The 248,347-nt window shown below is 42.2% G+C and overlaps 4 protein-coding genes across 11 annotated transcripts in view; 2 read left to right on the top strand and 2 right to left on the bottom strand.

Moving 5' to 3' along the window:
• Positions 1–4,767, top strand: part of lmnb1 (lamin B1) — a 53,432-nt gene extending 48,665 nt beyond the window's left edge. The window contains exons 9-11 of the mRNA XM_078214569.1: positions 1,295–1,414; positions 2,014–2,115; positions 4,076–4,767. Of these exons, the coding sequence (XP_078070695.1) occupies positions 1,295–1,414; positions 2,014–2,115; positions 4,076–4,117 (264 nt within the window). The 3' untranslated portion in view covers positions 4,118–4,767. The remainder of the gene's footprint in view (positions 1–1,294; positions 1,415–2,013; positions 2,116–4,075) is intronic.
• Positions 4,768–13,044: 8,277 nt separating this feature from the next.
• LOC144494938 (E3 ubiquitin-protein ligase MARCHF3-like) lies at positions 13,045–96,919 on the bottom strand. The gene is made up of 5 exons (XM_078214568.1): positions 96,702–96,919; positions 34,414–34,653; positions 31,860–32,064; positions 18,565–18,774; positions 13,045–15,207 (listed from the first exon to the last, which is right to left on the bottom strand). The coding sequence occupies exons 2-5, from the start codon at positions 34,599–34,601 to the stop codon at positions 15,049–15,051; spliced, it is 762 nt and encodes a 253-aa protein (XP_078070694.1). The 5' UTR covers positions 34,602–34,653; positions 96,702–96,919; the 3' UTR covers positions 13,045–15,048.
• A 21,607-nt stretch (positions 96,920–118,526) lies between these two features.
• On the bottom strand, positions 118,527–141,971 carry LOC144494937 (AN1-type zinc finger protein 5-like). Of its 7 annotated transcripts, none has more exons than XM_078214562.1 (6): positions 141,745–141,971; positions 135,413–135,574; positions 128,334–128,430; positions 126,586–126,683; positions 121,568–121,693; positions 118,527–120,392 (listed from the first exon to the last, which is right to left on the bottom strand). In XM_078214562.1, exons 2-6 carry the CDS (start codon positions 135,561–135,563, stop codon positions 120,241–120,243), a joined length of 624 nt encoding a protein of 207 aa, XP_078070688.1. In that variant the 5' UTR covers positions 135,564–135,574; positions 141,745–141,971; the 3' UTR covers positions 118,527–120,240. The 7 variants fall into 7 exon arrangements, with proteins under 7 accessions (XP_078070688.1, XP_078070690.1, XP_078070692.1 ...); XM_078214564.1 differs by having other exon boundaries at positions 141,789–141,971; XM_078214566.1 differs by having other exon boundaries at positions 118,527–120,389; positions 141,661–141,955.
• LOC144494935 (transmembrane channel-like protein 1) lies at positions 140,322–247,742 on the top strand. 2 transcript variants are annotated; one of them, XM_078214559.1, is made up of 21 exons: positions 140,322–141,006; positions 165,510–165,706; positions 190,365–190,421; positions 193,236–193,668; positions 196,721–196,864; positions 201,290–201,380; positions 204,134–204,215; positions 214,298–214,404; positions 218,946–219,044; positions 219,231–219,373; positions 225,284–225,428; positions 226,959–227,225; positions 230,762–230,941; positions 231,042–231,197; positions 234,596–234,724; positions 234,851–234,918; positions 238,239–238,478; positions 239,807–239,932; positions 240,834–240,912; positions 242,354–242,441; positions 246,036–247,742. In XM_078214559.1, the coding sequence occupies exons 4-21, from the start codon at positions 193,517–193,519 to the stop codon at positions 246,293–246,295; spliced, it is 2,556 nt and encodes an 851-aa protein (XP_078070685.1). In that variant the 5' UTR covers positions 140,322–141,006; positions 165,510–165,706; positions 190,365–190,421; positions 193,236–193,516; the 3' UTR covers positions 246,296–247,742. The 2 variants fall into 2 exon arrangements, with proteins under 2 accessions (XP_078070685.1, XP_078070684.1); XM_078214558.1 differs by lacking the exons at positions 140,322–141,006; positions 165,510–165,706 and adding an exon at positions 149,882–150,107 and having other exon boundaries at positions 226,959–227,153.
• The last annotated feature ends 605 nt before the right edge of the window (positions 247,743–248,347 follow it).

Here is a 248,347-nt window from a genome sequence, read left to right as displayed (position 1 = left end):
TGGTTTCCCCAATGTACCATGCCTCGGGACATCCTTTCCTGCAGCGTATCAGGTAGACAACATTGGCCGAGTTGCAAGAGTATGTACCGTGTGCCTGGTGGATGGTGTTCTCACGTGAGATGATGGCATCTGTGTCGATGATCCGGCATGTCTTGCAGAGGTTGCTGTGGCAGGGTTGTGTGGTGTCATGGTCACTGTTCTCCTGAAGGCTGGGTAGTTTGCTGCGGACAATGGTCTGTTTGAGATTGTGCGGTTGTTTGAAGGCACGAAGTGGGGGTGTGGGGATGGCCTTGGCGAGATGTTCGTCTTCATCAATGACATATTGAAGGCTCCGGAGGAGATGCCATAGCTTCTCCGCTCCGGGGAAGTACTGGACGACGAAGGGTACTCTGTCCACCGTGTACCGTGTTTGTCTTCTGAGGAGGTCGGTGCGGTTTTTCGCTGAGTCGAGCGCCATATCCTGTTCTTATGAGGGCATCTTTCAGCGTCTGGAGGTGTCTGTTGCGATCCTCCTCATCCACGGAATCGGGTGCATTCTTGGACACACGCATAGAATCATAGAAACCCTACAGTGCAGAAGGAGGCCATTCGGCCCATCGAGTCTGCACCGACCACAATCCCACCCAGGCCCTACCCCCATATCCCTACATATTTACCCGCTAATCCCTCTAACCTACACATCTCAGGACACTAAGGGGCAATTTTAGCCTGGCCAATCAACCTAACCAGCACATCTTTGGACTGTGGGAGGAAACCGGAGTACCCGGAGGAAACCCACGCAGACACGAGGAGAATGTGCAAACTCCACACAGACAGTGACCCGAGCCGGGAATCGAACCCAGGTCCCTGGAGCTGTGAAGCAGCAGTGCTAACCACTGTGCTACCGTGCCGCATCTCCATTAAGGGCGGTCACCTCAGCACCTCACTATACCGCAAGCTCACGGATAACCTCACGATGCTCCACTTCTCCAGCTTCCACCCTAAACACGTTAAAGAAGCCATTCCCTACGGACAAGCCCTCCATATACACAGGATCTGGTCGGTGAGAACACCATCCACCAGGTACACGGTACATACTCTTGCAACTCGGCCAACGTTGTCTACCTGATACGCTGCAGGAAAGGATGTCCCGAGGCATGGTACATTGGGGAAAACCATGCAGACGCTACGACAAAGGATGAATGAACACCGCTCGACAATCACAAGGCAAGAAATTTTAAGGATTGTGAGAAATTTGACTATTGTGTGATAGCCTGATACAATTATTGAATAAGCAGCATTTATAATACCACAGATCTGGGCTGCTGATGCTGGTGTGACATCTGCACCTCCTGCCAACCTCGTCTGGAAGAACCAAGGTGCTTGGGGCACTGGGACAGATGTGAAAGTAGTTCTCAAGAATTCTCAGGGCGAGGTAAATGTTGCTTTCAGTCAGTGGGAAAGCCTTGCTTGAATCATGTATGTATTGTATTTATGATGTGGAGATGCTGGCGTTGGACTGGGGTAAAACACAGTAAGAAGTTTAACAACACCAGGGTAAAGTCCAAAAGGTTCCTGTTGCCTTTAACCTGGTGTTGTGAAACTTACTGTATTGTATTTAGCCAGTAATATCTCTCTCACCAGCCTCGACCAATCAATAATGCTCCCTATAACAATCTTCAATGAAGATGGGAATATGTTTGAGGTTTAAATGTATTTTTTCCATACTTTTGTAGAAGGTGGGGGGGGGGGGGGGGGGGGGGGGTGGAGTGCATATGTGCATATCTGCTGTATCAATGGAGGCTGAAACAACTCCACTTAAAAGTCTCTCTATTACCATTTGAACACTGACTAAATAACAGCTAGAAGCATTAAGTGATGGGAGATAATATTTGGGGTACTTTATCTAAAATTCACAGGTAGAGATTAAAATGTGCTTCGATATTTAAGAAAACATTATAAAATAGTAGTTACAAAGCAATTTGCTAGTTTTATGTTTAGCGTCTTCAAAAATTGATTTCTCATATTATATAGGAGGTGGCGGACAGAACCAACATCTTCACGACCACTGTCCCAGAGGAAGAGGAGGAGGAAGAGGAAGTTGAGATCAGAGATGAAGACCTCTTTCATCAACAGGTATGTTTTGATCTAACAACTGACGTTTGTATCACAAAGTAAGTGTGCTACACAGGGAGACTTTGTGGGTGATGCTATAAATTAGTTGTGGGAGCTTGCAAGGTTCCAGTTCACACTGGTGATGGAATGTCTGAAATTGTAGCTATAACTTGCATTTAAAGATTTTTCCAAAAATTAAGACAGCCTATCTATACGTCCATGCATTATGCAAGTGGACTGAAATGTTTTGTGCTTCATTTATTTCTAATTTTATTGAGTCTCTGGTAATATTTGGTTTCTTTTTGTGTAAGTAGATATTTTAAAAGGGAAGTGGTTAATGCAATTATACCCCAGTTCTGACGCAGATTCTGAATGAGTAAATGTGAAATAAGTTTGTTCATGGCAAGACCTGAGGTTCATGATTGGGGAAAACCTTTATCTATACAAGCTACTGGAATATGACTTTGGCCTTTTACAAATGCTTTTTATCAGTTTGGCATGCTGGCTCCAAACCAATATTCATAGAATCCTAGAATAGAGTGGGACAGAAGGAAGCTATCCAGTCATTGAGTCTGCACTGCTTCTTTCAAAGAACAGTTCACTCAGTCGCACACACTTCCTTGCTCTCTTTCCATACTCCTGTAATTATTTGACTAATTCCCTTTTGAAACTATCTCCACTACTCAGTGCATTTCAAAGGCTGGAATTCTCTGGCTGCGCTGGTCTAAAAGCCAGAAATTCCTGTTTGACCGTCAATGGCATTTCATATTCGCTGCAACCCGTCCACTAAAACTCCAGTGGTGGGCGGGATGGGAGAATTCCGACCCAAATCTTAACTCGTTCAATAAAGACTTTCCTCATGTTGCCTCTGATTCTTTTGCCAATCACCCTAAATCTATGCTGTCTGGCCATAAACATTTCAGCCATTGGAAACAGTTTCTTGCTCCTTCTAACATAACTTTAATCCATTATTCCTGGAGACATTCTAGTAAGTTATTTTTTGCCAAAGCATTCACATCCTTCCGAGTGGTGCCCATAATTAAACTTCATAGTCTTTCTGGGGCTGAACTACAAGTTTAACAAAATTCCTGGCTTTTATACTCTCTGAAAATAGCAGGATTGGTTAACAAAGTAGTTAATAAAGCTAGTGGGATTTTGTGCTTTACAAATAGAGATAAAGATGTTTGCACATGCCCCCATAGGTTGTACCATTTAGCTTGTATTGTTTTCCTACCAAATTATATTACCTCCATTTTTTTTCCTTCTAAATTCAATTTAATCTGCCATATATCCATTCATTCATCCTTGTTCGTGAGGATGAACTGCGTTCAAAGAATGACCACGGCCATATGTCTTTTGAATGAAAAAATAGAGCAGTTACTAATGGAAATATTTGTATGAATCCATAGCTCCCCTCTAGCACCCGACAATTGACCACACAATGGTGATACATAGGCTAACCTAGAATCCTATAATCAAAATGAATTTCTCATCCAGATTTTGGCTTTCCTTGTCCTGCACCAAGTTCCACTTGCCCATTATCTATGCTGATGAATTTGCATCATTTCCCCATACCTTGATTTTTAAAATTGTCACCCTTGTGTTCAAACCTGTCTGTGGCTTCATCTGCTTGCTATCTTGCAACCATTACAGCCTTCAAGACTGCAATCATCCAACTTCTGACCTCTTCAGCCCAAACCAGCCTAACTCAATTCTTTGATCAAGCTTTCAGTTCATCACCTGCGCCCCTTCCTAATTATCACTTTTGGCTCAGATTAGATACTTCTCGGATTATGCTTTAATGAAGTGCTTAAGGTGATATACAAATGCAAATTGTTGGATTACTGTCCAAGCACATCAAAATAGTAAAAACCCAATGAGTAAAATCACAGTTTGGAATGAATGGGCTTGCTCTGAATGTTACCAATCCATCAAAAACTGGTACATTAAAACATTAAACTTGTATGGATTTCTTTTGTAGGGAGATCCAAGAGCAGCTGACAGGGGCTGTGCAGTAATGTGATCGTCTTGCAAGACAACCTTTCTTCAAAAACTCATTGCTGCCTATGTTAAACTTAATATCTAGAAATTCAAACTATTTTTGTATTTCAGTAATTTGTATTTTAGATATTTTGTTAATTTGTTTTTGTACACATGACATTGGTTCAGGGCATTTTTATACTATTACTGAGAATTTTTTTAGAACATTACAAGATTCTAGACTTTAAAAAAAGTATGTAATTCTGAAACCAAACTAATGTGAATCATGGGTTTTTAAGCCTATGGAAGATGGTTTTCTGAAGATTACAGATGAAACCAGCGAAAAATAATTTGTATAGATGAAGAAACTACAGTTATTCTGGGGCAGCTTGCATTTGTGACTGGACTTGAGTTAATAAGCAGGGAAAGGGGGTTTAGACATTTTGGTAATGACATTTTGTAAATTTATAAATAGAACAACACTGAACGTAACCTTTTTAATTTTTTTAATTGTTTATACCAGGTTGACACAAATATACCAGAAAATGGGATGAAGAAAATCTAGTGTGTAGCTTTTGCCCCCTTATTTAGATAGTGGTTGGGAACATGCTATGACAAAATGCAGATTTTTTTAATGTAGCAATGGTCTACTTGGGTTTTCTTGGCAAATATAAATAAAGTAAACATTTGTGTAATAAAGAATTGTTGCGTCATTCTTTCTGCAACCAAACCTGCATCAGAGTACTATGATTTGAGGCATCAAAATGACAGCTTTGTCGCTAAAGTATCATCTAATGAAAAATGTAGATCAACTGAACTTGAATATGATGGCTTTTACTGCCTTGCCGTAGGAAATCAATTTAGTTCCTAGATTTTAGGACTAGTGTCGTATATTGGTGAGTATTTGTAAGTGAATGGCAGGGGTAGAATTTGGCACTTTGCTTTGTGCATTATCTGTTAATGCTCTATGGATGCTGAGCTTTAAGTGAAATTATTTATACCAAACTCGTGGCTTTTTTATTTGTCCGTGTATGAAGAATTAGTTGAGTGACCACTCTTGTCTTGCAGAAGAGCATCCTGACTCTACTGGATTCAAACACTGGACCTGTAGGTGAAGGGACATTTTGTAACCATATGTGCAATGGACTGTTTCAAGAAAATATGTTTGTGTGCCATACGTTTAAGAACATAAATAGCAGCCCATATAACTCCACAAAGCCTGCAATGTTATTTGATCCCATCATGGCTGGTCTTCAACCTAAAAACTCCCCTTTCCTAGCTGCTCCCCATCACTCTCGATTCCTTAAGAGACCAAACATCTGTCTATCTCCGCCTTTAATACATTCAATAAGCATTCAGAATTTCCAAATAGAGTTCCAAAGATTCACAGCACACTTGAGGCTGATCCCCTCATGCTCGTAATTCTCCAACAAGGAGAAACAATCTGTCAACTCTGTCAAGTCTTTGTCTGTATCTTGTATTTTTCAATGAGATTCCCTCCCCCCATTCTTCTAAACTCTAAGGAGCATGGGCCCTCAGACTTGTCTCTCATCCCCAGAACCAATAATGGTGAACCTATGATGTACTGCTGCCAAGACATATATAACCTTCCTTAGCCATAGAGACCTGAACTGTACTCTAGATGTGGTCTCACCAAAGCCTACACAATTGTAGCAAGACTTCCTTATTCCTGTATTCCAATCTCCTTGCACTAAAGGTCAACATGCCATTTACCTTCCTAAGTACTTGCCGTATGTCCTTGCTAATTGCTAAACACTAACTTGTACCGCTTATAGATGGTGGACAGACTTTGGGAAGTCAGGAGGTGAGTTACTCGCCACAGGATTTCTAGCCCCTGACCTGCTTTTATATCCACAGTATTTATATAGCCAGTCCAGCTTCTGGTCAGGGTGTTGATGGGGGATTCAGCGGTGGTAATGCCATTGCATGTCAAAGGGGCATTGGTTAGATTTTCCTTGTTGGAAATGGCCATTGCCTGGCACCTGTGGTGCAAATGTTACTTGCCACTTATAAACCAAAGTAGTGATAATGAATGTTTGTTATCCCAATATAGATTGTAATAGTACAAGTGTAAAGGGCAGAGCTGGGGAAGAGCTTCTGAAGTGTGTTTAGGAGAATTTTCTTGATGTAAGAATCTGGCTCTGGGATAAGAGGTGGATCAAGTATCAATAGGAGAACATTTAGGGAAAAGTGATCATAGGCTCGATGAAGAACAACTTAGAGTTTTTTTAAAAAGTACGTAAATGGAGGAGAGCAAATTTCAGGTGAGAATAGCTCTGGCCCAGATAAATTGGAATCAAAGATTGGCAGGCAAAATTGTAATGGGAAATGACTGGCTTGAGAGAAGAGATAGTTTGGGTACAGTCGAAGTACATTCCCATCAGGGGGAAATTTAGGACAACTAAAGCCATAACTCCCTGGATGTCAATAGAGATAGTGAAAACTGAATATAGTTCAGAAGGCAAGTGGAAATGTGAGGCAGCTGATTATAAAAGGGAATCTGAAATAAAGGCTTGCATTTAAATTACACTTTTCACAGTAAGACTGAACATCTCTGCTTTACAGCCTGTACTTTTGAAATATTAAGAGGAGGCAGGGCCAATTAGAGGAAGAATGAGGGTTATCACAGAGGCAAAGGGCATAGCTGAAATACTAAATGAGTACTTTGTTTGCATCTGTCTTTACCAAGAAAGTGGTAGTTTTAACGGGGATAAAGATATTGTATTGAAACTGCATTTCTAAGAAACTTGCCTGCAGATTAAAGAACAAAGCAAAAATGGAGCTCCAAATATCCAGAAAGATATTTAACATTCAATCAATAAAATAATTAGATTCCATGGAGAGATGCTCATCCAGCTGTTTGAGAGAGATGGTGGGTATAGAGGTATTTAAAAAGGCTGGCTGTAGTTAAGTGGTTAGAATCAGATGGGATGCATTTGAGAATTCTGAAGGAAGGCTGGAAATTAATAGTCTTCCAGTCTTCAGATGAAAGGATGGTGCCAGAGAACTTGCGAATTGTTAATATTCCATCTTCAGTCAAAAAAGCACTCCAGGATTAACCTAACAACTATGGACCAGTTAGTTTAATTGTGGTGCTGGAAAAGTTACCAGAAATAGGACAAAATATTTTTTTTCCAAAAATGGGTTAAAGTTGTATACTACTCCAGGTGTTTCACCAAGGCCCTGTGCAACTGTAGCAAAACTTCCCTATTTTTATATTTCATTCCACTTGTGGGGTGGTACAGTGGTTAGCACTGCTGGTACAGTGGTTAGCACTGCTACCTCAGTGCCAGGGACCCAGGTTCAATTCCAACCTTGGGTAACAAATGTGGGGTTTGCACATTCTCCCAATGTGAGGATATGCAGACTAGGTGGATTGGCCTTGGTAAATTGCCCCTTGGTGGTCAGAGAGTTTTCAGTTCAGGGCAGGTTCACTTGACTCATTCCTGGGATGAGGAGCTTATATATGAAAATTGAACAAGTTGGGCCTCAATCGATTGGAGTTTAGAATGAGAAATGATCTCAAGATCCTGAAGGGTCTTAAAAGTGGAGATACCAGGAGGATGTTTCCAATTGTGTGGGAGTCTAGAATGAGGAGACATTTTTTAAACGGATGGAGGAGGATTTTTCTGCCAAAGGGTCATGAGCCTGTGGAATGCTTTTCCCCAGAAAACAGTGGAAACTGGGTAATTGAATTTATTCAAGGCTGCACTATAGACAAGAGGTTTGGGGTGAGAGGAAGAGCAGATGAGAGTGGAGTTGAGAATGCTGGGGCAGGCTCATCTACTGTTAAGTCTTCCAAGTCCTATATGTTCCCATAGGACAAAATTAACAGCCACTTGGACAAATGTGGATTCATTCAGGAAATTCAGCCTGGTTTTATCAAAGGCAAATTGTGTTTAACTACCTTGTTGAGTTTTTGAAATATCAGTGTTGATGAATGTAATCAAGAACTTGTGTACATGCACTTTATCAAACATCTTTTCAAAGTGCCACATAATAGGCAGAAGACCATGGAATAAAAGGGACATTGGCTCCATCTGCTGTCCATGCTCAGGGTGTCAGTATGCCTGCTCACCCTTTAGGCAATACTTGAATTTGGACCGAGAGAGTATTCAGATGCTGACTAAGGACTGTGATGTGGATGGTAGGGCTGGAGGAGGTTGCAGTTGTTTCTTCCTGCCCAGATTTTCACTACAACTTTAGAGACAGTTAACATGTACATTCCTGGGAAGTCCTGCAGGAGGCCCTCAGGGTAGTGTCCTAGGCCCAACCATCTTCAGCTGCTTCATCAATGACCTCTCCATGATAAGGTCAGAAGTGGGGAATGATTGCAGTGTACAGTACTATTCACAAAATGTTGGCCTAGCCTAGCCACATTCCATAAATGAATTTTAAAAATTATTTCCCAGATACTGAAGCTTGTCTGTATGCTGAAAAATCTGGGCAACATTCAGACTTGGGCTGATAAGTGGTTAGTAACACTTGTACCACAAGACAGAATCTAGCCATCTTCCCATGGCATTTAACAGCATTACCAATCAGCAAATCCTCCATTAACATTGAGGGTTGCCCTTTGGACCCACCAGGTTAGGTTAGAGGCTTGAACTTCAGTAGCAAGTAACTCACTTCTTCCATAAGTCAGGAGTATGATGGAATTTTTTACATTTGCCTGCATGAGTGTGTTTTAGCACTAAAGAAGTTCAACATCATCCAGGACAAGGCAATCTACTTGATCCCCATCCACCACCTTAACATTCACTCCCTTCACCACCAGTGCAGTGGCTGCAGTGTGTACCATCTGAAAAATGCACTGCAGCAAACTCGTAAAGCCACCTGCACCAGCACCTTTCAAACCCATGATCTCTACCACCTAGAAGGACTAGGGCAGCCAGTTGCATCAGACCATTGTGACCTACAAGTTCCCCTCTAAACTACACATCTGGTCTTGGAAATATATCACCATTCCTTCATTGTCACTTGGTCAAAATCCTGGAACACTCTGCCTAACAGCACTGCAGGTGTATCCACACCACATGCACGATAAAAGTTCAAATCAATTGGGGATGGGTGAGAAACCCAGGTCTTGCCAGAGAAGTTCACATCCCATGAATGAATGAAAAATGTTTACCTCACCTCATCAACCACCAGATGTCACTGTAGCACCGATTACAACGGTTTCAGCACATTTCTTTGAATTTAGAACTTTTTGCTTGTTTCTCGGAATTCTAGTTACCACAACAATAAGGTTGAATGTCATGTGTTCTCCTGGTTGTCCACCGTGACTTCAAGAATCTACCCACAGAATCTTCAGTAAAATGGCATTGACTTAATAATAATTTGCATTTATACAATTCTAATGCAGTAAAGTATGCATAGCAACTCTAGGACTCAGGGTCCAGCTGCTAACACTGGAGCAATTAAAATTGGTGATGCTCAAGAGATCAGCACTGGAGGTGGGTTGGAGATCTTGAGAAGGTTGTACGACTGGGAGAGGTTCCATTGCTGGGAATAGAGTAGGCCATGGAGGGATGGGAAAACAAGGATGAGAGCTTTAAAATTTAATGGTCAGTGAGCATGGGGGTGAATGTGGGATGGGAATTGATGCAAACTAGGTGGGGGAGGGGGGGGATGTGGGTGGGAGTTTTGAATGATGTCAAGTTTCTTTAGGGTGGAAGATGGGAGGCTGGCTAAGGAAACATTGTTACCTCCAGCATTGACTAATAAAGTATGAATAAGGTTTCAGTCGCAGATGCGGTGAAGGCTGAAGAAAGGGCATGGTTTGGAGATGTACTGGAGTTGGAAGTAAGTGGTCTTTGCCATGCGATAGATATGTGGTCATCCCATGGTCAGATATAACACCAAGGTTGCAGACAGTCTACTTCGGCCTCTGACAGTTCCCAAGTGGAGCCAATGGCTAGAGATTGGAATTGGCAGCAGGGGGCCAAAGGCACTGACCTCAGTCTTCCCAATAATTAGCTGCAGAAAATTTCTGCATATGCAGGACCATTTGTCATAAAGAATATGACAAATCAAAATGAGAAATCAGAGACCACGAAAATGTCAAACAATAAAGTAATGATGAAGGGTGGAGGGCCATCTGTGTCTGTGTGGAACCAGATATCGTGTTTTCAATTATGGAAATAAGCGTGTTGATGAGAAAGGGGAGGGGGAAGTGCCAACAGATCCTAGAGGTTCCTCCACAATGCAGGAGCAGGAAAAGAAATCATTGCAGGCGATCCTCTGGTTATCTCTGGATAGATATGAACACAATCAGACAACAGTCCCACCCAATTTGACAATGGAGGAGAAACAAGATAGGTTTTTGAAACATTCATACTTTAATATGGAATTAAAAGGTTGTGGATAGTAAGAGCCTTGTTTGAGTGTGACTGGGGAATCTGGACAGAAATATTGAAGGAGGAACTTCACCTTGATCCACCAGCAGATGTTAAAGTGGCAGTGATACCACCTGGTTATTAAATTACCAATCAACTTAAACAACCCTTCACTTACTCTTTACTCTTACAATTACTCTTACATAATTTTGTTAAACCTTGACAAAATCCCCTTTAACTCTCTCTGTCACAAAGAAAAAAGTTCCAATTTTTCCAGATTTCTATAATTAAACCTTTCATTCTTGAAGTTTTAGTGAATCTTCATTATTCTGATAATCTAGTCGAATGCTGAGAACGGCACAAAATGTGGTCAGTCAAACCAAGGTCTTTATAAAGGAATGTTCCTCATCATCCCAAGTCCTGTCTCCCTAAAGGAGCATTAGCTGGATTGGCCATGCTAATTTGCCCCTCAATGTCAGGAGGACTAGCTAGGGTAAATGCATGGGGGTTATGGGGATAGGGCCAGGGCCTGGGTGCGATTGTGGTCAGTGCAGACTTGATGGGCCGAATTGCCTCCTTCTGCACTGTAGGATTCTATGATTCAATGCAGGAACAATGTCTGCTTTCCCATCTGTTCCTTTTAACAATTTGTCCCAACTGCTAATTCTGCCGAATGGCAACTTCAGCTGGGACTGCACCGAGATAATTTGGAGAGCCCTTTGGTCTTCATTGAATTTTTACTATCTTTAAATATACTTTGATGTCTAGTCTTGTCAGGAGGATATAGACAGACTGGGTGAAATAAATAGTTATACACGTTGAGGATAAAATACATCACAGAAGTATGAAGTGATATATTTAGGTAGGAAGAATGAGGAGAGGCAACGGTATAATTTGAAAGGGGTTGCAGGAACAGAAAGGCCTGTGGTTTTGTGTACACAAATACTTAAAGGCTGTAGCTCACATTGAAGAGGTTGCTAATGCTGGGTTTATTACAACAGCACAAAAGCAAGGAAGTTATGCTAAACATTTCTCAAAACATTGGTGAGGCCTCAGCTGGAGTACTGCGTTCAATTCTAGGTCCCATATATTAGAAAGGATATTGGGGATGCTGCAGAAGACTAACTAGATTGACACCAGGGTTGAAAGACTTCAGTCATGTGGAGATGCTGGTGTTGTTCTCCTTGAGAGTAGAGAAGAAGAGATTTGTTGGATCATAGAATCCGTACAGTGCAGGAGGCCATTCAGCCCATTGAGACTGCACCAAGTCTCTGACAAAATATCTTACCCAAGCCCTCTCTCCCTGCCCTATCCCCGTATCACCACAAATTCACCATGGCTAATCCATCTAACCTACATATCTTGGAACACTAAAGGGCAATTTAGCATGGTCAATCCACCTAACTTGCACATCTTTGGGTTGTGGGAGAAAACCGGAGCACCCAGAGAAACCTCAAGCAGCCACAGAGAGAATATGCAAACTCCACACAGACACAGTCACCCAAGGCTGGAATTGAACTCAGATCCCTGGCGTTGTGAAGCAGCAGTGCTAACCACTGTGCTGCCCATGTGTTCAAAATCATGAGTTTGATCGCAATTTAAAAGGAATCACTGGCAGAAGGGGTGAGTAATCATAGATACAAATGGCAAAAGAACCAAAGGTGATAGGAAAGGAAACATAAATAAGCAGCGAGTGGTTGTGATATGGAATGCACTGCCTGAAAGGGAAGCAGATTCAATACTTACTTTCAGAGGGATCTGGCTAAATACTCGAAGGGATAAAAAAAGTTAAAGGTTACAGGGTAATAGCAGGAAAGTGGGCTAATTAAATATTTCCAAAGAGCTGGCATAGGAAATGATAGGCTGAATGATCTCCTGAGCTGTTTCATTCTATGATTCTTGCCATTGCATAATAAACCCCTGTTTAACACTTGCACAAGATTACCGAAAAGGAGAACTAATTTTATCACTAACTAGAATTAGGTGTCCAGATCACCAACAACCTGTCTTGGTTCTTCCATGCCGACGCTATAGTTAAGAAAGCTCACCAATGCCTTTACTTTCTCAGAAAGCTAAGGAAATTTGGCATGTCCGTTATGACTCTCACCAACATTTTACAGATGCACCAAAGAAAGCATCCTTTCTGGTTGTATCACAGCTTGGTACAACTCCTGCTCTGTCCAAGACCACAAGAAATTACAAAGGGTTGCCCAGTCACTCATGCAAACGAGCTTCCCATCCATTAAATCTGCCTACATTCCCCACTGCCTTGGAAAAGCAGCCAGCATAATCAAGGACCTCATGCACCCGTCATACTCTCTTCCACCTTCTTCCATCGAGAAAAAGATACAAAAGTCTGAGGTCACGTACCAACCGACTCAAGAGCAGCTTCTTCCCTGCTGCCATCAGACTTTTGAACGGACCTACCTTATATTAAGTTGATCTTTCTCTACACGCTAGCTATGACTGCAAAACTACATTCTGCACTGTCTCCTTTCCTTCTCTATGTGTGGTATGCTTTGTCTGCATAGCGTGCAAGAAACAATACTTTTCACTGCAAACTAATACATATGACAATAACAAATCAAATAAAAAGGATAATACATAATTAATGCAGGATATAATTTTTGTATTTCAAATTTTATTTCTGTAACTATTTTTCCTGGTTAATACAAAAATTGTAAATAAATTATTACAATTGCATAAGTGAACAGCACAGAGGAGAAAATACATGCATTGTTGTGCACAAAAATTTAAAAAAAAGTGTAGCAAATTCATTTAGGTTTATGAGAAGTTATGACAATGCATGACTAATGGAGCCATGACCACAGACTTGATCCACATTCTTAGAATACATTGGTAATTTCCAAAAAAATCTATTACCGTTCCCTCAAATCCTCCATTTTAGCATCTTAAAAGAAAATTAGTTTAATATACACATTTAAGGTAAAAAAAATCACATGACTTACACTAGATACATGTAATGTAGATAGGATATAACAAAATGGCACAACATGGATGGCATCTTTCTTTATATATACTTTCCAGGAGGTAGAAATTTAGAGTGTCAAGGTGAATCAACACTTAAAGGGCACAATATCTTGTTCCCTCTATTGCCATTATCCCAAATATTTTGCATATTTACTATACTCAACATGCCAAATTTTCAGGTCAGTTAAGATTTTGTGTCATAATCAGACATTTCTAAATGGACTATACAAATTATTTCTAACTTAATGCATCCTTCTAAAATATTGCCTGCCCTGAATGTTTGAAAAAGAAACATTTTTTCATCCCCACGTTATTTTAGTAGAGCGGAGAAACATTTGTGTATTAGAAGTCATATCATTCTGGAATTAAAACAACCTGAAAAAAATGTCAAAGAATTAAAAATATTAATTGTAAATTTTGTCAGCAGTTGAGAAAATTCATGGGACTGATTCGGAGCTAACTTAGTTACCATTATGAAATGATATAAATCTATTAAAACTACATTAAATGAATATCTTTTTGATTACTATGTTAGCAATACATTGATATGGCTTTATACACTTGACTTAATAGTATAAATTAGCCTGTTGTACTGCATGCTAATTGCAATACATTCAGGTTTAATTATTGCTGTAGAATATTCCACCAGATTTTAATATTTCAACATTATAATTATGCACAGAATATGAACCAAGTATTTTCAAATGTGCTAATCAGCAATTTTGCATATAATGTAATTAGATACCAAAACCTATAGCACCAGTGTAATGATTTAAAGGAACATTTCCAATACAAATTAAGTTTATACTGCTTTTTGTATACAAGTGTATTACATCTAAAGCAACATTGAGTAGTCAGGCCTCAAAGATAAAAATGATGCATGATACAGTATTTTGCAGCAAACGCAAGACTGCTTAGGATAATCAATGTCTTTAAAATGAATGTATTTTAAGTAGTCAGAGTCCTAAAACAAACTGGGAGATCTGTCCCATACTGCTTTCTGATGGAATGGGTTAAAAGAAAGTATTGCAAAGTGACTGTCTACTGCATAGTGGTATTACGATTAACAGGTTACTAAATCAGTCAACTTGCATAATTTTGTGAAAAAAATAAACTTTAGGATAGTAAGTCAACAAGTATAAAAGTTTTGATTTGTCTCCTTGACAAATTAGGCGATAACCAATTATAGCTAGAAACAGTTTAACTTCTGGAGACACAAAACACTATTTTCTGAATCCGATGAAGCTTTTAAGCAGAGAATGAAAAGTGATCCATCATCCCCACTTTCTAGAATAATACATAAAATCTACATCAATACCATTGCGTACATTACCTAATTAGGGGAAAAAAACATGTATCCATAAAGAAATTATCTGACATTAAAATGAAACTAAATACAAAGTAACATTATCAGTAATGTTAGCATAAAGGGCTATATTGCAAGCCCAATTGTAGTTACACAATTTTATGAAAAATTGGCAATATAATCAAATCATCCAAAACCTATTAAGTTACTGTTTGTGAAACCAGGCTAACTTTTGAAGAAAGATGGCATACCAAATTAATTCTCTTTGGCCAGAGCTCAAAGAACGTTCAACCCTGAATCCTATGAGATTAACAGAAGTCATACAATTGTCTCTTTCGAGTTCCTTTTCATTGGATGCAGGCCAAGAAGCAATTGTTGAGAAGACGATGCACCCGGTGACTTTGGGAGAAGCACTATTACTCTTTGATTGGTTCGACGCCACTCATTGTATAATCGACAGTGATAACGGAATGAAACCTTGTGGGTTTAAAATAAATTCAGCATTAATAAATTTCCCTCATATCCCCAAAACACAAATAGTTTAAAAAAGCCAAACCCGAAACACTTAACCCAGAAAGCGTCAAATAAAATGAAAAGTATTCATCCTCAGTCTAGCAAAGGAAATGGTTAATATGAACCAACTTATTGCCACTAAATTGCAAACTCAATAGGGTCTTTTAAGAGACTCCTGGATGAGTACATGGGACTTAATAGGATGGAGGGTTACAAGTAGGCCTAAAAGGTAGGGATATGTTCGGCACAACTTGTGGGGCTGAAGGGCCTGTTTTGTGCTGTAGTTTTTCTATGTTTCTATGTTAAATACCATCAGCTAATTTGAGAATATACAACACAGCATTTTCAGAAAATTGCAAAAATATCGCCATCAGATTATGAGGAAACTGAACTGATGGTGAGATACTTAAATCTCTATGGAACACTGGTATAGGAAGAAGAACATTCAATTAAAATGATCACATTTTAAAAGTAGTTTCCTTATTTTTTTAAAATTACATGCTGCTTGCATTTTCTTTTCCACTTTGAGAATAGACTTTGGCCGGAATTCTTCCCAAAAAATTCTAAGTGTCGAATTTGCGCTGAAACTGGAGTAATTCACGCTGGTTTCTTCAGTGGGAGTTCAGAGAAGAATCTCCCACACTCTGTGCACGGCAAAGGTCACTAGCATATATATCATTATAAATCGGTGGCGGGGCCTATTCCTGACCGAGAGGCTGACAGCATAGCACTGAGCAGGCCACTGTGCATGCGCCAATCTGTCAGTGCCGAGATCGGTGCATGTGCAGTGACCCCTGTCTGCTGACCTCCTGATTGCTGGCCAGCTTGATCATTGGCCAGCCCCGCGATCCCTGGCCCTCACAGGCTGATCATTGGCCCCCTGACCAGCCCCAAACCCTGGCCCGCCCCAATCTCCAGTCTCCCCCTTCCCCACGCCCCCCACAGTCCTGGGTCCACTAAATTATATTCAAATGACCATTTAAATGGTCTTGGCACCTCCCCACCGATTTCCGGCGCGGAGCTGACGCCATTGGAGATCCAGCGCTGGAAGATGCTATTGGGCGGCAACGCATACACGAATCGGACGACGCGAGAATCTCCCGGCCTGCTGCGCTAATTTTTTTAGCGCAGCAGGATGGGAGAATCGCGACCTTTATCTCTGATCATGGCTATAGGATATTTTTAGTCCCAGTGCCAGAATTGTTTTTGTCACCCGTCAATGCCTCAAAAGTTCTGTGGCACATCAAGGCAAGTTTTTGAGACAAGCCCAACTAAACTCTGACACCACTAAGATTTTACAGTCAGCATGTTTGGGATTTGGGGACATTGCAATATCTGACTGGAAATAGCTATTTTCTCCAGTGGTAATCAATCATCTGTCCCTGACAAAAGGTCATAGACCTGAAACATTAACTCTATCACCATCTATTCATAGACACTGCCTGAGCTACTTTGTGTTTCCAATATTTTGTGTTTTTAATTCAGGTTTCTGTTAGCACATTGCTTTTTTTGTACCAATAGCTTCCGTTGGAAAACAGAAACGCCATTATCTGTCACCTCTTCACATCGCGAAAGACTTGCAATTTGCCAATTTATTGCATTTCACACCTCGAATGCCCCATGTGCAGGTTCATTGCACTAAGTATCAAATGCATATCTTAATCCAGTGGAGATAAGAATATCACATCACTGCCACAATTTACACTCAGAATGGCAGTATTGGTACTTCAAATCAAATGATAGCTTCAATGTAACTACTACTGGGGGTGGGAGGAGTGGTGCAGAACAAAAGTGGCAGGAATAAACAGATGGAATTGCTGTACCCGAGTATTCTGGGAAAATCCCATCTGTTTTCAATTTTCTCTGTTCATATCATAGGCAAGAGGACTAAAAACTCTAGACAAAGATAATCCCAGCAGTTTCCCAGTTAAGTGGGTTGGAAACAGAATTTCCTATGCAGGGCGTAGTAGGTTATAAAAGAGGAAATGATGGTTGCAGAAGGCATCTGTGTAGGACATATAAATACAGATACAGCAGAGACTTGCTGCAACGCAGTGCCTTTTTAGTAGAGAAACATCCTGAGCTGCTTCAACATTCCACTGACAAACATTGGCAACCACTTGGAGGAGGAAATATTGGGATATTTGCCTAAAAGCCTGGTTAAACAGGCAGATTTTAAAGGGGAATTTTATATCGTAAAAGGTGAGAAAAGAGAAAAGTATTTATTAGTGTCACAAGTAGGCTTACTAATGTAATGACACTGCATTGAAGTTACTGTGAAAATCCCCTAGTCGCCACACTCCGGCACCTGTTCGGGTACACTGAGGGAGAATTTAGCATGGCCAATTCACCTAACCAGCATGTCTTTTGGACTGTAGGAGGAAGCTGGAGCATGCGGAGGAAACGCGCACAGACATGGGGAGAATGTGCAGACTCCGCACCAACAGTGACCCAAGCCAGGAATCGAATCTGGGTCCCTGGTGCTGTGAGGCAGCAGTGCTAACCACTGTGCCACCATTCAGGGAGGAAATTAGGCCTTAAAAGGAGGAAAACATAGATGCCAGTGAGGGATGAAAGGGATGGGGGGTGCACAAGAGGCCAGTGTTGAAGGAATTGAAAGTTCTTAGAAGGTTGTAGGGCTGGAAGAGGTTACAGAGAAAAAGAGGGAGTGGTTGGAGTGTTGAAGCCATGGAAGGATTTGAACATGAAGGTGAGAATATTGAAACCAACCAGTGACAAGTCAATTATCAGAAACTGAGGCTAATGCACTTCTGCCATCAATTTCTTCCATCATTTTGTCAAGGCTTTGCTTGTTGTTGTGCTGGGCTATCAACAGATATTAAAATCGAACCTCTGAAAACTACTCTCTCGTGAATAGAACATAGCACAAAAAGGGGTGCAATGTGTCTCAATTTATGAGTAGTCTTCATAGAGACATGAGGCAAAGGTAGAATAGAGAAAAATAGTGCAAAATATTGTGCACTATATCTGATTTGGTCTTAATAGTATAATTAGTAAGGATTATAATTGTAAGTAGAGAACAGCTTTGTTCAAACAATGATTTAAAAAGTTTGTTCCTGGCCATAAAAGGGTTCTTGGAAACTCTGTCACTGCAACAATTAAATGCTGATGGAGATGGGCACATATATTGACTGATGGAAAAGTTATCTACAAAAGTATAACACAATGGCTGCTTCATTACTGCTGGTTTCAGTATGTTTAGTGATGCATATAAAATTGTTAGATTCACCATCATGTTTCAGCTATAATGGAATGATTCATGGTAAATGGTATTTACAAGAAAAATATATTTATACTTACTAGAGTCCAAAATAGATAAATAGTGAAGAGTGCAACAGTCAGTGCAATGAGTCCAACTGCTTCTAGTCGGCTGCTAAAGTGTAGATGGTCCACTGCACCTCGCAAACACAACCAGCCAGAGACCGTGGCTAGAGGAGTTATAAACAGGAAGCACACAATATCTCCAAACAAAGTCCGCTTCTCATGTTGTGGGCCTGGATTTCTTAACCACTGGGTGGGGTGAGGAAGGGAAACAGAAGATCAAAACATTAATTGTGATTTATTTCAGTGAACAGTTGTTCGCTTTCCCTTAAAAAGATACGTTCAAAGTCAAGTTCTCTTTTTGGAATCCCTCACACCATTTCTACTTGTGGGTCTCCAATCTCAATCCCATTCTACATAAAGACGGCATTCCCGATCCCCGCACAATTCTGGTAAATCTCCTCCATACCCCCTCCAAACCTTAAAATCTTTCCCAAAGGACAATGCTGGAATCGGCACAATACTCCACCAGAGGCCTTTCTTGCTTTTGATATTCTCAGCTTCTATTTATAAAGCTAGAAGTCCCAAATACCTTTTTAGAACTGTTATAAAGTCATTCCTTAAATCAAAAATAACTTTATTTACAGGCTGATAACCACTAATTGAATTTTAAATGACTGAAATAGCATTCCAGTGACTTAAAACAGCAGTTTCTAAGATGGTGTAACATTTGCACTGTTGTCCCTTACAAATTTCAAAGCCTTTAAAATGCCTGCAAGAACCCATCAAAGATAATCATCTCTGAGGAATGTGACAGAGTCACATCTCCTGATTCATCCACAGATCATCCAGACAGCTGCTGGGTGAGGAACAAGCCATGAGACTCTAGCTGAGAGAAGAACCCTTTGCAACCATAATTTAGTTATGAAACCAGGGACCTGGAATCTATTAATCATGACCATGTTTCAGCAACTGGTCAGTTTGAGAGAGAGATTTATGTTACAAACCAACTGACCCTCTTGTGTTTCAGAAATTGCTTTTCTCGGGGCTACAGAAAACAAGCCAAAGAGACCCCAGAATGAGAATATCTCTCTCTCCATCCAGTCTGCAAGCTCGAGTCCAGTCTGCTGTTTGACCATCCACATCCCACAAGCAGCATTTTAACAATGAGTCACCAGCTGGTAACTCCAAGAGAACATATATAAATCATCTATCAACATACTTGTCTTGATGCTGAATCCAAAGAACCACTGGGCTCCACCGGAAACAGTCTAAGTCATTGCTCCATTGGACCTGCATGACTTGTAAATTTTATTGGACTTTTTATAAAAAAACTGCTTAAATCTACTTTTCCACTCTAACCTACATGTGCAAACTTTGTGTGCATGAAAGTTAGAAAGCTTTTATTAATTTTTCTTACGGGTTAAGTACAGTAAATACTTTTTGTTCATTTTTAAAAACTTACAAGGAAACCAGTCTGCTTCTTTAACAGCACGAACAGTTAAACACTTACTGAATTGGCAAGCACACACTTAACTAAAAATCTGTTGCGGTCAAATGAGTGGGAAAACAGCAGAAGCATTTTATCCCTCCTCAGCTGATTGTAACTGTACTCTCATCACTTTGCCTTACCACCTTCAAAGATTCCTGCATGCAAAATCCCACATCTTTCTGTTCTTGCAAACCCTTTAAAATTAAACCATTCTGTTTAACGTGGCTTTCCCCATTCTTTTTCCAAATCACTGATTTTCCTTTTTATGAAAAGGCAGAGTTGGCAGGAAATTCTTTCTGGATCAGTTTTCTGAATTATCTAATGAAAGTTACAACTGAACCTGCCCCCAACATCCTTTCAGGTCGCATACTTGTGATCATAACTTACTGAATAAATTTCACCTCAAAATTTACCGGTCTCCGAGCAAGTCCAATGCCTTCATAGAATCCCTACAGTGCCAAAGGAGGCCATTCAGCCCATCGAGTCTGCACCGACCACAATCCCACCCAGGCCCTATCCCCGTAACCCCACATATTTACCCTGCTAATTCCCTGACACTAGGGTCAATTTGGCACGGTCAATCAACCTAACCCACACATCTTGGACTGTGGGAGGAAACTGGAGCACCCGGAGGAAACCCACACAGACTGGGAGAATGTGCAAACTCCACACAGACAGCGACCTGAGGCCGGAATTGAACCCACGTCCCTGGTGCTGTGAGGCAGCAATGCTAACCACTGCGCCACCTTGCCGCCCCTTCTTGGTCATAGAAAGATGTCTGAATGCTTTCACCTTGTATTCTGGGTGTATTCTGGTTCCTCACACACATGACCGTCACACACCACTTTGAGGGTTAGAAAGTTGCCCAATAATTTTTGCCGTGTAATCTTATGCTTAATGCTCTCTTGATGCTGGCAAAAAATAGAAATACACTTTGCGGAGAACCATGGTCAGGAATCCTTGTGCTAGCACTTTGTTCCAAAAGCTTTTGGTATCAGCTTTGCTCCCATGCAACGTTCAGAAAAAATTGATCCTGAATGGGAACTCAGCGTTCATTATAATTGATATAGCCCAAGGCTTCACTAGTGTTGACAAGGGTAATATAGCCATTAGGTGGGGTTTGAATTTGAATTTAGGTGACACTTAATGAGCCAACCAATTGGTTACATATAACAAATTTAACAACAGTGTTCTCACCCAGGGATTGCAATCATTCCAAAAAAGGAATCTCCAGAATGAGATGGGGGGGTGGAAATTTCCCATCCCATCCACTACGGGAATTGTATCAGGCGGGGGTGGGTGGGTGAAGATGGACCATGCAAAGGTTCGTTGACCTCGGGGCAGGATTTTCCGATTTTGGGGCGAGCATGGCCAGAAAATCCAGTAAGAAGTCTCACAACACCAGGTTAAAGTCCAACAGGTTTATTTGGTAGCAAATACCATAAGCTTTGGTGTTGTGAGACTTCTTACTGTGCTTACCCCAGTCCAACGCCAGCATCTCCACATCAGAAAATCCAGCCCAGGGTCGGTTAATGGTGGAAGAGCATATGTTCAAAACAAAACAAAAAATCAACTCCCCACCCTAATTCACTCCTGTATATTCTTTTCTAAACCAGCATCAAAAAAATGGGAAAAATCATCTAATCAACAATTCTGACATGTCATTTAGCAACCACCGAAGCTTAATTTGACATCGTGGGCTTTATGCAAGAGCTTTGCAATCTCCTGTTGGGGACAGAATTGCATCCTGTCATGTTGCAATGTTACACAATTCAGCACAAAGATATCAGAAGTTCAACTAAATGATCTGGCAATACTCAGATTACAAGAAGGAATGGCTGTACTTTGAAGATAAAGGCTATTGTGAAGTAACTATTTTTATTTTACACAAATTGGCACTTTAAAATTAGTAATCTTCAAAACACATTAAGTAACCACTTTTTAAAAAAAAATCAAAACAAAATTAACTTTGAAGGAGCTGCAAAGCTTAAAAACAAAATCACCCAATGATTGTTTTCCAACTCGGTAATGTAATGTGATTTTTATCTCTCCATTAAAAAAATTACTATGAGTAAGTTTTCTTTGATGCATTGTGAACTAGAAACTCGAAATCTGAATTATTATTAATTGTTAAAAGTTGAAGGGAAACTTAATTTATTGACCCAAGAACCGGCTAGGTCTAACATGTTTATTTCACAAAGACATGGAGATTAGACTATTAAAATTTAACTTTCTGCTTGACTGAGAAGCAGCCAAGCCAGACCATCTTAAGTCAATTTAATAGTATTAAGAATAAGACAAAAGATTTAAAATCAGTTGAACTAGAGACTGGTCATACCCATGTTTCACTGCTCATACGTGGAAAGTGCTGTTTTGGATTTAGTCATAAAACAATTCTTTTTGGCTCCTTCGCTTCATTGTCAAAAATTTTGATATCTTAAGTACACAACATATTCCTTTAGTACAAAATAGCAGAATGAACCCAAAATAACTTCATAAAATGATGGTTGGTAAGAATGCCCTCAACTAGATGTTGCTGTATAATTTTATGAAGAAGTTCAGTTTGAAGAGGCTTATAATTAAGCTGTCTGTAGTAATTTAACTGATAGTTATTCCTTGATGTTTAGACTTCAAACTCCAAAGCATATTTTTGGGAGCAGAATTGTCCAACAAGTTACCCTGCAGGAAATTTTGTGCATAGCGTACCCACATCTCTATTAAAATACACTAACAATGAATTCTATGGGGAAGCCTTCTCCGTAATTGTCTATTTCCAAGAATAGATTCGCGTGCACATTAATTTGAGGAGATTCTAGCTATCATGCTTTTAACAGTGAGGTACAAAAAGCTGATTACCTTTAACCCACCTTGCTCCCATCTCTTCTGTATTAGAACCATAGAATTCCTACAGTGCAGAAAGGGGCCGTCCGGTCCATTGGGTCTGCACTGATGCTCCAAAAGAAGATCCCACCCAGGTCCTTCCTCTGCCCTATCTCCATTCCCCACAAATTTACCATGGTTAATCCACCTAACCTACACATCTTTGGACACCAAGGGGCAATTTAGCATGGCCAATCCATCTAAACTATTGGTTGACGTGAGAAACTGTTTAAACATGAGTGACACTACTGGAGCAGTCAGCCCACAAGTGTGTGGGATGGGAATATAGTAGTGGCATTTACACAGCCATTAGCCCGGTTTACTTTGGCAAAATGATAATTGCAATGAAAATATTGAGACAGTTCTTTCATATAGCCAAAGTCAGTAACTCTCTAAATTTAGAAAAAAAGACAAGGAAGAAATATGTTGAGCATTTTCTGGTACTTTGTTAGGCATTACATTTGTAAAAAAATATTATTGGCTAATTGTCTGGTGCTTTTTCTCTCCACTTCAGATAGAATTTAAAACAACATTTTCTTCAATATTCTTCATCTCAGGCCAGGCCAGGAATTATTTTGGCATGGAATCATCATAGCATTTTGAAAATAACTTTTTAACAAGTATGCTGGTCTCCCAGCCCCCATTCCCAATTTGTCATGATGTCCCTCAGAGTTGAATAGCATGCCTACACTTATTGCCTAGGCTTACATAAGAAGAATGGTCATTTGCCCATGCTATTAAATGCCCATTATTTAGCTCAACACATATAAGCAAGCCTTTAAGTGCAGGCAATTTATGAAACCAGAGATGGTGCAAATTTTTCCAATCATCTAAATCGATATATTTTTTAAATGAAATGCCTGATGAAGAATAGATGTTCCAAACTTGGAAGTCGTCATTCAAAATTGAAAAAAATTTTTGAGACTGGAACAACTCTCCTGGCTGATTAGGGGAATAATCCTGCCAAAGACTCCGCAACCGCAATACATCACTCATATGACATCCTTGTTACTTTGCGTACTAGAAACACTGTTTTCTTCAAGAAGAAAAACCTTAACATAACATTTAAAAAGCAACTGATGAAATTCCTATATTGCGATTCTTATACTCCCAATATTCCATTTACCCATTCGAAAAGTTGGGCTTTTAAAATGCATTTCCAAAACGTTTGATAAAACGGCAAGGGTATTCAAATATTGAAGTGGGTATTTAGTAAAGGGGTGGCATGGTGGTTACCACTGCTGCCTCACAGCGCCAGTGACCCGGGTTCGATTCCTGGCTTGGGTTACTGTATGTGCAGAGTTTGCACAGTCTCCCCGTGTCTGCGTGGGTTTCCTCCCACAGTCCAAAGATGTGCGGGATAGGTGGATTGGGGGTGATCTAGGAAATTGGATCAGGAATTGGCTAGCGGATAGGAAACAGAGGGTGGTGGTTGATAGTAAATATTCATCATGGAGTGCGGTTACAAGTGGTGTACCTCAGGGATCTGTTTTGGGGCCACTGCTGTTTGTAATATTTATTAATGATCTGGATGAGGGTATAGTTGGGTGGATTAGCAAATTTGCTGATGACACCAAAGTCGGTGGTGTGGTAGACAGTGGGGAAGGGTGTCGTAGTTTGCAGGAAGACTTAGACAGGTTGCAAAGTTGGGCCGAGAGGTGGCGGATGGAGTTTAATGCGGAGAAGTGTGAGGTAATTCACTTTGGTAGGAATAACAGATGTGTTGAGTATAGGGCTAACGGGAGGACTTTGAATAGTGTGGAGGAGCAGAGGGATCTAGGTGTATGTGTGCATAGATCCCTGAAAGTTGGGAATCAAGTAGATAAGGTTGTTAAGAAGGCATATGGTGTCTTGGCGTTTATTGGTAGGGGGATTGAATTTAGGAGTCGTAGCGTTATGTTGCAACTGTACACAACTCTGGTGCGGCCGCACTTGGAGTACTGTGTGCAGTTCTGGTCCCCACATTACAGGAAGGATGTGGAGGCTTTGGAGAGGGTGCAGAGGAGGTTTACCAGGATGTTGCCTGGTATGGAGGGGAGATCCTATGAGGAGAGGCTGAGGGATTTGGGATTGTTTTCGCTGGAAAGGCGGCGGCTAAGAGGGGATCTTATTGAAACATATAAGATGATTAGAGGTTTAGATAGGGTGGATAGTGATAGCCTTTTTCCTCTGATGGAGAAATCCAGCACGAGGGGGCATGGCTTTAAATTGAGGGGGGGTAGTTATAGAACCGATGTCAGGGGTAGGTTCTTTACCCAGAGGGTGGTGAGGGATTGGAATGCCCTGCCAGCATCAGTAGTAAATGCGCCTAGTTTGGGGGCGTTTAAGAGATCCGTAGATAGGTTCATGGACGAAAAGAAATTGGTTTAGGTTGGAGGGTCACAGTTTTTTTTTAACTGGTCGGTGCAACATCGTGGGCCGAAGGGCCTGTTCTGCGCTGTAATGTTCTATGTTCTATGTTCTATGCTAAATTGCCCCTTAGTGTCATTGGGACTAACTAGGGTGCATGGGGTTATGGGGATAGGGACTGGGTGGGATTGAGGTCGGCGCAGACTCAATGGGCCGAATGGCCTTCTCCTGCATTGTAGGATTCTAAATTAATACAAATAATCATTAGCATTTATAAATTAAAATATTTACACTTTGATTCAGACTTCAATACAAGTTGTTTAAATTAATGTGAGTTTCTTGGGTTATGCAAGATATTTTTCTCAGATCATTTAAAAACTTGTAAAAGTATTTTGCTCTCCTTTTTCAAAAACAAGATTTAATAAAGTAGTTAAACAGCATAGATGCCAAATATTATACTATTAGAAATTAGGGGAAGTTTAATAACTACTTTTAAAATCCAATTCTGTTTTTCACTCAGTGGGCCTTCAGAGTGAGACCCCCTCAATTCTCGTCCGAGATGGGCAAAGTACAAGTGTCACTTTTCCACCCTACCCGCACCCACTGGGTGGGATAAGGCCCTTAAGTGGCCATCATTTCATAGAATCATAGAATCCCTACAGTGCCAAAGGTGGCCATTTGGCCTATTGAGCCTGCACCAACAACAATCCCACCCAGGCCCCATCTCCGTAGCCCCATGCATGTACCCTTCTAGTCCCCCTGACATTAAGTGGCAATTAACCATGGCCAATCAACCTAACCCGCACATCTTTGGAGTGTAGGAGGAAATCAGAGCACCCGGAGGAAACCCATGCAGACACAGGGAGAACATACAAACACCATACAGATAGTCACCCGAGGCTGGAATTGAACCTGGATCGCTGGCGCTGTGAGGCAGCAGTGCTAACCACTGTGTCACCGTGCCCACTTACGGGCCTTAATAGGTGAATAGGCAGGTTTCCTGCCTGAGCCCCTGCATGCCAAGACGTGCAATTGCATCTGGGTTTGGGCTGGTTGGGGGAGGGGGGGTCCAATTCATTCAATTTTATGTTTCCCCCTCTTGCCTCAGAATTCACCTTAAGGGGAAGCATAAAATTTGGCCCATAGGGATCATACGGACTGAGTTTCACTTCTGCCTCATTGTTCATAAGAGTAGGCCATCTAGGTATTTAATAGGATCACTGTCCTGCCAGCATTTTGCTTTTGTACTCCTCCAGTTAACATTGAAACAGCAGCTTAGCAGATGTCTGAAGACAACTGGATTGGTTCATGGAAAGACCCTGCTAAAACATTGTGTATATTTTGATTAGTGCTTTTCAAATTTATTTACAAGTGATTTATGAGATTGAAGTAGTTTTTGAAAAAAATAGAAGCAATTAACTGACTTGCAGCCACCTTTAACGGTTTTGGGGATGAAAAAAGTTTTCCACAGGACCTCAAGAATGCCAACAGCGTCTGCATCTGGAAATGGAAAGGATCCAAAAATATATGCAGCAGCTGTTGAGGAATATGTCTTCTCTCAAATCGCAGGAAAGATCCTAACAAGGCTCCTATTAAACCATTTACTAGACAGTCTCATAGATAATGCTCTTCCAAATCAGAGTGTAGCTTTAGAGCTAACTGTAGGGCAACCAAATGGTGTTTGCAGCAAGATAACTACAGCAAAAGTGCATGAAGCAACATCAGGGTCCATATATGTTATTCATAGACCTAACAAAAACTTGTGACAGAATTGACCTAGTCTATGGCATTTGCTCTCCAAACTAGAGCATTTGAACAACTATGTCAAAATCCCATACACACACTATGATGACATTGTCAGACATGTTTGTGTCTGTGGCAAGATGTCCAATGCTTTTGTGGTAAACATCAGCATTAAACAACCATGCATTGTGGCTTCTAACTCTTCAATCTCTTCTTTGTTGCAATGCTTAAGGGAGGCATGTCTCTGATGGCTTCAAGTGTCAACATTAGGTTCCATTCAAGGAACCTCTTCACTCTGTCCACACGAACCTTCTGTAATATCCGAACTATGTTAGGGATTGGGGTTTTATACAAAATATGTGGCTTGCAAGTGCAGATTCAAACTAACAAGAACAAATTTATTCTGGAATCTCTTGTTTGTAAAAGAACAAATGGAAACTAAAACAGCAGCCTGTGCAACACCCTAATGACATCACCATCAAATCATGTGATCAGCTCTTAAAGCAATCACCCAACCATTTAAATATATAACACCTTCAAAGTCAGAGGTAGTAATCGGAGAACTTCTCGAAGCCTCAACGCGCATTACTCTGTCTTTGCTGCCCACAGGTTGAAAGGCATCCAGGCTATGGCAAACAAACTTTTCAAGTGCTGCCAAAGGTTTTGGTTTCCCAATCAATGTCTCCAAGACTAAGGTTATGTTTCAGCCAGCATCAGACACACACTATGGAACAGCAGATATAACCATTGATGGCACAGTCTCAAGTGTATGTTTATAGGTTGCTAACAAGGATACCAAGTTAGATTTTAAAAATTAAAGAAACTAATCTTGTAATTTACATGACTTTATTAGATATTCTAGAATAGTAAAGTAGGAAAACTGTGAAGTATGACGCAGCAAGAAAGATGCCAAGGGAGGGGGATTCTGGGAATTTGAAGTTAAGGAGCTTGCTCACAGTAAAAGGACTATACCTTGAAACCTGTATGTGGTAGTATAATCCATGTTAATCTATAAATCACCACCCAAGCTGTATGGTAGAGTTTATAAGAGTGTAAACTTGTCCTGACTTTGTCTCAATAAAGCCAATTCACAATAAAGCTTTGCTGCTGCTGCCAAGTCTGTTCCTGTCTTAAAAGGGTGAAAAACCTTACACAGGGTTGTAGAAACATTCGCATACCTCAGTAGTGTATTCCCTAGGGACACCATGATTGGTATCAGTGCACATATCCAGAATGCAGCTTTTGCCTAAATCTGACTTCATGGTCGCAACTGGAGCTATTGTGGCATTAAGCTGAAGACTAAAATTAAACTCTGCCAGACCACTGTCCTACCCATCCTGCCATTATAGCTCAGAATCCTGGGTGTGCTATAGGCACCATATCAAAGCTCTGGAACACTTCTGAAGACACCAGAGGTCCATCATGAGAATCTGATGGCAGAATAAAATCATGAGGTCCTTCATTGTTCCAGGCTCAACAGCATGGGCAGGGCAAGTCTCCCTCAGGGTTGATTACAGAATTCCTAACCAGGTCTTTACAGTGAAATGTCTTGGGGCAAACAACATCAAGGTAGTCAGTACAAATGATACAAGAATACCCTTAAAAAAAGAGCCTTTCCAGCTTCTGGATTGCCGACCACCTCTTTGCAACCAGCTGACCCATATGGAGACAAGCACTGAAACTTGGTTCAGCATGTTTCATGGACCACCTATGCCAACGTCGCAACATCCACCGGGCCTGAAGGAAGGCCAGAGATGTCACAGCTGGAGAGGTTTCCTCAAGTACCTACAACCACAACAGAAATTGCAAGTTCTGTGCATGCCCATGCTGACTTCACACTGGACTCTTCAGTCATGAGCAATCTCACAGAAGACGACAAAATCACTTGCAGCTTGGACATAGTTGAACAATGAGGAGTCTACAACGAATATTGGCTGAAATAGTTAATGTTACAAGATTGAAGATGATGGCAGTAAAACTATAGGCTCAGGATCAAATAGGCTACAAAGTCTTGTTCAATCTGAGACAGAGACAGAGATGGGGAACATAAATGGGTAGTGATTGCAATTTGGGCCAGAGATAATGATTTTGGTTTTCCAATGTTGAACTGGAGGAATTTGCAGTTCATTCAGGACTGGATGATGGACAAGCAGCCTGACAACACAAAGACAGCCCAGAAGTCAAGAGGTGGTGGATAGGTACAAGTTGCAGGTTGTCAGCATACATGTGGAACCTCATCCCATGCCTTTGGTTGATGTGGCCAAAGGGGAAAAAACTTAAAGTTTTAAGTTTACATTAACACTGCGAAGTTCCCCTAGTTGCCACAGTCTGGCGCCTGTTTGGGTACACCGAGGGAGAATTTAGCATGGCCAATGCACCTACCAGCATGTCTTTCGGTCTGTGGGAGGAAACCGGAGCACCCTGAGGAAGCCCACACAGACATGGGAAGAACGTGCAGACTGTGCCGGGAATTGATCCCTGGTGCTGAGAGGCAGCAGTGCTAACCACTGTGCCACCGTGCCACATAAAAAAAGGGACAGGGCCACAAATGATCCTTTATAACTCCTGATGTAATGCGGAAGTTGATTAGGGGATGCTCTTGCTATGACTGGATAAGTAAAAGTGAAATCAAGTGAGGGTAATATCACTGAGCTAGGCGACAGACAGGAGAGGTGTTCGTGGAGGATGGTGTGTTCGACTATCAGTCTACAGAGAGGTTGGGATGAATGAGGTGGGATTGTCACAGAATATATGTCACTACAATTTTGATCAGGGTGATTTCAGTGCTGTGGCAGGGGTGAAGGGGCCGGTAAGGTTGAACATGGAAATTGAAGGTGACCATTTTCAAGAACCTGAGAAGGAATACAGTTTGGAAATGTAGTTTAGAAGATCAGCACGGTAAAGAATATTGTTTTTGAGCAGGGAGTGGTAAGAGGGTGGTAGGTGAAAGTGTCTGAAGAGTGCCATTTATTATGTAGCTGTTATGGAGGCCAGGAACAAAATTTGGATTTTGTCTAATTGTCTAATGAAAATGGAGTCAAGAGATAAAGCAGCTGGATTCTATCGCTTCTCGGCCTTTTGGCTGAGATCAAGCCCAAGATGGGGTGCATCCTGTCAGCTTGGATTGTGTTCGTCTCCCTTGTGGAGACCTTCAATTGAATTCGATTGGATTTTGAATTTGGTTTTTGGAGAAAACAACGTATGCATTTCGGTTTGTCAGTCCATTTTGAGCATTGGCTTTGTAACTTTAAGGACAGAGTAAAAATTATTGATGAGATAGGAGAGATGATGTTAAAAATAACAGGCAATTGGCTGGAAGGTGGGGTGGGGGTGGTATGTAGCAGAGGCAGCTGAACAGATGGCCTCAATACCAGTGATAAGCAAATAAATAAGCTCTCCATAATTGAAGATGGTGTCTGGAAGGAAGAGAAAGAGGTTTAATGATATAGTTTGCAATGCAGTAAAGAAAGTAAGCAGTTGTCTTTAGCTATCCAGGATAGTCCTGCGGCAGTGAGCAGTTTTGACAGAGGAAAGCAAGGCTTGGTGATGCATGAAGTGGTCGATCCTGACCTAGAAATATATCGCTGTTCCTTCGCAGTCGCTGGGTCAAAATCCTGGAATTCCCTCCCTAACATCATTGTGGGTCAACCCACAGCACATGGACTGCAGCGATTCAAGGCGGCCGATCACCGTCACCTTCTCAAGGGCAACTAGGGAAGGGCAATAAATGCTGGCCAGCCAGCGATGCTCAAGTCCCATGAATGAATAAAAAAAAAGAAAAATCTCACAATTCTCGCTCTTTCATGAATAATCTGTACCAGATAAAACATTTTCAAGTCTTTCTTCTGACTGACAATCACAGTTCAGGAATCCTCTGGAAATAGGTGATTAGGACTTTGTTCTTTCAATGCATAATGTCAGATTGGCTTTCTATTATTTTACCAACTGATCTTTATTTGAGAGGTAATGGGACAACTCCAAAGTAATAAAGGAGCACAGGAGGACAGAGAATCCTCAGAATTAGGAGATATATATTAGTTTAAAAAGTGTTGGAACTGGTCGACAATGTAAATATTTACTGCTATATGTTGCAATTTTAGGGAGCAATGAAAATGAACTTCAAAATGGGAAAGTGTGAAATTTACAACTTCAAACTTGCATCTCACTGACATTAACAGTTGTTGAAACTTTAATGTGGCATTCTTTCTACAGGTGAATATTGGAACAACAATTAAGAAAGTCCAGATTTGAATGGAGTGTATTGAGGGGGAAAAGTAGTTGTTCCCAATTTAGTAAACTCATTGAACAAAATTCTCTAGGCTCCCATCAGCGTGTTTACTTGACAGCGAGAGGCGATGTACCGTTTGCTAGCAGCAGGGATCTTCCAGTCCTGCCGCTGTCAGTGGGATTTCCCATTGTAGCCACCCCAACCGCCAGGAAACCCACAGTGGGCGTGCACTGCCAATCGGACCAGAGAATCCAGCGCGAGTGAACAGCCAGAGAATTCGGATCATTGATCAGGTAATAAAAACAATTTTTTAAAAAGTCTGAAATGTGTGCTCATTACTGGATGTTAATACTGAACAGGAAATATTTCCATTTCAGGTCCCCAATCTCATTAGCAGATATAACACGAGTTTCATAAGAAATTAAGCTTTCCCACTGCACTCTGGAAAGTGCCTTGGCCCAAACCGAAAGATCTTCCTTGAAAGCAACTCTTTGGCTGGTTATTCGAACAAAGGCTTTTCCGCAGACTCAAATTTTCACAACCACACCTAAATTGTTTTTTTTTTAAAAATGCACATTAATTGCAGCACATCCTGAATTATTTTTGGAACACATTATTTATGGACACACATGACTTACTGACCTCTGTTAATGGTCTAGTTTTACGCTCCACTGAAAATTTGAAATGGCAGAGTTCACAGTAACTGGTGTTTGAGGAAGAAAGCCAGTGCTCCAGGCAGCTCCTGTGAATAGTTCCTAGGGTTCCTGTACACTCACAGGGGGACAATAGATTTTCTTGGTTGCTGCCTTCATGGCAGATCCTGCATATTGGTCGGTCATGCAGTGTGCTGCAAAAGTAAGAGGTTTATCAATGCCAAATTCAACACTATGTTAAACACAATCTAGAAGACCGCAAAAACAAGTCACAGAACCCCTACAGTGCAGAAGGAGGCCATTCAGCCCATTGAATCTGCACTGACTCTCCAAAAGAGCATTTTACCCAGGCCCACCACCCTGCTCTATCCCAGTAACCCCACACATTTACTATGGCTAATCCACCTAAACTACACATCTTTGGACACTAAGGGGAAATTTACCATGGCCACTTCACCCTAACTCATACATCCTTGGACTGTGGGAGGAAATCGGAGCACCCGGAGGAAACCCACGCAGACACAGGGAGAACGTGCAAACTCTGCACGGACAATCACCCAAGGCCAGAATCGAACCTGGGTCCCTGGCGCCATGAGGCAACAGTGCTGACCACTGTGTCACTCCGTCATATTAATGTCACAATCACACAACTGTTATAAGTGCAGGAGGAGGGCATTAAATCTATCATGTCTGCATCGCGCCTCTCCGAATGAGCTCAGTGCCATTCTCCTACTTTCTCCATCAGTCTGTACATTTTTCCTTTTCAAATAACAATCTAATTCCCTTTTGAATGCTTGGATGAAACCTGCTTCCACCACCCTCTCAGGCAGCGCATTCCAGATCTTAACCACTTGCTGTGTGAAAGTTTTTTCTCACATTAGTTCCGAATTACTTTCAATCTGTGTCCTTGCGTTTGGAAATGGGAACAGGTTTTCCCTATTATTCTCTCCAGAACCTCATGATTTTGAACACCTCTATCAGATGTCCTCTCAATCTTCTTTTCTCTAAGGAAAACAGTCCTGACTTCTTCGATCTATCTTCATAACTGAAGCTCCTCATCCTTGGAACTATTCTCGTGAATCTTTTCTGCATCTGCCCAATGCCTTCACGTCCTTCCTAAAGTGTGGTGCCAAGAATTGGACATAATATTCCAGCATCTTATACAAGTACAACATAACCTCTTTGCTCTTACACTCCATGCTCTTATTAATAAAGACTAGGATACTGTATGCTTTATTAACCACACTCTCAACCTGCCTATCATCTTTAATGAATTTTGCAGATATACGTGCAGGTTCCTCTGCACCTTCAGTGCTTTAGAGTTGCACCCTTTATTGTATATTGTCTCTTGATGTTCTTTCTACTAAACTGAATCATCTCATATTTCTCACTGCTTTAAACTTCATCTGCCACTTGCCTCCCCATTCCACCAACTTGTCTAAGTCCCAGTTTCACAGCTTACAACGTTAGGTTTTATACCAGAATAGAACTATGCATTACCTCTCTCCCTCCCAGATGCCGGCTCCCTAAAGGAGCACAGACATCAAAATGTCAACGCAATGGTCAGACCACAGGAACAGCAGTCACAGCAACAATGCCCTCCCCTGCCTGAGGTAGCTGGGGTTTCAGATATAGTGATGTGAGGAAGCACATCATGGCACCTTTACAGCCATTATGAATTCCTCCTCAGCAGTAACATGCCCAAACATTCCAGACCCAGAAAAGCAGGGTGGGAGAGAAAGGAACCCAGGCTGAAAGGCAAGCCCCTTCTAACTCCCACTTTTGTATGATTTCCACCAAGCTCAGAATGGGGTATGTGCCAGAAGTGAATGCAATGTAAACCCAACTCCTTAGCTCAGCAGTGGTGCCCACCACTTCCCTGGTGACCACGAATTGGAGCCTAGACTGTCCTTCTAGATCTGTTTCTTAAGCAAAGAGGATTTTACTGGTTAGCTTTGCTGCTTGGCATTTAAAAAAATGGGCATTTTTATTACTCCTTTTTAAAAATGATCAATTTATTTATTGATTGCTTTTTTAAATTTATGGTTGACACTGTGCTAACCCTATCTTGCTGAAATACACTCATCAACCCCTTGAGTGAGAAGAACATTGAAATGGAAGCATTACATGAATAGGTTCCACCCCTGGTTTACGGTAAACAGTGTTTTTTGCAAAGTAGAAACGTCTGCGAGCTGTCTGGAAAAACTCTGTTTGCTTCCAAAGTACAAGGTCAGTATGTAACTGAACAGTTATATATTGGATGTTTTGACCAGTAGTACTAACAAGGCAACAAATGAGAAGGCGCCGCATTGTGGGTTTTGAACCAATTCAGTGCAGATTTAAGAGCTATTGCCAGATTGAAGTCCAACATGGGAGAGAGATAAAACCTACACATGCCTCTGGTGACTTCACAGCACGTCCTGTGACTAGACGCACAGAGATGCATTGCATAACACTAACCAAATAACAACAATTCAGACTAGAAAAATTATTCTCTTGTCCTTTGCATTTCTGAAAATTATCCAATAGAAAATTTATTGTACCTGTGTGTGTTCAGTGTCTTAACCACTGCTGTTGACAACAGTTGCCCGTCTTTAGCTGAAACTTGCATGACATATTGTGGCTGCCCATTCACGATATCAGCAGAATCTTCCACTGTTTTTACTAAAGGTACCAAGCTAGTACAGTCTGAAAGGACCTCAGGTCGTTGATTGCAATGGCCAGTTGTCATGGCAACAGGGAATTACTCAGTCAATTAGTGCGATCCACATTCATATTTCCATCTAAAAGTGGGGAAAAATAGATTCAAGTGATTAAAATCTGGACAGATTGTTGCAAAAAAAACCCACATTCCTGTGTCAGGTGTAAAGATTAACTAAACAGTTAATAAATGAAATCTAATTTTTTAAATCTTTTTTCTGGGCGGGGAGGGGAGGAATTCATAGGTTTGGGCTGATAAGATTATCAATTTCCACATTCTTCACATCCAGTGTACCTACAAGCCTTATATTAAAAAAATTAGATGCAGACTAAAACTTCAAAGTGCTTTAGTGCTAACCTCAGCAGAACAGCATCCACTACCTCCTCAAACTGTACTGGAGTAACAACTACCATTTTTCACAGCGGCCATCTTGTTTTATCAGCACTTTGCGCCACTTAAGGGTATATGTGTGTTTTGGACTTTCAACTACTTGTAGGTGGCTTAAGATAATACCAAAAACAAAGAGGTAATGCTAACCTGTTACAAATTAATAATAAGCTGAAATATTAAGTAGAACATTGAGGCCCATTATGGAGGATTTATTTTAGGAAGGAGGTCAAAGCACAGAGTGGATACAGAAGAGATTCACTAAGATGATGCTAAGAAGCAGGGGTATAATAAGAGGCGAGAGAAACTTAAGCTTTTTGTTTAAATTTAGAGTCATAGAGGTTTACAGCATGGAAACAGACTCTTTGGCCCAACTTGTCCATGCCGCCCTTTTTTTTAAAAAGCCCCTAAACTAATCCCAATTGCCTGCATTTTGGCCCATATCCCTCTATACCCATTGTACCCATGTAACTATCTAAATGCTTTTTAAAAGATAAAATTGTACCCGCCTCTACCTCTGACAGCTTGTTCCAGACACTCACCACCCTGTGTGTGAAAGAATTGCCCCTCTGGACACTTTTGTATCTCTCCCCTCACCTTAAACCTATGCCCTCTAGTTTTAGACTCCCCTACCTTTGGGAAAAGATATTGACTATCTACCTTGTCTATGCCCCTCATTATTTTATAGACCTCTATAAGGTCACCCCTCAGCCTCCTACGCTCCAGAGAAAAAAGTCCCAGTCTATTCAGCCTCTCCTTATAACTCAATCCATCAAGTCCTGGTACCATCCTAGTAAATCTTTTCTGCACTCTTTCTAGTTTAATAATACCCTTTCTATAATAGGGTGACCAGAACTGCACACAGTATTCCAAGTGTGGCCTTACCAATGTCTTGTACAACTTTAACAAGACGTCCCAACTCCTGTATTCAATGTTCTAACCGATGAAACCAAGCATGCCGAATGCCTTCTTCACCATTTTGTCCACCTGTGACTCCATTTTCAAGGAGCTATGAACATGTACCCCTAGATCTCTTTGTTCTGTAACTCTCCCCAACGCCCTACCATTAACTGAGTAAGTCCTGCCCTGGTTCAATCTACCAAAATGCATTACCTCGCATTTGTCTAAATTAAACGCCATCTGCCATTCGTCAGCCCACTGGCCCAATTGATCAAGATCCCGCTGCAATTGGAGATAACCTTCCTCACTGTCCACCATGCCACCAATCTTGGTGTCATCTGCAAACTTACTAACCATGCCCCCTATATTCTCATCCAAATCATTAATAGAAATGACAAATAACAGTGGGCCCAGCACGGATCCCTGAGGCACACCGTTGGTCACAGGCCTCCAGTTTGAAAAACAACTCTCTACAACCACCCTCTCGCTTCTGTCAAGAGGCCAATTTTGTATCCATTTAGATACCTCACCCTGGATCCCGTGATATTTAACTTTATGCAACAAACTACCATGCGGTACCTTGTCAAAGGCCTTGCTAAAGTCCATGTAGACAACACTGCCCTCATCTACCTTCTTGGTTACCCCTTCAAACAACTCAATTAAATTTTGAGACATGATTTTCCACTCACAAAGCCATGCTGACTGTCCCTAATCAGTCCTTGCATCTCTAAATGCCTGTAGATCCTGTCTCTCAAAATACCTTCCAACAATTTACCCACCACAAATGTGAGGCTCACTGGTCTGTAGTTCCCAGGCTTTTCCCTGCAGCCCTTTTTAAACAAAGGCATAACATTTGCCACACTCCAATCTTCAGGTACCTCACCCGTGACTATCGATGATTCAAATATCTCGGCTAGGGGATCCGCAATTTCCTCCCTAGCCTCCCACAACGTCCTGGGATATACCTCATCAGGTCCCGCAGATTTATCTACCTTGATGCGCTTTAAGACTTCCAGCACCTCCTCCTCTGTAATATGTACACTCCTCAAGACATCAATATTTATTTCTCCAAGTTCCCTAACATCCATGCTTTTCTCAACAGTAAATACTGATGAGAAATATTCATTTAGGATCTCACCCGTCTCTTGTGGATCCGCACATAGATTACCTTGTTGATCCTTAAGAGGCCCTACTCTCTCCCTTGTTACTCTTTTGCCCTTTATGTATTTGTAGAAGCTCTTTGGATTCTCCTTTGCCTCATCTGCCAAAACAATCTCGTGTCCCCTTTTTGCCCTCCTGATTTCTCTCTTAACTCTACTCCTACACCCCCTATACTCTTCAAGGGATTCACTTGATCCCAGCTGCCTATGTACGTCATGTGCCTCTTTCCTCTTCTTGACCAGGGCCTCAATATCCCGAGTCATCCAGGGTTCCCGATTTCTGCCAGCCTTGCCCTTCACTCTAAGAGGAATGTGTTTACCCTGAACCCTGGTTAACACATTTTTGAAAGCGTGCCACTTACCAGATGTCCCTTTTCCTTCCCACAGACTCCCCCAATTAACTTTTGAAAGTTCCTGCCTGATACCATCAAAATTGGCCTTGCCCCAATTTAGAATATTTAAGTACAGAAATTTAAGATAAAGTTTGACTGTGATGTTTACAATCACAAATGAAAGGCTTTGATAAAGGTACAGAGGGGAAAGCCATTTCTAGTAATCAATGAATCAAATGTAAGATCACTAGTGAAGAAAAGGCCTGACAAAATTTATATACAGAAGGTCGTTAGGACATGGAATATAAGAAAATGTGGTAGAAACAGAAATCATATTTGGCTTATAAACAAAAAGTGGATAAATATTTGGAAAATAAGTATTTCAAAAAGTATGATGAAAGGGCACAGAAATTAGGCTAAGTGACCAGCTCTTTAGGAAGGAATGGTCCTGTTCTGCGCAGTTCATTTCAATGGCCCTAATCTTAACATGGAATCAGAAATGGTGTGCAAGAGCCTCTAAGCAGGTAGCAGACCCAGAAACTACTGACATGTCAAAGGTGTGGATTTTAATGGTTGGGACTTATTTGCATAAATTTCCCCATGCTCCCACCTGGATTTCATAGAATTCTTAGTGCAGAAGTAGGCCATTCGGCCCATTGCGTCTGCACTGACTCTCTGAAAGAGGATCTTACCCAGGCCTAAACCCCCGCTCTATTCCTGTAACCCCACCCATTTACCATGGCTAATAAACCAAACCTACATATCTTTGGACACCATGGGGAAATTTAGCATGGCCAATCCACCTAACCTGTACAGCTTTGGACTGTGGGAGAAAACTGGAGCTCCCGGAGGACAAGGGGAGAATGTGCAAACTCCACACAGACAGTCACCAAGGCTGGAATTGAATCCGGATCCTTGGCATGGAGGCAGCAGTGCTAACCATGTGCCACCATGCTGCCCTGATTTGAGGTATAGGGAGGAATTTGAGAAACAGAAGGCTGTTGCCATTAGGAGCCCCTGGAGATGATTCCTGGGTGTCATGGAAGTCACTTTACAAATATCTGAAATGCCAATAAGTTATACATAGAAGAAAGAAAATTACAGCACAGGAACAGGCCCTTCGGCCCTCCAAACCTGCACCAACCATGCTGCCCGACTGAACTAAAACCCTCTACCCTTCCAGGGACCATATCCCTCTATTCCCATGCTATTCATCCAGACACCCCTTAAAAGCTCCAAAAACAACTGACAGCCAAAAGACTAAAAGACAGAGAAAAGCATTGTTCTATTAATTTAATGGATATCCTGTATATCAGATCATTGTGCAAGATTTAGTTGCATGTCCTACAAAATGGACAACGTAACATTAAAATCACCATAAAGATAAGACATAGGAGCAGAATTAGGCCATTCGGCCCATCGAGTCTGCTCCACCCTTCAATCATGGCTGATATGTTTCTCAACCCCATTCCCCTACCTTTTTCCTGTAACCTTTCATCCCCTGGCCAATCAAGAACCTATTCAACTCTGTCTTAAATTTACTCAATGCCCTGGCCTCCACAGCCTTCTGTGGCAATGAATTCCATACATTCACTACCCTTTGGTAGGGCCAATGTTATTCACCTGCAAAGTTCAAGTTTGGGATTATAGAAGAAAGATAGGCACAATCATCAAGGGCCAAGGGGAGATGATGGCATGGTGATAATGTCACTGGACTGATAATCTAGATGTGGAGATGCCGGTGTTGGACTGGGGTAAGCACAGTAAGAAGTCTCACAACACCAGGTTAAAGTCCAACAGGACTTTAACCTGGTGTTGTGAGACTTCTTACTGATAATCTAGGACATGGGTTCAAATCCTACCATGGCAGCTGTTGGGATTTAAATTCAATTAATAAAAATTTTGGAATTGAAAGCTAGTCTCAGTAATGGTGATCATAAAACTATTGGCTGTCATGCAAGCCTATTTGGTTCACTCATGTCCTTTAGGGAGGGGAATCTGCCATTCTTACCTGATCTGACCTTCATGTGACTCCAGATTCACAGTATGTGATTGATTCTTAACTGCCCTCTGAAATGACCCACTAAATCATTCAGTTCAAGGGTAATTCGGGATAGAACCAATCTTGTCAACAACATCCACATCCCATGAAAGAATAAAAAAAAGGTTGCTGTGTTTTGAGTGAAAAGTTAAATAGAATCTCTCCTTTACTTTGTCAAGTGTAGGTATAAGATCCTATTGCACTATTCAGAGAGAAGGGGAGAGGCATTGTTCTATTAATTCAATAATATCATATATAGGTTCTGGTCAATTGTTATCCTTCAAGCAACTTGACAAAAAAAAGACTGATTTCTTATCAGTGTTTGTGCAAAGATTAGCTGCCACATTTCCCTCTACTGCAACAATGGTGACACTTCAAAAACTGTCAAGTGTTTTGGGGCATCCGGAAATCATGAAAGGTACCATATAAACACAAATTCTTCTTTCCTTGAATATTGCCACATGATTGTCAGCAGCCACATAACCGGGAGGAAGACTTTGCCTAATACCTCATCTCAAGGACAACAACTATAATTGTGCAGGACTCCGAGTACGTCATTGAGAGTGCCATCTTTCACAATTGTATTGTATTTATTGTCAGCAACAGCACCTCAATTCCAAATATGGTGGGAGGCAGAATAACTTTGTTTTTTGGCATGCAGGTGATAGATTGTTTTGGGCTAGTTGAATTGGACTTGATTCAGTTATTTGGAGAATTTGCTAATAATGTTGATTTGACTTCAGAGCTCAATCTGGCACTTCTACCATAACAAGCAGTGTTTGATTCTATTCTCCTTGCCCAAGACATCTTGCAGCTTCTGACATCCAAGTCTAAGTTGGATAGTTGAATCATAGCACTGTGTTGTTAGATCAATTGCCTTCAATTCTGCAACACATTTTCCTGGTTCAATAGAATGAAATTGACTCAAATCATACAAACATTTCTAGAGTTCTGTGAATGTTTTGAGCGATGATAAATGGTGCACCCTTTGGGCTGACACCCATGTCACCAAAGATCTGGTGAGTGACCAAATAGTGGAGCCTCCAGGGTTCGACCTTTCTTGAAAACAGTGGCCTACACTCAACACGATTTGCACTCTCCATGCATGGACATTACATCTTCTCCACAAATGGATTTTCAAGGACAGCCCAGCATGCGGGTGTGGTCATCTGGATCAGACTGGAGACGAATGGGGCCCAAGAAAATTTGCTGCAGAATTGAAGGCGATTGATCTTACAACACACTGCTATGACTCAACTATCCAATTTGGACTTGGATGTCAGAAGGTGCAAGATATCTTGGGCAAGGAGAATAGAATCAAACACTGCTTGTTATGGTAGAAGTGCCAGATTGAGCTCTGAAGCCAAATCAACATTATCAGCAAATTCTCCAAATAACTGAATCAAGTCCAATTCAACTAGCCCAAAACAATGTACCACATGGCTGCCCAAAAACTAAGTTACTCGGCCTCCCCCCTTATTTGGAATTGAGGTGCTGTTGCTGACAGAATGACAGCAATGGGTATTAAAATTGACATTGACATATTTAGCTGTACTAGTTCAGAGAGTATGTACACATGTATATGTGTTGAGGAAGAAGAGAAAGGGGGCGGGGGTAAAAAGAATGATCAGATAACTCTAATCAAATGTACTTCTGGCTCACTACCCACATTCCTTCCTGTGTAACACCTGTCCTAGGTTAAATACTAGTATCTATTAAGGAGGTTCTAGCAGAGGACTGAAAAAATCATATATAAAAGATGTTATGAAGAGGAAGCAAGATGTGAAGAGGACATAAAGAGCAGGATTTTCCACCTTGATTGCCCAGTAAACAGGAAAATCCAGCCCAAGGTCAACAGACCGTTCCATGGTCTGCCTCTTGCCCCCTCTGATTCCTGTGGTGGGCGGGACAGTAAAATTCGCCCCAAAGAGTCTCCAGAGGGATTTGGATTGGTCGAGTGAGTGGGCAAACATTTGGCAACCAACTCAACAACCTGTTCCTGTTTTCCTCCCATATCTTTAGATTTGTTTAGCGCCAAGAGTTATATATAACTTCTTTGTGAAAATATACAACGTTTTGGCCTCAATTGCTTTCTATGGTAGTGAATTCCATAGGCTTATCACCCCCTGGGTGAAGAAATTTCTCCTTATCTCAGTCCTAAATGATCTATCCTGTATCCATGATGTGGAGATGCGTTGGACTGGGGTAAGCACAGTAAGAAGTCTCACAACACCAGGTTAAAGTCCAACAGTCCTGTTGGACTTTAACCTGGTGTTGTGAAACTTCTTACTATCCTGTATCCTCAGACTATTACCCCTGGTTCTGGACACCCTTGCCATTGGAAACATCCTACCCTGTCTAGTCCTGTGAGAATTTTATAAGTTTCTACGAGGTCCACCCCTCATTCTTCTGAACTCCAGTGAATATAATCCTGACCGACTCAATCTCCCCTCATACGTTATTCCAAGGATGGCAGGACGAAGTCTGGTAAATCTTCACTGTACTCCCTCAGATAAGGAAATCAAAACTGCACACAATATTCTAGGGGTGGTCTCATCAAGGCCTTGTTTACCTGCACAAGACATCCCTTGATCCTGTACTCAAACCCTTTCACTATGAAGGTCAACATACCATTTGCCATCTTCATTGCCTGCTGCACCTGCATGCTTACTTTTAGCAACTGGTATACAAGGACATTAAGGTCTCAATGCACATTCCCTTCTCTCAATCTGCCTTCCTGTTTTTGTTACCCAAGTGAATTATTTCACATTTATCTACATTATACTGCATTTACTATGCATTTGCCCACTTGCCCACTCAACTTTTCCAAATCACACTGAAACAACTCTGTATTCTCCTCACAGCTCATCCTTCCACCCAGTTTTGTGTCATCTGCAAATTTGGAGATATTACATTTAGTTCCCTCAGCTAAACGATTATGTACATTATACGTCTGACTAAGTTTTTGGTCATCTTCCCAAGTATCCCCTTATGTGACTCTGTCATATTTTGTTCGAATGCCTTGAAAACTTTTATCATGTTGCAGATGCTTTATAAATGCAAATTGTTGCTGCATCTATCATGGTTTGATTGATGGTTCATACCAGATTATCTGATATCCACCAAAGTGTCTTAGCACAGATGAGAAGTTTCATATTCCACAGCTCTAGTCATAATGCAACTATCATGGATATTGCTATACAAGTCAACGTTTGAAGCTTCAAAAACTCCCTCCAAAAGTGGAGTTTAATTTGCATGCAGAGTATAAAAGTGTGGGTGGTTGCCATTTTGAAATGTCATCAGCATCCATCACAAAATGAGGGCATGTCTTAAACTCCCACTCAACCCTGGAACACCTAGATAACAAGGACACCCATGTCAGACTCCTATTTATTGACTACAACTCAGCCTTCAACACTATTATTCCCACAAAACTGATCTCCAAACTCCGTGGCCTGGGCCTCGGCACCTCCCTATGTGACTGGATCCTGAATTTCCTAACTCAGACCACAATCAGTAAGGATTTTGAGGAGGGAATGGAAAATGCAGAGGGTGAGGTGTGGATGGGCATTACAATAGCCTTTGGGTAGGTACCGCACAGGTATCAATTGGAGAGGATTGAGGGGCATAGGATTGTGAGGAGATAACAAATTGTGATTAAAAACTACTTAGATGGAACGAAAAAGAAAACGTAGGGGTAATCGTAGTTCTGCAAATAATTTCAAATGCACAACAATGTCTTGTGAGGTTCTGTTTTAGGATTACTTATTGTTTACTGCGGACAGCAATGTTCTGAATATAGGACTAAAGGGAGTGATGCCTAAATTGATGAAGGATACTAAAATAGTTATAAAATGTATAGTAAATGAATGTGAATAGTAAACTGCAAGGGGATATCTCTAAATTGGTGGAACAGGGAGGAAAAGAATTTGCCAGCAACTGTTAAGTAATAAATTCTGATAAATTACATATGCTCTTTGGAGGGGGAGGGGGTGAGAAATCTGAATGATGTGGAAGAACAGAGAAACTTCAGGCTAACAAGTAAAAGCAGCACTCCAAGCAGATATAAAACACTATCTGAATATTGTTTATTACAAGAAGTACTAACCAGAGAAGTAATGTTTAAATATAAAATATGAGACTTTTAAGAGTGGTTCAGGGATCTAGAATAAGGGCACATAGGTATGGAATGTAAGAGATTTAGGATGAGGGGGGCAGGGTGGGTGGGGTAGGGTAGTAGGAGATTCTTTTTAGATAGCAGATTGAGAGTATGTGAAATACAGTTTCTAGAACGAGCATTGCCAATTTTCAGAAGGGCTTTACTGGTGTTAAAAGGATATGGAAGCAAATTGGACATAGGATTAGGAAGAGTCCTTAATCCCTCAACCAACATCACCCAAAAGATTATTTGGTCATTATCAAATTACTGCGTGGGGGTGTGACGTCATTCAGCAGGGTGGGGGGGTGGTGAGGTTGGTTTGGGGGCAGGGGATGGGGTCCGTTCCAGGGGGGTGAAGGTCTTGTCAGCATAGGAGATGAAGTTAAAGGGGTGGGGGGGGGGGGGGGGGGGGGTGGTTTGCTGGGGAATCCTATGCGGGTGAGGAATACAATGAGGGGTGGGTGCTTGGGTGTGGGGGACGGGTCCCATGTGGGACGTATTCTTTCAGCATAACTGCACGTAAAACTGGCAGAACCAGCCGAAGTTAGCGATTTTAAATTGCTCTGTCAGATGGTTCCCAGCCCAGCACAATTGTCCATGGCAAGTTAGGGCTTCCGAACAATTGCTGTGAAAAACGCTTACCTGGGAACTTCCCAGAGGAATTCCCCAGTGCAACTTTGGGATACACCCCAAATGTGACGGTTTCATTTTTAATATTGTTTCAGTTCTCTTGATAACTCAAAGTTATCTTCCCTTTTGGAATGTGTGTTATTAGGGGATTTGTGTGAGAAGGTTGAAAATTCCATGATGTGGAAATGGCTGTTCAGGGAGTTTTCTATGGGTTTGTATTTACAGGGCATTTTGCTTGAGCTGAACGTGAGGCAAACCTGCAGATCCATCTTTTTTTTTCAGTAATAGAGTCATAGAGATATACAGCACGGAAACAGGCCCATCGGCCCAACTTGTCCATGCTAATCAGGTTTCCTAAAATGAACCAGTCCCATTGCCTGCATTTAGCCCATACCCCTCTAAACCTTTCCTATCCATGTACCTGTCCAAATGTCTTTTAAACGTTATAATTGTACCTGTCTCTACCACCTCCTCTGGCAGCTCATTCTATATATGCATCACCATCTGTGAGAAAAAGTTGCCCTCAGGTACCTTTCAACTCTTTCCCCACTCACCTTAAACCTATGCCCTCTAGTTTTGGACTCCCCTACCCTGGGGAAGTGACCTTGGCTATTGACCTTATCGAATCCCCTCACAATTTTATAAACCTCCATAAGGTCACCCCTCATCCTCCGACACTCCAGGGAAAAAAGTCCCAACCTATCCAGCCTCTATAATTCAAACCTTCCAGTCCTGGTAACATTCTTGTAAATCTTTTTTGCACCCTTTCCAGCTTAATAACATCCCTCCTATAGCAGGGTGACCAGAATTGTAGGCAATGTTCTAAACGTGGCCTTACCAAAGTCTTGTACAGTTGTAACATTACATCTGAACTCCTGTACTCAATGCTCAGCATTTGGCACACTTGCCTCCATCGGTCGTTCTTCACCATCCTGTTTACCTAGGAACTATGTACCTGCACAACCAGGTCTCTCTATACGACAATACTCCCCAAGGCCCCACCATTAACTGTGTAAGTCCTGCCCTGGTTTGTCTCACCAAAATGCAACACCTCGCATTTACCTAAATTAAGCTCCATCTGCCATTCCTCAGTCCACTGGCCCAGTTGATAAAGATCCCATTGTAGTCTGAGATAACCTTCTGCACTATCCACTACACCACCAATTTTGATGTCATCTGCAAATTTACTAACCATGCCTCCTAATATTCTCACCCAAATCATTTATATAAAAGACAAACAATAGGGGATCCAGCACCAATCCCTGCAGCACACCACTGGTCACAAGCCTCCAGTCTGATAAACAACCCTCTACCACCATCCTCCGTCTCCTACCGGCAAGCCAATTTTGTATCCAATTGGTTGTTCTCCCTGGATCCCATATGATCTAACCTTACTGACCATTCTCCTCCAGTTTTCCAGCACCTTTCCCGTCCATTTAATTAATCCCGAGACTAGAAATATCTGTCTTCTGATGGGGATAGACCAGCAGCAAGCACATCCTATTGATTCCAGTTGTTTTAAAATGTTAGGAAAACAAAGGTAATTTTAAGGGATTTATATTTGTATTAGGTAAAATTAGGAACATGTAGTTTTAGGTGGGTTTAATTTAATGCTTGTGACTGGAAGAGTAAAACTTACAGTTGGATTCATGCTGGACAAAAGTGTTTGTATGTATGGGGGTTGGTTTCAATTTCAACTGTCTCTATTATGCTTAGCGAGGGCTAAGGCTTGAAGAATAATATAGTTGCAGGGGCAATACTTAGCTATAGAAGATCCACTTCCCAGAGAGAAGGGAAAAGGCTCCAAATTAAAGAGAAAATTGTGGGGAGCAGAATGATGGCAAAGTGGGCTTGTGAGAAGCCAGAAGATCCAAGGAGACAGCCTAAGGTGGGTGTTTCCCTACTGCACGCCTGTAAAGCAATAATGTTCTATTAGCTTGGCTGAGTATCTGAAAGAGTTTGTGGAAAGTGAAGCTTCAATGCACATGACAATCTCAGGGAGAGAAACCGAGTACGAAGAGATTGAACCCTGGAGGTGGATCCTTGTTGATGACATCCAAGAGAAAGCATCGTTTGGGAGAAGATTCCAAGGTTCATACTAAAGACCAAGTTCAGTAAGACCGGTTGGCTCCTGGTGTGGCAAGCGTCTGTAGGAAATTGATGAGAGATCCATAGCACCTACTTTGGGTGACTTATGTCACTTCATTTCAGAGTGTGGTGCGTCTGACCATGGTTCACCTATTGATTTACATGAACTGTGTACATACTGTGAATATTAGTAAAAACAACATATTTTGTCACCTGTTATCTTTACAAATCTGTATATATATCGGGGTGGCACAGTGGTTAGCACTGCTGCTTCACAGCACCAGGGACCCGGTTTGATTCTCGGCTTGGGTCACTGTGTGTGGAGTTTGCACATTCTCTGTGTGGTTTCCTCTGGGTGCTCTGGTTTCCTCCCACAGTCCAAAGATGTGCAGGTTAGGTGAATTGGCCATGTTAAATTCTCCCTTAGTGTACCCGAACAGGCGCTGGAATGTGGCGACTAGGGGATCTTCACAGTAACTTCATTACAGTGTGAATGTAAGCCTACTTGGGACTAATAAATAAACTTTAAATCTGCAAAGGTATAGTTGGAGACCTGCATTTATAACAAAATTGATTTTCCGGTTTAATAAATGTTGTATTCCTTTGTTGAAAATTCATCAGCAGACTCTGTGTTCAGTTCAGCTACTGCCCTCCACATTGGTAAACAAAAAATAAAAGTTAAGATCTGTTAAGCCATATTCCGCTTTGGAATTTAACTCATGCAGTAGTAATATCAGATGGGATTGAAATGTCATTAAGAAAGTCCCTAACATATATAATTTTGTTCTGAGGAGCCAGTCTTGGAGCTCAGCCAAGCATTCATAATGAGGTCAACTAGCGAAAACATGTGTCTTACCATCGTTCTAACTGTTTCTGTGGATACAGTAGCCAGATGGTCTCATTAAGAATGGCTAACTAACTTAGCTCAGCAGGCAATTCTGGAACAGCTTAAAGAAGTGATTGGCATCTTTATTACTTTGTAATAACCTGATTTTATGTTTTCTCAATGCCTGCCTTTATTTACACAATTTAAGAGGTGCAAAATGGCTAAACGTTTTTTGTCATTGATAATATGAATGGTTATGATTGATTGACAGCTTCCTGAGAAAGCATTTTGAAGGGAATGTTTAATTTTTTTTGGCTACTGACTTGGGACTAGGGCACTCCCATGATTCATGGCTCCTCGGAGGTATCTTGAACCACTCCTGGTAACAGAATGGCCTGACTCCATCAAAATTGCAAGTGGGGGGGTGGGGGTTTGAAATGCCCACCCTCGCAATTAATAGAGTGCAATTTTACTGGTGCACCCTAATCCTGCACCAGTAAAATTGCTGGAAACAGGGCTAGAGGTGACAATCCCAGAATCAGATTTTGCCATTTTTAAAAGCTTTTGGACTCCATGACAATCAGGCCTAAAAGTCTAATATTTAAACTTCTGGGAACCACAAGACATAACAGAAGCATTGTATATAGAATTCTTTCAACATCTCTGCTTTATTTCATTTTTTTGCTGATCTATAAATTGAATTAAGGCAACTAATGCAAGATTTCTAATTGTACAGAACATCCTGTCGACATAAAGAAGGGATCAGTGATGCTTAACCCAAAAGCTATCCAGTGCAAATTCAAAATTTGTAAGATTGACGTCTTGATAAAGGATAAATTTATAATTGAACAAAGATAATATTTGGCCAAAGTTTGCTGTTACTCAAACAGTAACATATTCATTTAAATTGTGATATTATTGTACAGTCTTTGAAAGTTTCTAATATATCTAACTCTAACCAAAAAAAAAAGACCACTGTGAGAAAGTAAAAGTGAAGGTAAATTTATAAATTTTCTAAAATAATTTAATTGGTGCTCGAAATGTTGGTCAGGGGGTTAAGCGCTGCACTTGAGATGTGGGAGATCCGTGACGCTTCCAGCGTCTTGGACGACGACATCTGCAGGAAGTGCACCCAATTGCAGCTCCTTACAGACCGCATGGATAGGTTGGAGCAGCAGTTGGATGCACTTAGGAGCATGGAAGTGGCGGAAAGCGTCATAGATAGGATGTGGAGAGACGTGGTCACGTCCAAAGTGCAGGCAGATAGATGGGTGACTGCTAGAAGGGGCAGGCAGTCAATGCCGGAATCCCTTATGGTATCTCTAACAAGTAAACCATTTTGGATACTGTTGGGGGGGATGGCCTATCAGGTGATAACAGCAGCAGCAGCCAGAGCAGTGACACCACGGCTGGCTCTGCTGTTAAGCAGAGAGGGACAAAGAGCACTAGAGCAATAGTTATAGGGGACTGTATAGTTAGGGATGCAGATAGGCGCTTCTGTGGATGTGAAAGAGACTCCAGGATGGTATGTTGCCTCCCTGGTGCCAGGGTCCAGGATGTCTCTGAACGGACAGAAAGCATTCTGAAGGGAGAGGGTGAGCAGCCAGAGGTCGTGGTACATATTGGTACTAACAACATAGGTAGGAAGAGTGATGAGGTCTGGCAGCAGCAGTTTAGGGAGTTAGGTAGAAAGTTAAAAAGCAGGACCTCTAGGATTATAATCTCAGGATTACTCCGTGAGGCTAGAAATAGGAAGGTTTTACAGCTCAACACGTGGCTAAACAGCTGGTGTAGGATGGTAGGTTTCAGATATCTGAACCATTGGGATCTCTTCCGGGGCATGTGGGACCTGTACAAGGAGGACGGGTTGCATCTAAACTGGTAGGGCATAAATATTCTGGCCGGGAGGTTGCTAGTGTCACATGGGAGGATTTAAACTAGTTTGGCAGGGGGGTGGGACCCAAAGCAAAGGTGAATTAACAGAAGGGGAACTAGAGAGTAGGGCCTGTAAGACTCAAAGAGCAGGTAGGGTGTGGTTGCTAATCAAAGAGGTCTGGTGGACTGAAGTGCATTTGTTTCAATGCAAGAAGGGTAACAGGTAAGGTAGATGAACTTAGAGCTTGGATTAGTACTTGGAACTATGATATTTTTGCTATTACAGAGACTTGGTTAAGGGAAGGACAGGATTGGCAGCTTAATGTTCCAGGGTACAGATGTTTCAGGCAGGATAGAGGAGGATGCAAAAGGAGTTGCACTACTGGTTAATGAGAATATCACAGCTGTACTCCGGGAGGACACCTCGGCGGGCTCATACAGTGAGGCAATATGGGTAAAGCTCAGGAATAGGATGGGTATAGTCACAATGTTGGAGGTTTACTATAGGCTGCCCAAGAGCCAGCGGGAAATAGAGGAACAGATATGTAGGCAGATTTTGGCAAGGTGTAAAAATAACAGGGTTGTTGTGGTGGGAGATTTTAAACTTCCCCTATATTGACTGGGACTCACTTAATGCAAGGGGTGTGGATGGGGCAGAGTTTGTAAGGAGCATCCAGGAGGACGACTTGAAGCAGTATGTAGATAGTCCAACTAGGGAAGGGGCCGCACTGGACCTGGTACTGGGGAATGAGCCTGGCCAGATGGTCGACGTTTCAGTAAAGAAATCGTTGTATCCACACTAGCTACAGGGGAGGTCCCAGAGGATTGGAGAATAGCCAATGTTGTTCCTTTGTTTAAGAAGGGTAGCAAGAATAATCCAGGTAATTACAGGCCAGTGAGCCTGATGTCAGTGGTAGGGAAATTATTGGAGAGGATTCTTCGAGACAGGATTTACTCCCACTTGGAAATAAGTGGATGTATTAGCGATGGTTTTGTGAAGGGTAGGTCGTGCCTCACTAACTTGATTGAGTTTTTCGAGGAACTGACGAAGATGATTAATGAGGGTAGGGCAATGGATGTTGCCTACATGGAGTTCAGTAAAGCCTTTGACAAGGTCCCTCATGGCAGACTGGTGCAGAAGGTGAAGTCGCTTGGGATCAGAGGTGAGCTGGCAAGGTGGATACAAAACTGGCTCGGTCAAAGCAGACCGAGGGTAGCAGTGGAAGGGTGCATTTCTGAATGGAGGGCTGTGACAAGTGGCGTTCCTCAGGGATCAGTGCTGGGACCTTTGCTGTTGTAATATATATATAAATGATTTGGAGGAAAATGTCACTGGTTTGATTAGTAAGTTTGCGGACGACACAAAGGTTGGTGGATTTGCGGATAGCGATGAGGACCATCAGAGGATACAGCAGGATATAGATCGGTTGGAAACTTAGGCGGAGAGATGGCAAATGGAGTTTAATCCGGACAAATGTGGGATAGTGCATTTTGGAAGGTCTAATACGGATAGGAAATATACAGTAAATTGTAGAACCCTTAAGAGTATTGATAAGCAGAGGGATCTGGGTGTACAGGTACACAGGTCACTGAAAGTGGTAACACAGGTGGAGAAGGTAGTCAAAAAGGCATATGGCATGCTTGCCTTCATCGGCCGGGGCATTGAGTTTAAAAATTGGCAAGTCATGTTGCAGCTTTATAGAACCTTAGTTAGGCTGCACTTGGAATATAGTGTTCAACTCTGGTCGCCACACTACCAGAAGGATATGGAGGCTTGAGAGGGTACAGAAAAGATTTACCAGAATGTTGCCTGGTATGGAGGGCATTAGCTAAGAGGAGAGGTTGGAGAAACTTGGTTTGTTCTCACTGGAACGACAGAGGTTGAGGGGCGACCTGATAGAAGTCTACAAGGTTATGAGAGGCATGGACAGAGTGGATAGTCAGAGGCTTTTTCCCAGGGTGGAAGAGTCAATTACTAGGGGGCATAGTTTAAGGTGCGAGGGGCAAGGTTTAAAGGAGATGTACGAGGCAAGTTCTTTACACAGAAGGTGGTAGGTGCCTGGAACTCACTGCTGGGGGAGGTAGTGGAAACAGATACGATAGCGACTTTTAAAGAGCGTCTTGACAAATACATGATAGGATGGGAATAGAAGGATACAGTCCCCGGAAGGGTAGGGGGCTTTAGTTTAGTTTAGGGCAGCATGGTCGGTGCAGGCTTGGAGGGCCGAAGGGCCTGTTCCTGTGCTGCAATTTTCTTTGTTCTTTATGTCAAGGCTTTTTAAAATGATACTGTAATGCGATAGAACCATGATTTAGGCTGTTAACTGTAAAATAACTGATGTTGAATTATTATAGTGCTTTTTAATGTGGTCAACTACTGTTCTGTTAATTGGCCCGGTTCTCAACCGAACCAAGGAGTTGAAACCAGAGAAGCACATGAGAACACGCCCGGATGTTTTTGTTTGACTATGTTTTCAACATTGCTTGGTTTTGGTTTGGTTTGTATTAAACTGTGATCCAGAAGCCACAGAGTGTTAATCTTAATAAAAATAAAATACTACGGATGCTGAAGATCTGAAATAAGTTTAATCTTGTTTGGTCGGAGGTCAGTCATTGACCACCTGCCGAGGCACTGATTTTTTTTACTGATATGAAATATCGCATCATAGAACATAGAACAGTACAGCACAGAACAGGCCCTTCGGCCCACGATGTTGTGCCGAGCTTTATCCGAAACCAAGATCAAGCTATCCCACTCCCTATCATCCTGGTGTGCTCCATGTGCCTATCCAATAACCGCTTAAATGTTTCTAAAGTGTCTGACTCCACTATCACTGCAGGCAGTCCATTCCACACCCCAACCACTCTCTGCGTAAAGAACCTACCTCTGATATCCGTCCTGTATCTCCCACCACGAACCCTATAGTTATGTCCCCTTGTAATAGCTCCATCCACCCGAGGAAATAGTCTTTGAACGTTCACTCTATCTATCCCCTTCATCATTTTATACACCTCTATTAAGTTTCCCCTCAGCCTCCTCCGCTCCAGAGAGAACAGCCCTAGCTCCCTCAACCTTTCCTCATATGACCTACCCTCCAAACCAGGCAGCATCCTGGTAAATCTCCTCTGCACTCTTTCCAGCGCTTCCACATCCTTCTTATAGTGAGGTGACCAGAACTGCACACAATATTCCAAATGTGGTCTCACCAAGGTCCTGTACAGTTGCAGCATAACCCCACAGCTCTTAAACTCCAACCCCCTGTTAATAAAAGCTAACACACTATAGGCCTTCTTCACAGCTCTATCCACTTGACTGGCAACCTTTAGAGATCTGTGGATATGGGCCCCAAGATCTCTCTGTTCCTCCACAGTCTTCAGAACCCTACCTTTGACCCTGTAATCCACATTTAAATTTGTCCTACCAAAATGAATCACCTCACATTTATCAGGGTTAAACTCCATTTGCCATTTTTCAGCCCAGCTTTGCATCCTATCTATGTCTCTTTGCAGCCTACAACAGCCCTCCACCTCATCCACTACTCCACCAATCTTGGTGTCATCAGCAAATTTACTGATCCACCCTTCAGCCCCCTCCTCTAAGTCATTAATAAAAATCACAAAGAGCAGAGGACCAAGCACTGATCCCTGCGGCACACCGCTAGCAACCTGCCTCCAATCCGAAAATTTTCCATCGACCACCACCCTCTGTCTTCGGTCAGACAGCCAGTTACCTATCCAATCGGCCAACTTTCCCTCTATCCCACACCTCCTCACTTTCATCATAAGCCGACCATGGGGGACCTTATCAAACGCCTTACTAAAATCCATGTATATGACATCAACTGCCCTACCTTCATCAACACACTTAGTTACCTCCTCAAAAAATTCTATCAAATTTGTGAGGCACGACTTGCCCTTCACGAATCCGTGCTGACTATCTCGGATTAATCCGCATCTTTCTAAATGGTCGTAAATCCCATCCCTAAGGACCCTTTCCATCAATTTACCAACCACCGAAGTAAGACTAACCGGTCTATAATTACCAGGGTCATTTCTATTCCCTTTCTTAAACAGAGGAACAACATTCGCCATTCTCCAGTCCTCTGGCACCATCCCCGTGGACAGCGAGGACCCAAAGATCAACGCCAAAGGCTCTGCAATCTCATCCCTTGCCTCCCACAGAATCCTAGGATATATTTCATCAGGCCCAGAGGACTTATCGACCTTCAGTTTATTCAAAACTGCCAAGACATCCTCCCTCCGAACATCTATTTCCTCCAGCCTATTAGCCTGTAACACCTTCTCTTCCTCAAAAACATGGCCCCTCTCCTTGGTGAACACTGAAGAAAAGTATTCATTCATCACCTCGCCTATCTCTACTGACTCCATACACAAGTTCCCACTACTGTCCTTGACCGGCCCTAACCTCACCCTGGTCATTCTTTTATTCCTCACATAAGAGTAAAAAGCCTTGGGGTTTTCCTTGATCCGACCCGCCAAGGACTTCTCATGTCCCCTCCTAGCTCTCCTAAGCCCCTTTTTCAGCTCATTCCTTGCTAACTTGTAACCCTCAATCGAGCCATCTGAACCTTGTTTCCTCATCCCTACATAAGCTTCCCTCTTCCTTTTCACAAGACATTCCACCTCTTTTGTGAACCATGGTTCCCTCACTCGGCCATTTCCTCCCTGCCTGACAGGAACATACCTATCAAGGACATCCAGTATTTGTTCCTTGAAAAAGTTCCACTTTTCATTAGTTCCTTTCTCTGACAGTTTCTGTTCCCAACTTATGCCCCCTAATTCTTGCCTAATCGCATCATAATTACCCCTCCCCCAATTGTAAACCTTGCCCTGCCGTACGGCCCTATCCCTCTCCATTGCAATAACAAAAGACACCGAATTGTGGTCACTATCTCCAAAGTGCTCTCCCACAACCAAATCTAACACTTGGCCCGGTTCATTTCCCAGTACCAAATCCAATGTGGCCTCACCTCTAGTCGGCCCATCCACATATTGTGTCAGGAAACCCTCCCGCACACACTGCACAAAAAACTGCCCCATCCAAACTATTTGACCTACAAAGGTTCCAATCAATATTTGGAAAGTTAAAGTCCCCCATGACAACTACCCTGTGACCCCCACACATATCCATAATCTGCTTAGCAATTTCTTCCTCCACATCTCTATTACTATTTGGGGGCCTATAGTAAACTCCTAGCAACGTGACCGCTCCTTTCCTATTTCTAACTTCAGCCCATATTACCTCAGTGTGCAGATCCCCCACGAAGTGCCTTTCCGCAGCCGTTAGCATCAGATTAAAGGATTTGAAACACCACCACTTTCTTTTAGAAAAAGAAATGGTGACATATGCTATTAAATTTAGCGTTCTTTGTGATCCCTTAAAATTATGTCACTAACAGGACCAAATTATACTGCCAAATTATTTGAGTGTCTCCAGTGCAGATAACTGTTCTTATTCGCAATACAATTTAAAGGACAAGCCTTTAGAATTGTAAAAAGTTCTGAATAAATCCAAATTTTAAACTTATAATCCACAATGATTGAACTAAATTTTTAACATTTGATTAAAAATAGCTTCCTCAATGAGACAGGATAAAGGCTGTCTACAAACGATTAGAAGGAAGTCATCTGATCACATGATGCCACAGATTGGAGGAGCAAAATAACTTTGACATTAGATTACTACTTTGTAATACATCCAGGATACATTTTTAAAATTCTACTCTGGATAATTTTATTTTGATTTGTTGGTCTAGTGGCTGTTGGTGCAAAAAGTGAATGCACCATTAAATATGGTTATATGATGAGCACATATAGTAATAACTAGCATCATAAATAGTGTTAACTATTTTTTGGTTACTATGGGTTTACAATTTATTTGCATAATACTCAATCGTTCAAACCTTTCCAGGCACATTGCCTTAAGATTCAGTTTGCATTTCCTTCTTTTCCATCCTCCTGCTTCATTTACTTCCCAGCTATTTTTTTACTTGTTAATAGGTGGTGTGTGGGTTGCTGGCAAGGCCAGAATTTATTTCCCATTCCTAATTGCCCTTGAGATGGCGATAGGGAACCTCCTTTTTGAATTATTGAAGTCCATGTGGTGTACCCACAGTGCTGTTAAGGAGGGAGTTTCAGGTTTTTGACCCAGTGGCAGTGAAAGAACAGGAATGTATTTCCAGGATGATTGGTGACTTGGGGTGCGGTTGGGGAGGCGGGGGGGGGGGGGGGGTGGGGGGAGAAACATTAGTGGTGTTCCCATGCATCTGCTGCCTCTTCTAGGTGATAGAATTTGCAGGTGTGGAAAATGCTTTCTGAGCCTTGGTGAGTTGCTGAGGTTCACCTTGTCGACGATGTGACTGTGTGCTGGTGGTGGAGAGTGTTTAAAGTGGTGGATGAGGTGCTGATTGGAGTAGTTTACATTTTTCTGGATGGTGTTGTGCTGAGTGTTGTTGGAACTGTATTCATCTAGGCATGATGTGGCGATGCCGGCATTGGACTGGGGTAAGCACAGTAAGAAGTCTCACAACACCAGGTTAAAGTCCAACAAGGTTTATTTGGTAGCAAATACCATAAGCTTTCGGAGCCATGCTCCTTCGTCAGATGGAGTGGTCTCTGTTCTCAAACAGGGCACAGACGCAGAAATCAAATTACAGAATACTGATTAGAATGCAAATCTCTACAGCCAGCCAGGTCTTAAATGTACAGACAATGTGGGTGGAGGGAGCATTCAACACAGGTTAAAGAGATGTGTATTGTCTCCAGACAGTACAGCTTGTGAAATTGTGCAAGTCCAGGAGGCAAGCTGTGGGGGTTACTGATAATGTGACATAAATCCAACATCCCGGTTTAGACCGTCCTCATGTGTGCGGAACTTGGCTATCAGTTTCTGCTCAGTGACTCTGCGCTGTCGTGAAGGCCGCCTTGGAGAACGCTTACCTGAAGATCCAAGGCTGAATGCCCGTGACTGCTGAAGTGCTCCCCCACAGGAAGAGAATGCAGAGTCACTGAGCAGAAACTGATAGCCAAGTTCCGCACACATGAGGACGGTCTAAACCGGGATGTTGGATTTATGTCACATTATCAGTAACCCCCACAGCTTGCCTCCTGGACTTGCACAATTTCACAAGCTGTACTGTCTGGAGACAATACACATCTCTTTAACCTGTGTTGAATGCTCCCTCCACCCACATTGTCTGTACATTTAAGACCTGGCTGGCTGTAGAGATTTGCATTCTAATCAGTATTCTGTAATTTGATTTCTGTGTCTGTGCCCTGTTTGAGAACAGAGACCACTCCATCTGACGAAGGAGCATTGCTCCGAAAGCTTATGGTATTTGCTACCAAATAAACCTGTTGGACTTTAACCTGGTGTTGTGAGACTTCTTACTGTTCATCTAGGCAATCAGAGTATTCCATCACCCTCCTGACTTGTGTCTTGTAGGCTTCGAGTCAGGAGATAAGTTATTGGCCACTGAGTTCCTAGCTTTTGGCCTGCTCTTGTGGCCACAGTTTTAACATGGTTGGTCCAGTTCAGTTTTGGGTCAATGGTGTTAGGAAAAGCAAGATCATTTTAAGGGGCTTATATTTGTATTGGCAAACATTTAGAGATAAGATATAGTTTTAAGTGGGTTTAATTTTAATGTATCTATGCCTGGAAGGGTAAAACCTATAGTTAAATTCATGCTGGACAAAGGTGTTTGTGAGGGGGTCAGTTCATCTCCAATTGTATTTCTATAATGCTTAGTGAGGGTTACGGTGTGAAGATTAAAAAACTAGCTGTGGTTGCTTAGCAACTGGGGGTCTTGTCAGGTACAAACGTTATTAAGTTTTAGTTTTAGCTGGTTATAGGGCAGTTGAAGGAGGACAACAGGAAGTTCACATCTCTCAATTCTGCCAGAAGGAAGACTAGACAGGGCGGGACCTGCAAAGAGACAGTTTCCCAAAGCAGCAGTTACTGTCCAAATAATCAGAAAATTGGGACAGAAAGAATATCTTAAAGACAATTGACATCAAGGGAACAGAGACCAAGGTATTGTTCAGAAGAATTCAAGGAGAGTAAATAATTCGAAGAAGAGTAAACAAAGTGTTCGGAGTTAAAAAGACAATTGCAGTAACCAGATTTAAGGTGGGAAAGCAAACTTCAGAGGAAAAACAGACGTTTGATGCCATTTTAATAAAGTCTGGCAATCAAGAATTAAAGCAACTGTGAATAGTTTATACAGCAGTCAAGACAAAAAAAATCCTAAAGGCATGGTGTAGAACCTGGATTCTGGATCCACTGTTAAAAGTGGAGTGGAAGTTTTGTTTAAGAGTAGTTTGGAAAACCTGGACTGGTTTTCAGAACACAGACTACTAATGGAAAGCATTATTGTGAAAGAAGATTTTAAAGTGTGTTTTGGGAGTGGATTTTGGAAACTCTCATGTGACAATCTCCACTGGGGAATTTTGAGGAGAAATCCACAGACACTAACTTGGGTTCAGAGCGGAGTGTGTATTTGACCATATCCAATCTGTGTGCTTAAAGGGACTGTGTGTTACTGAGACCATTGTACTTTGCAGTCTTTGCACTATATGTGCTAAGAGGGAGTAAAGGCATATTGTATCATAACCCAATTTTTATGTTTAACTCTGTTTCTTGTTAAAATTAGTTAGTGGCCCCATGACTCTCTTCCTCTATGTTTGATTAAAAAAAAGTAAAAGCTGCGGTCTTTTCAGCCAGGATTCCATTCTGCGATCTTCCCATCCAGTTCTAACATCAACTGGCATCGCAAGAACGATAACCCACAGGATGTTGGTGGTGTGGGATTGAGTGATGGTAATATAATTGAATGTCAAAGGGAGATGGTTAGCTTCTGCCTTTTTTGAGATGGTCATTGCCTTGCACTTGTGTAACATGTATGTATGTTACTTGCCATTTATCAGCCCAAGCCTGAATGTTGTCCGGGTATTGCTGCATAGGGGAACAAACTGCGTAAGCATCTGATGAGTTGCAAAAGGTACTGGACATGTTGCAATTATCCGTGAACATCCCCATTTCCAACCTTATGATGGAATGGAAGTTATTACTGAAGCAACTGAAGATGAATGGACCTATATAGCACTATTCTGAACTCTTGTAGTGATGTCTTCAGGCTGAGATGATTGGCCTTCCACAGCCATCTTCCTGTTATATGACACAAACCAGTTGGAGTTTTCCCCGATTCCCATTCACTTCGATATTGCTAGCTTTCTTTTCTTGATGTCTAAGACACAGGACTTAGTCCCAGATGGGAGAATTCCGCCCTGTTTCTTTCTATAGATGCTGACTGACCTGCTGAGTATTTCCAGCGTTTTTTTTGTTTTTATTTCAGATTTCCAGCATTATTTTGCTGGTGTATTAGGAGGACTCCGTGTTAAGGAGAACAAAATGGTTGCACATGAATTTCCACATCAGTAGTTTTTCAAGATTAAAGTTCTGGCCATGAGTCTAACACACTGGTCTTGTAAGGTTGTAATTTAAGTGAACGTAGTCCTCCCACATTTGGAAACTGCCAAAAGCAGCATATCTTTTAAAGCTGTATCTGAGAAAAATGATGAAACCAGTTGTCAGCTGATGCTGTGGTTGCATTTCCAATTAAAGAGGATAAAGGGAGGTTAGTGCTTCTTAACTGGAAACTTACAAACCACAGCATCAGCTGACCATGATTCCTCTCATCATGTCTCAAAGCACTGTTTCCACATTTCTTTTTCTTTTGTTAATAGACTTGGGTTAGCTGAAAAATGTGAATACTGCTGTGCCTCAATTATCTCAGTAGGTTACGCTGCATTGCACTGTATATTAGTTTTGTTCTCTCTGTCCAATACTATTTTCCCATACTAGACAGGCAGTGTGGGTAACTCTCCTACATGCCATGATTGGGGCTTGGATTTAATCTTGCCACTATGTAGCCACTCAGGATTGACTCTGCTTAAAAAGCTGAACCTTTTGTTAAATTGTTAAGTGTTAACAGAGTATGTAGCCTCTTGCATTGTTGCCATCCTTGATTGGCCTCTGTGTTAATGCGTTATTAGATTATGTAAGTCCAATTCTATTTTTTAAATATATGGGATTTTTAGGGGTGATTTGGGGATTACATTCTTCGATTCCATCCATTTTTCCCTGAAAAAAAGCAAGACATTTTATGCTTTTGTATTCAAATTTTTGAGGGTCACTATTGAACATGACACCAAAGATAATCTCTGCAGCGAGAAACTGGCAGACCCTGTGGAGTTCTCTACCACAGAATGCTATGGACGCCAAGCCACTGAACGTACTCAAGAGATTTGTTTTAGATTTTAATGGCATCAAGGGGCATGGGGAGAAAGCAGGAATATGACATCAGGATCAAGGATCAGCCATGATCACACTGAATAGCAGAACAGGCCCAAAGAGCCGAATGATCTACCCCTCCTAGTTTCGATGTTTTAATGACCCATCTCGCTGATATCTATATATAAATACCCATGTTTTTTTTTTAAAAAGCGTTATTCAAAGACTCTTGGTTAGTATGGACTGGGAGGGGATGGGGGTCTGGATTGAGCCAGTATTCCGGCTTGTTCCCTGCTTTTTACTCGCGCTTCACCACCTGATGGTCAGATTCCTGTCCCGAGCCACAATGACACCTCTCCCAAGTGGTGGGGACTGTCCCAGCCGACTCTCTGGGTTAGTCCCCCTACTCCTGGATCTCAGGCCTTGCTCTCTCCCTGTAGCCTTGGCATCAGAACATGGCAGCTGGTCCAGAATGCAGTGCAGGAGAGAAACGGCCAGAATGCAAACAAGGTCAATGGCAATGCAAATCGGAAAAACAATTCCTAAAGAATAAACAACATTTAACCGAAATATTAAGTGGGGCAACTTAAAGCGAGGACTTGCTGCATTGTAAAATCTAGTAAGTAATTTTGTTGATGTATGTCAATTAATTGATGCTGTGTGTGAAATGCACTTAAAAATGCTGTGGAAGTCCCACTTTTAATCTCACCGCCTCAGAGAATCATTATGTAGAAAATATAGCATTAAATTTCACAGTAATATTCGATCCATTGAAATACCATGATTGTGGGTTTGCAGTAAAAATCACTAGTTTGACAATTTCAGAATCGCAGAATGAGGCCATTCAGTCCATCATGTCTGTACCAGCTCTCCAAATGAGCATTTCACTTGGTATTTTCCTGTCTTCTCCCATCACTCTTCACATTCTTCCTATTCAAGAAACTGTTTTATTCCCTTTTGAATGCCAGGATTAAACCTGCCTCCACCCCACACACTCAGGCAATGCATTCCAGACCTTAGACAGCTGCTATGTCAAAGCTTTTTTTTCCTCTCGTATTGCATCTGCTTCTTCTGCCAATTACTGTGACCCCCCCCTTGTTCTTGAGCCTTTCACAAGTGGGGACACTTTCTCCCAATCTACCCTGTCCAGACCCCTCATGATTTTGAATACGTCCATCAAATCTCTCCGTCTTCTCTTCTCCAAGGAGCATAGATTGGAGAAGTTGGAACTATCTTTTTAACTGAAGTTCCTCATCCCCAGAACCACTCTCATGAATCTTTTCTGCACTCTGTCCAATGCCTTCACATCCTTCCTGAAGTGCAATGCCCAGAACTGGCTGCAATACTCCAGCTGATGTTAGTTCCTTGCACAATAGTTCTTTTAGTAGCAACACTATAGATTTTAACAAAGTGAGAAGGTAGCAAAAAGAGAGCAGCTGCATCCAGATGTATAAACTGAAGCTGTGCATTTTCCACTCCCCCCACCCCTCCTGCAGATTGACCTCATTTTGCTGACAGTAAATGTTTCAGACATAGTTTGCATGTCTCGTTTCAAAATGTTCAGGATTTATTTTATCTGAACAGGAAAGTCCCATTTCACTTCTAACCAATGGGATGATATTTTTGAAATCATTTGACTAAGACACGACTTTCCAATACTGTACCAATTTGTTTAATCTAATTTTATTCTACAGAAGAAAATATCATTTTAGCAGGATTTATCTTCAGTATTCTGAGTGGTGGAAATCAGCACTTTTCTTATTGCAACGAAGACAAGATGCTAAACGATTATCAAAACAGAAAATGCTGGAAATACTCAGGTCAGACAGCAACTGTGGAGAGAGAGAGAGAGAGAGAGAGAATTATTTCATCAAATCTCCATTAATCCAGTTTCTCATTAAAGATGCTGTCTGACTTGCTGAATATACAAGGAACAATACAACACAGGAACAGGCCCTTCAGCCCACTAAGCCTGTGCCAATACATGGTTTCTATCCCTCTGTTCACTTCCCGTTCATATGTCTATCATGATACATGTTGAACGTTGCTAACATGACTGCTTCCAACATCTCCACTGGCAGCGTGTTCCAGGCACCCACCACCCTGTGTGGAAAAACTTTCCCCGCATGTCCCTCCTAACTTAACACCTCTCAGCTTAAATCTGTGCCCTCATGTAGTTGACCCTTTCACCCTGGGAAAACTATCTACTATCCACCCTATCTTTTCTCCTCATAACCTTGTATTCGTCTATCAAGTCGCCCCTCAGCCTCCGTCTTTCCAGTGAAAACAATTTGAGTTTATCCAACCTCTCCTCATACCTAAAAACCCTCCAGATCAGGCAACATCCTGGTAAACATTCTTGGCAACCTCTCCAAAGCATCCACGTCTTTCTGGTAGTGTGGCAACTAGAACTGCGCACAATATTACAAAGGCGGCCTAACTAAAGTTTTTTTTACAGCATTTTCTGTTTGTATTTCCGGAATCCGCAGTACTTTTCTTTTTTGTATCAAATAATTATCTTGTCTTTAATATTCTTACAAATGCACTAAATAGATAAATACTAATGCAACATTTAATACAAGCATTATTTTGCTTCTTAATTCACAGCTTGGTGCCATTAGATTTTTGATTTATTGCAGCTGCATATATGGCTTGGCAACATTTTGTTACAATTAATGACAAAGGGATTAGTTTGCAAGTTGGGTTTAGATTCAGAGGATATAAACCCAACACATTTAGAATATGAATTTTATAAATGCGGGCACAAATTAAGTTTTTAAAAAAATGGTTGTTAAATAATCTCAAAGCCAATTCAATCAAGAGTAAGAAATATGATCTTGTGATATGATAGTCCCATTCTGACCCATAAAATTAGTGCTTATTCTACAAGTTTAGCATCACTGCAAACTGGTTTCAGTTTTACTTCAACACTAACCTTTAGTTTAAATTTAGTATCAGTGCCAAATTTGACTCTTTCTAGGGAAGTCAGAGCAGACTTGAGTACCAGGGCTGTGCTGAACCCGTGGCCATTTTTCTAAATCTCCATAACATTGGTGTAACTGAACAGTGGAAACTCCACTCCATATTTGTATTGTGTAAATTTTAAGCACTCAGCACAGGTGCAATCGTGTTCATGTGCAGACTTTTTACCTATCCAAAGCCACGGACGTCCCAGCCAGGCACAATGTAGACTTTGTCAACTGGTTACTGCCTGGCTGGAACACCTGTTGCAGCTGAGATACATACGGTAATTTGCAACATAGAAAATGGTCCAATTTTTCTGGTCCTCAAGATCATGTTTTGCACATACTCGATGTATGTGTCGACTCCCCCTCTTTGCCAGCCACAACGTGCTATACTTGCATTAGTAGTTAGCCTCGCCTTTTCACCCATAAATGCTGGCACATTGTCTCTGGGCGCAAAAGGTTCAAGGCAGCGATATGGGCTGTTTTGATTTATTATTGTCACGTTGTGGTGAACCATAGTTGGTTACCACTATGGGTACTGAACCATAGATGGTCAGCACTATGGGTATTTGTAGATATGTTATTGTTGTCACTGTTGGGGTTAGGGTTGGGCTGTTCTACCTGTTGATATTGTTCTGTGGTGCACTCCAGTTGGCTCCGCCTACCTGGAGAAGTATAAAGGTCACTGCACTGCCTGGTGACCCTTTAGTCTGGGATTGTATTGTATATAGTGTGCTCCATTCTTGTTAGTAATAAAAGCCTTTATTTCCCGGGTACAATCTAGCCTCCCGAGTGATTTAATCGCGCATCAATTTTATTACTAACAAAATTTTGGTAAAAAAAAACCATGGAGCAAATGTTGAAACCCGATCGGCTTACTTTAGATCCACGTGCGGCAGGAGCGTCGAACACTTTCGACCATTGGTTAAAGTGTTTTCAAGACTACATCGATGCCTCGACAGCCATTCAAAACGACGCCGATAGACTGCGGGTCCTCCACGCGAGGGTAAGCGACACCGTATACTCATCAATCCGCGATGCCCAAGACTACAAAGGGGCCATCGAACTACTTAAGAAACTGTACAACAAACCGCCAAACGAGATCTATGCTCGACACCTTCTAGCCACTCGACGGCGGCAGCCCGGCGAAACGACAGGACAGTACCTGCGCAAACTTCAGCAGCTAGCCAGAGCCTGCAACTGCAAGCCAGTGTCGGCGGCCCAGTATACGAACGACTTGATCCGAGATGCGTTCGTGGCGGGAATCGGCTCATTGTATATTCGCCTTCGGCTGCTAGAGCAAGGTAACCTAGACCTCGCTAAGACGGTAGAATTGGCTGACATGATGGAAACGGCCTCCAGAAGTCTAGAAACGTACCCCACCGACCACGTGGGAACATCGTGGCAAGTACAGCCACCGATTCAACTTTACCCAGCGGCTCCGAAAAACTGCGCGATTGTGCTTTCAACCTCGGACCTGACAACGGCGGCAGCTCCAGGAGGCCCGCGGTGTTACTTCTGCGGATTGGCGAAACACCCCCGGCAGCGATGTCCAGCTAGAACGGTATTTTGCTCCGCGTGTGGAAAGAAAGGGCATTATGCCAAAGTCTGCAGGACCAAACCACTCTCCAAACATAGCAGCGCGGCGTGTGATTCTCCAGAGCCTGTCTCCAGCTTCTTCGAGGTCTTCCACCACGTGCGATTCCAGAGCGCCGCCATTCCTGACGACGAAGACGCAAGACACGTGCGACCTGCAGGGGCCGCCACTTTTAGTGCCACCGACTACGTGTGATCCATGGGCGCAGCCATTTTGGTCGACACCGACCGCAGACGACCAGCAGGTGTCATCATCATCAACCATCTCAGCTGCCTGCAGTTGCACTCAAGACCCAACGGTGGCGTCAATTATCCTGGACCAGGCCAAGCCTCACAGACTCGACAAGTCCATGATGAGCATAGAGGTAAATGGACGCCAAATTCATTGTTTGTTTGACAGCATGAGTACGGAGAGTTTCATTCACCCGGACACCGTGAAACGGTGCGGTCTCCGAGTACGGACTGTCAGACAGACAACTTCGATGGCGTCGAGGTCCCGGTCTGTTACCGTGCTAGGGAGCTGCGTGGTCAACCTAACGGTGCGGGGCACAGTTTACGAGAACTTCAGGCTCCTCGTGTTACCACACCTTTGCGCTCCGATACTCCTGGGACTAGACTTTATGGTCCACCTGAGGAGTGTAACCCTGCAGTACGATGGGCCACTCCCTCCACTTTCAGTGGGAGCACAGCAGACTCCAAATTGCCCAGCGCGCTCCACATGTAGCCTCTCGACACTCAGAATCACCCCACCTTCCTTATTCGAGAATCTCGTGCCAGGCTGCAAGCCCATCGCAACCAAGAACAGGCGTTACAGCGCTGAGGATCGGATCTTTATTCGATCTGAAGTTCAGTGGCTCCTCAGGGAAGGGATCATTCAACCTAGCACTAGTCCATGGAGAGCGCAAGTCGTGGTGGTTAAAACTGGAAACAAACCCCGGATGGTCATAGACTATAGTCAGACCATTAATAGATACACGCAGCTGGATGCGTATCCTCTCTCGCGCATATCTGACATGGTCAACCAGATTGCGCAGTACCAGGTGTTCTCCACCATTGACTTGAAGTCAGCTTACCACCAGCTCCCCATTCGCCCGGAGGACCGAAAATACACGGCCTTTGAGGCGGATGGTCGTCTTTACCACTTTTTAAGGGTTCCCTTTGGCATCACGAATGGGGTCTCGGTCTTCCAGCGTGCAATGGACCGAATGGTGGACCAGAACGGGCTGCGGGCTACCTTCCCGTACCTGGATAATGTCACTATCTGCGGCCATGACCAGCAGGACCACGATGCCAACCTCCTTAGATTTTTATGCACTGTGTCTCGCCTGAATCTGACCTACAACAGGGAGAAGTGCGTATTTAGCAAGCGCCGCCTAGCAATTCTCGGATACGTGGTGGAAAACGGGGTCCTTGGCCCTGATCCAGACCGTATGCGTCCCCTCCTTGAACTTCCCCTGCCCACTAGTCTCAAAGCACTGAGAAGATGCTTAGGTTTCTTTTCATACTATGCACAGTGGGTTCCCAATTATGTGGACAAAGCCCGTCCGCTCATCAAGTCTACCTCTTTTCCCCTAGCAGCAGAGGCTCGCTTAGCCTTTGAAGGGATAAAAGCCGACATCGCGAAAGCCACGATGCATGCTGTTGATGAGTCCATCCCCTTTCAGGTGGAGAGTGATGCATCTGATTTCGCCCTGGCCGCCACACTTAACCAGGCGGGCAGGCCCGTCACCTTTTTCTCTCGCACCCTCCAAGGCCCTGAAATTCGGCACTCCGCGGTGGAAAAAGAGGCCCAGGCCATTGTGGAGGCCGTTCGGCATTGGCGCCATTACTTGGCAGGAAAACGATTCACCCTGCTCACGGACCAGCGGTCCGTGGCGTTCATGTTCAACAACACGTTACGGGGCAAGATCAAAAATGATAAAATCTTGAGGTGGAGAATCGAACTCTCCACCTACAACTATGATATCATGTACCGTCCAGGGAAGCTCAATGAGCCCTCAGACGCCCTGTCACGTGGAACATGTGCAAGTGTGCAGGAGGATCGATTACAGGCCCTCCACAATGATCTCTGCCATCCAGGGATCACTCGGCTCTTCCATTTCGAAAAGGCCCAGAATCTACCCTACTCAGTGGATGATGTCAGGTCCATAACCCGAAGCTGCCAGGTATGTGCTGAATGCAAACCGCACTTCTACCGACCTGACAGGGCACACCTCATTAAGGCCAGTCGCCCTTTTGAAAGACTGAGTGTGGACTTCAAGGGCCCCCTCCCTTCGACAGATTGGAACGTGTACTTCCTCAACGTGATTGACGAGTACTCACGATTCCCTTTTGCCATTCCCTGTTCAGACATGACTGCTGCCACAGTTATCAAAGCATTACGGGATCTTTTCACCCTGTTCGGTTACCCCAGCTATATCCACAGTGATAGGGGCTCGTCATTTATGAGTGACGACTTGAGGCAATACCTGCTCTCAAAAGGGATTGCCTCAAGTAGAACTACGAGTTACAACCCTAGGGGTAACGGACAGGTTGAACGAGAAAATGCTACAGTCTGGAAGGCTGTCTTACTGGCGTTGAGGTCTAAAGGTCTTCCAGTCTCCCGTTGGCAAGAGGTACTCTCTGATGCGCTCCATTCCATCCGCTCCCTCCTGTGTACCGCAACCAACGCTACTCCACATGAGAGGATGTTTTCCTTCCCTAGGAAGTCTTCCTCTGGGACCTCATTACCGTCTTGGTTGATGTACTCAGGACCTGTCCTCCTGCGGCGGCATGTTAGGACCCGCAAGTCCGACCCTTTGGTTGAACAGGTCCATCTCCTCCACGCCAACCCTCAATATGCCTATGTGGCATATCCTGACGGGCGAGAGGACACGGTCTCTATTAGAGATCTGGCGCCTGCAGGGGACTTGGAAACCCCAGTCGCTCCCACACCCCTAGTTAGGGACCCCTTGACCTTTATCTCCCCTCCTGACACGGCGCGGGCAGTATCGGGACCACCACTTAATCCTCTTACTCCCGTGTACAGCTTGCCTGAGTCCAGGAGATTTTCGCCACCTCGAGGCGTGCTCGAGTCCAGTAGATTGTCGCCACCTCGTAGTCCACCCGTCCATGAGGAACTGGAGGAGTCACTGGACACCGCCTTGGAGAGAAGGTCACCACGGTCACCAGAACCGGCGTTACTGCCAGTGTTGAGGAGGTCGCAGAGACGGTGCGGTCCTGCAATACGACTGAACTTGTGAATATATGAACAGTTGTTCTGTTTTTTTTGCCCCGCCGGCCTTTGTTTTAAAGGAGGGGTGAATGTGGTGAACCATAGTTGGTTACCACTATGAGTACTGAACCATAGATGGTCAGCACTATGGGTATTTGTAGATATGTTATTGTTGTCGCTGTTGGGGTTAGGGTTGGGCTGTTCTACCTGTTGATATTGTTCTGTGGTACACTCCAGTTGGCTCCGCCTACCTGGAGAAGTATAAAGGTCACTGCACTGCCTGGTGACCCTTTAGTATGTGATTGTATTGTATATAGTGTGCTCCATTCTGGTTAGTAATAAAAGCCTTTATTTCCCGGGTACAATCTAGCCTCCCGAGTGATCTAATCGCGCATCACACGTATTAACATACAGTGTTATTGTTTCTTGTGTGCTATACAGACAAAGCATACTGTTCATAGAGAAGGAAACGAGAGAGTGCAGAATGTAGTGTTACAAACATAGCTAGGCTGAAGAGAAAGATCAACTTTATGCAAGGGAAGTCCATTCAAAAGTCTGACAGCAGCAGGGAAGAAGCTGTTCTTGAGTCGGTTGGTACATGACCTCAAACTTTTGTATCTTTTTCCCGAAGGAAGAAGGTGGAAGAGCGAAGGTCCGGGGTACATGGGTCCTTAATTATGCTGGCTGCTTTGCCGAGGCAGCGGGAAGTGTAGACAGAGTCAATGGATGGGAGGCTGGTTTGCATGATGGATTGGGCCACATTCATGACCTTTTGTTCCTTGTGGTCTTGGGCAGAGCAGGAGCCATACCAAACTGTGATACAACCAGAAAGAATGTTTTCTATGGTGCATCTGTAAAAGTTGGTGAGAATTGTAGCTGACATGCCAAATTTCCTTAGTCTTCTGAGAAAGTAGAGGCATTGGTGGGCTTTCTTAACTATAGTGTCGGTATGGGGGGACCAGGACAGGTTGTTGGCGATCTGGACACCTAAAACCTTGAAGCTCACGACCCTTTTTACTTCATCCCCGTTGATGTAGACAGGGGCATGTTCTCCTTTATGCTTCCTGAAGTCAATGACAATCTCCTTCATTTTGTTGACAATGAGGGAGAGATTATTGTTACCACACCAGTTCACCAGATTCTCTCTCATTCCTGTACTCCGTCTTGTCATTGTTTGAGGTCCGACCTACTACGGTGGTGTCATCAGCAAACTTGAAAATCGAATTGGAGAGGAATTTGGCCACAGTCATAGATGTATAAGGAGTATAGTAAAGGGGCTGAGAACACAGCCTTGTGGGGCACTGTTGTTGAGGATGATCGTGGAGGAGGTGTTCAGACTTTTGAGCAGAATGCTCCTTTCTGAAATTTCATTTTAAATATCTCAGAATGTTCCTTCCCAAACTTTTAAATCAACGGGCCTATAATTGCCCTCGAATACCATGCCCTAGTGATCATGCATCATATTTGAGCCTTCAAATTAGCATTGACCAGACAGCAAATTATTTTTGGGGGGGGGGGGGGGGGGGGGGGGGGAGTGAAAAAGGAAGAGGGACACGAGTTGAACAGAAGGGAATCATTGAGCGCAAAAAAAATTGTGCAATTCAAAACTTATGATTTAATTTTACAGTGGCTAAATTTCAAGTAATGCATTCCACATACTGCACTTTGAAGTATTAGCAATATTCAGCTGGTGATCACCATCATTGACCATACAGAGATAGGAAAAAAAAATATCGGCGATTGCTTCAGCAATTCTAGTTCTACAGGAGGTATAACAGCATAGCGGCTATGTTACTGGATTAATGGTCAAGCGACAAGAGTTCAGATTCCACAATGGCAGCTAGGTACTTTGAATTCAATTAATTTAAGCAATCTGAAAATTTTAAAATAAAGCATCATTACTGATGACCATTACTACCAGATTGTTGTAAAAATCAATGTCCTATCAGTAAGGAAATCTGCTGTCTTTACCCAATCTAGCCCAGTGTCTAACCCAGACCCAACGCACCATAGTTAACTATTAACTGTCCCCTGAAATGGCTTAGCACTCACTTTTAAAGAGATAGACAGTCGTTTGCCAGCAACACATGAATGAATTTAAAATTCTGTTCAACTCTGCATATAAGGGACACAGCGGCAGCAGCAATACCATCGAACATAGCGTTCCGCAGGATGGAGATGTGGCTTTGTGAAGGTATGTCACTAGCATTTGGCATGCATTGAAGTTAACTGCAATTTCTTCCTGGCAAAAAAGGTGAGAGTGTGACTGCCTTTGACATCAAGACAGCATTTGACAGAGTGGGGTATCAATGACTCTAGTTTTGCTGGGGCTCCATGGGAATAAGGGCAAAAACTCCCTGCTGGTTGGAATCATATCTAGCATTAAGGAAGATGAGAAGTTAATCATCTCAGCTCCAGGACATCACTGCAAAGCTCCTCAGGGTGATGTCCTTGGTCCAACCATCTTCAGCTGCTTCATCAATGACTTTCCTTCCATCACAAAATCAGAAGTGAGGATGTTTGCTGATGACTCTACAATGTTCAACACCATTTGCGACTCCTCAAATACTGAAGCATTCCATGACCAAATGCAGCAAGACCTGGCCATTATATAGGCTAGGGCTGACAAGTAATAATTAACATTCATGCCACACTAGTGCCAGGCAATGACCATCTCCAACAAGAGAGAATCTAACCTCCGCCCCTTGACATTCAATGACAATATCAGTGAATCCCCGCGTCTCCCCCCTCTCCCCACACTGTCAACATTCAGAGGGCTACCACTGACCAGAAATTTGAACTAGACTAGCCATATAATATTATGGTTACAAGAGCAGGTCAGGTGCTTGGAATCTTGTGATGAATAACTCACCTCCTAACTTCCCAAAGCCTATCCACTGTCTACAAAGCGCAGGTCAGGAATGTGATGGAATACTCTGCACTTGCCTGGATGAGTGCAGCTCCAACAACACTCAAAAGCTTGACACCATCCAGGACAACGCTTGATGGGTACCCCTTCCACAAATATTCACTCCCTCCACTATCAATGCTCAGTAGCAGTAGAGTGTACCATCTACAAAGATGTGCTGCAGGAACTCACCAAGGCTCTTTACAAACCCACAACTACCATCAAGGACAAGGGCCAGCAGACACACCACCACCTGGAAGTTTTCCTCCAAGTCACTCACGATCTTGACTTGGAAATATATCACTGTTCCTTCACTGTTGCTGGGTCAAAATCCTGAAACTCCCTCCCTGTATGTACATGAACCACTGCAGTCCATGTGGTATAAGAAGGCAGCTCACCCACCACTTTCTCAACGGCAATTAGGGATGGACCATAAATGCTGGCCTAGACAGTGAAGCCCACATCTCTTGAATGAACCTTTGTAAAAAGAAAAATCGGTAACTCTTGTACTAATTGAGTGGTAATTGTGCAATCAACTGACAGATCACATCTCCCTTTGGTAAACCAACATGGTGTGAATTAGACTTTCTAAACTCTGTTGTTCTATAGGGAGAAGAGCTATAGTTAATTTAGCAAATACACATCACGCACTCCTTCAGGAAATATCACCATCAGTGCAAAACTCTACATTTTCATGGGCTTTTAGTACTATAGAATAATAACCATTGCGAGTCCTACTGGTTCCAACAGTTTGTTTGCTACAAATATATTTGTAAAAAAAAACGTGTTCTATTCACAGAAATCCAGATCACACATGTTTTTGATCTTCTGGCCAGTTTCTTAGCCTCAGTAAGCTTATAATATAAAAATTGTTTGGCTTGTACTTGATAACGTATTTTACAAGTTGTTGCCTATTGGCTTATTTTCTTCCCCATCCTTATTGAATTAAATAGTTGAAGTTGAACACAAGAGTGCAGATGCCGTTGCATGCTGAGCATCTTCTCCAGAGGCAGGTGGAGTGTAATTTCAAGCTATTCTCATGCATTAACCACTTTCGAAGGAACAAGTAGGTTACCCATATGGTATATATGAGATCAAGAAAGGAGAAGCAAAATATAAACACCTGAAAGTTTAATATATAAATATTAAAAGTACGGTACATTAAAACTGCATCCATGAAAATTTCCATTTTTGGACGACCAAACTCTCAGAATAATTCCGTAGACATGTATCTTGTTACTGAGTGTATGTTTGGTCTCACTACAGAATCCCTTAACTACAAGATGCAATTTGTAACCCTGCTGAACAGTGTGGAACTAAAGGGCAATTTATCAGGCATAAGCCACCATTAAAATCCCAAACCGTTCCCTCTGCTAGGCACCAGTTTGCCTGATAGTTTAATCAGATCGGAGGTTTAGCAATGCTCATTTCTGTGAGCTAGCTGCACCTGTCAACTGTTTCGGCCTCAAGATAAGCTCTCAAAATAACATGCATGCATGAATTATTTCAGAGAACACTGGAAGCTGTATTTATAAATCACATTCAACTGCTGTAAAATGTTCAATGGGTTTGATGGCAGGGTTGTAAGGCTAGTTTGGATAGATTTATTGATCATTTATTGTGCAGATGAAAATTAATTTAAAATAAAACAGATGAACAAAGTGCGTTGGTCTCAAAAAGTACAGAATTGCAAGAGTTTGAATGATAAAAAAGTCATGTTATTTTGCTTTAAATACACTAGTCATAAATTGCAAATCATCTACTAATAGATTAGGTGTTTTGCACATAGGACACAATTCCTATCCATTTCCTTGCTCACGTATTTAATGTAGTGCTACTTCAGTCACTGTTGGATATTACTTTTAGCCACATTAATAGATTATATAGAATTGCACTCATCTTACTGTCTCTTAACGCTAGGTAGCAATGTTGCTTTGCCAAATACATTCCCCCAGGCTTATTCCTCTTGGCGACACAGTCAGTAAGTATTAGTTGAATGTTATTTCTTGGAACAAGTGTTCCAGGTAAAATTACCAGATTTAATTTTATTTAATCAATCTGCAGACTCCACTCTTCTTCAGCTCATCAAGCCACTGACTCCTGCTGTATTCTCCTCCATCCCTTCCTGCCTTGTGATATCTACCTGCTGCCAATACTTTTCTTGACACTTGGAAAGCCTGAGCTTTCCCAGCATTCACTCTGTCGGTCAAAATTTGGGCGAATCAGATGCTCGCTCTTGCATTGGGAATGTTTTCCCCAAATTGTTGTTCTTGAAAAAAACACATCAGGTCTCTTTGGACTTGGTTCCTCTAGGAGTTGTCAATCTGGTCCAGATAACCGGGATCCAAATGTGATCACGTTTTATCCATATTGTCCTTAAAAGAGGTTCATAAGGACCAGGAGATGGCTAGAGTTACCTAGATGTAAGACACATAATAAATAATTTAAAAAGGATCTTGGGATGGATAGGAGGAAGAGTACATGCAGACAAGGGAAACCACTAATCCCTTTTGTGAAATATTCTTATAGAAAGGGGAACAGCATTTTACACAAACAGTGCAAGTTTCTTAAAGGGACTATGTTACCGTTTCATCAATCTTCCCACTACCTCCTTGGGCAGTGGTGGGACGAAACACCAAATTGCTCTGAGAGTGAGTATCAGTGTAAATGGATCCTCTTCAATCACATGTTGCAGATTTCATGAAGCCTGGGTTAACGACACCAGGACTCATCATCAAACTGACATTAACCCGATCTGCCAGATATGCAGCTCCAGTTGTTTATGGTTACCTACTTTTACATTCTCCCTGAGAGTTTATTGTGCAAAAGTAAACAAAGCTTTCATGTTTTAAGTACTTCAAATATTAGCTCAGTGGTAGCAGTTTGCAGTACTGAGGGAGTGCTTGGATTGGAGGTGCTTTCTTTTGGATAAGCTAAACTGAGAACCTGACTGTCCTCTGGAGTGCATGTAAAAGATCCCACAGAGCTGGTTAAAACTGATCCATGGAGTTTTCCCAGTGTCTGCTCATTTATTTCAATTTTGTTCTGGAAGCTAATTGTACAAATTGGAGGTTGCATTTCCAACTGTACAATAGTGATTAAATTTCAAAAGTACTTCATCAGTTGTACTGAACACGACAACATACTGTGATCATGATAGGCCCAACGAAAATACAAGTTCTTTCTTTCATCAATAGTCACATCTAGACAGAAATACTGTCAATGATTTTAGTCAGGAAAGAAATCAGGCCTTCTGCGTAGAAACTAAAATATCTCCACTTCTTCTGGCAAGTAACAGAAAGTTCTAGGTAGAGATAGTTAATCTCAGTTAACATCTGGTCTTTATTTTCCTGCCAAACTGAACTATTCACAGTTACAAACAAAGCATAACTGTTATTCAAAATATGCTACTAATGTACAGAATTGCTGAAGTACTGTTCCACAACCTAGTGTGAGAACAATGGTTCCAGGTTGAGGAACTATTTGAAGAGATTTAAACAGTTATACATAATGCAGTTGTAGCTTTCGATGGTTCCAACGAGGAACTTTTATTATGATTGCCACACAACAATAAAATAAAACATTAAATTGCATGCTGTGTCTATGTCTAAAAATCTGAACAAATATCTTTACTATGAAACACAAAGCTGACACATTTGCAACGTAAATACTCCACAAGATTTCCTGTCAATTTTGTCAAAAACATCTAACACTAAACCACACCGTAAGAACACTTCCTCCTCATTCAAATTGTGGCAAAATAAGACTTTGAGGGAAAAAAACTATGAAAATTTTGCAGTTTGCACTAAGTTATAAGAAGCATTTTAGTTTCAACCCATTTTCTTGCTGAAAAAGAGTAAAAAAATGAGCCAAACCCTTTTCTTTAGTTAGCTTCTTGATTAAGGAGATACCTTTTGTACCATTCTCAACAGTTTTTCCAGTTTGGCCAGTTTATTATGGGCTTACTTTGTTTAAATTTGCACACTTCGCAAGCCAGACAACAATAATGCCTACTGTGCAGCAACAGGCAAATGGAATGAAATTTGTACAATATTTTATCTAGAATCCATGTGTAATGAGCAAGGTAATTTGTAGAGCTGCAAGGGCAACAGTTTACAACCAGCATTACTCTGTGGCTTTTTTGTTATTCTTTCATGGGACATGGGCGTCACAGGCTGGCCAGCATTTATTGCCCATCCCTCTTTGCCCAAGGGCAGTTGAGAGTCAACCACATTGCTGTTTAACAAAATACACCTTCTGTTGGAGGATATAAACATTTTGAAAACACGAACATCGATTATGGTTAAAAAACAGACCAAGATAGCTAGCTACACCTCATATCGTGTTGCTGCAAAGCAGTTTTGGGTTCACAGTGACAAGCATCACAGTATGATTGTAGCCAAATCAAAATCTCATGTGAAAAACAAAAAAAAATAGTCATGGCAACTTAGTCACTGGTTGTAATGTACCCCTGAAATGGAGTGCAAAGTATATTTATTTGAATTTTAACTTGAACATTGTTAAAAGAACATCCACTGGGTCACACATCATCTTCCAATCAACTCTTTTTCACCATAGCATACTTGAGATTTTAAATATAGGTTCTTGTAACCATGTTATAATGGGGAAATTAACTCACAAATAGATCAGATGTTCCTCGACAGGTCATTAATTCTCAACAGCCTCCACTATCTGAGATAAACTCGAAACAGGACAAATATTTTGCCAATTATAGTGAAATGGGGAGAAGTCAGGATAGTTATAGGGCAGAAAATACATCACTTCTCAGTAAGCCAACCTCCTCCACTGGACTGAAATTATTCTCAGCTTGAACAACATCTTCAACTCCACTCACTTTTGCCAAATAAAACATGTTTTGGGAACCAGGTTGGGTCCTAGATATGCCGGAGCAGGATTATGTGGAACACGACTATTCTGGTCCTACTCAATCTCCTCTCTTACCTTTTTTTCTGTTACACTGATGACTGTATCTGTGTTGTTTCCTCTCTCATCCCATACTGCAACAGTTAATCGATTTTACTTCCATTGTTGCCCTTCCCCATCTTAGAATCTTCATTTCCTTTCCTCAACCCAGATCCATTTTGGGAACAGGCTATCCACTGATATTTAATATATAATCACTGACTCCCATTGTTACCACAACTGCATTTCTTCCTACTTCACTTTGTTTTTATTTTATCTTTGAAAGAGCTATCCAGTTTAATCCCACACACGATAACCCTCCCTGCAATTTGGCCCACCTCATGTACATGCCCAAACATCTTATGAAAGTTTCTTGGAATCTGATTCTACACATTTCTCAGTCCATGCATTGAAGATAACAACAACACTTCATATTCTCCGCTATTTCCTTTGCCAATTATTTGAAATCAATGGCTTCTGGTTATGGATTCACTTGCTAGTGGAAACACTTGCTCTATCAAACCAATCCTCAATTATGAAAACCTCTTAAGCTGAGTGACAGGAAAATGTTTGCAATCAGAGGAAGCTGGGTGTCCTTGTGCATTTCTTAAATTCTTCCATGGGATGTGAGCCCTGCTGGCAGTGCCGGATTTAGACTTGGTGAGGCCCTAAGCTATATAAAGCTTGGAGGCCCCTTGTTAAAAAGTTACACCAAAAGGTCTCACAAAGGCGCGTACCAAAACAGGACCTTGGGTCGCCACAAAAAAATTGAAAACATAATTATGCCTTTTAATTATTTAATAGCAAGGTATTTAAAGTGAAAAATACAAATTATTTTCAAATGAATCCATTTATTGATTACACATTTATCATTTGGCTGGCTTGATCTCTCCCATAGAGTTTGGTAATTTTTTGAGTTGCTCTTCAAGCTGGTGCTTTCTTTTTCTTTTCTGGTATCCGTTCTTAAATGTTCTCTTCATTGTAAACCTTCTGAAATTTTGTGAGGCCCCTGCGGATTGTGAGGCCCTAAGCTGTAGCTTATTTAGCTTATGCCTAAATCCGGCACTGCCTGCTGGCAAGATCAGCAGTTACTGCTCAACCCCAACTGCCCTTGAGAAGACAATGAAACATTTCTTGAACTGCTGCAGTCCATTTAGTGTAGGTACATGGAAACATAGAAAATAGGAGCAGGCCATTCGGCCATTTGAGCCTGCTACACCATTCATTATCATCATGGCTGATCATCCAAATCAATAGCCTGCAACCGCCTTCCCCCCTTATCCTTCGATCCCCTTGCCCAAGAGCCATGTCTAACTCCTTCTTGACAACATACAATGTTTTGGCCTCAATTGCTTTCTGTGGTAGTGAATTCCACAGGCTGGCCACTCTCTGGGTGAAAAGCTCTCTCCTCATCTCAGTCTTAAAAAGGGTTACCCCACATCCTCAGGCTATGACCCCTTGATCTGGACACCCCTGCCATCGGGAACACACTTTTTGCATCTACCCTGTCTAGCCCTGTTAGAATTTTATAGGTTTCTAGAAGATCCCCCCTCATTCTTCTGAACTCAAGCAAATATAATCCTAACTGACCAAATCTCTCCTCATGCATCAGTCCCGCCATCCCAGGAATCAGTTTACTAAACGTTTGCTGCATTCCCTCTAGAAGAAGAACATCTTTCCTCAGAGTATTCCAGGTGTGGTCTCACCAAGACCCTGTATAATTGCAGCAAGACATCCCTGCTCCTGTAATCAAATCCTCTCGCTATGAAGGCCAACATGCCATTTGCCTTCTTTATCGCCTGCTGCACCTGCATGTTTACCTTCAGTGACTGGTGTACCAGGACACCCAGGTCTCATTGCACATTCCCCTCTCCTAATGTATGGCCATGCAGATAATAATCTGCCATTCTGTTTTTGGCACCAAAGTGGATAATCTCACATTTATCCACATTATACTGAATCTGCCATGCATTTGCCCACTCACTTAGCTTGTGCAAACCACACTGAAGCATCTTGGCAGCCTCTGCACAACATCCTCCCCCCCCCCAGTTTTGTGTCATCTACAAATTTGGAGATACTACATTTAGTTCTCTCATCTAAATCATTAGTATACATTGTGAATAGCTGGAGCCCTAGCACTGATCCCTGTGATACCCCACTAACCACTGCCATTTGGTAAAAGATTCGTTTAGTCCTCCTCTTTGTTTCCTATCTGCCAACCAGTTTTCTATCCACCTCAATGCACTATCCGCAATCCCATGCACTTTAATTTCTTGGAACTTGTTGAAAGCCTTCTGAAACTCTACTGGCTCCCCTTCATCAACTCTACTAGTTACATCCTCAAAGAATTCCAGGAGATTTGTAAAGTAACATTTCCCTTTTGTAAATCCATGCTGACTCTGTCCAATTCTCTGTTTTTCCAAGTGCTCTGCTATAAAATCTTTGATAATGGACTCTAGCATTTTCCCCACTAGCACATCACGCTGACTGGTCTATAATTCCTTGCTTTCTCTCTACTTCCCTTTTTAAATTTTGGGGTTACATTGGAATAGTTCCTACAGACTGGAAGAACTATTCCAGAGTCTATAGAATCTTGGAAAATGACCACCAATGCATCCACTATTTCTAGGACTACTTCCTTAAATACTCTGGGATGTAGATTTTCAGGCCCTGGGGATTTATCGGCCTTCAATCCTCCTACCCAGTTTTGTGTCATCTACAAATTTGGAGATACTACATTTAGTTCTCTCATCTAAATCATTAGTATACGTTGTGAATAGCTGGAGCCCTAGCACTGATCCCTGTGATACCCCACTAACCACTGCCATTTGGTAAAAGATTCGTTTAGTCCTCCTCTTTGGAGGGTGGAGTTGAAAAACTCCCAAAACCATTTCTCTACTAATACTGATTTCCTTCAGTTCCTCCCTCTCACAAAACCCTGTGTTCCCCAACATTTCTGGTATGTTATTTATGTTCTCCTTTGTGAAGGCAGAACTAAAGTATGTATTTAGTTGGTCAGCCATTTATTTGGACCCCATTATGAATTACCTTGTTTTTGATTAACAGTTCCTAAAAGAAACTCAGTTTTTAAGTTCCTGCAAGCTTACTCTCGTACTCTATTTCCCTACTCTTATTCAATCCCTTGGCCCCCCTTGCTGAATTCTAACCTAGTCCCAATTGCCAGGTGTGTTGTTTTCGTTGGCCAATTTCCATGCCTCTCCCTTGGATTTAATACGATATCTAACCTCCTTTGTAAGCCAAGATTTGGCCACTTTTCTCTTTGGCACCAGACAGAAATAAACAGACTGTGTGTGAGAAATAAACAATTGTTGTAGTTCCATAAGATCATAAGCCATAGGAGCAGAACTAGGCCACTCGGCCCATTGAGTCTGCTCTGCCATTCAATCATGGCTGATATTTTTCTCATCTTCATTCTCTTGCCTTTTCCCCATAACCTCTGATCCCCTTATTAATCAAGAACCTATCTCTGTCTTAAGGACACTCAATGACCTGACCTCCACAGCCTTCTGTGGCAAAGAGTTCCATTCTCTGCCTGAAGAAATTCCTCCTCGTCTCTGTTTTAAAGGATCGTCCCTTTATCCTGAGGTTGTGCCCTCTAGTTCTAGTTTTTCCTACTAGTGGAAACATCTTCTCCACTCTATCCAGGCCTCACAGTATCCTGTAAGTTTCAATAAGATCCCCCCTCTTCCTTCTAAACTCCGAGTACATACCCAGAGTCCTCAACCGTTCCTCATATGACAAGTTCTTCATTTCAGGGATCATTCTTGTGAACCTCCTCTGGACCCTTTCCAAGGCCAGCACATCCTTCCTTAGATATGGGGCCCAAAACTGCTCACAAAACTCCAAATACTCCAAAGTTCACCCATGCATCTTTAAATGTTTGCCATTGCCTACCCACTGTCATCCCTTTAATCTTCTAGTTCCATCATAGCCAATTCACACCTCATACTGTCATAGTTTCCTTTATTAAGATTCAGGACCCCCTAGTCTCAAAATCAACTATGTCACTCTCCACCTTGATGAAGAATTTTATATTATGATCACTCATCCCAAAGGGGTCTCACACAAGTAGACTGTCAAACTTGCTTATTGTACCCTTTTCCCTTTGGTGTTTTTCAACTCCATCCATACAGATTCCACATCAGAGCTAATATCTTTCCTCACTATTACGTTAATTTCCTCTTTAACCAGCAATGCAACTCCACTGCTTTTCCTTTTTGTCTGTCCTTCCTAAATATTGAATGTCCCTACATGTTTATTCCATCCCTGGTCACCCTGCAGCCATGTCTCCATAATCCCAGCTATATCATACCCATTTACAACTATCTGCGTGATTAATTTATCCACTTTATTATGAATACACTGTGCACTAAGGCCTTAAGGATTGTCTCTTTAACATTACTTGTCCCGTTCCCATTATTTTTCACCGTAGCCCTGTTTTGATTCTGGCCCTTGATTTCTCTATCAGTTTTCTTATTCCCCTTGCTGTCTTTTGTTCTTGATCTTGATTCCCCCTCCTCTTATTTCTTGCACCCCCTGCCATTTTAGTTTAAACCCTCCTCAGCTACTCCAGCAAATACTCCCCTTACAACATGGAGGAAAATGTAACTGGTTTGATTAGTAAGTTTGCGGACGACACAAAGGTTGGTGGATTTGCGGATAGCCATCAGAGGATACAGCAGGATATAGATCAGTTGGAGACTTGGGCGGAGAGATGGCAGATGGAGTTTAATCTGGACAAATGTGAGGTAATGCATTTTGGAAGGTCTAATACAGATGGGAAATTTACAGTAAATGGCAGCCCTTAAGAGTATTGATAGGCAAAGGGATCTGGGTGTACAGGTACAGAGGTCACTGAAAGTGACAATGCAGGTGGAGAAGGTAGTCAAGAAGGCATACGGCATGCTTGCCTTCATCAGCCGGGGCATTGAGTTTAAAAATTGGCAAGTCATGTTGCAGCTTTATAGAACCTTAATTAGGCTGCACTTGGAATATAGTGTTCAATTCTGGTCGCCACACTACCAGAAGGATGTGGAGGCTTTGGAGAGGGTACAGAAAAGATTTACCAGGATGTTTTTCCCTAGGGTGAAAGAGTCAATTACTAGGGGACATAGGTTAAAGGTGAGAGGGGCAAGGTTTAAAGGAGATGTATGAGGCAAGTTTTTTTTTAAACAGAGGTGTTTACACGGAGGGTGGTGGGTGCTTGGAACTTGCTGCCAGGTGTGGTAATGGAAGCAGATATGATAGTGACTTTTAAGGGGAGTCTTGACAAATACATGAATAGGATGGGATTGGAGGGATATGGTCCCCAGAAGGGTAGGGGGTTTTAGTTCAGACGGGTAGCATGGTCGGTGCAGGCTTGGAGAGCCAAAGGACCTGTTCCTGTGTTGTTCTTTGTTTGTTGACATCAGTCCCAGTCCTGCCTAGGTGTAATCCGTCCATTTTGTACTGGTCCCTCCTCCCCAGAACTGGTTCCAACGTCCCAGGAATCTGAAACCCTCCCCCTCATACCATTTCTTCAGCCATGTATTCATCAGATTTATTCTGTTATTCCTACTCTGACTAGCATGTTGTGAGGTCATATATCTGGAGGTCGTACTTTCAAACATCCTATACTCTGCTTTTAAGACCTCATTCCTGTTTTAAAAAATCTATGTCATTTGTACCAATGCGCACCATGACCACACTTCTCTTTTCCCCATGGGGAGGGATTTCTTGGGTTTTGACTTGGCAACAGAGAAAGAATGTTGATAGAGTCCGAAGTCAGGATGGCACATTGCTTGGAGGAGAACTTGGTGTGGAGGTGTTCCTGTGCACCCGTTGCCCTGGTCCTACTACGTGGTAGAGGCCACAGGTTTACAAGGTGCTGCTAAAGGAGGCTTGGTGAGTTACTGCAGTGCACCTTGTAGATAGTATGGTGTAGTATCACTATCATGAGTCGGTGGCGGTGAGAGTGAATGTTTAAGGTTGATGGATGGGTGTCAATCAAGTGGGCTGCTTTGTTCTGTCTTTGTTGTCAAGCTGTGTGTTATTGGAATTGTAATTATCCAGGCAACTTGAAACTTGTGCCTGGTAGGTGGTGAACAGGCAGAGAGTTAATCACCTCAGAAGTTCCAGCCTTTGATCAGGTCTTGTAGCCACAGTATTGATCTAACTGATGCATTAAACTCTGGTCAACAGTAATCCCCATGATGTTGATGATAGGAGATTCAGCGATGGTAATGATGTTGAACAGTAGAGGTTATAACTAGATTCTCTCTAGTTGGAGATAATCATTGCCTGGCACTTGTGTGGCATGAAATTTACTTGCTGCTCATCACCTCAAACTTGACTGTTGCCAGGTCTTGCTGCGTATGGACCTCAACTGCTTGTGTGTCTGGAGGAGTCACAAATGGTATTGAACATTGCACAGCAGTCGGAGAATATCCCCACTGCTGGTGACACAACAAATAGGACAAATAGAGATCCAATATTATTAAAGATCAAACATATGCTACTGCATGAATGGCAAAATGAGAGAGCTTCAGAGGAAATGATGTCTTATCAGCTCAGGAAAGAAGAGCTTAGTTGTGAGGACGGCCGCCACTCTGGATCGCCATAGGACGAGAATAACTGCTCAAAGAGATTGCAGAATGAAGATACTGGCAAGAAGTTATCTTTGATAGCCTGGCATTGATGTTGATTATAGAAACAACATGGCCAATTACAACAAAAATTGCCTGCCATAGCCCCTTTACTCCCCGGGAAATGGCCATGGGCGAGAACTCTCATGCATTGTGTGGGCTCATTTATGGGCAGGGTGTTCCTTTTGTTAGTGGATGTCCATTCAAAATGGTTGGAGATGTTCAAAATGAAAGCGTCACAGCATTCATATGTCACCGTGCGCTAATGCTTAGTCACCCACGGCGTACCAGAAGTATGTCTTGGACAACAGTTCACAAATGCCAAATTTCAGATGTTCATGGCATTTCATAGAATCAAGCATATTCAAACGGCACCATATCACCCTTCATCAAATGGGTTGACCGAGCACACAGTTCAGAGCTTCAAGGCTGGAATGAAGAAACAGACACCTGCGTCGCGAGACACCAATGTAGCACAGATCCTGTTAACCTATAGGACCATCCCTCACACCACGACAAGAATAGCTCCAGGTGAGCTGCTCATGGGTCAATGCTGGAGGGTCAGATTAGCCCTGGCAGTTCCAAATTTGGTGGGGAGGGTGGAGACAAGGCAGAGTTGTCGGAAAAGGAACCATGATTCATCAAAAGTTGAGAGAGCATTTGAAATAGATGATCTGGTTTTGTTGTAAGTTTTGGCAGCAGATCAAGTTGGGTCCCTGGAGTTATGGTGGTTAGGAAGTGAAGTTGTAGGATAAGATTTTGAAGAAACACATAGATCATTTGAGGAGACGGAAATCAATCCATGAGCCGGCGCCACAGCCAGATCCAATTTTGATAGTAAGTAGTATTGTTGTTTGTCCAAGGAGTGAGTTTGTCCAAGGGCTGAGTAGCCAGTACTAGGCCTAAGTGTTGCTCCTAATGAAACAGTGGAAATAATGGGAAATGATATGTTGATACCTGGGGGAGAGTCCTAGTGAAGCCAATCCCACTGAAACTACCTCTATAGTTGGACTCCAACCAGTTGAGCTCCCAGAGAAAGAAGTCCCCTGACAGACTTAATTTCTAATAGACTATGTTCAAAATGTTTACTATTGCTAATGCTTTGGAAATTGTATATGTACTGGGTAATAAGGGACTTTAAGAGGGAGGGATGTAGTAGCTAGCCCATTTAACGGGTATACATCGGAAGAGTCATATGATCTGATCGCCCATTGGGGAATGAGCACGAGGTGGCTGAGAGCAAGTCTTTGTAGCCGGAGTGATTCTGGTGCGGTGGAATGAAGACACCTATTATAGTGCTCTGTAAATAGTAATAAACCAGTTCTTGCTCGTTTGCTACCTGGTGGTCACCAATCATTGCATTTACTATACTTTTTCATATTAGGATGCTGTATTCGCTGCACATGATGCAATCTCCTCCATACTGGAACGACTAAATGCTGGCCAATTGCTCACTTTGCGAAACCACCTCCATTTATTCTGCAATTGTAACTCTGGAGTTTCAGGTTGCCTCTCGTTTGAATTGCCCACCCTACTCTCACTCTGACCTCACTGGCATTTGTCTCCTGTACTATTGTGAGGCTCCAGCAACAGCACTTGTCTTTTGATTTGGGATTTTATAGCCTTCCAGATTGATATTTCAGATCATATCCACCTCTCCCTTATTTTCAAGCAGCAGCTGTTGACCATGTTTTGACATTTATACAACCGCTAGAAGCACCTTTTGTTTCTTTATTTGTTTCATTAGCTTCCCTTTTCTTCCTTGCACAATCATTCCTTTTATCACTTAATCCCTTCTGATTTCAAACCTATTGGAGACCTTCCCTTTTGTTCTTTCCTTCACGCCCCCTGCTTTTGTACATGCTTAAAGCCTGTTACATCTCGAATCTTTTCCAGCTCTGACGAGAGGTCATTGACCTGGAACATCAAAATGATTCCCCTCTCCACAGCTGGGGCCTGACCTGCTGAGCATTTCCTGCTTGTATTTCCATTTTCCAACAACTGCAGTTTTTTGACAGTCTGTACACATACTGGCTATGGTGAACGTCATACTCAAACCAGTATAATTGTTAAATATTGGCATTAAACCAGGCGACAGCAATTCAATACTTGCAGCACATATTTCCCAAAGCACTTCACCGCCACATTGAAATGTGGTCACAATTAGGGAAACAAACAGGACACCCAATCAGCACACAGCAAAGTTGCAGAAACATTTAAGTGAACAGATGACCAATTGGTGAAATTGGCTGCGGGAGGAATTTTAGCCAGGACGCAAGGAGCCCTTTTGTATCCTTAAATAATGCCATGGACTCTTTTAGACACCAATTCAGGTAACAAAGATGTGAAAATCCTTTGCAGAAGAAAATAACTATTATGCTAATCAATTCAGTGTTTTTTTTAAACAACTCTTTCTTGCAAGGCGCCCCTTCCAGCAAACAGTGCAGTAATAAGGGAACAGATTTACAGGTTTAAATTTTTGGTTAAGTTTCTGGAATGCAAGTGGTAAACAGAGTACTTCCTACAGCCATTAAGTCACAGCCTTAGTCACGACAGATGGCAGGAGTTTTATGAGAAGACAAGATGAGACAACATCTAGCTGTTGCTGCCAATTTTTAACTTATTCAAACGGAAAATAGCACCCATTCATTCAGCTTGAAACTAGCTTTGCTAACACCATGACAATCGTACATATTATCAAAATATTCTTAATACTTTATGTTCTCATGACATGCTATTTCGCTTTAAACTTGAGAAAGAATTGAATAAATGGGAGAGCAGCTGGGCAGTTTTTTTTTTAAGTGATTAAGTTTAAACCATTCACTTTAGCCAATCCATAAAAAAAAGCACCTTAATTTCATAAGCCTGATTAGTTTCCAATTATGTAACAGAATGTATGACTTGTATTTTACCAGAACTTCAAATGTGATTAAAAGGCATGTGCTCGGGCTTATGCTCTCTAGCACCGACTTGGGAGATCACAATTAATGGATTAAAATTAGCCAAGTTACAGGAGCAAACAGCTTCAAACCAATCAATTTTGAAGCATCCATTTCTATAGAAAAAAGTAAGGACTAATCAGACAGATGGGGTGATCTGTATCGTTAATGCAACATATTCTGTAGAACAAATTTAAATAGTTCTTATTGGTTAACACATAGGCAGCTGTCTTAGTGCCACAAAAAGAAGCTTTCATTACACACTGAAACTATAAAGAAAACACATGCCATATCTGCACTGACTAGTTGTGCTTTGCTCATATTACTCAAGAAGTATTCCAGCTATGCACGTATCCATGATAGCTTTACATGTAATAGCATCTCAAAGACCCTTGACTAAATAATGGTATTTATGTGGTCCTTTTTAAACAGCTGTAGTAATCAGCTTCACTGTCACAAATCATTTCTGCAGTACAGCCTGAGGAATATTTATTGTTTTAAACCACCCAGTGTTATCATCAGCTTTATTCAATTTTCCCTATTTGTCAAGACATTTTATTTCACTCCGACAAGAACCACTTATGCTGGAGAAGAATATATTCAGTGCAAGGATAAAAAGGAATATAAGGGCCAGTGAACCAAAAACATGTTTCAAAGTCTCCAGTCTCGACAGGAACTCCAGAAGTCACCAGTAAATGGATCTTCACTGGAAAGAAATTGTTCACACAATTCAGCAAGTATCTTCTCGTGTCACAAAGGAATATGCTGCAACAGCAATTTAAAGGAGTTAATTCTTGAAATGCAATGATGATTGGAATGATTTGATTTCTCTCCTTCAATAAACACAAACTACTTCATGGCATCTCAGAATCTGTTGCCCTTTGAGAAATAAATCATGTATGGTCTTGTGGCTATCTTAAAATGGTAAAATATCATTTCCCCATCACAGGAATGAGATAGCACACAGTGGCTAGCACTGCTGCCTCACAGTGCCAGGGACCCGGGTTCCATTCCGGCCTTGGGTGACTGTGCGTGTGAAATTTGTACATTCTCCCCGTGTCTGCGTGAGTTTCCTTCCACAATCCAAAAATGTGTGGGTTAGGTTGGTTGGCCTTGCTAAAATTGCTCCTTAACATCAGGGGGATTAGTAGGGTAAATACAGGTTATGGGGATAGGGCCTGGGTGGAATTATCATCAGTGCAGGCTCAGTGGGCCAAATGGCCTCCTTCTGCACAGTAGGGATTCTATGGCAAACCATAGATTTAATCCCAAATCTGGGGGCCTGGGTAGGATTGTGGTCAGTGCAGACTCGATGGGCCGAATGGCCTCCTTCTGCACTGTAGGGTTTCTATGATTTCTATGAATTCCAAACAGAGTATTTAAACTGTGACTACTTTAAGGAAAAACAAACTAAAAACATAGAAGATCAAATCACAGATTAGCAGTGGGAGATAAGATGCATTAAGCACAGGCCAAATACGGTCCTACTAGGAGCATGTAAAGCACTAGGGTTCAATAATTAAGACAAAAGGTTAGAATAAACCAAGGTTTATGAAAGACATAGAATAAATAGATATTATAGTATGAAACCAGGAGGATTATAACAAGCTCTTAAGAAAAGGAAAAAGCAATATGTGGAAGGCGGAATGTGAAAAACAGGTCCAAATGAAAGGGTTTTTATAACTGAAGCTAAATTATATTTAATACATCATGACTGCACAAACTGCAAAATTCACTTTCTTTTTCCACAGATTTTGGTTACGTCAATTTTTCCCCAATTTGAAATTTAGACATGGGGGAAGTACTTTCAACTTTCCTATGCTAGGGTAACTGGCTGTAGCATTTCCTATATTACAACAGTGGCTAGACTTCAAAAGTACCTGATTGGCTATAAAGTACTCTGAGACGTCCAGTTGTCATGAAAAGTGCCATATAAATGCAGCCTATTTTTAATTTGGAAAATGCAGCAGCCCATTTGTGCACAGCAAGGTTCCACCAACAGCAATGGGCTAAATGAACAGTAAACAAATGGCGCCAAAAAGAAATTAAATGCCAAATTGGTTAGGACACCAAAACAATTCTCAGTTCTTTAAATAACACCCTAAAGTCTCATAGATCAATAAAACAAACAAATGATTCCCTGGTTTGATATTGCTTCCAAAAAAATGGCATATCCTCTTAATATACAATAACTTCTATTTGACACTTGCACACAGCACTATTTGATGCACACAAATCCTGGAGCACAGCTTGAACCCATGAACTTTCGATTCAAAGTAGACAATGCAGTGAACTGAGCCCAACTAAATGAGGCACAGAGCTATAGAGCGAGGACAGTGAGATTAGTTTTGGATTACACTGGTAAAGAGTCAGTTCAGATTTGATGGACTGAATTGCTCCTTTCTGTTCCATTCTATGATGCTAGTAACATGGGATGAGAAAAGACAACTCCACTTGAAGAGTTGAAGGCCAGGTCTTCTTTCATACTCAGCTTTCCACATATTGTTTTCTTCTTTTCTTAAGTGTTTGTTAGAATTCCCCTGGTTTCATTTTGTAATATCTATTTATTGTATGTCTTTCAACTGGCACAGACATGTTGGGGCATATCCCTCTATGCTCTAACTTCTATGAATTCAACAATTATCTAAAATCCTCTCACCCAAAATGGACTTTAAAGATTCAAGAAGATTTCCTTCTCCCTGTGGCAGCACGTATTTCCTCATTGCTATCCCAATACAAGTTAAGCGCATCCTTCATTGTAAGATCTTAAATAAGGAGATAACAGCATGCGATTTGACCTGGTCCCAAAACTAAAGGAGTATGAACACACATGAATTGTTTCACATTCATTTCCAAGTTGATTATCCATAGAATCCCTATACTACAGGAGGCCAATCGAGTCTGTACCGACCACAATCCTACCCAGGCCCTATTCCCGTAACCTCACACATTTACCCTGCTAATCCCCCGACACTAGGGTCAATTTAGCATGGCCAATCAACCTAACCTGCACATCTTTGGATAAGCCTAGCCCTACAACTGCTATCTCCATTAACTTGTGGTTCCATCTAATAAACCTATGCTCTTGTCAAATGGATGGGTGGCCAAAACACCAACCGGAGGAGATTCTCCAGTTTCCTTTCTTATCAAAATTTGCTTGGGTATCTCATTCATTTACCAAGAGAGCAAGTTTCTGAAACGAAAATAAGCACTAATGGAAACTTGGGTTACTTAGCATTTTCCTTTTTGTCAAGGTCGACTAAACAATTTACTTATCTCACGAGGGATCAATTAATGCTCAACAGGAATAATACTGACAGGAAGCATGAATGGGAAATGGAAACGAGCCTAGATTAAAGTTTATTCCATAGACAACATCACAAACTGATTCATTTTCAAGAAGTGCTGCTTCTCCATTTTTTTAAAAAAAACAAAAAGGACATTTATTCCTAGTCAAATGTATACTTTCAGATACAGCAAAATATCAAGTGTTGAAGGAATCCAAATTCATTTATTTAAATTCCATTTCTCTAATAACACACCGAGTAGCCCGTGGCACTGCAGACTAAAAGTGCATTGTGTGTGTTACTGATATGGGATTGGTCTCCACAAACAATAGCTTCATGACTGGATCAGGCTGGGAACAATCTAGATTGCTTAACACAACTTATTTAAAAGATAATCAGTACTGAATGTTGCACACCCACAACTATCTGGAACCTTATCTATTTAAACAATTTTACATAATAACTTGGATTTCTGCTGCATTCGTCAGGGCATAATTTCTACCGATTCACTTTAATGGAGAAAACATGATGGGCTGACAACAAATAAGCCTAGCTGACATGATTAGCATTAGTGTAAAGTATGTCTGTTCTACACTGACAAAGTGGAGGGTTAATATTTAAATTCATCCGACAATGAAACGGACAAAAGCTCCTATGGTGAATTTTACTCTGTTGACTGTGGCATCAGATTGAGTTTTGACTGTGGATTGTGACTGCATTTACATTACACTGGAAGCTTCAATATAAAGTGAAATCACCATAGTTGTCCCACGAGTTCCATTAAATTGTTTACCATTCTCCATTCCAAAAATTCTCCCTGCTTCAACATTTTCTCATGCACTTACAATAGTGAAAATAACTCAGAAAATTTCCAAGTTTACATTCTGTTAATCCCACTCAAACATTGAAGTTCTAGGTTTAGGATACACAGTCCACAAGCCCAGTTGCAAAACCAATATCGCACAAACTTCCTTAAATATTTATAATACTCATTTAAGTTTTCAGGATGCTTTGTCTCCATTGGCTCAATGGGCAGCAAATTCCATCATACACGCAAAGTAGTTAAATCTAAACTGCCCGCATACAGTCTCTCTTACACTTGAGCCCAATAGACTTCAATTATAATTCCCAGGCAGACATGCAAAAAAGTGAGATGACCAGGAATTGCAGCAAGGAAGCTCAGCCAATATTAATAAACAAGCCTCATTGAAATGCTGCCTATTGATTCCTCAACCAGAATGGCTGTAAAGTGATTGCCTTGCCATTAAAATTGGATTGCAAAGGCTGCCATGAGGGTTCTGGAGGACAACCTGCAGCAAAAGGCAAGTGTTCCAGGAGGTGAATCCCATCAGAGTTGGAAACACAGAGCAGGGAACATTCAAGTGTTTGTGGAGGGGAGCCTGGAGGAGCTCCACATTTTTGGTCTTGGCTGTTATTCTTAGCATTTTTGCCTGACAAGGAAGCTATCATTGCTCTATCACTCAGGCCTCAAGAACCTAATAGTTAAAGAGGACCCTATTGGCTTGAGTTGAATGACATTCTTGCATGTAATTATGAATTGCAGTTAACTAAAGTAGTGGCTGGCTGGCGGGTGGGTTAAAATGGATTCCCTTATCTGTAGCTGTAGCATTTGTGGCAACTTCAAACATATTATCGGGATTCAATTTATCTACTCCTTCAGAGTAAATGATTCTGGCCTCGTCCACCATTCCCACATAGTCTTGATCTCTCAGGTAAGGACCAATTTAATTACCCTTTACTTCAATGCCTGGCTTTCTTTGCACTGTTATGGCAATCAGAATTGTATAGAGTTATATATGGCTGTACCAGTGCTTTGCACTGAATCATCATTACCGCCTGAATATTTTCTCTCTAGCTGTGGATACAAGGTCTGATTTGCTTTCCTTACTGCTGTCCACATTGTGCTGTTGGTATAAATGAACTATTCACCAATGCTCCTTACCCCTTTGTTGCACCCTGTAAGCAATGGCCATTCAGTTCAAATCCCTACTGTTAATCTTCCTTCATTCGTCTCATGACTTTATTCATGTTAAATCCCATCTACTACTTATCAACCCACCTTCCAAAGCTTTCTAAGATCAAACACGTCAATGCAGCTCCATTCATAGCCATTCTTCAATTTAACCACTTTTAAATTCACTTCAGAAGCTTGCCCTCATTCTGTACCTTCATACCCAATTGCTAGGCATAGTAATATGTGAAATTTGAATACATCACATCCATGGAATTTCTGTTGTCAACAAAACAAAGTAAATACAGTAAAAAACCATCATTTCAGTTCAAATCACAAGAAACTACTGGTTGTTGCCATAGCAGCTGCTCTTCACAAAAAAGACTTGGCAGAGTCACATCTGCCTCCAAATTCCAGATTATACATGTTAAACGCCTCAAGTTCAAGAGGCAACCTTGCAATCAAGAAGAATCTGCAATTTAACAAGCTCTGCATTGGCAGTTCATGTCATCATCTCAACCTATCAATGTGTTATTGCCATGTGTCAATAATACTGTCAAGTGTCAATAATGCAATGCATAAAAAGTACTGGATCGTACAAGCACACATCTAGCATCTCTGCGAAGCAGTTTCTGCTTTACAGCATGTTAAGGTCGAGGCACAACACAAGGTAAGTTTTGGAATTAGACTCATAGGGATACAGTCTCGTACAAGTTGGAGTTGACAATGAATGGAATACAACGCCACTGTAGTGCCGAATCCAATTTTAAAAGTCTTCAGAATTTCATTAAACTTCGAGCACTAACCTGAAGCCACATTGTAAAAGCATTAACAATTTTATGATGAGGAGGCAAGCCTACAAGCATGTACTTGCTCGACCTCCCTCCTGGGTGGGAGATTACTAATTGGAGAAAAGCTGTATAAATGAGGCACTGCCCGGCTGGAGCTTCTGGTCTGAAACACAGAAAATTTGAGTAGGAAATGGCAAACAGACCTTCCACTCACCATCTGCAAATATTACTTGTTTCCTTACATTAAAAAGTTTAATTACTTTCCATAGGTTCCCCTTCTAAAAACAGCAGACTTCATTCTGGAATAAAGAGTGACCCTGACAAGATATATTTCCCACATAAATGTGAATGTTTAAGAAGTTAAAATTATAATTTTATTAAATGTTCACATTTTGTTCATGCTTGGGGTAAAATATTCATTCAAGTACAAAATCCCCCACTGGTTCTCCAACCAAATGAGCGAGCAACCACCTGCTTTAAGGCCTCTGTCTATATCTGCACCATTCAAATTGGCCAGCAGGACATATCCTACAGCAATTCAGGTGCAGTTAGCCTGTAGTTTTCCTCCTCAGGATGGAGACTGAACTCTGGAGGAGGAATGGAGCACAAACCAATATCTTGCCACTTGCTGTGCAAGAACAAGTAATTTACCCTGCATGTCAAAAACTTCCACTGGCAATATTCACATTTAAATCATCTCACACAAAACATGATGCAAGCAATGTGGAGGAACCACTGTACAGATAGGTATTCCATTTGTGGTAAATGACCTGATAAGTCAGTTGTGCTCCTTGCAAGTTAGAGTCTGTAAACTGGCAGTCCAGGGACTGAGACGGTGCCAGATTTTGGAAAATGGTCCCCAAGGCATTTCACAGTACCTGTAGTATAATTAAATAAGCTTGACAGTGGTTAAATCTAAGTCGAAGACAACTACACTGAAGCTGGATAGTGGTATGGTCACAGTTTAAAAACAGTGTCCAGATCAGATTTTCCAAGCTGGGGGATCACCCTGACCACTCAAGAGCGTTGGAAACAATAGGACTGCAAGGCAGATAACTACTGACTGTGCCAGCACGCAAATGCAGGAACCCCCTGGACAAGCCAGTGAGTTTTTTCATTATTTAATGAATCTTAAAATTCTTACATGGTCCGCTTAAAAAAATGCCCAGTTTCCTGACAGCTGGATTTGAGGTACAGTACCTACACAAGAAAAACTTAATTCTATGCAGCACCTCACCTCATCCTCATTTCACATCCAATGAGCTTTGTTTTGTAGCCAAACATGGTTGGCATTTGCACACAGTAAGATCTAAGAACTAAATGAATGACCAATTAATTAGATTTTAAGTGTTGGCTGAGGGAGGAATATTGATCAGCACTCACTGCTCATTTTCTTATTGGGGTCATGAGATTATTTACTTCCCTGTGAACAGACAGGGCCATCACTGAAGTTCTCCACCAAGGACATCATGTCTGACAATGCAGCACTCCTTCGGTCATTCACACAAACAGAGAAATTGTCAGGGATTCAGCAGAAACCTTGGAATCATAGTTCATCTTGCTTCAGTTGCCTGGATGATGCAGCTCCAACAACGCTCAAGAAGCTCAACCACATTCAGGACAAAGCAGCCCACTTGATTGGCACCCCATCCACAAACATCCACTCCCTCCACTATTTTTAGGAAACCTAACTTTAAACAAATTAATAATTTATGGAATGTGGGCATCTCTGGCTCTATTGCCCATTCCTAATTGCCCCCGAGACGATAGCAGCCTTCTTGAACCACTACAGTCCATAGGGTGTACTCACAGTGCTGTTAGGAAGGGAGTTCCAGGATTTTGACCCACTGACTGTCAGGATCGTTAGTGGAGGGGAATTTCCAGGGAGTGGCGTTTTCACGTTTCTGCTGCCCTTGTCTTTCTAGGTGGTAGCAGTCGTGGATTTGGAAGGTGCTGTCTAAGGAACCTTACTGAGCTCCTGCAGTGCATCTTCTAGATTGTAAACTCTGCTGCCACAGTGTATGGGGAGTGGATTCCCAGGTCTCTCCTGAATCCCTGACAAACAGTTGCTCATTATGAAATTGAGGGGGAGTGACTGTTATAGACATATATCAGGGCCAAAACCTGCAAGGTAATAAAGTAATCTTTTCTCAATAAGGGAAATATATTGAATACTGGACTTTGAATCAAATGCAAATGAAATCAGATACCTGAACCATGTAGCAAAATGCTAGAACAGATTCAACCACGTGCTTACTGGTAACATTTTACTCTTTGGTCAAAGTACATAGTACGTGTTAATTCAAGCAAGATTAAGACAAGACTGCTAGATTTTTGAACATGAAATAATACACAAATGTGAGCTTACTGACTGCCTTTTAAAAAAAACTTTCTTCCCTTCAGATTCCTTACAACTATCTTTGATAAGATTAACACTTTGAAATCTTGGTAAACATGGATATTTCAAGGTGTCTGTTAAGGCAGAAACTTGTTTGTGCTTTCCACCCCTGGTTTCTTTTAAAACACATGACAGTTGACAAAGGTAGAACATTCTTGCCAACAATGAACCCATTTTTCTTTGCATTAGGTAGGGACCATAATTAGTAGCATGTTTTTTTTTAAACTGCAAAGTAAAAAAATACAGAAAGACTGGTGAGCTTTTGGCAATTAACAGCAATCCATACACTAGAATCATGGAATCCCTAGTGCGGAAGGAGGCCATTCAGCCCATCAAGTCTGGACCGACCACAATCCCATCCATACTCTATTCCTGTAACCCCACACATTTATCCTGTTAATTTTACTGACACTAGGGTCAATTTAGCATGACCAATCAACCTAACCCGCACATCTTTGGACTGTGGGAAGAAACCAGAGCGCCCAGAGGAAACCCACGCAGACATGGGGAGAAGGTGCAAACTCCACATAGTGACCAAGGCTGGAATTGAACCCGAGTCCCTGGTGCTGTGAGGCAGCAGCGTTAACCATTGTGCCACCGTGCCACCCCTTAATGGCCATTCCAATATACCTTTGGGTGCTCCGGTTTCCTCCCACAGTCCAAAGATGTGCGGGTTAGGTTGATTGGCCATACTACATTGCCCCTTAGTGTCAGGGAGATTAGCAGGGTAAATAGGTGGTGTTATGGGGCCTTGGTGGGATTGTTGTCAGTGCAGGTTAGATGTGCTGAGTGTCCTCCTTCTGTACTGTAGGGATTCTAAGGTGAATGAAAGCGGAGGCTGGTGAGGTGAAAAGTGAGGGCAAGGGGGACCCTATACTGATTCTAGGGCGGGGGAGCGGAGGTGAGAGCAGTGGTGTGGGAGATGGGTCGGACATGGCTGAGCGCCTGGTCAACCACAATCAAGGAAGAAGGAAGACATATCAGCAGTGCCGTTTTGGAAAGTGGCATCATCAGAACAGCTGCGATGGAGGCGAAGGAACTGAGAGAATGGGATGTAGTCCTGATAGGATGTGGAGCATAAAGAACTGTTTTCAAGGTAGCTATGGGAATCGGTAGGCTTGTAATGGACACTAGTGGACAGTCTACTGCCAGAAATGGAGACAGGGAGGTCAAGAAAGGGAACGGAGGTGTCGGAGAGAGACCATGCAAAAGTGATAGAAAGATGGAAATTGGAAGCGAAATTGATTCATTTTTCCATGTTCAGACGAGAGCATGAAGTGGCACTGAAACAGTCATTGATGTACTGGTAAAGGAGTTGTGAGATGGGGCTGGAGTAGGACTGGAACAAGGAATGTTCCACTTACCCCGTAAAGAGACAGGCAAAACTAGGTCCTATAGCCATGGAGGAAGTGAGACGAATTAAAGGAGAAATTGTTGAGTGGGAGAACCAGTTCAGCCAGATAGAGGAGAGTGGTGGTGGATGGGGATTGTTCAGGTCTCTGTTTGAGGAAGATGTGGAGAGACCTCAGGCCATCCTGGTGGGGAATGGAGGTATAGAGGGACTGGATATCCATGGTGAGGAGGAGATGGTTTGGACCAGGGAACTGGAAGTTGTTGTTATGACATAGCGCATCAGAGGAATTGTGGATGTAGGTGGGAAGGGACAGACAAGAGGAGAGAGAGAGGATGGAGTCAAGATAGGAGGAAATGATTCAATGGGACAGAACAGGCTGACATGATGGACCTACCAGGACAATCCTGTTATTGGATTTTGGAAAGGAGGTAGAAGCAGGCTGTCCAGGCTTGGGAGACAATGAGGTATTAACTTACATAATGACTTTGTCAGACCTGATGTGCAAATTGACTACCAGTGTTTCCCTACACAAGTGACCACTTTAAAAAGTACAATGTCTGAGGTATTTCTGATGCTCTGAGGTTGTAAAGTGCAAGTTATTTTCTCATCAAATAGGTTTCTTTTGAAATATTCTGAAAATATCCTCCAAACAGTGCATTTTAATTATTCCGACTGATCTGATTTAGCTCTTATACTTATAAAAGGTTATTCCTGGTCTTTTAAACTAAAAATAGCAAAAACAAAATCAGGAGAAACAGAAATCAATGTTAACTAACCTCAACTGAATTTTCAGTAGTGGTATTAATAAGCTGAACCATTATTTGGCGAGGGCAGGGAAGTTGGAATCAACTAGGACCCCAGCCCCTGATCAGACACACAAACAGGATGAAATTTTCATAGAATCCCTGCAGAAAGAGGCTATTTGGCCCATTGAGCCTGCACCGGCAATCCCACCGGGGCCCTATCCCCATTACCCCACATATTTACTCTGCTAATCTACCTGACACAAAGGGGCAATTTAGCATGGCCAATCAACCTAACCTGCACATCTTTGGAGTGTGGGAGGAAACTGGAGCACTCAGAAAACCCACGCAGACACAGGGAGAATGTGCAAACTCCACACAGACAGTCACCCAGGGCTGGAATTGAACTCGGGTCCCTGGTGCTGTGAGGTAGCAGTGCTAACCACTGTGCCGCCCACAGGATCAACTTGGCTGTGATTGATGACATCAAAAGTTAAATCAACTGACAATGCCAACTAAGTTTACAAAATCAACTGTATACTGAAGCAAGGCACAAGATGACCAGCACAATGGAACCAATCCTCAGCTAGAAGGCAGCACCTTCCAGACAGGTGAAAAAGGGAGGGGGGAAAAAGTGTCCAAGAGAAATACATCCATTGGGTTTGAATGAATTCACCTCTGTGGTACTGCCTCAGCCCAATCCATAAATGGGAGCAGAGACTGGCAACAAACATTAATTAATAATCGTTGCAAATTCTGAAGAAAGACACCTTTAAGCAAACTTGTGCTTCACCAATTTTACCAATGCGTGGAGACTTGATTAATCATATTATTCACCTTAATGTAAATTGTTCATATGGTTTCCATACCACAGTTGTGCTAATGGTACTTTTCTACTGCAGCGGATACCAGCAAAAACAGATGTCAAATGCCAATCTCGCTAATCACATTTCTCAACATGCCAAAAATCAGGTTCTTATTTGTCTTGCTCTCAACGTTTCTGTTCTATAATAGGCATATATCCATAATGAGGATGTTCAAATGTTTTTTTTTGCGGGGGCGAGGAGAGGGAGAAAAGGAATGAGTTTTCCCATCCAACATAACACGGAAGAGAGTTTTTTTCGACTAAAACTGCGAATATAGAAAAATCTATTAAGTGTAAATAAAAGGTTAAATAAATTGATGGTTCTAAGGATTTCATGTAGAATGGCAGAATACTTAATGAAATACAAAAGTCTAATTGTCTCCCACATTTATACCAAATTCACTTGTGAAACCAAGCGCATACGAATGAATTAAAAAGTGGCTGGCGATGCATACTACAGCCGAATATCAGAAGCGAGATGTGGTCTCTTTTCATTGTATCCCACTAATGGGGCAAGGGGCTGTTCAGTAAAGAGAATCCTGTTTTGCAAAGGCACACTGCTCGTAAAGTTCACGGCCAGAGTGCAGCCTTAGGCAGAGACAGGAAGAAGTTCAAGATTGCAGCTATCGTTACCCTTCTGTAGTGACAAAGACTGAATTCTATTTTTGAACCATGACAACCAAATTCCCAGCCTTCGGCAAGCACGAAAACGAAAATGTCTGCAAGCAACCGAATGACAACCGATCCGCGTTAAACTTCATAGGCTGGAGCCGGTTAAATGGATCAAAACCTCAAATGTCACAAGAGAATGGAAACTCACCGACTAACTTAGGCTTTTTCCTTGGGTTGCACGAGTTGGGTCTTGCCCTTTTCTCCCCTGGCTTCAATGGTAAAGAGTGGGAGGAGGAGAGGAAGGAACTTTCGCAATAGTAAGCTTCAGTTGGTAAAGAGGAAAGCCGCTATTCCGCCAGCGAGAGCAGTATCCTGTGGCTGCCGCTCCCAGAGTCTCAGCTCCCAGCCCTGGTTACAACTGACAGCAGCTACACTCGCTCGGGAGGGCGGAGCGAAGGGCAAGGGGAGGAGGCTGGGTACCCCGCTCCCTATCAGCAGCAATCCAGGGCGGGACTCCCAACCCTACAGCTCAGACACAAAGCAGAGCGCGCCTCCCCGCGACTGGCTTGCAAAACTCCAACAGTCAGGGAAGAAAAAGACTTGCATTTAGGTAGAACCTTTCACGACCGTCTACCCTTCCAGCGTTTCATAGCCAATGATGTCTTTTTGAACTGTAGCCACTGTCATAGCGTAGGAAACTTGGCAGCCAATTTGAGCACAGCAAGGTGATTGTGACCAGTTATTTTTTTAAGTGACCAAAATTGCAGCAGACTTCTAATAAAAGCAAGATTATTTATCCAGCAAAATGCAGTAAGTGGAGAACAGTTATGTAAGACAAATTATGTGCATAAAGAGAACCACGAGGAATTTGGATGTGGTTGCGGTGACAGAGACTTGGTTGAAAGAGGGACAGGACTGGCAGCTGAATATTCCGGGGTACAAGTGTTTTAGGCGAGACAGAGGAGGGGCCAAAAGAGGTGGGGGAGTAGCAGTATTAGTTGGAGAGCATATTACAGCGGTGCAGAGGGAGGACAATTCAGAGAGGTCGTGTAACGAGTCACTCTGGGTGGAGCTTAGAAACAGGAAGGGCGCAGTCACTATGTTGGGGGTGTACTACAGGCCCCCCAACAGCCCAAGGGAAGTGGAAGAACGGATATGTCAGGAGATACTGGATAGGTGCAGGAAAAATAGGGTTGTTGTAGTGGGAGACTTCAATTTCCCTGGTATAGACTGGAAATCGCTGAGAGCAGGGACTCTGAATGGGGAGGAATTTGTAAAATGCGTACAGGAGGGTTCTTTGGAACAATATGTAGATAGCCCGACTAGAGAGGGGGCTATACTGGACCTCGTACTGGGGAATGAGCCCGGTCAGGTCTTCAAAGTTTCGGTAGGGGAACATGTGGCAAATAGTGACCACAATTCTGTTAGCTTTAGGATAGTGATGGAAAAGGATGAGTGGTGTCCCAAGGGTAAGGTGTTGGATTGGGGGAAGGCTAACTTTAGTGGGATTAGGCAGAAATTGGCAGCTCTTGATTGGGAGAGGCTGTTTGAGGGTAAATCCACATCTGGCATGTGGGAGTCTTTTAAGGAACAGTTGTTAGGGCTACAGGACAGGCATGTGCCTGTTAAAAAGAAGGATAGGAAGGGTGGGATTCGAGAACCGTGGATAACCAGGGAAATTGAGGGACTGGTCAAAAAGAAAAGAGAGGCGTATGGTAGGTCCAGGCAGCTAAAAACGGAGGGAGCTCTGGAGGAGTACAAAGAAAGTAGGAAAGAACTCAAACGGGGAATTAGAAGAGCAAAAAGGGGTCACGAAATGTTCTTGGCAGACAGGATTAAGGAGAATCCCAAGGCATTTTATTCATACGTTAGGAACAAAAGGGTTGTCAGGGAAAAAATCGGACCTCTCAGGGACAAAAGTGGGGAATTATGCTTGGAGCCCAAAGAAGTAGGGGAGATCCTAAATGAATACTTTGCGTCGGTATTCACAAAGGAGAGGGATGTGTTGACTGGGAGTGTCTCGGAGGGGAGTGTTGAACCGTTGGAGAAAATCTCCATTACAAAGGAGGAAGTGTTAGGTTTGTTAGAGAATTTAAAGACTGACAAATCCCCAGGGCCTGATGGAATCTATCCAAGGCTGCTCAGGGAGACGAGAGATGAAATCGCTGGGCCTCTGACGCAAATCTTTGTCTCGTCACTGGACGCAGGTGAGGTCCCAGAGGATTGGAGGATAGCTAATGTGGTCCCGTTATTTAAGAAGGGTAGGAAGGATAACCCGGGTAATTATAGGTTGGTGAGCTTGACGTCCGTGGTGGGGAAGTTGTTGGAGAAGATTCTTAGAGATAGGATGTATGCGCATTTAGAAAGGAATAAACTCATTAACGATAGTTAGCATGGTTTTGTGAGAGGGAGGTCATGCCTCACTAACCTGGTGGAGTTTTTTGAAGAAGTGACCAAAATGGTTGACGAGGGAAGGGCCGTGGATGTCGTCTATATGGACTTTAGTAAAGCGTTTGACAAAGTCCCTCGTGGTAGGCTGGTGAAAAAGGTTGGACCTCATGGGATAAAGGGGGAGGTGGCTAGATGGGTGGAGAACTGGCTTGGTCACAGAAGACAGAGGGTGGTAGTGGAAGGGTCTTTTTCCGGCTGGAGGCCTGTGACTAGTGGTGTTCCGCAGGGCTCTGTATTGGGACCTCTGCTGTTCGTGATTTATATAAATGATCTGGAAGAAGGTGGAACTGGGGTGATCAGTAAGTTTGCGGACGACACAAAATTGGCAGGACTTGCAGATAGTGAGGAGCATTGTCAGAAGCTACAGAAGGATATAGATAGGCTGGAAATTTGGGCAAAGAAATGGCAGATGGAGTTCAATCCTGATAAATGCGAAGTGATGCATTTTGGTAGAAATAATGTAGGGAGGAGCTATATGATAAATGGCAGAACCATAAAGGGTGTAGATACGCAGAGGGACCTGGGTGTGCAAGTCCACAGATCCTTGAAAGTGACGTCACAGGTGGAGAAGGCGGTGAAGAAGGCATATGGCATGCTTGCCTTTATAGGACGGGGCATAGAGTATAAAAGTTGGGGTCTGATGTTGCAGATGTATAGAACGTTGGTTCGGCCGCATCTGGAATACTGCGTCCAGTTCTGGTCGCCACACTACCAGAAGGACATGGAGGCTTTGGAGAGAGTACAGAGGAGGTTTACCAGGATGTTACCTGGTATGGAGGGGCTTAGTTATGAGGAGAGATTGGGTAAACTGGGGTTGTTCTCCCTGGAAAGACGGAGGATGAGGGGAGACTTAATAGAGGTGTATAAAATTATGAAAGGCATAGATAGGGTGAACGGTGGGAAGCTTTTCCCCAGGTCGGTGGTGACGTTCATGAGGGGTCATAGGTTCAAGGTGAACAAAGAACAAAGAACAGTACAGCACAGGAAACAGGCCCTTCGGCCCTCCAAGCCTGCGCCGCTCCTTGGTCCAACTAGACCAATCGTTTGTATCCCTCCATTCCCAGGCTGCTCATGTGACTATCCAGGTAAGTCTTAAATGATGTCAGCGTGCCTGCCTCCACCACCCTACTTGGCAGCGCATTCCAGGCCCCCACCACCCTCTGTGTAAAAAACATCCCTCTGATGTCTGAGTTATACTTCGCCCCTCTCAGCTTGAGCCCGTGACCCCTCGTGATCGTCACCTCCGACCTGGGAAAAAGCTTCCCACTGTTCACCCTATCTATACCCTTCATAATCTTGTATACCTCTATTAGATCTCCCCTCATTCTCCGTCTTTCCAAGGAGAAAGGGGGGGAGGTTTAACACAGATATCAGACGGACATATTTTACACAGAGGGTGGTGGGGGCCTGGAATGCGCTGCCAGGCAAGGTGGTGGAGGCGGACACACTGGGAACGTTTAAGACTTATCTAGACAGCCATATGAATGGAGTGGGAATGGAGGGATACAAAAGAATGGTCTAGTTTGGACCAGGGAGCGGCGCGGGCTTGGAGGGCCGAAGGGCCTGTTCCTGTGCTGTATTGTTCTTTGTTCTTTGTTCACAGTCACTTGCAACAATGCAGATTCCAAGCACGGTTAGAATCATAGAATCCTGACGGTGCAGAAAGAGGCCATTCCGCCCATCGAGTCTGCACTGACTCTCCGAAAGAGCATCCCACTCAGGCCCTCCTCTCTGCTCTATCCCTGTAATCCCGTGCATTTACCAAGGCTAATCCACCTAACCTGCACATTTTAAGATTTTGGTTGACAGCGAATCATGCAGTCATCTCCACTTTAACAGTGATTTGCGATGCTACTATATACAGCCATTATAAAACATTGTGCATGTGGGTACGTGTGTGTTAGTAAGTGAGAAAAAATAGTGTTCTGATGGAATGCCTATGTTTTGTTATCTATTTCATAAATGTATTTAAACTGGGTAAACATAAGGAGGGAAAGGCACATAAATAAAGAAGTTCTGGGCCAAAGGGATGGTGAAAGGGTGAGAAAGAGGAAGGAGAGTTACAGAAAAGGAAAAGAAATAGAGAAGAATAGAAAGAGTTTAATGTTCAAAAATGTTAAATTTTTAAGCTATTTTGTTATGCATCTTTGCCTTGCTGACAGTAAGAACCTATAATTACTAATAGACATGGAGATAGAGAAAAAGGCAGACAGACAGTGCTATTTTCATTCTGCTTATTCAATTCTGAAGAGTTGTTAAGAGCCGACTAAACTGAATTTTGAGAACATACCAAAGTCTGTTTGAGGGAAACACAACAAGAAGGCAAGAATGAAGGGAGAGAGAGAAGGAGGGAAACAGTTTGAGGGTGTGGAGATCTTAAGGGAATAAATGGGAGAGGGAGGGAGTGGATTGAAGGTTAATGGTGAAATGAGTGACAATGGGAATGGGATGTGATGGAGTTTAATGGGTGGTAGAAAGGGAAGGAGAATATAGCAAGATGCAAGTATATGAGATGCAGTGAGGTGTGAGCATTTGAATAGGGACAGGGATGGAAAGTGTCCCAGCCATTACAAATGCAGTCAGTAGCTGTGATGTTCCTTTCTCTATTATACAATCGTGTCATGCCATGCACCATCCCTCAGCTGGAATAAATGAGAGGTGGGCAGCACAGTGACACGGTGGTTAGTACTGCTGCCTCACAGCGCAAAGTACCTTGGTTCAATTCGGCCTTGGGTGACTGTCTTGGTGGAGTTTGCACACTCTTCCTGTGTCAGTGTGGGTTTCCTCCGGGTGCTCCAATTTCTTCCCACAGTCGAAAGATGTGCCGGTTAGGTGGATTGGCCATGCTAAATAGCCCCTTAGTGTCCCAAGATATGTAGGTTAGGGGGATTAGTGAAGTAAATGTATGGGGTTATGGGGATATGGCGAAGGGGCGGACCTGGGTGAGATGCTCTTTTGGAGGGTTAATGCAGACTAGATGAGCCGAATGGGCTCCTTCTGCAATGTAGGGGTTTTATGATTCAAGGCAGAAGAAGACAGAGGGGGAAGAAAAAAAGAGCAAAAGGGAGAGAAACAGAACAGAAAGAGAGACAGAACTGTAAACAAAACAAGAGAAAAAGAATAACTGCAACTTGAAAATGTCAGAGACAGACGGAGACAGGTAAGAGAGTGACAATATTGGCCAACACAGTTTTCGAGTGTCACAGGGGATGGATTAGTGCAATTTTACTTTTTAAATATAGGGAAACATATTCTGGGTCGAGTATAGACTTGATGAAGGACAGAGAAATGAATTATTCTGGAATTATCTTAGTTCTATGATTTTTAAGCAAATTAATTCACCCTATCAATGCCTCTCATAATTTTGTAGACCTCTATCAGGTCTCTGCTCAGCCTCCGTCTTTCCAGTGAAAACAATCCTAGTTTATTCAACCTCTCCTCATAGCCAACACTCTCGAGACCAGGCAACATCCTGGTGAAGCTTTTTTGCACTCTCTCCAAAGCTTCCACATCCTTCTGGTAGTGTGGTGACCAGAACTTTCATAGAATCCCCACAGTATAGAAGGAGGCCATTCAGCCCATCAAGTCTGTACCGACCACAATCCCACCCAGGCTCTATTCCCGTAACCCCACACATTTACCCTGCTAATCCCCCTGACACTATGGTCAATTTACCAGTGCCAATCAACCTAACCCGCACATCTTTGGAGTGTGGGAGGAAACCGGAGCACCCAGAGGAAACCCACGCAGACAGGGGAGAATGTGCAAACTCCACACAGACAGTGACCCAAGCCGGGAATGAAACCCGGGTTCCTGGCGCTGTGAGGCAGCAGTGCTAACCACTGTGCCACCGTGCCACCCCAACTGCATGCAATACTCAAAATGTGGCCTAACCAAGGTTTTATATAGCTGCGTCATGATTTCCTAACTCTTGTACTCAATGCCCCGGCCAATGAAGGCAAACATGCCATATACCTTCTTGGCCACTTGTGTTGTCACTTTTAGGGAACTGTGGACCTGCACACCCAGATCTCTCTGAATGTTAATGTTCCTGGGAGTTCTGCCATGTACAGTATAATGTACAGTATACAGTATAGTTCTATTAAAAAACTCCCATTTAGCTTTTGATGTCTGGAAACAATGGAGTAACATAAAGAATGGGGAATTCCAGTTAGAATGGAATTTCCCCTCAGATACGTCAGCAATTTATTTGGCTCAACAAATAATTTTATGACTTCTTACATTTTGTAGGCATGGGAAAATATTACTTTTATGATGACAAGCTGCTTTTGGATCTCTCAGACAACTTTAACAAGAAACAAATGTCACTTCAAAGCCGGTAGTGAGAGATAATTTAATTATTAGAATACAAAAAGCTTAGAAGAGAATTTCCAAATTCAACTTTGATTTAATTCGATTTATTATTGTCACATGTATTAACATACAGTGAAAAGTATTGTTTCTTGCGTGCAATACAGACAAAGCATACCATTCATAGAGAAGGAAATGAGAGAGTGCAGAATGTAGTGTTACAGTCATAGCTAGAACTAGGATGTAGAGAAAGATCAACTAAATGCAAGGTAGGTCCATTCAAAAGTCTGATGGCAGTAGGGAAGAAGCTGTTCTTGAGTCAGTTGGTACGTGACCTCAGACTTTTGTATCTTGTTTCCGACGGAAGAAGGTGGAAGAGAGTATGTCCGGGCTGTGTGGGGTCCTTAATTTATGCTGACTGCTTTGTCGAGACCATGGGAAATGTACACAGAGTCAATGGATGGGAGGCTGATTTGCGTGATGGATTGGGCTACATTCACAACCTTTTGTAGTTTCTTGCAGTCTTGGTAGAACAGGAGCCATACCAAGCGGTGAATGCTTTCTATGGTATATCTGTAAAAATTGGTGAGAGTCATAGCTGACATGCTGAATTTCCTTAGTCTTCTGAGAAAGTAGAGGCATTGGTGGGCTTTCTTAATTATAGTGTCGGCATGAGGGGACCAGGTCAGGTTATTGGTGACCTGGACACCTAAAAACTTGAAGCTTTCGAACATTTCTACTGCGTCCCCATTGATGTAGACAGGGGCATATGCTCCACTATGCTTTCTGAAGTCGATGACAATTTCCTTCATTTTGTTGACATTGAGGGAGAGATTCTGCACCAGTTCACCAGATTCTCTATCTCATTCCTGTACTCTGTCTCATCATTGTTTGAGATCTGACCCACTATGGTGGTGTCATCAGCAAACTTGAAAATCGAGTTGGAGAGGAATTTAGCCACACGGTCATAGGTGTATAAGGAGTATAGTAGGGGGCTGAGAACACAGCCTTGTGGGGCACCGATGTAGAAGATGATCGTGGAGGAGGTGCTGTTGCCTATCCTTACTGATTGTGGTCTGTGAGTTAGGAAGTTTAGGATCCAGTCGCAGAGGAGGAGCTGAGGCCCAGGCCATGGAGTTTGGAGATGAGTTTCATAGGAATAATAGTGTTGAAGGCTGTAGTCAATAAATAGGAATCTGACATAGGTGCCTTTGTTATCGAGGTGTTCCAGGATTGAGTGCAGGGCCAGGGAGATGGCGTCTGCTATGGACCTGTTGCAGCGATAGGTGAACTGTAGTGGATCCAGGCAATCCAGGAGGCTGGAATTGATTCGTGCCATGAATAACCTTTCGAAGCACTTCATGATGATGGATGTCAGAGCCACAGGATGATATTCATTAGGGCATGCTGCTTGGCTTTTCTTTGGTACTGGGATGATGGTCATCTTCTTGAAGCAGATAGAGACCTCAGGTTGTTGTAAAGAGAAGTTGAAGATATCTGCAACTACCCCCGCCAGCTGAACTTAATGAAATAAGTAGATCAGAAGTTTTCGGTGAAATTTTATGGGGCGTGCAAGAGCAGGAAACATGATACGTGGAGTGACATAATCATACAAAATCTCAATATCCCGATGGCTGGTTAAGATCACACAGAATCACAGAATTGTTACAATGCAGAAGGAGGCCATTTGGCCCATTGTGTCTGCACCGGCACTCTGAAGGAGCAATTCACTTAGTGCCATTCTCGCGCCTGCTCCTCATAAGGTTGCACATTCCTGCATTCCAAATATCAATCTATTTGCCTTTTGAATGTTTCGATTGAACCTGCTTCCAAGACAATCTCAGGCAGTGCATTCCAGACCGTAACCACTCACTGTGTGAAAAAGCTTTTACTTGTATCGCTCTTGCTTACTTTGCAAATTACTTTAATCTTTGCTCTCTGGATCTTGATCCTTTCATGAGTGGGAAGAGTTTTTGCCTATCTGTTTTGTTCAGACTCTTCATGATTTTGAATACCTCTGTCAAATCTCCTCTCGTCCTTCTCCAAGGAGAAGAGAACAAGGCTCTCCACTCTATCTTCATAACTGAAGTTCCTCATCCCGTAACCATTCTCGTAAATCTTTTCTACACTCTCTGCAAATAGCTAAAGTGCGGTGCCCAGAACTGGATGCAATATTCCAGCTCAGGCCAAACAAATGGCTTAAACAAATTCAACATAACTTCCTTGCTCTTGTACTCTAAGCTCCTATTAATAAGGCCCAGGATACTATATGCTTTATTAACCACACTCTCAACCTGTACTGTCACATTTAATGACTTGTGCAAATATATACACAGGTCCCTCGGCTCCTGCACCCAGTTTAGAGTTGTACCCTTTATTTTACATTGTCTGTTCATGTTCTTTCTATCAAAATAAATTACTTCACATTTTTTTGCATTGAACTTTATCTGTCACCAATCCAAAAATTCCACCAACTTGTCTACATCCTTTTGAAGTTCTATATTATCCTCCTCACAGTTCCCAATGCTTCCAACTTAGATATAATCAGCACATTTTGAAATTGTGCCCTGTATGCCAAGGTCTAAGTCACTAATAATAAATAAAAGCAAAGGTCCCAACACTGATCACTGGGGAACTCCAGTCAGATACCTTCCTCCAGCCAAAAAACATCTATTAACCACGACTCGCTGTTTCCTGTCACTCAGCCAATTTCACATCCATATTGCTACTGACTTGTTTATTCCATGAGCTATAATTTTGCTCAAATGTTTGTTTTGTGGCGCTGTATCAAATCATAGAATCCCTGCAGTACAGAAGGAGGCCATTCAGCCCTTCAAGTCTTCACCAAGTCTCCAAAACAGCATATTACCCAGGCCCATCTCCCCGCTACCCCTGTGACCCTGCACATTTGCCATGGCTAATCCATCTAACCTACACATTTTGGACACAAAGGGGTAAATTAGCATGGTTGATCCACCTAACCTGCACATCTTTGGACTGTGGGAGGAAACCAGAGCACCCGGAGGAATCATGCAAACACAGGGAGAACGTGCAAACTGCACACAGACAGCAACCCAAGGCCGAAATTGAACCTGGGTCCCTGGTGCTGTAAGGCAGCAATGGTAACCATTGTGTCATCATGTCTTTTCGAAGTCCATGTACACCATATCAACTGTGTTACCTCATCAACTCTCTCTGTTACCTCTTCAAAAAGCTCCAGCAAGTTAATTAAACATGATTTTCCTTTAGGAAATCCATGCTGGCTTTCTTTAGTGAACCCACACATGCCCATGTGATGCAGATACAGAAATAAAGTCAGCAGCATGTTTGTGATGTGCCGAGGCTCATGCCAGCCTGTGGCGGGTTCCTACTCACAATGTATTTGCATACCACAAATACTCATTAACATAGAACGTTTTAAAATGACATCCTACCTTCAAGATAAAGTCATTGGCACGTGAGAAGCTCGTGGCTCCTGGTTCACATTTGTTTAAAGGCGTGCACCAATCAGCTTTGTGTAGTTGTGTGTAAGGCCAATGGTTTTTCTGGTCTAACTCTATCACAAGGGATGGTGTCAGGAGAATGGCAGCTTGCATTGGGGCCGAGAGCAGCAAGTGTGAGTCAGTGGTGGTGGGGGCAGTTGTGTGGAGTGGAGTCGAGGCCATGAAGAAGTGGAGAAGGGGTCCAAGGGAAGGCAGAAGGTGAGGGCCAAGGATATGAAGGAGTGAAGTGGGAAGGGACTGATGTCCTGGATGTTGAGGGGGTGGAGGTGGTAAACAATCAATCAAGGTAAGAAAAAGAAGGGCCTAAAGAACAATGTCAGGATTGTGTGTCCATCTCAGAATGATGGCTGGCAAAATCCTTACAGGGCTTAGAGTTCATCAATATTTCAATTATTAGAAGGGTGATTTTGGACAGTATCCTTTACAATACACAAAAGAGAGGGCCAACTGAGACTTTATTTGTAGTTTAATATAACTGAATGAGTTGCTAGGCCATTTCAAACGGTATTTAAGAGTCAACCACATTGAATCTGGAGGCCAGAGTAGGAAAGGATAGCAGAGGGCATTAGTGAACCAGATGGGTTTTCTAACAATAGTTTCATGGTCATTATTGGATTTTTCGATCCAGATTTTTAAAAAATTGAATTCAAATTCCACCACTAAGCCACCTAACTAGTTGACAGCTGCTCAAACAACATTCAAGAAGTTTGAATCCAGGACAAAGCAGCCTACTTGTTTGGCACCCCTTCCACAAACATACACTCCCTGCACCACCAATGCACAGTAGCAGCAGTGTGTATCACCTACAAGATGCACTGCAGCAACTCACCAAAACTCCTTGGAAAGTACTTTCCATAACCCATGACCAGGACCATGAGGACAAAGGCAGCAGATTCATGGGAACATCACCACTGGGAAATTCCCCTCCAATCCACTCACCATTCTGAATTGGAAATACGTCAACGTACCTTCACTGTTGCTGAGTTGAAATCCTCTCCTACGGCACTGTGGGTATACATACACCACAGGGACTACAGTGGTTCAAGAAGGCAGCAAATCACCACCTTCTCAAAGGCAATAAATGCTGGGCTAACCAGCGAAATAAGAAGTCTCACAACACCAGGTTAAAGTCCAACAGGTTTATTTGGTAGCACAAGCCACAAGCTTTCGGAGCACTGCCCCTTTATCAGGTGACTCACCTGATGAAGAGGCAGTGCTCTGAAAGCTTGTGGCTTGTGCTACCAAATAAACCTGTTGGACTTTAACCTGGTGTTGTGAGACTTCTTACTGCGCCCACCCCAGTCCAACGCCGGCATCTCCACATCATGGCTAACCAGCAAAGCCAACATCCCTTGAATGAATAAAAAAAGCTGAGCCTGAACCTGAGCCAGGTCCTACAGAATGCCGAGTACAACACTAAACACTAACATGAACATTCAATAAAGAGTGAAAAAACCCCACAACGTTGTTTCTTCCACAATGACAAAAATGTTCCTGATTCCCCTGCAATCATCGATATGTAGCGACCATGAGGTGTGCCAGCTGTCTGACTAAACTAGTCTCAACAAATAACGAAGATGCACATATGAATAAAACGAAACCAATCTAATGTAAAATGTTTATGGGTGAAACTTAAGTTTAAAAAGCATCCGTGCCACCTTTGCGCTCTCAGCCTTATGTTAATGGAATGGAGTTGGCAGGGAACGTTTGGTCATGGTGCAGAGCCTCCCTGTTTGATCATGAGTCTCTTTTATAGCCCACCTATATCTGCTGCATAGCCAGCTGACAGTGGGTGTTGCGGGAGTTTCACAGCTATTCGACTATAGTGTACCTCACAGGTCGTAACACACTCAGAGTTCAAGTTCAAGATCTTTATTCGAGATTTAGCAAGAGGACCAGCTTCCAGCCATGTGGCTTGCAGGTTCTCCGAACAAAGCTTTGCAGTGGCATTTATACCTCAGGCATAGTTAGTTACTAGTGATTCACACACATCAATCAAAAGCTAACATTGAAATTTACTATTAACTATAACCTATTACAATCAATATTCCCACTTATGACATTCAACAGACATGAGTTCAGTTAACCAGTTGCAGCATTGTACACTTGCCTAATTACAACATCTGAGTACTAATAAGGCATATCTACATCATATACTATCCGATTGTTAATGAAGCATGTATTCAAAGTCTTTGACGGTCTGTAACTGTTATCTGGAGCAGTGGCTTGAGACTCCCTTATGGCTACCAAAGTTACCGTCTTTGTCCATTATTCTACTTTATGTGCATTCACAGCTGCTTCACAGAAATTCTTGCAGCATGTCTCTAATATTTAACCCTTTCATTGCTGAAAAGCAACCCCCACCACAGAATTGTATATGCCTGCCTTGCACAATGCTGGCACTTTACATTTTAATTTTGATCGCATGGGAAATAGAGAAAAGCAAGAGAGAAGAAGAGATGCACAGTTACACTGTTGGGAACAGCGAGCTGTTAGCAAAATCCAATCCAATCCCACCCCCCCTTTATCACAAAGGTGAAATTTAAAAAAAATTAAAATCTTGAATGAAATCCCAACCTGTCCAACTTGCAGTCATAATGGAGACAGGAGAAGCAGGAGTGCTTCTTCCTGGCCCAGTTCCTTACCGGCTTCCTGCCTATCATTGGACCACCCTACCTCATGCCCCACCACAATCAGACCCCCTTTCCTATTAGATAGGACATCCCTAGGATCTGTGACCAAACCCTCACCCATCCATCCCCGTTATCTTACCACTAACTTGGCTGCAGGCTTTCCACATCTTCTGGGCCGCTGAACCCCTCTGGAGCATTCCCGCCTGACAGGGTGTCAGCCCTATCAACCAAGCTGGCTTCTGGGTAGGGAACCACTGGAAAAAAGGGTGCACGCCTCTTGACCAAAACTTCCTCCCCACCCCAACCCCACACACACAACCCATCTCAGTCAATCTCAGGGCTTTGTCTCTAGTAGTTAATCTATTAATCAAAATGAATGTTGTTTGGATGGTAGGTGTTGGTATTGTGAAATGATAATACAACTTTAATATAGAAGGCTGCTTGCAGAAAATGGTCTCCAAGTCAAAGAAGCTATCATTAGAGGGAAGGGATCATCAGAAAGTTCGAATTTGCAAGGGTCTTAGAGGTGGCAAAGAGGATGGGGGCAAAGGATTTATGTAAGGATTGCCGAACCCTGGCCTATGTGGCTAGAAGCATGGTTGTCAATAAAATGCGAAGAGTATATACAAAAGAGTCAGAGCCAGGGGAATACAGCAGAGGATAACCTGTTTCAAAATGTCTTCCATTTTGAAAGAAGGTACTATCTCCAAGGCAGAAGAGATAACCATTGATCATTGTCATAAAATATGTCTGGAATCTTAGGATTGGCTGAGCTGGTTTTAGAGACTGGGGACAAAGAGGAATAGGGATAAGGTTTATCAAGCCCAATCAAGATAGGACTGGGAATTCACGACTTGGGTGACTGCATGCGAACTTAAGGTTACCCAAGTTGTGTCACTGGTCACCACAGACACCCTCTGTCGTGAATCTGTTGTGATTATGTATTTTGAAGAACTGAATATTCTTCATACAACTCTGTTTCTAAACTGTTAATTAATTAAACTGCCTTGATTGCCAAGAATTCAGTTCTATATGTGTGTCACATCAAAAGAACTGTCTGTGGACATTGCAGCAGTTCTCATATTTTCTGTGGACTCCCACTCACTTTAACATTTGTCACTATTTTCCTTCACCATGCAGACAAGTATCCAAACAGCACCTTATTCCAGTCTTACACTCTTTTTATCCCATTAGATAAAATCACTGCTGCCATTACTTCTGCACCCATGGTCATGCTGAATGTTGCACAAGAATATCCTGTACTCACACGCCCATTATTATGTTTTCTGGAGAGAGGAATTGAAGGGGTTTAGATGGAACCATACTGAATATTTGTACCGTGCTTGCAGAAGGTTATTACTATGCATATAGGGCTAAAATTTACATTTTAAAAACTTGATAATAAATATGCTTGTAGAAAGTGCTGGGTTGCAATAATGGGTGACCAGGGACCAGGGAACAAAAATATTTAGTGTTAACTCTGAGCAGCTCTTACATGTTGCGTGTATGTCTACACCCCGGGGAGAACTCCCACGCTCCTGACATGTGACCCCTTTTGTACCCGCAGCATCCCAGCACCCACGTGACCATCCAATCTACAGTGCTAATATTGAGCAACTGCCAAATTGTCATTTTTTTTGTCAGACATGCTTATATTAGTTATCTAGTTCAACAGAACTATTCTGAGATTGGCTTTGTCTGCCCCAGAAAAAGAAACCAGCTAACGTCAGGTTTTGTACCTGCATTGATAACGGACAGGATTTTTGTTAATAGAACTGAACTCATATGCATGACCTATAATTTATTTTAAGTGCAATCACAGCACTGACAAAATTACAGTATATTCTTGTGCAACATTCAGCATGATCATGGGTGCAGAAGTAATGGCAGCAGTGGTTTAATTTAATGGGACAAAAAGGGTGTAAGACTGGAATAAGGTGCTGTTTGGATATTTGTCCGCATTGGTGAAGGAAAATAGTGACAAATGTTAAAGTGAATGGGAGTCCACAGAAAATATAAGAACTGCTGTAATGTCCACAGACAGTTCTTTTGATCTGACACACATATAGAAGTGGATTCTTGGCTATCAAAGCAGTTTAATTAATCAACAGTTTAGAAACAAAGTTCTATGAAGAATATTCAGTTCTTCAAAATAATCACAACAGATTCACGACAGAGGATGTCTGTGGTGACCAGTGACACACTTGGGTAACCTCAAGTTCGCATGCAGTCACCCAAGTGGTAAATTCCCAGTATCACCTTGGAGATTTGGGGAATTCACAGTGAAGGCTTGGTGCTTTCCAAGGAGACAGTAATGAAATTCAAAGGGAAAGCCAGACTGTGTTGCTGTGATCCAGAACCTTGTATACGGTGGCATAGATGGAGGCCATTTGACCCATCAAGCGAATGCTGGCTCTTTGCAGAACCATCAGTCAGTTACATTCCCCTGTTCAATACCTAGAGCCTGCAAGTTTCTTTCCCTGAAATGTTCATCCAATTTTAAATCATTGATTATCTCTGCTACCAGCATCTTGGTAGGCAGTGAGTTCCAGGTCTTTACCTCTCGCTGTATAAAAGCTTCCTCCTCACATCTCTCACCCAAAACTTTAAATCTGGTTTTGCAGTACATCTTTAAGTGGGTGTGGTTATGTTGTACATTACGAGAGGGAAAATGATGCAATGCATCATGTGATTCAGACTGATGCTGGAATTCTCCCATCTTGAGATTAAGTGTGGTGGTGGGAGCTGTGGCAGTGCCTTTCCGGTTGCCCAGAATGGCAGGATCCCATGCCAGAATCTGCACTTGGAAGCTCACTAATTATGCAGACGTGTTCTCCTCCCAGTCACTTACTTGGCAGGCCAACGGCTAATCCATCCACCCACCATCAGCTGGTGGGTCTCTGCACCATATTTAAACACCAGTCCAGCACACTCAATATCACACCCTGTCTTCACCAAACCGTGCAGGATATCTGAAACTCAGAAGCCAAAGGTGAGTAACCTCTAGAAGAAGGCAGCACTAGCTTTTAGCCATAAGGCTTATTCAGGGAGTCTGGGCCACCAGCACATTCTGTACCCCAAGGAAAGTTCAAAGAAGCAACTGAACCTTAAATCTCCAGCCTGGAAGGCCATTGCCCAGGTGGTCAACATGGCTGCCACCTGCCTGCAAAGTGCCATCCAGTGCAAGAAGCAGGTGAATGATCTCATCAGCACCTCCAGGGTAAGCCCTCTCTCAGCTCCCTCCGTTATCAAACTCTCGGCGTGACATCATGTACTCAAATGGCTACTCATAGAATCATAGAATCCCTACAGTACACAAGGAGCCATTTGGCCCTTTGAGTCTGCACTGATAACAATCCCATCCAGATCCTAGCCCCGTAACCCCATGTATTTAACCTTCTAATCCCCCTGACACTGAGTGGCAACTTATCATGGCCAATGCACCTAACCAGCACATCTTTGGACTGTGGGAGGAAACCAGAGCACCCGAAGGAAAACCACGAGACATGGAGAAAACGTGCAGACTCTGCACAGATGGTGACCCAAGCCGGGAATCGAACCCAGGTCCGTGGCGCTGTGAGACAACAGTGCTAACCATTGTGCCGCCCATGCCATACTCTTCATGGATCTCATACATTCAATTGCAGGGGACACATATCAACACTTACTCTCTCACCAAGACTTTCACTACACCACTATCTGTCTTGTTGCTGACACTCCAATCTCTGTCCCTTCTGGGTAGGGCACATCACACACAGGGGACATGCATTTCACCCAAAGTCTGCTCCATCCACTCTGATCACATCTCTTTCATCTCCATACAGGCCAAACCCGCACACAATAAACCTGAGCGAGTCCAGACCGGGAGAGGGAAGGCAAAGGTCATCACGAGGACAGGGTTCGCTCCTGTGGCAGGGCTTGGTCTCACAACAACCTAGTATGGATTTCAGCCCCATCACTTCACGCAATCCTGCAATTCACAGCAGGTACAATGTAATTTAAATTAGCTTCAGCTTATCCACTACAATTGTCCTTTTGTGTTTTTCAGACACCAGCAGACTGGCCAGCCAGCTCGCCAACCCAGTGGCCCTCCAAGCTGCTGAAGCACATCTAAGGATGAGGGAACTCAGGAAGAACAGTCAAAATACTCACCCACACCCTCCACCAACACAGAGACACACACCTGGGTGGGATATAGCTCAAGGTTAGAATCGAGGTCACTTTCTGGGGAGCACCTCACAGACACATCTCCGCAGCAGTCAGAGGCAAGGAAAGCCCAGGTCTCCAGCACTTGGAGGGCTCTGAGCACTCAGCTCCAGCCAGATGATGAGCCTTTAGAAGCAGCCATTAACTCACTGGTGGAGATGAAGAGATGATGTGGAGATGCCGGCGTTGGACTGGGGTAAACACAGTAAGAAGTTTAACAACACCAGGTTAAAGTCCAACAGATTTATTTGGTAGCTACCAAATAAATCTGTTGGACTTTAACCTGGTGTTGTTAAACTTCTTACAGAGGTGAAGAGAGACAGTAGAACACCGGGCAAAGCTTCGACAGTCACACGTCAGAGTAGAGCGCAAAGTGGAGGAGACCCTCCGCATTCAGTCTAATGTTATGGCACTCACATGTTAGTGCCTCAAGGCGATCATGGAGACCTTGGTCCAGCAGGTCCTGCTGGATTTTCACTTGGCATTGCATTCCATGGCCAAACATTCTGTTGGGCACAATCAGCAGGTAGACCATGTGGGCCGAGACACCTTAACTATCCTCCTCGTACCCCATCTCCTGAAGGAGTCACACCAGGGTCCTCTGGCACCAGCAGGCAGGATGAGTGTCAACGAGATGACTTCCACTCAGGACACTTGAAGTGTGTGCAGCTGCTCAGTGTCCTCTCCGCCTGTGCCAAAATCAACTCCAGCAGCACAAGTCCCTGAGGATGCCTATGCCCCAGTGCAGGAGACCTTGATGAGGCCGGGTCTTTCTAGGGCTTGGGCCATCAGAGGATGTCCGCCAAAGTCATCGCTGACATCAGGTCACAGCAATCAGCAGGCTGCCTCTGTCCCTGCTGGGCTGCACTAAGGTGTAGTGTTAGGATTAAGAAAGTATTAAAATGCCACACTGAATAAATTGCACTTTCTGAAAACCATTACATGGGTATGTCAATCTAATGGTCATATAAAAGCATTTTGCTAAGGGTCTTTGCCATTCTCTTATTCTAATTTTGGTCGGCACGGTGGAAATCTCTTCCTTTATGTCAGTAAAATGAAAGGTTATTATCGACTTCAGGAAGCAAAGTGGAGGACATGTTCCTGTCTACATCAGTGGTGATGAAATGGAAATGGTCGAGAGCTTCAGGTTTCTAGGTGTCCAGATCATCAACAACCTGCCCTGGTCCCCCCATGCCGACACTATAGTTAGGAGAGCCGGTCAATGCCTCTACTTTCTCAGAAGACTAAGGAAATTTGGCATGTCTGCTACAATGCTCACCAACCTTTACAGATGCAGCATAGAATGCATCCTTTCTGGACGTATCACAGCTTGGTATGGCTCCTGCTCTGACCAACACCTCAAGAAACTACAAAGGGTCGTGAACAAAACTCAGTCCATCACAAATCAGCAAACCAGCCTCCCATCCATTGACTCTGTCTACACTTCCCGCTGTCTCAGCAAAGCAGCCAGCATAATCAAGGACCTCATGCACCCTCTTCCGTCAGGAAAATGATACAAAAGTCTCTGGTCACGTACCAACTGACTCAAGGACAGCTTCTTCCCAGATACCATCTGACTTTTGAATGGACCTACCATATATTAAGCTGATCTTTCTCTAGACCCTAGCTATGACTGTAACATTATATTCTACACCCCCCTTTTCTTCTCCCCTATGTACTCTTGAATAACATGCTTTGTCTGTATAGCACACAGGAAACAATACTTTTCACTGTATCCCAATATATGTGTCAATAATAAATCAAATCATAGTGGTTAGCACGCCTGTTGGGATCCAGGTTCAATTCTGGCCACTGTGGAATTTTGCATGTTTCCTCATGTCTGCGTGGGTTTCCTCCCACAGTCCCCAAACATGCACAGGTCAGGTGGATTGGCAATGGTAAATTGTCTCAGTGTCAGGCAGATTAGCAGGTTTAATATGTGGGGTTACTGGAAAAGGGTCTGGGTAGGATTGTTGTTGTTGATGCAGACTCGGTGGGCCAAATGGCCACCTCCTTACAGGTATTCTATGATTCTATTCCGAAGTAAGGTTTCTTACACTCATTGTTCACTTTCATCATTGAGATCAAGACATTGTGATATCAACCTTAATGCAACATGTTACCAAATTGTTGTGCATTGTCAGGGAGATGCTTGTAATTCTTTATTAGGAGCATGTGATGGGAGAGTTCTCAACCCTTAGTTTTCAAGAGATAGCAATGGCTGAAGAGGACTCATCAGATATGTGACTCTACATCTGTCTCAAAACCAAGGCATGCACTTTTGGGTAGGAGCCCTCTGCTGGTCCACATGTCTGCCATGGCAGTGTTTGGAGTAGGAAGTATCCACTATTGACTCACTGTTCTTCCTTGCAGGACTGTAAGTTACATTAGCAGGATATTGATGGCCACAGCGAAGATGTGATCTGAGTGAGGCGTGAGTTCTTAAGTGCGAATGCAGGACATCAACATGGGGAATGTGATAACACAAGATAACATGAGAACACGTGTTATCCATCACTATCTCCCCTGTTTCCTCATCTTCCAAGGAGGGCTCTCCTCCTTCAGTTAACCCTCTGGCAAGGCCTCACCTCTTATGCATACCAAGAAACTGATTTAAAAAAAGATTATGAATGTAAACTAGCAAAAAACAAGACTGTAAAAGCTTCTGTAGGTACATGAAATTGGAATGTTTGGCTAGGATAAATGACAGTCCATTTCAAACAGAGTCAGGGGAATTTATAATGGGAAAATCGAGAAAAGTCAGGGGAGCTAAATGATTACTTTGTCTTTCTGCATTGGGAGATTTCCTGTATCTTCTACAGAGTTGCAAGGGACTAAACAATAAAATAATTGAATGAAATTATTACCAAAGACTATTTCCTCGGGTGGATGGAGCTATTACAAGGGGGCATAACTATAGGGTTCGTGGTGGGAGATACAGGAAGGATATCAGAGGTAGGTTCTTTATGCAGAGAGTGGTTGGGGTGTGGAATGGACTGCCTGCAGTGATAGTGGAGTCAGACATTTTAGGAACATTTAAGCGGTTATTGGATAGGCACATGGAGCACACCAGGATGATAGGGAGTGGGATAGCTTGATCTTGGTTTCAGATAAAGCTCGGCACAACATCGTGGGCCGAAGGGCCTGTTCTGTGCTGTACTGTTCTATCTTCTATGTTCTAAGGTTGTTACAGAAATTAATGGGACTGAATGTTAATAAGTCCTCAGGTCTTGATATTCTACATGTGTTGAAGACTATCTTTCTAAATACTATCACTTCTGGAGTAATAGATTGGAAGGTAGCAAATGTTACTGCACTGTTTTGAGAAAGTAGATAATTGCAGACCTGTTACATCAGTAGCAGAGGAGTGCTTGAATCTATTAGGACTGTGACAGCTGGACTTGAATAATAATGATCCGATTGGTAAATCCACGTCGACTGTGCCCAATGTGAAATTATATTTGACAATCTGTTGGGAGCTTTGAGGATGTTACTAATAGAATTGATGAAGGGGAGTCAGTGGATTAGTATATTTAGATGTTCAGAAGGCTTTAGACAAAATTCCCCCATAGGAGGTTGGTGAACAAAATTAAAGCACACAGGACAGGTAACAGTGACATGGATTAAGGATCAACTAACAGGCAGAAAACAGTAGGAGTAAACAGTTCAATTCATGCATTGGCAGACTGTTAGTGGGGTACAAGGATCAGTACTTGGGTCCCAGCTGTTTACAATATATCAATAATTTTGATGTGGGGACCAAATGTAATATTTCCAAGTTTACAGATGAAACAAAGCTTGGTGGGAATATATGTTGAGGAAGATGTAAAGTAGCTTCAAGAGGATTTGGGCCAGCTTAGTGAGTGGGTGAGAACATGGTAAATGGAATAAGTGTGACATCATCAAGAGGAACATATGGGAAGTTTTTTTTAAGATTAGAAAGTGTAGATGTACAAAGAGACCCATGTGCCTTGTCAATAAGTCACTGGAGACTAACATGAAAGGTGCAGCAAGCAATTAGGAAGGCTGTTGGTATGTTAGTATTTATTGCAAGAGGGTTTGAATACAGGATTGAAATTCTACTTCAGATGCGGTCTAATCAAGATTCTTTACTACTATTGGAGTAGTGTGGGTAGATTTGGTCCCCTTACCTTCGGAAGGATTTAACTGTCATAGAGAGTGTAACGAACAAAGGTTCACCAGACTTGTTCCTAGGATAGTGAGACTGTCCTATGAAGAGACATTGGGGACAGTGGGCCTGTATTCTCTAGAGTTTAAAAGGATGAGGTGATCTCATTGAACCGTACAAAATAATTAGGGGATGGACAGGGTGGATACAGGCAAGATGTTTTCCCTGGTTGGAGAGTCCAGACCAGTGGACACATTTTCAAAATAAGGGGGAAGGTCACCTCGGACTATGAGAATTCTTTTTACTCAGAGGATTGTGAATCTTTAGAATTCTCCAACCCAGAGGGCAGTAAGCTCAGTCATTGAATATTTTTAAAGTAGAGATTGACAGATTTCTAAGTGGCAATGATATAAAAGGATATGGGGGATAGTGTGGGAAATGGCATTGAAGTCCAAAGATGTGTAGGTTAGAGAGATTTGCCATGGTAAATGCATGGGGTTACAAGGATAGGTGCAAGGGGTTCTATGCCCTTTGGTTTAAGCATCAATCTCAGTTATATGCACGTAACTTGAACCAATGTGATGCACCTAGTGTAGGGAGAGCGAACAAGCTTTATGCTTGTGCTAGTTTGCTTCTTATTTTCAGCCTACACTAGCTGGCAACATTAGTGTGTAAAATTAAGAGCACATGCTAAAATGCGGTGTCTGGAAAAGAAACACAGGTATATAGTTACATGGTCCATCTTGAGCATGTACAATTCCTTAAGATCGAAGAAACAAAATACAAATGCACAATGAAACTATTCTGTACATATTTATTTACATCCAATTTCGCATAAATGCCAACTAGCATGATTATATGCATTACATAAATATAAATACTTCTGTACAAATTACATACCCAAGATTAAAAATTAAAAAGGCATACTGTAGTTTGTCAACAAAAAAAGCTCCTGTGTACTGTAGTTAAATATGCAGAGTTATTGCAAGAATGAACAGTAATCAAAATCACAGCTTAGATAAAATAGTTAAGATTCTGATCACGCTACATGTCTAAATTGTACTGGATTAAAAATGCAACTATTTCATACATCACAAATCTTCCAATAACAGATTTAAAAAGTACAATAGCTTCAATTAAGTATATTGTCATTGCTACAGTTCAACATTTTACACTGCTGGGGATGTGCAGTCCATGCAATAAGCCAATGCTACACTCCTATCACTGTAGAATATATAGCCCAGTTATAATGCACTGTGGTATAGTAGAGGTGGGACTGGTGAAGATGGGAGTGCGCTACCAGAAGACAGAAATATACTGCTTGCTCATAATCCATTATTTCAGAGCAAGGTGGCACATGTTTGAGCCACCTTAGCTGCTTGAACATCAGAGGATGCATCAGTTAGTAGACCGATAAGTTAAAGGAAAATGACCGGGTGCCACATGCAGTCACACGAGCCATGCAAGGCCATCTCTTCCAGGTTCCCCTGTGATACGAATCCACCAATTTCTGAAATTTGGCATTCTATTGCACATTTGGAAGCCATGTGGCACAAGACGACGTACCAACATGCAGTATAACTGGGACATTAAGTTAGTTGCCTGGACAGTTTGTGTGATTTAATTCATTAACATCTCTTCTGTTAAAAAGCATGTGCAACTTTTGTAAACATAGCCTGCATTTATCATAGAGCTACACAAAGTTAATGTACATATGCTTTGATAAATGAAGGCAGACTTAACTGTTCTATGAAATGTAAAAGAGGCTCATTCATTGGCCTCTACAACATTCTATTATTCAGACTGCCACAGTTAAATACTTTCTGAACACATTACAGGCTGACTGTGTTCCAGTAGAGGCAAGGAAAATTGCTTTCTAATTAAATACCGAACAAAAGTTTACTACTTTGGAAGCCTTCCCTATTTGCACAAGTTTTCCCTGAATAACCCCAGCATGAAAGTCATTAACCTACAAAACTTGGTTGAAGGATGCCCAAGTGAAGACAGCTCCCAGAATCTTCATGGAATCTACTACCTACCTTAAAATCCTGTTTATTCAAAGATATGCTCAATTGTATTGTTACATCCTTTTAATTCTATAGACTATATGAGAAGAAGTCCAAAGACTGAAGTCTGCTTAGGCACTAGAAACATTTTCAGGTTACCAAGTAAGTTTTTGGTTGGTCATTTTACTCAATTAAAAAGCACTACAACATGTTGTCAAAGCTAGCTTGGCAGATCACCCACTGCTAGCAATCACCATTTAACCAGCTCATTCCATTTATTTTGTAGGTCAATGGTTTCACTTGTCGTGATTAATACTGTGTGCTCAATTGCATCTAGTAATGTCCAGCCACCTTACAATTAGAAGAAACTAGGGTTAAAGCACAATTGGAGAACAGACAAGGATTAAAAACAGCCCATGCATCTGCTCTATGAAGGATCCCAAAATAGATCAGGGGATAAAGAAATAAATGCAGTCTTTGATAGTTATTGTCCTCTTCAATTGCCTGTTTAAATCCTCTGAATTTTCTCAGCCACAATAATAGGGTTCTCTTTCCTGATCTTCATTGCTGCTTCCGCCTTGTAATCATAAGGGCAATTGTGTTTATCTGAGTAACGATGAAGTCCGCAAAACAAGTTCCCACATCGACAGTCAAAACCTGCTATAGAAAGCAAAATCTTTATTCTGCACACAAAGTAGCCTATAACTGCATCCTAATTTGTATGAGGTTTTTTAAAAAAACCTTTTATTACAATGTGTAGTTGCATCAAGCTTTGCCTAATGTAGCCATGTCTATAACTCAAGAGTGGCCTATTTAATGGCAAATGTAAGCATTCCTTTAAAGCTTTCCCTTTTATTTTATCTTTACATCTAAAAGTCAAGCTCGGTTCAACATGATCCAATATCCATGCTGATAAACTTCCGGAATTAGAGCCAAATCTATTCCCACAGCATAAGGAAGTGACAATTGGAAGATCTCCAGCTAGGCAATTGTAGGATCCAAAATAGGATCTTCATAGGCTGAGAAAAAAAACTCTACAACTGTAAAAGATATCCCAAGACATTTAGCAGGGGTGGGAGGGGTAGGAGAAGAACGGACACTGAACCAGCAGGAAGTCAGGTAAAGTAAATGGTCCTGTTGGGGAGAAAAGGGGGTTGATCAGGTGGTGACAGCAGCAGTTGCTACGAGAACTATAAGATGTGGTTCATTGAGTATTCCTGCTGTTGTTACAGGAAGAGAATAGAGTATTCTGTAATGATCCTTCCGTAATTGCCCTTAGGTGTCCTGAGATGCGTAGGTTTGAGGGATTGGTGGGTAAATATGTAGGGATATGGGGATAGGGCCTGGGTGGGATTGTGGTCAGTGCAGACTCGATGGGCCGAATGGCCTCTTTCTGTACTGTAGGGTTTCTATGATTTCTATGATCAAGGCGCCAAGATGAAAACACTATGCATGATTGTAACCTGATCATGGGTGTGAACTAGATGGGCAGAGAAATAGGAAAAAACCTAGTAGAATTTAAACTGTAATTTGAAATTGGCAAAGAGGAATTGCTGCAGAATACAAAGACATCTAGAGAAGAAATATTTTTCTCCTTCCTACCAATCAAATTCCTCACCATAAAAACTGCATTTGACAAAATGAAAATAGATTATTCCAATGGCGAAAAACAAAAAAATTAAATCTTTGGAATGGTTAAAAAGTAATCAAGCAGAACACTAGTTTGTTGGCAAATCTAAAAGCAACTAGTGGAACTATTTAAAAAAACGAACCCTAAAAGCAGTCAAATTTTGCCAAAGGATAACACATGCCTCTATCATAATAATTAGCCTCACCTGTAAGACCAACTTTTTTCCTGCATTGAAAACATCTGTTCTTCTTTGGTCGGGATACCTCCGGAGACTTCTCTTCACTTTCTGATGTACTAGATGGTGCAGCTAATGCAGATGGCTGTGCTATAACTATCAATGCAAATAGGTGATTTAAGTTACATGAATTCTGCAGTTATAGACATCTATAGTAAATAATTGCAATTCATGCTGTAGTTCACTGTAAACATTATCCAGATTTACAATTTTGCAAACATGCATTATCATATTCAACATTCAATGCAATGAAGCATTGTAAAAATCAGAACAGTTCTAGCACTCATGGTATTTATACTGCAGTCGTGTTGCTATGACAAATTTTCCATTTCATAGTAACACTAAAGATGCAGAATGGCAGTAATACAGCACAATAAAGGAAGCTACGAACAACTCCCAGGTGCAGTCTGTTTTATGAAGCTTGGGTTTATATTGAACAGTACCCAACAGCAATACGGATGTACCTACTGCAATGGTTCACCATCTTCTCAAAAGCATTAGGCATGGGTAATAAATGCTGGATTGGCATCAAGAATAGAAAGAGAACAAATTGCATGTAACACCTTAAAGAAACTTGCATAAACAAAAACAGACTTCCAAGAGGAATAAGACCAAGTAAAGGAGGTAAGCAAAAACCCATCTATGTGACTAGGTTTAAATTAGGATTTTAAAAGGGAAGAGAGAATGCTAGAGCACTGCCCTGATGGCTGAAGGCATGGATCATGGGGAGGTGAGTGATAAGTGTTATAGCGCTGGTCATGGAAGGATATAACAAGATTTCAGATGTTAGGGATCCAGGAATCAAATCTAGGCCAGCAAGAACATGAGAAACAGGAACAGGAGTAGACCATACGAGCCTGCTTCATTATTTAGGACAAAATGCTAACGAGTTTCATGTTGCCATGGGGAAGAGGAAGCCATTCATGAGGTTTCCTACAAAAATCAATATTGCAAATAGACAGTTGTGATCCGCAAAGCCGACAACTCAATGAATCTGAGTCCATCCTTCAGCTATTTAAAGATTCTGAGAGAATCCACCCAGTATAACCAGGGAGAATCATTGGATAAAAGCAAAATACTGTGGATGCTGGAACAAAAATAGAAAATGCCAGAAAATTTCAGCAGCTCTGACAGTATCTGTGGGGAGAGAATTGAGCCAACGTTGAGCTAGATGACCCTTCCAAATACCTTCCTTGTCTTGTTACAAAAGTGAATTAGCTCACTTCCCCATGATACCCCACCTGCCAGCTTGTTGGCCACACATTTAACATGCCTGTCTCCTCAGAGTACAATCCCATTTAAGCTTCTATTGTCAGCAAACCTGGATATAATAGCCTTGGTTTCATTGTCAAAGTCATGTTCAGTAATACAGATTGTAAATAGCCATGGTCCTAGTACCGATTGTGGCACTCCACCAGCCATAAGCTGCTAACTTGAAAATGTTGCATATATCCCCACTGGTTCCTTTGTTAACCAACCTGCCACCCATGCCAATGTCTTATCACTCACTCCATGAACATTAATCTCTCAGTATCTTGCAATGCCTTTTGGTATATTACATCTGCTGACTCCCCATTAACCATACCAGTTGCATTCTTACTAAACTAAAATTTGTCAATTATTGCTTTCAAAATAACTATGTTGACTGTCATGAAACTAATTTTTAGTATATTAGGACTTCGATAGATTCTTGTGCTTCTGATTATTGCTGTCAGGCTAACTTTGCTATGCTTCCCAGTTTTCTCTCCCCCTCTTTCAAATAGAGTCCAAAGATGTGCAGGTTAGGTTGATTGGCCATGCTAAATTGCCCTCATGTCAGGGGAATTATCAGGGCAAATGTGTGGGGTTAAAGGGATAGGGCCTGGGTGGGATCATTGTCAGTGCAGGCTCAATGGGCCAAATGGCCTCCTTCTGTACTCTAGGGATTCTAGGATTTAGGGAATTCTGGATAATCTTAACTAGGGAATAGCTCCACTATCCTTGCAACTACCTTTCAAATCTTAAAATGTAGGTTGCAAGGTTGAGGATTTGCAGGCCCTTTGTCCCTCAATTTTTTTCCAATTCTTGATCTCTACTGATGGTATTGAATAAAGTTCTTCTCTTAACAGCCTCTTGGTTACTAGCTATTTCTGGCATGTAATTTATTTAATCTATTGTGAATAGAGACAATATTTGATATTTCTGCATTTCCCATATTAGCTGTCTCTAAGAAATTGTTTACTTTAGCTATTAAAAAATCATTTGTAAAAGCATTTATGATTTGTTATATCCCTAATAGATAACAGAATCCCTACAGTGCAGAAGGAGGCCATTCAGCCCATTGAGCTTGCACCAACAATCCCAATCAGTCCCTGGCCCCATAATCCCACTAATCCCCCCTGACAGTAAGGGGCAATTAGCATGGCAAATCCATCTAACATGCACATCTTTGGAGTGTGGGAGGAAACCCATGCAGATAGAGAGAATGTGCAAACTGCAGAGTCGCCCAAGGCTGGAACTGAACCCAGATCCCTGGTGTTGTGAGACAGCACTGCTAACCACTGTACCACCATGCTGCCCTGTCTAGTTTACACTCATTCTACTTGTTCCTTCCTTATCTGCTCTCCCCCCTTAACTCTTTAGTTACCCTTTGCTAGCTTCCAAAACTGAATCCTCAGACCTACCACTCTTTGCAACATGAGCCTCTTAAATCTAATACAATACTCAGCTCCCCCAATAAGCTACTGATGAATCTTTCTCATTGCATTGTGTTTTTTACATTTGAGGGTGGGAGGGATAGGCAAGCAAGGCTTGGTACACAGGACATGGACAGCAACTTTAGATGGGCTGAATTTTAGTGGGTGCAACAGTAGCCAGGAAATCATGCAACAATAAAATCAGTTGTGAAACTTGTTGGGAAAGGGTGTTGCAGCTATGAAGTGTTTAACAGTGTACATAAATCAGGAAATCAGAGTATGGAATAACAGTAATTTCAATCGTCATATAGAATTGGCAAATATGGAGGAATAGTTCATAGAATGCATTGTTCTACTGTGAAGCATTTGTTCTGGAGAATGAGGAACATTTTTCAGAACAAATGCCAAGGAACCAACAAGGAGGGAATAGGCTATCTAATATTGTTTAATGGGACAGGGATAATGAATTTTATGGCAAAGGATCTTCTGCAGAAAGAGTGGTCATGAGGAACAATTTTAGAGTTAAGGATTGATGCAAGGTCAATTCAAACACGTGGTTATGAGGGGCAAGTTGGCTATGATAGACTGGGAAATTATTAAATTTAATATCCAAGCAAAGGCAAATATTAATTTTAAAAATCTAATTCTGAGGAACTTGAAGTGATCAGTAAATAGCACTGGAGAAATTAGTGGGACTAAAATCCAGCATGATCTTTTTAAACTAATGGGCCATATCCTAGATTCTTTTTAAAAGACAACTGTAGAGATATTTGATCTTCCAGGATTTAGAATGTTCCCCAAGGATTGGCAGGTAGCAAATTTAACCTTGTTATTCAGGGAGATAATAGGGAATAGGAAGGCCATTTAACCTGCCAGTAGTGGGGGAAATTGCTAAAAATCTCATTAAGGACGTGGTAATAGGGTACCTAAAAAACCCACCAGTGCTTGCTCTTTCGCCATTTCGGTTGATCATAAGCCAGGGTTTTCCACAAGTTGGGAGGGATGTTTGACCTCTTCAGTGGAAATGCTTGAGGGGTGTTTTCAAAGTATCCATGCCTTCCTAGGGGGGTCTCCTGCCACTACTGAGCTTTGAGTAGTGCAGTTGCTTTGGGAGGCTGGTGTCAGGCATATAACCAACATGTACTGCCCATTGAAGCTGGTCGAGTGATAACATTGTGATGCTGCTGTTGGACCATCTTGCTTACAGCCAATTTGGTGGATGCTTTTTGAGGTGCCTTCTGTAGTGACCCAAGCACGAGGATCACTGCTGCCTGGTAAACCATGTCATAACTCTCGCTGAGATTCAGTCCTCAATTACTCTTCCTCAGGTCTGCCAAGTGCTGAGCTGCCACAGTAGAAGCAAAGAATTTTACTTGCTGCATCTGCCTTCATCAAGAGGAGGAACATGTGGAAAATGGTGCACGTTTTGCAGGAGATTGTTGCTGATCTTAATTGATGAGGTTCAGAAAAAAAAAAGCATTGTGCTGCGGGAGCAGCTTGAAAGACAACATTAGCATTTCATGAGTGAAAGGCCCATTTTCTCATAGGCAGCAGAGAGGGGGGGGGGGGTCAATTATCTGGAGCTCAGTTTGAGCAAGGATGCATACACATGTGAACAAAGGAGCAGTAGGCAGCCATTCAGCCCCTCAAGCTTGCTTCAGCATTCAACTAGATCATGGCCGATCTTCTACCTCAATGCCATTTTCCCCACACATCTCTTGACCTACCTTGTATTCTGAGACTGTCTAGATTCCAGCCGGGGAACACCCTCCCCCTATCTACCCTGTTCAGCACTTATGAACTTTGTAGTCTCCATGTGCAAATCCTCTTGTAGCCTCATTCTCATCATCTCACACTAAGTTGTGTCATCAAACTTGGAAATATCATACTTGGCCCCTAGATCCAAATCAAGGATGTAAATTGTGAATAGCTGGGGTCCCATAGCCTGCCAACCTAAAGAGTAGGCCAGTTATTCTGACTGATTTCTGTTAGCCAATTTCCAATCCATGTCAGTATATTATTCCCAACCGCATTGGTTTCTAAATTTTTCTTCCTTTCATCATGGGAACTTAATGAAAGTCTTCTGAAAATTCAAATACACCACAGCTGCTAGTTACACTTTCAAAAATCTAGACTCTAAAAGGTGCCGAGGGGCATGGGGAGTGTGCAGGAATATGGTTTTGAATGGAAACAACTTGAAGTGACTCAAACCTGTTATTAAAAAAGCTTCTGTTTAACCTGAGCAAGTTTAGTGTAATCTATTGATTGCATAACAAGTATTATTTTTGGAATAGCCTCAAAATTTAAGCATACCTGGCTCTGCTACATCAACTTCTGCCTTTTTCTCCTCTCTGGAAATACTCATTTCTGTCATCTGCTGCGTCACAGGCAAGGTTGATCCAGACATACATCTGCCAAGTACAAAAAGTGCATCATGAGGAAAATGAACTGTTCTCATTGAGATGATCTCCAAGAAAATTTTTTTCAATTTTTTAAATTCCACTACTTGTTCAATTTTTAATGAACATGCAAGGAACTCTGCCAAATACTTCTTTTGAAAACTCAATTGCCCTCAAGCCAGCTCCCGATTATAAACAAAAGTTCACCAAGAAATAAAAAAGTACCGTAGTCTTTTGGACAAGTTTGAATGACATAAGGGCATCCAAAATTTGGCCAACTCACATGAATTACAGCCTCTTTACAGTTAGCTTTTTAAAGTATAGAACAGAACTGTTTTTAGTTAGTGGTACGTGTCCTAAGGCCAATGCAAAAGATTTAAGTGGAACATTTAGTTTTTGAAGAGTCCAAAGACTAATTAGTGTAGACATCATGAACAGTCTTGGATACATCTGAACACATTATATGTCTAAGCATTGCATCAAATACATTATATTAACTCAAATTCAGACTTCAGTACTGAAATCTGTTGCAGGGTCAGTTGCTTTTTGATATCTCCTCCAGATAGGATGGCTACTATTCTCCAAAAGGTAAAAACCAAGAGCTTTTTCAAAATTAGAAAAGTTATGCTTAAAAAGGTTACTTGCGCAGCCATTAATTGAAATGCATATTTACCAATTTACCCATGACAACTCATTACTTCATTACCACCATTGAAAAATTGAGATTGAGGTAGGGAAAACTGAGCAACCTAGTGCGCGGCTTTTAACTTTGAAAAACAAGAATCCATCTGGTTCCAGATAAACAGTCCATAACACAAGGCCAGCAATTTCACTGAAAGGCTTTTAAAAGCCATGAAAGAAAAACATTTCTATTTCACACTATTACAAGTGCAAACTAAGTCTGCAGCTAAGTAGAAGCTTTATTTGAAACCTAAACTTGCACAATGGATCATAGTACCAAATAAGCCAGGAACAAATGATAAAAAATCTGCAATATTTCTGATATCTAATAAATTCTGTAATATTAGTGAACATTTTTATTTACATGGCCACCTTCAAACCACCTAGTTACTCCAATAGGGGCATGGTTTCTAACTGTCTAAAATAATTTAGGTAAAATGTGTAGAATATCATAAATCATATGACAAATGCCTGATGAACTGCAAACCTCACCCATGATACATATTTTCACCCATTTTCCTTCCCCTATCCCACAGAATGCAACTTACCACAGAATTCAGACAAGTCAACCAAAGCTTAAAAAAATTCTTGGGGGTGATTTATATGCCGAGCATTAACTGCAAACTGCCATTGTTGGTACAGGTAGACCCATTTCTGTTTGTTGGTTGCCATGCCCGGTTTGCACTTCTGCACATCTCCTTGGCAACATGGCTGATATCATATGATCCCATGTAACAACTTATAAAAAAAGAGTACAACTCTTACAACACGTCCTTTGAGCTGAAAAATTGAAGCCAACTCTTATTGAGAATAAAGCCTTAAACATAAATTTGCTAAAAAAGGAATGGGGTTTTCGTGTACATTGTTAGTCTTGGTCATCTTAGACACCATGATCTATGGTATTAATTAATACATGGTGGCTCAAAATGATACATACCCAAGGGGCACAGATTGTCAATGTATTCATAAATATGAACTTACTTCGTTTTGACAGTTACGTTGATGGAGGCTCCTTCAGATTTAAAGCTCTCTGTTCGCTGGACATGAGCAAAGTCTGAGCTGGAGCTGTTAGCTGAACCTAGAAGTTGAAAATGAACGTCAGTTGCTGTTCATGTATGTTTTCACTAACTATTCACAAATTGATGGGGGTTATGTATGAACACATTTTGCATGTGTGTGTGTGTATATGACCATTCACAGAATCACAGCCATTAGTATTAGAAACAAACTTGTCCTTTAAGATACAATGCTAGTTACACGAGTCATATATGCAGCAATCTGTGCACAGATTTGAGTTTTTAAAAATCAGTTTTCACAACAGATGTGGAAACCAATGCTCAGACTGCAGACCATCGGAACAACAAAGGCAGTAATCAGGTGCACCAAATTATAAAATCTGTTAACACCTCATCTAGACATCTTGTTTCTTCACTTGCCCTATTAATATTCCCTTTTGCCAACTTGCACTACAATGCAATCACTCAATGATGAGACAGTACGAGAGAGAAAATCTGGCGAACTGATGCGACGACAATAATCTCTTCCCCAATGTCAACAAAATGAACGAACTAGTCGTCGACTTCAGGAAGCGTAGAACAAAGAAGAACAGTACAGCACAGGACCAGGCCCTTCGGCCCTCCAAGCCCATGCCGCTCCCTGGTCCAAACTAGATCATTCTTTTGTATCCCTCCATTCCCACTCCACTCATGTGGCTATCTAGATAAGTCTTAAACGTTCCCAGTGTGTCCGCCTCCACCACCTTGCCTGGCAGCGCATTCCGGGCCCCCACCACCCTCTGTGTAAAATATGTCCTTCTGATATCTGTGTTAAACCTCCCCCCCTCACCTTGAACCCATGACCCCTCGTGAACTTCACCACCGACCTGGGAAAAAGCTTCCCACCGTTCACCCTATCTATGCCTTTCATAATTTTATACACCTCTATTAGGTCTCCCCTCATCCTCCGTCTTTCCAGTGAGAACAACCCCAGTTTACCCAATCTCTCCTTATAACTAAGCCCCTCCATACCAGGCAACATCCTGGTAAACCTCTTCTGCACTCTCTCTAAAGTAGTGAGAGCATGCCCCCGTTTACATTAATGGTGACGAAGTAGAAATGGTCGAGAGCTTCAAGTTTAACTAACCACCTGTCCTGGTCCCTCTATGCAGACACTATAGTTAAGAAAGCCCACCAACACCTCTACTTTCTCAGGAGACTAAGGAAATTTGGCATGTCTGCTACAACTCTCACCAATGTCAACAGATGCACCATAGAAAGCATTTGTTCTGGTTGCACAGCTTGGTATGGCTCCTGCTCTGTCCAAGGTCGCAAGAAACTACAAAGGGTCGTGAATGAAGCCCAGTCCATCACTCAAACCAGCCTCCCATTGACACTTTCTACACTTCCTGCTGCCTCAAAAGCAGCCAGCATAATTAAGGACCCCATGCACTCTTCTCTCTCTTCCACCTTCTTCCGTCAGGAAAAATATAAAAAAGTCTGAGGTCACGAATCAATCGACTCAAGAACAGCTTCTTCCTGGCTGCTGTCAGACTTTTGAATTGACCTACCGTGCATTAAGTTGATCTTTCTCTGCACCCTAGCCATGACTGTAACACCACATTCTGCACTCTCGGTTCCTTCCCTATTTATGGTATGCTTTGTCTGCGTAGCACACATGAAACAATACTTTTTGCTGTACACTAATACATGTGACAATAATAAATCAAATCAAATCCCTGCCTTCTGCTCCCTGGTACAGCAATTCATCTGGTATCACACCCCCACCATGCAAACAATTTCTCTTCAGGTAATTATCCAATTGTGTTTTGTAGGCCACATTGAATCTGCCTCTATCACACTTTTGGGCACTGCTTTGTAGAGCCTAACACCTTTGATTCCTGGCTTGGATCACTGCAGAGTCTGCACGTCCTCCCCGTGTCTGCGGGGGTTTCCTCCGGGTGCTCCGGTTTCCAGCGAGAATGGAGCATTTGGCATTCCAAAACTCCATTCACTTTCAGTGGCACCAGAGAATCCCAGTAGTAAATGGCAACAGAAGATTTCTTACCATTGTATATACATTTGTCAAGATGTCCACTTTTGATATTTCTATCAAAATCATGAACACTCCAAAGCATCAGTTTTGATCTTTCTATTAATCCAAGCAGAATGGAACATAGCTAAACATATGATTGCTGTCTATGTTTACAGTGCTAAATTAATCCCTAAACCCAGTGACTGCTGCCTCACAACACCAGGGACCCGGGTTTGATTCTCGGCTTGGGTGACCGTCTGTGCGGAGTCTGCACGTGTTTCCTCCAGATGCTCCAGTTTCCTCCCACAGTCCGAAAGACATGCTGATTAGGTGCATTGGTCATGCTAAATTCTCCCTTAGTGTACCCGAACAGGCACCAGACTGTGGCGACTTGGGAATTTTCACAGTAACTTCATTGCAGTGTTGATGTAAGCCTACTTGTGATACTAATAAATAAACTTTAAACTTAGATCTGTGCTCTCTCGTTCTCAATCCTCTGCCAATGGGTGCAGTTTCTATCAACTATCTAGACCCTTCACGATTTTGAGCATCTATATTAAATTTCTCAACTCTTCTCAAAGGACAGCAACCCCAGTTTGCAAATCTATCCACTTAACTGTAGTCCCCTATCCCGAAAATCATTCTTTTAAAATCTTTTCTGCACCCTCTCCAATGCTTTCACATCTTTCCTAAAGTGTGTCTTCGGTCACAATAATCTAGTTGAGGGAGAAACAATATTTTACACAAGGTTAATAATAATTTTTACTTCTATACTCTATCTCTATTTATGAAACCCATTTTCCTCAACCTGCCCTGGCACCTTCAATGATTGGTGCATGTACCAATCCCATTCCTCCTGCATGTTCTAGAACAGCACTGACATAGACCTTAGTTTCAGACCAACAAGTGGGGTAGGAAGAGACAGGCAGTGTAGGAAGCCTTCTGGAATGTGACATGCAAAACAGATATTCAAAAGGAGAATACCAACCGGAAGGTCATATCTCCAAGTGGTACAGTCCAGTGATGAGGCAAAGGACTGTATTGGGGGACTGCGGGTACAAAGTATAAATTGAGGATTGAATAATCAGGGTGACTGCTACTACCAATGCAAGACCCATACGTTGCACTGCCACCCTGATGGCTAGTCAAGGGACATCAAGCTGCAGAATATCAGGGTCAGAGAGGAAAGTGGTTGATGCCCTGTAGTGAATTTACGGAGCTAGGAAGAAAATAAAAGGCAGTACTTCAAAGGGATTACGCTAGTGAGAACACAAATAAGGATCGACAGGTAAACGCATGGCTGGAGACATGGTGCAAAGTGAGAGTTTCAGATTGTTGGGACATCAATAAGAAAATGCATTAGGTAATGCAGTGAGGTAATGCATTTTGGAAGGTCTATTACTGTATATTTCCTATCTGTATATGGCAGAACCCTTAAGAGTATTGATAGGCAAAGGGATCTGGGTGTACAGGTACACAGATCACTGAAAGTGGCAATGCAGGTGGAGAAGGTAGTCAAGGAGGCATACGGCATGCTTGCCTTCATTGGCCGGGGTATTGAGTTTAAAAATTGGCAAGTCATGTTGCAGCTTTATAGAACCTTAGCTGGGCTGCACTTGGAATATAGTGTTCAATTCTGGTCACCACACTACCAGAAGGATGGGGAGGCTTTGGAGAGGGTACAGAAAAGATTTACCAGAATGTTGCTGGTATGGAGGGCATTAGCTATGAGGAGAGGTTGGAGAAACTTGGTTTGTTCTCACTGAGGCGATAGAGGTTGAGGAGAGACCTGATAGAAGTCTACAAGATTATGAGAGGTATGGACAGCGTGGATAGTCAGAAGCTTTTTCCCCAGGGTGGAAGAGTCAATTACTAGGGGGCATGTGTTTAAGGTGCGAGGGGCAAGGTTTAAAAGATGTACGAGGCAGATTTTCTTTTTTATAAACACAGTGGTGGGTGCCTGGAACTTGTTGCCGGGGGAGGTAGTGGAAGCGGATACGGTAGTGACTTTTAAGGGGCGTCTTGACAAGTACATGAATGAGATGGAATATGGTCCCCGGAAGGATAGGGGTTTTTAGTTGTCGGGCAGCATGGTCAGTGCAGGCTTGGAGGGCCGAGGGGCCTGTTCCTGTGCTGTAATTTTCTTTGTTCTTTGTTTTACCCTGGGACCAGTTTTCTGGCAGGAGGGATTTGACCAAGATTGACAGGTTCCACCTTATAAAAAAAGTGGAATGTTTTTCTGCAAACAGAGAATATTGTGGGTGCTGAAATTTGAAAAGCTAGAAATACTCTGCAGGTCTGGTGACATCCGAGGAGAGAAAAGGTTACTGTTTCAGGTTGTGATCTTTGTGGTTAGGTTAACAAGTGCTGTGATGAAAGGTTGGTAGCATGTGGGATACAAAGGTGTTGCACCAAAAGTAGAAAAAAGCTGCACAAATGCCCAAGGCAGACAGCCAGAGTTGAAATAATTGCAGAAAGGTGGTCTAGGCTCAGTCTGGGGTTAAAGAAGTTGGGAATTGGCAAGAAAACAGCCTTCATGTCTATAGTGTTTTTTCTGATCTCAGGATGCCCCAAAATATTAAGTAGTCACTGTTGCAATGTAGAAAACGTGGCAGCCAGTTTGCAAACAAGCTCCACAGGAATACAATGGTGACCAAATAAGATTAATATTGGCCAGGACGTGGGGATAACTTCCCTTTGCCTCCTCAAAATAGTGTCATGGGATCTTTTACATCCACCCAAGGGGTAGATGGGGCCTCAATTTGATGTCTCACCCAAAACAATAGCACCTCCAATACCACTGCATTCTTAGTACTACATTTGAGCATCAGCCCAGACTTTTGCCTCCCAAGTATCTGGAGAGAGAATCCACAACCTTTTAACTAAAGGTGTGGTACCAACTGAGACACAAGTGACAAAAAGGGGGGAAAAGGGATGTAGTGGCGATAACTGAGACATGCTAGCCCTTAACACTAGGCAGGGAAGGAAAGGAGTGGTTTTGATTGAAGAAAATATTATTTGCATTGCTAGAAAGAATGTCCCTGAGGGATCAAAGAATCTATCAGGTTGCAGGTAAGTAATAGTAAAGGAGCCGTTAGACTACCAGTGACGAGATAGAGTAGCAGATTTGGACAGAAATCAGAACAAGTAGTGGTATTGGGGGACTCCAATACTGAATAGAACAACTATGCAGTCTGGGGAGTTTTCTTGATCTGCACTTTGCTGCCCAAAAAGGGAAGGAGCCATTTCTGGATCTAGCCCTGGAATGAAGAGGGTGAAGTTGGAAATGTCAGACAGAGTAGTTTAGGGAAGGAGAGAAAGAAATTGGACCAAGAAAATTGGAGTCAAAGGCTTGCCAAGCAGAAATGGAATGTAATGGGACGCCTTTAAGAGATTGTAGGAATGTACCTAGATGGTTCAATGAAGAAAAAGAGAGGGCAACCAAAGCTAGAGCTCCCTGGATTACAAAAGTAGTTTGATTAAGGTGAAGCAGGAAAAGGGGTTTACGACAGATGTCAGCTGAATTAAGCAGAAGGAGAATTGAATTGAACAGTAAGAGTATAAAGCATAAATGAAAAGGAAATGAGGCAGACAGTACACGAACAGATTGGCAGCCAACCTGAAAGAGAATCTTAAACTCTTCTAAAGGTACGTCAACAGTAAAAGGATTGTTAGAGGAGCACTGGGGTAAGTGGAGACCAAAATGGAGGTTTACTGATGGAAGCTGAAGGCATAGCTGAGACACTTGGGTACCGAGGAAGACTTTACCAATACTGTGGCAAATTAAGCAGGTTGCTGGGAAACTGGATGGGACACAAATAGAGGTACTTTAAAAGTTGATAAGTACTGGGCAACTCAATGGATGGGATACACCGAGGGTAGAAATGGCAGAAGTGAGAGACACTACCTTTCAATTCTCAAATAGTCAGAAGATTAAGAGATCGTATATAATTCTCCCTCTATGAATAAGGTTACAAGATGAGTCTGTTGAATACCAGTGCACGGAAGCTTTAGAAACAATAATACAAAGTCAAGACATTTTGGACATGTATGGACTAATAAAGGCCAGCACAGATTTGTTAACGGCAAATCATTTTTGACTAACTTCAGTTATTTTTATGAGATAAGATGTTGTGTAGTTAGACTTTCAAAAGGGTGTCCAGGTATCATTTATAAGGTTTGTTTGCAGATTTACAGCCATGCATTAGGACAAAGTAAGGCATAGAAAACAGTGAATGATGGTTGCTTTGATATACAAAGGAGTTCCCCCAAGTTTCAGTAGTAGGACCACTGATGTTTTTTGATATACATTAAATGATTTGGACTCAAGTACAGATGACAAAACTTGAAGGCAGTTGTGATAAACCTCAGGACACAGACAGGCTGGTGGAACAGTAGACACATGGCAGGTAAAATTCAGAAAAAGTTTTGGCAGAATGAGAAGGTACAGGGCAAAATATGCTAAAATGGTACATTTTCAGGCTGGGGGGGGCAAGGTGGATATGGCTCTACAGACTATACCCAATAGATCCAAGAGAAAAATAATCAGTTATGCGGATAGATTGAAGCAACTGGGGCTGTTAAACAGCCAGGACAAACTTTTAGGGCTAAATTGCTTCCTTTTGCATTGTACCATGATTCAGAACAGGGACATGTTTTGAAAAGCACCTAAAGAACAATCTCCTTTACACATTTATTTAGAAGATCATAAAAGTGACGCAATTGGTTAAAGTTCCTCCCCTGTTAGGTTTATCACAATCATTCGGACTGGATTTTATGCACGTGCAAGTCTTGCATATAAAACACAGGGTTGTTTCTTCTCGTCATTCCCCCACTCCAATGCTTTTGCTCTCAATCTATAATCTTGTTCTGCATTTTTCAAAATGTTCCCAACCTGCCTGGTTTTGACAGCTGGTAACGGTATTCAGGTCAACTTGAAACACCATGCACAACTAGCTGTAATATTAAAGTTATTCTTCACAGAGCACCAAGGTGTTTGGGAGGAGAAGGAAACAATTAAGTTATCTTACCCATAGGACTCATCCGGCCACTAGTTTGCTGTCTTTGTAGGTGTTCCTTGTAGCACACAGAACACATTCCATTGGTTCTAGGATTTCCATAAAACCCACAACCAGTTGCACACATAACAGGCACTTGAGTTGGATTGGTTTCTTGAGCCATACTTGTATATACTGTGTGGATAAAAGATCATGCACATGATTGGACTTTGTCTAAAGGCAATTCTTACAACTGCAAAGTATGAATGTGGTATGCAGAAATCAAAAAAATGTGCACTTTACAGCAGAATTTTACCACCATAAAATAGCCATATTTAAGTCTTCATTTTAACATGCACTGTACAATTCAGAGGTCACAGTAGAAAACACATTTAATCATATGCAACGACACGAGGTCCTGCAGACAATACTGTTTAAGTATCACTGAATGACAGATTTTCTGCATTTACCTCGAGCCAGTAAAATCAGAACTGAGGTTGGGAACATTAGAATCATTGAAAGCTGCCAGATATCCAGTGGCAAAACTCAAAAACAAAAATTCTAGAAAGACTAATTAGGAGAAGCTTCCAACAATAAATGAAGCGCAAACCAGCTCTTACTTACCTGCTCACCCATTTGCCCAAAGCAACATTTTAAATGATGGAATTGACAATTTACCCACTGACTTGTCATGACAGCCTTGTTAAACCTTAAAAACCTATGTATGGGCTTGATATTTTTAGCCAAAGCCTTGACTGATGAAGGCTGCCGTGCATTCAGAATGTACCCCAAGATGAATCAGGGGCATTTAGTCAGCTGAACTGTTAAAATGTTTTACTTCGGCATACAACAGTCTCAAACATTTGTAAATTGAAGTTTTTTTTTTAAGAGCTTATTTTCAAGAAAAAGGCCTCGCTCAAATACAAGACTGACAGTGCAAATCTGTTGCAACCTTGTTCAAATTGTGCTCACTCATACCACAACTTGCTTCTGCAAATAATTTAAATACTTAACGTAAAGTCCTTATCCTGTGAATTTTCCCAAATAAATATTTATACACTGAGCAACAGCATCTGTCCTAGCCCTGAACCAACACCTTTATTTTGCTGCTCTCCAATTAGTCAAAAAGGCTCACCATTTGACTCAATGCCCATTTCCTGTGCCACTCCCCACAAAGCTAATCTACTGCTACCAGCTCCCCAAAAAGGCCTGTCCCTTCATTCTTTGCAAACTACAATCCCATTGTCAACCTCCCTCTGCTCTTCAAATTGCTTAAATGTGTTTTCACCGTCCAAATCTGTGCTAATTTTTCAAAGTCTATGTTTGAACATTGATTGCTGCAGGCACAGTACTACATACTGAACCTATGCAAAGTTCAAGTTGTACCCCTGTCAGAGCATTACATCTAGTTCCAATCACAATACTAAGTGATGGTCCTTGACAGGATGCAGAGGCGATTTACAAGAATGGAGCTTGCACGTTCTCCCTGTGTGCATGGGTTTCTCCAGGAACTCCTGATCTGAAACATACTTTGGTGGATGTGGAAACAATGGTTTGAAAAGAAATTTGGGTGTGCACTTGAAGGAAATCAATTTTCAGAGCTACAGACTGGATGGCTCAGTGGGTAGCTGGCATGGTTTTATGGGCTGAACGGTCTCCTTCTGTACCATATTTAACTCCAAGACATCCACCACGATCCAGACACTAATCCTCCCAATTCTCTCAGCTGTTTGCAGTCTCTGACATGGTTAAGCACACCATAAAGACAGATGCAAATATCTGTTGAACTCCTCTAGACTCAACTATTCTAATACCGTACTTATCAGCTGCCAACCTCCACAAACTTGATCTCACCCAAACCTTTACAATCCAAATCCTGATTTGCACCAAATCTTGTTCACCCATCATCCCATGTTCATTGACTCAGTGGTTCCTGAACTAACACCATAAAATTAAAATGCTCATTTATTGAAATCCTTCAAAGGCTTCACCCATAAACATCTTCAAACTCCTCCAACATCTTTTCAGTCCTCCAACTTTTACATATTCCCCAGCTGCATTTATATGACAACTAGCCATTTTGCTATTAGGCCCCAAGCTCTGGAATTTCCAGGTAATATGGCGCCCCTGGTCATACCTCTTTTAGGCCATTTTTTTCTGACTAGTGTGACCAAATCATCCTGGTTTCAATGCACACATGGTAGCAGAACTAGAATTTTGTTTAAACTGACTGCAAGAAGGGCAGGCACGGTGACTCAGTGGTTAGCACTGCTGCCCTCTTTTTAGGTCAAACCAAACCAAGTAAACAAACTCAGATTAAATCAGGACAAAGTAAAAGGGGCAGCTCCCCAAAAAGGAGGGGGAACAGCCTGAACAGAAATCAAAGTACAAAGGAAACTTAAAAACATCAAATTAAAATGTGATTATTGGGGTCAATGATGCACCCCAACCCCTGCGGTGCCCAGCGGGCGCGAATGACTAGGGCACATCTGAGCTTAGCACATCCAAAATCACTCCTTTTGTTTTACATCATCAAGTATACCAGTGTCTCCAAATTACAAGCATAAATCCTAACCTACCACGTAACAACATTTGATCCGTTCTCTAATTGTTAGAAAATAGCAAAACACCATAAAATCCAAAGTAAAGTTCATTTATTAGTCACAAGTATGCTTACATTAACACTGCAATGAAGTTACTGTGAAAATCCCCTAGTCACCACACTCCGGCGCTTGTTCGGGTACTGAGGGAGAATTTAGCATGGCCAATGCACCTAACCAGTACGTCTTTCAGACTGTGGGAGGAAACCAGAGCACCCGGAGGAAACCCACACAGACACAGGGAGAACATGCAGACTCTGCAGAGAAAGTCACCCAAGGCGTGAATTGAATCCAGATCCCTGGAGCTGTGAGGCAGCATTGCTAATCACTGTGCCACCCTTCTCGCATTCAATAAAAAATTTCTAGTTCTGTTACCATGTGTGAATTGAAACCAGGACTGATTTGATCACACTAGTCAGAAAAAAAAATGGCCTAAAATGGTACGACCAGGGACACCATATTATTACTGTTGAATTAAGTATTTTTTTATTGAACAAGGGATGGTCTAAATAAATCAAAATGCAGATTTACATCAAGGTAACTGTAGTCATTGCATCCTGTCTGAAACTTAGTTTTAGTATGGAAATATTTTAACTCAGTCCAATGAGAACATAGTGCAAAATTGTCTTGCTTGTGACGTGGTGCCAGATCAGTTTATGACCCAATAGAGAAATAAAACATTTCACTCAGCTTTCTTGTCCACCTCTCCCAACAGATCATATTTACTTGAGCATTTCATATATATGCAAAACCAGCATTAGTCTCAACTTTTTCTGGCAGACAAAGATTTTTAAAGAATCAATTTGACCAAGAAAGGTAGAGAGCATAATAATCAGCTTTATTTTAAAAACTATGATAGTCATATGATTCACTTCTATGACAACTTGCCAAGTAGGAATTAAGTTTAATTAGCTAAACCTGGAATTAATTTTAATTAGCCAAACCCTCAAACCACAAGAAGTTTGCTTCACTGTACTATATCCAATACTTGGGATGAAAACAATGGTTCAATTGCTATGGAGATTTTACAGCAGAGTGTTTCACCTCTCCCTACATCATTCGAAATGTGGCAATTGGGAGGAACTTCCTCATATAATCATTGACTAATAATGCTAGAAAAGTTTGTTTACCGTATTCAGCTCTTAACTTCATCAGGCATCAGAACTCCAATGTTGCCATCTGAAACTTATCCATACAGCTTTGTCAAGAAAACTTAATACCTCAGACATGTTATGTCACTCATCTTAAAGGCTGATGACTGAATACTTGGCATAATGTTAGTGCAGATGCACTATGACCACATCATTTTCATCAGATCCATAGTACAATTTCTTTATCAAGTTATGACTCAGTGAACAAAACCAGGCCCAGAAATACTTGGTGACACATATGACCTATTCTTAGTAATATAGGTGTATGAATGAATGAGCAAAACAAGTTTTGCAGTCTACTGCTTTAGGTGGGGAACACCCATATTTAGCATGAAATAGCTACTGTTGCGTCAATAACCTGAACACAACCAACATTTTTAAAAATTCATTTACAGGCTAGGCCACCACCTTGAGGACTATGAATACTCATCATTCACATTCCGTGGTGGTGATGGAGAGCTGCCTTCTTGAACTGCTGCAGTCCACAAGGTGCAGGTATGCCCACAGTGCTGTTAGTCCCATGGTTTTGGAACTGTGACAGTGAAGGAAAGGCGATATGTTTCCAAGTCAGGATGGTGAATGACTTAAAGGGGAACTTCCAGTTGGAATTCGCTTGTATCTGCTTATTTTGTCGTTCTAGATAGTAGCAGTCATGGGTTTGGAAGGTACTGTCTAAGGAGCCACGGTGGGTTCCTGCAGTGCATCTTGTAGATGGTACACACTGCTGCTACAGTTCATTGATGGTAGAGGGAGTGAATGTTTGTTGAAGGAATATCAATCACACATGCTGCTTTGTCCTAGAGCTTAATGTTGTTGGAGCTGCACTCATCCAGGCAAATGGAGAGCATTCCAACATTTGGGAAATCAGGAAGCTACTTACCATAGGACTCAGCCTCAGATCTGCTCTTGCAGCCACGACATTTATATGGCCAGTTTTATAGAGCATCTGAAGAAAAACATCTTGTACTCACTGAAATTTAGAATGAGGGGATCTCAGAAACAAAATCCTGATGGGTCTGGACAGGCTAGATGCAGGAAGGATGTTGGGGGAATGCAGAATTAGGGGTCACAGTCTAAGAATAAGGGCTAAGCCATACAGGACTGAGATGAAGAACTTCTTCACTCAGAGTTGTGAATCTGTAGAATTCTCTACCACAAAGCTGTTGGGACCAGTTCGTTAGATGCGTTCAAGAGGGAACTGGACGTGGCCCTTGTAGCTAAAGGGATCAAGGAGTATGGAGAGAAAGTAGGAACAGGAAAGTGCATGATCAACATAACCATATTGAATGGTGGTGCAGACTTAAAGGCTTTCTCCTGCACCTATTTTCTATATTTCTACCCCATCCCCAAAAGGGATGTCAACCTCAAGCTAGCTTTCAAATATTTTATCCGCTGCACCATGACAGAAGCACACAAAGTAACCAGAGTAGAAAAGTTAACACAAATATATAAACTAATCCTTCGACTGGAAGTTCAATTTAAAATGACAGTAACTAAATCTTGATTTCAAAAAACTACATTTATTTTTAAAAATCCAAGGTATTTAGAGTCTATCCACCACCTTCCATATCACATGCAGTCATCACGAAAATTATTCAGTCAAAACCATGTTCACATTTTCTCTCCCAAATGTAGCAAAAACAAGGAAGCCAGTGTAATTAATAACTGCACGGTGGCACAGCTCCCTAACCTAGCAGAAGGACAGTTAAGTATCCTTAAATAGATCCCTACTGATAACATTCTTAGGAAGATCACAAGGGCCAAAGCATTCAATTCTGACCACCACAAGACTGCAATGTGACTGCACTGAACCACAAAACAGCCATGGAAAACAGCTAATATTTGCAGTGTCACAGTATAAAAATGCAATCACCAGGTGAGTTTGCGCAGGTAAGAACCTGTTTTTAAAACGGACAGATCTCCCATGATTTAGCAATGCTGTGGAAACCAACTATAAAATTATGTCTAGTCTAGAATTACAGTTTTTTTTCTGGTATCTGTTAGGCTGAGGTTTTAAGCAAAGCAACTTTATTGCCCAACACGTTGGATGACGAATGTTATTTAGAATAGAAACATGTAGAAAACAACCCAGCCCAACACAGCAAGTTACTCAGACAATCCCACAGGTTTCCATTCTTACCCCCATATCAAATTCAATGTTTTAATATCCCAGATGGAAATCGTGCATTTTTCTCCAGTTTCCCTCTTGCTGCTCGAATCCGTGTCCAAGATCATTTTAAAATATCACTTTCCAATATAAAAGTTGGCCACCAGAAATTAAAAGCAGCAACTGGTCACACCGGCTCATGTCAGCCCAGAGCGGGCCTAGCCCCGAGGCTTCGGCCCAAAGAGCCTAAGAGGCCCGGCCCCGCCGCACAATGAGTGAGCAAACATCCACTGTAGGAGCCTCCAGCCCCGATTCGCACGGCCCCGGCGGGGGGGAAATACCGCCCTCCTTCCCCCAGCCCACCCGCCATCCCTGGGCCTCACCGTTTCGGCCTCCGCCGTGAATCCCGGCTCTCTCACTCACTCCGCCCTGGCGTATCCCGGAGCCCGACTCGCTCACTCTCTCCGTCCCCGTGTATCCCGGAGCCCGGCTCTCTCACTCACTCACTTCACCCTGGTGTATCCCGGAGCCCGGCTCTCTCACTCACTCACTTCACCCTGGTGTATCACGCAGCCTCTGCAGGAAGAAGTTCTAGTTCCTTCCTTCTTTAGCGCGAGGAGGCTGACGTCACAAAGAGATTCTGCTGGGCTCCGATTGGCCGCGGAGCGCGAGCCTGTCTCCACCCCTCCCTTCCCGGAAGAGCAGGTGTCTCAGAGGCACATGTGTCCCTCCCGGCTCTGCATGGGCACAGTGGTGTTTGTCTGGGTTTGTTATTCAAATGTTTGGCTGTAGTTTAAAATTAGCAGACTTCAATCTACAGTTGTCACTCTGCTCAGCTGTACCCTTGTTGCTCGCCACAGATGTGTCACCTGACTACTCATTAATCCTCCCTAAATGTCCCCAACACAGTCACACATGTTCCTTATCATCAGATGTTGTCCTGCTCCAATGCCACAACTGCAGTAAACACTTTGTTTATTGGACCCACTATCCTTGCTGCCCCTGCCCACCCGAATCCTCAGCCTTTTCATAGAAACATAGAAAATAGGAGCAGGATTCTTAGAAAGAGAGTCTTAGAAACCCTACAGCACAGAAATTAGACTATTCGGCCCTTCGAGTCTGCTCTGCCATTTATTAAGATCATGGCTGATCATCCAAGTTAATAGCCTTCCCCCCTTATCCTTTGATCCCCTTCCCCCAAGAACTATATCTAACTACTTTCTGTGGTAATGAATTCCACAGGCTAACCACTCTAGATAAAGAGATTTCTTCTCAATTCTGTCCTAAGTGGTCTAACCTGTATCCTCAGACTGTGACCTCTGGTTCTGGACACCCCCAGCATCGGGGACATCCTTCTTGCATCTACCCTGTATAGCCCTGTTTGAATTTTATAGGTTTCTATGAGATCCCCCGTCATTCTTCCGAACTCCAGCAAATATAATTCTAACCGACTCAATCTCTCCTCATACACTCGTCTAGGTATCTCAGGAATCAGTCTGGTAAACCTTATTTACACTCCCTTCAGAGCAGGAACGTCTTTCCTCAGATAAGGAGACCAAAACTGCACACAATACTCCAGGTGTGACAGACATCCCTGCTCCTGCACTTGAATCCTCTCGCTATGAAGGTTAACATTACCATTTGCCATTTTTATTGCCTGCTGCACCTGCATGATTACCTTCAGTGACTGGTGCATGAGGACACCCAGGTCTCGTTGCATATTCCCTTTTCTTAATTTATGGCCATTCAAATAGTAATCTGCCTTCCCGTTTTTACTACCAAAGTGGATAACCTCACGAATCTGTATCTGCCATTCATTTGCCCACTCACTCAACTTGTCCAAATCATGCTGAAAGATCTCTGCATCCTCCTCACAGCTCACCCTCCCACCCAGCTTTGTGTCATCTGCAAATTTGGAAATATAACATCTAGTTCCCCCATTTAAATCATTAATATTAATCATCCATTGACTCTGTCTACACTTCCTGCTGCCTCAGCAAAGCACCCCAGACATTCTCTCTTTCCCTTTCTTCCATCAGGAAAAAGATACAAAAGTCTGAGGTCACGTACCAACTGACTCAAGAACAGCTTCCTCCCTGCTGCGGTCAGACTTTTGAATGGACCTACCTTGCATTAAGTTGATCTTTCTCTACACCCTAGCTATGACTGTAACACTACAGCCTGCACTCTCTCGTTTCCTTCCCTACGAATGGTGTGCTTTGTCTGTATAGCATGCAAGAAACAATACTTTTCACTGTATGCTAATACACGTGACAATAATAAATCAAATCACATCAAATCAAAATAATATATATAGTGAATAGCTGGAGTCCCAGTACTGATCCCTGCGGTACCCCACTTGCCTGCCATTTGGAAAAAGACCCGTTTATTTCTACTCTTTGTTTCCCGTTTGCCAACCAGTTTTCTATCCATCTCAATACACCACCCCCAATTCCATGTGCTTTAATTTTATATGATAATCTCTTATGAGGGAAGAGATCTATAAGGTTTTGAAATGCACATCTCAATCCACTTTTCATCCTATGAATATTGGAACATGATGAGTTCACTCCCTCAAGCCATTCACTTCCACCATGGCTGATCTGTACCTTATAATCATCTTGGTTTTATAACGTTTTTCCCTTGCCTAACAAAAGAAAAATCACTCGATTTTAGGGTAACCACATACAGAGCACAAAAGAATACTGGATATTCCCTGTCAACTCTCACAGCAAATTACTAAGATTTCTTCTTTTCTAAAACTTACTCCAAATTTATTGTTGGCGCAGGACCACATTAGTTATTTTTTATTGGAGCTTTAGAAGAAGCCAATCATAAATATTGCTGTGTATGATTGAAATTAATTTCTTCCATCATCTCCCCCTAGCACAAAAGCTCACTCAATGTTTTGCAATAGCATAGGTAAGAGCACAAGGTGCAAAAAGTTTCATTATCCAGAGCCTTAAAGGGGCAGCACGGTGGCACAGTGGTTAGCACGGCTGCCTCACAGCATCAGGGACCCGGGTTCAATTCTGGCCTCGGTTGACTGTGTGGAGTTTGCACGTTCTCCCCCTGTCTGCATGGGTTTCCTCTGGGTGCTCCGGTTTCCTCCCACAGTCCAAAGATGTGCAGGTTAGGTGCATTGCCCATGCTAAATTGACCATTAGTATCAGGGGGATTAGCAGGATAAATACAAGGGGTTACAGGGATAGGGCCTGATTATTGTCGGTGCAGGCTTGATGGGCTGAATGGCCTCCTTCTGCACTGTAGGGATTCTATCAATTTCCAAATTAAGCCTAATTATACATTGTATCTGTGTGTTTATTTAGTCAACCACCATGGTAGTTTCAACTTACTAATCATCCCAATAGTCTTACTTTTTTTTAAAACAGAAAATGCTGGAAAAACTCAGCAGGTCTGGCAGCATCTCTGGAGAGAGAAACTTTTCATGTCCATATGACTCTTCTTCCCAGCTCCATACAGACTTAAAACATTAACGCTATTTCTCTCTACATATGCTGTCAGGCCTGTTGCGTTTTTCCAATACTTTCTGTTTTTATTTCAGATTTCCAGCATCTACAGTATTTTGCTTTGCTTTGTAATCTTTTATGCCTCTACTTCTTTTGTTTCCTGTCACACATGCACTGTTGTGTGATTTGTCTATCATGGTGATTTAAATCAATTTACTTCCAGCTCCTGGCACTTATTGTAACTACACCCCCTCCTCAAATTGCACATGCGAAGCAGAACTCTGTAGATTTCCTGAATGCAGGTATAAAGCATCATCAGACTAATGTGTCAATAATGCTCCTCGTTCGTTGGAAGATTGCAATGCTGATTTCTCTGATTTTACATCAATTGCTTATTTGGTCAGAGTTGCCTATGATTGTGTAAAACTATTGCTACAATAGCTTCATTGGGTTTCAGAGTTATTTACATGATAAAGGAAATCCCTTTAAAAGCAGCATTGATCTTCTTTATTGAAGACTTTCCAAATAGATGACCTCTACCACCAGGAGGGATAAGGGCAGCAGACACATGAAAAAAAAACCACCTGCAAGTTCCTCTCCCAAGTCACACATCATCCTGACTTGGAACCAATTGCTGGGTCAAAAACCTGGACCAGCCTTCCTAACAGCCCTGTAGGTGTACCTACACCAAATGGACTGTAGCGGTTCAAGAAGTAAGGTGACACACCATCACATTTTTAAGGAAAATAAGGGAACAAGGGCAACAATTGCTGGCCTCACCGCTGATGCTCACTTCCCAGGAAATAACAAAAAATATCCATGTCATAACGTTATTTCCAATTCCATATGCTTCATTTTGCTAAACGTCTCCAAACATCTTCTGGAAGTCCATATAAATAACATTATCATAGACATTACCTTACCTAATCCATTATTTACCTCCTCAAAAAAATTCAACTAGATTGACTAAAGCTCACTCGACCCCTAAAAACAGATTCTAGTAGCTTCCAGACAACAGACATTAGACTAATAGATCTATAATTTCCTAGTTTATCTCCCCTACCTTTCTTAATTCCTAGTAATAGAATGATATTGGGTATCTTCTGATTCAAGGGGACAATTCCTGAATCAATAGGCTTTTTGGAAGATCATGAGAAAAGCTTCCATAATTTCCTCACCTACACCTTTCAAATCATTTTACTCCTGGAATAGAAACCATTCAGCCTGGAGATCTTCCTCTCTTTAGTCAAACTATTTTCTCCATTACCTTTTTTAAACTTACATTAAGTTGAGTAAATTCCTATCCTTGATTTATTTTTAGTTTTGTGTCACCGGTGTCTTATTTTCATCCTCTAATTTACTGAGGATGAATACATAGTATTTATTTAGTAAGTCGTTATTCCCGGGATTTTCAATTACAATGCTGTTAGTCACTTCCTTTCTCGGAGTATATTTGCAAATAACTTAATGTCCCTCACAAGTTCTTTTCCTCATTGTTCTGTTTTACAGTTCTTATGATTTCCTTTGTATCCCTTTGCAGTTCTTTTAATCTCTCATCATCTCGACTGTTCTTTGCGTTCATATAAGCCATTTATTTTAATTTTATTGGACTCTCACTTCTCTTTCAGATCAACATTGTTTAATTACACAAATAGAACTCTTGCTTTTTAGGGAATGTACAGGTCTGGTATTCTACCAAATACTTCTTTGAACACCTCCTACTGTTCATTTGTAGTGTATCGTCTAATGTCTATCAGGCTACTGTGGTCAATCTCTGCCTCATTCTTCTAGTGTCTGCCTCAGCTAAATGTAAAACTTTGGGTTGTGACTGTAGAATCATGGAATCCCTACAGTACAGAATGAGGCCATTCGGCCCATCAAGTTTACACTGATTCTTTGAAAGAGCATCTTACCTCGACCCACCCCCAATCCCTGTAACCCTGAGCATTTATTAAGGCTAATCTACCTAACGCACACATCTTTGGACACAAAGGGACGATTTACTGTGGTCAATCCACCTAACCTGCACATCTTTGGACTGTGAAAACCGGAGCACCAGGAGGAAACCCAGGCAGACACGGGGAGAATGTGCAAGCTCCACACAGACAGTCACCCAAGGTCAAAATCGAAGCCAGGTCCCTGGTGCTGTGAGGTCACGGTGCTAACCATTGTGTCACTGTGCTGTCCAACCCTTTATACCTTCTCAAACCTAAATCAAATTCCATCAGGTCATGGTCACTGTTAGCTAAGTGCTCCCTTAACGTTAAATTGTTGATTATTTCAGGAAAATCACCCATCACTAAATCTAACTGTATAAGAGAAAGACAAATGATCATGCTTACCCTGCTACTTTTTAGCCATCTGGTGTCACCCTCTCTTTCCACGTCCTGGAATCGTTGGGCCCCAGCAGCAAGTTTTTGTCTTTTTTACAAAAGTACTCTGCTCTGACTTTACATCAGAATAAATGAAGTAAAACAAAGATATCTTAATAAATAAATGCAAGTGGAGTTGATTTTCATGATGCTATATGGAGATAAACAAATATTTCTTGTGAAATCTGACAACTGCTCAAATTTTTCTCTGCCTTTTTATAAAACAAATAATAGCTCTTTGTTTTGCTGTGTGCATATGGATAAAATACATTGGGAGAAATTAACTGACCCCAGCCTCAATGACATTAGTCTCTGCACTGCAAGCAGACCAAAGTGATGTCACACAAAAGGGACTTTCTGATGTAGCAACTGAGCATGAGAGGCTCACTCACAGGACACTGTGTGCTGCTGGCTAGTTCATGTTGTCCTGGAGTCGTAGGCACAGTAAAACCAAGATGATAAAAAAGTGATTAAAGTTAAAAAGAACTTTGTGGATCTGTACCCAAGATTTTCCTAATGACAGGTTGTCACCTTAGCTGACGCGTTTGGGAATGTGCAATGCAGGTGGGAGATTTTATCCACCATACGAAAGAAAATTGGACGATGTAACTCTAGCCTTTCTAACATCCCACCACACTAATTCACTGGCAATAGTGCAAAAGACTTATGAATGGAGAACTCAGATGCATGATTAGGGACGTAGAAAAGATTTAGTACCACATCACATCTCTCAGATGTTCCAAAAGCATTTCATATACAATTAATCACTTTGAAGTTCAGGTACTGTTGTTAATATAGGCAAACATGATAGCTGTTTTGGGAACAGTAAGATCTCATAAAGAGCAATGAAGTGAATGACTGATCTATTTATGGCAGTGTTGGTCAAGAGCAGAATTTTAGTTAGGACATTGGAGAATGCCCCCTCCCTCGCCACACACAAACAGACACACACACCCTGCCACTTGTCAACAGAGACATGGATTTATTAATGTCCAACTGACCCAATGGTAAAGGCAGGTAGAGCCTCAATATAATCTTATTGAAAGCTAAGACCTCCAGTAATAAGATACTCCCTCAGAACTATGTTAGTGCCAGCCTAGAGATTGTGTGTTCAAATCTTGGAGTGAGGTTTAAGAGTGTTAGTCACTTGAGCCACTTTTTAATCATCGAGTACTGCAAGTGGGAACAATTGTTTACAGATACAGTGATGAAATTGCTTTTGGTTATCAAATATAAGGGACATCTCCGCTGAGAAATAGAACCAAAAAATAAATATTTTTGCACTCATTATCTGAATCAAACTTTGTTGAACCCCATAGGGGTAGGATTTTCAGTCATCTGTGGGGTTGGAGTTAGAGGCTACTGGGCCTACAATCTCACACTGCTGGCTATCATGCCAGTTTGGCATCACGATCCTGAGGCTGCGCAATTTTTAGAGAAACTTGGTTGAGGTCGGAATGGCGGCTGCCCGTCCATAAGTAGCGGGTGGCCAATTGATGGCAGTTAAAGGGCATATTAAGGCCCCTTCCCTATGCCGACTGGGAGTTACCATGAGGGCTTTGCATATTGAGATGAACCATGGCCAGTGAATCAAGGTGACCTCACAGCAGGAAAGGTTGGGTGGTGATCTGCAATTATTCCTGCCCCCACCACCCTCCCATCCCCACAGACGCCTGTCATATCCGTCAGGCCACAACTGCAACTGCTGGCTGTGTGGTTTTGACTTCCACAATCATGGCCAAGCAGCTGAGGTTTTTTACATTTTTTAAAAAAGCGAACTTTTTCTTTACATTGTGGCTCCACGTTGGGCCATCTCTCTCTCTCAATCATACATGGGCAGTTCAGACCTTGATGGTGGATTGTTGTAGGGTCTTAACTGACCTTCCAGTCTTGGGACCACACTCGATGTCCTTATCGTGATGGCAAGCTACCTGGTCATGAATAGGCCGACAAACTGAAAATTGAGGTGGGCATGTGAGGAATACTCTGTGCAAAGTCGAGACCGGGGCTGGTGCTAACACTGGTTTGCCAAGCCGGGAATGGAAATACTGTCCTGTATGTTGAAAGTGGTTTTGTAATGTGCTAATAGTGTCCATTTATACTCGAGGCTGGAGTTTGTAAACATGTAAATTTGATACCAGAGCAGCTTCTCCCAAGTCTCAAACTTGATTTAAACAGTTGTGTGAACTTTGTGCATACATTCTAGTTAAGAGGTTACCCAATGCAAGCAGAATATGACATGTCGTGCAAATTAATTGCCGCGTTTTCCCAAAGATTCTGTGGCTGACATAAGGATGAGAGATCTCCTTAACCGAAATGATATCTGGTCATCAAACATTGCTTGTGTTTGTTGTTTATATTAACAATTACTGGCAGTTTCTTTGGGACAAATCAGACAAAACCTCATTTGTGATTGCTGGTACATGTAATAGTAAAATAATTGTTACAGCACTTTGAGTATAAAGGCTATGGCAGACATGATATTGCTTTGGCTCAGTGAGAACACCCTGAACTCTGAGTCAGAAACTCATGGCTCATCACTTCAGAGATCTGAACACATAAAGCTTTTTGGAACTGGGCACCACTGACTAGACAGCACTTATCATCCATCCCTAATTGCCTTGAGAAGGGTTAGGGTTAGCTGATTTTTGAACTGTAGCAGTCCATGTGGTGTAGGTGCACTCATAGTGCTGTTAGAGAGGGAGTTCCAGGATTTTGGCACAGTGACAGCGAAGAAACAGGGACATATTTCCAAGTCATTTGGCGAGTGGCTTGGAAGGGAACTTGCAGCTGGTGGTGTTCCCGTGTGTTTGCTGCCCTTCTCCTTTTAGGTGGTAGCAGTCGTAGGATTGGAAGGTGCTGCCTAAGGAGCCTTGGTGATGTCCTTGCATGCATCTTGAGAATGGTACACACTGGGTGTTGGTGGTAGAAGAAGTGAATGTTTGTGGAAGAGGTGCCAATCAAGCGGGCTGCTTTGTCCTGGATGGTGTCAAGCTTCTTGAGAGTTGTTGGAACTTTGCGTATCCAGGCAAGTGGAATGCATTCCTTCACATTTCTGACTTGTGTCTTGTAGATGGTAGACAAGCTTTGGGGAGTCAGGAGGTGAGTTACTCGTTGCAAGATTCTTAGCCTCTGAACTGTTCTTGTATCCATAGTATTTATACAGCTAGTCCAATTCAGTTTCTGGTCAATGGTAACCCCCCCCCCCCCCAGGGGTTTCTGGTCAATGGTAAACCCCCTCCCCCCCCCCCCGATGTTGATAATGAGGGATTTAGTGATTTAGTAAGTAATGCTGTTGAATATCAAGGAGAGATGGTTATATTCTCTCTTGTTGGAGATAGATGGTCATTGCCTGGCAATTGTGTGGCATGAATGTTATTTGCCACTTGTTAGCCCAAGCCTGGATATTATCCAGGTCTGCTGCATTTGGACATGATTTTGGAGATGTTAGAGATGATGTTTTTTGCTCCACCTGCCCTCTCAAGTTGGGGCGGCACAGTGGCACAGTGGTTAGCATTGCTGCCTCACAGCTCCAGGGACCCGGGTTCAATTCCTGATTTGGATCACTGTGTGGAGTTTGCACATTCTCCCCATGTCTGTGTGGGTTTCCTCCAGGTGCTCCGGCTCCGGTTTCCTCCCACAGTCCAAAGATATGCAGGTTAGGTTGCTTGGACATGCTAAATTAACCTTAGTGTCCTGGGATGTGATACGTTAGAAGAATTAGCAGGGTAACTAAGTGGGGATAGGGCCTGGGTGGGATTGTTGTCGGTGCAGACTCGATGGGCTGAACGGCCTCCTTTTGCACTGTAGGGTTTCTAAGTAGATGTAGAAGAGCTAATGACACTACTTGAGAAATAACAACGTTCTCACAGCTGTCCAGAATAACATTTCACTGTCAACCAGGAACAACACAAACAGATTTTCTGGGTATTCATTTGTGGGATCATATTATGTAATTTACAGTTGTGTTTTCCCACTTAACAATTGTGACTTAATTTAAACAAGAATTCATTGGTTGTAAAGTGACTTTGTTTAAACAATAATTTATTGGTTGTAAAGTGCTCTAGGGCATCCCGAGGATGTGAAAGTGTTATATATATGGAAATTCTTTCTTTCTGACTGACACTAAGCTAACTCATAATCTTTGTGTTAATACTGTACATAGAATATATCCAGTAGGGATTAGTTAAGTGCCATAAATGTTGTTTATTATAAATATTTAAATTAATTCTGTTTATATACAATGGCAAATCAGTGTTCTGTAAGTAATTGCAGTTTTAGTATTATCCAGCAGATAATATATACATCACAGGAAGTGAAAAGTTCACTGATATTGCGTCCCTGACAGTTTTCTCCCCTGAATGCACAGATTCATGCTGGAGGACAGAACCATAGAGGCTAGGTGTACTCTGGTACCTCACCCATCTGCCTATTCTTCATGTGTTATCCTCATTGTGGTAGCTTGGCCCCTTTAAGGGGTGGGTATTTGTGGGTCACATTACCCTCCTGGGGCCTATCAGGAAGACACACATGAACAATCACCTATGGGGTGTTAGGTCATGGGCCTTGGGAATATCTTTGTTATCCTCAAGACTCTAACAGCAGTATACTTCAAACCAGGCAGTATTGACAGAAAATGGGACATAGGTCATCACCACTGCATTAAATATGTCCTTCCATTTTTGAATGAGCACTTTTGGCACTGGCCAGGATTGCTGGTTCAGAAATGGAAGGAAAATCTGCCACATTGGTAGAGTTTTCTAAAAATTCATTTGAGGGACATGGGCGCCGCTGGCTGGCCAGCATTTATTTCCTTGTCCCTTGTAATCTGAGGCAGTTGAGAGTCAACCATATTGCTGTGGCTCTGGAGTCACATGTAGGCCAGACCATGTAAGGATGGCAGATTTCCTTCCAGTGAAAATCTGTTTGTGTTGTTCCTGGTTGACAGTGAAATGTTATTCTGGACCGCAGTGAGAACTTTGTTATTTCTCAAGTAGTGTCATTAGTGGACATTACTGATGGGTTTTTCTGACAATTGGCAATTGTTTCATAGTCATCAGTAGATTCTTAATTCCAGATATTTGTTATTGAATTCAATTTCCACCATCTGCTGTGGCGGGATTTAATTCCAGGCCCCCAGAACATTAGCTGAGTTTGTGGATTAATAGAATAGCGATAATATCACTAGGCCATCGCCTCTATCATGATCCAGACTGTATATGATCTTATTTCTGTTTGGTCACAAACATTGCACTGCTGCATAACAAAGATTGTTTTTACTGTGTATGATTCAGACCAAATACATACCCTGCCAGCAGTGTCCTGAAGCTATCTCTCTGGTTAGTTACATGTATTACTATTGAGTCAGTCTGTTATGAGCTGCAATGTTTTGAGTATCAGGTTACTCAGTCAACATGACATTTTCGGTATTTAGGGATATGGCTCTCTCTCTTTCTCTATTTACCATGTACTATTCTCAACCAACAAAATAGTTACTCTGCTCCCTTTTGGCTTCTATTTTTATACATATAATGTGTGTTTTTTAACCTCACTTACAACTATGTCAAAATCAGTTGAAAGTGTCAACCTTGCACTGGTCTTGGGACAAGCAAATGGAGTAAATAACAGCAATGGAGCAGAACAACAATGCATATTTATCTATCCAGCAGATATTAAGTACATCTCAGAAAGTGAAAAGTTCACGGATATTGTGTCCCTGCTGGCTTTAATACAAAAAGCCTTCCCAAGGCACTTCACAGGAGCATTATAAAACAAAATATGACACCAAACCATATAAGGAGATGTTAGATCAGATGATCAAAAGATTGGTCAAAGAGATATGCTTTAAAGAGTGTCTAGGATGAGTATTTCAGAGTTAAGGGTCCAGGCATCTGAAGGTGTGGCCAGCAATGGTGGAGTGATTAAAAGTGGGGATATAAGACCAGAATTAGACAAGCACAGATATCTCAATGTTATGGGATTGAAGTAGATTACAGAGATATGGAGGGGTGAGGCCATGGAGGGATTTGAAGACAAGGTTGAACATTTTAAAATCAGGAAGGGTGGGGATCGCTGTGGAACAGTTTGGAAGATCATTTTTGTCGAATCCTGGCAGATCTTAAATTGAGAGCTAAGGAGGGCCATGGAGAGTTGGAAATTGTCAAGAATCATTGAAAGTTTGCATCTTTACAATTTTTCTGTATTAATGACCAAATATTGACTTTAGTACTTAGAATCAACTGGCCCTGACCCAAATCTATGAATGGTATTTGACAGATTAATTGCATTCATAACCATGTCTAGGAATCAGAAACTAAGTTTTTCTTTGGGTGAAACAGAATGCCGGCAGCAGATCAATTAGAGTTATTCAGCTGGGGCAGCTGACAATCCATGTTAATAGTTGCTAATAGCCTGCCATACTCAAATATGAGTATTGTAGCACGAGGTATCTCGATGAGGAAGCCTTGAATCACAACGATGATTTATTGAAGGAATGTTAAAACTATACACAAACAAACTCAGTACAGATACAGGTCCTGTCCCACTGACTCCCAGGCTCACACTGAAGGTTCCCTACTCAGTGTGATAGCTTCAGGACACTGCTGGCAGGGTGTGTATTTGGTCTGAATCACCCAGAGAAAAAGCAATCTTTAAGACCATAAGACCATAAGACATAGGAGCGGAAGTAAGGCCATTCGGCCCATCGAGTCCACTCCACCATTCAATCATGGTTGATTTCAACTCCATTTACCCGCTCTCTCCCCATAGCCCTTAATTCCTCGAGAAATCAAGAATTTATCAATTTCTGTCTTGAAGACGCTCAACGTCTCGGCCTCCACAGCCCTCTGTGGCAATGAATTCCACAGACCCACCACTCTCTGGCTGAAGAAATTTCTCCTCATCTCTGTTCTAAAGTGACTCCCTTTTATTCTAAGGCTGTGCCCCCGCGTCCTAGTCTCCCCTGTTAATGGAAACAACTTCCCTACGTCCATCCTATCTAAGCCGTTCATTATCTTGTAAGTTTCTATCAGATCTCCCCTCAACCTCCTAAACGCCAATGAATATAATCCCACGATCCTCAGACGTTCATCGTATGTCAGGCCTACCATTCCTGGGATCATCCGTGTGAATCTCCGCTGGACCCGCTCCAGTGCCAGTATGTCCTTCCTGAGGTGTGGGGCCCAAAATTGCTCACAGTACTCCAAATGGGGCCTAACCAGTGCTTTATAAAGCCTCAGAAGTACATCCCTGCTTTTGTATTCCAAGCCTCTTGAGATAAATGACAACATTACATTTGCTTTCTTAATTACGGACTCAACCTGCAAGTTTACCTTTAGAGAATCCTGGACTAGGACTCCCAAGTCCCTTTGCACTTTAGCATTATGAATTTTGTCACCGTTTAGAAAATAGTCCATGCCTCTATTCTTTTTTCCAAAGTGTACGACCTCGCACTTGCCCACGTTGAATTTCATCAGCCACTTCTTGGACCACTCTCCTAAACTGTCTAAATCTTTCTGCAGCCTCCCCACCTCCTCAATACTACCTGCCCCTCCACCTATCTTTGTATCATCGGCAAACTTGGCCAGAATGCTCCCAGTCCCGTCATCTAGATCGTTAATATATAAAGAGAACAGCTGTGGCCCCAACACTGAACCCTGCGGGACACCACTTGTCACCGGTTGCCATTCTGAGAAAGAACCTTTTATCCCAACTCTCTGCCTTCTGTCTGACAGCCAATCGTCAATCCATGTTAGTACCTTGCCTCGAATACCATGGGCCCTTATTTTACTCAGCAGTCTCCCGTGAGGCACCTTGTCAAAGGCCTTTTGGAAGTCAAGATAGATAACATCCATTGGCTCTCCTTGGTCTAACCTATTTGTTATCTCTTCAAAGAACTCTAACAGGTTTGTCAGGCACGACCTCCCCTTACTAAATCCATGCTGACTTGTCTTAATCCGACCCTGCACTTCCAAGAATTTAGAAATCTCATCCTTAACGATGGATTCTAGAATTTTGCCAACAACTGAGGTTAGGCTAATTGGCCTATAATTTTCCATCTTTTTTCTTGTTCCCTTCTTGAACAGTGGGGTTACAACAGCGATTTTCCAATCCTCTGGGACTTTCCCTGACTCCAGTGACTTTTGAAAGATCATAACTAACGCCTCCACTATTTCTTCAGCTATCTCCTTTAGAACTCTAGGATGTAGCCCATCTGGGCCCGGAGATTTATCAATTTTCAGACCTTTTAGTTTCTCTAGCACTTTCTCCTTTGTGATGGCAACCATATTCAACTCTGCCCCCTGACTTTCCTGAATTGTTGGGATATTACTCATGTCTTCTACTGTGAAGACTGACGCAAAGTACTTATTAAGTTCCTCAGCTATTTCCTTGTCTCCCATCACTAGATTACCAGCGTCATTTTGGAGCGGCCCAATGTCTACTTTTGCCTCCCGTTTGTTTTTAATGTATTTAAAGAAACTTTTACTATCATTCCTAATGTTACTGGCTAGCCTACCTTCATATTTTGTTATGCAGCAGTGCTATATTTGTGACCAAATAGAGATAAGACCATATACAGTCTGGATCATGGTAGAAAACTCTACCAATGTGGCAGATTTTCCTTCCATTTCTGAACCAGCAATTCTGGCCAGTGCCAAATGTGCCCATTCAAAGATGGAAGGACATATTTAATGCTGTGGCAATAAAGTGGTGATAACCTATGTCCCATTTTCCGTCAATACTGCCTTGTTTGAGGTACAGTGCTGCTAGAGTCTCAAGGATAACAAAGATGTGAAACCTGCTGCATAATTTAGCTTTTTGAAGAGACCACATTGTGAGCCCTGGACATAAAGGAAACATTTCTTCCTCTTAGGCTGTTCTTCAGGATCAATTATTTGCACTCCAATACTGTGTATTTTGATATGAGTAATGAGTGCCATGCCCAATCCACAGACTCTACTTGATGGGGTAGCTGGTGTTTGAATGATCGAGTAGTTTTTTGGGGTCTGTGCACTCCTTCTATTGTCTGGACTTGGCCTCGGCATGCTCCTGCCATACTGGCTCAAGCTGCATGGTGTCTTCCTAAATGCTCCTTGTCCATTTTGGGCAGTTGTGGGCCAGTAATTCCCAGAAACTAGGTGGAGATATTGGATCTCTTTGGATGCTTTGAGAACATCATTAAAGTATTTTCTCTGCCCTTCTGGGACTCTCTTGCTGCAGTGGGGTTTGGAGCAGAGCAATTATTTCAGTAGCTTAATGTTAGGGCATGCAAACAACGTGACTCACCAGTGAAGCTGGTTTTGGGTGATTAGTACCTCACTGCTGGGAATGTCGGCTTGGGAGAGGAGACTTATATTAGACTGCCCATCCTGCTAATGAATTTGATGAAATTTTGTGGAGACGGTATTGGTGGTATTTGGCCAAAGCCTTGATGTAGATGGTCTAAGTCTGGGATGCCTATAGGAGTGCAAGGATCACTGTGATCTGGTAAACCATGATCTTAGTTCCAGTTTTGAGACTCTGGTTCTCGAACACATTTTTCCTCAGTTGACCAAAGGCTGAGCTGATATGTTAAAAACAGTGGTGGATTTCATCATCTGTGTCAAGCTTTATCGAGAAGCAACTCCCAAGATAAAAAAAGTAGACCAAACGTTCCAGGGTCTCACTCCAGATTTTGATTAACAGGGTATGATGTTGTGTAGTTTATGATCTGGTAGGTGGTAAGTGCTGTGCAAACCAAATTCCAAAGGGAAACTTGGCAAGCTATCACCACTCCTTCCTATTTATATTTATTACGAGAAGATATGTGTCCGACAAATTGCAGTAACACATTTGGAGATTTTAAATATTATATTAAATTAAAACATTTATTCACAAAATGAAAGTAATCTTAAGCACACATAATTTATAATTAAAATTAGCCTTATAGAACGTTCCCCCAAAAGACTCTTATTTGAATAGACTCACAAATAAACATCATTTTAGGCAAAAGCCCTTATAGATATTTAATCTATAAAAAATATCCATCCATTTGGCACCCATTTGTGTCATAGGGAAGGGATATCCCAGGCTTCTTGCTCCCACTCTGTTGTGGAAAATTCTAAAAACCTTGAAACAAAACCCTGCTTTCTGGGAAAAAACAGAAGTTTAACAACACCAGGTTAAAGTCCAACAGGTTTATTTGGTAGCAAAAGCCACAAGCTTTCGGAGCCTTAAGCTCCTTCTTCAGGTGAGTGGGAATTCTGTTCACAAACAGGGCATATAAAGACACAAACTCAATTTACAGAATAACGGTTGGAATGCGAATACTTACAGCTAATCAAGTTTTAAAGGTACAAACAATGTGAGTGGAGAGAGCATTAAGACAGGTTAAAGAGATGTGTATTGTCTCCAGACAGGACAGCCAGTGAGATTCTGCAAGTCCAGGCAAGCTGTGGGGGTTACAGACAGTGTGACATGAACCCAGTATCCCGGTTGAGGCCGTCCTCATGTGTACGGAACTTGACTATCAGTTTCAGCTCAGCGACTCTGCGCCGTCGTGTGTCGTGAAGGCCGTCATGGAGAACGCTTACCCGAATATCAGAGGCCGAATGCCCGTGACCGCTGAATTCTATCTATTTCTGGGAAAAAAACCAGACCAACACTTTTCTTGGTTGGTTGGAAATTGTTTCATTTTGCATCTTTCACAGCTCCCTCTCAGTACAGAGCATATTCCCAGAGGTCTTACATGGTCATTCCCCAACACAGCTCCCAACCTCTCTTCAAATATGTTTTTTCTCTTTCATCTTTTCCCACTGTCCTCACCCTTCTTCAAAATTTACCCTTTCCAGAAAATAAAAACCATTTTAGTTTTCCTTATGTCCATCACTTTTGGGTGAAATAAAGTGTAATAACTTTGCCTTATTTAACTATTGATCCATGGAATCCTTACAGTGTAGAAGGAGGCCATTCGGGTCTGCACCGACTTTCCGAAAGAGCATCTGACCCAGATGATATTATAATTAAGTAGACGTGCCCAAATTATAAATGGACAATTATATTCATGTGTTGTTTTTTAAAATTCATTTGTGGGACATGGGTGTCGCTGGCCGGCCAGCATTTATTGCCCATCTCTAGTTGCCCTTGAGAAGATGACGGTGAGTTGCTTTCTTGAATCGCTGCAGTCCATGTGCTGTGGGTGACCCACATTATGTAATTCTACTTATTAATTGTGAATTGATACAGATAATTTTTAAATAAATGTACACTTCTGACTGATATATGTTAATTGCTTGTAGTTGAGCCTGAAGGTATACTTGCCACTATCTTTCCTTGTTCAGGAAGTCTATGCGCCCCTAATGGCTGACTAGCTTCCTTAGTATAGCTTGATTGATCTTGGTTTTTGAGTGAGAGCAACAAAGGCTGAATAATTTTCTTTCTATCCTGTAAATTATCTCCACTCAATTCGGGAGCTTGATGGATGTGAGATACAGAATTGAGGGAGGAAAACTGGCGAAGAGTGTTCGTGTGATGACACATCCTTGATTGACTCCAGTCTTCAATGAGATAGAGTCTGGGATGACCCAGTTAGAATTATAACATGCGTATCATCATTTAGTGGGTGAAAGAATGGTGACAAATTTCTGAGGATATATCTGTGGAGAGCAAGAAAGTGATCAAATGGCTGAAATACTGACATTTTCTGGATATCATGTTTTAGAGTTTCTTTTGCTCTTGCAATTTCAAGCACCTCTTCATTGGTCTTTTTATTGGTTTGTAAATGGATTTTTTTTACAAAAGTCTTCACTTCCACATTTCAGAGGCCTCTATTTTCTTCCTCAAATCTTTATTTATTATCCAGGTTTCTGGGACATACAGGAAAGTGGATAGAATGTAGCACCTTGTGAGTTTTTTTCTTGTTATAAACTTGAGTTTTCTTATTGCTACCACATCCTTCATCTTCACAAAATTATTTCTGGTTCCCTCTGTCTTTCTTCAGACTTTGGCATCACATCTGCCATCTTCGGTCATCATTTGTTTTACACAGACAATCTTATCTACTTGTTCCAGTGTGAGACTGTCCACTCAGACTTTGCTCTAGATTCTTCTAATCCATTCCTTATTTTATTTTTGGTGTTCATATTCAATCTACATTCTGTTTTATTAAGGGACATTAAAGACACATTTGTGTGAAAGATGTGAATATCCCATTTAGATCACAAGTGGATTCTATTTACATCCCTAAGTATTTTTTACACTTGTTTATGGGATATGAGTGGGCAAACCCAGCATTTGTTGACTGTCCCTAATTGTCCTTGAGAAGGTGGTGGTGAACTGCCTTCTTGAACCGCTGCAGTCCATGGGGGTTTATTGTACATGTCGATATGGGGCAGTGTGCATTAACTCCCACAAGATAAGAAACTTAGCTGACTAATGGGTGTCTAATGCCACTAGACCGGAGAACTCTCATGTGCATGTTAAAATAATATTTTGTTCATTTTCTACTGTTTTTACTCAAGTGGATGCCTGGATTCACTCTGATGCTTATTCTGAGAAGTTCTATAACCAGAAGGAACATCTACATTTTGTCCCTTGATGTAGTGGGAAACATAGGGAGTTCATGTCACTGGTGTGCGATGCAGATGCAAAGTATGAATACAGGATTGCAATCATCCTCCTCACATATGTTACCAATGCTCATTTCTTAAGTGTCACAACAAAGAAATACTGATTGACTAGGTCAAATGCTTTTTCTTTATCCAGGAAATAGAGCAGGACAGGTGTGCTGGTGTGACTGCAGCAACAAATTACATCGGACAACTGCTGGTGTCCCTTGAGAAGTGGTCCATTGTAAAAACTTATTATTCTGTGTTAACCAGCCCAGGGATGACTGTATTTTGTTTGGAGGCCAAGATCTTGCCCAATATTTTATAATCAGCATTGAGCAGTTACATAGGTTTTTCTGATGAGCACCCTTGCAGGTTCTTACACTGCTTGCATATTAAATATAATTGTAGCTCCACTGACACCAGGATCTTTGTCTCTGACACATATGTTAGAGTTTCAGTAAAAAAAGAATGATTAACTCCAGAAATTGGACTTGTAGAACTTGTTGGGCTTATCATGAGGCCCTGAGGCTTTGGAAATGGAGCAATTGTGTTTTCTTGAGAATATTGGGATGTGGGAGGTTGGATAATTATTACATGGCTTCTTTTTGCTTTCAACACGAGGGGGAATTTTAATTCATGTGCAGGAAGGTGGCAGTAAGCATGGGCTGCCAACTTGGGAGTTGCTGTAGAAAGACTGTTGCTGTAGAAAAAATATCGGCATATTAGATTAGAAGCTGAGCTCATTTACATCCTGTTGGCCAGTTGACCACTGAAAGTGGGTGTAATAATGCAGCAATACCTCTAGCAGCAGGCAAGCCACTAGTGTTGTTATTACGCATGTTTTTGCACTAGCAACTAGTGTTATTTTTGCAAATACATTTCATAAACGTGTAGTTTATTATATATGGAATGCAGATAATTTTAATTATTCCTTTGATGCAATGTGAAGGTCTGTGCTTCAAAGTTCAGCTGTATTACAGCTGTTTGTTTTTTGGCGTTATGTATTGTTTACAATATGGCATCCACAGCATTCTTCTGGGGCAAGTCACCCCAGATTCTATTTTGGTAAATACGTTAGCACACGCAGAGAGTGTCCACCAGTTTAAAGAATTGGCAGATCGTGATATCAATTTGCATGTAATATGAATTGATGCCAGTTTGGAGCTTAACTGTCATGACTATCAGGTGCCATGGTTGCAAAGAGTTAGCACTGCTGCCTCACAGCGCCAGGGACCCGGGTTTGATTATGGCATTGGGTGACTGTCTGTGTGGAGTTGCACATTCTGCCTGTGTCTGTGTCCTTTTCCTCTGGGTGCTTTGGTTTCCGCCCATAGTCCAAAATATGCAGGTTAGGTGGATTAGACATGGTAAATATGCTCTGATTTTGGAGAGTTGGTGCAGGCTCAATGGCCCAACAGGCCTTCTTCTGCATTATAGGGATTCTATGGCTCCGTGTTTCGATGGACAAACATGGACAAAGAGCTGAATTTCAGAGGTGAAGTAAGATTGACTGTCCCTGACATCAATACAGCTTTTCACTAAGTGTGGTATCAAGGAGCCCTAATAAAACTGAAATCAATGGGATCTTACCAGCTTGTCCCACTGGTCAATCGGTGAGGCAAGCCAGCAAGATTGGGCGAGAGGCAAAAATTGGGCTATTTTGCCTCTCGCAATCTTACCGGCCCTATTTTGCTGGTGAAATTGACTTGATGCTCAGAAAGGGTTTCAAGGGCCCGCCAGGTGGTCAGGGGCAGGGGAAGGCAGTGCCCCTTCGGCAGTGCCAGTTTGGCACCGCCAGCCTGGGACCCTGGTAGTGCAAGCCTGGGACCCTGGCAGTGCCCACTAAGCACTGGGCAGTGCCAAGAGGCAGAGCCTAAGGGGAGGGGTGGGGCCTGAGAGGGAGGCAGTACATGGGGGCTATGTACTCTGCAATCGGGGATCGCTGGGTCGGGTGGTGATTGATTGGGGGGGTGAACAAAGGCGGTGGTCGGCCAGAGAGATGGTAAACGGGAGCGGCGATTGGTGGGTGGGGGGGGGGAGGGGGGAGGGAATGAAAGAGGGCGGTGACAGGCCGGGTTAGGAATCGGGTGGTGATCGGCCAGGGGGGACATGATTGGGGGTGGCAATTGAAGGGATAGGGGAGGCAATGTCCGGGGGTGGGGGAAGTGACAATCTCTTAGTGCACTGTGTATTCTTGATAGTGCACTGGGAAATCAGGTAGCACATGCAATAGCGCCCTCAAGCAGTCAGCAGCCGGCATGAATAGACTTGGTCCACTCCACCTACTGGCGAGAATCACAACTTTGCCTCATTTTTATTTCTATGTATTATAAGATTTGACTCTTTCTCTCGCTGAAAAAACGAGTCTGAAACTTAGAATCTTAAATCTTAAACTTAGAAACTTAAATCGGCACTTAGAATTTTTTTGGTAAGATTGTCCCCGATGGCTGTGTCCTTGCATCTCCAATGTCATTTTTCATTGAACGTTAAGCTAATTTCAAAGGCTGCACTTTCAATGCTACTTTGTTCTGATATACTGGAAAAAAAACCTCTCCCTATAGTTCCAGCTCATTACCCAATCTGTGCATCACATTTTGTTTTTTAATTAAAGGATTTTCTGGTGACCTGACTAAAATTAATCCCATGACCAAATATCAGCAAAGACATGTTGGAATAGAATTTCAACTTGTTGCCCAGATGCAAAACCGACATTGCAGGTTAACCATGAAAAAAATTAATGCTATTGAAAATCAGGCAATTTCTATTATAGGCAGCTAGTCTACATTGCTGTTTTTACATCCTGATAGTTCATCAAAAGTCCACCTCGTTATTTGGTCATTCATTAATACATTGGCTGTTTATAAATTGGCTGCAGTATACATTTCAGTATTACACTTCAAAAATAATATTTTGGATGAGAATAGGTTAAAGGGTAGTAAAGTTCTGTCACCCAGAAAGTCCCTTATGGAAACCATTGGAAACCCTTCAGATAACCACAGGAGTAACCATTTCTTTTAATTGAACTTGAAAAATAAACCACACAGGGTTTCAAACTGCAAATTCACCTCTTCTGACAACTAAACAGAATACGCCCTTAAATTCACATAGCCCACATTTCTATAAATAATCAGGCCTATAGTTGTTTAATTTATAACTATTTGGTTCTGACACAGGTCAGCCTGCCTCCAGATAACCTTTAATTGCTCTTTGCAAAACCCAGCCCTTTAAAATCTGCAGTTTGCCTTTTTGGATCACTCATGTTGAGCTCATTAAAAGCATTTGTCTGGAGAATTCCTAAGGGATCACTTTTATTGACTGATTGCTTTAGTCTTGACACTTGTTGCTTTGCAGATTGACTGATAACTGTAAATATAATTGTGATTGAGCTAAGCCCTTGAGGAAATTTCGCTGACGTAAAGCTTAATTGAAATATCTGAGTAGATCATAATATTCATTCCTCTATAACTAAGTAGTTGGAGGTAATGTAAATCAAATGATAGCATTAATAACATTGTAGAAAGGCTGCATTCTATGAGGAAGTTTTAATGATATATACCTGAGTCGATTTTGGACGTTGCATTGGGAGCATCGTTCATCTCCTTACTATTGAATTTGTTGCCACTTCTAATCAATTACAATAGTCTATCAATCATTATATGTATTTTTCTGCAAAGTAATCTTTTAGGTAAAGGAATCTCCTTCCAAATGAAACCAAAGTCCAATTCTCCAATTCAGATCTCATTGATTATTTCTAAAGTTTGCCAATTCCAATTCCTTTTGCAAATTTGGGATTCTGCATGGCACATCTTGAGGCTCCATGATAGGATTATGCTTGAGTATTCAATAGAAATGTGCCTATGACAGGAGCAATTATAATGTTATCTCAACAATACTGGGAACACGATTCCAAAGGCCACAATTATGCCCTAATAAGCTGACTTGGCATCACATTGCAAGGTCATCTTATTAACAGGTACCCTTGGTATCTAACAGATGACATGCGAGAGGTCCAGAGGGGTAGGACTTGGAATACTAAGCCTCAGCCGCAATGTAAGAACTGGTGGCCAACTAGTGTTCATTGCTTTTATTTCTTTGTACTTCAACCACTAGGGATAGAAATCCTATGCAAGGTTTAGTCAGTGGAGCCAGAAAGAAAAGACTGGGAGAAGCTAGGAACAGTGTTTCTATATCAAGAAGAAGGCCTCACAAATCAGATATTTTATGTTGCAGCTGGCTTTCCCTGAAGTGCCTCTTGTTAATGGATGCTCAGCAACACTGCTCAATCCACACTGGCAATACGATGAGGCTCTCTCAACTCTATCTCTTTAGGGGAGCAATTGCATTTGGTGCACTGAGCATTTTGATCACTTGGCAGTCTTTGGGCCTCTGTACTAATAATAAGGGACAGCCACCATCACTTTATTGGCCTAGTATATTTGCTTCATTAAAAATGTAATTAAGCAAAACATTTCTTCGGAGTTAAAACAGCCTTTCCTTGTTGCCAGTTTTCATCACTCCAGCATCGGTGCTCATTCTTTTGGTTGTTTCAGCCCTGGGCTCTGAAACTCTCCCTCTAATTTTTTTTCTCTTGCCATGTCTCACCTTGCTTTCAAACATCTGCTTAAAATACCTCTCTCTGATCTGAGCATTGGCATCTATCCCAAATCTTTCTTTCATTTTCACTCCTGTTTTCCTCCTTTCATTTATTTCATTTTCCTCCTTTCTTTTATTGTATAAATGATTCTGAATTTTCCTGTGGAAAAGGTCATATGCACAAATTTCAGTGACACATTATGTATATCAGCAAAGCTAGAACATTTTCTGTGCTTGTTTTCTCTCCAGGTCCATTACGGAGGTGCAGATGGTTTGAGTTCCTTTGTTAACCATGCTGGGAATGTGAAGGGATGGACACATCGCATTACAGTAAAAGAACCAATTGTCATCTATCCTTTTGGTATACACTGTAATCCAGGCTCGGAGTAAACCCTTTGAGAGCCTGGCATACATATGTGGTTCAATCAGGAAGAAATGTTGTGCTGTAGGAGAGAGTTACAGATTTCTTGTCCCTTTCTATCCAGTGTCAGTTTTCTGAGACAGTAACTAATTTTTCAGAGGAGCTGCTTTGAAGTGTTCACCAAGAAGTAATTTAGTATAGTTGAGACACGTTATAACTTTATGAATTGCTACAAATACTTGGAGTCAGGATCAGAGAAATCTCATCAGATCTTACTATGTTTGGTTATGGCAGATGTGGAAATTGTCCCCTTATTCAATTGTTCAGAAAATCATATCCACTGTAGGTGATGTGTACCTTACCTAATCGGTCTCAGGTACCTCATGTTGCTTCGTTTTCATGTTTTATCAGTTTCTGCAGTGAAATAGCAAAGTTTCACACACTGATTGAATTGAAAAACATTGATAAACCATTGTCACCTCCTGTGATCTTGGTATTCATGATTGGCATCAATAGAACAAAGAACAAAGAAAATTACAGCACAGGAAGAGGCCCTTGGGCCCTTCAAGCCTGCACCGACCATGCTGCCCGACTGAACTAAAACCCCCTACTCTTCCAGGGACCGTATCCCTCTATTCCCATCCTTTTCATGTATTTGTCCAGACCGCCCCTTAAAACTCACTATTGTATCTGCTTCCATTACCTCCCCCGGCAGCGAGTTCTAGGCACCCACCACCTTTAATAGTTGTACATTTGATTGGATTCACTGATTAATGTTTATGGAGTTAAATTAGATCATGGTGAGGGTTTATGACTATGGACCTCAAATAAGTTCACAAATGTACAAAGAGTTCTCACAAAGACTTTTGTTCCCCCCACCCCCATACAGCTTACTCTAATAGCTACTGATGTATATTGGATCCGTAGCATCAACCGACTTCCATTACTACACCCAAGGGACAAAGTCTTTAAGGATAAGCTCCTACAGCAAAGAATGTGGAGAATATTACTGCCTATCCTATCCAGTAATCACCCAACATCTATACACATGGCCTTCCCATTGAGGTCACTGTGTAGCAGTCAGAGGTGGGTAACTTGTCTGCTTATTTTCCTTGAAGTTTGTGAATGTCCTGCTATTTCAGCATGGAGGATGATTGATCGATCCTGAGCCCTCTTGGTCTCTTTGGCTTGGTGATAAACTGGGCATTGTAGTGGAACCCTCAGTGGAATTATATGAAGTTCAACATTCAGAAGGAAGTTGGTGAACATCAACTGTGAAAATTTATGGTTGTTGAAGACAAACTTCAGTCTGTATCAATTTTATTATTGAAAAGTGCGAAACCTATCCAACCTACAAGCTGAAGTAAATGGTAAAACTAAAATCGCAATCTTTGATAAAAACACAAACCACAAAAATAATGGCCATTTTTAGTTCTATTCTTTGAACAATAGAAGGAAAAGCAATTACCAAATTACCAAAGGACAAAAGTGTAATTAGTAAAAATACATCTTTAATACTAAAATAGATTTGGAATGCAAAATTTAAATGTTTGAATTGTTATCATGTCAAATATTCTTCACTAAAAAGAGTGTTCACTGATTACTTTGTGACCTCGGTGATATTGCACAATAACAGTAACCTAAAACTTCATGAATTCTTTAGCCAGAAGTTGAATAGCCTATCATCATGTTTCACTCAGTGAATGCAGCTAAACAATCAGCCAACAGCAGGTGAAAGTTTTGTACAAATTCAATTAAGTTGCCTTTCATTCACATGGCCTAAATGCTGCAAATTCTTTCACTGTATTGATACCAATTGGTCGTTTGTAAACTTCTTCGAGTGGATACTCTGAAACTGTGAAATGCCACGACATGAAAAGCTGATCACCAAATCAAGTGATGGTAATGGGTCACCCTTTACATTCTTTTTCTGATAAATAAGACTTTTTAATAAGTAAAACTGTGTATGTTTATCAAAGTAAATGTTCTTGTTCTTTATGCTTTTAAAGATGTTAGTAAGCATGGTTAAGTTTAATTTGATTACAGAGTAATTTTCTTTCCACCTTTGGTGGTTTATAATACCTCTATGTCTAATCAATTACAACCTGTATTAAATACTCAAGTTGCTGGAACCCTATACAATATCCAAAAATAATATATACCTTTTCTGACAAGTGATTTAGAACTTCCAAATAACTGAGGAGATATTTAACTCTGAATATGTTCTGGAGCATGCTTTTTCTACATTGTGTGTTATATGAATGCAGGTTGTTCGGAGCTAGATTATTCTTGCCTTCCATGAATTTAATTCCAAGGTTTGCCTCACATATAAACACTAATTACAAATGGACACTATTCTTGTAAACAGCATTTGGAATTTGTCTCTGTAAGCTTGTAGGTTTAAATGAAGCACAAACTGCTGATAACTATTTCAAAGGAAGTTTGAATTTTTTTCCAGAATTAAATTTGAGTAAATTTGATATGGATTTTTAGGTCAAAGGTTTGGCAAGAGTTTTTGGATGTCTGACCCAAAAGTGATGTAGGTGAAAGCACCTTACCATAATGCCAGAGAGTGTTCCATTTGTTGAACAACTGTTAACATTTTCTGAAAATCCTATAAGCCACATTTACTGCATCCCCTTATAGAATCATATAGAATCCCTACAGTGCAGAAAGAGGCCATTCAGCTCATCGAGCCTGCTCCGACAACAATTCCACCCAGGCCCTATCCCCGTAACCCCATGTATATACCCTGCTAGTCCCCCTGACATTAAGGAGCAATTTAGTAGGGCCATTTCACTTAACCCTCACATCTTTGGAGTGTGGGAGGAAACTGGAGAGTCCATGCAGAAATGGGGAGAACGTTTAAACTGCAAACAGACTGTCACCCAAGACTGGAATTGAACCCAGGTCCCTGGCACTGTGAGGTAGCAGTGCTACCCACTGTGCCACCGTGCTGCCCATTAATATTCTGCATAACTTTAACAAACAAACAATGACGCCCTATTGTTTGTTTGTTAAAGTTACGCAGAATCTTAATGGGCAGCACAGTGGCACAGTGGTTAGCACTGCTGCTTCACAGCGCTATGGACCCGGGTTTGATTCCCGGCTTGGGTCACCGTCTGTGTGGAGTCTGCACATTCTCCTTGTGTCTGCGTGAGTTTCCTCCGAGTGCTCCGGTTTCCTCCCACAGTCCAAAGGATGTGCTGGTTAGGTTGATTGGCCATGCTAAATTGCCCCTTAGTGTCCAAAGGTGTGTAGGTTAGATGGATTAGCAGAATAAATATGTTGGGTCATGGGAATAGGACCTGTGTGGACTTGTTGTCAGTGCAGACTCGATGGGCCAAATGGCCTCCTTCTGCACTGTAGGGATTCTATGATTCCATGAATCTCCATTAGGTTAGTCAAACACTGTTTTATAGATTCTACCAGGGTCTCTTTAACGAACTAAATATCTCCATGTACATGTTATTATTCGCCCCCAATTATCCCCTGAAAATTTTAACCACCACGGATTTTAAACTGATCAACCTGTAGGTAATAGGAAAGTTCTTAAATCCTTTTTTGAATAATGGTGTCACATTTGCCACTCTCCAATTCTCGGGAGTCTTCCTTGAATTTAGGAAGGATTAGAAGATTATAGCAAGTCTTTTTGCTTCCTTTCGCAATCTGGCATCCAAATTATCTAGACCAGTGGACTTATAAACACTAAGCACAGCCAGCTTAGTACATTCTGTACATTCAAAGTTTATTTATTAGTGTCACAAGTAGGCTTACAGTATGACTGCAATGAAGTTACTGTGAAAATCCCCTAGCTTATTCATTTCACCCATCCATTTCCTCTACCACCTGCACTTCTACTGATATTTTGTTTATGTCCATTTCCCTAGTAAACACTGATACAATGTAATCATGAAGTATTCTGGTCTTGCCCTGCACCTTTAAGCTTATAACATTCTCTTGGTCCCTAATAAGCCCCACCCCACCTCTTACTACCTGCTTACTATTTTACTAATATTTTGCGCTAATATTTTCCCTCTTCACTTCTACTCTCAATTTATTGTATCTGTCCTGGTTCTCTCTTGAATACTTCACCTGACATGCCCTTGCTACCTGTTGTCTGGTATAGAGCAGAGTTGACATGTTGTGCCTAAAAAAGTGATATGCATGCTGCAAATGGGCAGCCTGCACCACAGGAAACCCGCATTGCTAGCAAAGCCACATACTCAATCTGTCTCCTCATCTGAGAGAGATAATGAGATGTAATTATCTCCCTTTGAAAAGTGAGCCTCAGTGACCTCCCTTAGCAACAGTGGGAAGGCAGACTGTGAGACAGTGAAAATATTGCCTGCTCCAGCTCTGAAGGAATGAAGTGCATAAAAGTTCATCATAACAGTCATCTTCAAAGCCTCAAGCAATGCTCTGAGATTTCAAGTGATAGGTTTCAGTGAGGATGGCCTTACTGAATCACAGACATCACATGCATTGCATCCCTCACTGAGGGTCAGGTAGGGGAATTGCTCCCTGAATACCTTGGACATATATGGTCTCCTGCTAAGAGCCCTTATTCCCCTCCTCCTCCTCCCTCTTCCAGCAACTTGTTCTGCTCTGCATAACCTCTGTTCATTGCATTGGGGATGCCTACAAATGCACCCATGTCTGCAGCAATTGGTTTGTCCAGAGACCTTGAGATCAGCAAACGTCTTTCAGTACCTGTCATACCACTCCCTGTAGACTTAATACGATGATATAAATTACCAAACACTTGTAGACTCATAAAGAAGAAATCAACCATCAACTAATATGCAAGTAATTGATGCTCCTTTCAAAATGGTGGTGGTGGAGGTCCTTCCTATTGTTGAGAGTGTGTTCAGCTGTTGAACATTGTGTTCCCAAATAGCACTGCTGGTGTCAGAACTGCATTACATGCGATTGACTTCAAGATCTGTCTTCCCCATATTCTTCCAGTGGAATTTCATTGTGTGTATGCTAACACACATCGCACAACAACATTTTGGAGCTATAAGGGCACTTGTAGTACCCAAAATAGGATGCCAACACCGTGTCAAATCTTTTCAGGAGAAGCGAGCCCACAATGCCCATGCATTGCGAGACGGTACAGGCGAATAGCACACGTGGAAATCCTGAATCAATATGAAAAGCAAGTGCTGTCCCGCCTGGAAGATGAGATCACCAGGATTATTGGCAGTGGTGAGAATGGAGAGATGTTTGTTTCTTGTATCAGACTGAGTGATAAGAAGAGATGTTCAGTGTGGTTTACAGGAGGTTGGGAAAATGCAAAGTGTTGAGATTTCACACTTCCCAACAAGTGTCATGGTCAGAGAGGCTTCACATTTTGTCCAGGAATTCATAGTTTCTGCAGAGTTCATTTCATATCTGTCAGGCGCTGAAGAAGTTAATGTGAGTTCAGTGTTAGGGGGTGATTTGTCAAGTAATGTGATACCCGATTACCCTCCTTACTGATATCCCTCTGTTACAGGAGAAGCATCTTAAGTGCCGCCTCCAGTAGAAGCAGTGCAGCAACTACCCTCCTTCTGCTCTGAGGAACCCTTGGCGGGTACAGCATCACATCCTCTCTCTGCACCGATCACCATCACAGATACTGTCACTTTAGCAGATTTAGTGCGTTGGACAGGGGACATGCACAAATTGGTGAGGGCACTTCAAATCGCTAAGTGCAGCTGCTGGAGAGTGTGGTGGAGCAGGTCTTGAGCATTTGGAGGAGCGCCTGTGGTGAACCAGAATCTGATTCCGAGTTGGACAATGAGCCTCCAGAGTTGTCCATAAGGCGTGAGGTCTGTAAAGATTTGGCAGGTATACCAGAGGGGTTGCGTGCTCTGGCAGGGACTGTGTCCATCCAGGCCAAGAGCACTGTGATCACACACTCTTTAGAGTACCAAGCTTCCCCCATGGGCAGACTGGCAATTATCGTTGAGGGGCAAACTGAGCACATTGCAAATACAATTGTCATGATGCACTCTGACCTGTGCACCATTGTCCTGGCTCTGAGCTCAGGGGATCAGAGCCAGACAATAGGGAAACTGGGAATGTGGTCACCCATCTACTCCATCTGGTTTGCAGGGAGGGCCAAATGGGCTTGAGCAGCAACTGCCTCCATCCGGAAGTTCTTCTCAGGGAACTTGTGAAGGGGGCAGCTTCCACCATTAAACAGCCATTGACACAGGTTGCAGTCATTGCTGTGGCAACTGAAAATTCACATGTGACTGTGCAAGAATCTCCTGAAGTTGTTGGTGGCTCAAAGTCCAAGCCTCGAAGAGGACACCTGCCAAAGTCATCCAGGGCAAGGGAGGAGGCAAATCAGATATCTCTCTCCAGTACAGCTGCAAGCGAAGGGGAAACATTGCACCTGAGCACTTGTGAAAGTTTTAGTCCATATTCACAGCATCAAGAATAGGGCCACATGGGTGACATCTCTCTTCTCGAGTGTTTGCTTGTCTTGAAGCTTTGTGGGAAATGTTCCTGAATGCACAGCATAAAATTCAGCCTAAAGTTTCTGATTGGATGGGAGACAGGAGAGATTAAATAGCAAAAGGTTTGTTGGTGCAGAACATTAAGATTTGGGTCAGGAGGGGGTGGAAATGACAATTGTAAAATAATGATCAATGTTGTTGATCATAAAATGGGAGCAGAGATCACAATCTGAAACTGTTGAAGTTGATGTTGAGTCTGGAAGGTTGTAAAGTGCCTAATTGAAGGATTAATTGAGCTTTAATGCAACAATGTTGCAGAGGTCAGAATGGGAATAGAGATGGTTGTGTGGTGATTGTCCTGTGACTTTGGAGCCACTCTGAATGATATGCTGCAGGACAGATTAGTCTGTGCGTGAATAATGAAGCTATTCAATGGAAGTTACTAGCAGAAGCAGATATAAATTTTAAGTGAGCTTTGGAGATAGCACTAGCAATGAGAGTGCTGAAAAGGGTGCAAAGAGTTACAAAGCCTGTAAAATGGTACCACTCACCAGTTACCACTCGGTAAATGGAAAACCTCTTAAGATGGAAGTAGACACTGGAGCATCTCAAGTATGAAATGCAGAAGAAGCTTGCACCAGCAATTTAGATGTTCACTCGCTGTTTAATGTGAAAGTCCCCTTTCCTGTAATGTTCCTGGTAAATGGTAGCGAATTTAACAACTTGCAGAGGAGAAACCATAAAGGTTATGGGCATGACAACAGCACCTGTAGCTATGGGCAGCAGTCTGCCCAGCTCCCAGTAATAATGGTGTCACAAAATAGGACAAAGCCTCTTGGGCTGCGATTGACTTAAGGAAATCAAATTAAATTGTACCGAGAGTTTCCAAGTGCGGGAAGGAGGATTGTTCAAACTGATGAAGAAATATGAGAACTTCTTCAATGATGAGTTAGGCAAGATAAAACACCTGCTGGCAAAGATCTATGTTAATCCAGAGGTGTCCCCTTGACCAGTACCGTATGTCTTATGACCAAAGGTGGAAACTGAATTAAAGAGATCTGAAGAACTGGGCATTACCCAGCCAGTTACATTTACGGAGTGGGTAGCACCCATCGCTAACTTTGAGGAGGTGCTAAAGAGATTTCAGGAGGCTGAAGTTTGCATCAAGAAGGAGAAATGTACTTTTCAAGTCACTGAGGGAGCCTCCCTGAGTTACAATGTGGATGCACAAGGATTATACCCTATAGAAGACAAGGTCAAGGTCATAAAAGAGGCACAAGGTCCCCAAAATAAATCTGAGCTCAAGTCATTTTTAGGAATGGTGAATTACCATGGAGACGGGATTTTCTGGCTGTGTTCGCTCCAAGGTCGTATGGTCCACCCCCGCCCACCATGATTCCCGTGGCAGGCGGAATGGGAAAATTCCAGCCTGGATTTGTTTCACCAGATTTGTGCACATTATTGATTCGCTTGCATATTCTGCTAAAGAAACATCAGTGTTGGTTTTTGAAGATACCCCATAAAGAAGCATCCAATAGAGTAAAGCAATCACTGCATTATTCAAATTGTTGGTGCATTTTGACCTGTCTAAGAAATTGGTGTCAACTTGTGGTGCTTTTCAATATGGTGTTGGTGTAGTGCTGTCCCATGAGATGAACAACATATCAGAAAGACTAATTGGGTATGTCTCGAGAACCCTCTCAGAAGCTGAAAAAGGCTACTCACAAATTGAGAAAGAATGATTATCAGTAGTTTTTGCTGTCAAGAAATTCCACCAGCATTTGTGTGGTTGGCACTTTACTATTGTTTTGGATCACAAACCGCTTTGAGTCTTTTTAAAGAAGACGAGGCTATTCCACCAATTGCATCGGCAAGAATTCAGCATTGGGTGTTAATCCTCTCCGCCTACGAATATGCCTTCAAGCACGGCCTGTAAAACATATAGCAAATGTGGATGCACTTAGTTACCTATCTTTGCAAGAGAGTGTTAGACCTCACCATTATAGTTCAACAGCTAACCAGACATTTTGAACTGTTTAAAGGTGACCATTTTTAAAAACAAACAAGTAAAGCTACTGATCCAAAGTGGTGGCCATAAGTCATCTGATGGCCAATATTGTAAAGTTGACTATTTTTCTGGAAGGTTTCTATATGAATTGCACTGCAGACCTGTTAGATGGAATTTCACACCTGTGGGAACAGGGGTGGATGGGGATAGGGGGTGGATGCGTGGTTCAGGTGGGGTGTCAAGGTTCACTTTAACAGTGCACTGTTGAAAGGAAGTACTGGACTTTGATCAGCTGTAGTTCTACCAAGACAATGGGAATGGATAACTAGTTAGTTAAAGAGAATTGATTATAAAAGTAGCAATGCTATGCCTCAGTTGGAGAGGGCATTGGTGAGACCACATCGGGGTGCTGAACACGCGACATCCTGAGAGTTGGCACGTAATCCATCCTCATTAACTCTGCCATGCCTATTGCCATTTCATACTTAAAAGAGCATTGATTGGCAGTAGGCGGGACATCCATTCACCCTTGGAAGAAAGTCCTGCCTTGGAGATCTAATGGCTAATCAGATTGACAGACATCTCCCCAGCCCATCCGGGCACCGCGCTGCAGTGACCAGAAGAGGTACTGCAGCACTGTGTTTCAGCCTAAGTCCTGGGACTGCACTTGAAGTAAGTCCCGGGGGTCCTGAGGGTGGAGGCACAAGAGGGTAGGGTATGTCTCGGATTTTCTGGCCTCATCTGTGGCAGGACCCATTGTCAGCGAGAATGGAGAATTTGGCGTTCCAAAACTCCATTCACTTTCAGCGGCACTGGAGAATCCCATCCGTGAATGATGATGGAAGTTTCGGCCATTGTATATGCATTTGTAAAAATGTCAACTTTTGATATTTCTATCAAAATCATGAACACTCCAAAGTAACAGTTTTGATCTTTCAATTAATCCAAACAGAATGGATCATAGCTAAACATAGGCAACAATCACATGTTTACAGTGCCAAATTAATCCCTAAATCCAGTGACTGCTGCCTCATAGCAACAGGGACCCGGTTCGATTCCCAACTTGGGTAACTATCTGTGTGGAGTCTGCATGTTCTCCCTGTGTATGCGTGGGTTTCCTTCGGGTGCTCCGGTTTCCTCCCACAGTCTGAAAGATGTGCTGGTTAGGTGCATTGGCCATGATAAATTCTTCCTCAGTGTACCCGAACAGGCACCAGAGTGTGGCGACTGGGGGATTTTCACAGTAGCTTCATTGCAGTGTTAATGTAAGCCTACTTATGACACAAATAAAAATAAACTAAACGAACTAAAATTCCTTTGATTGACGAGAAATTACACTAACTGATGAATCAGTGGATACTCTTTAATAAGGCTTTATTCTTAACAGAGTTTTGCTACATCCACGAAAACATGGTGATTTCTTAAGAGCTGTTCTTCACAGGTGTTAATAACTTTAACAAACATCATTCACAATAAAGAAGAGCACCATTGCTTGAAGTAAAATAAATGGCCGAGCTGGGGAGGGACAATTTTAAATTAAATCTCCCATTAGAAAACTAACGAGATTGGATTTGCTTTTACACGCTATATGATTTTATTCACCATTGAACCCAATGGAGGATAATCATGAATGGGGTGTAAAATTGTCATTCCATCCAATCTTGTGGATTTCCTATCTGGCAAGTTAAGTTAAAATTTCCCCCATAGTTCCCATTTATTAAAATTCCATTTCCATTGCACACTGAAAACTAGAATAGTTCAAAATTGGGCTAAAATCTGGTTCTAAGTGCATAATATAACTGCTTTAAATAGTCAATATCAGAACAAGCAAAAGTGGCCAGCTCCTGCTTTTGTTTCAGGACAACTGTGAGCTAATTTGGGGACAGGTTTTCGTCACCAAAAATGGATTGTGTTTATGACAGAACAATGTTGTTAGAGGCCAGAGTGACTTTCAAAATCCATCTCAGAAGCAGCTAAAATGAGAGTCAGATTAGAACATAGAACATAGAACAGTACAGCACAGAACAGGCCCTTCGGCCCACGATGTTGTGCCGAACTTTATCTGAAACCAAGATCAAGCTATCCCACTCCCTATCATCCTGGTGTGCTCCATGTGCCTATCCAATAACCGCTTAAATGTTCCTAAAGTGTCTGACTCCACTATCACTGCAGGCAGTCCATTCCACACCCCAACCACTCTCTGCGTAAAGAACCTACCTCTGATATCCTTCCTATACCTCCCACCATGAACCCTATAGTTATGCCCCCTTGTAATAGCTCCATCCACCCGAGGAAATAGTCTTTGAATGTTCACTCTATCTATCCCCTTCATCATTTTATAAACCTCTATTAAGTTTCCCCTCAGCCTCCTCCACTCCAGAGAGAACAGCCCTAGCTCCTTCAACCTTTCCTCATAAGACCTACCCTCCAAACCAGGCAGCATCCTGGTAAATCTCCTCTGCACTCTTTCCAGCGCTTCCACATCCTTCTTATAGTGAGGTGACCAGAACTGCACACAATATTCCAAATGTGGTCTCACCAAGGTCCTGTACAGTTGCAGCATAACCCCACGGCTCTTAAACTCCAACCCCCTGTTAATAAAAGCTAACACACTATAGGCCTTCTTCACAGCTCTATCCACTTGAGTGGCAACCTTTAGAGATCTGTGGATATGGACCCCAAGATCTCTCTATTCCTCCACAGTCTTCAGAACCCTACCTTTGACCCTGTAATCCACATTTAAATTAGTCCTACCAAAATGAATCACCTCACATTTATCAGGGTTAAACTCCATTTGCCATTTTTCAGCCCAGCTTTGCATCCTATCTATGTCTCTTTGCAGCCTACAACAGCCCTCCACCTCATCCACTACTCCACCAATCTTGGTGTCATCAGCAAATTTACTGATCCACCCTTCAGCCCCCTCCTCTAAGTCATTAATAAAAATCACAAAGAGCAGAGGACCAAGCACTGATCCCTGTGGCACTCCGCTAGCAACCTGCCTCCAGTCCGAAAATTTTCCATCCACCACCACCCTCTGTCTTTGATCAGATAGCCAGTTACCTATCCAATCGGCCAACTTTCCCTCTATCCCACACCTCCTTACTTTCATCATAAGCCGACCATGGGGGACCTTATCAAAGGCCTTACTAAAATCCATGTATATGACATCAACTACCCTGCCTTCATCAACACACTTAGTTACCTCCTCAAAAAATTCAATCAAATTTGTGAGGCACGACTTGCCCTTCACGAATCCGTGCTGACTATCCCGGATTAATCCGCATCTTTCTAAATGGTCGTAAATCCCATCCCTAAGGACCTTTTCCATCAATTTGCCAACCACCGAAGTAAGGCTAACCGGTCTATAATTACCAGAGTCATTTCTATTCCCTTTCTTAAACAGAGGAACAACATTCGCCACTCTCCAGTCCTCTGGCACCATCCCCGTGGACAGTGAGGACCCAAAGATCAAAGCCAAAGGCTCTGCAATCTCATCCCTTGCCTCCCAAAGAATCCTAGGATATATTTCATCAGGCCCAGGGGACTTATCGACCTTCAGTTTATTCAAAACTGCCAGTACATCCTCCCTCCAAACATCTATTTCCTCCAGCCTATTAGCCTGTAACACCTTCTCTTCCTCAAAAACATGGCCCCTCTCCTTGGTGAACACTGAAGAAAAGTATTCATTCATCACCTCGCCTATCTCTACTGACTCCATACACAAGTTCCCACTACTGTCCTTGACCGGCCCTGACCTCACCCTGGTCATTCTTTTATTCCTCACATAAGAGTAAAAAGCCTTGGGGTTTTCCTTGATCCGACCCGCCAAGGACTTCTCATGTCCCCTCCTAGCTCTCCTAAGCCCCTTTTTCAGCTCATTCCTTGCTAACTTGTAACCCTCAATCGAGCCATCTGAACCTTGTTTCCTCATCCCTACATAAGCTTCCCTCTTCCTTTTCACAAGACATTCCACCTCTTTCGTGAACCATGGTTCCCTCACTCGGCCATTTCCTCCCTGCCTGACAGGGACATACCTATCAAGGACACCCAGTATTTGTTCCTTGAAAAAGTTCCACTTTTCATTAGTGCCTTTCCCTGACAGTTTCTGTTCCCATCTTATGCCCCCTAAATCTTGCCTAATCGCATCATAATTACCTCTCCCCCAATTGTAAACCTTGTCCTGCCGTACGGCCCTATCCCTCTCCATTGCAATAACAAAAGACACTGAATTGTGGTCACTATCTCCAAAGTGCTCTCCCACAACCAAATCTAACACTTGGCCCGGTTCATTTCCCAGTACCAAATCCAATGTGGCCTCACCTCTTGTCGGCCTATCCACATATTGTGTCAGGAAACCCTCGTGCACACACTGCACAAAAACTGCCCCATCCGAACTATTTGACCTACAAAGTTTCCAATCAATATTTGGAAAGTTAAAGTCCCCCATGACAACTACCCTGCGACCCCCACACATATCCATAATCTGCTTAGCAATTTCTTCCTCCACATCTCTATTACTATTTGGGGGCCTATAGTAAACTCCTAAAAACGTGACCGCTCCTTTCCTATTTCTAACTTCAGCCCATATTACCTCAGTGTGCAGATCCCCCTCTAAGTGCCTTTCCGCAGCCGTTAAACTATCCTTGATTAACAATGCTACTCCTCCACCTCTTTTACCAGCTTCCCTACACTTACTGAAACATCTATACCCTGGAACGTCCAACAGCCATTCCTGTCCTTGTTCTACCCACGTCTCCGTAATGGCCACAACATCGTAGTCCCAAGTACCAATCCACGCCCCAAGTTCATCTATCTTGTTCCGGATGCTCCTTGCATTGAAGTAGACACACTTCAACCCACCTTCCTGTCTACCGGTACCCACCCTTGACCTTGATACATTCCCCAATACCTCACCACCCTCAACACTGACTTCTGGACTACAACTCCTTTTCCCACTCCCCTGACAAATTAGTTTAAACCCCCCTGAAGAGCCGTATCAAATTTCCCTCCCAGGATATTGGTGCCCCTCTGGTTCAGGTGCACCCCGTCCTGTTTGTACAGGTCCCACCCTCCCCAGAATGTGTTCCAATTATCCACGTAACTGAAACCCTCCCTCCTACACTATCCCTGCAACCACATGTTTAACTGCACTCTCTCCCTGTTCCTCAACTCGCTATCACGTGGCACCGGTAACATACCGGTGAACAGTGGCAGCTGTCCCAGCATATAATCACTGGAAGTCAAAACTGAGGCTTATATATAAAAGGAAAGCCATTCTGATTTTTATCCATTCAGTTGCCTAGCTCACACCTGAGCAGAATTTTCTCCCCGGTCATATTGCATGCAATTAATGCTACATTGCAATATTATTTTTAGTGCATGTGAACATAATTTCCATGTGAAATTAAAGGAAGAGTTTAAAATAAATGTTGTTACCAATTTAATGTCCTGATTTTATTGTAACAGAAATTGTAGAGTGATCTAATGATTTAATTGTGTTTTATTTTAATGAGATTGATTCCAAGGCTTACAATTAAAACAAATATTCAAAATCGATCCTGTTTGGCTATTGGATCATATTGGAACTCTTTAAACTTCATTCAGCATGTGGTTATGGGTAGACACTTGACCTTGCACCCAAATTAAAGCATATTTTGCATTCATGTGAAAACGAAACCACTTCATACTGATGTAAACTGTATCTTGTAACTGGTCTCTAAATTATTTACAATGTACTCACGCTGTATTGGTCAACCTTTCCATTTAACTCTATATCCTCCCAACTTACACTGTGGTGTAGCCTGCTCATGTACTGTCCAACTAAATTAAGTCACACAGAATGCATTTAAAATGATTAATTGAAGAACTTTCATTTTCTAGTTATCTGAAACTGCTAGTTAGAGCCTCATCAATTTTAGATAAGCTTATTGGCGAAAGGGGCAGCATTATTTGAACATTTTCATTTCAGTAGGGACATGCATTTAAGCAGCTATATAATTAAAGGTACATGAACCAGACTTTTTCTAAACCTCTAAAAAAATTAACAACCATAGCTTGATTTTATATAGTGTTTTAACAGAGCAAAATATCAGACAATGTTTCATAGAGGTGTAATCAGAAAAAAATGGACATGAAGCCAAAGAAAATGATTTTAGAATGTATAGATTTGAAAGAGGGTTTATAAGAGGATATTTAGGAAGGTAATTCTGGAGTTAAAGGGCAGCATATAAGTGAGCAAAAGAAACGGGCCTGAGGACCCTAATGGTGATGTTGTGTGCCAGAAAGAGAAGATTGTTGAAGATTTTCTGGCTATAATTGGATAGGTAGTATTGAAACGAAGCAAGAGCAATCCTATTGAGCTGGACAATGGAAGAGAAGTTTTGGAGGAAGATAACATGAGCAAAATGCTTGAGAGATAAGGACAACAAAGAGGGATAATTGACCACAATCACAACCAGAGAATCTATGGGCTTCTTTTGGAATCTTTGGGAAAGATTTAGGAGATGACAACATATTCAAGGATTTTGAGGAGGAAAGGGAGATTGGAAATATGATACTAGTTTGCAACCACAGAGTGGTCAAGATGGGGTTTTATGAGAAAGGGATGATAACAGAAATTTTGTAAGGGAGGTGGACATTATCTGAGGAGATGGAACCATTCACAACGTCAGTTGAAAAAAATGGGGGTAAGGGAAGACAGAAGCAAAATATTTATTCATGGCATCTCCTTATTATCTGGTATTAATTCCCTATTCTCAGTCTTCAGAGGACCAGCACTCACTTTACTTACTCTTTTCCTATTTAAATACCTGTAGAAACTGTTAATTAAAAAAATTTCTAGTTTAAAGTACTATTTTTAGACCCACTCTTCTCCCTTTCAAACTGGGTGTAAAATTCAGTCATATTGTGGTTGCTGCAGCAGAGGGGTGCCTTTACTCTGAGGTCATTACTTAATCCAGTCACAACATCAAATCTAATATAATCTTCTCTCTGGTATGTTCCAGAACATGCTACTCTTAGAAACTAACTCAAAGACTATTTCCTCGGGTGGATGGAGCTATTACAAGGGGACATAACTATAGGGTTCGTGGTGGGAGATACAGGAAGGATATCAGAGGTAGGTTCTTTACGCAGAGAGTGATTGGGGTGTGGAATGGACTGCCTGCAGTGATAGTGGAGTCAGACACTTTAGGAACATTTAAGCGGTTATTGGATAGGCACATGGAGCACACCAGGATGATAGGGAGTGGGATAGCTTGATCTTGGTTTCAGATAAAGCTCGGCACAACATCGTGGGCCGAAGGGCCTGTTCTGTGCTGTACTGTTCTATGTTCTATGTTCTAAAATATTCTATGAACTCCTCAACCAGGGTATTATTGCCAATCTGATTTTTCCAGTTTATATGTAGATTAAAATCTCCCATGATTTTTGCTTTATTCCTTTATTACAAGCACCCAATATTTCTTCTTGTATACTTTGTCCTACATTATGGTTCCTGTTAGGGGGGCTGTAGACCACTCCCACTAGTGACTTATTTCCCCTAATATTCCCCACCCAAACCGATTCCACATCCTGATCTCCTGAGCCAAGGTCATCTCTAACTATGGCACCAATGCCATCCTTGAGTAACAGTGCTACTCCTTCACCTTTACCTAGCTTTCTATTCTTCTTGAATGTCATTACCCCTCAATATTCAGGACTCATTCCTTGTCATCTTGAAGTCATGTCTCCCTAATGGCCATCAGATCATATTTATTTACTTCATTGTATGATATCAATTCATTTACTTGTTATGAATGCTTTGCACCTTTAGTTTTGCCTTTTTGTGATCTTTGTAACATTTAGCTCTGACTGTTGTTCTATTCTTAGGTTTTCTCCTCTGTCATTCCCCTTCCTGTCATTCTCTGACCCTCATTTCCCATATTATTATTTTCCTCTCTTGTCTTGAACCTACTCCTTGATTTGTTGCATCCACACAAGCTTGATCTATCAGCCCCCTTGTTTAGTTTAAAGTCCTATTTCTCTAGTTATGCAGTTTGCTAGAACACTGGTCCCAGCACGGTTCACATGTGGACTGTTCCAATGGTACAGCCCCAGTATTGATGCCAGTACCCCACCAATTCCCCCCATACAAGTTTCTGAGCCACGTATTAATTTCTTATGTGCCCACTGACAATTGGCACATGGCTCAGATAATACAGAAATTATTACCCTTGAGGCTCTGTTCTTCAATTTGGTGCCTAGCTCCTATACTGTCTACACAGAACCTCTTTCCTCATTCTACCTATTACATGGACCACACCAACTGGATCCTTCCCCTCCCAATCCAGGTTTCTGTCTAGTGCTGAGCAGATGTTTCCCAAACCTTGCACCAGGTAGGCAACATAGCTTTCTGGACTCACACTCTTGGCCACGCAGATCTGTGTCTATTCCACTCACTACACTATCACCTACTATCGCTACATTCCTTTTTGCTCCTAGTGTTGAGGATTAACCAGACAATGCATGGTGAGTACTCCAGTCTTTTAAGTTTTGATTACCTGCTAGTGAGAACAGACACAGTGAATTTCACTGTGGCGTTCCAACAGAGTTCTGCAAACTGTGTCAGTTATAACACTTTTTAGCCAATGAGAGAGAACATATGGGCGGCACGGTAGCACAGTGGTTAGCACTGCTGCTTCACAGCTCCAGGATCCCGGGTTCGATTCCTGGCTCGGGTCACTGCCTGTGTGGAGTTTGCACATTCTCCTCGTGTCTGCGTGGGTTTCCTCCGGGTGCTCCGGTTTCCTCCCACAGTCCAAAGATGTGCGGGTTAGGTTGATTGGCCAGGTTAAAAATTGTCCCTTAGAGTCCTGGGATGCGTAGGTTAGAGGGATTAGCGGGTAAAGTATGTGGGGGTAGGGCCTGGGTGGGATTGTGGTCGGTGCAGACTCGATGGGCCGAATGGCCTCCTTCTGCACTGTAGGGTTTCGATGTTTCTATGCCAGTTAAAACACCAAATAGGCTTACAGTTTGGAGTGTATATTCAACCAACAGAACTTATAATCCTTCATTTGCATACATAGTCCACCAACCCTTTCTTATCCAATAGAAAACCATTTCCTTCATTAGTGTTATATGTCAACATATCTTGTTTTTTGGTATTTGTCAAGGTAACGTGTCTTTGTTTTCATCCTGTGGCCAAGCCCTGGAATGCAGTGTTTATGAAACTGTCACAAGGTTAGATTAGTCTCTTAGCCTGAGTACGCAAGCGCTGAACCCACTGAAGGCCTTGTTTGCTAATAAACATTTTCCATTACTTGACAGAGTTGTTTGTCATAATTTAATTTCCACAATTGTTGTAACTTAATTTCTGCATTGGTTTCCTGTATTACATTGCCATGATCCTTTAGCTCATCCATCCTGCAGCCTTTTCACTCTTATCCAAACCAGCAGAAAGAACCTCAAATCTGTTTGACTGTTGCAGCGGCTGAGGCCTCTATACTGTTGCCCTCTGGGTCCCCTTATCTTCTTCACTCACGATCACATTCTCCTGGCACTGACCACCAAGCAAATCAGAAGGCCCTATCCTAAGGGGTGTGATCACCTCCTGATAGAAAGCTTCCAGGAACATTCACCCTCTTTGATGTGTTGCAGTGTCTGCATCTCAGTCTTCCTCTTATAAACTCTGAGCCGAAGTTCATGCAGATGTGATTGCCCTGGACCACAGTGGCATCCAGAAGGTCCCACATCCTGCAATTGCAACACATCACCTGCCCTGCCGTCTTTATTGTGTGATAATTAATTTATTGTTTCTTAATTAAGTTACAATTTATAATCATGATGTTCCCAATAAGTTCTATTAATGCTAGTGAGCTTTACTGATACCAATAAAATCTTAAAAGGACCAATAAATCACCAAGTATTGAAGGATAAATGGACAAACTATACACTAATGAATCCCTTTCCTGCTCTCGGACCTCTCCAGTTGCTTCCCAGTTACTGATTAACCCACTCCTTCTGTTGTACCAAAATGGAATTCAAATGCTGGAGGCTGATAAAGAGTAGAAGAAAGGGACTTACTCCCCCACTTCACCGAACTCCCAACTCAGCAAGTTCTACTTCTTGCAATAAACCTTATCTGAAGCACCTCTTTCCCCTTATGCACCAAATTCCCACTTTGAAATGAATTCCCAAATACTCACCCTTTCTATCTCACAACAAAAATCTAACATTCAGTCAGACATTCTTAAGTTAGGTTTGCCCAATCAGGAATTCTCCACACTTTGCATGGAGATGCATGGAGGAAAATTTAAGCCCTAGTCTCCTTAATACTAATTATGATGCTATCAGATTGTTGTAAAACTGCATCTAGTTCATCAAAGTCTTTAGAGGAGGAAATCTAGCATTCTTATTTGGCCTGGACTACATGTGACTCCAGACTCACACCATGCGGTTAACCTTTAACTGCCCTGAAATTGCCTACCCAGCTGCTAGCTCAAGGACAATTTGGGATGGATAATAAATTCTGGCCTTGCAGCTAGGCTGGCATTCCAAGAATTAATAGAAAAAAGATTGCTTGATTTCTTATGAGGAGGAATTTCTTCTCTCAGAGGCTAGTGGATCTGTGGAATTCTTTACCACTGTTGAGGCTAGGTCGTAAAGTATGTTCGAGGTTAAGGTAGACAGATTTTTCAGCAGTAAGGGAATTAAGGGTTATGGGGATAAATGGGAAAGTGGAATTGAAGATTATCACATCAAATCTGCTATGATCTCATTGAATGGCAGAGCAGACTTGATGGGCTAAATGGCCTATTTCTGCTCCTATGTCTTATGGTTTTATGGTCTACCTTACAATGAACATGTACATATGAGGGTTGTGAAAAACTGGCTATCTTATGGTAATATGAAATAGTACCATTAGAAAACTATTTGAAGACAATGGATGGTCATGGCTAATGCATTATTGGAATCCTTTGGCTATACGGAGTGACACAATGACAGATTGGCCTTATTGATTCTGTAGTCGGTAAAAAATACCTCTGAGGCTGGTATGAGTCAAAATAGAGTAGGCTTTATTCTCACAAGCTTGCGGGAGAACCTGACCCCTTGAAAGCTGAAGCCAAAGTTCTCTCTGAACACAGAAACGTGGGGATATATATACATTATGGCTCCCAGCACCAGTCACTGGTCTGGTCATGAATCAAAGTCCATACAACAGTCCTTGATCACAGAGCAGCAGTTCTCTGGCAGCTGTAGTCACGATACAGTCTTGGGTTTCCTGCTCTTCCACGGCCCTTCCTTTGAAGTTACCGGCACAATTGTATCTGGCCCAGCGGGAGTCCTCCTTTAAACGGCCGTTATCATGCCCCACATCTTGTAATTGCCTTCCTTCCTCAAACCACGCACAAGCTTGTGGAAAAGGTAAGACTTTACAAACATTACATTTATATTTAGCTGTCTGTCTTTATAAGAATGAAGTTAAAGAATGAAACCATGAATAAATAACTTATATTCATGCCAAAAGCAGTACAAACAAGGGGATTAGCCATAATGAGGGGTCATGCTTGTGATACATTCTAAGTACAAAGTTCAACCTTTTAGGTACAAAATACATTAACCTTTTCCCTTTAGGTACAAAATACATTGAGTACAAAAAACATTAACCCTTTCCCTTCTTCAATTCAGTGCAGAAGTTTTTGACAAAGTTGCTCAAAGTCCACATACACAAAGGGGTAAGCGAATTTCAGGTGGAGGCCTTGCTGGATAGGGTGCAACACTCATGGAGATAGGTTGGCTGCAGTCTGCCAAATGAGTTTAGGGTTTCACAATCCAGTGAGGCCTTGATAGTATAAATTAATGGAAGTTACCAACATGCTACTTGACAGTTTTCTGCCGAAAATGACTGGGAAGTCAACAGGAAGGAAGAGGTTGCTGCTAGGACCCAGTAGAATATTCCCTGCCACAATATTGCCTCAATAGGGGAACCCAGGTTGGAGGAAAGATTAAGACCAGGACAGGGAACCCCCAAGTTTCACATGTTCTTTAAGTTTAAGTTTATTTATTAGTGTCACAAGTAGGCTTACGTTAACACCGCAATGAAGTTACTGTGAAAATCCCCGAGAAGCATTTCTGCTCCCAGGATTCTGCCTATAAAGATCATTTTTAAATTGCTGGCCCTGTCTACTGGTAGTAGCACGTTTTGCTTGGTGGGAAAAAAAATCATTATTCCCCCATTCAGTCTGATGGACATACATGAAGATAACCCAGCAACCTGGATCAGGTTGAGGAAGACTTTTCTCTCCTTTCTGTATACATCTATTTTTAGGAAAATTTCAGTTGAAACTTGTTTGTTCATTCAGATGTGATATTTATGACTGAATTTTCAAAGGAGATGGGCCAGATAATGAACGAGCCAGAAAACAGGAGGAAAATCCTGACAGTTAATCCACAAAATGGTCCTGTCTTCATGGGATAATGCAGGAGTCGGGGTGATGAGGAATAGTAATGACTAAGCTCCTTGAGTCAATTACTATGGGGGGCTTTCCTCTCATGTCTGGCACACCTGATTCTTCTGGCCCTCTTATTTAACCATTTTGTGGCTCCAATCAAAATATGAGCCTGTGCCTACCATCCTTGTTCACAGGACTGTTCGTTAAGCTCCCAGATGTTCCATTGCCTTGCCATGTCAGTATCAGCTTGTACTTTCAGCAACTTAATGGGCAAACATTTTTTGGGCTAAAGGGCAAGTCTAACAAATGGCCCAGTGCATCACTCTGCCACTGCAAATTCTGGTCCAATATATTGATGCAACTTGAGCAATTCAAACCAGCATGTCTACCTGCCAATGAGGGCAACAACCTTGAGCCTCTGATCCTTGGCTAACCACTTTACTTTTCTACAAGAATTGTAAAATGATTTTATGTATATAATGCATGCGTAATTCAATAGGGAACATCACCTGAAAATTGGCATGTGTTATCTGTGATTCTCTGTCCATTAAATTTAACAGATGGAAAACCATGTGTAAATGTTTATAGTCGCAGCAGCAGCGAAAAATACAGCAAAGCAAATGTTTTGCCACTGGCAGACATCGCTGAAATTAAATAGAGTAGATTAACCTTTTTAAGTGCCAAATGTCTGTTGAAACTTGCATATTCGTTAACTACTAAGTACGATTTTTCTGAGCCTACGGTTCTTCTCCTACTGAGCAGCATTACTATTGCAACAACACAATCAGTAGACTAGAACTAACCTGTATCTGGACAGTGCCGTCCTAGCTCACATTCCCAATGGGTGAGGCTTCTTGTTAGGAGTGCGCTTTCATAAAAGTACTCTTTATTTCTGGAATTATGGATAATAGCCGGATAACACATTTTTCTGTGGTGGGAGTTGAATTACAATAGTGGGTGGAATGTTATATTCTTTAGAAAAACAATTCCAGTTTGGGACCTTGATTGGGTACTGACTGTGCTTGTGCTGGGAATGTGCCCACCGGTGTGATTTTATGGAAAATTGGACAGCGGTCAATAAAGGATGGCAGGTGGGCTCTTGAGGTTGAGAGCCCAATAAAAAGTCCTTTAGCCTTGGAATGAAGGGAGCCCCAGGTGAGTGCTGCTGTTCCAGATGGGGACTGCAAGGGCACCTCAATCTTGTGATGCTCTCTGGAGGGGTATCAAATTATATAGATTAAAATGTGGCCACAGCTGAAAGGCTATCCCTGTGGAGGGTGATCCCTAGGCCTCTGGTAGGGAATGAAAGAGGCATTTCAAGCTGTCTGGCCAGCTGCCAGCTAGTCACATCCAGGCACCTGCCAGACTTTGACCTTAGCAAGTAACCTGTCCACCAGTGGGAATATCCCAGGAATGTCCCCAATTTGCCCATAATTGAGCACTTATTCATGTAGACTGACTACCCACTGTTGCCAGGCAGGTAATCTTGCAGTTTCACCATTATCCAGAGGCAGGAATACATCAAACTGCTGACTTGACATGGTCATTTAAACATTTCCCCCTGCCTTGGGGCACAACTCTGAGGGACCAGGAAAGTCCTACCCATTGACGTAGTGTAGAGGGAGCTTTAACTTGCACTTGGCTAGTGCTAACACTGAAATGCCTGAACAAGATGAAAACAGTGTTTCATTCTTCATCAATGACACTCTAGCCTTGAGGGATATAAATATTCACAAAAAAGTACGTACAATCAGGAGAAAACACAAATTGACTTCCATTTGTAGATTCCATTATCAGTCTAACTGTAATAGAGGTTAGCATCCCCATGTAAATACCTCTTGGTGAGGGATTTGCAAATCATCAGAATATATTGAAATTTTAAAAACAAAATTTGGCCTGCATTTACTTCTAGAGTCTTTCAATATTGTCTGCCCCATTAAATAATTGGGTAAAGGCTATGAATTTCACTATTGTGTGGTAAAACCTATGCGGGTTTAAAAAAAAACAGCAGGGGACTGGAAGATTTATGAGGCTAAAGAAGATTACTATTCTGACATTGTTTACATTGGCAAGGGTTCATTTACCTGCCAGCTGGTAGGCTTGTAGTTCAACACCATTTCTATGTAATGAAGTTTTCTGAGCACTTGTGCCATTCAAAGTTCAAAGTTCCTAATCTGAATAAACCATTGCATTTGGTTTCTGCACACTTGTAATGTGAACATTAGGATAAACGTTAAAGTATACCTGTTGAGTAGACCTTTGTATTTTGGGTACATGTGCTATCATTAAAATGACTCTTTAACATATACCTACAGTCTTCCGTCCAATACAGGATTCAAAATAACTGCTGTGGCACAGCAATTTGCTTCACAGACAAGCCACACTACAATGCAATGTTCTAGCATTTTTGATATGCTATTTAATTTGTATCATCTACTTCAAATCAATTAACATGACTGTGAAAGGCTGCTGGTCCATGTCTATTAATAGTTCTATTTTTCAGTGCTGTGGGGTATATCAGGAATCGTTGAAAATCAAAACCAGAGAAGTGATTTCAAGAGTTGTCACATTTGACTGCATTATTACAATTACAATCATTAGACCACACACTAAGCACTGTTGTCTGAAATCCATAGCTCCAATATTCTTGTCGTTTTGGTAATAAGAAGAGGCAGTATCATTTTGTGAAAATATTGAAAAGACAGAAGATAAAGCATGGAACTCATATCCAGGATAGCTCAGTGCACTTTGGGCCATGTTAATATGTTGTTGTTAAACAAAAGACACCTTCGAGTCTGTGAGGTTCAAGCAAGCAAGGACTTTATTACAAGCATCCTAGAATATTAAAAGAACGGCTGCAGAGTCCATTAGTTTTCCCAGTACTTTATCTGTCTTGCTGGAAACAGAAACATGTCGAAGCTTTTCATCTTGCACTCATCAGGGTACTTCGCAGGAGGTGTCTGCTTTTTCAGCAACGCTCAAGTTCTGTATTACCAAATAACTTTTTCTCCAGTGGTTTTTACAAGTTCATCTTCCCTTTCTCTCCCCCCCTACTTTTCTATTATTCTTAGGATGTTTTTTGTGTCTTCCACTGTGAAGACAGGTACAAAATAAATGTTTAAATTCTCTGCTATTTCCTAATTCCCCATAATGAAGTCCCCAGTCTCACACGCTAAGGGACCAATGCTCGCTGTCTCTACTCTTCCTTTTCATAAATTTGTAGAAATTTTACTGTCTGTTTTTATATTTCTTGCTAGTTTTCCCTCATAATCCAATTTGTTTCTTTATTTGTTTTAGTCATCCTTTGCCGGTTTCTAAAATTTTCCCAATCTATTGGCCTTTAATCTTAGCAGCATTGTACATCTTTTCTTTCAATTTGATACCATCCTTAACTTCCTTAGATGAGCCATGAATGTTGCAACCCTCTCACAGAGTCTTTCTTCCTCAATGGAATATATTTTTGTTCAGAGTTATGAAATAGCTCCTTAAGTGTCTGCCATTGTTTCTCTACTGTCTTACTTTTAACCCATTTCAAACCATTTTAGCCAACTCTCTCTTCATGCCATTGTAATTGCTTTCATTTAAGTTTAAGATGCTAGATCCAGACCCGACTTTTTCACCCTCAAACTGAATGAGAAATTCTAACATGTTATAGAACATAGAACAGTACAGCACAGAACAGACCCTTCGGCCCACGATGTTGTGCCGAGCTTTATCTGAAACTAAGATCAAGCTATCCCACTCCCTATCATCCTGGTGTGCTCCATGTGCATATCCAATAACCACTTAAATGTTCCTAAAGTGTCTGACTCCACTATCACTGCAGGCAGTTCATTCCACACCCCAACCACTCTCTGCGTAAAGAACCTACCTCTGATATCCTTCCTATATCTCCCACCACGAACCCTATAGTTATGCCCCCTTGTAATAGCTCCATCCACCCGAGGAAATAGTCTTTGAACGTTCACTCTATCTATCCCCTTCATCATTTTATAAACCTCTATTAAGTCTCCCCTCAGCCTCCTCCGCTCCAGAGAGAACAGCCCTAGCTCCCTCAACCTTTCCTCATAAGACCTACCCTCCAAACCAGGCAGCATCCTGGTAAATCTCCTCTGCACTCTTTCCAGCGCTTCCACATCCTTCTTATAGTGAGGTGACCAGAACTGCACACAATATTCCAGATGTGGTCTCACCAAGGTCCTGTACAGTTGCAGCATAACCCCGCAGCTCTTAAACTCCAACCCCTGTTAATAAAAGCTAACACACTATAGGCCTTCTTCACAGCTCTATCCATGGGATCACTCTTACCTCAAGGATCTTATTATGAAGTCATTAATTAAACCTGTTTCATTCACATTACCAGGTCTAAAATAGCTTGTTCCCTGGTTGGTTCCAGAATCTGTTGTGCTAAGAAACTGTCCCGAACACACTCTATGAACTCAACATATCAGCTAGCTTTGCTGATTTGTTTTGTCCAGTTCCCGCCTTGCCAGTGACACTCACATCCAATTAAAGAATAAAAAACAGTGATAAAAATAATGGTTAATTTGGAGCCCTGAATTAGTTTTGAACACCTAGTGGAATCAATGAGAAATTTTCTATTTTTTTTCTCCAGGAAATTTTTCTGTATGCTGTTTGCCTCTTTCAGGAATTCACACAACTGCTGCTGAGTGGAACATGTTGTAAATCATGGTGCTCCAGACATCGTGGTTGTGTGATGAACCAGTTAGTCTCCTCCTGCCCTCAAATTGTTGTACTGAAAACTTGAAGTTAATTAAAAGGAGTCACAGACTGAAGTTGAAGAACCAGGATTACAGAATAATATTGACATGGTATTTATTTTTCAACAGTGAGCATTGAGGTGGATAATGATGAAGGTGATGATGAGGAACAGGATGAAGAAACAGGTGAGATATTTTCACGTATACATGCATTTTCTTTACCATACAATATATAAGGATACAGACACTGTACAAATGTAGATTTACTAGGAAATATAAGCATAGTAAAGTGCCTTGTAAGGAACAGGATATAAATTTCTAGATTCTGTCCCCGATTATGTCATATTAATCAGAGAAACTAGTAAGATATGTATGTATCTTGTATAGCTGAATTTCTGACCACTGCAGTGCCCATTATCTGCTGTCATTCATCAAAAAGGTTGGTCCTATTTGTTTCGATACATTGCATAGAGTCATAGAATCCCCACAGTTGCAGAAGGAGGCAATTTGGCCCATTGAGTCTGCACTGACCCAGGCCCCATCCTCACAACCCCACCTTGCCCCTGACACTAAGGGGCAATGTAGCATGGCCAATCAACCTAACCCGCACATCTTTAGAGTGTGGGAGGAAACCGGAGCACCCAGAAGAAACCCATGGAGACACAGGGAGAATGTGTAAACCCCATACAGATAGTCACCCAAGGCAGGAATCAAACCTGGGTCTCTGGAGCTGTGAGGCAGCAATGCTAACCATTGTGCCACCGTGCTGCCCATTGCAAAAAAGGTAATAATTAGATGGCAAAATTATAAGTGTTATTTTTCGTCAGATCCTGGAAAAATAATATTTAGTCATTTTGTTTTTTGTGTTGCCATCTGCTACTTGATGAAGAGCTGTCAAGCCTTCCACCCCCAGTTTCAGATCTGACACACTAGTTTTCCCATTTAAAATTCCCTTCTATTTCTGCTCTCTGGAAGAAGTGGAAGGGCAATAGAAACTGTATGGTTCCTTGACCTTTAAATGGGATGATAGGGTCTTTAACAGCATCTGGACAATCAGAATCATTGGAAATAGTGAGATAGTGGTAAATAATTCATCTGATGTCAGGAAAATTGCCTTTATACTGTAGGTTTCTACATTATGGGCCTGATTTTACCGAAACCTCGCGCCCGAAAACCAGCCACAGCCATCTCTCCCGCTCTCTTGCCCCTGCAGGGAAGAGTAATCTGTGGCTGGTAGTGTACCAGTGATGGTGTATCCCTTTACAGGCCCAGCTTGGTCCTTCTCCAGTGTCTCCTCTTGGACTTGTACTGATCTTGTAGCCGGTTTTCATGCGGATCCACTGTGGAAGCGGCCGGTTCTGCTTCAGCTTCTTAGCGAGGAATCGCTTCATCCTGAAGGTTTTGTGGGATGGCATGGCCGCACGTCCACTCCAGCAGGAGGGATCGGCCACAGACAGGCAGCGGAACCCCCCCGACCAGAGGATGATACGTCACACCCCCTCTCCTCCCCCCCAGGGGATGATCGGTCACACTCCCTCGCCTCCCACACCACCCCCCCCACCCCGACCAGAGGATGATCTGGCTCCCGCCCCGCCCCACCCCACCCCGCCTCCTCCTCCCCCCCCACCCCGCCTCCTCCTCCCCCCCCCTCCCCCCACAACCAGAGGATGATCACAGTAAGAAGTTTAACAACACCAGGTTAAAGTCCAACAGGTTTATTTGGTAGCAAAAGCCACACAAGCTTTCGGAGGCCCAAGCCCCTTCTTCAGGTGAGTGGGAATTCTGTTCACAAACAGGGCATATAAAGACACAAACTCAATTTACATGAATAATGGTTGGAATGCGAATACTTACAGCTAATCAAGTCTTTAAGATACAAACAATGTGAGTGGAGAGAGCATCAAGACAGGCTAAAGAGATGTGTATTGTCTCCAGACAGGACAGCCAGTGAGACTCTGCAGGTTCAGGCAAGCTGTGGGGATAACAAATAGTGTGACATGAACCCAATATCCCAGTTGAGGCTATCCTCATGTGTGCGGAACTTGGCTATCAGTTTCTGCTCAGCGACTCTGCGCTGTCGTGTGTCGTGAAGGCCGCCTTGGAGAACGCTTACCCGAATATCTGATATTCGGGTAAGCGTTCTCCAAGGCAGCCTTCACGACACACGACGGCGCAGAGTCGCTGAGCAGAAACTGATAGCCAAGTTCCGCACACATGAGGATGGCCTCAACCGGGATATTGGGTTCATGTCACACTATTTGTAATCCCCACAGCTTGCCTGAACCTGCAGAGTTTCACTGGCTGTCCTGTCTGGAGACAATACACATCTCTTTAGCCTGTCTTGATGCTCTCTCCACTCACATTGTTTGTATCTTAAAGACTTGATTAGCTGTAAGTATTCGCATTCCAACTATTATTCATGTAAATTGAGTTTGTGTCTTTATATGCCCTGTATGTGAACAGAATTCCCACTCACCTGAAGAAGGGGCTTGGGTCTCCGAAAGCTTGTGTGGCTTTTGCTACCAAATAAACCTGTTGGACTTTAACCTGGTGTTGTTAAACTTCTTACTGTGTTTACCCCAGTCCAACGCCGGCATCTCCACATCAGAGGAGGATCGTCAGAGAGCTGCTCTCTCCGCTTTCTGTTTTTTCTTTCTTTCGCGCCCGGGTGCGCTCTGTCAGACTTGTTTCAAACTGCGCATGCGCAGTTCAGAGCTCCGATCGGCCCGCCAGCGCTAAGCCCCGCCCACAGCGCGGATCGGGCCGGAGACGGCAAAACGCGTATGGGCGCGTTGCAAAGAGGATTCCAGGCGCGGATCTATTTGACGCCCGGATTCGGCACTTAGACTCAAAATGGTAAAATTCCCCCCTATGTGTTTTAATGTCACAGAGAATTCTTTTTTACATCTCAGTGTTCCCACTTGGTTGTTATTTAATTTTGTGTTTGGGATTAGAACTACTGATTCAAATGTAATACACAGTTTTGTCCATCTAATTAAGATAATGATGACTCAGATGAGGAACCACAAAACTCAAAGAAAGCAGTACAGAGGAACAGGAATGGAAAGAGAAAGACTGAACAAGAATCAGAGGAGCAATCGGATGAATCGGAAGAGGAGAAACAAGTGAAAAGTAGAAAGAAAAATGTGAAAAATAGGGCCAAATCAACCAATAGGAACAACACAGATGAAGCAGAGGAAGAAGCTAACAACAGGAAGAACAGGAGAAATGTAAAATTTAAGAAGAAAGATTCTGATGATGATGAGAATGATGGTGAGTCAATGGACAAGAAAAAGAAAGGAAAAAGGGGCAAAAAGCAAGTGGACAGTGAGAGTGAAGAGGATGATAACAAGAAAAGGGGCAAGAAAAAGGATAAGAAAGATAAAAAGGATGGCAATAAAGACAGAGGCAATAAAAAGAAAGGTAGTTCAAGGTATGCCTAATTTTTCTTAAATTTGGAACTGACCGAATGCAAAATTGAGAATGACTTAATAAGTGAGGAATTTGTATATTCATGTTTGCATAACTGATTTGTAATGTTTGCAAAAAACTGACATTTTGCTGTTTTACAGGTGTTTGAAGTTCAGACTGCAGAGATGTTTTTTAATTAACCCCCATTTCAGATTTAAAATTGAGACCAGTTTGGTTGTTTTACTGAATTTTCTCCATGACCTCATTTTTAGTTACAGGTAGGAGTTGGCAAAGATCAAAGAATGATTTACTTGACAGTTTGCCACTTTTCATTTAATGATGAATACATTATAGAAAGCAAATATCGTGCAAGTAGGAACAACAGAAATATAAATAAATCAATTGTTGTACAACTTTAATTAAAGTATACTCCTAACCCTGATAAAACAGTATTTGCAAGCCTCATTTTATTGAACGGTAATGCTAAAACATTTTGTACTCTTAGTTACTTCTTTTTATATTAGTGAATATTATGGTGCAGTTGTTGCTCAGGTGCACTGGTAATTTTAATATCTTTAGCAAATAGACTAATACTTAAATCTCAAAAGCAGATGGATGAAGATACTGCTTCAAGAGATATTTCATTAGTTTGCATCAACAAATGAGGCATTGCTTTCAGTATTACATTGTAAACAAATGCCCATTTGAGAACGAACCTAATGCATGTAATTCTTCACTTCATGGCATGGTCCTAATTGCTGTTGGAAATAGGCAATCTAATGTTTTATCCTTTAATTGGAAACAATCTCAACTTTTGATTGGTTATGGCTTTTCAAACTAGTATCACAAGGTGGCCTCACTCAATTTCATTGACTGAATTTAAAAATGAAGACTCTACAATTTACTTAAAGATATACGCCGGAATTCTACCACCCCACCCAGCACCGAATTGGAGCGGGCGAGGGGTGCACAATGGGAATGTCCATTGACCTCAGGTGGGATTTTTCGGTCTCGGGTTGAGTGAGGCTGTAAAAGATTTTATTAATTCTGATTCAAAAAGAGTTCCAATTGATTTGAAGGAATCTGAATTAGGCCAGGTTCACATCATTTTGTCCAATTCATTAAAACAAGTTGTAATCTTTGCGTATGGAGAAACTGTTTGCAGTTTTCTCAGCGCATGCGGTGCAATTTCTAAATTTCCTGATTCCAGCCCTAAGTGTGACAGCTGTTGGCAGCAGGCTGAGTAACTTCACAGGTAAGCAACTTTTCTCTTAAACTTTTGAACATTTAAAACTTAATTGTTTCGCCCTTGAGATGTGAGTCAAAATGCTCTGGTTCATGGGTGGCAAGAGTGATATTCAGGTGAAATGAATGTCATGCCTGCCAGATCAAAAAGTATGGCAATTTCCAAGGTCAGCCTACGTAGAATTACATTCAGCTGTAATTCATCATGGCAGATTCCGCTGTGCAGTAAGCTTGCCTGTGCATGTTTTATGTTTTTATATTCTTTGTCTGGCAACTCGCTGCAAGCCTGAACTCATAAGGGGCCAGCAAATATAACCAATTTTCAATTCAGGGTGGAAACTAGATACCCAGATAACCTTCGGGTTTGAACCCTGGGCTGCAGCTGTGTCACTCATATGACACAATTGTGAAATGTAAATGCACAATTAATGCCAAGCATTACCAGGAGGTGGGAGCTGCCTGCAAAGAATGAGTGGCAAAGGCAGGTAGCAGCCAACAAGCTGCCTGACCTTTCCTTGCAGAAGCCAGCATGCAGTTCATCAGCTGTAGGTTCTGCAGTGGGCTGCAAACTGAAATTATTCAGATGAGGAGATAGCATGATGTTTGGGTGCTGTCAAGCTCAATGGGAATGGCCACTGGGTGATCATACATTGCCAGCACCATGATGAAAAAGGTCCTTAATGAATTTCCCTCCCTTAGGTTTCTATCCTTCCAACTTTCTAAATCTGCATTTAAATATATTTGCTCAGAATTCTTATATTTGATACAAAGAGTAGTATTTTCACCCTGTCTGGGTATTAAAACTGACCTTTCGGGGTGGAAAGGCAGAGTTCTAACCAACTAAACAATTCAGTCCATCATACATTGATTTTGATAAGAGAGAATATTTTCAAGACAGAATTGTTAGAACCTGACTTTCTACTGCTACAATGATATAAATTTCTTCAGACCTTTGGCCCTTTTACCTTTGATACTAGATATTATCAGGATAGAGATTGTAAGGCAGATGTTAATTTTCAACCTTTCTTTCAACATTGAAGAACTTACTCTAACTCTAGTCCTTCATAATTCTTCATTGTATGGTTCCAGCAAAGAAAATAGCATTCCTGTGTTGAAGCGAAGTACATCATTTTGTATCTAAGTAAAATGGGAGACACCATTTGAGGGGAAAATCACAGACTTGTTATGTTGGAATGCAGCATTCCCTTTCAAATAATTGACTCATGGCTGAGTAACTAGGAACCTAGCAGTCAATTGCTGAAGAGAAAAGAAAAAAAAATCAGTACAATAAATATGATTCATAACTTATGATACCCTACACCATGCATCTACAAGATTTCTTTATTTTAACCACTCGTTTCATTACTTTTCATTTTTATTTAACTTATATACATCACAGTACTAAAGTCAGTTTGATAGGTGGTTGAAGGAAAGAGAGATAATGTGATGAGGGAATAGGGTTGACATGAGATTAGAATGACTACTTACAGTGGTCAGGATGGATAGACAAAATCTAGTGTGCTCACTGGTTGTGAGCTTGGAGGCGGGAAGGGCGTTTTCTACCTCCGTTTGAATTAAGTACTTGCAGGAAGATCCATGGTCCACCTTCCAGTCTCATTGCCAATTGAAACCCGTAAGTGGTTAATTATTGGGTTTTAAAAATAAATTAAGGTTGTGATAGCAAGAAAGACTAATTAGACTTAAATAGGACCCGGTTTCTGATTCCTGCTGTATGGTTGTTAACTGTTTCCGAAACTCACATTGGTGATAGTTTTCTTTGTAGGGGAAAGCTATATAGCGTTGGTAAATAGTTTTCTTTTGGTTTCTAGTTCGGAAGAAGAATCTGAAGAAGAAGAAATCATTACGGAAGAAGATATGGCCAAGCTGAAGGATGAAGTAGAAGAAAAAAAGAAACTAATTGCAACTTTACGAAATAAACCCTCGCCCATGAAACAGAAATTACAATTACTGAAGTGGGTGCATCTGCTTTAGAAGTCATAATGGTTTATGGCAACTTCTAAAATTGTGACCAGGACATTTTTTAAAACAAATAGCTAACACTATAAAAATGCAACGGGATTAGTTTCAACCTAGTCTGGTTTTCAAGAAATGGAGCATAATGATGCAAAGGACACTCACTGTGGGCAGAATTTCCTACCCTTAAGCTATAAACATAAGCTGGGAGCTTCCTGGTCCCAACACTACTCTGCCTGTAAGGATGCCTGGCTGGGAAATCTTCTTGGTGGTGGTCCATTTAGAGGCCTCATTCGGGTCCAACATTCAAGTAAGGGTGATGTTTAAGTCCTTGAGGCTACAGGCCGAATCAGAGGCATACATCTTTGGAAGGAGGGCAGTCCTATCAACAGAAGTGGGCACTGCCTCTGCAGAAGGGGACTGCAAGGGCACCTCTACCTTGATTAATGGTGGCCAAAGTTGTCAGGTCATTTCTCTGGAGGAGAAACCCTTCCGTAGGATGGCTGGTGGCAGTTGTTGTCCATTGATTACTGAGGGTTACACAAGTACCTGCCAGGTTTGAAGCGGAGGTGGGGGGGGGCGGTTGGGGGGGGGAGGGAGGGAGTGGTGGTGGTGGGTAGCTGGGTAGCTGGGGGGTGAGCTGGTAGTGGAGAGGTGGGCTGCACCTACAACTGGGTAGCTCATTCCCAATTACCCCACAAATGGGCTCTCCTTTATTGCAGATTGGTGACCCACTACTGGTGGATGGCTTCAACAGGTGCAGAGCTGCCTGTGGGAACATCACCTGGAGGTCTGAATGCATTGGGCTATGGCCAGATGCATCTTTTTCAGAAATTCCTCCGGTCTCATTTTGTAACCTGACCCTGTTGACAGGGAAGATTCCATCTTGTAGTTTCCATCTTGGGGTATTTTAAACAGGCATCAATTAAATGGAACTGGTCCTCTTTACATGCATTTCGAGTTGGAAGAGAGTGCAGAGCAATTTTATGGCAGGTGACGATCAGACATTCCTTGGTCTTCCAGTCACCGCTGTCATCCTTCCATCTATAGAAGATGGTGGATATAAAGCAAGCGATCTATTTCAGACAATGTGTGTCCTATGGTGCACCTTTGCTGATGGCTGAAGAGTCCAATCCCTCAGAGGTAGGTTCTGCCACAAGTACCACACATGAAACTGCCAGGTGTCATTGTGTTTTTTTTTGCATTGCTGTCTGTTGCCAATCCACGGTAGCCAATTGTCATCTTGGTGATGCATATCAACCCACAGCAGGTGCCACCATTTTCCTCTGTCCTCAGCTGGTGACTCCCAGGTGTGATAATCAATGTTTATGGCCTTCATGTCACACTTGCAAGAATCCTTGAAGTGGAGCTGTGGGGGATCCTATTGGTTGTCTGGCTGTGGCTACTTCACTGTACAGAAATTCCTTGGGTATGCAACTATCTTCCATCCCTGTGGTTGTGACTCCGTCAACAAAACCACCTCTGTTTGATGAACGCTGACAAGCTTGGGAGCCCTGCTGCATACGTTAAGACACAGGACCCTGTTCTTTGCAGACAGAAAGAACATGTGTACATGCTGCACCTGTTTCAGCTAAACAAAGTAAGTGCTAATTCGCTGGTTCATTCCTCAGGGAAATGCCTTGACCAACCAGAGTCAAGCTGCCTGGTTTAAGTTTCAAACAATGCTTGGCAGTTAACTCTCAGTCACCATGCATGCATGGCAATTAAATATGAACTCTTAATGTTAAACTCACCCCAAGCTGGTTTAATAATTGAATATAGCATTACAGTATTTTGCTGATGGTAACATATTCTAGCTGTATTCAGTGAATTGGATGGAATATGTGACTGTTTGCTTCATTATGTGTGCTGTATAAGTAAATATAGGATCAGAAGGATTGATCTCTACAGCTATCAGTAAAAGTACACCATATGAAGCCACCCCACCTGCATAAGTAAACACAGAATCAGCCTTTAAAAGTAACTTACTAACCTGAAAATCAATACTTTAGATTTCTACATTGTGCTTTTCTACTCCCTCTCCAGAATTTGTTAGTTCATGGTGGGGTAGATCAGCTGACCACTGTATCCGTGGTCTTTATTTGCAAGACTAGATAGTGATTGCTGCAAGCTATTTACTCAGGCAAAGATCATAGTTGAGCCTGCTTCTATCCCAATCCATTATAAACTTTCTATCAGAGGTTGGATATCAGGAGAATCCTAGCCGACTGCCCCATTTCCAATATCAGTACAGAACAGGGGTCGAACAAAGGATCACTCTCAGTCTCACACCAGGAACTGCATGCATAAACTAAGTCAATCTGCATTATAAAAAGTGGGACATAATACTGTGCCAAACCTGATTTGGATTTTTAATAATGATATGATAACATTAATGAAAATGACAGTCATTTTTTGATGAGCCAAATTTAGGGCCCAGATTTTCGCTTCTGAGTTGTGTGCACAGAGTTGGGAGAATTCCCAGATCCAGAAATCTGACTTTTAAAAGCAGCTGCCCGGATGTCGGATTTTGCATCCACGGGAGCAGGCTAGAATAGGAATCCGGCAGACAGCCCTAGGGGAAATGAGGAGGTTGTTGAGTGCGGAGGCAAGTGGGGCAGAAGGCCTGCCTTGGGGTTTCAGCACTGTGGTCAAAAATAAAAAGTAAAGATTAAACACAAAACATCACTCCAACCTAACACCGCTCACTCTCAACACTCTTCCTATGCCCCACCATGCCAATCCATGCCACCTCAAACTCACCTAGTATCCACCATGGGCAGACCTCAATACTCATGCAGAAATTAGCTGGAGTTCTATGAACAAAAATTATCAGCACCTATTGCAGACTTTAATAAATTTAAATAAACCTTTATTCATAATTTATTTTACTGTATTTCCATTCATTCAGCTAAATTAAATCTTATAATAGCAACCCTGTCATTCAAGTGCACAATCCCCTTTAAAAACAAGGATTGGAATTCATAGTCCCACATCAAATAATCTATAACCATTTGTAGCTGTCCCTTAAACAGTGACATGGAATGCATCCTGCTGTGATAAAGGAGGTTGTGAAATCAGTCATATAGCAATAATCTAGTAACCCCCAGCCTTACGTGAACAGACAGGGTCAAAGAGGAAGGAATAATTTTTAACATTTCAGGCCTTTTTATCAAAGAAGTAAATGGCCAGACTTTTAAATAGCTTCACTGCTTGGCAATGTTCTCTGTCATATCCTTCTGAGAGTTTTAACAGGTAACTTTAACAGGTCTTTCGACAGTTCTAATGAGCTTGACAGTATTGAGTTTATACACTTCATATGCACATTAATGCTTCCTTTTAACAATTCCCAGGGCAACGTATTATCCCAAAAGGCACCTGACTGTACCCAAAGATGTCCTAGAGCTAGTTCCAAAGGGATACCCTACCTTTCCAAAGAGTTATCTTGCCAACCAAATGAATCCACAAACTTCAGACCTGCTCTTACCTTATTTAATCCACACATTAGGGATTTCACACTCCTGGCCTACCAAAGACCTATTTCAGTGGCGAGAGCTAATGACTTAAATGATGAAATGCTGTGTTCAGGTGTGGGACTTCCAATTTTTGGGCAGTTTGTTACTTTCACCATGACAGGGAGCCTCTCTGTGGTCGTGAAAATCTGGGCCGAGATTTCATGTAAACAAATATGTCAAGGTGGCAAAATGCACTAAGCTGCAAAAAATGGAAGTGTGGATATTGGGCGGGAACCTCCAGGAAAAAGTAACCTGACAACACTCAGCGCTGAATTCTCCTCTTTGTGAGTACTGTGATAAGGTAGGTCTTTTGTTCTCCATCCTTTTCTCGAGTTGAGGTTATTTATTTATGCCAAACAGGCACCCAGCAAAATCCCAATCACAAAGAGGATGGCCACCCAATGCAGAATCTTAGTGGTGTTCCAGTGGGAATGTTGTGCAGCTTCAAATATACTGACTGGCCATTCAGAGGGGACAGAGAGCCCCCGAAGTAAATTCAACCATTACTTTTTCAGCCAAGACATGTTTTCAAAAGATAAGGCTTAATGCTGAAACAGAGGAATAGGAATCTGCTATATTGTGAATAGTGCAAGAAGAGATTTTCCAGCAGGTGCATGTGTTGCCTTACTTTGTTCACTTTGTAATGAAGCTGAAATTGCTAATAGTTTGCTAAGGCCATCACGTTCAATATGGATGGGGTGAACATTTAGGATTTGCTTATGTTTATCTTTATGCCCTATATTAGGTAGAATGTGACACAATACTTTGTTTGGTCTGAAGTAAACTTTGACAGTGATACCGTTGCTAATCATGGACAAGGAAAACATGTTGATTTTGATATAATTAGTTGCTACATCTTTAGCGTGGTGTAGCTTTTGTTTCATCAAGTCATTTCTGCCCAATTTTCAGGGAAGCGCAGGAATTTGTGGAGAAATTTGAAGGTGCGCTTGGGAAAGGAAAAGGCAAAAAATTTTATGCCTATAAAGTAATGATGACAAAAGTAAGTGACTGAACACTGGGGTAGGATTACATCTGTGTCTTTTCTTGCTGTTAGTTTTTATTGAAAGCTTTCTTGCAATATTTCTACATGAAGCCACTGTATCTTTGCTGACTGTTGTTAGTTGCGTTTTCTTATCCTAATGGGTCTATGTAGTACATCTCTGTATATCTTTGAGATTGTGCATAATCCACCTGGTTCCAATATGCACCGATGCCCACCCATCCACTCCATACCCTCCACTTCACCCTTAAGCAAATGTAGTTTTAAAAAATCGCAGGTTAATATGTGTCATTGGCAAGGCCAGCATTTATTGGCCATCCCTAGTTGCTCTTGAGGAACCCAGTTTCTTATTGAATAGATTTTAGAAGAGTGTAACCATAAAGTGAATTATTACTATTGTACTTAGAACTGACCTTCCTGATGTACATTAAAGAGCATGGTTAATTTGATTTGATGACATAGAGTTAAAATTGAAAATTCAAAAACTTATATTTAAATCCAAAATAGGAATTAACTGAAAGCTCGCTTCTAACAATGGTGGGTAAATAGATCTTTGTTTTCTCTATGCAATACAGCCTTGAGATCAACTGAACTGCTAGAGAAGCACCAAGCCAAGATTTAGTGCTATTCCCAGGGGGACAAAGGGAAACTCAAACAAATTTCAGTACTGCCTTCAGCATAGTAAATTATCCCAAGGTGCTTCATAGGAGCCTTCTCAAACCATATAAACCATAGAAACCCTACAGTACAGAAAGAGGCCATTCGGCCCATCGGGTCTGCACTGACCACAATCCCACCCAGGCCCTACCCCCATATTCCTACATATTTACCCACTAATCCCTCTAACCTACGCATCTCAGGACACTAAGGGCAATTTTTTTTTTAGCATGGCCAATCAACCTAACCCGCACATCTTTGGACTGTGGGAGGAAACCGGAGCACCCGGAGGAAACCCACACAGACACGAGGAGAATGTGCAGACAGTGACCCAAGCCGGGAATCGAACCCAGATCCCTGGAGCTGTGAAGCAACAGTGCTAACCACTGTGCTACCGTGCCGCCCTAAGTTGTTCATCGCCATCCAGGATAAAGCACCCATTCACCACCTTAAGCATTCACTCCTTCCACCACCATGCACAGTGGCCTGTATGAACCAACTACAAGATGCGCTGCAGCAACTCACTAAGGCTCCATTGGGAGCACCTTCCAAACCTTACCTTCGATCTCCTAGAAGGGCAAAGTCAGCAGATGCATGTGAACATCACAATCTCTAAGTTCCCCTTCAAGTCTCCCACCATCCTGAATTGGAAATACATAAAAATTCCTTCATCATTGCTGGATCAGAATTCTGGAACTCCCTGGCCACAATCTTAATATTTTGCCCAGTTGGCCGATGGGTGGCGCAAGCCGATAAGATCACGAGAGAGCCGAGAAGTTGCAGATATCCGGTGAGATCAACCGAAAAGGGTGCAAGGCTGATTGTAATATTAAATTCTATGTGAATGTGGGTTTAAATATTACAAGTGAGCCCAGGATGGAATCATCTGGGCTCATTTGCCACTGCGGCCTCACTGGTGAAGGTCCTCACCGGCGAGGATCATATATGGTCCCTATCAACGGGGACCTGTGGGTGATGGCCTCGCTGATAGGACTGGAGGCTGTTGATGTCCCCCTGGGAGGTTGGGGGCTTAGGGGGAGGTTCCCCTTGGGCAGTGCTGGCTTGGCACTAACAGCCTGGCACTACCAGGCACCCTGGCACTGCCAGCCTGGCACACTGCAGTGCCCACTGGGAACCAGGCAGTGCCAATGGGGCGGGGCAGACCAACAGGGTTCATGCTGTGCACTCTGCAACAGTGATTGGGGGGGAGGCACGCTGCGCAGTCTACAACTGGCGATCGTCGGGTCTCTGTGTGGGGAGGTGGTTGGGGGGGCCTCGGCCGTGGAGCCCCGCATGCGAGGCTGGGGGATGGGGTGTGCTTGGGGTGGGAGATTGGACAGATGACCCATGCGTGGGGGGTGAACAGTCCGTTTGTGGGGAGGGTGGCGATTGTCTGCAGAGACCAGCAGTGGCTGGGAGAGGCGTGAATGAGCATGTGCAATGGTGTCATTTGTTGCTATCTGTCAGCTTTCGACGAGCTTAGGCCCCCATCCCCTCCCCCTGCTGGCGGAAAATAGATTTGGCTTCATTTTTTTTGACAGAGTGAGGTAAGATTCCATTTTTAACTCACCCCAAAAAAACAGTGAGATTGTCTCCCATTTTCACACTCGTTTGGCACTTAGAATTGTTTTGGTAAGATCGACCCACCTATCTAGTAGCAGACAAACTGCAACGGTTCAAGAAGAAGCCTCATCACCAGTGTCTCAATGACAATTCGGGATGGGAAATAAATACTGGCCTTGTCAGTGATACCTGCATCCCGTAAATAAATAAACAAAAGGCTTCAGACAGTGGCCAGGGAGAACCAATTATTTTATTGCCAACATCTAATTCAAGAACTGCACTAATACAAAAACAAAATAACGTGGATGCTGGAAATGTGAAATAAAAAGAGAAAATGCAAATTCTGATGAAATGCCTGAATTTTCTGTTTAGATTCAAGAATGGCACTGGTGTGGCTATCTATCTGCTGTCATGTTTCTTGAATGGACAGTTAAAAGAAGAGTATTTTTTAAAAAGGAAATAAATTGCCACAAAATTACAACTCTCATTTTTAGTGAGAAAATGGCTCCATATCTTGCGTTTTTTTCTTTCAGAAATGGATGAAATTTCAGCGTGACTTTGAGAACTTCAAAACTGCTTGTATTCCATGGGAAATGAAAATAAAAGAGATTGAAAGTAGGTGGAACTAACAGTGCTATAAAGTCTCTTACAAAATGGTTTTGCTTGGTGCTCAGAGAATGAAATTAATCTAGCTTGGTAAATAGTATTTGTAAAATTGCCGAACATTGTTATGTTAATGCTTTTAGCATAAATTTAGATGCACTGCATCTTAATTGTTTTCCTTTCATTTCCTTTTTTTTCTTTTTGAAATAGTCATAGAGCCATGGATTCAGTTATGGCACATAAGGAGGCCATTTGTCTTATTAGGTTCATGGTGGCTCACCAGGGAATAATCCAGTCAGTTTCATTCCCCTGCTTGATCCCCATAGCCCTGGAGGTTTATTTCCTTCCAGTGACCATCCAATGTTCTTTGAAATCATTGAGTGTCTCTGCTTCCACCACCTTCATGGGCAGCAAGTTTCAGGACATTACCATTCAGAATTATAGAACGGTTACAGCACAGAAGGAGGCTATTCAGCCCATCGTGTTTGTGCCGGCTCACCAAAAGAGCAATTCTTGTGCCACTCCACCACCTTATCACTAAAGCCCTGCACATTCTCCCTTCTCAGATACTAACCTAATTCGTTATTGAATGCCTTGATTGAACTGGCCTCCACCACACTCTCAGGCAGTGCATTCCAGCTCCTAATCAGTTACTGCATAAAAATGGTTTTCCCCGTGTTGCCAATTACCTTGAAACTGTGCCCTCTTGTTCTCAATCCTTTCATCAAGGGTAACAATTTCTCCCTATCTGCTGTGTCCAGACTTCCCTTAATTTTGAATGTCTCTATCAAATCTCCCCTCAACATTTTCTTCTCTAAGATGAACTGATCCAACTTCTCCAATATATAACTGTGTTCCTCATCTCTGGAAGCATTCCCATGACCTTTTTCAGCACACTCTAATGCCTTCTTATCCTTTCTCAACTGTGGTGCCCAGAACTGGGCACAATATTCCGGTTGAGTTCAAATCAGTCTTCTATGCAAGTTTAACATAACTTCCTTGCTTTTGTACTCTCTGCCCAAATTAATAAAGCCTTGGATAGTGTATGCTCTATCAACCTAGCTTGCAACCTTCATTGATTTATATATATGCACCTATATATATATGCTCCTGCACCCTCTTTAGAATTGTTTCCTTTATTTTGCAATGCCTCTCTATGTTCTTCCTAACAAAATGAATCACTGCACACTGCTATGCATTAAATTTCACCTGCCTCTTGTACACCCATTCCACCATTCTAAGTGCTTTTAAACAAAGAACAAAATAAATTACAGCACAGGAACAGGCCCTTCTGCCCTCCAAGCCTGCACCGACCATGCTGCCTGTCTGAACTAAAACCCCCTACCCTTCCAGGGACCATATCCCTCTATTCCCATCCTAATCATGTATTTGTCCAGACGCCCCTTAAAAGTCACTATCGTATCTTCTTCCACCAGCTCACCTGGCAGCGAGTTCCAAGCACCCACCACCCTCTGTGTAAAAAAACTTGCCTTGTTCATCTCCTTTAAACCTTGCCCCTTGCAGCTTAAACTTATGAACCCTAGTAATTGACTCTTCCACCCTGGGAAGAAGCTTCTGACTATCCACTCTGTCCATGCCCCTCATAATCTTGTAGACTTCTATCAGTCTCCCCTCAACCTCCATCATTCCAGTGAGAACAAACCAAGTTTCTCCAACCTCTCCTCATAGCTAATGCCCTCCATACCAGGCAACATCCTGGTAAATCTTTTCTGAAGTTTGATACTATCTTCCTCACAGTTCACAATGCTTTTAAAAGTTCCGTGTCATCCACAAATTTTGAAATTGCGCTTCACTTCGTAAATGTTCTTCCTCACATTTCCCCTGCATCTCTTTCCAAAACCTTAAATCTGTGTTACCTAGTTCTTGTACCATCAGTAAATGGAAAGAAAATTTCCTTATATAGCTTATCCAAATCTCTCAATCTTGTGCATCTCTATCAAATCTCCTTGTAACAGTTTGATACAATTGAGTTTTGGGAATGTGATTTGAGCTTGCATTCCCTGGCTTATTATTAATCCAGTTTTTAGGATTACCAATATAGTAACAGGTGAAATAGCACCTTATCCTAGCACTCCTGGAATTTTAAGGTTGAATCCATCCTAGAGGGATGGGGCGAAAGTTTCTTTCCCTTGAGCAAGGCATAAGAGCTCATGAAATAATATCCTCTTAATAATCCCATTCCTAACTGATTCAGCTAAACAGCAAATTTACTGCAGTGGCAGCTTTGCTCACTCAAGTTTCAAGTGTTGTGGAAAATGTGAATACCATCGGAATGAATGCATTTCTGAAGTTGGGTTAGGGCACAATATTGTGCAAAATAGGGAGATTGCATATTTAATCTCAACTGGAAATATCTGATGATTAAATACACCATTTCCTACTGCTGACATGTCACATATTTCGATTATTAAAATATTACAATCAAGACATGACTCACTTTCAATAGCATTTATTAAATGTTATCTTGACTCCGTATCACTGGTTATGAGTTCAAGTTCTACTTCGTGGCCTGAGAGCATAATAGTCTAGGCTGACATTTGGCTTCAGTATAATGAAGGAATGCTATAATATCAAAAGCACTGGGGGCTGACAGCAACAGCATGGATGCTGGTGGAGTTGCAGTGGTGGGAGGACGAATGTTATCATTCAGAGAGAGGATGCCCTGGGGTGTCACCTCAGCAAACCTAATGATCTATTGGAGGACAGATTATTGGGTTTTTGTAGTACTCTTCACATTGTTGCAAGCTGACCTTGCAAGAATGCAATCTGAACTCCCACTGCAGGCATGAGACGTTGTGTGACTGCTGCTTGTGCTGCAATAGAAATGGTGAGATTGCCTATTAGATGAATGGCTGGAATTCTCCGGTCTCACATGCCCTGCTATCTCTGCCAGTGGGAATGGAGAATTTGGCACTCATCCAAATCTGCACACAGAATTCTTTGGTTTCGCATGTCTTGCTACCGCTGTGGAGAATTTGGCGCTCAGCCAAATCTCCATTCACAGCACTGGGACTGGATAATGCCAGCCGCAGGCAAGGTTGGAGAATTCTGGCCCATATTATTCCATGCTGGAAAGATTAGTCTCAAACTCTGTGCAAAGCCCTATGCTATTGGTGCTGGATCTCTCTATGCATCCTGGCAGGCTTCCCAAAGCATCAAGCCTTGAGTTGTGCTTACCCAACAGTGTTCTTCTGTACACTGTCTCTTCAAAGTCTTCATCTATGTCCTCTCACTGTCTTAGTTGCACTTTATTAGTTTCTCATCTCCACGTACAATCTCCTCTCTGATCCATCGTCGAAGCTAAGTGCAGTGTCAGTATCTGAGCTTGTGTCTGTGAGGGTAAAATCAAGTGATGGTATATCTTCATCATCACTCTCTTTTTGATTTTCCTTCATTGCCTGGCCAGTTAAACGCCTTGGATGTCTGAGAGAAAAAGGCTTAAGGGTAAGAATGTGATTACGGGAGAGGGGAAAGTAAGAAGTAGATTCTTACACCACCTTCAACATGTAAATCAAAAGAGAGTGTCTGATAAGGGAAAGTGGGATGTAAGATGAAGGATTAGGTATAAGCATACCATCATTTTCCACAATTTCAGCCCTGCCACTGAACATGGTCTGTGCAATGACCTTTTCAACAATGGCCATCAATGACTACTCCATGGAGTTTAGGATGCGCAGGGGCTCCTGTTTCCCTCCAGCTAACTTCTGCTGCCACCGGTTGTGTAAGAGAGAGGGAAGTGTATCAGTGAGTGTCATGTAACCTATTTGGCTGATGTGACTGTCATGTAGAAGTTGTCAGATGTGGGTGCGAGGATTGCAGAAGTGCTAAGTGTGTGCAGGTGAAGTAAAGCGTGCAAATTGTATGCATATGTTTGGATTGATGAATGATGAGGGTGTAATGAATTGAACAGTGACTGACACTAATGGTGTAGTTGGTAGCTCATGGCATTTGAAGGTGCATTCACTGACCTTGACATCTTGTGTGAGGTCATTAAATATCCTATGACAATATATTCATGTCCTTGGGGCCTGATTCTAAGCATTCTATCAAAAAGAATGGAGAGTTTTGACACAACCTGCTTGATGTAAATGGAGCAGAGGGCCTTTAAATTGGAGCATTAAGCCTTAACACTTTTTCCCACTTGAATTCTGCTGGCCACTATCTTTATGGACCTGCCACAAACAGACAAGGACCTCAAATTTATGCTAAATTGGGTCCCCTGACATCAGTGAGGACCCTTGTTGAATTTGGTGTATATTTACATAAGGCAGTGTCAGGGCAGTTAATAAAACATGTGGTCATAGAATCATAGAGGTTTACAGCATGGAAACAGGCCCTTAGGCCCAACTTGTCCATGCCGCCCTTTTGTTTTAAAACCCCTAAGCTAATCCCAATTGACCGCATTTGGCCCATATCCCTCTATACCCATTGTACCCATGTAACTATCTAAATGCTTTTTAAAAGACAAAATTGTACTCGCCTCTACTACTACCTCTGGCAGCTTGTTCCAGACACTCACCACCCTCTGTGTGAAAAAATTGCCCCTCTGGACACTTTTATATCTCTCCCCTCTCACCTTAAACCGATGCCCTCTAGTTTTAGACTCCCCTACCTTTGGGAAAAGATATTGACTATTTACCTTGTCTATGCCCCTCATTATTTTATAGACCTCTATAAGATCACTCCTCAGCCTCCTATGCTCCAGAGAAAAAAGTCCCAGTCTATCCAGCCTCTCCTCATAACTCAATCCATCAAGTCCCAGTAGCATCCTAGTAAATCTTTTCTGCACTCTTTCTAGTTTAATATCCTTTCTATAATAGGGTGACCAGAATTGCACACAGTATTCCAAGTGCGGCCTTACCAATGTCTTGTACAACTTCAACAAGACATTCCAACTCCTGTATTCAATGTTCTGACTGATGAAATCAAGCATGCCGAATGCCTTCTTCATCACTCTGTCCACCTGTGACTCCACTTTCAAGGAGCTATGCACATGTACACCTAGATCTCTTTGTTCTGTAACTCTCCCCAATGCCCTACCATTAACTGAGTAAGTCCTGCCCTGGTTCAATCTACCAAAATGCATCACCTCGCATTTGTCTAAATTAAACTCCATCTGCTATTCATCAGCCCACTGGCCCAATTGATCAAGATCCCACTGTAATTGGAGTTAACTTTCTTCACTGTCCACTATGTCACCAATCTCAGTGTATCTGCAAACTTACTAACCATGCCTCCTATATTCTCATCCAAATCATTAATATAAATGACAAATAACAGTGGACCCAGCACTGATCCCTGAGTATTGTAGGTATCATAGGTTTTATTAATAGGGGTATTGAGTGCAAGAGTAAAGTGCTCATCTTGAACTTGTATAAGCCACTAGTTAGGCCTCATCTGGATTACTGTGTCCAGTTCTGGGTGCCATACTTGAGGAAGTATTGGAAAGAGTGAAGAGGCGATTCACAAGAATGATTCCAGGGATAAACAACAGTAGCTGAGGATAGATTGGAGAGGCTAGGACTATTTACCTTGGAGAAAAGAAGCATGAGAGAAGAGGAGTGGTATTCAAAATCCTGAGGGGTACAAACAGGGTAAATAGTGAGAAATTGTTCTCTCTCAAGCGCACATAAAAAAACTGGAGGGCACAGATTCAAAATAATGGGCAAAAGGAGTAGAAGTGAGATGAGACAAATTTCCTACATCCTGTGGGCGGTTGAAGTCTGCAACAAACTTCCTGAGGGGATGTGGAGGCAGGTTTGATTGAGGTATTCAAAATTGCTATCTGAAGAGAAAGAATGTACAAGATTATATGCATAAAGGAGGGGAGCAAGGAATCCTATCCAAAAATGGCAGAGTGTTGTTTCTGGCTGGTTTTCTCTCCAGATCTTACAACACTCAGCCTAAAAAAAAATTGTTTCATGCTGTTATGCAGGGGTGGGGCCTCAACACGCTAGCAAAGCCCGGCTGCACTGAGATCGGGGCACCATCTTTAAAGGGCATCGCGAATATAATAAGAATAAATCATCCCCCGTAGAGATCTCAGGTGGTTACCCCCCACCACAATTGGAGTCAGCACTTCTCTTCCCAGCCCCCCCAACCAAACTGCCTCCCCAATCATCGGCACCTTTTCTCCCCACCGCCCCCCTTCCGCCATCGATCATGCCCCCTCCCCACCACCATCAATGGCCATTGCCGGTATTCCCTGTTTTCCCCGTGCTCACCTCGGTGTTCTGGGGCTTATCCAAGTTATAATAAAAACATGTAAAAAGAAGCCCTCCAGCCGCCACCCCTCAGATTCCCTCACCTCCCACACACTCTCCATGCTCCATCTATGCCAACGCACACCATCTCATTCACGCCACCCACCCCTATAGACCCTCATATCCTCAATGTCAACACATGCCCCTTTACCTACTTCATGACCCCCCATAACCTCCATACAAATCTATGGCTTCCCTCTCATCTGCATGGCGCTTAATGCTATCTTATTATCGCATGCTAACTCATGTCCACACTCAACACCTTTTGTCCTTACACTTTTCATGTCAAATTACCCAGTATCCACAATGGGCAGAACTCAGAAGCCATGCTGAGATTAAATAAAATAAAGTTCAAAGTATCTATTACAAACTTTTCTCTATATAGGAACATAGGGTGCAATCGTACGAAAAAAAGGTGTCGGATGAGCGAGAAACTGGAGCCGGCTGCAGACTACTTGGAGCACCATTGCGCAGGTGCCCCGATCTCCCAGTGAACTGGGAGACCTCAAGCCACTGACCCTATCCACCTCCCCACGATCAGCAGTAACCCCCCCACCATGGCAACAGGGTTGCCGGCATCAGGACCCTCCTAATGGGTCCCCTGTCATAATCCTCTGCAGCCCACACTGCATAACCCCCCCAATGTCAGTCTCAAACCTCCCCCCACCGACCGCACCCTGTGCCAGTCATCTACCTCCACACCGATTGCTCCCTGTGTTGGTTCCCCTTGCAGAGCTCAGACCCCCACCCCTTACAGAGTTCTCTGCCCCCCCCCGCCCCACGCAGAGCTCCTTCCTTGTCTATCCCTGTCACAGCCCCACCCCACTCAAGCCCCACCCTCTTTCACTGCCACTGTCACAGTTGCGGTGCCCAGTGGGCAGTGTCAGGGTGCCCGGTGGGCAGTGCCAAGGTGCCTGATGGGCACTGTCTGGCCATGCCCCGATCATCCAAGGTTAAAATGGCCTCCAATACCACTGGTGAGGCCATCACATCTGGTCTCTGATGGTGGAGATCAGCTGTGATTCTCACCGCCTTGAGGTCTGACCAATGAGGAGGTAAAGTAAGGTTTATTTATTAGTCACAAGTAGGCTTACATTCACACTGTAATGAAGTTACTGTGAAAATCCTCTAGGTAAGTGTACATGAGCACGGATGATGGCATCGAGGACTCACTATTGACATGCTAATCATGTCGTTAATATTTAAACAGGACTGGTAAGATTGCGTGTGGCGAAAAACTGATTTGTACCAGATTTTTGGTCTCTCATGCAATCTTTACCAGCTCGCTGAGCCGATCGATTGGCCTTGGAACAGGAGTACTCCATTCACACCCTCAAGCTTTCTCCACCATTTAACCAGATCATGGCTGATTCTCTACCTCAACATTATCTTCCTGCACTATCCCTGTATCCCTTCATGCCACTGGTATCTAGAAATCCATCAAACTTTGCTTTGAACAGACTCAATGGACAGGATTTTCTGCTTCCCTGCTGCATGTTTTGCGACGGCAGAGGTGGCCTGCCATCGGTCAACAGAAGGGTGGCACGGTAGCACAGTGGTTAGCACTGCTGCTTCACAGCTCCAGGGACCTGGGTTCGATTCCCGGCTCAGGTCACTGTCTGTGTGGAGTTTGCACATTCTCCTTGTGTCTGCGTGGGTTTCCTCCGGGTGCTCCGGTTTCCTCCCACCGTCCAAAGATGTGCGGGTTAGGTTGATTGGCCATGCTAAAATTGCCCCCTAGTGTCCTGGGATGTGTAGATTAGAGGGATTAGCGGGTAAAATATGGAGGGATATGGGGGTAGGGCCTGGGTGGGATTGTGGTCGGTGCAGACACGATGGGCCGAATGGCCTCTTCTGTACTGTAGGGTTTCTATGGTTTCTATGATTTCTATGAACAGCGAGATCATATGGTGCTGCCACTGTCAATGGGTTTCCCATTGATCACACTCTCCGTCACCAGGGAACCCACAGTGGTGGTCACCATTGGCAGGACTGGAAGATCCATCTGGCAGGAATGGCTGGAAAATTCCACTGAATGACTGAGCCTCCACAGTCATTTGTGGTAGAGAATTCCAAAGGTTTATCACCCTCTGGCTAAAGAGATTCCTCCTTATACTGGCCCTTTTACATTAAAAAAAGAATCCCAATGATAAAAGCCCATTCAGTACATTTAAATGCCTTCAAGTACTTAATCCCTTATAAAACAGATTTTTGCATTCGTAGCTCCACATCAAAGGCAGCTTTGTAACCGCTTGGAGCTATCAATCAGACTGTGAATTTACAGGTCTTCACTGGGATCATGATAGGTTGTAGAAACAGACAAACAGCACCAAGACTAAAATGATAACCCTCAGGCTTATGTCAATAAAATTCTGTTGAAGTTGCAAGCACTGATTTTTTTCAACTGAAGACTTGTTCTTTTTTTTCAAAATTTAAAGAGCAGAGATTTAAATGACATGAGAGTTTGACAGTTCCACATTTATTGTTCATTTTATACACACATTCATGTTTACTCTGAACAATCCCAACCAGGTAACTGATCACTCCAAAAAACTTTGGCAGATTTAGACCTTTCTCTCCAATTTATGTAAAATTCATATTTTGGAAATCCCAGAAATGAAGATTGCTTCTGAGGGAAGGCAGTTTCACTTTTGAATGTGGCACTAACTTCGTGAACTGCAGATGTGTGAAATACATCCTGCCCCTGTTCCCCCTCCCCTCCTCGGCAATAATGGCGGGTGTGGGGTTTGGGGGAGGGTCTCCTGGATTCAAGGCTCCAGCACCATTTTGTTTAAGGCATGGAAATCTTCTGTTTTTGTGAAAACTGTTCTACTCAGTTCCAGGTCAGGACAAAAATTGAGAAGAGGTTTTAGTGTGCCTTGGGCAAAGGGCAAAAGAAAAGATCAGAAGGGAGAGTCATGCTTCACGCATGCAGCTCAGAAAATGTTGAGTAGAAGGTCGGGAAATATTCCTGCACTAATGTTTTTCTTCAACAAGGCCATGAATCAGCCTTCTGCTCAGTGCCTTTCCATAATAATGCTGCTGGAATCAGCAAACATGAAGCATCTGCCCTATGCTGCCCTCTCTTTTCAGTTTCCATAGTATTGTGATGTTACCAAGTTGATGTGTTATCATTTTCATATTTTCTTTAACTCCTAGAATAATTCACTATTCATAGGCAGCATGGTTGCATGGTGGTTAGCACTGCTGCCTCACAGCACCAGAGACCCGGGTTCAATTCCGACCACCGTGTTTGCGTGGGTGATGCGCATCAATTGGACACGAGGCTCGAAGCTTCGGTAAAAGAAGGCTTTTATTAACTAACAATGGAACTATCAGAACTTTAACACACTATCCCAGAGCAGGGAGTCTTATACCTCTCTCAGGAGGCGGAGCCCGACTGGGATGTGCCACAACAGTAACAAACACAGGTGTATCAATCCCACCCTAACCCAACAGCAACATTAGTACAATCCCACAGTAACCTATATACATTCCTGTAGTACTGGCCAGCCCTGGCTCAGTACTATCCAGTGGGAACCAACGATGGTTCACCACAGTGGGGTTCCTCCGAATGCTCTGGTTTCCTCCCACAGTCCAAAGATGTGCAGGATAGGTTGATTGGCCATGCTAAATGCTCCTTAGTGTCAGGGGATTAGCAGGGTAAATATGTGGGATTACCAGGATACGGCCTGGGTGGGATTGTAGTTGGTGCAGGCTTTAAGGTCTGAATGGCCTCCTTCTGCACAGTCGGGATTCTATGATCCATGATATATAGTTTGCAATAACACTTTTGTTTTGTTTTACCAGGTCACTTTGGTTCATCAGTTGCATCATATTTCATATTCCTGAGATGGATGTATGGGATCAATATGGTTCTGTTTGGATTAACCTTTGGTTTGGTCATGATCCCTGAGGTAAACTTTAAAAAAAATACAAATCGTTATTCCATCATTAAAATGTTTTCAATTAAAACTGACATTCGTCAGTAAACTAATTGGGTTTAACAATGATGAACGGCCTTTGAAAGCTAGATATTTCAATCTGATTGGCTGGCGGCTCTCCTGTCCCTGCAGCAACAGTACTGCAGTGGCTGGACAAAGGACTGCAACAGGACGCCTGTGACTGAATCCACTGTCAAGGGGTCCATCAGGGTGGGGAGGGTAGGGAAGGCTGGAGTATCATGAGAGGGAATGGGGTGAGGGCAGGAGGTCTTGAGGTCCACCAGGCCTTCAGGGGGCTCCCCAGTCAAACAGGGTCTTCCGATGGAGGTGCACCCCTTCCCCTTCCCGCTCCAGATCTAACGGATTATTTCTCGCCTTCTGCCACGGAACTTCAAGCCATCCACCAACCTAAAAATTGATGCTGGGGCGGGGAGGGGGGGGTGGGGGAGGTGTGAAGAATAGCCGTCAATGGCTATTAATTGGCCACTTAATGGCCTCAATTGGGGAAAAGGTGGGCTCCCAATCTGAGGCCTTGCCTGCCCCAGCTTAAAATTGTTGCAAGATCAGGCGGGCAGGAAGGTAGAAAGAATCCCTCCCTGCAATTTCAAACTCCCATCACACCTAAAACTGCCAGGGTGGCGGAGGTAAAATACTGGCCCATGAAAATAAGAACAGTTGTAAACCATTTTGCTCTTTAGGTCTGAGCTCATGGCTGATCCACAACCTAACTCCAGATGCCCACCTTTACCCATATCACTTATTACCTTTGGTTCACAAAAATCTATCAGTCTCAGCTTAAAATTAGCTTTGATCTAGCATGAGTTGCCCTCTGTGGAAGTTCCAAACATCGTCCACCCTTTGCGTGTGTATCTTTCTGAGTTTCACTCTCCCTCAATGTCAACAAAACGAAAGAGATTGTCATCGACTTCAGGAAACGTGAAGGAGAACATGCCCCTGTCTACATCAATAGGGATGAAGTAGAAAAGGCCGAGAGCTTCACGTTTTTAGGTGTCCAGATCAAAAACAATCTGTCCTGGTCCCCTCCACATCCGGCATCTTCACATCTGGTCCCCTCATGCCAACAGAAAGCCCACCAAAACCTCTACTATCTCAGAAGACTAAGGAAATTTGGCGTGTCAGCTACGACTCTCACCAACTTTTACAGATGCACCATAGAACGCTTGGTATGGCTCCTGCTCTGCCCAAGACCACAAGGAACTACAAAAGGTCGTGAATGTAGCCCAATCCATCACGCACTCCAGCCTCCCATCCATTGACAAAACGTCAGCTCCTTTCTCTCCTTACAGATGCTGCCAGACCTGCTGAGATTTTCCAGCATTTTCCCTTTTGGCTCCCATCCATTGACTCTGTCTACACTTCCCACTGCCTCGGCAAAGCAGCCAGCATAATTAAGGACCCCACGCACCCTGGACATTCTCTCTTCCACCTTCTTCCCTCGGGAAAAAGATATAAAAAATCTGACGTCACGTACCAACCGACTCAAGAACAGCTTCTTCCCTGCTGCCGACAGACTTTTGAATGGACCTACCTTGCACTAAGTTGACCTTTCTCTAAACCCTAGCTATGACTGTAACACTACATTCTGCACTCTCTTGTTTCCCTCTCTATGAACGGGATGTTTTGTCTGTATAGGGCGCAAGAAACAACACTTCTCACTGTATGCTAATACATGAGACAATAATAAATCACATCAAATCACTCTTGAAAGATCTGGGCCTGAATTATAATGGAAATAGTTTTCCTTAATATATGCTATCTTTAGTATCTTGAAAACTTGAAAGCTAATATCTCCCTTTAGTATCTGGAAAACTTTTATCAAACCGCCCCTTAACCTTTTACATTACAGGTTAACTCTAGTTTGTGTAATCACTCTTGTGGCTTAACCCTTGGAGTCCAGGCATTATTCTAGTAAATCTAAGCTGCATTCCCTCCAAGGCCAATATACCTTTCCTACATGTCCAGACTTCTCACAGTATTCCAGGTGTGGTCTAACCAGGGCTTTGAATATCTGAAGCATGAATAAAACTTCCCCAAACCCCCATCCCCCCTTGTCTTCCAGTCCTCCAGGTTACCCTGTTTAATTATTTTCTGCAGCTGTTCATATGATTTTAATGCAATATTTATTATGTAGCAGCTAAGAGGGCCAGGCAGTGTCACCAGAGATCATATTCTTTCTTTCACTGTTGAAGAAAAATTCAAGAAATAAATCTCTGCTGCTCAATCATTCCTCATTCCATTGAAGTATAGTTGTTTAAACTTTGTTTCGCATTTCCTCATGCCTCTCGATCCTCATATCAATAGAATAAGTCATCTCCCGCATCACCAAGACATGATGGCAATGTGGACATTTAACATTGCATGGTTATTGCTTCCCCATTTAACTGCACACATCTATATTTGGGCAGATTCTTCTGGTATCTGGCAGATGTACTGCCAGGAAATACAATGGCTGTGAAAATGGGTGGAGACCTATAATGACTCCTGAAATAACTCTTCAGAGGCAGGTGTCCCTTCATCAAACTTAGATTTATTTAAATAGTTAGCAAGATTCCAAAAGGTACTTCCTCATGCAGAATATAAACCCTGAGTGCCAGTAACGCTGACACTCCACATTATATACGCAGACAGGGCTCCCTGTTTGGCCAATGCATTACTGCCTTCAACAGGGAGCTCAAATTCTACAAGGTCCACCTTGTGGGCCTCATTAAAGTCATTAAAGCTCCATAGCCTGTTTGTCACTTCTATTTTCAGGAATACAATCTTGCATGGAATCAATGTTTTTTATTGTGTTTTTCCAAAAGTAGGATTATGCTGGCGTGTTCACATTCATTTCCCATTCCTAGTTCTTTTAAAAGTATGTTTTTTTTGTGTATTTCTCTGCAGCCGTTGTGGTGATAATGCACCTTCAATAATGTTAATCGCAGTATAGTTAGCTAACAAAAGTTGTGCCAGGAGCCCCACTGATCTATATACCTGACAGTCACGGAACATTCCCACTAATGTTGGATGCCATGTTTGCCCATTTGCTCCAGCCAGCCTCATGTCTTTGTCATTGAGTTCAGCTGGGGCGTGAAGTTAAAATGGTTTGGGCTACATACTGGCGAGTTGGGGTGAGACCCTGGCGGCTCTTCACTGAACCCATGTTTGCCTTTCGACTGAGATTAAAATCAGGGCTGATGTGCTGGACCCTGCTTTTATATTCAGGGGTATGGTAACATCATGGTTATGTAACTGAATTAGTATTTGTCAGCTCTGACGAAGTGTCATCCAGACTGGAAGCATTGGCTCTATTCTCTCCCCACGGATGCTGTCAGACCTGCTGAGATTTCCAGCATTTTCTGTTTTTGTGTTAGTATTCCAGAGGCTTGATCCAAAGACAACGAGTTCAAATTGCAACTTGGAAATTTACATGCAATGGGTGGGGTTTTCTAGCCTTTCCCATTGGCGGAATCTTCCAAACTGTCAGAGTCGACCCCCATGGAAGGTTCTCCAGCAGTGAGACGGGAAAGCCATGCAAAATGGCGTAGAAATAGGTGGGGCCGGGAGATCCCATTGGCAGTCTATGGTGATCTGCCTCCACTGTGGGAAAACACACTTCAGGGGAGGCTGGAAAATTCTGGCCAATGAATTAAATGAAATGTGGAATTAAAAAAAACTTCATGGTGATCATAAACTCATTTGGGTTCGAACACCCTTTAGGGATGAAAGTCTGCTATTCTTACCTGGTCACTATATCACTCCAGGCCATCATATGACTGATTCTTAACTGCTCTCTGAAATAGCCGAGCAGGCCACTATGCAAGATGTGGTTCATTGCCATGTTCACGGAAACCATTAGATATGGACAACAAATGCTGGTCTTGCCAGTGGCATCCATATCCTGTTAATTACAAATAAACCTTTCAGGATGTTACTAGATGCTGCTTTTATGGATTCATTATTTTGGGTCTTTCCTCTATTGAAGGCCTTCCAAGACCACTTTTAACCTTCTTCCTTGCTCCGTTATTCTGGACTGGATTGCACTCTGGACTCTAGTTATCTAGACATTGGAATCACAGACCTTTTGCTTCATTTGCTTTTTAAACAAATTTGAACTAGTTTTCATTAAAGACTAATAGCAGAAACTTTCTCCTGAAAGACACCGGAAGATCAGTGGAAATTCCATTCATGTATTGGGTTTTACAAAATTCTGAAATTAATAGTGGCTAAATGGGACAATAACTGAAGAAACTGCGGACACTACTTGAGGAAGGATCAAATCCAAAACTAGAACTTGAACAGTATACCTCTATTCTATAGCCCTTTGTGATTACGAACCTCATCTTGTGTTGTTTCCATTATTGATTATAAAGAAGTGTTGTTTTTTATCTTTAAAAGACAGACATTCCCATGATAATATCAATTGCCAATTGTTGAGGTTGAAAATAATTCACAAATGGTTATATGTCATTCTCTAAAGAATAGTTTCAATATTTGAGTTTTATTGACTTTAGGCTCTGATGGGAAAACCGTATGGTAGCATGCCGCGAAAAACTGTTCCAAAGAGTGAACAAGACTCAGCCATGAACTTTGCCACATTGTGGGATTTTGGGGTAAGTTCAATTTTTGTTTGAAAAATCTCTGCTAAGTAAACATATGTACCTATTTATGCTGGAATAGAAGATCATTACTTTTGGAAATTTTAATTTGGAGCAAGATGAATATAGATTTGAGAGCAGCTTATTGTTGATAATTTTTGTGAAGAATAACTCTTTAAAAATTCTTTGTAACTTTGCCAGGGATATGCACAATATTCTGTCCTTTTCTATGGTTACTATAATAACCAGAGGACAATTGGATGGCTGAAGTTCAGGCTACCCTTGGGCTACTTCCTGGTGGGAATTGGTACAATAGGATACAGCTTCATGGTGGTGATTAGAACGTAAGTTACATCTTCCCAGTAGACATTAATGTATTCTTTCCTTGTCATAAGAACCCAAACTAATTAGTTCAATATTCTGCATAGCAAGTCAAAACTTTTACCCCTCAATTTTTTTGTAATAATTTTATTGTTTATCTTCAGTACAATTATTTAATTGGAAAAAGACGGTATCTTAACAAACCATAGACACGATGGAAGATTTTATTGATGAATCTTTGCAATGATGTGAATGGTGTTGATAATATAAATGAAATTTAGTCGTCCTGGTGGACCCGGAAGTGGGTGGCATTGCTGGTAGCAGCAGGACCAGCTGACCAACTGTGAAAACATGGCAGCTGGACAATACACAGGTGGAGGTGTGGGGCTCGGCCAATTATGCAGTGGGGGCAAGAAGGAAGTTTCTGAACCCTCCATCATTGATGGGGTCGGCTGTCTGGGTGCCATTTTTAAGCAGCAACTGAACATGCCGACAGTGACCAGAAGGCAGTAGCTTCTGTGTTGCAGAGTCAGAGGGTATTCCACTCCTGAATAGGCTTCCAGAAACAGCCTTTTATTTTTCACTGAACCCCAAGCTCATCAGCCAGACCTCTAGCTGCTTCTTTGCTTGTCCTGATCTGTGATCAGCATTGAGAAAGATGTCCAACTGCCAAAAGGCGCAAAGTAGACAAAGGGGCCCCATGGTTCAGTAATGCATACCTGGGGATTCTCCTCCATGCTGCTCAGGGATGCTGGGAAGTCTTTTCCCCCCAACCAAAGGGCTTGAGAACAGCGCCTGCCTAAACAAAGAAGCCCGGATGGATCTTGCAGTGGAAGTTAACAACTATGGCATCCACAGGGGCACTCAGATCTGATGCAGAAAGAGGATCAACGAACTGCTCCGTGCTGCCAGGGTGAATATGACAGAATTGTTAGAACAATATGCCTCTCATGAGGGCAGCAATAATTGTCTCAGCCGGGGGAGGGAGCAAGCAGGCGAGCAAAAGAAGTATAAGCCTAATGGCCAATGCATCATGAGGCTTATGGGTGAGAAGCTGCAGGCTCATGCTTCCATCTTTGTACAAGTCTGTGAGAGTGGAAGTGTGTACAAGGAATCCAGTCTGACAAGGGGGTGAACTGTCCAAATTCTCCTTATCTGGGTCAATAGTTTGTTGCGTGAGATTGTGCAAACACAATTGATTATCCGTGAGACCCTCTGATGTGCATATTGCTGAGCTCTGCTGGATTGGATCAGACAAACTCATTTTCCACAAGCCAAAGGTTTGCTCAGTCATGGCCTGTGTTGAAACAAGGGCATTCATTATACTGTTCCTCAGCTAGAGTTCGTGGGTGCCTCACCGTCTCATCAACCAGGTCTTGAGTGGATAACCCAACTCGTCCAGAATCCATCCATGCAGGTGTACAGGGTCTTCAAGGAGCTGCAGCAGCTGAGTGTGGCTTAGAATGTAAGTGTCATGAGTGCTCCCTGGGAACTGAGCAGACACCTGGAGTGTTTGTTTACAGTGGTCGCAATAGAATGCTCATGAAATGGAACCCCTTTTTTCTTGATGAATGCCACAGGCTTCTCCTAGGGAGCTTACATTGCCATATGTGTGCAATCGATAACCTCTGTGCTTGTGGGAAGCCTGCAGGAGTTCCAAAGACCAAAGAACCTTTGGCCTCCTCTTGGGATCCTTCCTGTATCCCAGAAACCCCCTGGCCCTTTTAAACAGGGCATTTGTTACTTCTTTGATGCAGCAGTGTGCTGCTGCCTGGGAGGTGCTGCTCCTGCCCCAGGTGGAGCCATGAAAGGAGTTGCTGGTATAGAAATTTAATACACCTTCACATTCAAAGTCACAGCATTTAGTTCCCTTCCAGTCCCAGGGGCCATAGGTCATCCTGCAGCAGAGAACACAGGTCAGTGACAGCCTCCCAAGGTGTCTGCAATTGTCGCTGGCATTGTCTCTCAAACATTCAGAGGTGGTTCAGGTGAGACCTGTGAGCTCTGGGACACTGCAATGATCTTCATCTGACTGGCCCCTGATTGGCTCCCTTCTGACCATCATCAGCATTTGGACCAAGTACAGGTTGATAGCCATTTATACATCTGGACCAGTTTCAGTCTCCCTCTGCAACCCCCCCCCCCCCCCCCCCCCCCCCTCCCACCTCCAACTCCAGCTGGAACATTGGGTGATGGTTGGCTCCCAAAGCTCGACAGATGTTAAACCCGGCAAGGGTCTGTCCTCCACTTGGTCTCTGGCCTTCAAGTAACTCCATAAGCCTGTGGTTGAAGTGCCTTTTCCAAAGTCACCAAGATCCTGCACCCAGTTAAACCTGTCCTTCTCCTCCCCACATTGTCGCTTGTGCACCTGGAGTATCCTTTGTCCTCCCTGCAATGGCCCTCGACCTCCTTTCAATGACACTTTGGCTGCCCTGCAGTGATCTGCGACCTCCTTGAAATGACCGTCGACCACCCTGCAGTGACCCTAACCTTCCCAAGTTGACCCTTGATCTCTCCAAGATCACCGTTGACCTCCTTGGGGTGTCCTCTCCGTGGTGACCTGCAACCTCCCCACAGAAACCCTTGCCCTCCATCGTGAAGAAGCATAGTTCTTCTCCCTCTTTCAACAAAGCGAATTGAGTTGAGGCGGCAGCTCCAAACAGGCTCCCCTTCCCCTCATGGACTGACTTGCCTGCTCCCAGGCATTGGAAAACTGAAGGCCTGTGATACCCATATGCCTCATACTTAATTCCAAAGATATTTAATTGCAGGAAGCTCTATGTTAATGAATGGTAATGATATGTTAAACCATTAGAATTACCTTTTCACTGCATGGCCTCAGTATTGCTGTCCCAATCCCTCCCCATCACTGGGATACTTTGGGCCTTTGCTCCTGACATTGGAGAACTGACGCGGCACCCCCCCCCCATGCGATTCAACAGATCCCTCCACCTCATTCCCACTCCCTCGACCAGCATTCAATTCCATCTTATGTGTGAGTGATATAATTGGTATATTGGGATAAGTATAGTATCATCTGTGTACAAGGAATGAACAATGCAGTATATAATTATTATGAGTCTGTGTCGTATTGGAACAGAAACTCAAACCAATCCAAGCCGGACTGATTTAATGAAATAACATTTCATGAGAAATGAAATCATAGAATTCTATGTTCTATATTTCATATAAAAATTGGAAGCAACAAACCGAAAAAAAATGAACTGAGCATTGTTTTTCTACTACCTGCTCCAAATATGATAATAGTTTTAGTTTGGAATTGATATTTAATTGATGGAGGTGAGATCAGGTCAAACCAAGCTGACAGTTGAAATCAAGGCTGGTTCCATCATGCCTATTATTTTCCGAGAGTTGGGAAAATTATTTTCAGTGAGCAGTAATAGCGCTAACTCCAATAGCAACAATTTCTTTCATAATTATGGTGAAGCAAAAGGATCAGATTGATTCAAAACCCAGAAACAATTCAACATGCAGTACAATGCAATCGAATCACCTGTGCCAAACAGGTCACTTTACATGATGTCCCCTTTGTGGTAAACCACTGTTAGCTTATTGCCTGTGTGTGTGACATGCCTGGACACGAACCTGCCGGCCCTGCCTGGGACTCCTGCCCCCCCCCCCCCCCCCCCGGTCCAGGTATAAAGGTGACTGCTCCCCACCCCCTGCCTCAGTCTGGACCAGTTCATCGGCATGGGTGTGCTCCAAGTCTTTTGCTAATAAAAGCCTGTTTGTTCTTGCATTGATGGTGCATCACCATCAAGCAAAGACTAGTTTTATTAGCTTCACATTGGCACTAATTCGGCAACACTCTAGCATAACTTGACAACGCATCTTTTAGCCTGTCACATCCATATTAATGCCAATTTCATATATTGCAACTACTGCATTCCAGTCAATCTCAGGAGCCAGTCTTTTCTCTTTTTCTAATTACCTGGGAAAAACACAAATGCATAAGGAAAGATTAGTATGGAGCTGCACCGGTGAGAATCTATTCAACACGATTGGCCCCTGTGCATCTGCTGCTGGTCAGCTTCAGAGCAGCCTTTCTGTGGGAGTGGATTGATTGAACGATCTTGATGTTAGATGTACAGCAAGAGGAGACATGACTCCGGAAAGACTGAGCAGAATGCAACTCTTTTCTCCAGAAAAGACCAGGCTGAGAGATGACCTGATTGTGGTCTTTAAACTTCTGACAGAATTTGATAGGGTAGATGTAGAGTGGGAAATATTACCAGGCACTTGGAGGCGGGTTTGGAGTTGGGGGAAGCAAGTAAAATCAGAGAAAAATATCTTTTGCCGGTTCACTGACATGTTCCACCCTTGTTTTGATTTTGCCAGAAGCAGCTTCTGTGTCGTGACAGCTGTGTTGGCAAGCCAATAAAACTGGTTAAATGAGCAATTTAAGGGGCTTAAGGCTCTGAAAGCTTGTGCGGCTTTTGCTACCAAATAAACCTGTTGGACTTAAACCTGGTGTTGTTAAACTTCTTACTGTAAATGAGCAATTAGCAGCAAGTTTCTTAGGGAGGTGGCTATCCAGGAGGAGGTCAGCGTGGCATAAAAAGAAGATATAATCTGATTGAACACTGGTGCAAGTGGCAAGTCTGAGACCATGTGTATGCAGAGACTGCCTTTGCAATAGCAAGTCCTGGAGACTACTCTCACTGACAGTGCCGGGTTTACAGAGATGGTGGTTAGTTCCGTCAGCATTTTCTCACATCCATTTCCCTTTGCCCTACTTTGGAGCTTTTGCCTGAGTAGCTCACTGGCACTCCAGTCCATGTGAAGGCTGCCGGCATGCTGAGTGGCCCTCCCTCCTCCAAACCCTCCTGCCATCACTAACTGCATGGTGAACCCAAAGGTGGCATGCTAATTGTTGATCAGTAGATATATTGCTCTGGCAGCCTGGTTAAATGGTCCCAATTACCAAAATGTTCTATATCTTATAAATCCAGCCTGACGTTTCCATATGTGAGTCAATCCAAAACTAGGAGCCATCAGTTCAAGACAGTTGCCGAGAAATCCAATAAAGAATTCAGGAGACATTTCTTTACTCAAGAGAGTGGAACAAATAGCAACAACATTGCTAATCCAGCAAAATCTTTCTCTGTGATAATGCATGTTGAAACAATGCCCAGAAGATAAGCAGCAGCCTGAAATTGTAAAGTAGCAACTGTACTGCAAATATACATCATCCCTTTAAATGGCATTAGTGTAGGGGCTTTCCTGCCAGTTAGCACCATGTTGTGCTGTGTGAGTAAAGCCCTATATTTGAAAATCTAGAACTGGTTCTGCAAGAAGTGCAGGATTTTAATTTAAATAACTTGTTTTTGATGTTCAATGTTGCCTATGTGTGCCCCATCCTTTCCCAAAATGACGACGACAGATTCTGGCTAGAAATGGAAAAACCACTTCGGGGGCTTAATAAGCCAATTAGTATCCAAAAATGGATGCTGCATTCCTGAACTTCCAGGCTGATTTTTTTTGGATTCACTAAAGTTTAGGGTGACCTTTAGAGCCACTAACAATGTTGTCCATACCTGATAGGATGCTCGGGTTGTGGCTTGATCAGGTGACATAGCTTGGCAACTGTCTCCTTGATGAAGTGATTTTTTCATGGAATATTTGACATTTTGTAATTCATTCCATGTTTATTCCGAGGAAAATTTCTTATCTGTGTGTGTTTGTCTATTCTCCCTCTGTGTGACACATCACAAATTCAATGCACTGAAGTTAATGGAGGCAGGTGGTCCTCTTACTTTCACCCTGTGGTTTCAAATGAATCCTAACAGTTCCTAGTGACTTGACAGCATTACATCATCTAATCTATATTTCTTTGTTTCTTTGAGCATAGTGAATAACTAATCACAATACTTTATTAAGATAAAGCTATAACATTTCCATCTACTCTTCAGAATGGCAAGCAATGCGAATGAGGAAGGTGGTGGAGATGACACAAGTTTTAACTTTAGTTGGAAGATGTTTACAAGCTGGGACTATTTGATTGGCAATGCAGAAACGGCAGACAATAAGTTTGCTTCCATCACTACCAGTTTTAAGGTACTGCATTACTTTGTGGTTGTCATTTATTGGGTTATAAATATACATTGATCATCACCATATTGCTTCAAATTTCAATTTGTTCCTTTTGGTAAATAGATTTTTGTAATGGTCCATGCAATAATCATTAAAGTTCGTCAATGGTTTTGTACAAACTATTTAATTTGTCTGAATGTCATGTTAGTAGTCCATGAGCTGGTTAATGTGACAACATACATGTGGGAGAAGAAATGTCTATTTGGACTATTAAGTCCATGAGCTGCACAGATCATACAATTTGCGCTGCCACAGGTTCTACTCATCCTATTCAATATTGCCTGAAGACTATAACTATCCACAGGTAAACCTCCAAAAAGGTTCTGCAACTCTGTGAAATGGCTTCCTATTATCAAACATGATGGGCAAAACACCAGTCATACTTAAGCCCTTATTATTTAACTCTAACCAATTTTATTATACCTGTGACTCATTTATAAACCCAGAAGCATCTGTATTTTCATACCTCAACTTGTTTTTAAAAAACTAAGGCTGGAATTCTCCGGGCCATTACGCTGGCGGGATTCTCCGGTCCTGCGGGCAGCGCACCCCCGCCCGCGGGATTCCTTCCGGCGTGGGGTGACATCAGTGGGAATTCCCATTGACAGTGGTGGGACCAGAGAATGCCGCTGCTAGTAAATAATGCATCACCTCCCGCTGGCGGTAAACATGCAGCTGGGAGGCCAAAGAATTCAGCCCTATGGCCGCGATTCTCCCAAATTGGGTTTCCCACTGCTGTTAGCAGCATCTAACAGGTGGGATTCTCCCACCAATAGATGCTAAATTATTCATATCAGACAACCCAATGTCCAGCCCTGCTGTTCCAAGACTGGGCCGCCATTTTTAAATGGTGGCCCAATTTCTGTGCTTGGAGACAGACCCTGTCACAAAAATGTAAAGGAGGCCTCCACACTGACCAGACGAGAACCACTAGCACCTCACCAAAGAAGGTCATTCTCCCCCCACCCACAAATAATGGCTAACCCTCCCCCCATCACGCAGGCGTGAGAGTGACCTGACCTAGCTCCCCTCCCCCCTCAGGCCCCCCACTCAGCCTCCCTGTAGGCCAAGAACCTTGTCAGTGCCACAACAGTGCACTGCCCCCTGACACTCTGGCCCGGTGCCTTGGGCCTTGTGGGGGCTCAAGGAGGTTGGTTCAGTGGCCATTTGCCCCTCTGTTACTACAAGGCTGCAGAGGAAGGGTCCCTCAAGGATCCTGGAGTAGGGTGGGCTCGGGCTTGGAGCAAGGCGTTGAGGACACCAGCTTGCCTCATGTACTGAGTTATCTTTTGCTAAGATACTGAACTTTTAGAAAATGATGGTAGAATGCCTAGATTGTTTGCATTATGTCTCACTCTAATGGATCATTAAACCTAAATATGTAACAGAAGTAATATATTCATCTAAGATTCACATGCCATAAGTTGTTGGTCCTGTAGATGGATGCTTTATTAGACATTCACAAATTAACTTTAAAAATGAACTTGAACACAGGAATCCATTCTTGAGGAACAAGAGAATCGGAAAGAAGGAAATATTCATTTAACCAGATTCTTACGGGTTCTTGCCAACTTTTTGGTTCTCCTCACTCTGGCTGGAAGTGGCTATCTTATTTTCTTCGTTGTCAGAAGGTCTCAGAAATTCGCACAGGAGGGACTGGACGACTATGGCTGGTGGGAAAGAAATGAAGTTAGTGCACCGAGTAGTTTACACAACTGTGGGAACAGGGTGCTATATGGAATCAGTTACACAAACCTAAATGTACTTTGAAACATACATTTTAATTATTTTAAATAGACTATTTGTCGTTCATAAACTCTGGACTAAATTGAAACATTTGATTCGTAAAAACTTAGATTTGTCCATTCTATATTAGATGTGTAACACCTATTTTTTAATGCCTGTCACCTGCTTAATTTTTTGATTAATATAATAAATACTTATTTTGATAAATTACATATGGCAAAACTAGAGGAATTCCCCCTTGCTTAAATTATAAGGTAAAGGTGGATATTTGTTAACAAATGTTTTGAAATACTTTATTATGAGAGTATTATTAAAAGAAATACTGAATGGGTGTCATGATGCCACAGTGGTTAGCACTGCTGCCTCACAGCGCATGGGATGCGGGTTCAATTTCGGCCTTGGGTGACTGTGTGGAGTTTGCACATTCTCCCTGGTCTGCGTGGGTTTCCTCTGAGTGCTCCGGTTTCCTCCCACATTCCAAAGATGTGCTGGTTAGGTGGATTGGCCATGATAAATTGCCCCTTAGTGTCAGGGGGATTAGCAAGGTAAATACATGGGGATAGGGTCTGGGTGGGATTGTTGTTGGTGCAGTCTCGATGGGCCAAATGGCCTCCTTCTGCACTGTAGGGATTCGATGATTGGTGGAAACCTTGTGACATGGGTTAATAATTTATTTGGAGATAGGAAACCGAGAAGAAATTCCGAGTCAGCCATGTGATGGAAAGAAAATCGGAGCCTTTACCATCACTAACCATAGCTCCAGGTTATAACATGCTGGTAAAAATGCATGTTACTACAGCGATTCAGACTCTTGAATGATCTGTAATATACTACCAGTAGGAGACAGAGAGCAGGGATAAAACTTCTCTAATTGGTGGGATGTGGCAATAGATGGATCTGTACTGGCCCTCATCTTTTCATTATATTGAGCACATAAAGGAATAGATAGTTAAAACACAAAGTAGTAGATCACACTAAATTGAAGCCATAGTAAATTGTGTAGATTTGGCTGATGCCATTCTGACCTAAACACGTCATTTGCATAATTACATCTTCAGCTAAGGTGGAGATGTTGCTCACCTTCCCTCACTTCCTGTGGCGTTTAGGGTAAAACTGACAGTTACAATCTCAAATTCAATTACAATTACAAATTCTGATTCTCTCAGTGAGATCTGCTATCATTTTCCTGACCAAAGCACTGAAATTTCACCTCAGTCTTTTATGGAGTGAAAAGAGAATACAGAAGTTTGGTGGATGGGATAGATGTGAAGGGAAGAATTGGGTCAGATTTTGGATAGCAATCTACAAAGGGAAATAAATAAAATGGACAATTATTGAAGATTGAATGAACAGATAGCTGCTGGATTGCTGCATAGAAAGCATACATACATAAATAACAGCAAAAACAATTTTAAAAGTAAGCAGTCTCACAGCACCAAGTTAATTTTAAAAGTATATAAGGAATTTTGGAACAAGATGTGGAGGCACATCAGTGTGACAGTTGTCCATCTAACATTGCACATTTACAAAGGAATGACAATTTGGCAGATCAGTAAAGCCATATGTAATAATATATCGTTCTTAAAAATATAGACCATTTGCAGCTGTATAATCTGAACTAGGTTAAAAACTTAAATATTTCCTTCTCGACATGTATACTTGAATGAGCCAGTTTCAGATTGATTCCTTTTCTCTTGGTGTGTAGCTCACTCCTACCATTGGCAAATACGTAGAATAGTTGCTGGAATTGTTCTACATCAGAGGGGAGAGTTTCTAACTTGAGTGTTAGATCATATAGGCTCGAGGCCCTATCAAGCATAATTGTTAACTGTATATGGCCTAGAAATTTCTTGGGTGCAGCTTTGTGCCAGGCTAAGAGTGATCATTTCAATAGAATAACCACCTCGTGTGGGCTCATTTATTTTCATTTGCATGCAATGAAACAGAATTATTGTTTATTCTTTAAATCTGTTGATATCGTGACTACCAATGTAGAAGCTTATGTGACCTTGGGGCATTGAAATATAATTAGGGAGTTGAACCTTTTACACTGTTACACAAAATCAAAATGAACCCATTGTACACAGATATTCTTCTCAGATTATATTTTCCATTTTACTGATTTAGATATGCATTCAAGGAATCCATCAGTTGTCCACTGCTGCACTTTAAGTGTGTCACATTTTGTTGGGAAATGTTAGAGCAGATTTTCCTTTCGGGCTAGGCTGACCTGAGGTAATTGAGAAAGAAAACTCAGACATGACACGTCCATTGATCTGTATATGTGACAGCATTTCTAGGATTTCCCAATGAGACTCATATCCGAGGTACGACATTTCTGCCCACATATGTGGGATAGTATTAAAATGGGATTCAAATGATGAAATATGTCATGCAATGCATTTCTCTTCATATATGCCTGCAGAATTCTCAGGGTGAACTACACAATGCCTCGCTCTAACCTAGAGTAGGTATGGGACCATGGGGGCTTATACATTTTAAAGGGCTCAGTACAATCAGTAGACAAGCCAAGAAATGCAAAATTAATTTTACTTCCCATTTCAAATATGGGCTTTCCTGTCAGATCTGTAACAACAATAAATCAACAGGAATGTGAGCACATTGTGGGTGGATGTGTAACTCCAGAAACATTATTACAACATGGTGACTCATAGGAAAACCCGCACACTAAAGTCTTTGTCATTAACAGAAGGCTGGCATTCTTTGTGAGGTTTTTCACACACCATCGCTCTGGTGGAGGAATCACAATATGTACTGACTAAATTTATTAAAAACAATGGCTGGGATTCTCCCAAAACAAAAGTATGTGACCAACGGGCAGGATAACGGGAGTATTTCCTGCCTGTTTTTTGGACGAACTTACCAGAATGAATCTCTGACACTCTGAGCACTGCAGCGTGCCTCAGCGTGATTCCCTCTGGTAAGTAGGGGGCAGGGCTTATTCCCACTTGTGAGGTCTGCAGAATAGTGCTGAGTGGGCCCCTGCGCATGCGCTGATCTGTCAATGCGAAGATCGGCGCATGCGCACTGGCCCCCCCAGACGGCCTCCCGATCACTAGCCTGCCCCGCAAACCCCAGATTGACAGCTTTCCAGCCCCTCCAATGCGAGCAGTCCTGGAGAATCCTGTCCCGGGCCCTCTAATCATATGGAAATTCAAATTTCCATATGATAATCTTTGGCGTGGAGTTTATTGGGCTATAAAAAATGTTTGGAGACTTGTGACCGACGTAACGCTTGAGCTGCTTGAGCAGCGCAGCAGGCCGGGAGAATCCTGGCCAATGTATTCAAAGTTTTCCGACATAAAATCATTGACAAATACTTGTTCCTGGATACGGTGCCCCATTAAATGTACTTGGGGAGGGGGGAAATTATTGAACAAGATTTATTTTGAGTGTCTTGATATGTGGGATTCCTTACCGCGCACCCCCCCATTTCCTTCAGAGATACTGAAATGACACCACTGCTTCTCTAAAGTACTCATTTAATTACAATTTGTGTGATGTGATTGATCTTGTGTCTTTTTTATTAGGTAAATATGGTCATGTCTCTGTTGGGTATGTTCTGTCCAATGCTATTTGACATCATTAGTCCTTTAGAGAACTACCATCCACGAATTGCACTCCAGTGGCAACTGGGCCGCATTTTTGCTTTGTTTCTTGGTAACCTCTACACCTTTATTATTGCATTATTGGACGAAATCAACCTGAAGGCAAGAACAGTGCATTAATTAATCATTTTGACCTCACATACAAAATAACATTTGAGGCTGAAGAAGTTTATATTTCTTCACATTGCTTATTTTGTTTCAGCTTGAAGAGGAAAAGATTATTAGATACAATATTACTATCTGGGAGAAGAATCTTTATAATGGAACTTGGTTGGAGAACTCAACTTCACGTCCTCTATTAGATGTTGATCCTGCAATTGTACCCAGAGGACCTTGCTGGGAGACCATGGTGGGACAGGTATCTTCTGTCACATATTGTGTTAAATATAATATATATATATATAATTTAAACTGAGATTCCCAAGATCTCCAGCAGCTGATTGACAAACTAGTGTGTCAATCCTCTCCTCAAGCTGGGAACAATGCAGTTTTTAGGAATGGACTTCATTTAAATAGAAACATTGAGCTGTCCATCTTAAACAACTATGCCAGGGCAACTCGCTGGAATATAGTCCACAGCAAGAAAATCTACTGGTGCAATCCCACTTGTTATATATGGATCACACCTGCATTCGTTGGAATTTACTGAGTAGCAATAAAACCACCTCATCGGTCTGACATCAGCCTACCCCATTCAACCAGAAAACCTGGTGTCTGTCATTACAACGTACTTAGTTGCCACTTTTTCAGTGAGTCATTTGTAATCGATTTGGAACAATGTATATGGAATATTTCTCACAGAAAAATTAAACATTACCTTTAGGAAGGAACTGACCATGTTAACAATTGTTAAAATTATCTACCATTAATGTAACAGATACGTTTGAAGCAATAAGCACCCTATCTCTGACTAAAAAGACTCAAAAGTGAAATGCAAACATCAGTGGTTTGAATGAAGTAACATCATCTCCAAAAAAAGGAATATACTTGAAATAGATGGTATTATGAAAAACAATTTTTAATGAATCAGATTATTTATTTTCTCTGCACAGATCATACATTTGACAATATGAACATACTGGGCCTGATTTTACCGTTTTCATTCTAAGTGCTGAATCTGGGCGCAATTCAGATCCGACTTGGAAATCTGCTTTCAGGCGCCCCCATATGCACTCAGCCTGGAAAAGAAATCGTGGGTCTGAATCACGCTGTGGGCGGGGCTTAGCGCGCCTGAAATGATCGGAACTCTGAACTGCGCATGCGCAGTTAGAAAAAAATTTGAAAAAGCGCGCCCGTGTCAGATCACCCCCAGGCCGCAGAAAGCGGAGAAAGCGGCCCGGGAGCGAAAAGCGGGAGCGATGGCCCCCACAGACATCACTGTCCCCCTTATCCACCCACCTCCCTCGCTACCCAGACTGATCGCGACCCCCTTCCCCCCCCCCCCCACCGATCACCTGCAGAGTGGCAGCGGACCCCCTGCTTCCCCCGTCCCCCCCACCAGAGATCCATGTGGCCTCACTCTCCCCCTCCCAAAGAACGATCTGGCCTCACTCGCACACCCCCCCGCCCCACCCTCCCCCAGAGAACGATCTGGCCTCCCCCCACCCCCCAGAGAGCGATCTGGCCTCACTCCCCCGCCCCCCCGCCCCCAGAGAATGATCTGGTCTCCCCCCTCAACACCCAACCGCCCCCCCACTCCAGAGAATGATCTGGCCTCATTCCCGCTCCCCCCGAGGTACATCTGACCCGCCTCCTCTTCCCTCCCCATTCCCTCACCATAGAATGATCTGACCCGCCTGCCCTCCCCAACCAGAGAATGATCTGCCCCCCCCCCCACCCCCCCCCCCCCCACCCCCCCCACCCCCCCCCCCCCCCCCCCATCCCCACCCCCGATCTGAGTTAGAGAGCCGTTGGAAGCGCTGAACTTACCTTTTCAGCAGCTGGAGTGCCCGATTCGGACATTTATTCAGCATGTCCATTTCGGCGCGATTCCGGATTGGAGAACGCGGTGTAAAGGGGGAAATGCTGATAAAGTTGGGCGGGCAGTTCATTAATTCAATTGAAATGCATGCAAATGCATTTAACTCGCCGTTGCGCCCGTTTCGGGAGCGAATTGGATCACAGCCATTCCCGGGTCTCGGTAAAGTGGCCATCTGTGCGGACGCGGGCATGGATCACGTTAATGGTCTCACGCCTTACTTTACCACGGTTTTCGGGCGCGACGCGATGGTAAAATCGGGCCCACTGTGTAGGATGATATAAGTACAAGTAATTTCACAGTTCCAACTGCTTCTCCAAATTGGCTTTATACAAGTTAGTGCCAGAAATTTCCCTTCAAATGTTTAAAATAAATTTTATCATCATAGATTTGCAATGCCAAGGGGGCGTGACCTAATGTGGGTGGGGCCTATTAGGGGAGAGTCCTCTGGGGCGATTGGTGGGTGTGGGGGGATCCCACTGCCAGTCTGCACTTGGGCTGAGTCACAGAGGGAGGGCGGGGAGTGAATGGGACTGGCCATTGGGGTGGAGGGGGTCATCCCGCTGGGGGGTCGGGGCTGCCAGTGTGGGGGGGACACATCAAAGCTGGCCTGGGTGTGTTCGGGGGGGCCAGCAATCAGGGCGTGGGGGGGTTGCACGGTCGGCGATGCGGGGGTCGCAGGGCTGGCCAGTGATCGACGTGGCCAGCGACTGGGAGGCCGGCAGTGCGGGCTGCTGTGCATACGCCGATTTCGACACTGACATGTTGGCGCATGTACAGTGGTCCGCTCAGTGCTATGCTGCCGGCCTCTCCAGCGGGAATAGGCCCCATCCCTGATTTTTGGACTGATTTACTCTCGTGTTCTCTGCAGTGCACAGAGTGTAGGAGATTCATTTTGAAACTCACGCTGAAAAGAAACAGCGGGATTTACTCCAGTTTTTAAGCGAATTTGACACTTAGAATTTTTTTGGAGATTCGCCCCTGTAATTCCTATTTGAAGAACCATCCTCAAAAAGTATGTATATTTGCTATAAATCAGACATTTTAATTTTCATTTGACTTGAAATAACAACAGGGGAATGTTCACACGTATTGGGATACAATGAAAAGTATTGTTTCTTGTGCGCTATACAGTCAAAACATACTGTTCTAAGTGTACATAGGGGAGAAGGAAAAGATAAAGTGCCGGATATAATATTGCAGTTACAGGTAGGGGTGAAGAGAAAGATCAGCTTAGGACCATTCAAAAGTCTGATGGCAGCAGGGAAAAAGATGTTCTTGAGTCGGTTGGTACGTGTTTTCAGACTCTTGTCCTGACGGGAGAAGGTGGAAGAGAGTATGTCTGGGGTGTGTGGGGTCCTTGATTATTCTGGCTGCTTTCCCGAGGCAGCAAGAAGTGTAGATGGAGTCAATGGATGGGAGGCTGATTTGTGTGATGGATTGGGCTACGTTCACAACGCTTTGTAGTTTCTTGCGGTCTTGGTCAGAGCAGGAGCCATACCAAGCTGTGATGCATCCAGAAAGGATGCTTTTTATGGTGCATCTGTAAAAATTGGTGAGAGTCGTAGTAGACATGCCAAATTTCCTTAGCCTCCTGAGAAAGTAGAGGCGTTGGTGGGCTTTCTTAACTATAGCGTCGGAGTGGAGGACCAGGGCAGATTGTTGGTGACCTGGCGATGTGTTCAAATTTATGAAATAAACAATTGTGATAAGTAGTTGAGGTTTCATTGGAAACTCAGACCTGCCACATATTAAAGTTCATTTCCATTTTCTCATAGGAGTTTGTCCGGCTCACTGTTTCAGATACCTTGACGACCGTCATAACTATACTGATTGGAGATTTTCTCCGTGCTGTTTTTGTCAGATTTATTAATTACTGCTGGTGTTGGGACCTGGAGTATGGATTTGTAAGTACTAACTAATTATGGTTTTATATTCAGATACACGCATATAATTATAATGTAATACGAGAAACTAATTTCTAATAATTGCTTGGAATAAATCATTGAATTAAAATCATTATTTTTGTCTAGCCTTCCTATGCAGAATTTGATATCAGTGGGAATGTTCTGGGTCTGATCTTCAATCAAGGCATGATATGGTGGGTGGAGAATAAAGGTAATACTTAGATTGTTTTCAGAAACATTCATAAGACTTCTTACCTCACGCTTCAGCTGGTCCTTCTGAGGAAGACGGAAGCCATAGGAGTCCATGCGTAAATCCTATGTATTCCTGTTTCAAGATTCATGTAGGAAGTGAGATGGGAGGTTTATTGGATTCACCTTTCTTAAATAGAAATACGACAAGGTAATTGTCTCTTGTACCTCCTATTAATATCTTTATGATTTATGTATTGAATGACATCATAAGGAATGGTTTCAGAACATCTGTTCTGGAATTTTCTGAAACAGCTGTGATGTTCATTTTGCAGATGATGCTATGCTGTTGGCAGACTCACTTGGGGACTTAATAGGTAACTTTTAGACTTTATATTTTCAGCAAGGAGTCCAATCAATCTGAAACTCCTGTCGGAAATACTGGTGTCAGTATGATTTTTTGACTTTAGTTATCCCCTCATACTCCATCCCCAGAGGGTGGTGGGAATCTGGAGCTCACTGCCTGAGAGGGTGGTAGAGGTGGGAACCTTCACAACATTTGAGACGCATTTAGATGAATACTTGAAATGCCATAGCATACAAGGCTATGGACCAAGTGCTGGAAAATGGGATTAGAATAGATAATTGCATGATGGCCGGTGCAGACACAATGGGGCACAGGGCCTCTTGCTGTGCTGTAGAATTTTATGTCCATGACTATCTATTCTCTGTGTAGTTTGCTTATCTTATCTGTCACAAGTAGGCTTACACTAACATTGCATTGAAGTTATTATGAAAATCCCCCAGTCCCCACACTCCAGCACCTGTTCAGGTACACTGAGGAGAATTTAGCATGAGGGAAAACTTAGCATGGCTAATGCACCTAACCAGCACATCTTTTGGACTGTGGGAGGAAACCGGAGCACTTGAAGGAAACCCACACAGACGTGGGGAGAACGTGCAGACTCCACACAGACAGTGACCCAAGCCAGGAATCGAACCCGGGTCCCTGGTGCCGTGAGGCAGCAGTGCTAACCACTTTGCTGTCGATCCTCCAGAAGGAACTCTTCAGGTGTAGACAATAAAATGTAACAAAACTTACTCCAACTTATAAATCAAAGAGAAAGGTTTAATAAAGAAACATCATTACTCCAACACTTGAGGCCTCACCCAGGGCCATTCCAAGCAATTTAACAATTCCCAACAGGTTCTTCTTTATACTGAGTCAGCTGATCAGCTGATCCTCACATCATTTTGTCATTGGTTACATAGTTTATTGGGTCAGCTGACCCTTACAGCTTGTTACCATTGGTCACACTACAACAGATCCGATGCTATCATCGGTTACATTCTAACATGTGCCACTGTGCCGCCCTCTACAGCTACCCTTAATACCTTATTATGATTGTCAGGAGAGAAATTTTGGTGGAATTGATATCAGTCAACATACACCAACATTTTTAATAAGTTATTATATTATGAAACAATAGATGAGAGTGAACTGTTTGGATGATATTTGCCTTTCCCAATTCTTGGACGATAGCTTCTTTACCTGATTTATTTTTTTGGATTTGCTGTGTGTGATGAGGGAAGCAACAAAAGAAATGTCTTATTTGTTTACTAATAATAAGGTGGAAAAATGGAAAGGTCCTTATTCTAATGCTGAACAAATTTTAACTGTCTTCATATTGTAAAAGATATCAATACTTGTACTTTTCAGATAGGATTAAACTTTCTGATATTTAACTAAACATTTTCACATTCCTAACGAAGAATTTAAAAAAAAGCTGGTCTGTCTGACAGAGTGGTCAATAAACGTGGAACAAACTATTGTTTCCCTACTTAGCACATTTCCTCTACCAGTGCTCAGGTAGATGATGCTAATGAGTTAGCACTCGAACTCAACACCACTATCAAAGTTTCCTGGAGAACAGACTCCCACTCCGTTATTGCCTTTTAAAATGAACACAACTAGACTAGTTACCATTGTTGAGCTTATACCTCTACTTAGGATTTTGCTGATCCTACAAATATTGTAATCATAGCCAAACAGAAAAATGTTTGAGGAAATTCCTAATGTTGTTTTCCATTCTATCTCCTAGTGGTAATAACTCAATTGGCATATATTTACGACTTGAATATCCAACTATTACTGCCAACCATTGTCACTGCAATGTGTAAGATATGCTGAATGAACATATCAATCTTTAATTTAGCAAATCAGCAAAGAGAAATTACCGATATCAGAAAGTTTCCCAGCAGTTTTGACTGGGAAGTACAAAAATATATCATATGTATCTTAAAATATTAGCCTTTATTGCAAGAGGATTTGAATACAGGAATAGTGAGGTCTTGCTTCAATTGTATAGAAACTTGATTAGATCGCACCTGGAGTGGTGTGTGCAGCTTTGGTCGACTTACCACAGAAAGGATATTACTGCCTTGGAGGCAGTGCAGTGACGATTCACCAGTCTTATTCTGGGGATGGTAGGATTGTCTTATGAATTGAGTTTGGGCAAACTGAGCCTGCATTCTCTAGAGTTTTGAAGAATGACACGTGGTCTGATTGAAACTTACAAAATCTTTAAAGGAATAGAAAGGGTAGAAGCAGGTAAGATGTTTCCCTTGGTTGAGGAGTCCAGAACCAGGGGGCACAATTTCAAAATAAGAGGGAAGCGACTTAGGACCAAGGTGAGGAGAAATTTCTTTATACAGAGAGTTGTAGATCTTTGGAATTCTCTACCCCAGGAGGTGTGGAAGCTCAGTCATTGAGTTTGTTTAAAGCAGAGATTAATAGATTTCTGATTAACAATAACATAAAGGGTTATGAGGACAGTGGGTGTAAAAGACAACCATGATTGTATTAAATGGCAGAGCAGGCTTAACAGGCTGAGTGGCCTACTTCTGTTCCTATGTTCCTATAGCTACCTCATAGGAAACAGAAACATTTTCAAATCAATCAATAAGAACAGATAATTGCATTTTATTATGCCAATTTCTATTCAAAATATCGTCCGGGTCTCAGTGATCTCTTTCACCTTGCTACTGCTGCCAGCAGAAACAGAGAATTTGGTGCTCAGCTAAATTTCCATTCACTGCAGTGGGACTGGAGAATCCCAGCTGCGGGTGAGGTCAGAGAATTCAAGCCACTATTTGTTTATGTTTGTCCTCATGAATCCATCCTCAACAGCATTAATGCAAAATTAGTTAAGCAGAAGGAATTCCCTAGTTGAGTTTAATTTATAATTGTAGAGACATAACTTGAACATCTCCTTATCTTTGTAATATAGGATGTAAAGCAATAATTCCTATATGTTTTCCTCAGGATGGGTGCCTTTTATGCTCCGTGTCTTCCAGCTATCAATGTTCTACGTCTTCTGGCCTCCATGTATCTGCAGTGTTGGGCAGTCATGTGCACTAATGTTCCACATGAGCGTGTGTTCAAGGCTTCAAGATCTAATAACTTCTACATGGCCATGTTGCTGATCATCTTGTTCCTGTCGACACTGCCTGCAGTTTACACCATTGTCTCAATACCACCGTCTTTTGATTGCGGTCCATTTAGGTGAATAACCCATTGCTTAGAAATTGACCAATTATCTAATTATATTCTCACTTGTGATCTACACGCACACATTTTCTAGCAGGGGCCACAGCAATCAAGAGAAGAAGCTGAAAGTTTTGCAGTCAGCACTCCTCAAGTTCTGAAGCTATGTGCCGCTGAAATTGACTCACTCAGAATAGATTAAAACAAAATCTAGGACTTCTGGTCTATTAAGTTACACACTCATATAGAATTTGTTAAGGGGTGTTGTGGGAAATTCTTTTAGGTGGCCTAATTAATTTAAAGACTAAATATTTTCATTAAACATTTCATTTCACAAAGGCAAGGAAAAGTTTATTCAGTTCAATGAAATTCTTCAATTAAACTAGTTTTATTAAAACATTGAAATGTTAGAATCAAAAACATTACAAATTAAAAATATTCAGACATACAATTAAGACAAGACAAATTTCTTTCGGCTGAAAGGAAGATCTCTGATTTCACCTGCACAGCAAATTAGCTTTGAGGCATTCTCAAAAGATCTCCAATTTCATGCCAAAAAGCAAAATGGTTGTACTTTTTGTTATCAGATTATTCAGCCCAGCACTTAATTGAAAGCAATTTCATTCATTCACTGTTCTGTCAATCTAACAATGGCATGTCCTTCAATCAATTATAGTCTGACACCTTCAAATATTGATCTGTCATTCGTCTGTCCATTTTACAGAAGTTCTCTCCCAAAAATGGCTTTTTATGATTCAGTATTTCTCTAACCAGTTTAAACCGGCTCTAATACCAAATGAAGGAATCTTTATCTTTTGGCATTGTCCCCTGACCTGGATGTGCATGGGTAATTTACTTTGTTGCATAATTTGTGCCTGACTTGTGCTGGTATCTTTCATGAATACATCTTTCATTTTACTGGCATGTTACAAATGAATTTCTTTGAGACATTATTAATATGTTACTTAAATATTTTGTATTATTCTTAAACCACATATTTAAACATTACCTGCTAATTATCCTCATGTTGAGTATTTAGAATTAATCAGAATTCTCAACTACAGGGGGTTTTCTGGAGGGAGATCAGCTGAATTCCCAGAGGAACCATGCAAATGGTTAAAAACTGCCTTTCACACACTACTTATCCAACAACTCTGCAAGCTATAGCTAAGGAGATCAGGAGAAGTTTAGGGTAGATCAGGAGAAGTTTAGGGTAAGCAGCCTTACAAAATGAACCATCAAGGGAACTTTTAATACCATCAACTTTTAACTTAAGTTCACAGCAAGCATCATAGCAAATTTAAATCAAATATAATTGCTAAATGCTATTAACTTCTATTTGACAGTGGGAAAGAAAGAATGTTTGATGTCATCCAAGAAACTCTGGATAATGACTTTCCAGCATGGTTCGGGAAAGTTTTCACTGCTGCAACCAATCCTGGTTTGATTCTGTCTTTCATTTTACTCATGGTGTAAGTATTTTAGCTTAAACTTTTGTGTTTTAAAGAATTGGTGCCTCTTGTCTCTTGGCACTTCTATCATCCATAAATGTTTCCAAGTATTTCTGAAATTTTCTATTTATAGCTTCTGAAGTCTGTTTTAATAAATCCCCTTAAAGGGAGTTCTTTTGTGACTCAGCTGTTAAGGCAACAGTTATATACATCAAGAGGTGCCAGGTTTGAGCACTTGTTTGTGGTGAATTAGGTGATCTTATGTAGTTGGCAGTAGGGAAGCTACAGTTGTCGTCAATGTCCATTGGTAAGGAAGCAAAAATGTCCTCGATCACTAGCCCAGTGTCCCTGCTGCAAGTTTATATTTTTCGAATGAGGATTGTATTGGTCTTATTTGCATTGTATCCTGTTACTGAACAATTTACTGACATTGCTATGGCTCATAGATAACTTGCTGACTTGGACAAGATATCACTGGTAACTAACAATCATAGCCTGGTATAGAACTTCAACAGATGAAGAGTGGTGAAAGTTAACAGAAGCAATGAAAATTAAAAAGGGTGCCATAAGAAGAAAATTATAGATGTGGCTGTCTTATGTAATTCCATACATATACACTTGGGAATAATTGTTTATTAAAGAGCCCTGGTGTCATTGATTTTGAATAAGATCACCTACATAGCTTTATGATGTGATCATGAGAAAAGTACAGATAGATTTATAAATCTGTTGTTCAAGTATTTATTTCAATGAATGATAAAATCCCATGGGGCAATTTGAATGCCTACATTTGTGATATGCCTTCCAGACATGCAGAGACCTTTGATGAGACTGTTTTACATTTTACATGGTTTACTGTTGCGATGCAGATTACTGTTAGATTAAAGAAATCAACCATGACATAAATGTTGTTCATTTGCAGTTTGGCTATCTATTATCTTCAGACAACCTCCGAATCATATAAGGCTGCAAATTTGGAATTAAAGAAGAAACTACAAAATGTAGGTATTCAGCTTATCAAAGAAATAGTATGTTTTATAGAAGTACCCTATGTGCCTAAGTATTACAAAAATGACTAAAAGAATACACTTCACAGCATGTTTCAGTCGCCCATTGTCACTATAATTTATCGTCAGAGTGGCTCAGCAGTGGTTGACTGAGAGAAGACACTTTTCTATGTTTCCTTTCATTAATTTCTACTGCAATCTTCTTGGATACATTGTGATATTCTGCTTGTAACAGAAATTCTGTGCCTCTAGCTCATTTTCATACAAAGGAACTCATTGGAAAGAGAAAGCGGTCTATAACTTCAGAATTTCAAAAGTAACCTCTGCCTTCTCTTACAAGATCAACAGTCTTCTGGGGAATGGAGTCAGAGTGATATTTTATTATGCCTGGAGTTTCCACTTTGCTCATTCAGCAAGTAGGACCGAAGGATTTGGAAAAGAGACTTTCTCCCTCCTATTTCTTATTATATTCTAGAATGTGTGTGTATGTGTGTGTGTGTGTGTGTGTAAGAGAGAGAAAGAGAACGTGTTTATTGGTCATTTAAAAAAAAACCTTGACTTTTAAACTTAAAATGAGTTCTGATGTGATGCTCGACTGTTTTCAAAGACTGGAGGGACAAAAATGAAAGCAGTGGAGAAACACAGGGTTGGGAAGACGGGGTGGGGGGGTCCTTCAGTGGCCACAGGGAGTCCATAAAGAAGGCATGCCCCGTCTTGACTGGCCACCATCCCGACTAGTGAAACCTGTGGGATTGCACACTTGCCGTGGCCCTCTCCAGGCACAGCTAAAATCCCAATGGCGGTGGGAAGGGGCTCTTAAGTGGCCATTAATTAGCCACTAAAGGGCCTCAATTGGCCCACAGGTGGACAGACCTCTCAACACTTCCCCAGCCAATGGTAAAATTGCAGAGGGGAGATTGAGTAGGTGCCAGGAATGGCACCCATAACATGCCATCCAATTTTATAATCCTGCCCCCATCTGCCAACCCCCCTACCCCCAGAGGGGCCCATAAACTCCAGCCTAAATTTCTCTGTATATTTCCTCAGTCTCCATGAATGGGAGGCCTTTCCCTCTGACTTCAACAGAAGTCCTGTCAATGTCTCAATGGATTACTGGTAGTCTGAAGTGGAAGACAGATTACTAATTGCACTTGGCTATTGTGGAAAACACTCATCAAAGCTGCCTCAAGAAAACGTTGATACTTCTTCATTGCAGCAACTGTAAGAAGGATTCTGAATCTGGATGAACTCTTCAGTTTAATATAATGCAGTCAAACCTAATCCCAATTCTTTTCTGTGAAAAAATTGTCAAATATTCCTCGAACATGATATTCCCTTTAATGATGCTTAGGAATATTTGAATTTAATAATATTTATCCCTTCTTTCGTCACACTAAAAAGAGAATTAATTTATTTTTGTTGGAATTATTGATAGCAAAGTGATGAAAATAAAAAGAGAAACAAACGGAATGCCACAGCTGCAGCAGATCAGATGGAGGAATTGCAGAATTCCATGCAGAAAGGTACGAAAAAATGAATTCAGATGAGAAATAAAAAGATGCTGAATATTGTTTCCTGCTCTGTGATTTTGCATCGGCGTGTACTTTGCTCCTTCCATTATGTACGATTAAATAACTTTTGGCCCTGTAAGTCATGAAGTTATAGGATCAAACAGCACAGAAGGAAACTGTTATTGGGTTGTCACAATGGTTTTCTTGTTGTATTTAAAACTATCGTTCCCTCAAGTAGCCAGACAAAGTCACAGAGTGATTTCAAGATGATTTATTGACAACTGCAGCACCACAGGACTCTGATTTAAGTCATTCAGACAAATCAGAGTGTGAAATTCAGAAATGCACAAGCAATTATAATTCAAATTTGATTACAAGTAAATACAAGTCTGGGAGTTATCTCTATGCACTCACATTCATTCATTAAGGTTACATCGTCTATAAAGTACAGTTTTTAAAACCACGATCACCTTACACTTGCTTAATTATAATATCCAATCAGCATGAGATTTTAATTGCATCAATTGAGTATTGTTTTCAACTGTCTTTAAACATCCCAGCTATGTCTGAATGTTAGAACACAAATCAACTCCCCTTTCCAATTGCCTAGTTTAATGGCCTCTCTCAGTATGAGACATGAACAATATTTCCTCCTTTCTTGTCTGAAAGTCAGGTGTCTGGAACTAGCTGCTGACTATTCTGCAGTTAAACATTGTGCAGGCTTTTGTGTTTTATCTCTTTTAACCTTTTCAGTGGACACAGTTATTAATATGGTTACTATTCTCCTCCATAATTATTACTATGGGTATTATTCCCCCTCAGAAGCCATTCAACCCATTTTGTCAGGGCATAGTCTTTGAAAGAGCTATCAAGTTAATGCAATTATTGTTCTTGCCCCGTAGCGCTACATGCATTATCTTTATTCATTTCTCTTTTGAATGTTAAAGTTGAATCTATTTCTGCCACTCTTTCAGGCTGCAAATTTCCAATGCCTTTTTTAAAAATCAAATTCTCCTCATGCCCCCTCTGATTCTTTTTCAAATTATCAAAAAACTTATTTGCTCACTGTCTGGTGTTTATCCATTGGTTTACCCATTAACAGCTCAGCCCAGTTTACTATGGTCAATTTATTTCCAATCCCTTCATTGTTTGTCTTACTTTAATATAGAAGCTTTGTTGCGATTCTTGCTCCTGCCTCTGGAGAATATGGATGTCAGAACCTGGTCAGCCCACTACAGCTTCTACCTAACAATGTGGAAAAATAATTCACAAAGACTTCCTTCATGGGAGCTCAACAATCCAAGTATTAGTCCTCCCTAAATTGTGAACAACATTGAAACGTTAAATTATTTTCTGTCATTCGATTTCCTGTCATCTTCAGATACTTACATGAGTAGAAAACAAAACAAAAATTCCTCAACTGCGATGGTCAAAAACTTCCTAAGTGCACATGAAGCTCAGACTTTCAGCAAATTATAATATTGAGATAAGTAGTGGAAATAAGAGACCTTGGAGTGCATGTCCACAGGCTCCTGAAGGTGGCAGGACAGGTGTACAAGGCAAGAAAGAAATAATATGGAATGCTTTCCTTTATTGGATGAGGCATTGAATAAAAAGTAGGAATGTAATGTTGGGGCTGTGTAGAACACTGGTTAGGCCACTGTTGCAATTTTATGTACACTTCTGATCACCACATTACAAGAAGAACATAATCGTTTTGGAGAGAGTACAGAGGGGATTTATAAGAATGTTGCCAGAGCTTGAAAGTTGCAATGTTGAGGAAAGATTGGATAGGCGGGGTTGTTTCTCTTAGAACAGAGGAGGCTAAGAGGTAACCCCAATTAGGTACAAAATTATGCCTAAATAGGGTAGGCAGGAAAGCCCTGTTTCCTCTGGTGGAGGGATCAATTAACAGGGGGCATGGATTTAAGGTGATTGGTCGAAGGATTAGAGGGGACATGAGAAAAATGTTTTTCACCCGGTGGTTGGTGAGTGTCCGGAATTTGCTGCCCGAATTGGTGGTTGAAGCTGAAATGCTCAACTCATTTAAAAGGTACCTGGATCTACACCTGAAGTGCTGTAACTTTCAAGACTATAGGCCAAGTGCTGGGAAGTGAGACTAAACTGAATGGCTAGTTTCTTTTTTCCTCTTTTTTAGCCAGAGCAGACTCAATGGGCAGAAAGGCCTCTTTCTGTGCCATAACCTTTCTATGGTTCTATTTATTCATTTGCTACATCAAAGACAGATGATTCTTTATGTAAAACTACAATCAAGACATATGCACAACTGCTGCTGAAACTCAGCCAAATATTCATAATGGGTTCAGCTGTCAAATTGCACCATCACAGCTTGAAACTGAAAGAACAGATTTTTTTCTACTTCAAAACAAATGGCCTGTTAAGCAAAGAATTCCAGGAACAGATGGCTTTTTTTGGTTTGTCCCAATTTGAACTGGGTTTTCCACATGATTCCTGACTCTTCTGAGATTCTTTGACCACTTCAACTTATGGAAGGATTCCTGATTCCACAGAAATTGTGGGGGTGGTAGGAGGTTTGAACTGTCTACCCCTGCAATAGAACTGGCAAAGACAGGAATGCTGTGTGCAAGCTCGCTACTTGCATTGTGTCCAAACTTGCTAGGAACGGGAAAGGGGGCAGGAATTGCAGAGTCAGGTTCCCATATTGATCCAACTCGGTGAAAATCTGGGCACCTATCTCTAATTAGAGATATCCTTAGAGGAGTCCTATTCTAGGTCAGCAGAACGCTTGCACCTCATTTGTCATACAACCAAAAGTAGAACGGAGTCTCACATGAAATCTGTGAGCTGCCAGCATCCAATTCTCACATCTGATTTGCAATCCATGAACCGTCATCCAGAAATCTGGAATGTTGAGATACAATGGGGAAGCTCTTCAGTATTGACTTGGCAACGTTAGAGCATTGATTTGAGTAGGCACAAAGGGTTTACATTGAATATTAGATATGTGACTTTTGTCCTAAAGAACAGCCATTTTTAATTTCCCTACAATGTCGGAAAATCCCTGTGAGTATCTCTGGAGGTCAGTTTCACCTTCAACACCTGAGCAATAATTTGACAAAGTGGATCACTCACTCACTCACTGAAGAACTGGCAGTTTTCTCCTGGTTTCAAAGGGTGAAGGGAAAAATGAGCCTCTGTTTCTCTGAATATGAATATATTTGCATTTACACTGGCATTTACAGTTTATATCTGTAGATATAAAAGAGTAAGAAGTCTTACAGCACCAGGTTAAAGTCCAACAGGTTTATTTGGTAGCAAATACCATGGTATATGCTACCAAATAAACCTGTTGGACTTTAACCTGGTGTTGTGAGACTTCTTACTGTGTTTACCCCAGTCCAACGCCGGCATCTTCACATCACGATATAAAAGATTCCATAGTATGTCTTAGTTAAGTGGAATTAGGATAGGGTGTTGATATAGAAGTCTTGTTGCTATTGTTTTAGATGGATATTTGTACAATTAATCATTTTAAGTTTAGTTTAATAACCCGTTCTTTCCAGGCAGAGAAAGGCTTTTAAAAAGTAAACAAACACGAAATTTGTCTTCCTATTTATTATTCAGCCAACCAAAGAGCACCAGGAGGTGATGTGGATAAGAAACCAAATGGAGTTAATTCTTTGAATGAGTCATCGGCTCATGGTGCCCATCCACCCAATGGAAGAGGGATGAGGCTTGCTGCTCCACCGCGAGTTGCTGTGACTCGACCACCAGGACCAAGAGGACCTGGCCAATTGCCAGGTCTGCCTCGTTATCCTGGACCACAGCATTATCACGGAGCTCATCCAAGGATGCCCAGAGGTGGTGCTGCTTATAGATCATAGGAACAGAGAGACTAAAATATAACCTTACACCGCTTTAAATTAATTAAAAAATGTACTACTGTTTTGAGTGAATTTTTTGTGAACAAAATACATAATTCAAGAACAAAGCAATCATATAGTGTAATAAAGGATGTGTATCAGCTCATTGCTGTAATAAAATTGAACTAAATTCAGAACATGTGTTAGTTGTACTCCTTAATGATTTTGCTAATGAAATCTAGGTTTTGAATTTGAAAGAAATCATATTTTTTCTGATTTGCTTGTTCCTTTGCTACTTTATTGTGAACACTGAACTTGCAGGAAAAAAATAATTATTGGTCTATTCTGATGGAAATGCTACAACATCAAAACACGCACAAGCATCTGTCCTGATAAATATGTACAATAATTGTCTCAGTCATGATGGGGCTATGTTAAGGCTTAATGGACCTCTGTTAGACTACCGTAGCTTATTGTGCTCTTCACTGTAGGGAGGGTATTGAAATACCAGACAATGTACAACACAGATTCATGAGGATGCTGTCTAATGTGAGGAAATAAAAATAATAAGGAAAATTTGGACCTTTCTATCAGAGTGAATTGACTGTATGCCAACAGGAGTGAAGTGCTTAAAATTAAATAAGAATGACAGAGGCTAGAACGAAGCAAATAGTTTTTAGTATTTTATGGGTTTAATACAGAGGTCAAAGATACAAGATTAAAATGTAACAAATTTTGGATACAAACACACCAATTAAGAAGAGCAGAAGTAGGCCACCCACCCTTCAGCCTCTCCTGCACCATGCAGTAAGATCATGCTGATCTGATTTTAATCTTAACTTCACATTCCTGCCTACCCGTAATAACCTTCCACACTCTTGCTTATCAATATGCAAGTGCAATCTCTTCACACAGAGAGTTGTGTCCGCAGGAAATTTTAACAATAGAAATAGGAGTGGTGGATAAAAGAACAGAGGATAAATGAAAATGGAAATAGGAAGGGTAATTATGATTAGGTATATTTGCTTGCATGGAAGGTAAATATCAAGTTTATTTATTAATGTCACAAGTAGGTTTATATTAACATTGCAATGAAGTTACCGTGAAAATCTCCTAGTTGCCACATTCTGGATACACTGAGGGAGAATTTAGCATGGCCAATGAACCTAATTAACCTAATCAACATGGACTGGTTGAGCGGAAGGCCTGATTGCAAGTTGTAGATTCTATGTATTTCTATAAATGTTCAACAAATTCACTGACCTCCTCTTTGTGGATTCAAGTAAAAATCCAAGCCAGGATCCAGTGTGGATCCCATTCCCGTGATTTCTCTCTTCAGGAAGAAGTGTACCAGTGGCTGTGATTAGCAATATGTTGGAAAAGATTCGTTAAGTCTATGCATTGTGAACTGGTTTTATATTTGTACACCCCTCTAGGAAATAGAACCAAGCATTAAAAGTATGGTCTTTACCCTGCTTGGACTATTTATTGAATACAAGCACATTTCTACAGGGATTTATCATCTTGATAGGTTTGATGCTTTTACAAGATTTAACTGCCTTCAGTAACATGGTCCTGTGGCAATGGCGGGGAGTGGATCCAGGTCCAGGCCAACATGGGCTGCCCATACTGCTGACTGAAAATCCCAATTGACACAGGATCCTTCTTCAGAAATGAAGAAAGAGAACTCGAAATGTTTGACAGAATTTTCCCAAAACCGGTGTACCATGAAGGGGTGGGGGTCATATGGGGAGCAGGGGTATCATGAAGGGGGGGGGACAAACCGGCATTAATCGGATTGCGATTTTCCCACACTTATTCATTTTTTGGCAGAGAGGCGAGTTTTGCACTGGTTCTAAGCGAGGCAGGTCTGAAACACTCCGCCAAGCCCAGCTTCACAGAAATCGGGCGACCCAATCTCAAAATGAAATTGATGACTCCCCTTCCCTCCCGCCATGGATATCAGTGAACACAACCCCCCAACTCCCCTCATTGAAGGAATGTGTATCCACTGCTCTCTCCAACAAAGATTGCTGGTGTTGGGTCATTGGAGGCCTCCTGATGGGTCCCCCT

Source organism: Mustelus asterias, chromosome 6, assembly GCF_964213995.1.
Source record: "Mustelus asterias chromosome 6, sMusAst1.hap1.1, whole genome shotgun sequence".
Taxonomy (NCBI): Eukaryota; Metazoa; Chordata; class Chondrichthyes; order Carcharhiniformes; family Triakidae; genus Mustelus; species Mustelus asterias.
This window is presented reverse-complemented; position numbering and strand designations above follow the sequence as displayed.

Excerpts from the sequence above, each read along its gene's own strand:
- LOC144494937 (XM_078214562.1), bottom strand. The coding sequence starts at position 135,563 with ATGGCTCAAGAAACCAATCCAACTCAAGTGCCTGTTATGTGTGCAACT. Across the intron at positions 121,694-126,585 it reads AGTTGATGTAGCAGAGCCAG|TTATAGCACAGCCATCTGCA; the intron begins GTATGCTTAAAT and ends TTGCATTGATAG. Across the intron at positions 120,393-121,567 it reads GAAAAAAGTTGGTCTTACAG|CAGGTTTTGACTGTCGATGT; the intron begins GTGAGGCTAATT and ends TGCTTTCTATAG.
- LOC144494935 (XM_078214558.1), top strand. The coding sequence starts at position 149,969 with ATGCATCTTGAGAATGGTACACACTGGGTGTTGGTGGTAGAAGAAGTG. Across the intron at positions 196,865-201,289 it reads CAGAAATTACAATTACTGAA|GGAAGCGCAGGAATTTGTGG; the intron begins GTGGGTGCATCT and ends CCCAATTTTCAG. Across the intron at positions 239,933-240,833 it reads TCTTTCATTTTACTCATGGT|TTTGGCTATCTATTATCTTC; the intron begins GTAAGTATTTTA and ends GTTCATTTGCAG.
- LOC144494938 (XM_078214568.1), bottom strand. The coding sequence starts at position 34,601 with ATGACAACTGGCCATTGCAATCAACGACCTGAGGTCCTTTCAGACTGT. Across the intron at positions 32,065-34,413 it reads AAGACACTGAACACACACAG|CACACTGCATGACCGACCAA; the intron begins GTACAATAAATT and ends TTACTTTTGCAG. Across the intron at positions 15,208-18,564 it reads TTTATCTATTTTGGACTCTA|GTTTCATTCCGTTATCACTG; the intron begins GTAAGTATAAAT and ends TAAACCCACAAG.